At 38.3% G+C, this 251,669-nt stretch overlaps 1 protein-coding gene across 1 annotated transcript; it reads right to left on the bottom strand.

The window, feature by feature from the left end:
- Window positions 1–70,712: 70,712 nt before the first annotated feature.
- Window positions 70,713–251,182, bottom strand: ODAD2 (outer dynein arm docking complex subunit 2). Its single transcript, XM_086715141.1, has 23 exons — window positions 251,085–251,182; window positions 247,567–247,829; window positions 240,443–240,600; window positions 238,060–238,252; window positions 237,325–237,431; window positions 237,004–237,140; window positions 234,600–234,716; window positions 223,850–224,052; window positions 222,421–222,519; window positions 218,031–218,175; window positions 198,639–198,785; window positions 198,038–198,247; window positions 195,817–196,059; window positions 195,375–195,485; window positions 193,024–193,178; window positions 191,686–191,928; window positions 153,828–153,942; window positions 120,430–120,618; window positions 118,915–119,136; window positions 99,123–99,316; window positions 87,893–88,088; window positions 85,867–86,006; window positions 70,713–71,177 (listed from the first exon to the last, which is right to left on the bottom strand). Exons 2-23 carry the CDS (start codon window positions 247,788–247,790, stop codon window positions 71,057–71,059), a joined length of 3,669 nt encoding a protein of 1,222 aa, XP_086571267.1. The 5' UTR covers window positions 247,791–247,829; window positions 251,085–251,182; the 3' UTR covers window positions 70,713–71,056.
- Window positions 251,183–251,669: the final 487 nt, after the last annotated feature.

Raw genomic sequence — 251,669 nt, 5'->3', positions numbered from 1 at the left:
ATTGGCGCTGCACTTGACTTGTTGCAGTGTGAGTTCAATAGACACAGAGGTCTACGGACCTCGCTGTGGGAATTTAAAGTGAGGGAAACATCAGAACATTTCAGCCACAGACTTACAGCGAGTAAGTTTCACAACAACTGGTATTTGATAATTCACAAGAGGAAATAGCCCGGTTTTCCCCTATCCTCTCTATAACACTCTCTATGATGTGGTCACCAGACATTATCAGGAAATCAGCTGTAAAACGCCCCTCTGACATATATTTTGGTCAGCTGCTCTCGTAAAGCAATGGGCAGTATGCAGTCGCTTGCAATTTCATAGTACCATACTGACTCATGGACTCATGGAGCAGGATACTTTAGTATAAGATACTACTTTTGTTGCTTTAGTCTTAACTGCATTTACACAACTTAAAAATGCATTTAGAGGACTTTGACTTAAGATCAATTTACATGTGAGATGTGTTTTCTTAAAGTCTGATATAAAATATACAGCAAAAAATGTTGCAAAAAATTTTTAATTTGGTATAGGAATAATATACACCTTAGACTTAAGTCACTGAAAAAGTAATGCAGAATTACTTTAGAATATAGTAACTAGAATCCATTTTAAAATGAAAAAACAAAACCCACAATGGAGGGTAGGTTTTAAAATGAAATAGTATGGAGAATCCTTCTGTAATGTACAAATAAGCATGTATTTTGCGATGGACCAAAATTTTATTTTTTCAAGTTTCATTCTCTATGCAAGAGTGAAGTTTCTTCTTTATTTTAACCCACAGTTCAAATACAGTTATCATTATCTTTAATTCCACCTTTTCCAAAGGTGAATTTTACTTAGCTTCTAATGCTGTATTCTAAAGTCAGTACATGAAATGCTATATCATAATCCTCAGAACTAAACCTTGCAATTTTAGAAAGCACTATCAGAAGCTTTAGAGAGTATATAGTTTGTGGGAGATAGCCATATGCAGGGAAAAGAGAAAAACAGTTCAGGCCAGAAGTCAGAAAAGTTGAGTCCAAATTCTCAAAATCGAGTCTGAATTCTGGTTAATTTGATGTTGGCTTAGTCTGAATTTACTAAAGTATAAAATGAAGATGTCAATTTTTCCATAAATTTGCCATATACTATTATTAAGATATTTTTTAAATGTGAAAGTAACGTATTGCAATTGCTAAAGCTAGAAAAATGTCAAGTAGAACATTTGGCAGAAATCTTAATTCGTTCTGTTAGACCTAGAGTGTAGTTATAAATATAAATAATTTTCCTTTCTTACAAGAAAAAAAGAAGCTTTCATTTTAAGCATTTTGATATTTTACCAAGGGGCCTGATGTTTCACAACAAATATTGGTCAAAGTTTTTGAAAATAAGGATTGCTTTTAAACTCTCTTTTCTGGTTATTACTTATAGGCAATGAAATAAATTACAAAGCCAGGGAAATTCTGTCACTTTCCATCCAAATGTTATTAAATAGTAAATTTATGGACAAATAGCAGGTTCAACCTCACACTTGGCCAGCATGAGTCGTAGAGATACATGTTGAAGTGCGTAAGTGGAACAACATAACAAGCAGAGAAAGACACAGCTGCAGAAACATCGTGGGCAAACTAGTAGAATAGGAGCCCTCCAAATTCCACAAGGCATTTTCACTTTGTTTATAATTTGACTTTGATTGCATTAATAATGCAGGATAAGTTCTGTCAGAGAGGGGGGGTCTTCTCCATAAATTCATTCTCAAGCAAGGAACAGAGTCCAAGTGAAAGTCCCTCTTCTGCTAGCTCCACCCAGTCACGTTCCTGAGACTCAACCACCGAGAGGTGGCCACCACTGGTTTGATGTGTATCCTCTCGATGGTTTTCTCTGCGTTCACATCCATGAATACAAACAAAACATAATAGTTCTGTTTTATGACCTTCTGAAAGAAATGAGACCATACCTTACAGAAGGGTATACACATACAGAGACACACAGAACTAAACTAAAACTTGCTTTCTCATTCAATTTCATAGAGAATTTTCATGTGAGTACCTATAAATACAAATCCATGGTTTTAACTGTTACATAATGCTCCATAATCTATTTAGCCATTCCTCGTCATCATTTCTGCCTTTTCAATGTTCACTATTATAAGCATTACACACCCTTGTTTATGATTATTTCTGCACACGTGTAAACATTTTTCTAGGAATCGCTACACAGACATAGAATTACTGGGTTGAAGGAATCATGATTTTAAAATTTTGATAAATATTTCCAAATTTCCCTCCAACCTGTACCTCCACAAAGTCTCCATTTCCTGACATGCTAACACAGCATATGTTTCATATGTTTGGACTTCATAATGTTTGCCAGTATGATGGGTAAAATAATGTCTTCTTGTTTGAAAACCTTTGCATTTGTTTATAAGCCAGTTGGGTTTCTTCATTGAAGAAACTTGCTTATATCTTTATTAGATGCCTTGTCGCTTTTATAAAGTCTTTATAAATGATTTTTCCATGATATATATGCTTTATATATTGCAAGTGTCATCTGGCCTGACATCCACCTTTTGCCTTTTTGGTTTTGCCTCACAGAAGGTTTAAATGTGAATATAGGTCAATAGGTCTGCATTTTCCTTTTTGAATTCTGGGTTTTGTGTCTTCCTTACAAAGGCTTTTAAAATATTTTCTTCTAATACTTTAAAAAATTGTTTTCACTTGGCTCTTTAATCCTTCTGGAATTAATCTGTATATGTTGTGAGATAGAGCTCTAATTTGGCTTTTTTTTCTTCAGTTGAATAGTCAGTTATTCCTATGGTGTCTATTAAAGAGTTTCCCCTCATTGATTTGAAATTACTTTTCTCGTATATATGGCGTATTCCTTTCCACATGTAGGTTGGTCTAAGAAGGCTTTAAGAGATGTTGCAAAACCCAATAGACTATAATAAATTTAATCTTCAAAAATTTAAAAGCATCCTGCCCGCCAAAGACTTCCAATATTATTCTGTTTCTAATTTCAGAGCATGTCAAGTATCGAAATAGTAATATGCGTGGCCTGGTTATGGTTCTAATTTAGAAGGCTAATTCAATACTGTTCTAGGACGAACTTGCCGTTTATTTTGTCGCGGTCCTGCTCAGAAGGAAGAGAGCAGTTTCAGGCAGCCATATTCTCCAGGGTAGAGTACGGCTGCACAGAGCTTTTCAAATGCATCACAGAACCAAATGATAACCGACCATGAGCAATATAAGGTTATTTGTAAAAGTGATGAGTCCCTGCTATCCGTGATTTGTGAAAGTAAAATGCATCTTTTTTCTTGCTCAAATTTTTGTGAAATGTGATTCCCCCCCTTCCCCACCGCCCCCCATTCCCCCCCCCCCCCCCCCCCCCCGCAAAGCAACCTGTTAAGATGAGAACCTTCAATCTGATTGCATATGAGTCAAATTCACTCTGGACAAAAATGCAAATATCTTCTTGCCCTCATTTCTGCAAAACATTAGCTACATAAAAGTACAGAAATGCAAATGGTAAACAGTCAGTAGCATTGAGATCCAGGTGGATTGCTGTTTTTTGTTCTACTTCATACAGCTTGAGACAGGACCTGAAGTAACCCTGGGACACTAATACCTCATCTTTTCCCTTGATTCCAAAATATTTTCAGTAGCCACCGACAATCACAGAGTCTCTATTCTATTACACACATGAAAATACACTATAGACTGGGGTCATAAGGAGAATCTGGAGAACATTTTATCCTCGAAGTGTACATTGAAATACAAGAATTTCTCCCAGGAGATTATTGTATCTTGAAAATCAATTTGCTCGCACATCAAAAAGTGGCCATTTTAATAAATTTAGCAAAGACTTTTGATCACAAGTTAGTATGACTCTATATTTGGAACCTAATGGACTTCAGGTACTTAAGTTTTAAGATTTAGTTCAGTTTTAAGATTTAATTACTATATGTACCTCATGCTGTTTCAAGCTTTTGACTGACCCCATCCATTTTTCCTGCTTTCATTTTCATCCTCCTGTTTTCACCTATGTGTAGGATATTTGAATAAGTTCACCAAAGGAATACATGTGAGCAAAAGTGATGTGTTCAACTTTTGCTTAACATGCTTAAAAAGAAATTGCTTGCCCTCCTCTTTAACTCTTCCCAGTTACCAAGGGCTAGAACACGGATGTGGCCGTGGTCCACACCTACTAATCAGATAACAACTCAAAGAACAGCAGAGCCACAAGATGAAAGCAATCTGGGACCTTGCATGGACCACATGGGTGAGAGCTTCTGGGCCTGGACTCAGCTAACTTTTTCTGGAAAGGGCTGGACAGTAAATATTTTAGGTTTTGTGGGTCATAAATTCTGTGTTCAACTCTGCCAATTACAGTGTGAAAACCGCCATAGATAATGCTTAACTATGAATGAGTCAATGAATGAGCGTTGCTGTGTCTCAGTGAAGCTAATGCACACTGAAGATTCAATTTTATGGGATTTTCCTGTGCCACCCAATGTGCTTCCTTTGACATTTTTTCAGCCATATGTAAAAACCGTTCTTCCTTCAGAAACAGAAACAGTCAGCAGGCTAGATGTGACCTGAGGTTGTGTTTGCTGATCCCCTGGATGTGGCCTTCTCAGCTGGACTGATATGAGAGACAAATAAACTGCCCCTCCTGGAAGTCACTGTATTAGGGGGTTTCCTGGCCAAGAGGACTTAGTCCGTACCCTACATAATGCATGCCTGTACAAAGTTACTACCAGTGGGCTTAAGCAAAGTGCTTTTTAGATGACTAGAGGCTGCCACAAACAAAGAGAATGGGAAAGGGGGTGTAAAGAAAGCATGCTTTCTCCCCTCTCCTCCCAAGAACGTGTTACATGTGTGTAGAGAATCAACCTCATTGTTTTTACAATATTCTTGATGCTGTTATTATTATTTTTTTTTATTTTAACCACCTTTAGAAAAGGTATTGACATACCTTTAGACCCAGTATTGGTGTTTGAGTTTTGGTGCTTATGTTTTTAAGGAATGGAAAATGGTGATTAATTTGTAAGAATTACTGTTTTCTGGATCCCTTCCTCCTGTCTCTCCCCAAAACCCCGCAAAATTCAAACGATTTTTTTCATTGTTTTCTTTTTTAATAATCAGCAGTAAATATTTATGGGACACCTGCATGCAAAATCCTGTGCCAAGAACTGCATGATCTTGATTTAAAAGACATGATCCTTGCCTAGCTTACAAACTTGTTAAGAAAGCACCAGAAAACAAACATACCTCATCTAAAACGTTTTAAGGTGCCTGATATAAAGATTTCTTGAATCCAGTAAATCTGTAAATCATCTGTAGAAATGCATGAGGGAGCTTGAAGACGATAGAAGGGCCATTTTATGTGTCTGCTAAAAATTTTGTAACCGTATTACCAACATCCTTCCCGAAAACATGCAAAAAGATCATTACTTCAGAAATTTGAGCCTGATCGAAAAACAGCGTTTTCACCTCTTACATCAGACTTTTTTAAGTTTTATGCCAAAAACCTCTGGATTTCAAGAGAGAGTTTTAGGGCTTCCATTGAAAAAAAAATTACAGCGAGAGTAAACACACAGGTTAGCGGGTGATTTTTCTTTCCTCCTTTCCTTGTCCAGGCCTTCCTGCAACCTACCTCTGGCCCTCCACCTTCACACTCCTTTGGAAAACTGTTGAAGGGAGAGAGGGATTGAAGGAGAGGAGTTTTGTGAATAAACTTGTCATATGTGGCGGTGAGGTAATTCTCGAGGTTTGTAGGGAGAAGCCTCCACTGCTCCTCAGCAAGAAGAGACAAATTCTTGCCCAAGTATCTGGACTCCAGGCCCATCAGCAGGCAGCTGATTGGGGTTGGGGGGGTGGGGGCATCAGGTCTGCACCTAGAACTACACAGTGATCTTAAGTCATTAGCCATCCGTTTGTTTTGATATTCATTGAAGTTTCCTAGGTGTGCTTTGATGTCATAAATCCTGTTTAGAAAGGAGTGTGGGCTACAGGAAAGGGAAAAGGAAAAAAGGTGTTTTGCCAATGAATTGTGCAATTTAAATAGCCCAAAGTCTAGGATAAGAGAAGCCTTGTGATATCCAAATGTCACAATTTTTTTTTCTTAGAACTGTACTAGCAGTCAGCTCAAGACACAATATCCTAACGTTGCTCTTCTGGACTCTTATAAATGGGGACATAATAAAGGATTTTTTTTTTTAATTACATAATATGAACACAGCACTTACTATGTACTATTCTAGGCACTTAACTCATTCTCACAGCCACCCTTTGGGGTAAGCACCCATTAGTACCCATTTGGTAGAAGAAGACACAGAGGTATAGACTGGCCCTAAGTCACAGGTTGATTGCTGGTGGAGCCAGGATTTGAATGCAGTCTGGCAGGTGCCAGGGTTTGTTTGCTGAATCACCTAACTATAACCAACTGCCTCTTTGCGGTACACAGGAATGGTAGAAAGAAAGAACTCTAAACACTTGACTGCGTAATTGTAGGCGCAGCTAAATATGTTGCACACCTTTTGGTTCCTCACTTAAGAGCAGGAAATTCAGTGCCAATGTGTTTGCTTTCCTTTCCGTATGTGGCCTTTTTTCTCAGCGTCACCTAGAATGTGATGTCTTCCCACAGCTCCGACATCATGGTCAAAAGGTTGTACTTCATGCTAATCTTCATGTGTGTGGTCACATTCAAGAGCCAATAACTGCTGACTCTTCTGTGGGTTCTCTAAATCTGGAGAACATCCTTCCCACCAGGCAGTGAAGTGGTTCAGCGATGAAAAACAACATGCTTTGGAATAGCCCCAGCAATCTGGAAATGTTGCTTTGTTGTAGGAGTAGACACAGCATGATTATAAGTGGCATATCTCAAGGGAGGTGAAAATCAGTAGCTTTGACTCAGGAGCCTGAGGAAATGATAGTGGCTCCTACAACTTCATGAACTTCTTCTTGCTGTTATGTCTTTGTTCTGTTTTGTTTTGTCTTGTTTTTGTTTGTGATAGTTGTTAGGCCTGCTTCTAGCATTTGTTAGAGGACATTAGTCCAAGGCAAGAGTACAAATGAACGCCTACACCCCATATGCCTAAATATTTAAAAATTGCAAATCAAGCTAAAACATTGTTAAATAAACTATGTTGCATCCCTCTACCTTGACAAATATACTATCATGATGAAAAATCAAAAACTGTAAAGTTATGATTTTTGTTGGGAAAATAGCAAAGACAAGTTGGTTTCATTGTTATTGCACATGTCTGGACTCTTTGATGTTGGACTGGCAATGTTGAGGTGAGTAATAAAATTAAAGAGACATAATTCATCATTTATTATGTGTTTATTTAATTAGATTTATTTTTCTTGTCTTCATTTCAGCAAAAATTGCTATGTTATTGTAACCAGTATTCTCTCAGAATTTGTGTTCTGAAAGATTACAAATAAAATGCAAATCTACTAAAAATATCCAAAACATATTGAATATATGAAATACATGAATATATTTTCATCAAGAATGTACATTAAAGGGGCGCCTGGGTGGCTTGGTCGGTAAAGCGTCCGACTTCGGCTCAGGTCATGACCTCACTGTCCGTGAGTTCGAGCCCCGCGTCGGGCTCTGTGCTGACAGCTCGGAGCCTGGAGCCTGTTTCAGATTCTGTGTCTCCCTCTCTCTGACCCTCCCCCGTTCATACTCTGTCTCTCTCTGTCTCAAAAATAAATAAACGTTAAAAAAAAAATTAAAAAATAAATAAATAAATAAAAAAGAATGTACATTAAAATAAATAGAGAAAAATTCAAAGTTAAAATTATTTTATTATGAAGTGCTATTTTTATTCTAAAATGCTTACATTATATAATAAATAGATTCAAATAGAATTCAAATAGAAAATAGAAAGCAATAACTAATGAATATAGGATTTTAAGTAAAGCTGAAATTTTATTTAATATTTTGGAACATTAACTTAAAATATCTTATATAAATAAAATTATTTGTTAACGCTAGTGTTCAATGCACAGCTAGTTGTCAATATAAAGTATTGGTATCTGATTTCATGAATGAATTGTCTAGATCTACACACCAGTCTTTGAGTGATATGAATTGTTTAATATTGCAAAATGTTCTTTTGCTGCCAGGTGCAAACATTGCAAAGATTTGCTAAATACTGAATACCTACAGAGCCGTGGATTAGAGAAGCAAGAAAATGATGCCAGGCAGTCCTGGAAAACAAATACTGCATGAGGTAAGGCTATATTGCATTTATGGGATCTGCTGAGTTGATTAATTTGCCTTTTCTCCTTGCTCTTGGAAGCAGTACTCACCTCCAATGTTCTTAGCAGTACAGCCCAAGCCTTTACAATATTTGGATGTGATCACCTTTTACTTTGAGGACATACAGCAAATGATGTGTAGAAGCATTTTGCTTTGATGGGCCCTGAATGATGCTGGTCATGCACGTGCATGCATGCCTCTGTGTGTATGTGTGTGTGTGTGTGTGTCTGTATTTGTGTGTGTGTGTGTGTGTGTGTGTGTGTTTGTGTGTGTGTCTGTATTTGTGTGTGTGTGTGTGTGTGTGTTTGTGTGTGTGTCTGTATTTGTGTGTGTGTGTGTGTGTGTGTGTGTGTGTGTGTGTGTTTGTGTGTGTGTGAGAGAGATGTAGGTCCTTTCAAAGAAAGATTTAGGGTAGTGGCTCTTTGCTTGGGTCTATGGGTGGTACTGGTTGTTTTGAGTGTTTTTAAGTTTTTAAGTATTTATTTATTTATTTACATACTCACTTATTTACTTATTTTTTTGAATTTATTAAACTTAAGCCCTCTGATGAATCAAAATAAAATTACACTTACTGAAACCTTTCCATGAGTTTATCCTTTGATGATCCTGCAATGATTAACACGTGTTACAACCTCTGAAGTTACAGAAAGCAGGGTCAGTTTTAAAGCCCTGACAGGGTAACACACTTTTAACAGGGGCAATTATTGCAGAGCCATCCTGTAGGAAATAATGTCTTCACTGAGGGTCAGAGGATTATACGCCTGAGTGAAGTCAGCTTTGCAAGTTATTTCCCTTAAGATCAACGAGGAGACAGCTGATTGTGGGCACTGAATATGGTTACCACTTACGTGCCTTATTCACAGGCAACCATGAGCTCCACAAAACGCTTTTTATTTCCTTCACTGCCATGTTTTTAACATGTAGCCCATGAGCCGCCTTAAACAGGGGCGCTTGTTAAAAATGCACATTCCAGATCCCATCTATATATGCTGAAAATCAGGTTTTCTGGGCTTACACCCTATGGTGATGCTGATACGATGTTTCTCCAGCCCTGCTTTGTAAAAGAAATTGATATAGGGCAATGGCGCATAAGCTTTTTAAATTATACACCCTGATTAGTACAGATATTTTGGGCAGGCGTCTCTAGTATATAATCATTTCTTTGTAAATGGTATACACGTACTATTGTGCTATTATGTAAACTGTAAAACACACACACACACACACACACACACACACACACACACACACAAAACAGATTTTTAAAAGGCAAAGGTGAAATAAACAATATTGTATTTTATTTTATTAAGTTTATTTACTTATTTTGAGAGAGACAGCACTAATGGAAGAGGGGCAGAGAGAGAGGGAGAGAGAGAGAATCCCACATAGGCTCTGCACTGCCATCACAGAGCCCCATGTGGGGCTCGAACCCATGAAGCTGTGAGATAAATAAACAATATTTTAAATTAATTGCTTTATCTCTCAGTGATACAAAAATATTTTTTGCTTCCAGAAAAATACCATCGTTAATAAATACATATTTATTAATATTATCAACAGGCTATTTTTAATGAAAGCAATATAATTTGAATTGCTTCATGCTTTAAAAAACATCTTGGTTTAGGAGCACCTGGATGGCTCAGTCGGTTAATCATCCAACTTCTGCTCAGGGCCTGATCTCACAGTTCCTAGGTTCGAGCCCCTCGTTGGCCTCTGTGCTGACAGCTGGGAGCCTGGAACCTGCTTCAGATTCTGTGTCTCCCTCACTCTCTGCCCCTCCCCCACTCATGCTCTGTCTGTCTCTGTCTCTCAAAAATAAATAAACGTTAAAAAAAACTAAAAAAAAAAAGCCATTTTGGTTTAATAATAGTTTAAAGGTTGGGACTCAAGTTCAGGTTAATTAGAGACTTGTTTTTCATGTCATCTCTAAAAAAGATACTTTGGGACAAGACAGACTCACACAGAAGAGGTGTATTTCTGACTGTACTTACTATTTGTTTTCAGCCCATCCACAAGTTTTGTAAAGAGTTTGCTTAAAATTGTGCTTACAAGTCTTCCATGATTATCAGCCAGTTCTTGTAAATGAATCGCAAAGTGTTACATTTTTATTTTCAGCAAATGCCTTTAATAATTCCCTGAAACTCCTTGAGAGATTTTAAAATAGATGTGAGAATTCCGTTTTCAAGTTTTTAAAGTGTGACAGGAGTTTCCTTAGGTAATTGAAGTCATTTTCAGGAACAAAATCACACAGTGATGGGTACATTTCTAAATCGTGAGTGTCTTTTGGAAAGCAGTTACTTGGTCAATTGTTGTTAAATGTCATCTTTACCTGAAGGGGGCAGATGAAGAGTGTTTTATGTTTTTAAGTAACAAAAGGTAGATTCGCATTGAAAGTCCCATCCTCAAGAAGATGGACAAATTACTGTGGCTTAAATCTCAAGTGTAAGAGAAGGAAATGGTGAAAATCACAGCACTGCCAAGACATGGGCAAAGGCTAGAAAATGGGAGGCCTGTATTTTATGCCCACTCCTTTCATTTGTATCTTGTAAAAATGGAGCGGTCATAAATTCTAATTGTAGACATCGCCATTCACTGTGGGAGGGGCACGGAGGCCTCTCAGATGACGCTTAGCCCTAAGGAACCGGGCAGGTGGTGGAATCCTTCACTGTGAGAAAGAATAGTAACAGTAACAAGAGCTGATAATTATGGAACTCTTAGGTGCCGGGCCCTGCTAGGGTTTTCTGTGAATCACTTCATTTACTACTCACACAATGCCCTGGGCACAGTCTTCGGGCTTTTGTGGATGAGGAATTTGAGTTTGAGGTCATGTAGCTACTAAATAATGGAGCCAGGAGTCTGGCAAGTTTGGGGACTTCATTTGTGGACATGAGGAGTTAAAATGCAGGTATGACCCCAGACCTACTGATTATCACTCAACTCTGGCTTCCCAGTAAGATGGAGGAGATGTGGGAGGGTGCCTGGGGGCTGGATGCTACACCCTCAGGAAGCACCCTCCCTCCTGCTGAAGGAGCCCTCTGCATTCCCAAATCTGCAAACAGAGCAGAGGGTTGAGTATCTGAAATCATCAGTTGATCTTGTGGAGCATTGATTTCCTGAAGCCTACAGACTTCTTGGCAGAAGTTCTCTGTATGGTTGTTTTGGATATCATTTACTACGGAATGTGTTTCTTTAATTTCTGTGACATAGAGATGTAGTATTAGAGGCTGGGGCATTTTCTTGGACCATTGTAAATATTAGTTTGTGTTTTCTTGGACGGCTTCCTCTGAATGAGTCAATATATAAGCATCCATTCTATTCCAGGCAATGCCTGGATCCAGTGGTTTCAAAAATCTGTCCCTTTACTCTCAGGAAAATTACAGTCTAGCAAGAAGGAGGTAAGTGGGTAGGTAATTAATACAGCGTGTTGAAGTTGTTAATAGGGCTAAAACGTCTGTGCACAGACTCAAGAAGACAGAAGGCTTCCAAAAGGAATGAATGAAGTCAGGTAGGTAGAGTGGTAGGGGCTGTAGAGAAGGCTTCATTCACGTGTATCAGGGTACTTGAAATTTGACATCATGTGTTCTCTCTTTCATTCCTCACTTCTGTGCTTCCTCATTTCTGTCTTCACAAATTTCCTATCATTGCCCTTCTGTTTTTTTTTAATTTTCAATTTTTATTTATTTATTTAATGTTTATTTTTTGAGAGAGCATGTGGGGGAGGGGCAGAGAAAGAGGGAGAGAGAGAATCCCAAGCAGGCTCCACGCTGTCAGCACAGAGCCAGATGCAGGGCTCAATCTCTCGAACCATGAGATCATGACCTAAAGCCAAAATCAAGAGTCAGATGCTTAACGTACTGAGCCACTCAGGCACCCCCTGGTTTTTGTTTTTGTTTTTAATTCCTTCCTTCCTTTCAAACAGAATCACTTTCTTATTATCAGAAGTCATATTATTAACAATAAACAAAAGGAGGATAAGCAAATCTTCGCCAATAGCCCTCACCTAGGATTAAAAGTTCTCTGTTTAAAGTTGTCTTTAAAATTATTGCAGTAATCAGTGCCATGTATCAGAAAGACATAAATCCCCAAGGTCTTCGAATCATGGTACTCCTACCCTCAGCGCATAATTCTTATAGTTTGTTTAATAAAGAAATATGTCTTATTGTTTCAAACACTGCATACGTACCTTAAGAAAGCTAGATTTCCCTTTATGTGTCAAAATTTTAATCTTATCGAATTATCTATCACTAATTTTCTCAATTATCCTTAATTATCCTCATAATACACTTTAGAGCTAGTTAGTCCTACATATTGGATCTAGTTTTTATGGCTCTCAGTTTTCTATCCTAGCATCATCCTTAATTTTTTCCCCATTGTTCAGCAACTTGTCGAATAGACCAGACCAAGGATCTCAACAGAATGATTCATCTTTATTCTGTCTGGGTGCCTTCTGGTGTTGTCATTGCATTTCCCCCATCCCCACTATTTTCTTATGCTGAAAGTTAGGTCTAAACTTTTTTGGGTTCAGGTTAAACATTTTGGCTAGAATATACCATAGGGGATGGTTTGCAGTCTACTATGTGTCACGTCAGGAGATGTATTATTTGATAGCTCCACCATTCTTGGGGCTAAACTTGAGCACTGGATTTGGGTGATGAAAATCTGATCCCTCCATGAATGTACACTTACGTTTTCCTCCTGTGACTAGAAAGAAATCTTTGTGGTATTACTTTGGCACTCTGTGAATGTCAGATTCCCCATAAATCATGCACTTAATGCTTTTAACACTACCTGACAATCCTTGCCTCGGTCAGTAATTTCATTAGGGATCAACAATGATTAAAATCTAATTCAATCCTTCCTTTTCTCCTAATAGGTGACATTCTTGTATGAAGTAAATCTTTCTCTCATCAGGTGGGGTTAGGTTTGTTTTTGTTTGTTTGTTTTGGTTTGGTTACTCTGTAATATAGTCTAACTGGAGAGGCATAATTAATGTTTAATATTCCCCATTAGATACATGTGTTCAAAGGGAAAACCTCACTTAACTGCCTCAAGTGATAATATCTGACAGGGAATGGTGCTTTCCCATTTTTTAACGTTTATTTATTTTTGGGACAGAGAGAGACAGAGCATGAATGGGGGAGGGGCAGAGAGAGAGGGAGACACAGAATCGGAAACAGGCTCCAGGCTCTGAGCCATCAGCCCAGAGCCCGACGCGGGGCTCGAACTCCCGGACCGCGAGATCGTGACCTGGCTGAAGTCGGACGCTTAACCGACTGCGCCACCCAGGCGCCCCGGTGCTTTCCCATTTTTAAGTACCATTCTCTATTCATGGATTTTCATTGATTCATTCAGTGTCCTTACAACCGCGAAACACTTTTGGTCTCAAAAGTTATAAGTTGAGTAATTCAGCATCAGTTGTTTTACACTGCAGTGTTCTTTAAAAGAAACAGATACAGCCAATTCTACAATTTTACGAATGTTTTGAAAAAATGAGATTGACAAGATGGTGAAAATCCCTTTCACTACACATGATGAGCCACCTGGCTCAGAGTATGCCCTCCACCAGTTGTAGTGTGTGAAGTTCAGTCTGTCAGCCTCACAAGATTAAAATGAATTTACTCTTGGAAAAATGGAGTTACTGAGACTGAAAGGGAGGCACCATTTCAGTAACTGTTCACTTGCACCAGAATCAAGGTAAGATGTCTCTATTTGGGGACTTTTTCTTTTTTATGTAACAACACAGGTATTGGACTTTAGATTTTTTTTCTTTTCTTTTTTTAAAATGAGTTGATAAATGGCTAACTACTGGCTTAATGGCACAGTTAATTCTATAGCACATACATTAAAAGAGGCGTGTATTTCTTATTATACTGTCTTCTAAAGTGAAGTTAAACCCAGAAGAACATGAAAATGATAAATGTGTATGAGCAGGTACATGTGAGCATGTGCAGACACACACACACACACACACACACACACACACACAGATATATTATTTAAAAACAATTTTTTTTTAATTTTAGAGAGAGAGTGTGAGCAGAGGAGAGGGGCAGAGAGAGAGAGAGAGAGAGAGAGAGAATCTTATGTAGGGTCCACGCTCAGCACAGAGCCCAACGCAGGCCTTCATCCCATGACCCTGGGATCAAGATTGGAGCTAAAATTAAGAGTCAGACACTCAACTGACTTAGCCGCCCAAGTACCCCAGAAAGACGTGTTATTAAATTATAGAGTTCCCAACTGTCTTGACTTTAACATTGAAAGTCTCGTGTTTCAGTAAACACTCCAGTCCCAGGCAGAACGGGATGGTTGGTGACCTGAAAATTGCCAGGTAAAAATAGCATGGAATTCAGCAACAGATCTCTGTTCTTTAAAATTATTTTAAATGTTTATTTGTGTTTGAGAGAGAGAGACAGGGTGTGAGCAGGGGAGAGGCAGAGAGAGAGGGAAGCACAGAGCCCAACGCGGGGCTTAACCTCACGAACCATGACTATGACCTGAGCTGAAGTCAGACACTTTAACCAACTGAGCCACCCAGGCACCCCTGAATCTTCCTATTCTTGACTGAGACATTTAATTTTTTTTATTTTTTACATTTATTTATTTTTGATAGACAGAGACAGAGCACAAGTGGGGGAGGGGCAGAGAGAGAAGGAGACACAGAATCCGAAGCAGGCTCCAGGCTCCAAGCTGTCAGCACAGAGCCCAACGCGGGGCTCGAACTCACAAACCGCAAGATCATGACCTGAGCCGAAGTCGGACGCTTAACTAACTGAGCCACCCAGGTGCCCCTTGACTGAGACATTTAATAAGGCCTTTAATTCAGACATGAATTGATGTGTCCAACTGGCGGGAAGATAACTTATTAAGTACATAAGAATATGAATTCAAAGAAGTATCAGGAATGCACTAAAAGTCTTTAAAACTGCTAGTTATGAAAGGGATCAAGAATCTTACTACCTATGTTTTCTTCAGAAGAGGTAACATAATTGCCAGTATTTCTGAATAGTTCAGCTAAAGCTTAGAAAGGAGAATGGCGGAAGGTACAATGTGCTTGAGTTGATTTTCAGTGTGGAATTTTACAGAGACTATTCATTGAATGTTAAGGTGAAAAGGACCTTGAGGAATTATAGAATCTATCTTTCCACATCTAGTCAAGGCCACAACTAGATCATGATGGGATTATACCCAATATATTTTTAAATACTCTCAAAAAAGGATATTCCGTTGTTAATTTTATGCCTTATCCCAAACTCTCATCCTTTATAAAGATCGGATTTTTTGTTTCTGGTTGATGGTAAAAATTGTGAACAGCCAAAACCCATTCTTTGACAAAGGTTAGAAGATTATTTTTCAATTTTCTTTAAGTATTTTAATTCTAGAAGCTATCAACTTTTCTTCAAAGTTTGTACTTTTAAGCCTTTAGTTATATCTGTGTTCTCCTCCAAATCCCTAAAGCATACATTTGGGTATGGTAACCAGCATAAAAAAAAGACAAGTTTTTGTATTCTTTAAATTATAGCAGTCATGAAACTGTCATATTTGTAGTGAAGATAGTATTATATAATAATCTGTGTTTTAGAGTCTTAATAATTTGATGTTTCAAGAAATCAAATCATTAGCTTAATAGACTGCAGGATCTCCAAATGGTTTTACAGATATGATAATAATACCTTATTGTTAAGGATTTGGACTGAAATCTCATTCTTCATCCTCAGGAACAGAGAGATAAGCCTAATCCTAGGTGCTTTTGAGTTAAAAAAAAAAATTCCTTTGAGATCATAAAAGGGAAAGAATGTGATCCTATGAGGCATATATTTTATTTTAGTTCTTTTTCTGGTTTCCAGATATTTGACCTGAGTTATTGTGTTTGGTGGGTAGATTAAGAATACAGAAATATTTTATTTAGGTTGTTGAGTTTTTCAAGATTGAAAGAGCTAACAGAAGTTAAAGGATATTTGCTACTTGATATCAGTGCAGGAGAATTAAAAAGCAGTATCTTAAAGTTGAACGTGCATGCGAAGTCACCTGGAGGATCTTATTAAAATCAGCTTATGATTCAGTGTAGCACAAGATTCTGCATTCCTAACTAGCTCCTAGGTGGTGCTGATGACCTAAGGACCATACTTTTTTCTTTTTCTTTTTCTTTCTTTCTTTCTTTCTTTCTTTCTTTCTTTCTTTCTTTCTTTCTTTCTTTCTTTCTTTCTTTCTTTTGCTTAATTGAAGTATAGCTGACACACAATGTTATGTTAGTTTCAGGTGCAGAGCATAGTGATTTGGCAACTGTATATGTTATGCTGTGCTCACCACAAGTGTAACTACCGTCTGTCGCCATACAACGCTATTTCAGTATCATTGACTGTATTCCCTATGATGTGACTTTCATCCTTGTGATTTATTCATTCCCTACGTGGAAACCTGTACCTCCACTCCCCTTCACCCAATTGCCCTTCCCTCAACTGTCCTTCCCTCTGGCAACCATCAGTTTGTTTTCTGTATTTATGGGTCTGTTTTTGCCTTTTTTTTTTGTTTGCCTTTGTTTTGTCTTTTTAAGGACCACGCTTTGAATAGCAAGTTTGTAAAGAGCTTAGCTATAGCTTAGTTCAGACTTTCTCTTGTTAACCTGGAAAGACAAATAGTACCCACTGTGATACTCTCTTTATAGGAAGTGATGGGGACATGGATAGGGATGGAAAAACTACTTCAATGGTATTGTTGGTATGGAGAAGTATTTGTAAAAACTAATTAAGAAAGCTATTTCTGGGAGCACCTGAGTGACTCAGTCAGTTGGACGTCCGACTTTGGCTCAGGTCATGATCTCCCGGTTTGTGAGTTTGAGCCCCACATCGGGCTCTGTGCTGACAGCTGGGAGCCTGGAGCCTGCTTCAGATTCTGTCTCTCTCTCTCTCTCTGCCCCTCCCCTGCTCACTCTCTGTCTCTCTCTGTCTCTCAATAATAAATAAACCTTAAAAAAATTTTTTTTAAAGAAAGCTATTTCTGGGGCGCCTGGGTGGCTTGGTCGGTTGAGCGTCTGACTTCGGCTCAGGTCATGATCTCACACTCTGTGAGTTTGAGCCTCATGTCAGGCTCTGTGCTGACAGCTCAGAGCCTGGAGTCTGCTTCAGATTCTGTGTCTCCCCCTCTCTCTGCCCCTCCCCTGCTCATGCTCTGTCTCTCTCTGTCTCAAAAATAAATTTAAAAAAAATTTTAAAAAAAATTAAAAAAAAAGAAAGCTATTTCTGTAACACAGTGACTAGACTATGATGTAAATATGAATACTATATATAATAGCAGATTATCCTATAATTGCTGAGTGTTTTAGTTATGAATTTTTAATTTATACTTTATAAGTAGATTTAGATTTGTTTTACTCCCCTTTGATGAAATTAATTTTTCATATCATGCATATATCAAATTACCTTCTACAAAGAAAATTCATTTACAGAAATGAGGTATTGCAAATTTAAACCAAATACATTTTTTTACCTTGTAACTAGAGTTGACATTTAGATTATTTGAGCCAAACCCTGATAGACTTATTTCATGTAGTGGCTACTTCAATTCATGGTCATTTATTATTTCAGTAAAAATTATTTATTGAGCAGCTCCTTATTTATTTCCTGTGCTTTTTGAATCTTTGCCTGATCTGTTAGGATTATTTGATTGGGATTAACAGAAAAAGCCTAAATCAAAATGGTTCAACCTAGATAATAGTTTACCTACCTATTTCTTATGTATCCAGGGATCCAACCTGACATTCCAAGATATCAAAGATCTAGTCATCTCTTGTCTTGTTACTTCTCCAAGGCATGACTTTCTGTCCTGAGATTATTATCTGGTCCAAGATGGCTGCTGGAGTTTCAGTCATTGTGACTCCATTCTGGTAAGCAGAAACGGAGAACAGGAGAAAGAAATACATGCTTCTTCCACCCCCACATTACTTCTCTTTGTATCTCACAGATCACATTTAATCCCATGACTGCACTTAGCTGCAAGGAGAGCTGGGAAATGCAATCTTTATTCCAAGTGGCCATGGTGGCCATCTACAAAATTTAGGATACTATTACTTTGGAAGAGGGGTTGGCAAACTATGACCCGCAGGCCAAATCTGACCACTGCTTATTTTTGTAAATAAAATTTTATTAAGTCATAACCATGCCCATTCATTTACATAATGTCTATTGTTTCTTTCACACTATAATGGCAGAGCTGAGTAGTTGTGAAAGGAAACATACAGGCCACAAAATCTAAACTATTTTCTGTCTGGTCCTTTACCAAAAATGTTTACTGATCCCTGCTATGAAGGAAAAGGAAGACAAACCTGCAGCTTCTGTTACATATTTTAGGCTATTTTTCCTTCCTCTCTCAACTTTAGCTCATTTATAAAAACCAGTAGCTTCTACAAAATGCTAAAAAAATAGGGCTTAAGTGAGAATTGCACTTATCCTGGAGGTTGAGTAGACTATTTGAGTAAATTACTCAAATGTTCCCACATGGTATTTTTCTTTATTTTATCAATAAGATTTATAATTGTTCCACATTTTGGTCTTGTATCAGTCAGGATTTAATTGATGTAAACAGAATCTATTCTAGCTAGTTTAATCAGGAAGGAATTACAGGATATTAAACAACATAGGAAATCATTAAGAGCTTAAGACTGGGGACAAGAGAGGTGCTAAATAGGTAAATTCTAGGTAGATTTTTTGGAAACGACTCCCTAAGTGCACTACCAAGCGGGACCACCAAAAAAACTTCCATGTCTTGTCCCTGATCAGGGAGCTACTGGCTCCAGAACACCACCACCCTGTGTCATTGTCAAGAATTGCCATAATGAAGAAGCCATCACTTCTGCTGGTTCCAGAACTATGATTCACACAAGCAGCCTCAAGGTCCTGCACTGTGCCTCTGATACCCATTGACCTTGTGTGTGGACAACTGCAGCATCTGCTGAGGGTGGCATGAAAAACTTCAGATGTCTCTGTGAGGAGGCTTGCCAGAAGAAATGGCAAAACAGCTGAGGCAAGGCCTCTACCTTACTCCCAAATGCCAAATCTGCTGCAGAGTGCATCTGATTTGCCAAACCTAGATCACATTCAGAATCCAAGCTGCAAGGTAGTCTGGGAAATGTCCCTCTTAAGTTTCTAGTCTCCATAGCCTGAGGAGACTAGAAAAAGACTAGAAAAAGGGTGGAATGAATGGTAGGCACCAATACTTGCCCTGTTCTAGAACAGAAACAACATCTATATGGAATGATGTCCTTTTTTCTTGATTATGGAAAGTCAGTATATCGACAATCTTCCTGAACTTGGTCAGATCATGAAAGTGTTATATTCTCAGAAGTATACCAGAATGAGGCAATATTAAAGTTTGTGTATTTATTTTGAGAGAGAGAGCAGGGGAGGGGCAGAGACAGAGGGGGAGAGAGAATCCCAAGCAGGCTCTGCACAGGCAGCACAGAGCCTGACGTGGGGCTTGAACTCACAAACCATGACATCATGACCTGAGCCACAACCAAGAGTCAGACGCTTTCCTGACTGAGTCACCCAGGCGCCTCCAGAATGATCATTTGTATTTTTTGTATCGGTGCCTTGACATATATATTTTTTTAGCATTCTTCTGGTAAAATATCCCTTGGAAACATTATATGTAAGTAAATAAATAAATAGTTGCTCTCATCAAAGCAGCAATAGGGCCTGTTCCAGAAAGTGTGTGCTCCCTGTATATTCCAGGTGCTTGCTTATGTTTTCCAGACTCCCTTGAACTTAGGTTAACACCATGTGACTGCATTCCTGCCAATGAAACATGTCACACTTAGCTGGTCCTAAAATCCCTGTGGACCCCCTCCATTTCTCTCTTCCCCATTGCAGCAACAGTGGCGTCCATGTATTGATAAAGTAGCATCACACCATAACAGCTGGACCCTAGACTTACCAGATAGAAGAGAAGGCCTTTTGCCCTACACTAGTGTTTGTGGGGAGAGAAATAAACACTTGCATGATGCCGCTGAGATCATATGTCATCACGACATAGTGTGTCTCTCTTGACAATATGGGCCTGAAGTCTTGTAGTCCCCACCTCTCATCCCTCCACTGCCAGCCTCTCACTGCCTCTCCTTTTCTCTCTGCTTTCTACCCACCTCCTAAGACAGCTTCACGTAGCTATTTTGGGGGGCACAGTTTGTAAACCATTACTTTAGGCTTTTCAATACCCTTTCCTCTGGTTTTGGAATGTAAACAGTTGTATAAAAAATGAGTATTACTTTTCAGGTAAATGAGGATGGGGAAGGCAGGTGCTGATCTCTTACTGCACTTTATTGAGAACAGCTCTGAATTTATGTTTTACAGACAGAATTCCCACTGTTCAGAAAGAGTATGAAAACTATCATATTCAGGTTTTTAAGTTATTATATATGGAATCCAGCTTTTACTGGAAACAGCATTGTTTGTCAAAGTGATACAATTGGATATCATTTGAATCTGACTTTTCCATAAAAATGATGTTAACATAGGCACTAAGGGTCCTGACTGAAAGCCCAGTTTCTGAAATAAAAACTACTACAGACAGTATATTTAACCAGCTGGAAATAGTGTGTTTGATTAGCGATAGAAATAAAGCTGTATTATTCAAATAAATGGGAACTGTATTAACCAATCACAGAACATTTTATTTAATAAAGAACACTGTCATAGTACACTGTAACTAATCAGCAATCTCAACAGAGTACACAAAATTCAGAAGGACTTCTAAGAAAGAATGGCAGATTTGGGGGCTGGGGGGAACAGACCTATTGCATGACTCATCCAGGAATTTGAAGACTTTCTTTTCCTCGTCAAACATTTCCTTGTAATAACCTTAGGCATCAGAGGTCAAGCAGTTGACCTTACTGATACATTGGGCGTCAGACTTCTCTCTTGTGTTCCATGGTGTCGATGCATGTCTAGAAGGTCAGGAGAAAAAAACGTGAGTGGACTGAATATGGATCTCTCTGTTTTTGCAAAGTGAGCTTCTAATCCATTCAGGCCTCAGCTCAGATGTCACCTCTTCAGGGAGATCTTCCCTGACCACCTTATCTGAAACAGCTGTATCTTCCTCCCCTATCACTTTCCAGGCTTCACTCACTTTACCTTATTTTCTTCATACCACTACTCACTAATTGAAACTATGTTGTTTTTTTTTCCCATTTCTTCACTAGCATTTAAGCTCCATGAAGGGAGAGCTTTTAACACCACTGTAACTCCAACAAATACATTGCCTGGTACATTACGTAGTAAGTATTCAATATTTTTTCAGTTTCTCTGCCAGAAACAAGAGGGGGATTTTCTCTGATCTTTGCTATGAGAACGTGGTAAGGCTCTTGGAGGTAAAACTCATAAAAGTGCCACCCACCTTCCCAAGGCTGGATCCCACTCTGGAGTTTTTAATTCTCAAACTTGTCAGCACATTGCCTCCAGGATTTGTGAATTACAATTTAGGTTTCCTACCCTGGTGCTGGGTCTCTAGGTGGTTTTTCCTGGTGGGATTCACCTGTCTGTCCATAATTCTGGGGGCAGAGTTTTGTCCTGTGACCTCAGTTCTCTAATGGATCCCAGATGACTTGTTAATTTCAGTTTATTTAGCTTTTTTTTTTGTATGGATAGGAGAAATGACTTCTAAACTACTTACATGCTGGACTGTAAATTGGAAACCATTTGCTAATTTTTAATAAATAAGTGAATAAATGCTATTGAGAATGTATAGCTATCAGCTGGTTCACTACAATTGTTTGGTCTAGTTTTGCAAATCGGAACTTTGTTTTAATCAATTACAACACAATGATACAGGAGGAGATGAATCTTCATAGCAGTGAATGGCACTTCTCTGATGATTGAACTTTTTTTACTACATCGGATTGTTTGCATAGTACAGACAGTTGTATATAAAAGTTACATTATCCATTAATCAATAATTCCTTAAACTGGGGTGCTTGGGTGGCTCAGCTGGTTCAGCATCCAGACTCTTGATTTCAGTTCAGGTCGTGATCTCATGGTTCATGAGTTCAACCCTCCCTTAGGCTCTGCTCTGACAGCACACACACACCACACACACACACACACACACACATGCACTCTCTCTCTCTCTCTCTCTCTCTCTCTCAAAATAAATAAGTAAAACATTAAAAAAATAATTCCTTAAACAGAAAGCAACATATTCTAAATGTATGGATTATAGTACAGGCTAAGTTACAATAACAAATACTTCCATAAGTCACTGGTTCAGACATAAAAGTGTATTTCTCTCCCATGCAGTCTGAAAGGATGTGGTTTCCCAGGTTGGGTGGGCAAAAGATCAGGTAGAGACCCAGGCTGAATTTAAAGAGAATATATAATGTGGATGCTGGCTGTTTAGTTAGGAAGGACTACATATGATCCAAATATAAAGTGTGTACATGTATGTGTATATGGGGTTCAGATGAATCAATTTTAGCATAGCGTTCTGTTTGAAGAATATATAGTCCTGTAGCCCAAAATGAATTAAAAGACATTTTAATATTTTATATGCATTTCTCAAGGACTGTTAGGGAGATCTGTGCCATAATCCATAACAATACTTTAAAAGATATCATCTCTCTTCCACACTTCTTTCATACTCTGTATTTGTTCCAGAGTCTTCTTGAAATCCCCCAGTTCCCCTGACCCCCACCTTTTCTCGCTTTTCTGTCTTCTTTCCTCCTGCCTCCACCTCAAGCTCTTTCTTATTGAGATCAATTTAGAATTGAACTTCTTTTTTATGGTTTCATTTCTGCTTTGCTCATTATCTGGATTCTCCACAAGAAAGAACCCAGGGCTGACCCAGAAAGCAAATCTCTTTTCCCTTTTTCTTCAAGCATCTTTGGCCCAGTTGCTCTCCCTGTCTTCTAGTTTTGCGTTACAAAAACACCAAGAACTAGACTGGCAAAAAAAAAAAAAAAAAAAAAAAAAAAAAGAATTGCTTACGGTGGTGGGGGGAAGGGTAGAATCTGCACGGACAGGAATGGGGAGGCCATGAATACTTATGCGTTAAAACGTCTTGTTTCCATCACACATATATCATTAAGAGCTCAAGTGAGGATAATGTGCGCCGCTGTAACTCCAAAACAGATGGAAAATCTCTCAGTTTAAAAATATTCACAAAGCTGGATTTATACAGATGTTCCACCTGAAGGCAGAGCTGAACAAATTAATGCTCACAGTGGACTATGAAAGTCTAATCTATAAAGTGAAAAGGGAAGGGAAGGAAACTGAAAATTACTGAGCACTTACTCAAGTATTGTGTTAAGCTCTTTAAACAATGTCATGTCATTTAAAACCCCCCATAACCCTTCAGATCAGTGTTCTCGGCTTGGGGATATACTATTCTCAGTAGAACACGAGTGGTGAGATTTTAAAGTGCTTGTGTTTTCATACCAAAAATAACATGAAAATGCTTAACACGATACAGCGTGAGTGCCTTATGATATGCTTTTTTGATTGTCATGTAAGTGGCTGACATTAAGCTTTTGGTTGCTGAGCCATCCATTTCAAATATAACCATCTCAAATAAACACGCAGCCGGCGGTGTGACACGACCACTAGCTGAACAACTAGATGAGGAGTTAGGGTGCCCCCACTTGGGAAGTCCCCTTTCCAGAAAGCCCTGTATAACCTAGATAACTGACTGCTTGAGCGGTCCTGCTTTTTCCTCCCTGGACCCCAATTCCTGCCTTCTTATGTTCTAAATTCACCAAGAAAGAGTGAACCCAAGAAAACCCACACTTGGACCCAGTAATGTCAAAGCCCCAGGTCCACGGTCCCTCCCTCTCTCTCTATGACCTCGTTATGTGGCCCTTGGACATGTTGTGTATCCTCCAGGACTTGTAATATTCCTCCCCGCCCCCCGCCCCCGCCCCGCCTCCCACCAAGTTCCCTTGTGGTTGTTGCTGAGGTGTGTCTTGTGTCTTCCAGTTGTAAGAACACAAAGTCTGGTTCAGCCACATCCATTGACTCTGGTCAGGGGAAATGTCTATAGAAGGCTGCTGTAAGTAATATGGGACCAGGTCATTGGCCTCGGGCATTCCTGGCCCAACGTCTTAGTAACAATTAGGCTGACACTGACAGAAACACTGGGGCATGTTCTAGATCATCAGGAGGATTATCTTATAATCAAATAATTATAACCAAAGAGTCACATAGTATCTCATTGCTACCTTAATTGAGGTAGACTAATGAAAAAGGCACAAAGTCAGACTTAATATGTAAATGATACGTGTATGCCAAGTAGAGGTCAAAAGACCTCGTACTGTATGAAATGAATGATGACTTTGCAGGAGATCAAATTCAGAATTGGGCTAAGAGAATGAGACATCCCCTGGCATATGGTAGGACAGTCATATTCTAAAGAATATGCATCACAGCAGTACTAACATTTGAACACTGATGTGGTTGAGGAAGAAAACATCATCACGTCGTTAATGCTGTTTCCTTGAGTTTTGTTGTTTTTACGAGTATTTTAACAAATTTACAAATATGTGTTAATTTATATCAGTGTGGTAAATTGGATTATTCTTCCCAATTTTTCTGTTTCTCTATTATACGATTATATGGCGAAGCTTGTGTCCTGTGACTTTTTGCTAGAGAAGGCAGAGCACCTTTTGCTACAGACGGCAGAATGGTATAGGGGACTGAGGGAAAAAAAGCAACCTGTTTAGGCGGCAACAAAACATTGGCAAAACTGCCGCTTTCAGTAACACAAAGGCAAAAAAAAAAACCAAAAACTGTACCTAATGGACCCATGGCATTGGACAAGGGTGTTCTCAATGAGAATGTTGATAATGTGAACAGGCTGCACTTTGCTGCATTTGAAAAGGTGGAACAAGAAAGTGATGAGCTCAGAAAAATTGGCCAGTTGCAGGTAAAACCGAGAAGGAATGTAGAGAGCCTAGAAATTCCAGAAGCTGTAAGGTTGATAAATAAAATTCTCATTTCCAATCAGTGAAAGATAATATTGAAAAATACCTTGTATCTAACAGACCTACTAAAATAGCCTCATGGAAATAACAAAATCCAGGCACCACCTCATTAAGACAAGCCTTAAGGCAATGTCTGGCAGTCGATACTTTCACCTGGACAAAATGACTTTGAGAAAAGTGGTTATGAACCCAAAGTACTTGTAATTAAGTCTAGAGAGAGACAAGCCTCACAAAAATTACAGTGTGGATTTTGGCACAAGGATTGGCCATAATTAACTGCATCAAAAATCCAACAGGCTTGTGAGAGCCCTGTTTGCAGAAGCACCGCCATGCTGGATTAAGAGGCTGACTTTGAGACGGATAAAAGAGCTCTGGGCTCCCAACTTTCTGCAAGTAGCAAGTAGACAAGAGAGCTGCTCATATTCTGCAGTTCTGTTTTCAGATGTGGCCCTGAAGGGTGGAAAAGGTGGGTCAGGCCTGAGGCAGAGCAGGGCTATGGAGAAAATGGAACTGGTGTGTTATTCCCAGGGAGCAGTGCTAGGGCTTAGTAAAGGACTGTTCCCTACCCTAGTGGGGAAACTGGCTAATACTTTCCTGTTTCAGAGTTCCTACGGACCAGGTGACCCCTATATGCCTCCCATTCTTTCCCTTTTCAAATAGGAGTATTTACTATTTCTCGTCCCTGTTTCCTGACAGTATGTTGGCATATAGGGTGACAGATTCCTTGTTTTTGTTTTAGCTTATAAATATCTGGATCAAGGAGAGCCACACCAATGCTCTGGTTTCTCTTCAGATCGCATAAATCTTTCGCCTTTTACTAAAGAAGAGCCACACCTGGCCCCAGTGTAAAGCACAGATCCTGAACCTTGAGCCTGCTGCCATGATTGGATGAGACTTTTTACCTGTCTTGAGAGGCAGCAGGGAAGTACATCGCATCAGGAAGCAAAGTGAATAATTATTATTTGAAGGAGACTGTGGTGGATTGAACTATTTTTCTCAATTCTTCATATACTTCCTGTTAGAGATCTATTCATCCATGTACTTTGCCATGAGACTTTGCGGTGTCTCCACTAGAGTCAGCTAAGGATATTTCCTTGCCCCACTGAGGCTGGACCTGGCTGGAACGTTAGTAAACATGATGAGGCTTAAATACGTGTGCATGATTTGGCGTGGCCTCTTCAGTCCTGTGATACATCATTAAAAACAAACAAACAACCCCCCCCCAAAACCCAAGAGCCAAAAAACACCAAACAACAACAAAACAAAACCCCCCTAGCCCTGTAGCCTCTGATCTCAAAATGAAGACATGAGGAGAAGTGATTCTACTTGTAACCTTGTACTAGTCCCCACCTAGTCCAGCTGACACCAGCCAAACCAAACAGTAAATAAAAACCCTACATATTCCATGTGCAAGCGACTGAGACTTTGGGAGTTGTCAGTTATGCAGTTAGTATTAGTTGATTGATATAATTCACATAAGAGGTATAAGCACAAAGGACTCATACCTCATTTTATGTTTATACACAGCTCAGTAGCATTTTGAGTTAACAATAGGGTTCTTTTTTTTTTTTTTTTAAAGGTCTCCAAGGATTAATCAAGTTTTAGAAATTCTGCCTTAGGTAGTTCTGATTAAACCCATTCTATAGATGAGGACATGGAAGCAACTCAGAGAGGTCAGTGGCTTTAGGGCATAGGGTCTGATGAGGGCTTGCCTGATTTCAACATAAAGATTTTTCTACTATCTGCCTTGCTGCCTCTTTTTATTAGTTTCAAATATTTTCCCTTTTGTTGAGGTGACTATTACAAGTAAAATTTGCTATCAGGTCATACAGAGATTAAAAGACAGAAAAGAATGTTTTCTTTCTTTCTTTTAAAATATAATTTATTGTCGAATTGGTTTCCATACAACACCCAGTGCTCATCCCAACAAGTGCCCTCCTCCCTGCCCATCACCCACTTTCCTCTCTCCCTCACCCCTCATCTACTCTTGGTTTCTAAAAAGAAAGATAGAAAGTAAAAAGATAAACTGCCAAATGTAGATGATGAAACCTGGCAGAATAGCCATAAGCAGAACTCTGAGCGTCCAAATCCTGTCAGATACTTTTACCATCAAGGGATTGCCGTACAAGGCTCATGTGCAATAGCAGGCAAGAGCTGCTTTCAAAATATTTCCGGACTTGGGACCATCCACTAATAGGGCTGATGCTAACATCAAGAGTGCAGCCTGAAAAAAAGAGAATCCTGCAGAATTAGTCCAGGGATGAGAGGCCCTTTGGGAATAAAAATGAAGATTACAAAACAAGTAGAATCTTTTTTTCTCTCTCTCTCTCTTATGTCTCTCTCTCTCTTTCTTTTTCACTTGAGAGAGAGGGAGAGGGTCTGAGTCTCCACACACCTGAAGGAGAGGAGCAGAGGGAAGGAGAGAGAGAATCTTAAGGCTCCATGCTCAGTGCAGAACAGACCTGGGGCTCGATCTCATGCCCCTGGGGTCATGACCTGAGCCAAAATCAAGAGTGGGACGTTCAACTGACTGACCACTCAGGAGCTCCAAAACAAGTAGATCTTTTAATGTTCAAGAGAGATTTTCTTGTTGAAGTTTTCCTCCTAGACCATAATTTGAGTAGCTTTAGACATTAATCACATCATAGAGGGGTTAAAAACCTCTCCAGAGATTTATTATTTTTTTTTATGAGACTCATTGTTAACATGCCTTTTTTTAAAAAAAAGTTTATTTATTTTGAAAGAGAGAGGGAGAGAGGACAAGCAGGAGAGGGCCAGAGAGAGAGGGAGAGAGAACCCCAAGCATTCTCCACACTGCCAGCAGAGAACCTGATGTGGGGCTCAAACTCATGAACCATGAGATCATAACCTGAGCTGAAACCAAGAGTTGGAATTTTAACTGACTGAGCCATCCAGGTGCCCCACACGCCTTTTTAGAGATAGAAGAAATGTGTAAACTCCTTGGAGGTTTCCACAAACCATCCCTAAGATGAACCATCCAGAACCCCATTGTCAGTCATGCCATGATGAAACCTTGCTTCCTTAAGTCATTGCTTCCTTTGGGGGAGCAGAGACCCAAACAGCACAGACACTAGAGCAGCTCTAGTGCCAATCTGTCTTTCTAGAGAGAGCTATGGCATCTACACAGGTTGCTTTCACAGAGGCAAGCTGATAACATGAACGTGTTGTTTTTGAGTATTACTTCCTCAAGGAGTGTTGTGGGGATACTAAAGTGGTAAAAAGAAGAAAAGGGAATACTAATAAGGAAAGGAGGTTAAATCCTCTACCTCTAGCCACCTATAACCAATTTTCTCACTTTAGAAAACTTCATTCCTGAAGGCTCTCAAAACATGCCCACTTCTTAATTTTACTGACCATCTCTTTGGAAATAGTATTCCCCTCCCTCATATGACATGATAAGACACAGTTGCTCTGGCAGCAGTTGGGATCTGAGAAGGATGGTCATCCCATAAATGTGGGGTCTCTTTCAGGAAATCATGCAGAGTGGTTCAGGCTTGGGAGGTGAAACTCCTTAGAAAGGTGGTGCCTGTAGTCTCGCTGTCTGGTAAGGTAACCCTAGTTTGGAGGTTCTCAGCAAGTGCCTGTGCCCAGGCTTCTTTGTCGTTGATGGCCCTGGGGACAAAGAGAGCAACTGTTTAGCAACGTCAAGCTCTGCTCTGGAACACTGTGAGGAAAATCACGCTTTACACAAATCAAATTCACATTGATTCACATCATGGATTTTTTGGGTCAAAATTGAGACTTGCATGGTTATTTTTATTATTGGTTGATTGAGTGCTCTTTTCATGATCACAAGTGAAACCACTTCATTTCCATCTTTTCCTTTTCTACAACTCCCCTGAAAGCTAGTTCCTTTTCAGGGGGTGCTAATCCAATTCCTTGTGTTGTGAGGGTGGACACAGAAAAGGAGAATTGTTAAAATTTTGAAAGGAGTGAGGGGGTATGGATCTTACTCTCAGTGCATTTTTTGTAGTACAGTTTTTTTAAAAACCATATTGAGCTTCTAAGGTGTTCGAAACAAGTTGATAGGAGCAAAATGGATATAAACACCAATTTTGTCAATTTTTAAAAATATTCAAATTTATTACTTAAATGAAATATCAAAATAATCTCAAAAGCTTGAAGTGACATGTCTAGTTTTTTATTGAATTGGTTTTTGTTCTCTCTAATCCTAAAGTTAGATGTGAGTTGATTATAGTCCTGGGAAAATGTGACATATTTCTGATACATAGATCTGGAAGACCACTGTACATTTTCTTTTCTTTAATAATTAATTTTTGATATATATATTAGGTTCCTTTTAATTTAAAATTCTTTTAAAATCAGGAAAACTATTCTATTTTAACACATTTATTTTTATCAAAAATAAAGCTCTCTAAATAAAGAATAGGCAATAATTTATTTGATATTGGCCACAGAAACATTTTTCTACATATGTCTCCTCAGGCAAGGGAAATAAAAGCAAAAATAAACTATTTGGAGTCCATCAAAAAAACCTTATTTTTTTGGAAATATTTCAAATTATTCAGAGGTACATAAAAAATATTCAATCTCTCTGATAATAGTTTAACACCTTGGTGTATATTCTCCCAGACATTACACATACCTCCATACATATATGGACTTTTAACACGCTTTTTCCCCCCTAATTTTCATTGACATTTTCCCCATGACAGTATGTGTAATCTAATTCATTCTTCTAATTATATAGTATTTTATGTGCTAGAATTTATTTAACCATTCCTCTATCAATTGAGAATTTAGGTTATTTCTAATCAAATTGATATTTCAAATAATGTTGAAAAACAACTATGTAGAAATACATTTTTACTCACTTAGAAAATTCTTTGTAAGAAAGATTCCTGGAAATGATATACTTGATTAGACTTTCTGCATTTAAAATTTTCATAGATGCTAATTATTTTGCAGAAATCTTTACCAATTTACAATTGCATCAAAAATAGATAATTTGGGGGGGCACCTGGGTGGCTCAGTCGGTTGACCCTTTGACTTTGGCTCAGGTCATGATCTCACAGTTGATCAGTTTGAACCCTGCGTTGGGCTCTGTGTTGACAGCTCAGAGCCTGGAGCCTGCTTCAGATTCTGTGTCTCCCTCTCTCTCTGCCGCTCCCCTGCTCATGCTCTGTCTCCCTCTGTCTCAAAAATAAACATTAAAAACAAACTTTTTAAAAATAGATAATTTTTTCCCAAAATTCCTTTGGATTTTTGTACAATCATAGAATTCACACAGATATTTTATTTTTTTAATATTTTTAAAATACTTTTAGAAGTTTATTTATTTATTTAGAGAGAGAAAACCAGCGGGGAAGGGGCTGTTAGTAGAGAGCCGGATGTGGGGCTCGAACTGAGATGATCTGAGCCAAAGTCTGACACTTAACTGACTGAGTCACCCAGGTGCTCCAAAAAAGGACATTTTAAATACTTCCTTTCCAGTTCTTATACAATTTTTTTTCTCCTTCCATTTACTAGGACTTCCAATCAAATATTGAATGGAAGTGCTGATATCAATCATCTTTGTCTTGATCTTATCTTTAATGGGATTGTTTCCATAGATGACCAGTAAATATGGTACTTACTATGTGTTTTTGACAGATATCCTTTATCAGATTCAAAGAGTTATTATGGATTGCATGTCTGTGTCCATCCCCCCGCCCCCGCACCCTTCCCCTCCTGTCCAGTTCATTCAAGATAATGGTATTTGAAGGTAGGGCCTTTAGGTGGTGATTAGGTTTAGATGGGGTCGTGTCAGGTTCCCATTATGGAATTATCCTAATAAAAGGAAGAGCACGAACTAATGAACTCTCTCTGTCCCTCTTTTCCCCCCTCTCCTTCTCTCTCCCATGGGGGGGGCACTGTGACAAGACCAGGTATCTGCTAACTAGGAGGATTCTCATGACACTCTGAACGTGCTGACACTGATCTCAGACTTTTACCCTCAAGAACTATGAGAAACAGGTTCCCATTGTTGGTCACCCAGTCTATAGCATTTGGTTATGGCAGTGCCAGCTGACTAATACAGGGGTTTTCTTTCGAATCAGTTAGGGTGTTTTCAGCTGCAAGTAGTGAAAAGGCTAATTAGGTAGGGCTTGAACATTAAAGGCATCTGTTACTCCCTTAAGAACTTTAGAGTTTCAGGTAATTCTAGGGCTGGAAACCTCACAAATCCATCGGGGACATGGGTCCCTTCATCTTTTCACTCTGGTGTTCAGCACACTATCTGTGTTCTTACAGACGTAGGAATTCCTGGTTTTTCTCATGACCTTGAAATTGCTGCCACAGTTCCGGGTGTCACACTCAGGCAACATGTTCTGAGGCAGAAATGGTAATATGTGTGACTTTGTCAAAGTGAAGAGACCTTGCCAGCCATCTAAAGCACACTTAGGCTAATGTTCAAAACGGAGTCCTAAACAGTGAGATCACCATGATTAGCTTGCTTCAGTGGAGATTTACCCTCTGGCCTGGGGAGAAGTCTACCCTTCCTGCAAGATTTGTTGCTCTAGTTCCATCTTGCTGGGTAACAAATTAGCCCCTGAATTTAGCAGCTTAAAACAACAAACATTTATTATGTCACACAGTTTATGAGAGTTGGAATCTGGGAACGGCTGAGCAGGGTGGTGGTGGCAGCTGAAAGTCTTTAATGAGGTTCCGGTGACGTTGGCAGACCCAGTGGCAGTAATCTGAAGGCTTGATGCGGACCGAAGGCTCTGCTTCCAGAGTGGCTCAGCAGCATGGCTGTTGGGGGTGAGGGGAGCTCGGTTCCCAACTGGCTTCAGCTGAGGTGTTGGCTGAGGTCTTGAGTTCCATGCCACGTGAGCCTTTCTCGGGGCTGCTCTTGACTCAGCAGCTAACTTCCCTTGGGGCAAACACCACGAGAGAGAGTGGGAAGCTGCACTGCCTTTAGTGACCTGGTGCCTTAAGTCACACACGGTCACTTCCACTTCATTCGTTCATCAGAAGTGAGTCGCTAGCAGGCTCTACCTCTTGTAGAAATGAGTATCAAAAAATTTGTGGACATATTTCAAAACCATCACAATTGCCATCGGAGAAGAGTGAATAAGGGTAGAGGTTCGTTAAAGAGGGAAGAAATGAGGGTGGCAGCTGAGGAGACAAGTGATTATTCTTTCTACCTTATGCTCTTGGTTTGCTAGTTTTTGTTTTATTTTGTTTTGTTTTGTTTTTTAATTGTGTACACTTGAGGGGTGCCTGGGGGCTCAGTCTGTTACGTGTTTGACTCTTGGTTTCGGTTCAGGTCATCATGTCACTGTTTGTGAGATCGACCCTCCGGTCGGGCTCTGCGCTGACAGCATGGTGCCTGCTTGGGATTCTCTCTTTGCCCCTCCTGCTCGCTCTCTCTCTCTCTCTCTCTCTCAAAATAAATTAATAAACTTCAAAAAATGAATTCTGTACAGTTGAATTTTATCAAATCTCATTGCCATTATTGAGATAAATGTAACATTTTTCTCTTTAATCTTTTTTTAAGTGTATTCATTTATTTTGAGAGAGTGTGTGAGCAAAGGAGGGGCAGAGAGAAAGGGAGAGGGAATCTGAAGCAGGCTCCACACTGAGAGTGTAGAGACTGATGCAGTCATGAGCAGTGAGATCATGACCTGAGCCAAAATCAAGTCAGACACTTAACTGACTGAGCCACCCAGGTGCCCCTCTCTTTTAATCTTTTAATATATTGGATTGCATTCTTAGATTTTTCTAATGCTGAAACACCTTATTATTAGTAGGATAATTTTTTTTAAGATTATTTTATTTTTGGAGAGAGAGAGAGAGCATAAGTGGGGGAGAGGGACAGAGGGAGAGAGAATCTCAAGCAGGCTCCACCCTCAGCATGGAACCCAAGGTGGGTGTTGATCCCATGACCCTGGGAGCATGACCTAAGCCAAAATCAAGAGTTAGACACGCAACCGACTGAGCCACCCAGGCACCCCAGTACGATAAATCTTTACAGTCATTCTATATTATTATTTTTTGTACATTGGTCTTTTGATTTTGCATCTGTGTTCAAAGATGAGATGGATTTCTTCTTTTTTTCATTTTTTTAAAGTTTATTTATTTTTGGAGCGCCTGGGTGGCTCAGTCGGTTGACTGATGAGTTCCGCTCAGGTCATGATCTCGTGGTCTGTGAGTTCGAGCCCTGCGTCGGGCTCTGTGCTGACAGCTCAGAGCCTGGAGCCTGCTTTGAATTCTGTGTCTCCCTCTCTCTCTGACCCTCCGCTGCTCATGCTCTCTCTCTCTCTCTGTCAAAAATAAATAAACTTTTTTTTTAAATTTTTTTAATGTTTGTATTTTTGAGACAGAGAGAGACAGATCGCAAGTGGGGGAGGAGCAAAGAGAGAGGGAGACACAGAATCCAAAGCAGGCTCCAGGCTCTGAGCTGTCAGCACAGAGCCTGACGCAGGGCTCGAACTCACAGACTGTGAGATCATGACCTGACCTGAAGTTGGACGCTCAGCCGACTGAGCCACCCAGGTGCCCCCAAAATAAATAAACTTTTAAAAAAGTTTATTTTAATTTAATTTTTAATTTTTAATTAAATTTTAATTTTTTAAAAAGTTTATTTTTGACAGAGAGAGAGAGAGCATGAGCAGGGGAGGGGCAGAGAGAGAGGGAGAGAGAGTCCCAAGCGAGCTCCACACTGTCAGTGCAGAGGTCAATGTGGAGCTCAAACTCAGGAACTGGGAGATCATGACCTGAGCCCAAATCAAGAGTTGGATCCTCAACTAACTGAGCCACCCAGGCACCCTGAGATGGATTCCTTCTTTATTCTTCTATTATCTTGTCTAGTTCTGGTTATTAAAGATATGCTACCCTCATAAAATGATCTGGGCAGCCTTTCTTCGTTTTCTATTCTCTGAAAAGTATGCAATGTCTAGCTGTCTCTCTTTTTGCTATCTTTGCTCAGCTTTTTGTTTGTTTGTTTTTGGCCCAGGAGTATCTTTTAGTCTGAAAATTTGTCTTTCCTAACTGTGTGGTGTTTTCTACCACTGCTTTTTCTTTTTCTAATAATCATATTTAACCTCTGGTTCCACCAGGATCCCTCGGTATAATCCCTCTGCTGTCTTTGGAGAACGGTTTTTCGGGCTTTATTCTGGTGAAAATGCCACAGTTTCTGTGGAGCGCTAGTCTAGTACGTCTGTAAAGTTTTAAGTAGGCATCCCTCTACAAGTGCGTGACTCCCTTTGGCTCCGTGGGTTTATGGACTCTACCTGAGGTGGCTGAGAGTGTTCTAGATGGGAAGATGGTCACATGCTTCTCTGGCAGTCTCCTATATGTGCTTGGACTTACGTGCACTCAGCTCTGGTTTCTTCATAAATTTGAACTATTTTGCTTCATGTGCTCCAGAAACCCTTCACAAAGCTGCTTTCCTAATGATGCTAGTCCTTGGTTTCTAGCACTTTATGAGCTTATTCCTTTTACTCTTTATCTCCTTGGAAATTCCAGTGGGATTTTGGGAGAAGGATAACAAACCTTGTTATAGCAAGCCTGCTATTTAGACTTCAGGTCCATTGCTGCTGTTTACTGTGCACATAGAACTTGACCCCCACACAAGCATGTCCACAACTGTGGCATTTAGAAACCATTATCTTTTAAGATGTACATTATAAAAAAAAACATATGCATACTGTAGAAACTTGGAAAATGAGTATAATTACTTTATTTCTTGATCTGTCTCTCCCTCTCTCTCTTTTCCCCCTTTGTTCATTTATTTCTAATATCATATGGTATTTGTCTTTCTCTGACTGACTTATCTTACTTAGCATTATACTCTCTAGTTCCATATATGTCCTTGCTTGGAAAGGAAAATGGGGGTGCCTGGGTGGCTCAGTCGGTTAAGCGACCGACTCTTGATTTAGGCTCAGATCATGATCTCATGGTTTGTGGGTTCGAGCCCTGCAACGGGCTTGCTGCTGTAGTGCAGAGCCTGCTTCGGATCCTCTGTCTCCCTCTCTCTTTGCCCTTCCCCACTTGTGCTCTCTCTCTCTAAAATAAATAAACATTACATAAAAAAAGAAAACTTAGAAAATGTAAAAACATGAAAGGAAGGGAAAAAGATCCATTGCCCAAATATCTCAAAACAATTACCTTTATCAGACCTGGGTATTTTCTTGTAATCCTATTAAATATTTGTAATCATATATTATATATACTAGTAGATCTTTTTGATTTAGTATTATACCAGAGGTCTCTTTTAGTGTTATGGCTTGCTTTGTAATGGTAGTCTTATTAATTAATTAATTAATTAATTAATTTAAAAACATTTTTTAAATGTTTATTTTTGACAGAAAGACAGTGTGAGCGGGGGAGGGGCAGAGAGCGAGGGAGATATAGAATGGGAAGCAGGCTCCAGGCCTGTCAGCACAGAGCCTGACGCGGGGCTCAAACCCATGAACCATGTGACCACCATGTGAGCCAAAGTCGAGGTTTAACCGACTGAGCCACCCAGGTGCCCCAGTGGTCTTATTTTTTAAGTGATAATTTTCATGATTCTAAAATCTTATTAAGAATCTGATTATGGCCTTTCACGTTTTTTATAGCATATCATTTTTCTGTTTTCATGGGATTTTCTACCAGTCCTTGGATTGTGCTTTCTCCGAGTGAGGATTGCTCACTATTTATCTTTCTGTGATCTTTCCCATTATTATCTTTGCTCTAGTGTATTTATATATATTCAATAAGTCATTTTGTTACCGTTAGGCAGCTCTACTAAGGTGTTCTCTCTCATCTGAATTTAGTGAGTCATCTTAATTCCCTTCTCATTTCTGTGAAACCTCAGAATATCTAGGGCTGGTTGCTGATGTTCTGAATGCTTTTGGAAGCCTGGGATTCTGGATGAAGAGAGAAAACTCAGTGAGTACCTGGGTTTTGATCTTTAGTGAATGAGTCCTGATCTTTCTTCTGTAATGTGATATAAAGCCTTGTAATGGAATTAATTCTGTCTAGGCAGTGGCATTTCTTACTCCCTTAGGTAATTTCCTTAAGCTTCAAATCCTTTCCCCAACTCCGGCTGTAGCACTTCAGCTAAGAGTTGCTTCCTTCCCTTCCCCTGGCTCTCCAGAGAAGCTGCACACACACTTCTCTGGCTTCTTCTTCTTCTTTTAAAAAAAAAAAATTTTTTTTAATGTTTATTTTTTGAGACAGAGACAGAGCGTGAGCAGGGGAGGGGCAGAGAGAGAGGGAGACACAGAATCTGAAACAGGCTCCAGGCTCTGAGCTGTCAGCACAGAGCCCGACGCGGGGCTCGAACCCACAAACTGTGAGATCATGACCTGAAGCGAAGTCGGACGTTTAACTGATGGAGCCACCCAGGCACCCCATTTTTTTATAGTAGTTTTATTATGATAAAATTTACATACCATAGGGGCGCTTTGGTGGCCCAGTTAAGTGTCGGACTCTTGGTTTTGGCTCACGTCATGATCTCATGGTTCCTGAGTTCAAGCCCCACCTGTGGCTCTGTGCTGATAGTGCAGAGACTGCTTGGGATTCTCTCTCCTCTCTCTCTGGCCCTCCCCCACTTGCTCTCTCTCTCTCTCTCTCTCAAAATAAATAAACATTAAAAAATTCACATACCATAAAAATTTTCATTTTAAAGTGCACTCAGTGTTTTTATATATTTTCAGTGCTGTGCAACCATCATCCCTATTTTTGTTACCCTAAGAAGGGACCCTCTCCCCATTAGCAATCCATTGTCCTTTCCCCCCTCCACCTTCCTGGTTTCCGGAAATTGCCAGTCTACTTTCCATGGATTTGCCTGTTCAGGACATTGCATATCCACGAAATCGTATGGTATGTGACCTGTTGTCACTTAGCATGATGTTTTCAAGGTTCATCCATGTACTTTTAAAAAATTATAGTAAGAACACTCAATTATGAAAGCTACATTCTTAACAAAATTTTGAGTGTACAGTACGGTATTGTCTATAGGCACGATATTGAACAGCAGATCTCTAGAACTTACTCATCTTGCACAATTGAAAATTACACACATTGATTAGCAGCTCCCCGTTTCCCCTCTCCCAGTCCCTGACATCCACTATTCTATTCTTTGCTTCTATGAGTTCTGTTATATTAGATTCTTCATAGAAGTAGAATCATGCAGTATTTGTCCCATGACTGGGAACTTAGCATCATGTCCTCAAGTTTCATCCATGTTGTCACATATTATGGGATTTCCCTCTTTTTCGAGGTTGAGTAACATTCCACTGTATATACTGCATTTTCTTCATTCAAGTTGTTTGTTTATTCTGTTGTATGGATAGGCCACATTTTACATCATCAGTTAATAAACGTTTAGGTTGTTTCTACGTTTCTACTTTTTGGCTATTACGAATAATGCTGCTGTGTCTCATGGGTTTGCGGGGGGAGGGGCAGAATCCCAAGGGTTTTGATGCAGGCATTCTTAGGTGCGGGTGTGGGTGGGATGGAACAGTGGGAATCCCCTTAGAGCTCTCTGCCCCATGTTCTCTCTCTAACAGTGGACTTGCCTTCTTTCTCCTTTGCTTTCTGTTGTGGCAAATCCTTGTTTATCACTGAGCTATTTGTCTGCACCTCATGAGGGACTGCTCTGCAGTGTTCTCCATGTCTTCTAGTCAAGAAAAACAGGAATGGCAAGCCACACTTCCTTGTTACTGGTAACACACCAGCTTGGGCAAAAGGCTTCTCTCTTCTACAAGAGTTTGCTGATTTTCATGTTCTATACTGCTTCCTGCTGTCCCAAATAAGCCTCCCTCCAAACTGAGTAGGAGTCACAAGACCATTTAGGATTTCGTGTACTCACCTTCTTCCTCCCTCTCACTTCCCACTGTTCTAGAATGGAGAGTTAGGAGCTCATCCAAATGACATAATATATTGGTCTCTTTCTTGCCTTGAATGCCACTTTTCAAATAAACATTTATTATAAGAAGTTAGCCTTCTCTCTGAATGTTGTTTTTTTCTTCTGTTTTTAACCTATTTTTGCTCATTTTATTAGTTTTAAGGGGAGGGACATTTTGTGATTTGGCTTCTTTTTTTTTTCAGGAAAGTCTTCGGATGATTCTCTAAAAATTATTATAAATTATTTATTTGCTATTTAATAGCCCATGGAGTGAATGTAACATGACTTATTCCAGAATTCCCTTATTTTTGGACATTACATTTGTTTCCATTTTTGGCTATTATAAATAATGCTTGGAGGAGCAATTTTTGCATAAATCTTTTTGTTTTGAGATGATTTTCTTAGGTTAAACTGCCAGATACGTAATTATCTGACCAAAGAAATAAGCTGGTTTTTAAGTTCCTTGAAACATCTATGCCTAATTGTGTCCCCAAAAGGTTGTTCTAATTTGCATTTGCACCAGCAAGGGTTAACTGTGCCTCTCTGATTGAATTTTTGCTCTTATTTAAACAAAACAAATGAATAGAACACATAACTAACTTCTTGTTGTTAGAATTTACAGCAGTATGAGTTAGAAAGAGCATAAATATAATTTCAACTGCCTTAAAAGACATAAATGCTATCGTGACAATGCTGTTGTTATTTTGTTTTGTGTATCTGTGTACTTTTTGATTACTAGTGTTTATTTCAATGAAAAAAGTAGAAAGATGCATGTTGGACCAGTGTGATCTAACAGCTTGAGTATAATTAAGTAGATTTTTCAGAAATGAACTTCAGCTGGGTCACTATTTTTTATCGAGGTAGACATACATACTGAAACATATGGTATACTGCAGAGTTTAAACTGCACAATTTGATAAATTTGACATGTGTATACGCCCATGAAACCATCAAGCACAATCAAGATAAAGAATTTTTCCATCATGTCTAAGTTTCCTCTTGGCCCTTGTTTTCTCTCCAGATCCTTCCAACACTCCCACTCCCCATTCTGCTTTTTGTCACTGAAGATTAGTTTGAATTTTTGTGTGTTTCAAATAAATGAAATCATAAATTACATACTCTTTTTTTGTATGTGTCTGGCTTCTTTCAATCAGCGTAACTATTTTGAGAGTCATCTATATTGTTGTTTCCAGTTTGAGGCCATTAGCAAAGAGTTGCTGTGAACATTTGTGTACAAGGCTTTGCACGGACATAGGCTTTCTCTTCTTTAGGGTAAATACTGAGGAGTAAAAAGTCTGGGTCTTACGGTAGGTATATGCTTAATTTCTAAAGAAATTGCCAAACTGTTATCCAAAGTGGATGTCACATCCTACCAGCAGGGTGTGAGAGCTCCATTTCCTCCACATCATCACCAACACTTGATATGGTCAGTTTTTTTTTGGTGTTCAGACATTCTGATTCCAATAGGTGTGTGGTGCATCCCGCTGTGGTTTTAGCTTGTATTGCCAGCTGGGCTACCTTGATGCTATAAGGATACGCAGCGATATAGTGAAATCGTTGTGTACCTTTATATAGTTTTGTGATGTTGGATAAGTTATTTAATCTCTCCGTGCCTTGCTTTACTCATCTAAAAAAACAAAACAAAACAAAGATGATGAAAACTGTACTACATACTTTAAAAAAGCTGTTATTAAAATTAATGGACATTGTGAATGTAAAATCCTTTGTAAACTACATAAGTAATAGATATTATCATGATGATGGCTAAATTGCTGCATGATTTTGGGCAAATCACTTCAACTTATTTGAGGATTACTTTCCAGTTCTGTAAATTGAGGGGATAAATAAGGTGACCCCTAAGTTTCCTTCAAGTACAAAAATGTTCTTGTCTAAAAAATATACTGATGTTCCAATACCACATAAAAATACCACATTTATGGAAAAGTACTCCTTAAGGTAGAAAAAATGATAGCTAAACATTTAAAAAACATGCATACTTTATAATTTCTTGTTATCTTAGCTACGCGAAATTTTAAAATCTTACCAGATTTCTATTTTTCTGTGTCTTATGTGGAGGTGATTACTAATGAGTCCTTTTGTTTCTGTAATTCATCTGATCCAGAGAGAAAGCCATTTTAGCATTTATACACAAATTCATCTTCTGTATTCCAAATCTTGAAAATAATGTGATAATTTCATTAAATATCATGCAGTCAGTTTAAGGCATTTTTGTAAAGTTTAAAAAACTGTATCTGCCTTTTCAGATCAAGAGCCAGGCAATTTGGGAATGTTAAAAGGTCTAGGAACCACTTTTATTTTGATTTGTATATAAATGAAATCATTTAAAGGAACACCTAATTGGAATTGAGAAAACCAAGGGAACTGTGCTGTAGAGCTATTGGAAGTTTCCAGGCTCCCTATTTTAATAATGTTCTGCCAAACATCTGTTTCATTGCTTAACATCAAATAAACAAATAATATGAAATTTGATAGAATAGCATCTCAAAGTTGATTTTCAAATTATTAAGAGATTTAAGAATATAGCTTGTTGTACCTAATTAATATATTTCTTAGCAGTTGACGAAAACATATTTATTCCCTGATAATTTCGGTGACTTCATCGATATTTTATGATGCAGTTTAACTGCTTAGTTTGAAGTATACTCACAGTGACATGTTTTTTTCCTTCAAGTTTTCTTGAAGACATTATAATTTGTCCATAGATTTTAACAGTCATCTATTAGATTGGAGAAAAACAGTAGCAATTAGGAGCCAATTCCTTCCTTCATATTCTCTGGCATTTAGCAGATTGAAAGCCGACAGAGTTACACCATTAGTCTCCCATTTCTGCTTAAAAATTCCGTTTTTCCAATGTTTTATTTCATCATTTTAACATCTTTCTTTAGTTCTCAGTACGCCATTTCAGGGCTTGATATTATTGGATTTGTTTTTCCAATAGTTGTAGAATTACAGTGATGGCTCCAGTTCTTTCTCCCTTGCCTGTATTCACACCCTTGGCCATCTCATTGCAAGTGAATGGAGTGACGGCCTATCCCTCAACACTGGGCTTAGCCAGCTGACTTGCTTTGGCTAACGGGATGTTAGCTGACCTGACACACAAGTGAAGTCTTGGAAAACGGCATCTGTGGCTGACACCTTGGACATCACCATGAGAATATCTATGGGCTAGCCTACTGGAGGATGTGAGAAATGACCCTGGTCATGCCTAGTCACCTGGATCAGGTAATGGCCAGCTGCCCCCCAGCTGTGTGAACTGGTCCAGTGGAGATCGGCAGAACTGCTAAGCCAATCCTCAAGTCACCCCAGATGCATGAGTAATGAACACAAAATTCTCTGCCAGTGAGGGTCTGTGACTGTTTTGCATTGTTATTGTCACAATAGATAAGGACACATTCCCCAAGTCCTATTTCTAAGCAACTTCCCTTCACGTATATAACATTTTTTTTAATTAAGCAGACTGTAAATGTAGAACAGTTTAGAACAAAAAGATAACGACGCCATTTGTTCAAATTTTGCAACTATACCAGGAATCTCCTGCATTGTTGATAGTGAATGAGAAAAAGTCTTATACCCACCTTGTTTGACTGGATGGATTTTTTAATATCGTCAGAACTTTTATTAGGAGAGATAGAAGCCAGAAAGAGAGTTTGATGCTTTTCTGACTTAAATAAATTTAGGTAAGTGTCTTAAAGAAAAGTGGAGTTCCACTAATAGTTTGAAGTGGAGTTAGGTGATACAGTAACGAGGCAGTGGTTCTCAACCCTGGCTGCATGGTAGAGGCACTGGGGGAGAGTTCCAAAAATACCCATGCCCAGGCCTCATCCCAGACCAATGGCATTGCCATTTCCGGGAATGAGGCCCAAGTTTATACATTGTTTAGCAGCTCTCCCGGCTTTCTAATGTATGGCCCTGGCTGGCAGATGTTTCCCTAAGAGGAGTGATTACATTATATGGGAGATAATGCTAAACATTTCAGTCTGACCTAAAAAAATAGGCTTCTTACAAAGAAGGTAGCGTTTGGTCAATTCTATAATGATACAGACATTATATAATATAATGTCTGTATATATATATTATATATATTATATTTATATATTTATATATAATTTATATATATAATTTATATATTTATAATATATAAATATATATATTATATATATATAATTTATATATATATATTTATAATATATAAATTATATAATATATATAAAATATAAAATTATAAATATATATAATGATAAATATATATTATAAATATTATATATATTATATATAATTATATTATAAATATTATATATATTATATATAATTATATATAATATTTATATTTATATATTTATTTATATACTTAAATACTTATATAATGTTTATAATATATATAAATATAATATTTATAATATATAATTATATATTTATATATAAATTATAATATTTATAACATATAAATATATATTATATATATTATAAATGTAAATCATATATTTATATATAATATATAAATTATATAATATATATAAAAATATAAAATTATAAATATATATAAAATTATAAATATATATTATAAATATATAATATAAATATTTATATTTATATAAATATAAATTATAAATATATATATAAATTATAAAATATATAATTATATAATATAATTATATAATGATACAGAGGTACGGAACAGAATGGTTGTAAAACATGAAATATACAGACACTTACTGGAAGGCCTTTTCTTCCAGCATAGGTTAGGAGTTCACTATCTTATGAACACATTGTCAGTATGTGTTTTTTTTTAAGTTTTTATCTAAATTCCAGTTAGTTAACATACAGTGTAATTAATTTCAGGTGTACAATATAGTGATTCAGCACTTCCATACATCACTCGGTGCTCATGACCAGTACATTCCTTAATGCCCACTATCTATTTCACCCACCCCCCCCACCTCCCCCTGGTAACCATTAGTTTGTTCTCTATATAGTTAAGAGTCTGTTTCTTGGTTTGCCTCTCTCTCTCTCTCTTTTTTCCTTTTGTTCATTTGTTTCATTTCTTAATTTCCACGTATGAGTGAATTCCCTGTCTTTCTCTGACAGACTTATTTCGCTTAGCATAATACTCTCTAGCTCCATCCACATCATTGCAAATGGCAAGATTTCATTCTTTTTTTGGCTAAGTAATATTCCACTGTGTGTGTGTATCTGCCAATTTGTTAATTGGATTATTCCTATTTGGGGTGTTGAGTTCCAGAAGTTCTTTTTATATTTTGGAAACTAACCCCGTATCAAATATGTCATTTGAAAAGATCTTCTCCTATTCTGTAGGTTGCCTTTTAGTTTTGTTGACTGTTTCCTTCGCTGTGCAGAAGGTTTTATTTTGATAAAGTCACAATAGTTTATTTTTGCTTTTGTTTCCCTTGCTTAGGAGACATATCTAGAAAGAAGTTGCTATGGCCGCTATCAAAGATGTTACTGCCTGTGTTCTCCTCTAGGATTTTAATAGTTTTGTCTCATATTTAGGTCTTTAATCTATTTTGAATTTATGTTTGTGTATGGTGTAAGAAAGTGGTTCAGTTTCATTCTTTTGCATGTGGCTGTCAGTGTTCCTAGCAACATTTGTTGAAGAGACCCTTTTTCTCTCTCTTTTTTTAATGTTTATTTTTTTTGAGAGAGACACAGAATGTGAGTGGGAGAAGGGCAGAGAGAGGGAGACACAGAATTTGAAGCAGGCTCCAGGCTTCGAGCTGTTAGCACAGAGCCTGACTCAGGGCTCAAACTCAGTAACTGTGAGATCATGACCTGAGGCAAAGTTGGGCGCTTAACCAACTGAACCACCCAGGCTCCCAAGACACTCTTTTTCCCATCGTATATTGTTTCCTGCTTTGCCAAAGTTTAATTGACCATATAGTTATGGGTTCATTTCTGGGTTTTCTATTCTGTTCACACAAAATAGACCTATGTGTCTATTTTGTTTTGCATTGATTTATTTATTTTGACAGACAGAGAGAGAGAGAGAGGGAGGGAGGGAGAAAGAGAATCCCAAGCAGGCTCCATGCCATCAGTGCAGAGCCCAACACGGGGCCTGAACCCGTGAATTGTGAGATCATGACCTGAGCCAAAATCAAGAGTCAGACTCTTCACCAACTGAGCCGCTGAGGCGTCCCCTGTGTGTCTATTCTTGTGCCAGTACCATACTGTCTTGATGATTATAGCTTTGTAATGTAACTTGAAGTCTAGAATTGTGATGCCTCCAGCTTGGTTTCCTTTCCAAAGTTGCTTTGGCTATTCAGGGGTCTTTTGTGGTTCCATACAGATTTTAGGACTGTTTGTTTTAATTCTGTGAAAAATGTTGATATTTTGATAGGGATTGCATTAAATGTGTAGATTACTTTGGGTAGTATAGACATTTTAACAATATTTGTTCTTCCAACCCATAAACATGGAATGCCTTTCCATTTCTTTTTATCATCTTGAATTTCTTTCATCAGTGTTTTACAGTTTCGGAGTAAAGGTCTTTATTTCACTTCTTTGATTAAGTTTCTTCCTAGGTATCTTGTTTTTGGTGCAATTGTAACTGGGATTGATTCTTTAATTTCTTTCTGCTGTCAGCATGTGTTTGCATCTAACAATTTCTACCTTTCTTATTCAGTGTAGCACAAAGTTGAACAATCTCTTAATTTTCTAAAGCTTTTCGTTAACCATTGCTGCTTGAGCCCTTTAGTCTCTGCTTCCCCTAAGCATATACTTACAAGAACTGAAACACAGGAAAGTCTAGCACCTCTAGAAATCAAAAGCTGCAACGGAGATTATGGGTTTGGAAGACAGTAGTTATGACTTCTGCTTCCACAGCAGGTTGAGCTGCTGTTTGAATACTTTGAGTGGTAATGTTACTTGCTAGGATAAGAATCCTAGCTCTAAATTCTGATAGACTTGGATTCAAAATCTGGTTTTGTCACTTACTAATTTTAGGTTCATCATTTTAAAAATGGGGAGTGTAATGGTCACTTGCTCATGAGGTTGTTGGGTGTATTAAATAATATAATGCAGAAAAGCGTCCCTCACAGTGCTTGGCACATGGTAGTACTCAATAAAGGTTGTCTATAATAATGATAATAGTTGTTTTAATTACTATTATAATGTAATTGATTCTATTTTATACCGTTGAGCAGCTCTGTATGATATTTAGGTCATTATATATTTTCTCAGAACTTCTGACGTTTTGGGAGTTAGGATTTCAACATCTGAATTTGGGGCAAGGGCACAATTAAGCCCATAACACAAAGCTTCAGAATCTTCTCCCAGAGTTGGAATCCAGAGCACAGTGACCAAAGACAGAACATGGCAAAGCTGATTCACTATGGAAGGGTGTCTTGGAGGGTCTTCCATCAGTACCCAGGACTGCCCTGACTTGACTTCTGTCTTTCATGAGACCTGGTCCTTCGCTTTCTCTTCTTTTCTATGAGTAACCCCCATTTCACTATGATACATTCATTTCTTTCCCCTTTAAGCTAGCCAGAGTCAATTTCTATTGTTTGCAATAAGAAAAACCTTCTGACACATACCCCTAAGTCTGTTCCCAAATGTGGACTCTAGACAACTTGTGCTGAAAGCTGGCATCACCCGTTGGAAGTCCTTGCTACCAGAACCGACAAATTCCCAATGTGAGATGGACCTAAATAAAACTCCCTATTTGTGTATGTGTGCCCATAGATCTTTTGCTTTACAATTGTATTAAATTATTTGTATGCTTAATAGTAACCGGTTCAAACAATATGTGCTGTGAAATGATTAGGAGAAAGTGCTCATTTTTTTTTTTTAATTCTGTTGATCACTGAAACCCTTTAATTTTTTTGGTTTAGTTAATAATTGTGAAAGCTCGCATGATGAAGACCAGGAAAAAAGTTGGGTTATGGAAAAGTTAAGCTGATGGAGCACAAGCTTTGTATGCAGGAAAGGTGCTGCTTGGGGAAAAAAAAAAGTTTCGACTGAAAGTCAAACCCAGAATGCTTGATTCACCGAGTAGTAACTCTGACAGAGGCTACTATTTGTACTCGGTGTCCAACCCCCCCCTCGTCTTTTTATGGTATTAGACTATTTTAGCTGGGCACGTGGCTACCCAGCATAAAGGCGACAGTCCCTAGCCTCTCTTGAAGCTAGGTGTGGTCACATGACTATACTCTATTGAATGGGATACATGTACAGGCATATTGGTAGCTTTTAATTTGCACTCAGCCCTTCCCTTTAATCCCTTGCCATGGCTAATTACGGATCTAATAGGCTCTCTTAGATTATGTAGGTAAGGGCAACACTCCAGAACAACACTCTGCCAAGAGAGGAGAATGGCCATCTGCTGATTTTATGGGACAGACCCTTGGTACCAGCTTGGATATTTGTGTGGTAGAGAAAAATAAGCTTCTCTCTTGTTTCAGATTCTGTATTTGGGTTTAACCTGAAGCAGTATCTATGTCCTATCTGATATAGTGGCCATGAATATGCTTTCTATTCTTGATTAAAATATTGGGGTAATAGTGGAAAATGGGAATATAACTGAATTGGAACCATTGGTAATGAGTTGTATCCAGTGTGCTCACTGAACAATGAACATGTATGATATTCCGCTTTATCTCACGTGTTTAAAGTGAGAGGAAGGCCCTCAACTTCAATAAGAAACGTTATATTATGGGTGTCTTTGGGTGGCTCAGTCAGTTGGGCACCTGACTCTTGGTGTCAGCTCAGGTCTTGATCTCAGGGTTGTGAGTTCAGGCCCCACATTCAGTGAGGCTCCCCCCTTCACTAGGCGTGGGGCCTATTAAAAAAAAAGAAATGTCATAGTGTGTATTTCAATTTCTCTTAAAAATGTCCGTAAAGATCGTTTCCGTGATTTCAAGAGGTTTGCCAAAGTAGCATGTATGCAGTAGAGTGGGTTTTGTTAATGGCCTGATCCTATCACTTCAGAGCCAAAAATAATTTTTTAATGTTGAAGAGAAGAAAAGAGAATTTCTTACAAAAATCAAACTGTGGTGCAAACAGCTCTATCACTGTGTGTATAACTCCTTTCAAATACCACATACTCCATTTTCTTCCGTCTTTAGGGGAAAAAAAATAATGACATCATATTGGGTACATTAGAAAACCACATACATATGCTGTAACAGAAGTGGGAATGCTTTCCAGAGTCAAATGGAACCAAAGAATGGAAACCATTTGCCCCTAACTTCCAATTCAAAGCACACAACGGTCCAGCTTTTGAGTGTGGTATGTTCCTTGATTTAGTCTTTGACAGAATGCTGAAAGTAGTCCTCAATTGGAAGTTTCTCCATAGTTTCAATCCAAATATCCAGAACCATTTGTCAGAGCCAATAAAACATTTTCTGCCAGTTCTGATGACCTACAATTGTGGTTAGAATTTTCTTATCTAGTAGATTAAAAAATTAAAAATAAAACCGTTTGAACATGGGGCCTAATCTAACACTTTAGCTATCCATTTTTGTGATTGATGTAGATTTTTGGCAAAAAGATTGCAAATGTTAAAATCTTTCTAACAATTACACATTTTGTCTTTAATATTCTCATGAATCCTTTTTTTAAAATTACCTAATATGGATGGTCCCTATGTATATCCAGTGTCCAATCAGAGGATCTTGTGTTCCAAAGTTAAAGAAAAACTACTTTTCTTCAGAGTTCACACTTTCAAATTTCTTAGAGTTGAGACTCTTAACTGGGGTCTATGAGGGAACTTACGAGTCTGTGAGTTCACTCACTGAGATGACAGTCACAATTTTGATGACACAGATCTATAGCTTTCAACAGATACACACAAGCATTCATAACCCCAAATAGATTAAGAGCCTATCACATATTGGATAATAGATATGAAATCAGAGTTTAATATAACCTGGCTTTATACCATTAAAAGATTAAAACAGCTTAATCCTTGGGGCACCTGAGTGGCTCAGTCAGTTAAGCTTCTGACTCTTGGTTTCAGCTCAGGTCCCGATCTCACGGTTTTGTGGGTTCAAGCCCCACATCGGGCTGTGGGCTGAAGGTGCAGAGCCTGCTTGGGAATCTGTCTCCCGCTCTCTGCCCCTCCCCCATTCATGCTGTCTCTGTCTCTCTCAAAATAAATAAATAAACCTAAAAAAAAAAATAAAACAGCTTAATCCTTTTGGAATGACAAAAGCAGAACATCTATTGCAACAGCCCATGGTTTTCAAAACCTTGTTATTTTTCCTCAGTTGTAAAAAGTCTTTCTTGCTCTCTGTGATACTGCAGCCAGAGCCTTACAGTGACTGCTTAATGGAGAATATAACTCAAGTTTAGAATAAGAGGTTAGTGTTTACTGCATCACTTTCAAAGTCCAGCTGTAAATATACCATAGTTGAGAAGTGGGGCAGTATAATCTCTTCAAGCTTGAAAAAACAGTGAGGCATAGCCAAATACTTTGAACTGTTTGCTTGTTTAAGAAGAAATCTATTTCAAGATTTGATTACCACTAACTCAGACAACTTTTTCATCACTAAGTCCTTTCAATTCCATATCATGTGTTTCAAATTTTGTCTGCATAACTTATTTTTGTTCTACTTTTCTGTCAAAAACAATGTGGAAATCCCAGGTTATATAATTGAGGACTTGGAGAGGCAATATACATCTAGCCAACCAAAATAAAATGAAAGCTATTATCATGAAACATGCTTAGGGAAGTCTATCCTTTTTTCGGTTAAGAGTGCCAACATTTGTGATCTTAGAATGGAGTTAAAGGAAACTAGGTTTTCCTTAATGCAACCATGTGCAAAATCATTCTTTACCATAACAGATGATCCATAAAAATACTTGTGCATTTTTTAGATACCCATGAGAACAAATCAATTTTAAGTAAAAATAATAATGAATTATTTTTATAATATACCTGGAAGCGGAAATCATTCTGTTCATCTCCCTTATTTGGGTTCATTACCATACCCATTTGACATGTCAAGTGAAAACCTCTCTGCAAACCCTCTCGGTATGTAGAGCAGGTACTGAAGTGCTAATTTCTTTCTTCCTCCTCAGTTGTATCAGGTTGATCATGCAGTTCTTTTCGAGTTACTGTTAGAAGGGAAATGTTGCATGGCTTTGAACTAATGTCTCTTCTGTCTGTAGATTTTTAAATTCACATGCGGATGTTCTAGGCAGAGGAGGTTACCAACGTGCAGAGTTGTAAGAGTCCATGAGGACATAAGGCAATACTTGGGCAATTTAGATTTCTTCGTGGAGGGGCTCAGAGGGGAGTAGGAGACTCTTCGGATAGCCACCTGATAGAATAAGGAAAACATTCCTCTGTGAGGTGGCAGTGCAGAAAGGCTGACCATTACCGAACTGGCTATTGTATAAAATTGCCACAAAAATGCTTAATAAAGAGAAAATGAACAGCATATGGACTCTGGTCCATGAAAACACTTCATGAAAACACTCAGGGAAAGAAAGAACAAAGAGCAATCTTTCCAATGTATATGGAAGAAGTAAGATGTTTTCCTAAATTTTTCTATCACTGTCAGCATTTTGGATGGAAATATGCTGTAGGAAAAAGATTAGCTCCAGTTTGCTCAGAAAGAATTTTCCCTGCAAATAATCCTGTGTGTTTTTAATATGTCGGGTTTACATTGCCAATCAGTTCTATTTGGTAATTTTCAATATGATTTCTTTTTAACCCATGAATTATTTAGAAGTGGGTTTTAAAATTTCTGAATTTATCGATTTCTTGGCTCTCTTTAGCTACTGATTGCATTTGTAATTTTATTGCAGTGCTTTTTGTTGAGCTGTGCTTTGCGGTCAAGTATTGATCAGCTTTTGAAAACGTTCAATGTGTGCTTGAAATTAATATGTTTATAAAATATTTATTTGTAGGATCCTATACATATACAGCATACATATATAACACATATATATCAGTTATGTCAGGCTTAATAAGTCTGTGCTCAGATTGTCTCAATTTCTACTTTATTTTGATCTACTTAAACTGTATTTGAGAAAGGTATGTTAACATTTTTCCACTCTGATCTGCAATTGTAAATTGTTACCCACTCCACTGTCCTCTTGCCCCCCTGTTTTTCTGCTTATTTTTTGTTGCATGTATTTTGAGGATGTTTTTAGGTGGATACAGAATCAGAATAATTAGGTCTTCCTGGTGAATTTATCATTAAGTAGCTCTTGATCCTTAATAATGCTTTTTACCCCCCTTAGATCTGTTTAGTATATATTAGCTTTTCTTTGGTCATTATGTATCTGGTGTTGTGATCATCACTGGTTGTCCAGCCAGAATCCATTTATCCTTCTTCCAATAGAACCTCAGTTTGTTCAGATAGCCACCTCTGTCTCACACAGCTAAGTGTCTCAGGTGAAGGCTTGATTGGTCTAAGGGTGAGTACGTTCTGTTTTTCAGTTGATTGATTGTAGGGCATGAGATCCAGTGCTGGCCAAAATGAAGTGTGCGGGTAAATGGGGGGAGGCTTTGGGAAAATTTTCTTCTTCTGAGCAAGAGCCATGGTTTCTTTTACCCACCTGGATCTTGCTGTTTCTGGTATGGCACCCAGAACTGCTGCTACCATCTTGTTACAAGCCTAAAAACCAACACAGGGATGTAAGAGCAGAGAGATGGAAAGGACCTGGGTCCTTCATGCAACCATTTGGCTAATTCCTTTTTGCATACCCTTTTAATTTTTTTCCCATTTTCTGTATTTATCATTGAAAAATCAAGTACACACTAACTATAGATTTATTATTTAAATACATTCTATAAGAATATAATTATACCTATCATTCCTGCATTATTATTTATTATTCTTATTTAAATGTTTTGCTTGATAACTACCTTACTTAGGATTCAGTTTAGCTTACAATGCCCAAGAAAAGCTATTGTTTTAGTTTTTATTTGCAACAGAAGTTAAGCATTTCTGCAATTTCTGTGTAAGGTAGTGCACACACATTACCAGATTTGCAGATGGAAGATTTCCAACTGTTTTTCCTAGGTGGAAATGTAAGGAAATAAAAATTGATACTGCATTATTAACGTACTTTAATATATATGTACATATGACTTTAGGGTGTAATGTGGATGTCTCCCAAATGAATTGATGGCTTTATTATCTACTGCTTAAAGATGTAACAATACTACAGGGACTCCACAAACTGTGGCAGGTTTGTGGCAGGTTAATCTGAAATTATAGTAAAATCTCAAGATTTACTCTATGGGGTTTAACGTAAAATCAGAGAGATATGTGTGCAAAAATATTATATGTGAATTTGAAGCATTTAATTGAAGAAACAATTTTATGGAAACATAAATGAGAAAACCTATCTATCATTTTTCTATCACCCATCTATCATCTATTATTCAGTGAAAAAAAATAGAAAAACCCACAGACATTTCATGCTATTTGATGTGGGTCTTGAGGCTTCAAAAGAAGAACAGTATGAAAAAAAATGAGGACATGGCTCAGTTTCTCTCTCTGTCTTCTTACCATGTCAGCAATATTCTTCTTGTGTTATTTTAGTTGAACTGCTATTACTTCTATGCTAATAATTTCTATATTCTTAGCTCTGGCCTCAAGCTCTAATTTTAGAATTATAAATTATAATTTAAATTTCCACCTGAAAGTTTCGTTTACATCTTAAAATAAAAACATCTAAAATATGACTGATCATGTTATTCCACAGCTAAGATCATCTACCCACATTCTAAATCTCTTCATCTTAGCACTACTTTCTCGTTCCTGGAACTGAAAAATTAAGATTAGCTTTTGGTTCTCTCTCAATATGATCACTCTTATCCAGTTAAACACTGAGGTTTTTGAATGTGTCCTAGAAATATTTCTTGAAATGTTGCTGCCTTTCTTCAACTCCCTAGAATACCTCTTTATTCACTATAAACTTTATGCAGTTGCTTCAAATATGGTCAAATACACGGTCCATTTCTGTTGCAATGCAATTAACATATCACTATCAAATTTATCTTCTGGAATCTGTTTAATTTTACTTATGCCTTTTTAATGAGTCAGTAACTTATCCACAAAATAACTATTTGTGTAATTATGTTCCTTTTTTTCTGAAGTGGTGTCCTTTTAATTTTTATGCATCACTTTTCTTTTAGTGCCTCATATCACCTGAATAAAGTTGAATTGCTTCAGACCTGAACGCAGGTTTGTTTGTATTTTTTTTTAAACTTCTTAAGAGGTACATTCATCCATTTACATTCATTTAATAATATATTTGCTTGTCTGTCACCTTATTTTGCTGTTTTCAATTTCTTTATGATTTCTTTTGCTTTTTAGTCTTTTCTTATATGCACTTGGTTTTACTTTTTTCCTTATAGTTTTTGGAAATTATAATCTTTTTCTCATTCTGCAAGCAGGTGTCTTTAAAAATTAGAAAAATTTGTGATGTTCAATGCCAGTTTTGTAAAAGCAAAGATTGATGCAATTAAATGGTAGCAAGAATGAAATAAATCATTATACATACAAATACCGAGATGTTTACAAGCAATTGAAGTGGCAATATTGACATTCACCTGGAAAAAAATTTTTAAGACATAGTAATAAAAAGCATTTACAAAACTCTATGTACAGTTGACCTTCCGTGACTTCCTATAGTTTGTTCCTATTCCTGTTATATTTAGCAGAAATTCTATTACATTTCTGTTCTATTTAGCAGATATTCTATTACATTTCTGGCATATTCTATTACATTACATGTAAATGCCACTTTTCCTGGTTTCCACAGCTAGCTCGTTGGCCGGGGTGATGGTATAAGAATTAGGGTGTCTACATTTACTGTGACTCCTTTTTTTCCTTTAATGTTGTTTCATTCATTCATTCCTTCAATAAATATTAATGACTACCTACTAAATGCCAGGTATTTAAGTCTAACTATGGAGCTAAATAATTAAGCTTAACTGAAGATTACATAATCTATAAACCAAAAAAAAAAAAAAAAAAGGAAGAGGCTGGAAGATAGAGAGTTTAGTAATAAAAGCCCAATAGGGTAGCTTGACTATGAATGAATGGGAAAGTCTCTCATTCATGCATATGCTGTGTTCCAACTGAGTCAGAAGGGTAGTAATCCAAAGAGAGTGCAAGGAAAGTTAGAGATTAATAAATCTGAAGTTATTATTTTTATTAAAAATTTTTAAATGTTTATTTTAGAGAGAGAGAGAGAGAGAGAGAGAGACAGAGTTTGAATGGGGGAGGGGCAGAGCGAGAGGGAGACACAGAATCAGAAGCAGGCTCCAGCTCTGAGCTGTCAGCACAGAGCCTGATGTGGGCTCAAACTCAGGAACCAGAGATCAAGACCTGAGCTGAAGTTGGATGCTTAAGCGACTGAGCCACCCACGCACCCCTGAAGTTATTTTTAAGGTGTGAATCTTACTCTGTGACTTACCAGGAAAATCCTGCCACGTCAATACCTCAGAAAACCAATCGCCTTATTTATTATATGTGCCTCAGTTTCCTCTATAAAATGGGCTAAAAAATAATACCAACCCTTTGAGGTCTAGTCTAAGGACTGAGTAAACACAGGTAAAATGGGGTAATAATGGTATTACTATTATATATTATAATGATATTATATATTACTATATTAATAAATTATATTACATAATATATTAATATGCCAGGCACTGTTGTACTTACTTTTCATATGTTAACTCTTTTAATCCTCATGTTACCCTATGAAGTCAGTGTGATTATTCTTATTTTGTAGATGAGGTTTAGAGGCCTACTCTAAACATTTTCCCTAAGAAAAAAAATTTTTTTTCTAGAAATTTCAAGGACATCAAGACTAGTAATTATAGGAAAAGACTGAAATTATCCTTTTTTAAGAGCCAACATTACTGTTAACTTAAGAATAAATGTATCACACATATTTTTATTTTTTGTTTCCCATTTTTATTTAAATTCTAGTTAGTTAATATATAGTGTAGTAATGGTTTCAGGAGTATAATTTAGTGTTTCATCACTTACATATAATACCCAGTGCTCATCACAAGTTCCCTCCTTAATATCTATCACACATCACTTAATACCCAGCTCACTTCATAATAAAGCTGAAAACATTTTCAATACAAACAGTTGTCCTGTCTGTAATTATCGTCTAAATAAATTCTATTTTCATTTCAATGAAATGTAATGCATGTTCCCACGCACAAGAATGTTTGACTCTTTGGAAGACCCTTTGTGAGAGATGGGATTCATACCCCCACACGTTTAGTGGCACAATTACTGAAAAGTAGACGGCTTTATAGCACTCATTACACTTTCTAATACACAGAACCGTTGCTCGCCTTTAAGGCAGAAGTGGGAGAGATCCAAGCTAAGGTTTACCCCCTGAGAGTGTTCCCTAACCTGCCATGGTTTGTTACATGATGGCCTTCTTACTATTTGTCTATGTATTCACCCAAACCAGAGCAGACTAGTAAAGGACAGTTTATTCCTGCTACCGTCCTATTGTCTGCACTACCTGAGGCAGGCATTTCACTGGCTCCCTCCACTGCACACCTCTCCACTACCAGCTATGTGGGTTGGGTGAGACGGAGCCCCCGTGTTGTTGTCTCCATAGGACCCAAGGAAATCATCATAAATCCATCCCCTTAACTTGGTTCCTCAGGGAGGGATACACTTAGGCCTAAGGCAATCTATGTTGTCATTACCTGAGTCAGTTAAATCAGCAGGAAGCCCAGTTTGCTCAGTGGCTTAAGAAAGTGAAACTCCTCTGAACAGAGCAGTGTGAAGATGTGATGTTTGGAACTGCTGCAGCTGTTTTGCCACCACGAGGGAACCCAGCTGACAATAAAGCCAACATACAGTAGAGGGGACAGCCAACATAATTTCACACAGTAAAATTCAAACCTTAATGAAAGTTTACTCAAAGATCACTCTACCTTTGGACTTTTGGTTATATGGACCAATAAATTCCCTTTATTTTGAATGCCATTTTGAGTTAGGGTTTCTGCTATGCAACTAACTGCATCTTAATCGGTGCTTATTGTGGTGCCAGGCAACAGGCTTGCAGAGAAATGTATGAAATCCAGGGCTGGTTATTTAGCCAAATGGAAACAGTCAATAATACCTTGGTTTTTATGACTGCAGCTGATTAACTGCTTCCTGATGGATGTCCTTTGTGTCTACCCTACGTTGTATTATCTTTCTCACTTTTGATGTGGTCCCTACACATTTGTGCCCCTTCTTTTTGTTCATCCTTGGTGATCTGGCTGGACGTCTTTCCTTGGTTCTCCAAATTGCCTTTCAGAAGTTTGCACAGTTCTGCTTTGCCAATTTGGCAAGCTGTTCCCTATCCTGCACTTCCCATATAGTTTGTTCACCTGCCAAAATTGTTTGTTTAAAGAGCATCCAGCTCTTCTGGACTCCTTTCTTCCCATCAGGTCGTGCTTGCTTTTTTTCTTTCTTCTTTTCTTTTCTTTCTTTTTTTTTTTTTGCCAGTGCCTTACACTTGCTGAAATTTGCTTTCCCAGAACTGATTATTTTTCCCTCATCAGCTTCTTTCCTTTTCCTTAGGAAAGGAATTTTTTTTTTATTACTTTTACAGAAGTTTCAATTCTCTTTTAGGTCTTTATTGACTCTGCCCTTATTGAAAATTGAATTAAAAAAAGATTTTTGCCTTCTGATGCATTTTGTAACAAGTAATTATCTCCAGTGTATTTTTAAATCTATTTCACAGTTTGCAGTTGACCCATTTTCTATAGCAAATATCAGGGAAGTTAGAAACCTGTGTGATCACCGTATTGGAGTGTTAGGATTCTTGTCCTCATATAATACTGTAAGGAGTAAAGTAAAGCAGATGTAAATGTGTGTTTATATTGTTTGCTTATCTCAAAGTCACTCTAGTAACACATTTTGAACATTAAAAATTAAATTATTACCATAATCTCAGGAGCCAAAAGAATGACTTTTACTTTTTTACACATCTCCTGTGCCCCCCACTCCATACACACACTCGCACACTGACATTATTTCCATGTGTTCTTGAGAAGAAGGTTTAAGAGGTGGCTGCAGAGTTGTTCTGAGAGGAGAGAAATGCCTTTTTAGCAAAAACAATTTAAGGATAATTTTGATTGTGGAAAGATAGTCTTTAGGATTTTTCCTGGATGGATCCAGAGTGAGGCAAATAATTCAGAGAGAAGTAAGAAGTTGCAAATTATCTGCTGAAATAGCTATAATTATTCCTCACCCCACCCTTAGCCCGCCATTTGCATTCGTCTTTGCAGTGTGACTTTGTAGCTCAGTCTTTCAAGTGGGGACCGGTGACTTGCTTTGAATGTAGCAGAAGAGACAGTGTTCCAGTTGTTCCTAGGGTTCAAAAAGCCTTGTGTACATCTGCTTGTTCTCTTGGAACCCAGCCCAACCTCCATGTGAATAAACACTGGCTGGCTTACTGGAGGATGAGAGACTGCATGGGAGATTCAAGTCGGGACATTCATCCCAGCAGAGCTCCTGGACACGTGAGAGCCCGCCTACTAAAAGCAAAGCTAACCTGCCTCTGACAGCAGATGCGTGAGGGTGCCCAGCTGAGTCTAGTCCAAATTGCTGAACAGTTACACAATCACTACTAAATAAACGGTTGTTTGGAATGGTTTGTTAAACAACAGAAGCCAATTGATACAGAAACGTTTAAATCTCTGAGGACAGTGTCATGAGAGGAGTGCTGGGAATGGGGGCAGGCTATGGGAAGGGAAAATGGGTGGTGAGGAGAAAAGAGCCCAACAGGGCAGGTGATGTCAGAGAGAGGTTTGATTATGAGAGCGGCCGGGAGACAGAGCTGAGGTTGGTAGTACACAGTAAGCTTTCTTTAGTCCTGCTCTCACCCCGGAATCTTCCACAAACGACTCCTACTCATGTTTTCCTTGGACGACTGGTATTTTTCAGAATCAAAGAAAAGGGGTTGTGTTTCCTATCTGCGATCACAAGGGTATGAAGCGAGGAAGGAAAGGAGAGTAGCTGCCAGAAGTAAGACTTGAGTGAACTGGGGGCGCCTGGGTGGCGCAGTCGGTTAAGCGTCCGACTTCAGCCAGGTCACGATCTCGCGGTCCGTGAGTTCGAGCCCCGCGTCGGGCTCTGGGCTGGTGGCTCGGAGCCTGGAGCCTGCTTCCGATTCTGTGTCTCCCTCTCTCTCTGCCCCTCCCCCGTTCATGCTCTGTCTCTCTCTGTCCCAAAAATAAATAAACGTTGAAAAAAAAAATTAAAAAAAAAAAAAAAAAAAGACTTGAGTGAACTGAACATCTAGAGGAAGCAAGCAATGATGAGGGTCAGGTGGTAGCTTGGAAACATACGTCCCACTGAAGAATTCCTGGAAATACGGGAAGTGTTGGTTTTGTTTTGCTCTATGTAGGTTCAAGCCAATTTTTTCTCAGTCTTAGTGCATAGGGTCAACCCCCCAAAACCAGAGAACTTTCAGCCACGAGGAGCTGAAATCACCAGGTTATACATCGTTTCTATCTACCATACACAATGTGTCTTTTCATTGGTTTCGAAAGTGTAAGGTGGATGCTGAAAACATTGTATGGCACACCAGTTCAGCTCTGGCATCAGGAAGAAGTAATTTTCATTGCTTCACTGCTAATTTTTCTTTTAATACATCTGGAATCAAAAGAGAAATCAGCTCATCAACCCCTGTAAAAAGCCAGGCAACGGCAAAGCAAGTGTGAAGTGAAAACTGAATGCTTAGACGTATTTGAGGTAAAGGGAACATCGCAGGCAAGATGTAGAAGCAGGACAGTCCAGGATATTTGGGGAAGAGAAACAGTTTAGTTTGGCTGATGATAGTGGACAATTGTTTGAAATACCATATGATGTATTTTTCCTCCCTATTATTTCCAGAGTCGGTTTTTTAAATTTGTTTGTTTGGTTAGTTGGTTGTTTTGAAAACCCTGAAGCCTTCCCTCCGTTAAATGAAGAAGCTGAAGATAATTTTTTTTTTTTATGTGGAAAGGGAGACTTAACACTACCCAGAACAAAGCCCTTGCTTAGCTTTGAGTTTCAAACTAGATTTTGAAAATAAAGTCTGTAGAGAAATAAATAAGGTGGCCCCCAAAATTAGACTTTCAAATGCTCTGAAGTGCTAGAAAATCAAGAGTGGTAGCCTTTGTGGGAACAGTGACTGGGAAAGAGTATGAAAGGGACTTCTAGTGATGTCCATTCATTGATCTGTGTGGTCTTCATCTTCTATGGATGTGTTTGCTGTGAGAATATTCATTGAGCTATGCACTGATATTTGTATAAATAACTGAATGAATAATCAATAGAACAAACTAGACTTTGAAGTAGTAGAAGAATATTTTCTCAAACCTCTTAGAGCAGAGTTTTTATTTAAAGAACCAAAGTTTGGAGAGTTGGTCTCAGAGAAGGATGCAGGATACCATTAGAGAAAGGACCTGCTATACAGAGGACAGCAAACCCCTCTACTTTGGGAGGGATGTCTGGCAAATGCAAGAAAAGAGAAAGGAGTTGCTTGCGAGTGCTTGAACCACTTGGGAGTTTGAGGGAAATAAAAAATATTGAGAGCCTGGGTAGGGGCAAGGCTTGGAGAGGATCCAGTGTCAGCAAAGCACCCTGGAGGGAGATGTCCCAGCACATCTGGCTGGGATAGACATCTAAGCTGGTGAGCTCAGACATCCTCAAGAGTTCCCCCTTATAGCTGTATGGTGCTGGGAAAGTCACCAGCTCCTCCCCAGCCCTCTGGGAGGGCCCAGAAGCTGCAGAGATTGGGGGGGGGGGCCTCTTGACTAGGGTCCATGGAGGACTCCAGGCATCAGCACAGGTTCCAGGACAACACCTTAAACTCCAGCCACATGCCCGCAGCCACCACCACTGACACAAGATGCCCAGTGACCATGAGAATCCAAACTGTCATGGGTGACAGGGGAGGCAGGCTGGTGATGAGACAAACAGGGCAACATAACTTACCTGGAGGCTCCTCCCTGCATCCCAGGAATCCCCCCTGCCTGCAAGGTGCCAATGAAGGAAGGAGGTGAGAAAGTGGAGAACACTCAAGAAGGGGGCACATCCTGAAAAACGTAGGCATTAATCCAAAGGAGCTATTCTAAATCAAGGGAGGCTAGACACTTTTAATTAGAAAAGTCGTTTTTCAACCATTAGTGGAAAGACATGCAAAAATTAAAGGATGTTGCGACATTTTTACACATTTGAGTCAACATAGATGACTGTTTTTTGGACCAGAGTACATATAGAATATATTTGAAGGAGAACAGTGGGAGAGAAGACTGGGGAGGTAGGCTGAAATTAGAACACTGAAGTATTCTTTAAGGGAAGGGAAATCAAAGACATTGATGCCAATTTTCCTGATCTCTCAACAGAAGGGCCAGGACCACATCTGATAATCGAAGAGTAAATTGAAGGTTTTCTACTGGAGGACATTATGCTAAGTGAAATAAGTGAGTCACAGAAGAACAAATACTGAATGATTCCACTTCGATGAGGTTTTCTATTACTCTTCTAAAATAGTCAAATTCACAGAAGCAGAAAAACCAATAGTAGTTGCCAGGGGCTGGGGCTGGGAGGAAATGGGAAGATGGTCATTGGGTGTAAAGTTTCATGAGTAAGTTCTAGAAATCTGCTGTACAACATACTGCCCATAGTTAACAATATTGTAACGCACAACTCAAATTTGTTAAGACGGTAGGTTTCATGTTAAGTGCTCTTACTACACACACACACCACAAGGAAGCTTTGGAAGGTGTTGGATAGGTTTGTTATCTTGATTGTAGCACTGGTATCACACAGGTCCAAACTCATCAAATTGTACACATGGATTATTTGCAGTTATTTGTATTTTAATTAAAAGTCCATAAAGCTGTTTTTTTAAAAAAAGAATAAATTGAGAGTTTTCCAATGCTCATAAGTAATTCCTCATTACTTCTTTGGCACATCAGTCCTCTGCCTAAAGGGCATAAATAGAAATATTCTTTCTCCAGGAAATTATTAACAACATTATCCAAAAATGAAAATCTCACACAGCACCATCCAGGGAAAGTCTGTCTGAGCTCCACGGGGCTCACAAGCAGAATCTGTGGAACTGAGAAGATGGACCACAAGTCTTGGCTAGAGCACATCAGTCTCTCACATTTCTCTGATGCATTCACAACACTCATAGGCAGAGAAGGAAAAAAGACTGTCCTTTTACACCTTCAAGTTTGTTGTTTTAGTTCACAATTAGTTCAGATTAAGAGAATAACCCAAATAAATTGACCTCAGAGATTACAATGTGTTAGCTTGTCTTCTGTTTTATTTTTATATATATTTTTAATGCTTATTTATTTTGAAGAGAGAGAGAGTCAGAGCATGACTAGGGGAGGGGCAGAGAGGGAGACACAGACTCCAAAGCAGGCTCCAGGCTCTGAGCTGTCAGCACAGAGCCCGACGCGAGGCTCGAACCCATGAACTGTGAGATCATGACCTGAGCCAAAGTCGGTCACTCAACTGACTAAGGCACTCAGGCGCCCTACTTGTCTTTTGTTTTAAATCAACATCCGCAGCTGTTTGTTGCTTCAAACAAGGCAGTAGAAATAAGATGCAACCTTAATGTTATACACCTTGCAAGTGAAGGTTGGAAACAACCACCACAGCTTTAAGAAGTGATACATTTCCTTCAAGGCAAAACCTGGGTCTAACTGTGAGATCCTCCTCATGTGTGCACAGCACTCCAGCAAGACAAGGGTCGGGTGGTGGTACCGTCTCTCTGCAGTGGAGAGGTATAAAGCAGGAGGGAAAAGTGTGCAAAATCAGATAGCAGCATATGTAAGCAGTCAGGAAACCAGCCTTCTGTCTTTACAGGCCTCTTTGTATGTAAGTTTGGTTTGCGTCCACCATGCAAATTGCACAAATTCTCATGGCAGCTCCCACCCAAGAAAGAGTTCTGACGGTCCTGGCACAAACCTTTCCAGGGCCTTCGGCCTCCTTTTCTCTCTCAAAGTAAAGTATTGTACACAGTAGTTGCAGAAAAGTCACCCTTGCCCCTTAGCACAACCTAAACATCACACAGTGGAACTTAGGAGAGCTATGCTCATTTTTTTAGGCCATTTTGGTACTATTAGTGGCACAGTTGCAAGACCTTACTATTTTTCCAAAAGTAGGACCATACCTTCTTAAATGCTTAATTTGCACTCACTGAATCACACACGGGGAGAACTTGGCTCATTCTGAATTTAAAATATACTGGAGCCTACTGAAGCAGCCTGAGGGGATTCTTTGTCTATGAGTCAGTGACTGTGAAGCTGGTGGAATGCTTATGGAACAGAGTTCCTTCTAGAGAGACTGTGTGAGTGTATCTCAAGTCCACTGACTTTACTGGTAAGGATGCCCCAAACCACCTCTTCTATTATGGATTTGGTTAGGTTTTAAAAATAACTACCCAATTCAGCAATTCCACTCCTGTGTATGTACCCAAAAGAACTCAGAGCAAGGAACTGAATAGATATTTGTACAGCCATGTTCATAGCAGTGTTATTTACAATAGCCAAACAATGGAAACAACCCCGAGTGCCCATTAGTGGGTGAACAGATAAACAAAATGTGGTCTATAAATATAGTGGAAATTCTGATACGTGCTACAACATGGATAAACCTTGAACACAGAAGCCCAAATACTGTATGACTCCACTCACATGAGGTTCCTAGAGTGGTCAGATTCAGAGACACAAAGGAGAATGGTGATTCCCAGGGCTGGGGAAGGGAGGAGAATGGGGAATTACTGTTTAATGGATACAGAGTTTCAGTTTGGGATTCTGCAGAAGGATGGTGGTGATGCTACACAACAATGTGAACGAACTTAATGACACTAAACTGTACATAGAAAAATGGATAAACTGGTAAATTTTAGGTTATGTGTATTTTACCACAATAAAAAACATTTAAATATAATTATACCCAAGGGGCGCCTGGATGGCTCAGTCGGTTAAGCATCTGACTCTTGATTTCAGTTCAGGTCATGATCCCATGGTTTGTGGGTTTGAGCCCCATGCTGGGCTCCACACTATGGGGAGCCTTCTTGGGATTCTCTCTCTCCCACTCTCTGCCCCTCCCACCTCTCAAAATAAATAAACTTTATTTTAAAAAAGAAAAAAGTAATTGTACCCAAAATATAATGCTGACTACAGCCTTCTAGATGAATTGCACCAAAATTCATACAAATTTGAATTTAAAGAGTCATCATGCCAATAGAAAGAGCATGCCTCTGAGAGATCAGGAGGGAAAAAAAGCACTCAGACAAGATGGCTGATGGTCTGGCATAACTCAAAGAAATAATGAAAGTTCATGTAAATTAAAGCAACAATACTGATAAAAGAAACCCCTTAACCTAACCAAGTGGATAGACTAAAACTCATCCAACATGGCACCCCTTGGCTATATAATGACTAGTGAGCCCTTGAATTGTGGCTGGTCTGAACTGAATTGTGCTATAAGTGTAAAACACACATCAACTTCAAAGATTTAGTGAAAAATAAAATGTATCTCAATAATTTTTATATTGATTAAATGTTTAAATAATATTTTGGATGCTTTGGGTTAAACATATTAAAATTAATTTCATCTGTTTTCTTTTAACATTTTTTAATAGAGATACCAGAAATTTTATTTTACTTATGTTTATGTATTTGTTACTTTTTAAAAACTTTTAAAAAATAGGTATTTGTTAAAAAAATTTTTGTTTATTTATTATTTATTTATTTTGTTTATTTTTGAGAGAGAGAGAGAGAGAGAGAGACAGTGTGAGTGGGGGAGGGGCAGAGAGAGAAGGAGAGAGAATCCCAAGCAGGCTTCACAGTCAGTGCAGAGCCCAACGCAGGGCTCAAAATCACGAAACTGCAAGATTATGACCTGAGCTGAAACCAAGAGTCAGATGCTTAACCGACTGAGCCATCCAGGTGTCCCTGTATTTATTACCTTTTTAAATGTTTATAAGTAATAATCTCTACACCCAATACGGAGCTGGAACAAATGACCTGGAGATCAAGAGTTGCAGACTCTTCTGACTGAGCCAGCCAGGTGTCCCTGTATTTGTTACTTTTTTATTGAGATATAATTGACATACATTTATTAGTTTCAGGTCTGCACCATGATGATCCATATTCGTATATATTGTGCAATGATCACCTCAGTAAGTCTTCTTAACATCCATCACCATACATAGTTACAAAAATTCTTTTCTTATGATAATTTTAAGATCTTCTCTCGTAGCAACTTTCAAATATACAATACAGTAGTTTTAACTATAGTCCCTATGTTGTACAGTCCCTATGTTGTACTTATTTATTTTATAAATGGAAGTTTGTGCCTTTTGACTCCCTTTATCCATTTTATCCACCCCTTCCCTCTGTTTCTGGGAACCACCAATCTGGTCTCTGTATCTGTGAACTTGGGTTTTTGTTTTGTTGTTTAGAGCCCACATATAAGTGAGAACATACAGTATTTGTCTTTCTCCATCTGTCTTGCTTCACTTAGCATAATGGCCTCAAGGTCCATCCATGTTGTCACATATGGCAAGATTTCATTGTTGTTGTTGTTGTTGTTTATGACTGAGTAGTACACACACACACACACACACACACCATTTTCTTTATCCATTCATCCATCAGTGGACAACTTAAGTTGGTTCCATATCTTGGCTATTATAAATAATGCTGAAATGAACATGGGGGTGTGTATATCTTTTTGAATTGGTGTTCTTGTTTTCTTGAGATAAACACCAAGAGGTGTTAGTTCTAATTTTTAGAACCACCGAAGCATGTGCACCAATTTATATTTCCACCAAACAGCACATAAGGTTTCCCTTTACATTCTCACCAATATGTTGTCTTTCTGATATTAGCCATTCTGACAGGTGTAAGCTGATATCTCATTGTGGTTTTGATTTGCATTTGCCTGATAGTCATGTTGAGCAGAATAATAAAAAATACACAGTTGCTTGCCTTTTTTTCCGATGGGACAGCACTATTCTGGGGGCACTTCGTAGTATAACAGAATAGAGAGAGAGTTCATTTCATGATCGTGGATCATGTTACTTTTAAGACTTTGTCAGTTCTGCCAATTTTTTCTTAGCATTTTCTTCTGATACTTGTTCCTTTCTATTCCTATTCCCTAGTCTTGGCCCCCTGCAGCTTTAAACTAGATCCTATGTAACAAATGATTATTGGTTTCATTTCCTCTCCTATAATCTATTCACTGTACCCCTACCGATTAACTTTTAGGAAACCTTTGTGTAGATTTTTTTTCCTATGCTCAAAACCCAATGATTACAGTCTGGGGAGTTTGTAGATTCTGGGTTTCCCAGAGATTCCGAATCAGTAGGTGGGGTGGGGCCCAGACTTTGCATTTTAACAGGTACCCCAGACTGTCTTACACAGGAGGTCCGAGGAACAATGATATGTAGGACTAAGCTCAGATTCCTCAAAGTAATTTTCAAGGCTCTTTTTACCGTCATAATCTGGTTCGTCCAATCTGTCTGAGGGAGAATGGGAAGGAACCATTACCTAGAGAACGTCTGGAAGAAAACAGGCTTCTGTCCTGGGAAGCTTTGATACGTGCTTTACTGAGGCCAGTGATTTGGTCCTAAAGATGTTTCCAGCGCTGCTATTCCATGACCCTACACTTACCATTATGATTATCTACAACTCCAGAGTAATTTTTCCAAGCTTCTGTCTGAATTTGAGGAAGTCAGTCTCTTCAGTACTGCACTTTATAGTGCTGATATCATAACATGAATCTACATAGACCAAGATAGTTTTGACATGTGCCCTTTTACACAAATTGTTCTCTTTGGTTTTCTATTGAGTAGCTCCAGGCATCTTTAGGGATACAAATATCAGGATTTAATCAAATAAGCTCTCATTCCAATAGATAAAGATTATGGTGCTGCAGACTTGTGAACCATATCTAGTTCAGAGAATCATTTTGAGTTTTCTGCATGTTTGCTGTTGCTGACTGTGTCTCATAAAAATTCGTATGTTGAAGCCCTAATCTCCAGTCTCAAAATTTGGAGACAGCCTTTTAAGGAGGTAATTAAGGTCAAGTGAGGTCATAAGGGTGGGGTCTAATCCCACTGGACTAGCGTCCTTATAAGACGAGGAAGAAACATAGAGACTGGTCTCTCTTTGCATGCACACAGAGGAAAGGCCATATGAGGACACACAGAAAGAAGGCATCTGTCTGAAAGCCAGAAAGGCCTCATCAGAAACCAACCTGCTGGCAGCTTGATCTTGGACTTCTAGCCTCTAGAACTGTGAGAAAATAAATGTCTGATGTTTAAGCCACTCAGTCTGTGGTGTTCTGTTACGGCAGCCCTAGCAGACTGATACAATAGCCAATATTTAAAATTTGGGAGGTTGCCTGTAAAAATCTGAATTTCTTTGGAGAAGTTGTAAGATTGGCAACATCTGGCTAGAGATGAGGACTAATTTGTCTGCATTCTCTAGTTTTCCAGTCTCCAAGAATCCCTTTCTCTCCCAGACATGAAGACTAAAGGTCAGTGACCAATTGTGTTACTATTACTTTATTTTTTATCATTTTTTAAAAAATCCAGTATAATTAACATACAGAGTTTCATTAGTTTCAGGTGTACAATATAGTGATCCAACACTTCCATACATTACCTGGTGCTCATCATGACAAGTGCACTCCTTAATCCCATCACCTATTTCCCCCATTCACTCACCCACCTCATGCCAATATTATTTTAAAAACAACAACATATCTAGCTCATTCTGCTCATTTATGTTACTTGCCTAGCCCTTGTGAACACTTAGCTTTATAATCACTAATGTAACATATCTACTGACAAAGGTCAGTTTTCTTTCCAGTAATGCAAAAGGATTTCCATTTAACTACCCACACTCTCTCTGAACTTCATTTTTGATATATGGTCATTCTCTGTAAGCAACCCAACCAGCTATAGATTCTTCAAGCTTCTATGAACCATACTGATATCACTAATATACCTTTCAATCATTAAAATGAATTGGGACATAAATCTAAAATAATGACAAATCTTAACTCTGAACATCATGAGCCAATTATGTAATTTGCAAAGGATGACTTTTTATCAACTAATAAATCAGGGTGGCATGAACTGGCAGAAGAAAATCTCCCTTTGGTCTTGACAGATGCAAATGAAGAATAAATTACTTTTACTTGAAAACTTGAAAATAATGGGTTGGGAGTATAAGGATTCCATATGTTACATGATTTCAAGTCAGCCATGACAGTTGTGCATCGAAACCATTGAAATACTAACTTTACATCTTGCATTTATAGAAATTAAAGCATAAACCATTTTAAGAGGCAGAATATGTAATAACCATTTGTCAGAGAAAGCAGAAACAGAAACTGGAGACACAGAGATTTGAGTGGAGAGAGAAAAGGAAACCAATTACTGAAAGGCAAGAAAATTTAATCTAAAATTTGAGCATAAAAGAATAGCGCACAAAAGGGAAGACCAGAAGTCTATGATAGTCTACTGTATTTACTTATTGGTGGGCACAATTTTGTTGGGACTGTGTTTCTATTAGATTTATTCAGGCAAAATATATTAGTAAATCACAGTATTGTTCATCTTAGGTATCTATAATGAAGTAGACAACTGAATGGGTCAAAATCATTCTTTTCAAAACAACAACATTTTATGAAGCAATCTATCAATGACCTTTTGAGTTACTTCATTTGTTGGCTTCCTATGTGCTTGGGACTAGAATTCATTTGCTTAGTTTACAGAAACCAAATAACAAAATGTTCATAACTTACTACGGGCCACCCCAGCATGTATCAGTTATACTGTACTGTCGATTAGGTATAGTTGAAAGCTATTGCAAATGTTCATTTTGAAGATTATAAATATCTCAATAGTGGTTTAGATGTTGAAGCTACAATTCTTTTTTTGTCAAAACAACAACAACAATCCTGCTCATTTATTTTATCTATGGATTGTGTATACCATTTGTTAACTGAGGACCTCTCTTTTAAAGTTAGTATTAGGAAGAATGTCTGCCTTAGAAGTTTCCAAATAACAAAAAAGTAAAATTCATTGGGAGTGTCTTTAGGGAAAAAAAGTCATTCATGTTCATCATGAACAGATTAGAAAACACAAATGAGCAAAGAGAAAACAAAAATCATTCATATTGCACCATTCAGATATAATCATTTGTTTTATCACAGTTTGGTGTATTTAAGTTGTGTCTTCTTCCGTTGTGACTAGCTGCATGTATATAATTTTCTAAAAATGTGCTCACACTGTATATACTGCTTCAGAACCTGCTTTCCAATTTAACAATATTTTACAAAAGGCTTTCTATGTCATTAACTAGCATTCTATAACATGTTTTCACTGTATTGCTAGACCATCATTGAATTAACCAAAGTTTTTCCTAACATTTGTACCATTAAGAACAATGATGTGGTGAATACTCTTGTAGAATAACTGTTGGGCACAATCCCAAAGGCACACAAAGTTACGATGCTTTTGATGTGCATTGCCAAATTTCCCTGGCAGTATGATTGTGCCCATTTAGATAGACCCTAGTATGATACAAGATTATCTGAGATTATCAGTACAATTCTGTACTTATTGTATCATATCGTATTGTATTTTTTTAAGTAGGCTTCATACCCAGCACAGAGCCCAGTGTAGGGGCTTGAACTCACGACTCTGAGATTAAGACCTGAGCTGTATCACTTGGGGCGCCTGGGTGGCTCAGTTGGTTAAGCGTCCGACTTCAACTCAGGTCCCGATCTCGTGGTCTGTGAGTTCGAGCCCCGTGTCGGGCTCTGGGCCGACGGCTCAGAGCCTGGAGCCTGCTTCAGATTCTGTGTCTCCCTCTCTCTCTGCCCCTCCCCCGTTCATGCTCTGTCTCTCTCTGTCTCAAAAATAAATAAACATTAAAAAAAAAAAATTAAAAAAAAAAAAAAGACCTGAGCTGGGATTGAGTCAGACATTTAACCGACTGAGCCTCCCAGGTGCCCCTCTTCTGTATTTTAAATGAGATCACAAGTAGGAAGTACTTAATACAGTCCTCGACATATTAGTATTATGTACGATTTGGTTCTCTTTCTGCTCCAGTCTCACTGAGGGACAGAATTCTACTTTCTACATTTGAGTACATGAGAAAGTGGTTTTTTGGGGGGCATTTAGTGCATATGAGGCAGGGAGGTTCTTAAGTGGGTTTCCTTATTGTTTTCACTGAATTATAGGAATAAACATAGCCTATTTCATTCCCAAGTCTTCTGTGGGATGAGATTAAACATCTTGAGTTAACTTGGACTGTGAAATGATCTTTTAAACCTAATCCCATTAGGTAAAAGAAAAAGAAGAGATTTATTCAACCATCTCAGTTGTCTGCTTATCAACAACTTAGATTCTCATTTTCCTAAATGGAAATAAACTTTCTGAGTATTTTGGATCTAGTGTCTCAATTCCATGCAAATGCCTTAGAGAGTATCAAAGTAACAGGATTTACAGTGCCACCCCCTAAGAAAACCAACCTTCTGTTAACTGTCAGAACCTAGGAAAGTTTGAAAAAGAAACAAGTTATTTCTAACGCAAGTGATCCTGAGAGTAGCGAAAGAGCATTCACTAGGGACAGCAGACTGATCATGGCAGGGATTTCTAGAAGGAAGCCCTGCAAACCATAGACAGTGGGAGATCAAAGAGTATCTACTTAAAATTCCTTCCACCTTAAACTCCTTTCAAACAGAAACAGCTGGCTATCACCAAGAGTATATTGGATTCCCAGGATGTCCTGGGAAAGAATAAAACCTAAAAAAAAAAAAAAAAAAAAGAAAAAAAGAAAAAGAAAAAAAAAAGAACTGTTGCTGAAAACTTATAAGGAATTAATGTTGCCAGCTTTAAATAGCAGAAAATAAATACAACACAAAAAACACTTACCAAAAACTAATGAAAAAAAAAAAAAAAAAAACCACGAGTGCCATTGCAGCATGTAGTGGCAAAGAAATGGTGTGACTGTCCCCATGTTTGTTCTCTGATAGCTGTGAGCACTTTCACTCTCTTTGACATTTTCCTAGTAAGATCAGAGTTTTCTGTTATGACATTTCATACACACGCATACACACACACAGTCAAAAACTGACCCTTAAATTCTGCTTCTCATTTGTAGTACCCAAGGATACCAACTTTCGGGAGTTTAAGAATTTAAAAAAATTCTTAGGAACATACAAGATGATTTTCATGTTAATTTCCTTTAACTGTTTCCAAGTGCTTAGCTTCTTTAAAAATGCTTAGCTTCTTCATTTTTTAAAATGGCACTGTTGCTTTTCTTTTATGTATTTATTAACCATAAAACATGAAAACCTCCAGCTTTCTTCTATCAAGCATAGCATAAAGGAACAATCCTTCTTTACCATCACTCATCCAACATTTTTTGTGTTGCAATTGTTTACCTGGTACTTCCCTTCACTCCTAGGACCCACTAAATCCAAGAATAACTTGAAATTCTAAGGCAGTGGTGAAAGCTTCCTTTAGTAAAAATGGAATAATGTTATTTGTTTTCTATAGCTGTCATAATCCATGATTTCTAGAGGTATTTTGAATGTTTGTGAAGCACAGCCCAATGGCAACTTTAACATTAGAAGCGTGTTGCTAGTTGAAGAATTTACACTTTTATTTAAATTCAGTTCTTAGTTGGCATCATTAATAGCATTGCCTTGTTCCTATTATCTTCTTTTATAACCTCCTCTGAAAAGCAGGGAAGATGAGCTGGTGTTTTAAAAACCTCAAAATTCTCAGAAACTTCTTTTTACCAGAGAAATCTATCACTAGTATAATTTTTCATCCTGTACAGGCTTTTCATTTCATACAAATTATTTGCATTTAATTCAATTAGGTTTATGATCTTCTCCCAATTATGATGAACATAGATAGTACTTAATACTTTTTTAATAAAACAGCCTAGCCTGCTCTTCAAAGAATTAACTGACATTGCCGGTTTATGGAGCTGGTGCATACAAAGCTATTTTCCTAGCTAGTATGAGATGCTTGGGACAGTTAGTTCCCAAACATTTCAGCACACCAAGGTTACTTATGTGATTCTTTTAAGTGACCTCTCATGTTTCCACAACCTGATAAAATGCTATTAATCTTTTGTGGCCACCTTTTAAAAAAGTACTTCGTGTGCTACAAATGAGTTCAGAAATTTCAAGCTATTTATGTGAAGTAACAGTATCCTTACAGCAGTGTAAATTAATTCTTCAATAGAAGTGTTGGTCAGTCCTATGAGGGAAATAAAACGTATAATTGTTTATGCTTTGTAAGCCACAAAGTAAAAATCCTGCTCATTGCTTATGTTTCTGTGATTTGCATTATCTGGTATGGTGACAGTTACACATGATCTTCTCCGATGTTTGATCGTATTTAGGAGAAATCTGGAGTGACCTCAGGATGCTCTCTCAGGTCCTGCTGCTCAAATCTAAATTCTGTTTAATAACAGTTCGTGAAATCACCACGTCTCCCTAGAGCTCTCGCGTGGGTTGCAAGTGATCAAACAGACAACACCATAATGACGGGGCAGTGAGATAGGTTTAACAGAAAGGGAATTCTAAAGACATGCAGGAATGACTGTGAAAGTGCACACCAGGAAGGCCATACCTTTTATTAAAATCATCCCAAATACAAAAATCTCACTGAAATAGGTTTATGTACCGTATACGTATATTCTCCAATTCCTGGAAAATTATCACAAACTTATTGGCTTTACATTTCATTACATGGCATATCCCTAAAATGTTAAATAGAACAAAAATATCTATGCAGTTTTTGGATGCAGAGCACCCTTTGCTATTTTTAATTCCTGTCTTTTCATCCAGACATTTATCTGTTTGTAAAGGATTTGCTAATAAATGTTCTAGGCTTCCTGGCCATGGGACTGCTATGTTCTCTGTCATGTAAAATTTGGTAGCTTATAATGTTGTTCACATTTCAAATGTATCTTGCCTTTTCTGTAGCAAGAGCCAGTCTGCGGATGTTGGATATACAACCAGCTGCGGCTTCCTGGAGGTCCTGGTCAGTGGATCCAACCATATCCAGCAGAAGCTGTCACATGTAAAAGAGAAGGAGGGATCATCAGGGAAATACAAATCAAAACCACACTCAGATATCACCTCACACCAGTCAGAGTGGCCAAAATGAACAAATCAGGAGACTATAGATGCTGGAGAGGATGTGGAGAAACGGGAACCCTTTTGCACTGTTGGTGGGAATGCAAATTGGTGCAGCCATTCTGGAAAACAGTGTGGAGGTTCCTCAAAAGATTAAAAATAGACCTACCCTATGACCCAGCAATAGCACTGCTAGGAATTTATCCAAGGGATACAGGAGTACTGATGCATAGGGGCACTTGTACCCCAATGTTTATAGCAGCCCTTTCAACAATAGCCAAACTATGGAAAGAGCCTAAATGTCCATCAGCTGATGAATGGATAAAGAAATTGTGGTTTATATACACAATGGAGTACTACGTGGCAATGAGAAAGAATGAAATATGGCCTTTTGTAGCAACATGGATGGAACTGGAGAGTGTGATGCTAAGTGAAATAAGCCATACAGAGAAAGACAGATACCATATGGTTTCACTCTTATGTGGATCCTGAGAAACTTAACAGAAACCCATGGGGGAGGGGGAGGAAAAAAAAAAAAGAGGTTAGAGTGGAAGAGAGCCAAAGCATAAGAGACTCTTAAAAACTGAGAACAAACTGAGGGTTGATGGGGGGTGGGAGGGAGCGGAGGGTGGGTGATGGGTATTGAGGAGGGCACCTTTTGGGATGAGCACTGGGTGTTGTATGGAAACCAATTTGACAATAAACTTCATATATGGAAAAAAAAAGAGGAGGAGGGAAAGGGAAGCAAGTATAAAACCATTAATCTCAAGGCATAAAGTTAGGCTTTGGAAGCAACTTTAAATATTAAATGTTTTTTAAAGTCACAAAAAGAAAGAAAGAAAGAAAGAAAGAAAGAAAGAAAGAAAGAAAGAAAGAAAGAAAGAAAGAACAAAAAATTCCATTAGGCAAATGCAATTATAAGTGCTGCTTCACCAGAGGCAGGGATTTCTCATGAAATGCTCACCATAGCTATTTTCTGGAGCCAAACTGGACCGGTTACTGCCTCCTTAGTTTGGTCATTTAACCTCTATAAATTCTGCTTTAAAATTTCTGTTGCATTCGTTCTGGCTTTTCTGCCTCCAAGGAGCCATAGCACACCATGCCTAGACTATTAGTGCGTACCCTTAGGTTTAATTTCTCTGCATTCCAACCCATCGGATCATGTCACAACCTAATTATGTCAATCCCCTAACTGCACCAACTCCCAGTGCTAAATAACTAGGGCCCAATCTGTTAACTTGTCCTTCAAAGGACTTTTGTGCTCTGGCCTCAGTTTACCTTTCTAGCCATTCATCTTTCTCCTGCTCCATCTCCAAGGGCACACACTTCCTCATTTCTTTTGTCTTGCTTGATGCCATCCCTGTACCTAAAAGGCTGATTTTCTAAATTTTATCTATCTTTCATTACCCAGTTAACTTTTCCACAAAGCCTCCATGATTTCCATCAAATAAAATGGCATTTCTCCCCATCAGAACTCTCCTAGCAGTTTACTCAAATGCCTCCTACTAATATCTTCCCATTTATTCTTAAAGTTTTGTTTTTTATTTATTTAAGTAATTTCCACACCCAACGTGGGGCTCAAACTCACAACCCCGAGATCGAGAGTCATATACTCTTCCAACTGAGCCAGCCAGGCACCTGTACATCTTCTCTTTTAAACACATATTTGGATTAATGTTTTCTGTCCTTCTTTAGGTTGTAAACTCTGAAACTTATAATTCCATATCATGTCTAATACATAGTAGATACCAAATAAATGTCAAATAAATGAGTTAGAACTTTAAAAATATATCAGTTATGATTCCAGTGAGTAGTTCTGACAAAGGACTTGAAAATCTGAGCTGTATATTCTCTACACAGTAGTATGTGAGTACAAATAAACGTTGATAAGGACAGAAAATAGGGATGACTTGATAAACTAAGAAATACCATAAAGTATTATGAAACATCTTAAATATGGCAGGCTTCGGGGTTGGCTGTTATTCCCCAGGTAATAATAGAAGTTATATAAAAACTTTTATCAGGAGAGTGGCATGGCCACATTTGTGTTGTAGAGAGATAACTCTCCTGGTACTGTACAGAACATGGACTATAGAGAAAAGAAATGGAAGGGTTCTGCGATGCTTCAGGCCAGAGAGGATGAGGACTGAATACAGCAGGATGGAGGGGTAGGGTGGCCAGAATGAATTCAAGGGACGTTTGGGGGTTAAATCATTCAACAAATGGCCCAAGGATAACTAGTTATCCAAATAGAAGAAAATGAAAATGGTAATCTCATATCATACATAAACATCATGTCCAGGTAGATTACTGATTTATTTTAAAAAAAATGTTTTATTGGAGAGCCTGGGTGGCTCAGCCAGTTGAGCGTCCAACTTTGGCTCAGATCATTATCTCTTGTGAGTTCGAGCCCCGCCCCACTTTGGGTTCTGTGCTGACAGCTTAGAGCCTGGAGCTTGCTTTGGATCCTGTGTCTCCCTCTCACTTTCTGCCCCTCCCCCACTCATACTCTGTCTCTCTCTCTCTCTCTCAAAAATACATTTTTAAAAATGCTAGTTTGTTTTTGAGAGAGAGAGAGACAGACAGACAGAGTGCAAGCAGGGGAGGGGCAGAGAGAGAGCGAGACACAGAATCTGAAACAGGCTCCAGGCTCTGAGCTGTCAGCAAAGAGCCCGATGCAGGGCTTGAACTTGTGAACTGTGAGATCATGACCTGAGCTGAAGTCAGATGCTTAACTGACTGAGGCACCCAGGCGCCCCATTAAAAAATTTTTTTAAGTGTTTGTTTGTTTGTTTATTTATTTACAGAGTTAGAAAGCAAGTGGGAAAGGAGCAGAGAGGGAGACAGAGAATCCCAGGCAGGCCTCGCAGCTGTCAGCACAGAGCCCAATGCAGGGCTCAAACTCACAAACCATGAGATCATGACCTGAGCTGAAACCAACAGTCAGATGCTCAACTGACTGAGCCACCCAGGTGCCCCATGGATTAATGATTTAAATAAGAAAGAAAAAAAATGTAAAAGATTTAGAAGGTTGTAGATGAGAAAACTCTGAACAAATTGAGGTATTCAAAGATGTTTGGCTTCTCAGGTCCTTGACCTCCTTGTTGTCCATGATCTTCACCACATTTCAGCCCCTTGTGTCCAGGGTCACCCATCTTTAACCTCTCCCTTCTACTGATTCCTTCCGATCATCATTTAAACCATGTCCCCATATTTTAACCTCCCTACTACCCTGCCCCCACCACCACACTGACTCCTTTTTTTCTCTTCATTGCCAGATTTCTTTAAAGAGTTGTCTGGATTCATTGTCTCTAGTCTATTCAATCTACTCCAGGTTGGCCTCTGCCTCAGCTCCCCACTGAAACAGCCCTCTCAAGGTCATCAAAAACTTTCATCTTGCAAAGAATAGACATTTTTGACTCCTCTTATTCAGCTCCTTAATAGTGTTTGATATAACTAACCATCTTCTCCTCTTTAAAATGGTCTATGCTGGGGCGCCTGGGTGGCTCAGTCGGTTGAGCCTCCGACTTCGGCTCAGGTCACGATCTCGCGGCCCGTGAGTTCGAGCCCCGCGTCAGGCTCTGGGCTGATGGCTCAGAGCCGGAGCCTGCTTCCGATTCTGTGTCTCCCTCTCTCTCTGCCCCTCCCCCATTCATGCTCTGTCTCTCTCTGTCTCAAAAATAAATAAATGTTAAAAAAAAAAATTAAAAAAAAAATAAATAAAATGGTCTATGCTATTGGCTTCTTATATCATACTGTCCTTGTATCCATTTGTCCTCACCTTCTTGCTCTTCAGTGATGGCTCTTTCTCCCCTTCCCCTCCATAAGCTGTTAGAGTTCCTTAGAACAAATTCCTCTTTTATCTTCTGTTTTCTCTCCCTTGAAGGTTTCTCTTTCACTATCTGCCTTCAAATATCATTTATCTGGAGCCATCTTCTCAACTTATGCCTCCACCTCAGAATCTTCTTCTGGAGAGCACACTTCATATCATCTTCTTAGACATCTCCACTAGGCAGTCTCACAACTATCTCAAACTTAATATATAGATGAAGTTTCTAATTTTTTTTTCTGTGTAAACCCAGGTTCCCCCACCTCCCCAGTATTCTCCTGTGTCAGTGAAGATATCACCACCTAGTTTCTCAAACCAGAAATTTCCTCACCTTACACTCATTCCTACCTCATCGTCCCTGCACTCCATCCTACAATTATTGTATCTTTGTGATTCAACTGCCTACACTTATTCCAAAGTCATTCACTTCTGTTGCCATTGTTACCACCCCTGTAAAGCCTACAGCAGGTTCCCACTGTCCTTGCACACTCTCTTGCCTGGCCTGCAATCAATCAATGCAACACTGCATCCAGAGTAATGTCCTAAATTGTGAAGTTCACCAACAAGGGGCAAAATTCTAGAGAAACAAAGGGAATAAGACATGATCAAATCTTCTGAGATTTAAGTGAAAGAAATATTCTCTTCTGAGTAAGGGAAACAGGGCCATGTGGGGGAGTTCCTGCCTTGGGAGTTTTGCATTGTTCAAGTAATTAAATAAGGAGGCCATTAGATGAGGTGGCTCTAATGTTTTGGTGGCCTGCATAAGCAAACCAAAACCTAAACCAGAGTCAACACACTTGAGTCTAAGAAAATGAAACCTGAAGCCAATCAATCACAAATAGCCAACTAGGCTCTCCCAAACAAGGCAACTGCTTATGCTATAGCCAGTCAAATAATTTCCTTGCTTTACTTCTATATCTTTTAAAAAAAATTTTAATGTTTATTTATTCTTGAGAGAGAGACAGACAAAGACAGAGTGTGAGTGGGAGAGGGTCAGAGAGAGAGGGAGACAGGATCTGAAGCAGGCTCCAGGCTCTGAGCTGTCAGCACAGAGCCTGACGCGGGGGTCGAACTCACAAACTGTGAGATCATGACCTGAGCCGAAGTCAGATGCTTAACCGACTGAGCCACCCAGGCGCCCCTACTTCTGTATCTTCTTTATTGAAAACCTTCCCTTAGCTCCTGGCAGTGGAGTTCTCCTAACCACTTTTAGTTTTATGCTGCCTGGTTTGAATCATGCCTCAGTTTATGTTTTAACAGCATTACTGAGTGTTTTTCTCCAGCATTACTCAATAACTGAGGTGTAAGTTGGAGGAAATAGGTTGTGGGACTGCAATTCATTTGAATAGTTATATAATCCAAGCTGGGTTGGGAGGGAAGTACAAACAGAAGGCTACTGATGTCTGGAAGAATTAGGAAGGGAGACCTCTGTGAAGTAAGAAAACAGTGTTAGTGCTGTTTGAGCTCATTGAAGCTCAGGAAGAAGTTGAAAAATAGGACATTAGAGTATGAGAATGGATTATCTGGAGTTTAAGATTCTATAGATAAAGTTGACTTGATTATTAAAAAGGATCAATAATCCAGGTCCAGGATGTGACCATGGGAACACAGGTCAATATAGGATTATTAGGCAATTGTATATGTGCATACATGTGTGCATACACACACACACACACACACACACACACACACACACACACCTATGAACACATTTACTTAACTTATATTCTTATTCTCTTTCTCTCTCTGCATAAAGAGGAACTGGTGGAAAAATAATGAGAAGGAAGAACACAGTAGCCAGCTCTCCTCGGTTACTGGCTTAGATGTCTCAGTATTGTAACTTACACTTAAATCCCTTTCCTAGCTTGCAACTTTTAACTCTTGGTCTACAATGCCATATTTTTATCAATTTATCTATTTGCTTATGCCTCATCTTACTATCATATGAAAGCTGTTAAAGCAGATATACCTATATGAAGCTTAGACTATTTCCTCTAAATGTGTACTTAACACAATTTCATCCATCACTTTTTTTTCATACTCACACATTTTAGCTGTCTACTTTCATTGCTGGAACCCTCCACCACTCTTGAATATTGAGTAATAGCTATAAATGTGGAGATTTTGGTCCTGTGCATCATTACTAAATCAATAAACAAGAGTCGTCCCAGTCCTGACCCCAAGGAAGCCTGATATCGATACTTCTCTATTCTCAGATGGAACAATTTTTCTTTCAATTCTGCTTTCCAAACTTTAAATTGGTTCTTTAATCAAAACAAAACATTCCAATGATTTTTTTGGTAAATTATATAATCTCTTGAGGATTTTGAAAAGTTATTAATAATTTCCCTTTACATAACATATTTTCTCCCTCCTTCTCCCAAGTAGATGATTCAAAAGAATTCATGAGTCCCTTCATCGATTCCATTGTTTTATAAATATAGCATTAAATTCTCCCAATAGCCTAATCACTTTAATAAACAATTTTTATTACCAAATTAATTTTTTATTACAGCCATATTATTATAATGAAGAATGTCAGTTACGTGTAGGCTTTTCTGGGCCCTGGAAGAGGGAGGCCTGATGCTACATTAAAAGCTTAATTTCTGGGGCTCGGTCAGTTAAGCGTCTGACTCTTGATCTTGGTTGGCTCAAGTCATGATCTCGCAGTTTGTGGGATCAAGCACCGCTTTAGGCTCTGTGCTGACAGCGTGAAGCCCGCTTGGGATTCTCTCCCTCCCTTTGTCTCTGCCCCTCCTCCACTTGTGCATATGCTCTCTCTCAAAATATATAAAAATGCTTAAAAAGCTTGAGGTCCACAAGAAAACGGGATGTACAGATAATCTTGCGTCCAACTTCCCTATATAAGTTGTTCAAGAAGTTGGAGGAACACAGATTGCCAGCTCCAACAAGCCCACCTAATGCCTATCCCACAAGGCCAGCCAGCCTTGCTTTTGCTCTGGTCCTTGGTCCCTCATCCAGTAGATTCTGTTGTGGCTGTTTTTCAAATCTGGGAAGAGGTGAAATAGAGTTCTAGCTGTGAACCCAGACTATCTGAGCAGGGAACTAGACACTTTCTAGAAAAGGCAAACAGTAGTCAAGGGTTTTGAGGTCAGAGCTCCTTGGCTTTGTATCCTGACTCTTCCATTTCACTTAACTGGACAGGTTACCGAACCTCTAAACCCTATGTTCCCATAAGTTTAATGGGATCACCTGCCTCTGAGGCTTATTGTGAAGATAATAGAGACCTTTAAATTTTTTTTTTAACATTTATTTATTTTTGAGACAGAGAGAGACAGAGCATGAACAGGGGAGTGTCAGAGAGAGAGGGAGACACAGAATCTGAAACAGGCTCCAGGCTCCGAGCTGTCAGCACAGAGCCCGACGCGGGGCTTGAACTCACGGACCCTGAGATCATGACCTGAGCCGAAGTCGGACGCTCAACCGACTGAGCCACCCAGGCGCCCCATAGAGACCTTTAAACAATGTTTGAGCACCTCTATTCACAGCTTCTTCCTGTCTTTACATCCTTTGATCTTCTTCCATACTCCTCTTCCTGTTTTGTCTAACTGTTCTCCCTGAGCCGTGTACGGATCCAAGTGTGCAGTGCATGAGAGGAAAAGCTGGAAAACTCAGGCAGAGAGAATTCACACCAGAAAGGGCAGAGGATTCCTTGTGGGAGAGAAAGAAACAACATGTGGGGAAGGAAGGGAGGAAGGTGGAGAGAGGGAAAAGCTTATAGGGGGGTTATTTTAGGAGCAACTTTAGGGTGAAACAGATGTACTGAGAATAAAAAAAGATAAGAGGATTTTAAATAAGTTTAAAAGTGCATGATTGTGCTGTTTTCAAGAAAGAGTGAAACTAGGATTACAATTACTTTCAACTGCTACTTGGTTGCCAGGCTTTTGTGTTGACTGCATTTCCATGTCGGGACTGGACCATGAGGCCACTTGGCTTCATACAGGTTATGCATTTGAATCACACAAACCCATGCTCAGTACAAAGTAAGAGCTCCATAAGTGGTATTCATTATCATGGTGATTATTTCGCCAGTTCTGAAGTCTGGTTCTGGCTTCTGTTCCCTGGAGTCCAGCCCTGGGTAGTTGGGGAGGAATGAGGAAGCAGGAATTTTGGCCCTAAGGTCAGTCTAGCCCTGTCAGCACCTGCTGCAGTCCCCACCTCATCTCTGGTTGACCCCTCTGGGCACACCAATGGCCCAGGCTTCACTTGGCATCAGCTGTTGCCGCCGCACCTTGCAAGGCTCTCTTGGAAAGCAGCCCCTTGGGCTGATGCCTGCCAAAACCCAACTTGCCTTCTGCCCGTACTCCCTCATATCTTCTTGCTGATCTGTGGCTCCCCCCTCCTCTGGCGTTCCAAGTCAGCTGCATTTATTCCTAAACCCTGGATGCCAGTTATATAATTTCATATTATATAAACTAATGAACTGTGAGTGTGAAATGGACTAGTCATAACGTTTGGCAGGCTGCTGGCATCTCGGTGTTTCAGAGAGCCTGCAGTGTGTTGGCTGTGCCAGGAATCAGCTAGATAAAGGTTGCAGAGGGGAGGATCTGCTGTGCATTCGCTTGCTTTACGTTAGGATGTAACGTTCAGTCAACACAGGACCCTTTATAGGACTTGACTCTGTAAATGACTTTTTCTAGGACCTGTGTAACTTCTAGCCCCAAATGCATTAAGAGGGCTGCTGTTCTTTGGGGAATTAATTTAGCCCAAGTTTCTTGCATTAACCGTGAGGTTTCATTCCATATCACATATGGTACTTAGTACATGTTTAGTCTAAAAGCTCGACCAGTGGAACCCAGCAGTCCAGTATTTTGAAGGCCTAAAGTAGAGGCAAGGGTGCAATTTAAAAAAATAAAAGGAGAAAAGGATGGCTTAGCACAGTACATGTGGTAGGCAGTGAGCTTGCTTCCTTAAACGTACCTGGAGTGACTCACTGGCCTTGGGCCCGGAGGTTACCTAACATTCATACAACGTGAAATGATTTTATTAGCTACCAAGCTTACTGTGTGCCAGGCACTGTGATTTATTCTTCACTAGTTCATTTATCCTGCTCTGCCCATTTTCCTTAGCCAGGAACATTCTCAATCAAGGGTACAGTGTTGGAAGTGTAGAATTTTCTGTGTGCTCAGGGTATGAATGGCTTGACATTTGAGAGCACTCACTTCTAGGACTCTCTTGGTGATGCTGCTCTCTGAATTTATTGTTTTTCCTCTATTTTTACTTATTGTTGTCAATGAATGTTACTCATTGCTCTGCTAATACACCTGTAGGTTGTGTGGCTAATGCTGCTTTACAAACTGAGTAAGGATGTGTTACTTTCCCAGACCACCATCTGAAAAACATGTACTATATACGTGTCTTGGTTTTGAATTGGACTCGGGAATATATGCTTTTATTTTTCTGAAGAGCTGCATAAGCAAGCTAGGGCACTCAGAGGAATGCTTTAAATGAGCCCCGAGTGGGGCTCTGTGCTGACAGCTCAGAGCCTGGAGCCTGCTTCAGATTCTGGGTCTCCCTCTCTCTCTGCTCCTCCCCTGCTCACACTCTGTGTCTCCCTCTCTCTCAAAAATAAATAAACCTTAAAAAAGTTAAGTATAAATAGGGGCGCTTGGGTGGCTCAGTCAGTTAAGTGTCTGACTTCGGCTCAGGTCATGATGTCACGCTCTGTGAGTTCGAGCCCGACGGCTCTGTGCTGACAGCTCAGAGCCTGGAGCCTGCTTCAGATTCCGTGTCTCCCCCTTGTTCTCTGCCCCTCCCCTGCTTGTGTGCTCTCTCTTTCTCTCTCAAAAGTAAACATTAAACAAAATGAACATAAACATCTGCATAACAGAGACGTGGAGCAAACTTCTGTACTGGATGGGCAGCTAACACAAAGTAAAGAGCAACGGATATTTTCCAACCACTAAAACACGGGGCAAGGTGAGGCTGGTTTGGAATACTTTGTGATAATAACTAAAAGGGGTACTTTTTTTTTTTTTTTTTTAGGAAAGTGAGATGCAAATTGGGTACAAGTGACTATGGAAGCAGTGTACTTTTTTTGGTACATATTTTTTTGCTCTGTAGACATTTTCCAGCTATAAAAACATTTTTGATATTATAAGGGGGAAAAACACCTCAGGTTTACCTTTTTGAAGTGTTTGTTCCTTTCAAAAACTTTCCTCTTTTTAATCTTTCCCTCCCCCAAACACACCCAAGGACTTTAAATTTATTGGAAGTTTCATATGTACACTGAAGGAACACTAGCCCCCCTTGCTTTCACACTTAATTGCATAGAGCACTTTAAAGCATCATTCAAACACATTACTTTTTACAACGTTGGCGTGAACGCGGACAAGGGGAGGGCACAAAGCATGGTTTGTGGATTGGGCTAACACGAATAACTTCCTCCAGTGGCAAAGGCTTTGATCTCAAGGAGCGTGCCCTCAGCATGCAGCTGTGACCTATGATTCACATCCCCTGGAAGGTGAGACAAAGGTAGCATGGGAATCGGTGTCTGCATTCAATTTTTACTTGCATATCTAACAGCTCATGATTTTATATAATATTTCAGTCATATGAAAAAATATGTACCAATTTGAGTGATAACAGATTTTCTTGTGGTTTGACTCCACATTGTTTGGGTGAACACAGACTGGAAATAGGAGTTTTAATTAGAGCCGGATGAGCTCTGAAATACCTGCATGCACACCAAGCTAAGTGGGTTTTCCAGGAAGATCTGGAGTTCCCAGAGCTCATTTGAACCGTGAACCCATTTGCTGTTTTCCAGTTCACAAGGCACTGCGGTGTGGCTGTAGCACTAACGCCCAGCCCAGTAACAAGAAATGCATTTGCACCGTGTCTGCCCTGCACAGCAGCTTCCAGGCTGCCCAGGTTGGCTGACGCTCCTCCGCGGTTTCTCTCACATCCCAACTTTGAGCCTTGGTAATTTATTTCATATGACGGCTCACCAGAGCCGGGGGCCTCAAAACACATTCTGCATTTGCTGGTTGGGGCAAAACCTTTGATTCTGTTCAGTCAGTGAATTGAGCCAAGGGGCTTGCCTTACAGCGGTGTCTGTCTGCCTCCCGGTGACAAGAGCGTGTGCCTTATTTACGGGATCTGAGGTTCACGTCTGCAAAGCTTGAAAGTGGGGTCTACTTGTTTGATCTGATGCCTCTTCCATGCACATGTTCGTTTGCACTTGAGTAGATTTGCTCTCTGGTTCTTCTTCCACGTTGCTTTTCCATGAGCCTTCCAGTAGAGAGCTTTCATGCCCAGGCACGCACGCGCGCGCACACACGCACACACGCGCGCGTGCAACTGGAGTGCTGGGTCTAGAGTTCTGGGAAGTAGAAATGGGGTATATAATAGATCGCCAACAACCTTCTAAAGAATGCTAGAAATTGTAGAAATGGACAATTACTGGCTGCATCAGGAGACGGTGAGACCCTACACTCTTTGTCAGAGGAAAAGGAAGTGGCAAGTCTTCACCTGACCTGGGGGGAAGTTCATATCATTTGGAATGGCTTCAAGTTGCTCTCCAAATTTTATTCCTATCAAATATGAAGAATACCTGTGCATATGGGAGTTTCCTGGCAAGAATGCTAAAGAAATGATAGGCTAAAAATGGATTAAAAGATATAAGTGGACAGGGTTGTTTAGCATTGCATTCTGCTACTGGGTGGATCAAAGTGACAAAGATAATTCTCTGGAAGTTTATTATTATCTGTAATACCTCCATAAAGAAGGCAAAGTTACATCTTTAAGGATCTCAGAATAAGGCCTGGCTCACAGTAACTGCTCTCTAGTTGTTAGCCATTATTACTCCAATAGAAAACATACTTCAGGCATGTCCACTTGTCCTGATGCTAGTAACAAGTGACATGTGACAAAACGTATCCAGCACTGTGTTGGTTGGCATGACTAATCCTCCCAAGAAGAAGTCAGGCTGTTGCTACCCAGTGCAGGCTGAGAGTCATGTGGGTAGGCACCTCTGTAAGGAATGACAAGAGGCCCTCAGGGGGAAGGTCAGCAGGGCAGAGTCTCTGAGTTCCTATCAAGTTCTGCTTCTGTGATAGGTTCTAAGAGCCCCTTCTGGAGAATTGGGTGAGCCCTGAGAGATATGGCTCCCAGCAGGTGGGCCCCTGGCAGCTTGTAATATGCATTTGTTACTGCGGGTCCCAGAGAAACACAGTAGATGGAATAGACCACTCTGTATTTGCTGCCTTTGGTTTCACTATGGCTTTCGTCTGGTTTTTAGTAGTAGGTCAGAGAACACTTCTGTGGGGTAAAATGACCTAGGAAATAGATAAAGCAGTCAGGAACTTTATCAATATGTGGTTAAGACAAAATCAAATATGAGTTAGAAAATAAGTTGGGCTCATCAACATTCTTTTTGAAGATTTCATGATATTGGCATAGTCTCCTCCAGCAGCTTCTTGAATAATGTGCAGACGTAAACTTTTGTTTTAATTTTTAAATTTTTTTTAAAATTTATTTTTGAGAGAGAAAGAGACAGAGCATGAGCAGGGGAGGGGCAGAGAGAGAGGGAGACACAGAATCTGAAGCAGGCTCTAGGCTTTGAGCTGTCAGCATAGAGCCCAATGCGGGGTTGAAACTCATGAACTGCAAGATCATGATCTGAGCTGAAGTTGGCTACTTAACTGACTGAGCCACCCAGGCACCCCAGAGGAGGTAAACTTCTTAAGGCTCACATGTCTTCTCTCATACTTGATTAAGAGTTTGACTGAATAGAAAATTCTAGGTTAGAAGTAATTATTGAAGAGCTGAAAGAGTTTTGAAGGCATTGCTCCATTTTCTGCTTGCTTCCAGTATTACTGGTGAGAAACCCAAAATGTTCATTTTTTTTAAAGCATTAACATTTTATTTATTTATTTAATTTATTTATTTTTAAATGTTTATTTTTGAGAGAGAGAGAAAGACAGAGCATGAGTGGGGGAGGAGAAGAGGGAGAGGGAGACATAGAATCTGAAGCAGGCTCCAGGCTCTGAGCTGTCAGCACAGAGCCTGACTCAGGGCTCAAACCTATAGACCGTGAGATCATGACCTGAGCCAAAGTTGGCCACTTAACCACCTGAACCACCCAAACCCCCTAACGTTTATTTTTGAGAGAGAGAGAGAGAGACAGACAGACAGACAGACACTCGGGATGAGTGGGAGAGGGGCAGAGAGAGAGGGAGACACAGAATCTGAAGCAGGCTCCAGGGTCTGAACTGTCAGCACAGAGCCTGATGTGGGGCTCAAACCCATGAGTGGTGAGATCATGACCTGAGCCGAAGTCTTAACCGACTGAGCCACCCAGGTGCCCCTAAAGTGTTCTTGATGTTTGGTTTCTCTTACTTGTTCTTCTCTTCCTCTCCTCTTTTGAAGATTACAGAATCCTTTATTGTTATTACACTTAATGTGCTAGAATTTTACAATGCTATATCTTGTAATAGGTCTGCTTTTATCTATTGTATACAGGGCACTTGATGTGCCGTTTTAATCCGGCAATTTATGCACTTCAATTCTGGGAAATTCTCTTGAATTATTTCATTTCGCTTCCTCCTCTTCATTTTCTCAGTTATCCCTTTATGGAACTAATATTCTGAAGTTAGATTTTTTACACTGGCTCTCTAATTTTTATCTTTCCTTTTTCCTATTTTCATCTCTTTATCTTTTTGCTCCACTTTTTGAGAGATTTATCTTCCAATTCTTCTATCGAATTTGTGCTCCCTGAATGTTCTATTTTTACAGAGTCCTGTTCTAGTTTCATGGATGCAATACTTTTTAATTTAATTTAATTTAATTTAATTTAATTTAATTTTAGAGAGAGAGCATGCACACCAGCTGGGAAGAGGCAGAGGAAGGAAGAGAGAAGGAGCTTGATGCAGAGCTCGATCCCATGACTCTAGGATCATGACCTGAGTTGAAATCAACAGTCAGATGCTCAACCAACTGAGCCACCCAGGCACCCCAGATGCAATACTTCTATATCACTCTGAGGATGTTCACTTTTTTCCCTTCTCTCTTCTATACTCTGTTTCTTCCAAGGACTGATTTGTTTGTTTCTATTTTTGTTTCAGTCTGTCTTCTACGTTCAAGATATCCTTCAGATGTGAGTTGCTTGTTGGATGAATGGAAAGTTTGGGCTCATAGGTGGGGCTTGTTGACTTTGTTTTACTGCAGGGTAACCTGGGTGGTCTCAGGGTCACTCACAGTTGTGCTCTCCATGAAGACACCAGACTGAAGGGGCCTAAAATGCAGCTCTCACTTGCTCACCAATTCATGAACACTGGTCAGGGACTACATCTTCCTGAAGGGATGCCTTTTTCTTCCTACAAAGGTGTGATCTTTTTAAGTCTTTTTAACATGGTCAAAGCTATATCTGCCCAGAGGGATCATCTTTTTCTAATTCACACACAACAGCTTTGCACAGGCCAGTAGAGGCCCTGGAAAGGCTGGCTGGGGTTCTCCCCAAGTCAATATCTTGAAATCTTTTGTGTCGAGCTGGTCAAATTCTCCAAGGAAGAACTTTTCAAACTCCAACCCACAGAGGAAGGGACTGGTCTGTAGGGATTTGGGACTGAATAGGGCACACAGTCCATTTAGCTTTCAGTGTTCATTATGGTCACTTTATCTACATCTTTGGTAGAATATCTTTGCCTTATAGTGGCTGCTGTCCTCTAATCTGAGACCCTATTTTATCTTCTCTAGACAGCTCTTGAAGTGGGGAAGTGGCTCTAGGTTTTCCTCAGTCTTTCTTATTGTGGCCTCAACCTGGAACCCTACCAACCAGTTCCAGAGGCACTTAGTGCTACCAGTTCCTAATATTTTGAGGCTTCCACATTGTAAACTGGGTCTGTTATCAGTTTCTCCTACTGTTGACTTGGCATTCTGATTCCTGAGGTCTGTTAGCCAGTTGTCACTCTTCCTCTGAATTTCAATTTACAAAATTTTGTTATTTTCTCCTCTCCAATTCTCCCTGTTCTTGTTGGTCTTGTTTTTTTCTTTGTTTTTTTTTTTTTTTTTTTTAAGTCCCTTGAATGTAACATTGGATTTCAGAAGCAAATAAAATTAGATTCAGGAGTTTAATTTGCTACTTTACTTGGAACAAGCTATAGGTTTTCTCCAGACTCCAGGAAAAACGTCCTGGATATCTACTCTGGATACAATGCCTGAATTTAACTTGGGTTATCTCCCATTGGGAAGAAACTGGAAGTCTCTATGTGGTTGTCTATGTTCTATTGTTAGATCAGTTTTATGAAAAATGTTTAGAAATAATTTTTTGGAGGGAAGTTGTATATATATGCATATATATATATATATATATATATATATATATATATATATATGAAATGTATGTACGTATATATGAGTCTCCAGCTCAGGCCATTCAACTGCCTGCTTGACATATGCACTTGGATATAAGACATGCGTACTCAGTTTCATATGAGCAAAGCTCAACTCCTGCTCCTTCCTTCCAACACCTGCTTCCCCATGGCCTCCTCACCTCAGTTCATGTCAACTCCTCTCTCCCGTTGCCTGGGCCAAAAATCTTGGGAGTATCCCTGACTTCTCTCTTTCTCTCACTGCCTTTATCTTCAAAATGTACCCAGAATCTGACCTCTTCTCATTACCTCCACTGCCGTGATCTGAGCCACTCTCAACTGCTGCTTGAATTTAAGGACTAGGCCAAGTTTTTGATATGCAAGTAGACCTGGAGCTGGCTTTGAAAGGTATAAGCTAGAGAAAACTAAATCACTCAGATTGGCAATTTGGGAGAATCTTTCTTTCTTTTTAAGAAGAAAAGGCAGAGAAGAGAAGAGACAGTAAAGTGATCCACTGGGAGAATGAAAGCCTAGTTCAGAAATGGCCACGGGGATTTTTAGGAATTGCCAAATGTAATACTTGACTTGGAACTTATTGGCATTGCTGCAATGTATATTGCCTTCCATCACTACAAATCTTTGATTTTCTAATTTACTGTTTTGCTTTGCATACAATGGCCTTACAAGAATGTTCTTGTTTTGTTTGTTGTTTTCATGAAGATAGAAATTAGTGGGGAGGACAAGATAAAAGGGTAAAGTTTCAAGTGTATACCAGCTCTTTGTAATGTAGGAACAAAATGCTTACAGAAGTGAAACAATCCATAACCTGAATCAAATTATCAGATGCTGGGTGATATATAGAATTCCCTCTAAATTAGATGTTGTCTGGGGCACGGAAAGCAGAGGGAAGTTTGAGCCAGTATTTCCTACATGATCATGGGAATGGCAGCCTTAGCTAATATTTGAGCTACTGAATACGCTTTTGTTGTGTGTGTGTGTGTGTATGTGTGTGTGTGTGTGTGTGTGTGTGGTAACAAATAAAACTATGACTTAAAATGATATCTCAAAAAACAAAAACCAAAAAAAACAGTTTGACCCAAACAATAATGTTGCCTATAGCCTCCGAACTTGACTTTCTCAGCTCCATTTTATCTATCTATCTATCTATCTATCTATCTATCTATCTATCTATCACCTACCTAATCTTCCTCCCTCCCTCCCTTCCTTCCTTGAGAGAGACAAAGACCGTGCAAGTGGGGAAGGGGCAGAGAGAGAGGAAAAGAGAGAGAATATCAAGCAGGCTCCACACTGTTAGTGCAGAGGCCAATGTGGGGCTCGAAATCACAAAGCTGTGAGATCATGATATGAGCTGAAACCAAAAGTCGGATACTTAACTGACTGACCTACCCAGGCATCCTTCTCGGTTCCATTATCTTTCCCCTACCCCAAATCAACCAGTCAGCTATTCACCTGGTGCCACCTGGGCCTTACTAATACCAGCAACTGTTCCATCTCTGCCTCTAATTGCCCTCTACCAGAAGCTCTAGGTTCTGGAAGACATGGAATGGGATCAAGAACACCGGAGGCACTTGTGTCTTCACAGTCTCCTTGCTTTTGTCTACCTTCTGTGATCCACCGTGTCAGCTGCTTTTCTGTCACTAGTTTAGTTCTTTTCTCTACTATTCTCCTATTATACCAATATTAAAAATTGAAATCTAGATCTCAACGAGGCTTCTGGATGGTACACACACATTCATGATCTCTTATCTCAACTGGCTCTCAATTCTGGCAATCTGTGTAGGTATCTTTCTCATCAGCTTTCTTTCTCCGCAACAGCTATTTAAAACTTTCTCTGCTCTCCTCAAATTACCTAACCTACCACTTCAGTTCCCTTGCTCTCAGCATGTGCCTTTGCCTCCTACTTGATGGGGAAAATAGAAATCACAAAAAGGGAAATTGCCCAGCTCCCTGCCATCTCACGCACAGATTCCCACTGCAAGTGCCCCCATCCTTTTCCCCCTTGCCATCTGTCATAGACAAGAGGTGCCTCTCCTCCAGGCAAAACTCATCTCTGTGCCCTCAAGCTCTGTGTTCCCCCACCTCTCCACTCCTCTGGAAGCTTACTCCTCCATTATCCCCATCATCTGATAGCTTCACCGTCTCCCCTCCCTTCCTGCTCTTGCCAGTTAGCACATAAGCACACTCTTGTGTCTGCTGTCTCAGCACACAAAACGAACAAATGAAAGAAAAAAAACCACCAAAACTTCCTTTACATCCCGTTTCAGCTATCATTCTTCCTCTCTTTTCTTCTCAAACTTTTCAGAGTGGCTTCACTTGTTGCCTTCATTTCCTCATGTCTTTTCCAAGGTTACTAGGAATTGCTTTGCTGTGAATCCAGTAGACCCTTTTTGTTCTTGTCTTTTTGCACTTTTCAGTTGGTCCCACTGGTCATGTCCTTATGCTTAAAATAATCTCTCCTCTTGACTTCTTTAAAATAGCACTTTCCTGATTTGTTTGGATTTTTTTCTCTTTAACACTCTAATTGCTTTATTTCATAGAATCCTCTTTCTTTGCCCATCATGGCATGACTCAGGATATCTGATCAAACCTCTAATTTTTCCTTTTCTCTGTACACCCTCCAAGAGAATTGTCACCCACTCTCATTATTTCATGGACCATGGCTCTCAAATCTGTGTCATTAAGGCTTCATATACCTTTCAAGTGTGTGTGCGTGTGTGTGTGTGTGTGTGTGTGTGTGTACTTAAATATCATATATATAGATGACATCACATATATATCACATTTCTGTATCTTCCAAGATGTTCATAGCCAATATTTCCCCAATGAGCTCTCATTTTTCTCCACAAGCAGATTCCTTCTATCATCCTTGAATTCAGTTATTCTACTTAGACATTGGGGCATCTTCTCTCTACCTCTTTCCTCACATTCAAAAAGTCACCATGTCCTATTGTTTTTACTTCCCAAATATCTCTTGAATCCACCCATTTCTCTCTGTCTCCAGTGCTTACAACCTTGGTTGAAGCCACCATTATCTCTTTCTGAACTGCTATCTAATTCACCACCCATCCTTGTTCCATCCATTCTCAAACCAGAGTAACTTCTGAAAGGCAAATGGGACCACCTGACTCCCTGCTCAAAACATATCAATGACTCCCCAGTGCCCTAGCCCTATAATTCTAGTTCCTCCAAAACATTCAGAGGTCATCCTCATCAGGGTCTGCTAAATATTTTTCTCTTTTGTTCATCTTCAGCTTCTAATTTGTTTTCAGTGAACATACATTACTTAATATTATTTTAAAAGTCATAACAAGTGGATTAGCCAGAAAGAAGTGAGGCCTGCAAAAGAAATGAAGAGCTAACAAAGAGGAAGAGAGAAGGAGAACCAGTAGACCCTGGATCATGGGAACTAAGGAAGGATGGCACTTTAAGAAAATGGTAGGGTCAATATTATAATGAGCCTTGGGGAGATTAATTAATTTGAGGACTGAAAAGAATGCCTTGGGTTATTGATAGAGCAGTCTGTGAATTTTTGAAGGTAAAAGTCAATGGCAGTCGGCTGAAGACTCAGGGGCAGTTGAAGAAATGAGGATCTCCAGAGAATATTACTCCTATGATATGGTGGATTCCACAGTGAATATGATCAGTTGATGGGGAATGAGAAAATGAGTAAGTAGGCAGGGAGACTTTAATATTGAATGTGCAGTAACTGGAATAGCCAAAGTCAGAATTTCCAGCTACTGGAGATAAAAGATCATGAGTACAGTGGGTGGGAATTGCCAAGAGAAGAAATCCTCAAAAACCAGAGAGATGCATAGACTGAATGTAGCTACAGATAAGTCTGTAGGTGTAGGACAGGAAGTCAAGGTGTTTTCTGCCTGTTACATTAATTTTCATTTTAATTTTGAAGGCAAGTTCATGTGAGTAACAATACAGACCCAGGTTTATAATTGATAATTTCACATCAAAGTATTTTAAAACAATAAAAGATATACACTATTTATAAGAAGACAATTTATCCTAATTACATAAAGAAATCTTCATTGGAAAGATTTTGTTTTGGTTTACAAGTTTGCTCTAGGAAATGCTAAGAATTTATAAAATCTGATGTCAAACTGTAAAATTAAATCTTGTCAAGCTAAGAAAATATTTTAAATTGCTTAAAATAAAAATAAGGCCAAGAATTATCTCAATATGGATATATTAAAATGGATCATAAAATTTCCACAATCTTCTTCAATATTAGAACAAGTCTGACTTCTTAATGTTGTCTTGTTTGTATTCATATTTATCTCCAAAAATTGGCATATGATTAGAAGGAATTCAAAACCAAAGACATGCTAATATTTAAAACACCTTACCAGATATAGGATTTATCCCCCATGGGAGCAAAAATGCAAAGATATCCGGAAAAGATGAAGGCAAAGAATTGAAAAGGAAAAAAAACCCAAAAACAGAAACAAAAAAAAACAAACCCCAAACCCCCAAACAAACCCTTGAGTGAAATCACTTTCCCAATTTTATTTTGATTTCTTTTCAGCTTTCAAGAGCAGCTTAATATGGAAAAAATAAAGCACAGGGCTGGAGAGAAGAGCCACAATTTTTCTTCTTCAATGTCAAAGAAATAGCTTTCCCTGCTCCTACTAAATTGGAACCAAGCTCATAAGGATGAAAATAAATGACTAATTTCTTGGGAAATAACCTTAAATGAAAGATTCTTTTGGCTCAATGGTTGCTTTTCTTAAACTCCAGTTGACTTAACCTCATTCTCAAGGCCTCTTCTGCCCTTCCTTTCAAAGCACCCTACTGGTATCCAGTGTGCCTTAAAAGTCTATCTCATTACTTGCTATCCATTTAGGAAATGTTTTCCTTTTCTGATATAATTTGTGGGAAGGAGTAAGTCAAATGTGAATATGCTAAATTTGTTTTTAAAAAAAACTTATTTCTAATGTTTAAGATTTTAAAAAATGGAACCTAAAAAAATATTACCAGAAAATTTTACCAAGTAATGTTTCTACCAACTCTGACAAAACCCCTGATACTCTAAAATTTTTAAATATATACCTACATATTAATTGTAGTCTTCTCTTTTTGGCTAAAATTCTATAAAATGATACTTCTTAGTGTCACCTATGCAAGAACTTCAAATTTCAGTGAAAGGAACTGAATTAATGTTATAAAAGAATGATTCTTCTTCCTCTTCTGGCAAAGACCATGTTCATTTCAGAGCCCAATCTTGCATGATTTTTGCCAGGGTAGCTGTTTAGAACTGCAGAGCTGGCCCTAAGCACAGTAGCTAAGACAGCAATTATAAAAAAACAGAAACAAAAACAAAAATAAAACAAACATTTTTTTTTCCAGCAGTGGAAATCTTTTCTTCCCCCTTCTCCCAAACAAAACCTTAACTATCTCATGAAATTCACATATACATAAATATACATATGTAAGATAAAATAGAACATTTGAAGAGAAAAGTAGGGTGTGGGTTCCTAGAACTCTGCCTGTTCCTTCTTGTTCTATAAAGAGTTCTATAAGAGAGTTCTATAAACTCTCAAGGTGTCTTCTCTGGTTCTATGATACACACAAAAAACTTCATCTTCATAACAGGAGGAAGGCCAATCTTTGGTCTCCATGCCTCTCTATTTCTTAGAATTTCTCTCTCACTACAACACGCCTCCCCTTGCCGCTCACTCCTCAACTAGTGATGTAAGCCTGCTCATGGCTCGTTCACTCCACACAGATCTGCTCCTCCACACTTACTCTTCCAACAACTGCCCCAAACCACTCCTTGTACCACAACCCTAAAAACGAATCCCCTCCAATCCAATCCAATCCAATGGTCTCAGCTACACATTTGGGAGAACACAGTTTGCACACATTGCTAACGGAGTTTTACATGAGTGATAGCCTTGCTTATTACTCTTCCCAGATTTAAAAATTTATGTTACAAATTTTAGCGAAGAGAGTTTTTAAGCCAAATATTTAGTTTACAAAATTTCAAATTATATACCAAAGTGATACATTTTAGGCAGCACAAATAAAACAGTTCTATTTAGGAAGGTCTTATGGGCCCTCCTAAAATGGTACGTGTAGAACATGGTTATACCAGCCTGTCTCAGTATCCTCCTAAGAGAGATGGAATGGGGACCCCAAGCCAGTTCCAGGACCAACACAGAGATCCTGATAAAACATTTTCGTGAAGCCATTGCTTCAATCTGACTTTAAGATATGATATGATACGATATGATGTGATATGGATATGATATGGATAAGGTAAGCAGGTGGCAGGTCTTTGTTTTCTTTGTCAATCAGGAAAAGGTGTTGCTGATAACCTGTGAGGTGATATGAAAGGCACTATAAGGAAGACACAGTCCAGTCCTCAAGGAGTGTACTGGGTGAGGAGCAAGGTATGTGGCAGGTATGAGAACAGCCTTCTCTCTGTGTCATGGTGGAGGGCTCAGGAGACAGAGATGGGTGACTGCCCAGCTTTCTGGATGTTATGGGCCCAGTGATTCAGGGAATAGATGGTAGGGAAGATCTCTCCCTTTACAAAGCAAAGCTTAGGCTGGACATAAGCTAAAGCTCAGGCAGCCTTTTCTCAACTCATCCTCACCCAGGCTGCATGCGAAATGACTTTCCCCACCTATTCCACCATTACAGATCCAGGAGAGGCAGGGAGGATGGATATCTCGTGAGAAGGAAGGGGATAAAAATAACAATAGCTAACATTTCAGCAATTAGTGCTTACCATGTATCAGGTACTATGCAAAGTGCCTTATGTATGTCAATTCATTTAATGCTGTCAACAAACCCAAAGTTAAAGATTATCATTAATATTCTAGTTTCACTGATGAGAAAACTAAAGCATAGAGAGATTAGGTCACTTGCCCAAAGTTACAACGTTGGGGAAAGCTAGGATTTGAACACAAGCTCCGGATCCCATGCTCTTACCCATCATTCACACTGCATCCCTTGCTGTAAGTGCCCATGGAGAGGGGGCTGGTCTGGCCTGGTCCCTGGCCTCCTGGTGCGTCTAGTTCTCCCTGGTCCTTTGGCCATCATGCCCATATCCGATCCTGAAATCTGTAGTCACAATCAACTGCCTCCATCTGCAAGGGCTCCACTCAATGGGACCTCTTTGTTTCTGCAAATTCTCCCCGTGGGTCCCCTGGGAACATGTGGCTCCCTGTATGCTATATGCAATCTGTGGAGACCAGGACCTACCTGTGGCTGACCTTTTAGATGCCCATCTCTACCAATGGTGCACCAATGCTCCTGCATCATACTAGGTGTGCAGTCAAGCACACTCAGGCCTTCTCCTGAAGGCTGAACTTCTTACTTTCATCTGTGTATCCCCAGGAGCTAACTCAATCAACACCATTCTGAGCTTAAGATTGTCTGCATATTTCAGCTCCAGAACAAAACAAAGCTGAGATTTCAAAATTGCTCTTCTGATCCTTTTATTCATTTCAATTCATATTCCTTTTCAAAAGCACTTGATGGGGCGCCTGGGTGGCGCAGTCGGTTAAGCGTCCGACTTCAGCCAGGTCACGATCTCGCGGTCCGTGAGTTCGAGCCCCGCGTCGGGCTCTGGGCTGATGGCTCAGAGCCTGGAGCCTGTTTCCGATTCTGTGTCTCCCTCTCTCTCTGCCCCTCCCCCCGTTCATGCTCTGTCTCTCTCTGTCCCAAAAATAAATAAACGTTGAAAAAAAAATTAAAAAAAAAAAAAGCACTTGAGATTTTTTTTTTCTGGTACACAATAGAACTTAACAGTCACTCTTATGCCTGGGCGCAATGACACTGGCTTAATATTCCTCCTGGCTAACTTGTGTTCACACACTGGATTTCATTGTGTATATTGTTTTTTTAAATTCTTCAGTAAGGTTATTCCTAGTACTGACCTTTGATGAATGCTGTTCAGGAATAGCTGGGCCCCTCTATCTACTCTCTCTTGTTCTGGGGCCCTTGTCAGGTTCCCTAAGCAAAGCTTACTTCCTTTGAATTGCTTTGGTGCAGAACTTTGTCACAAACATCCTAGAAACTTACATGACGGCTGATTTCCTCCTTTGCAACAGTAGAGGAGCCCTAAGCACATTTCATAAATGACATGAAATACATGTAACCAGTAAATGGTTTTTTTTCTCCTTGAGCTTTATTTCTTAACACAAGGTTAAAGGACTTAATGTTGCACTTCAAGAGGGGACATTCACAATGTGAATCTTATTCTCTCTGTGGTCCTATGGCATGTTAAAGCTCTCCTGTGTTAAAACTAAACCTCTCTTTTTAGCCTCTCCATACACTTTGACGTAAGCCATTACTAAGAAAATTATCCTAATGATCATTAACATTTAATCATAAGTAACAGAAATAATCTTAAACTTTTTTCAGTAAAGTCAAGGGTATATGAGGAAAGTATCAGTGTAAAATGGCTTTCCCAACTTGGCAGTGGTTGGTAAAATCTGTGATGAAATTTTTACCTTAATGAAACAGACCTGCTTTCTCTCTTGCCCAGCCATACATTCTGAAGTTTTTCATGTACCACAAAATACATAATAAAGGATAGTTAAATTCACTCTGAACCCCAGCTACATGACCATGACATATTTGGAGGTGACTCTGAGGTGCATTCCCAAATATGGTGCAATGCTTTCTAAATTTACAGTCTGATTTCCTGCTGCCAGTTATGACTGCCAAATGCTTCTGACAGTGCGGCCAGTTTGTGGTGTCCCTAAAAATCATCAGCAATTTGAAAACATTAGCGCCTGGCCATAGTCATACTTTGCAGTGATTGCCTATATTTATCACCTTACTTTTCCAGGGTACAAACTGAAAACAATCACAGAGGAAAATTAAACTTCTCTAGCAGCAGGGAAAATACAGAGTTGAAAATCAAATGCTCCCAACCCCTTTCTGTATTGCTCAAAAATAAAAATAAACAATGTAAGCACTGGGGCTTATGTGGCTACAGAGAAGAAAAATATTGTAAATATATATTCCCTCCTCAAATATTTCTTATTTTGTCTTCACATTTGCAGAGTGTTTTCAAAGGAGGATATTATGGTTATGTGGCAATATTAAAAATGAGGAGAAGTTCATCGCTTCACTCAACAAATATTCACTATGTTCTGCTCCGTGGCATGAACTGGGCCTGGGACAGCAGAAGTGGAGGAGACTGGCCTGGCTTCAGCCTTCAGGAATCATATAGTCTGTGGAGACAAAGAGTGATGTCCGTACAACAGAAAGGAAGAGAAAGTTTAGGAGAGCACAGATGGAGGCAGAGGGGACATGCACATTTCCCAGAGGGACAAAAGTGAACCTGAAGGTCCAAAGGATGGATGCGAGCAATGCAAAGTGTGCTGTGGGGGTTTTGGAGAGCATTCCAGACACAGGAAGAACAGAAGGGCCACCCTCTAGGGACCAGTGGTCTGCACAGAGCACAGAGGTGCCAGCAGAGCAGGTGAGTAGCATCTGGCCCCTGCTCTGCCCTCCACGTGCACATCCTGGCACACAGCTGCCCCACACCCAACAGCATCCTCCTCTCCACACAGAAGTAGCAAATGCTTGCCAAGCCAACTCCTATGAGTATATTAATTTGAGTCCAGGATAAACTATTTTCACATAGAGACCCCCAAGCTTAGTGGTTTAAACAACCTGGAAGCTTGTTTTCCCTTATGTGACACTGCAAATGGTCCAGGGCTGGGAGCGCGGCTCTGCCCTCTTCTCTGAGCCCAAAGCTCTCCAGTGGTCTCTGTCCTTCAGCCTTCAGGCACAGGGACGGGGATACACATGCATCTCTTCATGTAGGACAAGGAACACAAGTAGCATGCATCACTTCTCACTTCTCATGTGTGAAAACTTGGTCCCATGGTCACCCCAAGATTCAGGGGGGCTGGGAAATGTATCCCGTGGCTGGACATCATGCGCCGTGCTAAAGCCGGCAGCAAACAGGGGAGGATGGATGTCAGCAGATATTTAGCAGTCCATGCCACAAGGGCAAGTGGGAAAGAAGGGCAAGATGATGGCAGAGAAGCCGGCAGGAGTCAAATCACATAAAGCCTTGTTCAGAGCAAAGGAAACCTAGCTGTAGCCCTTAAAAAAGGGCAGTGGCAGATTTATGAGGACAGTGTGTGCTCACAGAAAAGGCTTTGCAAAAAAGCCTTGACTGATCAGGGAAGACACAAGCTGAGGTTTCCCACTGATTCTCCCACCTAATTGTCACATGTCCTTGTTTCCCAACAACCCAAATACGCCTTCAGGGGACACATGTCTGACTCATATGGTCTCTGAACAAATGGCCTGGGGGCTTCACATTAACAGATAGTTTTATGCAGATATAGACAGAAATCTGAAATATCCTGTGTTATTTAGCTTTGTACTGTCAGTGACCCTAGGGTGTGCTCTGAGTTTACATACGGTCACACAGGTCCCAACAAAGCACACATCCTGAGGTGCAGCGGTGGCCCCACCAGCACACTCATATCTGTGAATACAAGCGTGGCTTCTGCATTGTGGTCAAGCCGCAGAGAGCCAAACCACATTCCTGCCTGCATCCTCTCTGAGGACTGTCAGATCCCACCGTGGATACAGGGCCATCCACATGGCATTCAGGCCAGCACCCCAAATTCTGTCTACACTGGAACATCGAGGCTGAGGACTTGATAGCTGCTGTCTGAATTGGTTCAGTACACGGAAACTGGACTTGAATCCAGGAAGGAGCACTTTAGAGAGCCACTTATCTCACACCCTCAGCCTCGACCTGGCAGAATGCTACTCCTGTAAAGACAACGGTAGTATGTGTGTGTATCTGTCTGTCTGTCTATCTATCTATCTATCTATCTATCTATCTATCTATCTATCTATCGATATAAGTGTGTGTATGTGTTCATTTTTGTTATCTCATCCTCTCTGTAACTATCTGAGGTACATATTATCATTCTTACAGAACTGATGAAGACATGGAGCCCAGGGAAGCTGGGTGACCTGGCACCTGCACCCACAGCCAGGATTCGAACCCAGTTCTGTCTGGCACCAAACTCATGCTCATTTCCCTGCACCCTGTGTTATTTAGTTAGTAGTTTTCTTCCTCAGATTTAATCTGTTTTAGAAATTGGATCAATGAACTAGTTTTGGGACATCTGTCTAAATTATATTTATATTATATTACATACATCCATCATCCAAAATGATTTTTTCCAAAACCTACCTAAATTTGCATGCAAATCACTGGCTATATCCTATAAAAAGCACATCAGAAAATTCTGATGTTCCTATTCTTTTTTTTAACTATTTTGAGAAAGAGAGAAAGTGTGAACAGGGGAGGGACAGAGAGAGAGAGAGGGAGAGAGAGAATCCCAAGCAGACTCTGCATTATCAGTGCAGTGCCCGATGCAGGGCTCGAACTCACAAACTGTGAGATCATGACCTGAGCTGAAATCGAGAGTCGGACACCTAACTGACTGAGCCACCCGGGCGCCCCCTGATGTTCTTATTCTTAAAAAAATAGCTTAAAAAATGGCTTGTGGCAGCGTTAGTGCCTATAAGCTGTCTGGATCCTTGTCTAAAGGCTTCAGTATCAAATTATTCTTTTTATGATAGGACATCATTTATTTTTGGGTTTCAGTCAACAAATACGAAAAATACAGATAAGTCAGGTGGTAGTTTTGGTTTAATTATTAATAAGCACTATCAATTGATTAATAATCAATTATTAATTTAATGGAACCGTCAGAGCTAAAGCTTGAAATGGCACTGAAGCATGGAGGTCTGATTTAATAAAAGTCAAACCTAATGAAGAGTTGAGTGAAACAGCCTCAAAACTATAAATGGGGCTTCTCTCACTGAGCATAGTGGTTTTGAGATTTGTCCCTGTTGTTGCATGTGTTGGTGGTTTGTTCCTTCTTGTAGCTGGGTAGCATTCCATTGTCTGGAGGGACCTGTCATTGTTCATCCATTCACCTGTTGAGGGGCATTTTGATTGTTTCTGTGTTTGTGATTATGAGTCATGCTGTATAACTGTTCACAGAGAGGTTGTTATGTGCACATGTCTTCATTCCTCTTGGGCAGATACCTGGGAGCAGAGGTTCTGGGTCGTACAGTAAGTGCATGTTTTGTAAGAAACTGGCAAGCTGTCTCCCAAGGTGGCTGTCTCATGCTGTGTTCTCAGCAGCGTAGGAGGGCTCCGGTTCCTCCATGTGCTTGTCAGCCCTCAGTATTGTCAGGCTTGTGAATTTCTGCTATTCCGGCAGACATGTGCTGATGTCTCAGGAGGTTTGGGCTTGCATTCCCCTGATGCTTAATGGTTTTAAACATCTTTTCATGTGCTTGTTTACCATCCATGTATCTTTGTTGAAGTGTCTATTCAGAAATTGCGTGAATTTTTAATTGAGTTGCTCATCTTCTTATTGAGTTGTAATAATTCTTTATGTAATTTGAATAATAAATGTCCATCGACAGCTGTGTAAAAGCATATATACACATACACGTGTATAAGAGTGGGGACTTGCCCTGGCTTTGACAAAAGAGCAGCACCCACTGGGTACATCCAGATCTTGCATGCCCTACTTTCAGACCCAGAGTCCCCCACCGTGAGGATTTCCGGGACTGGTACAAGCAAAACAGAGGGCACATTTTGGTGCAAGAAAGGTGTATAACATCCAGATATATATGCAGACTATGATAATTTGTTGTCAACACACAGCTTCACTGTGAAGAAGCGTCTTTGCTGCCTCTCCTAGTCACAGTGCAAACACTGCATTTCCATCGGTGCAGACCGTGTGGCATCACGCCCGCGGCACTCCCAGATCTGTCCCTGGCTGATCGTGCAACACATCTTAGGTGTGTTTCTACTTTCCTTTGGCAAAGATGACAATTTTCAAAGAGATTTTCCATTTTTCTTCTCTGCATGCAAAATGGCATAAAAATTATCAGGTCAACCTTCTTATAAATAGTTTCACTGGCAAGTGACCATCTGAGAAAAAATATCTTTAGAAATTTGTTTTCACGGAAATTTGATCAGATTTCCCCCAATCAGAAAAGCATGATCTAGGGAGAGCATCAACATTTGCAGCAGTCAGTGTGCATATTTTGTTACTTCTTACAAGAAGCAGAGGTAAAAATACTAAGCCCCGTGTCATAAAGAGACCCCTTCCAACTGCATGTCAGTTTTCATTGCTGAAAATGGAAACTTAGGGGTGCTTTTCTGATATTGTCCTCCTCAGGGATTCAAACTTTAAACGTGGGTTATAAGGAATAATAGCTTCAACTTTAGAAATATTTTTCTTACTTTTACTCATGGGTAACCAAAGACCTGGAGAATACAGTGCTTTTTCCCAAAAGCATATTGCAAACTAGAATTTTATAAACAAGTCCCGACTTGTTAACCATAAGGATAAGCCATTATGTTTGATCATTCCTGAACCACAGACATAGCTGCTCTGATTTCAATCTGCATAAGCTATAATTAATTTGATTTTAAAAGTGTAACTTTTGTTTAGCACCTGTACTTTTAAATTTCAGTCCAAAGACATTTCAAAGAGGCATCTTACACCATGGCAATGGGTTGGAAAATGCAGAGAACACAGCTCCTAAGAATCTAAGAGTTTTTTTTTTTGTAACAAAAACTGATTGATCCTGAAGGAAGTGAAAAAAAAAAAAGGAGCCTTAGAAGGGAATGTTAATGCATGCATATTTTTGGTACATTAAAGACTGCAACGTGCTAATTCAAGCACTGTTTGCTTTTTGTATATAACAGGATTGCTGTTTTCAAGGGAAAAACAGAAGATATTTTTTAAGTGCCAAAAACTACTTATGGAGTCTGAAATGCATTATTATTATTATTAATTCTTTTTTTTATTATTATTAATTCTTACGTCTAGCATCTGTGAATAGCTTCTTATACGAGAAAACCATTTTTGGGTCAGCTGAAGGCCAAAAATAATGAGCTGGCCTCCTGCCTCTGTGTATTGCATTAAGTAGCTGCCAATTAATAAAACTGATTTTTTTTTTGTTCCTGGGATAAATTTCAGAAAATGAAAACAAACAGTTGTTGGTGATTTCCATAAATTTCCAATAGAAAAGAATATATTTTTCACAAGATTAAAGACTGCACTATAAGTAACCAAACAATTACGAGAAGCTGCCCGGTGTATTTCTGTGGTTTAGCAGAAGGGCCAAGTCGGAAGGAAAAGACATTCCCGGCATTTTCTGAAGCTAGATAAATACAGAGAAGAAATATAGATGAAAGATGGAACTGCTCTACGCAGTCCCTGCCAGATTCCTCGACTTTTTGGCATAGTGATTGAATTTGGCAAATGTAACCAGTAACAATCTTTTCCATTAAAAAGAGCAGCATATACTTTATTTTACCATACTGTTTGTGCATTTTTGACCCTCCAAAATGGTCTCTCTTTTTTAGAAAGTGATTCTTTCTGCAGAGTTGGCTGCAATTTCATTTATTTGAAATGGATCACTTATCACCAAAAAAAGTTGCAGGGCACAGCTACTGCTGAACAGCTCCAGCAGACCTACAGCTCGGCAGGAAAAGAGACCGAAAGATGCTTTAACATGTGCCAATAGCACCTCATGCCAACCTAATGCCTTGATATCCAAACCTGTGTAAATTTGAGGAATCCTGGACCGTACAGTTTAGACAACATAAGCTACCCGTTCCTGTCATTTTCTTTTATTTGGGATCAGAAAAACTCTAATGTAGCCTGATGTTCCTAATTTTGGTAACATGATTACGTGAAGTAAAAGAGTAACTCGCCAGTCCCAAATCTAAATTTCAGGGACTCCAACACTTCAGAACCTTAAAATATTTTTCTTATCTGGCAGTGATACTCTAGTAAACTTATTAGGATAGGTAAGTAGCAATCCCTAAAAATAGGATGCTGAGGATCAAGTACCAAGGCCATGGTTTCCAGCTTCACCCAAGTCAGGAAAGGGAAGCTCACACCTGATATGCCTCTCGTGCAACTCAGATTGAAATGACTTTTTGTTTTACCTTTCATTGGTTTCATCTGAACTAAGCAAAAATAAAAGATTAGGGTGCTCACCTGTTGCTATGAAGTTTTTGAATGCAACATGATGGACATGTTTTGGTTTTTAAACAGCCAAAAGTTCAAGCAGCCTTTGTACAGTTGGCAGTGATTTGTGTATATTATTGCTCTAATGTTATCTGCCATATAGAGCACTCTTTCTTAACCATTAAGTAGCAGCTAATTTAAAGCAAGGGAAAAGCATTAGCTTGGTGTGAGTGCCAGATAAACCCTGTGGTTTCAATTTAAAGTCTGGAGCCAACAGTGACAGATATAAAAATGAGAATCTATAATTTGCCAAGTTTAAAGTCCCAAAACCAACATGTGAATGCTTCACTGGTTTATATGTGCATAAAATAAAGGCTGTTTTGCATAGATTCAAAATGCTAAAGGAGTGTTGTTTCTTAAATTTAAGATGACAGTATAATAATAGACCACATTTAATCACAAAGTATTTGACAAGAAAAAAGAGCCAAAAGTCACTATTTAAATTTAAGAATGCTAAATCCATACCAGCAGTTGGCAATAGCGAGGTCTGAAATATCTTCAATAAAAATTATAAATAATTACCTTTCACATTTTATAATTTACATCCATTTAACTCACAAAGCTTCCTTTATGAACAAGTTCTTTTAACTTTATTTATTTATTTTGAGAAAGAGAAAGACACAGAGGGGCCATGGGGAGAGAATCCCAAGCAGTCTCCACGCTGTCAGTGCAGAGCCTGAGACAGCTTCAATGTCACCAACCATGAGATCATGACCTGAGCTGAAATCAAGAGTTGGATGCTTAACGACTGAGCCACGCAGGCACCCCAAGAACAAGTTCTTTAATAAAGTAATAATAATAATAAATAGAGCTAGCCAGAGCTGTTAGCAAGAATTTATAATTTTAACCAACAAGGCACACTTTAGAAATACTGGGTAAAATGACTTCTGTACCTCTTTAAAAGATTTGCAACAATAACCTCATAAGTAAAGTATATATAACTCAAAAACACCCTCAATAACAAGCATGATGATAAAAGACAGTGCATGTCCACTGACCTAACAATTTCTCCTGTCAGTTGATCCAGAAATCTAAATCCTGGCTCATTACATTAGTGCACACCTTTTACAGTATCTTCCTGGCCCTCCAGGGATGCTCCTGACTGTCCCTGTACCTCACCCTCACTCAGGTGAGCCTTGGAAGCCATTCGGTAAAGGGAACACACTGTCCACACCGATTGGATGAGGGGTGGGCACTTCTCCCAAACCAGGCCAATCAGATTCCCTTCTGTGACATCTCTGAATTGAAAACTAGGAATAATTTTGGCCACACTAAGGTTAACTGGAGAGTGAAGCTTGGGGACACAGTGGAGGAAACAGTGGAGAAATAGGGAAAGCCAATGGACAGAGAAAGAATAAAATGAAATGGATACAGAAGTGAGGACAGATGACAGGTGAAAGAGAAAAAGATGTTAGGAAATCCGTGAGGCCCTTGTCCAGGCACCTTGTTAGGGCTCAGCTGTTTCCTTGCCCATGACATCTGTCAAACATGCATGTGTCCTCTTTGGTGCCTGAGCTTATTTGAGTTATTTATGTTGCTTGCAATTTATTGTATCATAATTGATTCTGAATTCCATCTATGGGTCTTGAAACATCACTTAGACTATTGAACTAAAGCTTCCCAATCTTTAAAATGGGGACAGGAATGCCTGCATCACAGGGTTATTGCAAAGATTAAATGAAATAAGAAATAAAGCACCTACCTCAGCAGTGACCACTAAGTGATGGGCTGCTATTTTAAAAAGAGATTATCCTGTAATTTACATTACATATACAGCCATTCATATTACATATTTGTTAGTCAAGGGAAAGCACTTCAATCTCTTATTAAGCTAATATTTTAGTATTTGCTAATCATTCATCCAATGGGCTATTCCAAATTATTTGGTGAAATTTAAAATTAAAAGGGGCTTGCTAACACCTATTATCACTGTGGTTATTTCTCACTTTGGAGTAAAAACCTTATTTAAAAATAGGTTTGTGAATAAGTCCTTAATTCTTCCTGTTCCCTTAATCTTGCATCTAATTTGTAACAAAGTCCTGTTTAGGCTGCTGTGTTCTCATGCACTGACAGCTCACCACCTTCCCAGAGGGCTCTTCACTTCCACTCTTTGTGACCTGCTCCCTACACACCTTGAAGAGTGATCTTCAAAAACATAAATGGGATCATAGCACTGTTCCAATTAAAATCTTTCAATGGCTTCTCCCTGCACTAGAATAAAATCCCAATTCTTTACCGTGGTCTGGCACTCCCCATGTAATCCAGCCCCCCTTGACCCCCTGCGACTCTCCGAACACATCTTGTTCACTCCCCCATTCCATCACTCAGCCTCAACTGCCCTGATCTTCCTGCAGGTCCTTGGAAACTCTAAGCACATTTGCACCTTATGGCCTCTGCACATACTTTCTGTCTGCAAACTCTTCTGTCTTCATCCTTCATAGCTTAGCTTAGATGAACCTGCTCCAAGATGCTTTCTCTGCCTTCCTTGTCCAAAGTATGTTAGCTCTCTGTTACTCTTCATCCAACCCCATTTGTTTCTTTCATAGCATTAAGTACACTTGGTAATTATTTTGTTCACTTATTTTTTTACCAGACCCCTTTTATAGTGCTTGAGAAAGTTGAGAGACCCTTGGTCCTACTCTCTCCTCCTGAATTCTGGGAGTGATGAATAGAAGGTCAAGTCCTGCCTGTGTGGAGAATCTGTATACTGCGTATTTATTCTGCCCCTTTGAAAAGGGATACCCTTGTGAAGGAGGAGTCATTTCCTGGATTGGCACTAACCATATGTGGCCATTCTTGACTACACTTTTCAAGAGGTCTTGCTCTCAGTTAGCAATGCATATTTTCCTCTGATTTCAGTAAATTAATAACCAGTACAGGGGAATAAAGTAGGGTGGAATCACCTCTTTTCACAAAGTCTTATCAATCTTCAACCATTTGAAGGATTAATTTGCTAAAAGGGATATGCAGAAGCATATAAAAGTATCTCCAAATAAATTCTATAAAGCCATAGACCATCTCCAGATAGATTAACTTCAAGTAGAAACTAAAAGATAATTCCCCATGGTAAAATCTTTAAATATATTTAAATGATAAGATGAAAGAAAAAGTCAAGTCAGTTAGGTAATTAAAATTCTAAACAAAAAATATTCAATTTTACATGTAACTCTCATCTAGCATGAAATCAGCACAGTAAAATAATCATTTAGCAATAATTAATAAAACCAATGATCAGTCAGTATGTAGGTGTACCAAAAATCTTGTCAAGAATGTTCATAGCAGCCCTATTTGTAATAGACCTAACTTATTCTCACTTTAACATGTAGAAGATTATTTAAAAAGTGTCATGTTCAAGTTATCCATTCATAAGTTTCTAAGAATGTTGAATAAGTACTACATAATTTGCAAACAATGTCTGCAATTATACATAAGGTGACATATTATATATCCTCTAGAACAAATGAGAAACTAGTATCTAAAATAAATTAGAAAACAGTATCTGAAATAAATTAGAAACTGGTGTCATGGTTTAAAAACTAAAAGGTTGAAGTCACCTATTATGAAATATTAAGTCTTAAAAATAAAACAGAAATAGCCTGTCTGCACACAAATCTGTGCACAAATATCCTGAGGGTTAGGAAAGATAGAGCTGAATCAATAATTTACAAATCATTCCAATAATCTATGTAAATATTCAAAATTTGAATATGATGGTGGTGGAGGCTACAGTGGCTGAAAAGCAATTGGCTGATGAAAGGTGCCTCTATACATCACAGTTACCTGAGAGATAATCATAAAATTTAGCATCTAAACTTAATAAATTCATTTAAAAAATAGGCTGAATATGGACTAACTCATCCAAATGCAGGATGTTAGAAGAGAGTCCCCTTGAAATATGAAGTCAGCCATGTAAGGGCAAATAAGTTTGCCTTATACTGAGAGTAGAAGACTTAACGGATTTTCTTGTCTAACTGGTGGTTTGGGATAATAATGTGAAATACTTAAATCAGGGTTGGAAAAGTTATAGTGACCACATGTTCTGATCCCAAATCAGGAATTTTAGCAATGTATATAAAAAGTTTTATGAGGGTCTAAAAATTAAATTACATTTATACCTTTAACATACATCTAGGCCAACTTTATAGAAAATATTAAAACTGTATCAAATTTGAATAGTTCATAAAGGCAGCCATGGAAAGAATATTTCAGTATCATTTAATTCTTTGTTCTGAGTTCCAGTGCTCAGTGCTCCTTACCCAGTGCTCCTCGAACTTCGCTGTGAATGCAAACCATCTGGGAATCGTGTGAAAAGGCAGATGTGGATCCAGTAGGTCTGCCGTGGGGTCTGAGATTCTGCATTTCTAACAAGCACCTAGGCGCTTCTGTTGCTCTCTGGCTGGGACCACACTTTGAATAGGAAGTCCTTGAAGAGCCAGGAAAGGCCCCAGACCAGTTGGCTTCCAAGCCACGAGCAACTTTGTCCCTTTATTCCAGTGTGCCAAGCAAATATTACATGTTTTTCTGCTGACAGGGAAAAACTTAGGAAGCAGTGTTGTAGAAGACAATGACATAATGCATTTCAATATACTTTCAAAGGCAACAACATTAATTGGATTGGCCAGGGATCTGGCGTACTGGGTTAGATCTTCCTTATTTTTAAAGCTAATAGCTTTGAGGGTCGTATTTTAAACTAGGTACCATGTAAATTTGTCTTCTCTCACTTATAGGAACTTGTATTTTTTATAGTATTAGCAGAAAGTTCTCCTTGTTTTCTTTTCTTTGATGGGGAGCAAATAAAGTGTCCTGGGGAGACTGTCTTCACATTTGCCAGGGGTCCTGTGAAGCAGAATTCTACAACTACATGCCTATCCTAATTCCACATGGGCAGAGCCACACTCATTCTGTTCAGCATGACATCATTCACTGGAGCATTCTACGTCGCACAGTCATATTTGTTGGGTGGATTAGCTTTCCATGCAATGGATTAATCATCCTCCGGGGTTCTTTAACCTTTTCCTTTGAGAAGGTGGATTTTTGTTTCCCTTGTGTTCGGCATCATGGGCCAACGAATGCAAATGATCATGTGGCTCTCTTGCCATTGGAACTCCTGTGGATCGGTGGCTCTCAAGCTTTCGTGTGCTTCTCAGTTACATTAGGAACTTGGTTGAAATACAGTTTCCTGGTCTTATTCGTGGAGAACATGAGTTAGTCAATTCAGGGTATGGTCCAGCAACCCTTATTTTATTTTTTTCAAGCTCCAAATTGCTTCTTGACAGGTGGACTCTAGACCACCCTTTGAGAAACGCTGCTTCAGTGGACCACAGTACATGAACGTGGCCCAGGAGTAACTGTTGGGAACGTTCCATAATACTCAGAGCATCCTGTAAGGAGACATGAAGGCTCTGAGTCGTAAGAAGTTGTGAGGCTAAGAATGGTCACTGTTAGTCATGATGCACTAAGAGACGTGAGCTTTTTGTCCCAGGTTTCCAGTTTGAACTTAGGTTTTCAATTTAATTTCTTTCATTAGGGGTTTTTCTTTTCTTCTTTTTTAAGTTTATTTATTTTGAGAAAGAGAGAGAGAGAGAGAGAGCAAGCAGGGGAGGGGCAGAGAGAGAGGGAGAGAGAGAATCCCAAGTAGGCTCTATGCTGTCAGCACAGAGCTGGATGCAGGGTTCAATCTCAGGAACTGTGAGATCATGACCTGAACTGAAATCAAGAGTCAGACACTTAACTGACTGAGCCACCCAGGTGCCTCAGGGGGTTTTCCTTTTACTGTATAATAATTAATGGTATTTATAGTACTCAGAAATCTGTCCTTTGATGGTGGGTCATGTTTTTAAAAGTAAAAAACATCACCTTTAATATATCTTATTTTTATTTATATATTTTTAACTTTTTTAAATGTTTATTTTTGAAGGAGAGAGAGACAGCATGTGAGCAGGGGAGGGGCAGAGGAGAGGGAGACACAGAATCCAAAGCAGGCTCCAGGCTCTGAGCTGTCAGCACAGAGCCTGATGGCAGGGCTTGAACCCACGAGCTGTGAGATCATGACCTGAGCTGAAGATAGACGCTTAACTGACTGAGCCACCCAGGCACCCCAGGGGGATTTCTTTTTACTGTATAGTAATTAATGGAATTTATAGTACCCAGAAATCTATCCCTTGGTGGTGGGTGATGTTTTTAAAAGTAAAAATAAGATATATGAAAGTCACCATTCATATATCTTATTTTTACAGAAAGATCTTAGACTTTTGGAATAGAGCTCATGTAAATGGTAGGTGTAGAAAATTGATATAAATTATTGAAAAAGGCTTAAATTAAATCCAAAGATCATGTACTCAAGTTTTTTAGTTTCAATTTTCTTAATTCTAAAAAATGCAAATATATACGTCTATGTGTCTATACATACCAACATATACAACACAAAATACCATTCTTATTAAATAAATTAATAGGTCATTACCTTGGGAAAATATAGCTACTCCTCTTAAAGTCTATGTACTAGATAGAAATAGAAGTAATATTTAAAAAAAAAAATCACAAAAGCATCTGGTTTTAACTCCGTATGCTATAACTCTTACCAGTAATGATGTTCAATTGGCATAAGTGAAGACAATGCAGAAACTGCAAGGAGAACAAGTGAGAAACAAGAAGGGGCACCATTCTACCAGAAAACAAGCATGCTCTCTGCCAAGTCCTCCAACACCCCCCGCCCCATGCCTTCCCAGACGGCCGCTCCGTCTCAGAAAGCAGCTTCTCCACCAGGCTTAATCTTTCAAACACAGCCTTAAACACCGGCGCCCACACCCACATATGAGCCATCAAGGCACTCCGGCTTTACCCTGCAGTGGGCGTTAGGAGAACAGACTCTGGGACCAGATTTCTTGTCCTTTCCTTATGACCTGGGTGATTCAGGGCAAGTCACTTAACGTCTATGTAACTCAGTTTCCTTACCTGCAAAACGGAGATAATAACAATTCTCACCTTATTGGAAAATGGAGAAGACTGAATCAAAGAATATGCGTGGATGAGCTTTTGGACTAGTGTCTGGCACACGGGAAGCCGCGTAAATGAAAAAGATATTACTTCCATCGTTATGTCTTTTGCTATACTTACATACAGCTCTCTTTTGCAGTGTCTCTCACCTTTAGCTTTTAAGAGGGGAGGGAGATTTACTTTGCTCGCGTGTGGTGGTGGTGACTTATCAGAAGCAAGATGGATTCGTTATAGCAGAGCTAGTATGAATGAAGAAGACAAACATCCTATTAGCCCACACCATCCTAGACACACTTGATTTTCCCAAGGGCTCCCCGGATGTTTTAGAAGACCTCATGGGAAAAAGTATTGCCTAGAGCTCTCCAAGGAAAACTTAACAAGAAAAAAAAAGTGGCTTTAGAGAATCATTCTTGAATCAGATTTTTAGATGCACTAAACTTGTAAGAATGCAAAGAATTAAGATTAAAATTCTGAATTCCTACTGAAGAGATTCTTATTTTGTAAATGTCCCTGTCAAAGCAAAGTGCTAAATAAATATGGAAAAGATGGCTCTGACTGGGTTTCATAAACAACTATTAAAGGGCAACATGGCCTCATGCAGTAATTTTCAATTCTTTTTAAGGCAACAAAAAGCTGTTTCGAAACAAGATCTTATGCATGATTACTAACATATAAAATGGGGGAAAAAACCCTCACTGCTCTATTTAAAGTAGGTGACCACCCCCCACACCAAGCATTGGCTTCCTCCTTGCCCTGAGTACTGCGCCCTGATCTCTCCCAGGGGAACCCTAACAGTCCACAAGACATGGTTTGAAATTCGCTCATCTAGTGGAAACAGCCCTAAACTAGACATCACAGTCATTTACGATGTTATGCCATGTGTTGACTGTGTGGTTTTCAGTACTTCACCGATCTGGGCCTTGCATTCCTTATCTGCAAGTTGTGTGTTTAAAATGGATAACTCACCTCCACCGGCTCTCTCACTTTCCATGATCCTACTGTATAAAGAAAGTACAAAAAGAAAATAAGGATTCCGCTTCATGCCAAGATAGGGTAACAAGAACTGGATTTATCTTCCTATCTAAAACAACTTAAAAATGGGTTAAAACACATAAAGCAATATGGCTTTTAAGATACTGGACATCAGGTGTCAGGCGTCAAACGACAGTGATCCCTGAGAGAAGGAAAACTCAAGAGGCGAACCCTACCGTCCCAGCCTGCTGCCTAGGACAGAGTTTACAAGGCCATTCGCAGCCCAGGGAGAGAGAACCTGAGCGAAGCGCGGCAGCTTCCCGAGCTGGGAGGCCAAGCTTGGCAGACTGGGGCTCTGTGATGACTAGAGTCTTCGGAGAAGATTACTGGAGAGGGGAGAACTCCCGGAGCACGGAACTGTGGAGACCTGCAGTCGGGGCGCCTGAAGCTTCAGCACAGAACCCATGGGCACCTGTGTGTGAGGAAACTGCATACCCGAGGACAGTAAAGGCCCACCTGATAGATCAGCTGCAACAGTCTCTGAGGCTCACGCAGGTCAAATAGTGCCTGATCCTACCACTCAGCAAAAGGCTTCATAATTTATGGGTGTCGGGTAGAGTAACCAGAAGGGTCTGACCTCAGAAGTGGAGAAGAATTAGCCTTACTGTATTTTTTGCTAACAAAGCATAGACCTGAAAGGATCAAACTGTTTCTAAGTAACATAAGTGCATCCCAGAACAAAACTCAACAATATTTATAGAAACGATCTATCACTCAACACATTAAAATTCAGTGTCTTCCAAGAAACAGACTCTTAACTACAGAGAACAAATGTTACCAGAGGGGAGATAGGAGGAGGGGACGGGAGAAATAGGAGATGGGGATTAAGGTGTGCACCTGAGATGAGCACCAGGTGATGCATGGAAGTGTTGAATCACTACATTGTACACCGGAAACTAATACAACACCATATGTTAACTCTACTGGAACTAAAATAAAAAATGTAATACAACACCCCCATCCCTGCCCCCAAAGTCAGTGTCTGACATGACCCATGATAAAGAGAAACATCAACCAATTGAAAGCAAACTGGAAATGATACTAGAACCATTACCAGAACTGGATTTCATATGAGCGAGAGGAAAGACTCAGTATGTTAAGGAGAGACACGAAAGGTACAGAAAGACCCAAATCTAATTTTGGGAGATGGAATTATACTACCTGAGATGTAAAACACACTGACAGAAATAAAGGTAAGTTAAACATTGCCTATATATATATATATATATATATATATATATATATATTTTTTTTTTTTTTTTCTGAACTTGAAGGCATAGGAATAGAAACATTCCAAATTAAAACACAGGGAGGAAAAAAGACTGAAAAAAATGACCAAAGCCATAAGAAGCTGTGCGAAAATGTCAAGCAGCCAGATGTAGGTGAAAATGGAGTTTCCAAAGGACAGTAGAAAGAGAAAGGGACAGAGAAAATTATTTGAAGAAATAATGGCTCCAAATTTTCCAAATTTGATGAAAACTAGAAGCCTATAGATCCAAGAAGCTCAATAAAACCCAAGCATAAGAAACATAAAGAAAACAACACCAAGACACATCATAATCAAATTGCTCAAAATCAGTGAAAATGATAAAATCTTAAAAGCAGTAGTGAAAAAATGACATCTAGGTAAACAAACATAGAAGGACAGCAGATTTCTTCTCAGAAACAACGCAAGTGTGAATAAAATGAAGTGACATGTTTACTGAAGGGAAAAATGTCATTGTAAAATTCTATGCCTAACAAAACTATTTTTCAAACACAAAGACAAAATAAAGTCTTTTTTACACATCTAAAAGACGAAAGAGGGGCACTTGGGTAGTTCAGTTGGTTAAGCATCTGACTCTTGGTTTTGGCTCAGGTCGTCATCTCAATGGTTCATGGGTTTGATCCCTGCATCAGGCTCTGTGCTGACAGCACAGAGCTTGCTTGGCATTCTGTCTCCCTCTCTCTCTGCCCCATCCCTGCTTGCTCTCTATCTATCTCTCTAATAAATAAATAGATAAATAATAAACACTTAAACATGAAAGAATTTATCAACAGAGCTGTACTACAAGAAATGTTAAAAGTCTTTTGGGCAGAAAGAAAATGATACCAGATGAAAATCTGCATTTATAGAAAGGAGTAAATAGCACTTTTTCTAATTTATTTAAATCTCTGTAATTTATAATCGGTCATTTACAGCCCAAAACAAGAACAATGTAGAGTTTACAACATGTATGAGTCAAATGCATGAGAAGCACAAAAGTCAGGAGGACAAAAGTGGAGGCACAGTGTTGTATGATTCTTCAACTATATGTTTCTGTGTATAATATAATGTGAAGATGATGTGCTGAATTATATATGTATACTATAAACTCTAAAGCAACCATTAATCTAACAACAAAGAATCATAACTAATAAAAACTAAACAAATAAATAACAAAAAAAGGAATAAAGTGGAATGTTCAATTAAGCCAAGAAGATGACAAAAAGAAAAGATGGGAAAGGAAAAAGAGAAGAACAAATGAAATGACATTTAAAGCCAACCATGTCAATAGCACATTAAATGTAAATAGTGCAGCACCCTGCCCCCAAAAGGCAGAAGTGATATGAATAAAAAAAAAAAAAAGCAAGTCCCAATTAAATGCTGCCCACAAATAGCCAATTTGGATTAGAATTAGAAAGCTTAGAAACAGGTATAGAATTTAGCATGCTAATTATAACCAAAAGAAAGCAGGAGTTTCTCTATTAATAGCAGAAAAGGCATATTTCAAAGCAAAGAATATGCCAAGGTATACAGGTAATTTCATACATATAAAGGGGTCATCAAGAGGACATACTATTCCTAAATACTTTTGCACTTTAATAAGAGTTTCAAAATGCATAACGAAAAAACTGATAGAATTGTGAGAAAAAAATTGGCAAATCCACAATAATGGGTATTTCTGTAATGTACTGGTTAACACATTTGCCTCACATAATAATTGATAGAACAAGTAGTTATAAAATCAACAAAGATGTAGAATATTTGAACAATATTTATCAACTGGACCTTATTAAACTTTATAGAACACTTTATCAACCACATCAGAATGCTCATTTTTTTCAAATACATGTGGAATATTAACAAGTTAAACCATATTCTGGGTCACAGAACAAATCTCACACTAAAACAAATAGTCAAGTAATATACGTTCTCTGACTACAATGGAATTAAATTATAAACCAGTAACAGACCAATTAAAATCCTCAAATATTTAAAAACTAAATATCACACTTCAAAATAATCCATGGGTCAAGGAAGAAATCAAAAGGGAAACTATAAAAGTATTCTTAACTGAATGAAGATAAAAACATGACATCAAAATTTCTGAGAGGCAGCCAAAATAGTATTAGAGGAAAATTTATACAACTAAGTATCATTATTAGAAAAGATTAAGGTATCAAATCAATAATCTTAGTTTTTGCTTTAATAAAGTAGACAAAGAAGAACAAATGAAACCCCAAAGTAATCAGATGAAAGGAAATAAGAAGATCACATTAGAAATCAATAAAATAAAAAACAGAAAAAGAGACAAAATCAAAGAAACAAAAGTTAGTTCTTCAAGAAGATAATAGCATTGATAAGCTTCTAGTTAGACTGATCAGGAGAAAAGACAAACATTACTAATACCAAGAGTGAAAAAAATGTCATAACTATAGATTATAAATCTATATTAAAGGATAAGAGAATATTATGACCAAGTTTATGCCAATACATTTGAGAATTTAGATGAAGTGAATTAATTCCTTGAAACACACAAATATTTCAAGAAATATTTCAGAAAGAAATAAATAACCTGAACAGCTCTATATTGATTAAAGAAATTGGATTTGAAGTTTCATACCTTTGAAAATTAAAACTAGGTTCAGGTGGCTTAACTTGTGAATTCTACCAAACATTTAAGGGATGAATAATACCAGTGCTATAAAATTCTCCCAGAAAACTGCAGAGGAAGGAACACTTTCCAATTCATTTACTGAAGCATTACTGTGATAGCAAAAAGGAGACATTACCAGAAAAGAATACTTGCAAACCAATATCCCTCATGAACATAGATGCAAAACTCTAAGCAACATTTTGGCAAATTAAATTCAACAATGTATAAAAAGGATAATATATTGTGACCAAGTGGATTCATCCCAAGAATGCTGGGTTGGTTTAACATTTGAAAACCAAATCAGTATGATTCTTTATGATAACAAACTCTAAAAGAAAAACCATAAGACAATCTCAATAGATATAGTAAAAAGCATCTGACAAAATCCAGTATCTATTCCTGATTAAAAAAAAATCCTCATTAAAGTAGTAATAGAAAGAAACTTAGCCTGATGAAAGTCACCTAACAAAAACCTATAGCTAACAGTAAACTTCATGGTGAAAGACTGATTGTATTCCCTCCAAAATAAGGAATAAGACTAGGATATCTGCTCTTACCACTTTTTCCCCCCATATTATACAGGAACTTCTGGCCCATGAAGTCAGGCAAGAATATGTAAAGGGCATCCAGGTTAGAAAAGAAGAAAAAGAAGTCTTTTTTTGTAGATGGCATGATTGTTTATGTGAGACACAGGGAACTGACAATCTGTTTTGTATGGCTTCAAAGAATGAAGAATGGCTTTTACATTTTTGTATAGTTGTAAATAATAACAACAATGAAAGAAGAATCTGCAACAGAGACTTTATGTGGCCCATAAAGCCTAAAATTTTACTATCTGGCCCTTTAGAGAAAATGTTTGCTAATCCCTGGTCTGTGTAGAAAATCTACATAGAAAATTTATGCAGAATCTCCACAAGCCTACTAGATCAAATAAGTGAATTTAGCAAGGTCGTGAGATATAAGATTAATACACAAAATCAATTAAACTTCTACATAATGACAATGAACAATTAAAAATTGAAATTTTAAAAATTCCACTTAGAGTAGCATCAAAAACATTTACATAGGGGTAAATCTGACAAAAGATGTAAAAACCCTATGTGATAAAAATAACATAATATTGCTGAGAAATAAATAACACAAAAATAACGGAGAGAAATTTCTTCTTTATGAGTCAGACGACAATAATGTTACGATGTCAATTTTCTCTTAATTCAATGCCATCTCAAAATCTCAGAAAGCATTTCCTGTAGAAATTAACAAACTGGTTTAAAAATTCTTATGGCAATGTACAAAACTAGAATAGCCAAAATAATTAAAAAAAGAAAAAGGTAGGAAAATGTATACTACCTAACTTTAAGGCTTACTATAACAATATAGTAATTAAGACAATGTGGTACTGGTGTAAACACAGACAAACAGAATAATGGAACAAAGCAGATATAGTCAACTAAATTTTTTCCCCAAATTACAAAAGAGATTCAGTGGGGAAAGGGTATATTTCAACAAATGATGCTCAGATGCCCCCTAGGATCATAAACAAAAATTGACGCAAAATCATTCACAGACTTAAATGCAGAACCAAAAAGTTATAAAACTTCCATACTAAAACATGGAAAATCCTTGTGATTGTGTATTAGGCAAATATTTCTTGGACATAAGCCCATTTAAAAAAGAAAAAGATAAATAGAACTTCATCAACATCAACTTTGGGGGGAAGTCATTATCTTGATCTAATAATGGCTTCTGGGTATTCATATATACATTAAAATTTTTCAAACTGACCTTCTAAACATGTGCATGTGTCATTTATAAAGCTATCACATGTTTTAAGTTAAATAGAAATGAAATAGGGAAAACATTTGAGATATATATATGTATATATGTATATACATATGTGTGTAGATATATATATGTATATATGTATATACATATGTGTGTAGATATATATATATACATATATATATATATATGTATATATATATAATATTAGAGTTAAAAATCTAACTTGCTGGAATCCTTAAGTAATTTTTACATTTCTTTCTCACTTTAAAGGATAAATGCAAATAACAGGAAAAAGCCAATCAGAAGCAAGTCTATATATAACTCCATATTTGGTATCATCACATAGTCACTCATACGTACTAGTGCTAACTAAGTAATTTAATAGCATATCACCAACAGACTATCCCCAGCACTCCAGGGAGTATCTGGAGTGTGAGAAAAGTACACAAGACCACAAAGTTGCATAAAGAGTTTTAATTAACAGAAAATATTACAGTTCAATCAAACATTAAGTATGTGGACTGCATTACTGTGAGAATTACTGGGTGATCTTAGCCTCTGAAGTCCCTTTACCTGACTCAAAAGTGTTAGTGATATTTTTCTTTTCCTGTGCCAGGCTTCAAGGTTCATCTTCCACACTCTCTGCAGTGCCACTTCATGTGCTGAGTCTAGGAGGCTGCCAAGACAACCTTTTCCTTCCACCCAACTTGAACTGCTCCTCCCTCTCTCTGTTGGACCCACTTCTGGTTGTATTTTTTGCAATCTCTTCAATTTCCTGCCTTCCAGAAAGTTACAGGTCATAATGTAGCTTTCACCTGCCTGGTATAGATATTTGCAAAACAAATCCAACATTATAATGGGGAAGGGAGCTTAATGCCTTTTATAGGTGCTCATCATCTTTCTATCTGATCACTTTTTCTGCTCATCTTGCTCAGTGAAGTTTTGCTCATCTTGCTCAGAAGTTTTTCCTGCAACTTCTTTCCCTCCTTGTATGACTTTCCTGTGTTATGGTTTTGTTATAATTAGCAAATAACCTTGGTACATCCCTTAGACTTCTCACACTTTCAGCAGAATTGCCAACAGATCTGCATCCACGTTCACAAGGCTTTGTAACGATGCAAGACCGTGGGCTGATGCTTTTGAGAAGGTTTGTGTAAAATCATAAAGAGGATAAGGATTATATTATTATTATATTATAATATATATTATATTATATTATATTATATTATATTATATTATATTATATTATATTATATTATATTATATTATTCCTCTCATGCTGCATTTACCAGAACAGGAGATTTCTCAGGGTGTATAGAAGAGTCTTACCTGGAAAGGCTGTAACTCCAGGATTATTTTTCAACATAATTGAGTCAGGAAGTCCTTGTTGACCGCTTAACAGTATTTAAACACAAACCGTTTGGAAACTCCCTCTTCCTCTGGCTTCTAGAACTCCTAGACAACCTGTTAACTTCTTGAAGTTATCTTAACAGCTCTTCTTCCTACCTATATGCTCTGTGAATGCAAATGTAGACATTTCCCCAGCTTCTCTAAACTCTCTGCCAAAAACAACTTATTCACCCTCACTTGCGACTTAATTACCTCTTACTGATAATCCCGATCTTCCCTTCTCTCCTGCCTCTACACTTGCACTGTCCAATAAGAAAGCCACTAGTCACTAGTGAGACCTTGAAATGTGGCCAGTCCCCCTTGAGATGTATCATAAGTATAAAACACAAATACAAGAAAAAAATAATATTGATTAAATGTTGAAGAATATTTTGGATATATTGGGTTAAATAAAATATATTACTAAAAGTAATTTCATTTGTTTCTTTTTATCTTTTCTGAAATTCTAGCTCCTAGAAAATTTAGTATTACATATGTGGCTTGCATTACATTTCCACTGAACAGCGCTGCTCTAGACCTGAAATTCAAACTGACCATTTAAATTGAACACAGTAGAAGCTGATACCAATCTATTCCAGACCCTCAAGTCTGTTAACTGTTATTATGGAATAAACATCAGTTGGCATGAGACACATAGCTTGTATAACATCAGCTGCTGCTGTTAAGGAAATTGTATGATGAAGGAACTAACTCTAGGATAAATAACTTATGAACTGGGTGACAGGATGACTCTGGTAATTGTCAAAGAGCCTGTCAGCATCACTCATGGACAGCTATGGCAGGAATGTATGTAGGACTGGGAAATAACACTATATGCTTTTGACTAGAAAGGTACAGCAGTTATGAATGAAAACAACCAGGGATTTGCCAAAATAGTGGATAAAGTGTATATGCATTTGGAGTCAGAAATGTGAGCAGTTACACATTGTGACATATTCACCTCAGGTACTGTAACCACCTAAATGTGCCAAATATTTTCTTACATGATCTTGGCTAATAGAATCTTCCTCTTCACTTGGCCTAAAACCTGGAGTCATTTTTGGCTCAACCCTTTCCTTTATTCCCCATAGCCAAGCACCAAACCCCATTTATTCTACCAACACCCACTTGCCACATCCACATTTTTTTCCTCCTTAAAGAAAACCAGAGAAGGGAGACACAGGTCCATATGCTGCCCCCACGGTCCCAAGAGGGAGAGCTCATGATTTGGCCTGCCGCTATATGGTGACAAGTAACTTACAAAAAAACAACGTCCCGTTCTTTTCTCCAATAGAAATAGCTGGTAGTTAGGAATGCAAATAGGTGAGATGGACAGGCCCTCAAGATACCTTAAGATGACACAGGAAAGGGTTTTAGAGCAGAACAAACCCTATTTTCTTTCTTTGCTTCTCTCTTTCCTGTCCCTTCCCCCTAATTATTTTTATTGCCTTCTTTTTCTAATACATGTAAGCTGTGTGGGTCGGTGAACACAGTTTCATTACTTTACATAGCAGAATACAATTCCTAAGTGATTTTGGATTATCTCTTGACTTGCGTTAAGAGGAAATAACTCAGAATTGCATGTGCGGCTGGCATTTATGTCAATTAAACTTAAACCTTATTGAATTTTAAGACTTTGAGTAGCCTAGAAATTCTCTTCTTAAACGAACTGGCAATTGTCTAAGCATATGTACCAGGGTACTTAATGTTTATAGTTTCATTGTTTTTAAAGACTCTACTGATGGCATGTTAGGTTGTGCAAGTCCTGTTCAATAACAGAATGCATGGATATATAAAGTCTATGTGCAGAAGCTCTCCTACCTGTGTATAGATTGATTATAGGCAAAGAAAATTTGATGCACAGATTTTTTTTCGAAAAAATCTGTCTTTGAAATGGTACTTTGCTGTCACAGTTAAGACCGTCAAACTATAGTCTAGTTGTTTCAGTCAGCTCCTTTGCTATTGAGTTCATGCCAGTATTTTATTTAAGTGCTAAGTAAATAATATATTAAGTGGAATTATGAGTGCCACTAATTATTAATGTGCTATACATTTCCTTAATCAAATTCAAATTATAGAGCAATTACTAAACTGAGATGTTTTATAATCTTTGATTTAGAAACATTCGATCTCTAACTTTCCTGCAGCATAAACCATACTAACACATGGTTCAGCTGCAGCCATGATCCAACACATGGGCAGTTTTGTGTGTCCAAATATCCCCCATCAGTTAAACCCTATTGTTACATAAGTTTCTTTCCAGCCTCTGTACACCTGCATTGGACTAAACCACAAAGTCAATCAACTGTACCTTTACTGCGCCATTCTCGTGGATGGTGACACAGTTGTCAGCATCTTCTGAGAGTTGGTACAAGGCTTGAGCTGTTGCTCGATGCACATTGGGGTCATCTGATTTCAGGTAATGCACTAATGGAGCCACTGCTTTGTACTCGCCAAAGGCCACTCTATTTCTGCCCCACATACAGCAATGTGAAATAGCTTCTGCTAGATGACGCCTCAGTTTATCATTATTCTGCACAAAGGAAATGAATTGTGGTACATGCATTGCAAAGAACCCGTGAGGTCATGTTTCTGTGCTACCTGTTTATTATCCAATAAAATGCCAGTGAGTCAAGGGAGAAGGGCTAAGTGGCTATTCAGGTGGTGTCTTGAAAGAAATAAGTATTTTGGTGGCCCCGATGGACCAACGTTCAATCCTGAATTTTCTTCTTATGACTTTAAAAAATGTTTAACTTTTTTTAATTGACTACTGAACATAGTTAATACACTCAAAAGCAATCAAGTGCCTGGCATTTGTTATTTGCTCAAGGTTTGATTTCCTTTTGAGCAAGTGCTTTAATAAAAAAAGAGAAGTAGTTAAAGAATACTGGACATTCTTAAGGGAGCATTTCATTTAACTGGCATAGGTAGATTCACCCTATACATTCACCCTAGGAATACTTCTACATCAGTAATATACCTTGGTTTCCTAGAGGGAAAAGACAGTGCAGCAAACAATGATATGTTTGAGTCTGCCATTTTCCTTTCTATATCCTTTATACACACTATATCCTTTGTTTTGTATGTAATTAACTGCAATAGGTATAATATAACCAAATAGGATACAGTTTTCTGCTTAATAATTGTACTATTCTCTTGATTGAGGCAACAACTTGGTGTCCTTAACTGAATCTGGCAGTTATTCTTAGGAACTCAGAATTAGACTAAAAAGTCTTCTAAACCAAGCATCCTTCCAGTGATTGAATTTCTGCTCTACGACTTTCCTGCCAAGAGGTAGCCCAAGCTATGCTCAAATACCTCTGATCGTGGTGAAGTCATTATCTCTCAAGGCTGCTTATTCTATCTGGCACAGCTCTGAATAAATAATACAGTGGTTGCCAAAGTCTTCTAGTTCAAGAATGCCATCAATCCAAGCTTGCTAAGCCTGGGGAAGAGCATTTAACTTGTAATGTTGGCATGAACAATCATCTTAAGGATAATGAATGATAATGATGGTGGTGATGGAAAATGATAGTTAACACTTCTATAATAACACTTATATTTGGCACTACTTTACTTGCCAGTGACAAATAAAAAACAGCCTATATTTTACAAGGATCTTGCATATTAAATTGTACAGTTAGAACACACTTTCACATTGATCAGTCTCGGAGACATTAAATTAGTTGACCAAAATCTCATACCTCATAGGTGATGGATATTAAGCTTGAATCCAGGTCTCCGGACTCTAAGTTTATGGTTTCTACCACTACTCCATGATATCTTAAGACCATATACATTTAAAATAAAAGGATGTGTTACTTACTGTATTTGCTAGTTTGGACAATAAAGGGACAACTCCACGATCTGTAATAACAGCCAAATTTTCTTGATCTTTTGCTATATTTGTAATAGCAGCACATACACTTGCCAAAACTTCTTTATTATCTGATTTCAGTAAATTGACGACAAGTTCCAAACCACCAACAAAGGAACGGACCATTTCTCCAGCATCCTAGAGAACAATTAAAAACAAAAGATGTTATCAAAAATAATCTTTTGATTAGCATTTTTTTAAAAAAAGCAGAAAGTAAGGATAAGGCTATTAAGTACACCTTTGGCATAAAAAATTCAATTTATTTATTATACATAATTTCTATGTATGTTTGCATATGTACATAACCACACGATTCAACTTCAACAAATATTTATTGAATAACTATTATGTGAGAGTTACCATGCTAACTACTGGGAACACAGAAGTTAGTAAAATACAGCTTATTCTTATTTGCAGTAGTTATGCTTTATGAAGTCATCACAAAAATTGAGTTAGTAAATACTGAACCATTGTTTCTAGGGGGAATGCAGTGTTAGGTTAACAGATCAATACATCACTGATCAATAGATAACCTTGTTTTATGGGTTTTTCCACTTAGGCTATCTTATTTCATATATTGTTAATTCATCAACTCATGGACACCTGAACTCATGGTGAGTCCATGGCTGAACTCATGGACACCACCACACTATAAGTCATGCCTGAAGGAAGCTTATCTAACACATGAATTTTCTCTGAAAGGCACAGCCTTCTTGGGTTTAGGAACACTAGAGAGCACTGGGTGCCACACACAGGGGCCATGTTAAATAGTGAAATCACCAACAAAACCCACAACGATGTGAAAAATATGGCACTAAGTAGACAATATAATTGATGCTTGTTAACAGTATGGGAGCTAACAACAAAAAGGCGGAGAGTCATCTTGTTCAACCTCAGCTGAGAACGTGCATTTTGGGCAACTCAAAATTTTCACCTCGCCGTGCACGTCCAAGAATGACCATGGAAGTGCTGTGAGTATTGATTTCAGGATTACAAAAATTTTAGCAAGAGGGTGAAAATTCCCAAACAGACTTTGTGAAGAATGTAGATTGACTGTGCATACTCTTTTGCCATCATGTTGCTTGCCATCCAGTGGGGAAGAGTGGCATTAGGAGATAAGTGTAATGAACAGCACTAAGAGGAAAGAGGTAAAAATACTACAAGACACACAACAAGGGAGGCATTCAAGGACGTACCCCGCCCCAAGAGAATGTTGGTAAACTAAAGTCTAAAAGATAAGGAGTTATCCAGGATGGAGGGGATTCAGGATGGAGGAATAATCATGAAACAGACCTGAGAATGAGAGAGGAGGCACTTTTTTTTTTTTTTCTTCTTCAGTGTAGTGTAGCTAGAGCATAAGTATGAAAGGGAGAATGGGAGAAAATGATACTTCCTGAGATCTTGAAGGCTCTTTACTGTTAGCCTTGGCAGAGAGTATAGAGATCATTTTAAGGGCATGAGAAAGCCACTGAAAAGGTTTAAGTGTGTGTCTTGGGGGGGAAGAGTGGGGAAGGGCATTTTATCAATTTTGTATCACAATAGCTCTCTCAGGATTGCAGAGTTGAGGTTGGGGCAAAGAATGTGCTGGGGACTCAGAGGCTATTTCATTAAGGTCACTTAAGAGGTGGTGGCAGTTTGGATGCAGGTTATGGTCTGGACCTGGAGAAAGGGGTGTGGGTTGGTGAGCACCAACTGGAGACGATGAGGACCAGTGATCTGATGGTGATGCCCATGTTTCTGGTTTGACCCCATGGTTCTCATGTTGGAAAGGCAGGGTGTTGTTTTCTGTTCTTACGGTGAGAAAGGATGGTATTTGATATTAGGAGGCCTAATTTGAATGAAATGCCTACAAGACATTTAAGCTGAGACATCCAGAAGTCAGTTGCATATATGCCTTTGGAGCTCAGGAAAGAAAACCAGGCTTGTGTCATAGACTTGGAAGTTGTCAGTATGGAGACCGTAACTGAAATAATGCATGTGAGAGATGGTGAGTGAGGGAGAAGTGGGTTCTCTGTGTCAGTGCTGCAAGTGTGGGTGGGAAAAGAATTTGTCAGAGGAACCTGAAAACGTATGGTTGCCCAGAAATCCTCACCTCCCTAATGTATGGTGGTGGCTGTGTGATGTCCAATTATTTGGCTCCGGGGCTTTCTCAAGAACTTAATACCTTTTTTTTTCTTGGTGCAGAAGGTGATTTTATTAAAGCATGGGGACAGGAACCATGGGCAGAAAGAGCTGTACTGGAGTTGTGTGTGTGTGTGGCTGGGGCGGCGGGGGGGGGGGGGGGGGGGGCGGGGTTCTATGGAGTTGGGGAGATAAAGTCAAGAAGGAGTTTCCAAAGAGAAATTAATACCTTCTAAGTGCCAATCATGCATCAGGCACTTTGCATACATTATCTGAGTTAAACCACACAATAACCACACAGAACAGATATTATTTCCATTTTAGATTTTAAAGACTGAGGTTTCAAAGATGTTGAACACCATAAACTAGACTGTGTCCCTCCAGGGGCTGTGTTCTAGTAATCTTAATGAACTTTATAATCATAAATCTGAACATCTCATTCCCCTATCTCCCCAATTCTTTGATTGCCCTTAGGCAATTCTTCTTGCCCTTAGGATAAAAAACAAACTCCACATGTGGTTTACAAGCTTTTCATGGTGTGTGTGCCCCTGGCTTTCCTGCCTCACCTCTCTGCCTTGATCCCCTCTTCCAACCCCCTACACATGAGCCCTAAGCCAGTCCCACCCCAACTCCCCACCCGTATCCCCTGGCCCAGGAGTTAATAATCAGAATTCTGACACTCACTCTCTGAGAATGTGGCTCATTAAGTCTGGGATGGGGCCTATGAATTTTTTTTTTTTAATCTCTCTTGTGAGTCTGAACTTCAGCCAATATTAGGAACATCAGTCTTTCAAGTTCATGTCCTCAAACGTGCCACTTGCATGTCTCTGTATCTTTGCCCATGGCTTTTTTGTCTATTTCCCCACTAGCTTGGGACTTTCCACATAGCCTTGGCTACCAACTAAGGTAATGTTCTCTTTAGGGAGGCTTTCCTGAACTGTGAGTCTGGATTAAGTTTCTCTTACTATAACACCTGGTTCTTCCATGTTATAGCATTTACTACTCTCTGCAGGAGTGACTTAAATTTATTTGCCTTTGTTTATTGTTGTATGCCGAGTTTTTGTGAAAGTTTCTGGCAAGTTTCTAGAAACCCCTTTGAATGAACTTGCAAACTCATAGCTACAAAAGGAAGCTTTTTCTGAGGACATAATGAACCAAACTAAACTTCTAGGGAATGGTGAAGGCAGGACCCCCTCAGGTTCTTCCCAAGTGTAAGTGGAAAGTATCTTTTCCACAACACGCTGCCTCTCCTGCCTGCTATGGGGACCGTGTAAACACTATTAGTGGCTTTGTTCTCAATACCACATGTAAATACAGGACACACTTTCACATTCTGATGCGTTAATAAAATTACTTACAAAATATTTGCCATTTTCCCTAAAATTCTACGGTAAAGCTTGTTATATAAAACAAATGATTATACTTTCAACTGAATTCTACACTGTCACCTCATTACACTTATGTGCACTAAGGCACAATCAAATCAAAAGACTGTAAAAGCTAATTTATTAACCTTTGGTCAAATATCCCACATAAATTAATCCAGGTTGCCATTTGAAGCACTTAGTAGTGGTAGTTGCTGTAGTGCTATTTCCATGTTGTAGGTGAGGAAAACCTTAGAGAAATAAATTAGTATGTGCAAAGTACAAGAAGGATACACGGCAGAGTGGGATCTGAATCCATGTCTGCCTGGCCCCGAAGCCACTCTACAATACTGCAGTCATTGGTCCAAATGAAATAAATTCATAATCTTAATCACGTACTTGGTCTGGATGCATGAGTAAACTCAAAAGCAAAAACAATGGCTCTTAGAATTGCAGGGAACTTCCAAAGTGCAGCCCCCAAACTCCACTTTTTTAAGTGATGTTATGTGTGTCAATTAAGCTAATATATTAGTCAATTATGAAACTACAGAACGATTTTTCTTTCTCAAGAAAGACTGAAGGAATTCTGGGAAGATGATGGTGGCATAGTTTTTGAGTTTCTCTCAGAAAACAGAGACACTAGTGGCAGCAAAACAAAAAGCACAGAAATGCTAGATGAAAAGATATCGTCACAGACCCCCAAATATAAGCAGATCGGGGCAAACTACTGAAATTACAAAGCCCACATGTTCTAAGAAACCAGAAATCTGCAGAAAGAGGGACTTGTAAAGGCCCTAGAACCAGGGAGCCCACACTGATTAATGAATAAGACCAAAATGCCCCCAGGTCTGATGGTGCTGGAGCATTCTGTGGTCTGAATCCTTTGAACTCGTTATACTACAAACTGAAGGTTCCTTCTAGGTTGAAGCCTGCACTGAGGAGAAACTGGTGGGAGCTGCATACAAATAGAGCACGGCAGGGACAGAGGGATGAAGGAATGATAGAGTCCAGGTAAAAAGAGAGGAGGGGAACAAAGCAGTCTGAGTCTGCTCTCCATCACTGGGAAAGTAACAGAAATGGGATCTTGAGGACCATGAAATTAGAAGTGCCACCCTGGTCCACATCTCCCTCTCAAAACACCACGAAAACTCACTGCACTTAAAAATGAGCCAAACAAAAAGACTATGGTCAATTTGCATACAGAATTACTAGAAGAAAAGGAATGAGCTGAAAGAACATTACAGAAGCAATGAAAGGAAAATGTTAATTAGAATTATCAAAGCTTATAAATTGGGTGATTAGTAAAAAAAACAATTGTTAAGGGCAGGTGAAACCCATCTACAAAGAATTGGACATGAAAGCAGAATTCATTTTGAAAATGAAGAGTAAACCAGAAGGAACATAAAAATGAATAAATATAATGGGTAATACTTTTAAATAAATAGAGTATGTGGAGAGTCCAAGGTGACAGAGGTTGGGGGAGGGGGGCACCTGGGTGGCTCAGTCGGTTAAGCATCCAACTCTTGGTTTCAGCTCAGGTCATGATCCCACAGGTTCATGAGTTTGAGCCCTGCTTTGGGCTCTGTGCTGCCAGTGTGAGACCTACTTGAGATTCTCTCCCTCTCCTTCTCTCTCTGCCCCTCCCCCACTCACACTGTCTCTGCCTCTCTCAAAATAAATGAATAAACTTAAAAAAATGATAGGGAAAAACCTAACAAAAAATTGAAAAGACTAGGCAGAGAAAATAACATATGCATAGTGAGTCCCTAAGAAGGGAACAAAGCAATACAATGGAGCAAATTTTGAAAACCAGGATTCAAGAAAACTCTCTCCTGAAATAAATAAAACCTGAGAGTCACCCTATGTACCTGGGAAAATTGGCCCAGAATGTGCTAACATAGAGAAATATTCTAGTACAACTGCTGGACTTTAATAAAAAAAATTATTTGGTCATCTAGGCAAAAGACCAAGTCACTTCTAAGGGAAAGAATAAGATATCCTTAGCCTTTTAATAGGAATGTTTTTATGCAGAGGGAAAGGAATAACATATGTAAACTACTCAAGAGAAAATGTGAATCAACGTCCTAATATCTGGCCAAAATGACCTTCAAGTATAAAACTGTTATTGGGGCACCTGGGTGGCTCAGTTGGTTAAGCGTCCGACTTCAGCTCAGGTCATGATCCTGTGGCTCATGGATTCGAGTCCCGCATCGGGCACTGTGCTGGCAGCTCAGAGCCTGGAGCCTGCCTCAGATTCTGTGTCTCCTTCTCTCTCTACCCCTCCCCCACTTGTGCTCTCTCTCTCAAAAATAAATAAACATTAAAAAAAATATAAAACTGTTATAAACGTGGAAGACTCCAGGGAATGTGTTAATACAAGCCCTTCTGAGGAATCCACTTGACATTGACTGTCAGATCTCCAAAAGACTAAAAAGACATAGACAAAAGGATGACATATTTCTTAAGATGCCCTATTGGCTTCATTTCCTTCAGGATGAGGTTTAAATCATTAGCATGACATTCAAGTATTTTCCCTATCTCTCTAAACCTCACCCGCTGGTCTTATTTCCCAGTATACCCTTTTGCATAAACTATATTGCAGCCTCTAGAAATACTGGTGCCATGTTCTTTTACATCTTTGACTATGTTATTTTCTTTACCTGGATGCCCTTCTAAACTAGAAACTCCTACTCAGCCCTCAAAACTGACTCCTTTTAATAGCAGCTTAAATAACATTTCCTCCATAAAATTCACTCCCTCCCCCAACTCCCCTTCTCAGTAAATTCGTTTCCTCCCCTCTACATTCCTATAGATGATTTTATCCAAAATCCATTCCCTCATTCTCCCGTATTTCCCAAGCCTTGATTTTATTTGGGTATCTAACTCTCACACAGAAGCACCTGGAGAAAATGCATCTATACCCCAGATGTAACTCTTGATTTGGCCTAAGCCTATCACGGAAGTCTCGTTGCCTCTGCCATTATTTGTTTAGGAGTAGGCTAGATATGGCCCAATTATGGCCAGTGCGTTCTGAGATGAGGTCTCCTAGGAATCTTCTGGAAGTTCTTCTATGTATAATAAGGAATAATCGCAGGTCACACTGAGAAAGGCAGAGCAGACAGAGGAAAATAGCCTGGGGTCCTTGATGACATTGTCAAACTGCTGAATCAACCAGGCCTAAATTCTGCTTTGGCTATTTAAAACCAAAGGTATCTATAGCCATTTTTTTCATTCTATTGCAGTTGTTTCTTATGGGTCCTTTCCCCATTAATTTGTGAGCTGCCTGGTCTTATTCTCTGACTCTCACTTGGGATATGGTCTGGTGTCTGTCACACAGTAGACTTCCAATAAATCTTTGTGGAATTGTGAAAAAATAAAAATAATAAGGGGACTATGACTTTAAGATACTTAGCTGCAGTCACCATCACTAAAAAGCAAAAAGCATTCATTATGCATTAATAATGTAACTACATAAAATGGAATATAAATGGATAAGACCACTTCGACCTCATCATCTAGTGACTTCTGGTTGTCTCACTGCTTTATCAGCCACAGCACTGGGGCCATACTGGCAGAAATAACAAAAGTGATCACATCTGCTTCTGTTCCAAGAACTTCCTAAGGTGCATGGTATGAGATAGAGGGAGCCAAAGTCTCAATGAGATCATGGGCATGGCTCACCAAGGTCTTATAATGTTTACAATCTGTGGGACAGTGAAATGTTAAGACTCAAGCCTACAGGTCCTGCCAAAGTTTGTTTGTTTGGAAGGTAAGGACCCACCCCCCCTCTTGATCTCTCTGTTTTCCTTTTTAGGTTTAAAGATTCTAAACATATGACATCTTGCCTCACATAGTTTCTATGGAAAGGGAGACAGTATATTTAAGGATGGAAAAAGTAATTATTCTGCCAATACTGTCTTTCACTAATGCTAAACGACTGGGCAAATTCAACACATTTTCCACCTTCTCACATATCTTAAAAACTAGTCTTTGCCAATTTTGCCACTGGTGTGATATTGGTTATGCACAATTCAAATTTTCATCTCTAATGCAAAAACCCTCAATTAGAATAATATTAGTCATAACAATAACAAAGTCTAACTTTTTGCAGTTTACAAAGGACTTCCTCATGCATGTCTCCTCTGATCCTCACAGCTCTGCCTGTGGGAGGCATGATGTCCTCATTTTACAGACAGGAAGGCTCAAGGTTCATGAATAGTCAGTGACAAAACGAAAAATCAACTGTATGTTTCCTGATTTCTCATTTCATGTCTTTTCACTATACACTGTGTTTTAGACCTGCACGTCCCAACAATTAATATTTACCAGGTTATACCTAGTTTATAAACAGTCAGAAGAATCTTCACAATTTAGAGGGTTAACAATTCCAAAGAGATGAAGCTACTTTGCCAATGACAGTTCCTAAGACAAATAAAAACAGTAACTGAAAGAGAATATGAAACACCTTCATACTGCTATTAAAGTTTGAATGGTTGAATAAGTAGGAAAAGGTGTCAAATTCAATGAACCCAAATCAAGTCAAATACACAAAATAGGATGAAAAATATAAAGTAACAAAATACTACTGGTTGAAATTCAACTAATAGGAAAATATTAAGACATTATTTACAGATTAATGAATAAAACAGAAAATTGGATGTTTTGGCAAAGAGCAATTAAATTAATGGGTATGAAATTCCTTCTCTTGCCTCCAGCAAAAAGAACTGGCAGTTTTCTGATGAGGTGAGATATACATAATGCAACTTTAAGGCACATACAAGGCAAGCGTAACATGACTTAAGAACAAAAATTTGTAACCAGGAGGGCTATAAAAACACTGTTTTGTGCCATACAGACACCATACAATGCATAATACAGTATTTGAAAAAGATTTAAAAATAGCACATTGCATATAAAAAATTCCAAAAATGCTACATTCACATTTGAACAGCATGTCAGAGAAACCAAAACTGAACAGGCAAATCTTGTCCTAAAAGTATATCCAATATATCAATGCTTTTAAAATTCTAAATACAACATACACACACACACACACACACACACACACACACACACACACACACACACACACATAAGGAGAACAGACTGTTTGTGTGGCTCTATCACAATAAGATCCTTGTTCTGTTTCTAGAAGTTAAGTCCTACGGCTTAAAAAAAAATTTACTGATTTACAACTGCTTTACACTTTCAAATGTAGTTCTTCAAAAATCAAAGTTAGGATATCAGTTAGTACTTTTTCATTCTGAACTGAAGGAAAAGTAAATTAATTTCAGGTAAAATAAATGATTCCGTCCTCACAGTGTAGATTCAGATAGCAGAAAATTCATTGTACTTTGTAGGTAGCTTTATCAAATTAAATCACAAGAAAAATAAAGAGAATAAATTCAATGGTTCTGATTTTTTCTACTTTCCTAGCCTAATTTAAGATAATTTTCTTAAATACCACAGAGAACTGTGATTCTGCCATTTTACTATGTCCTGTGTTGATTCTGCTTTAGATACAGTGTTCTATTAATGAGGAGGTCTAAACTGTGAGAAACCATTGTGTATCCAGAGGCTTATAGAGTTAATTAAATGACATTCTTAACCGATGATGTCTTTGAAAAATGCTTACAACTTGTACAAAGAACTAAACAAATGTAAGTCATATTATCATAAAATAGCTATTATATAAATCTATGTGTGCATACACATATATATTTAATTTTTAACATTAAATATATATAGAACTTTTCTCCACTTGTACTGAATGACACAGATTAAAATGAGTACAGCAATTTCTGGTTAAGATCCAGTCAGATGCTTCTGAACACTGAGTTGTATGCATAAGGCTAAGAACAACAACTTGAAACCATAATCTTAACAGAAAAAAAAATTAACTCTATGAAACACTATACTCTAAAAATGCCAAGAGTCTCCCCATTTATGGAGAGACTGTTTTCTGAAAGTTTACTTGTTGGGTCTACAACATCACATTTTGCTGTAAATATGTGGTTAATGTCTCAGTTTGACAGATAAGAGTCTATTTAACTCATAATGAACCTGACTTATAACACACTAACTGCAACTAATCCTCTTTTGCATGAATGTTCTAATAGTTGAAGCCAGATACTTGTCTCTCTCATCTTCTGTGATGTGTAACTTTGTCACGTCAAATTATTTTCATAGGTCTCCTCTCTCTTTTATCAGAGTTTCTCTTTAAAAAAATTTTGTTTAATGTTTATTTACTTTTGAGAGAGAGAGAGAGAGAGAGAGAGAGAGAGACAGGGGAGGGGCAGAGAGAGAGGGAAACAGAATCCGAAGCAGGTTCCAGGCTCTGAGCTGTCAGCAAAGAGCCAGACGCAGGGCTCAAACTCATGAACCGTGAGATCGTGACCTGAGCCGAAGTCAGATACTTAACCAACTGAGCCCCCAGGTGCCCCTCAAAGTTCCTCTTAAAACCCACCCAGAGTTTAACACAACTCCAGATGTGGTCTGACCAGAACAGAGTGCATCGGAATTCTTATCTTCCACGATCTAGACAAGGAACTTCTGCTAGAGTGGCCAAACGCATGCACTATTTCAGCAGTTACGTTGCCCTATTTGTTCACATTAAGCTTTGAAGTCAGCCAAAACCTCTATATCTTTTACAAGTGAATTATTATACAGCCAGTACTCTCACATCCTGCATTTACAGGATTTCCAGCTTCCTTTTATTGCATAAAAGGGATTGAACAGTTTTCATATAAAAGAGGTAAGTTTTAGATGTAAATTTCACTTTGTAAAAGTGCATTTCTATGTGAAGCTTTGAGAAACATCTGGATATTCTGAGGTAAGTAATTTATCTCACCATTATTATGTTAAAAAATTCCTCAGGGAGGCAGAAAATATAGTTCTTGAGGCAGTAGTTCCCAAACTGTGTTGCACATTAGAATTTCTGGGGGAATTTTTAACTTTCCCTAAGCCCAGGGTAGATCCCATACCAATTCAATCAAAAGATTTGGTGGTAGGACCCATCCATACATATCTCTAGGTGATCTCAATATATAGCAAAGTTTGACAACCACTGGTTTAAGAGTTTAAGTCAAATAGTGAGAAGGCCTTGGGGCACATCCCGTTTCATCACTATTAGATATATGGCTTTGAGCAAGCTACATAACTTTGCTAAGCTTCAATTTCATCACCTGTGAAATGCAGCGAATAATAGTATTTATCTCTTAAGAGTTGTTAGAAGGATACACATAAAGCATATAACAAGGTGCCTGGCATATGATAATAGCTGTTATTAGTGTTTTTATTTTCTAATATTTTGAGAATGTATTTGTTACCAATAATTTGCACAACAAAATATCAACTTAAGGAATAACCCCTTGAAATCTTTTTTTTTTTTTAATTTTTTTTTTTTCAACATTTATTTATTTTTGGGACAGAGAGAGACAGAGCATGAACGGGGGAGGGGCAGAGAGAGAGGGAGACACAGAATCGGAAACAGGCTCCAGGCTCTGAGCCATCAGCCCAGAGCCTGACGCGGGGCTCGAACTCACGGACCGCGAGATCGTGACCTGGCTGAAGTCGGACGCTTAACCTAACCGACTGCACCACCCAGGCGCCCCACCCCTTGAAATATGATTCCACCTATCAATCATCCTTATGAATATATTCAAAATATGTAACTCAGGTAGCAACATTTTACTATGTATTCAATCCTAATTAAAAAAAATTTTTTTTTAATGTTTTATTTTATTTTTGAGACAGAGAGAGACAAGACAGAGCATGAGTGGGGGAGGGTTGGAGACAGAGGGAGACACAGAATCCGAAGCAGGCTCCAGGCTCTGAGCTGTCAGCACAGAGCCCGACGTGGGGCTCGAACTCACAGACGGTGAGATCGTGACCTGGGCCAAAGTCGGAAGCTCAACCGACTGAGCCACCCAGGCGCCCCACAATCCTATTTTAAAACCCATCAAGGGGCGCCTGGGTGGCGCAGTCGGTTAAGCGTCCGACTTCAGCCAGGTCACGATCTCGCGGTCCGGGAGTTCGAGCCCCACGTCAGGCTCTGGGCTGATGGCTCAGAGCCTGGAGCCTGTTTCCGATTCTGTGTCTCCCTTTCTCTCTGCCCCTCCCCCGTTCATGCTCTGTCTCTCTCTGTCCCAAAAATAAATAAACGTTGAAAAAAAATTTAGAAAAAAATAAATAAATAAATAAATAAAACCCATCAAGATGAGTTGGCAAAAATACATCCTTGATTGTAATTAGGTAATACATCTATGTTTATTTATATCATTAAAACTACTTTCATTCATACATTCATTCACTTGGCAAATTAGAAGCCTCAGAAATGTTAAGATACTATTTTATGTTGTGGGATTCAAAATAAATAATTTGGTTTCATCTTATAATCACCTGGGGTGATTTTTTTAAGAAATAGGAATGCTGGGGCACCTGGGTGGCACAGTCGGTTGAGCATCCAACCCTTGGTTTCAGCTTAGGTCATGGTCTTGTGATTCATGAGTTCAAGCTCCACATCAGGCTCTGCGCTGACAGAGCAGAGCCTGCTTGCGATTCTCTCCCTCTTCCTCTCTCTCTGCCCCTCCCCCACTTGCATTCACTCACTCTCTCTCTCAAAATACATAAGTAAACTTAAAAAAATATGAATGACTAAACTTCAATCTCAATATAAATATTGGGGGTAGGGCTCTTGCATGAGAATGTTTTTTTTAAAGCTCTGAAGGTAATGTGTATCTAGAATAGAGAATGATTGATGTGAACAATTTAAGTCATGTTGCTGTTACTCACAGAAATCATAGCATTGGTGATGAACTCCAATGCCCATGTTTAGTTTAAGAATAGAGGAGGGGAGCCCTTCTGGAATCCTCTATTATAGGAATGAGAACACTAGCAAAAATTGCAAAATTGATTTTTTCAGAACTCTAGAATTTAATGAAAATTTAAACACAGCATGTTTATTCAAGAAAAAAAAAAACTGAATCTCAGTAAGAACAGTGAGTTTTGTGGCATTTTAGCTTTCCCCATTCTCAGCTCCCTCTTCTCAGCTCTGTAGTAGACTTGAAACCATAGTATCTGGGAAAACCCACAGCCTAGCAGCCTAGGGAGGGAAAGTGGGTGTGGAGCTCCCCTAAAAGCTCCACTCCAATGGAATGGTTGGGATTTGACTTGAATGGCAGCTTCTATGAAAAGGTCCAAAGGCTTGTCTTTACCTCAAGTATCACCCACTGAGGAAAATTCTATTCTCAGGGCATGTCATAAAAAACATTAGTGGCAACTGTTTTAACATAAAAGCTGTTTGAGATGGTAATATCACTTGGGACAAACCAGAGGCTGGCCAAAACATAATTAAAAGGAAAATCTCAAAAAGTGATGTCCATAGAGGACCTTGAAAAAAATCCAATATATTTGTTGGGATCTAAAATGCCACAGGTAAGTGCAGGGCTATGTGCATAGTCAGAAGAGACCCGAGATAGCCCTAAATGCTCACCTCTGGCTGATCTTGAGGCTCTACATGAGCAGAAAAGAAGGGTAAGATAGAGTTGTAAACTGCTGGAGTGTTCAATGTGTGCCCCATAAAACACATACAGAATACCTCACCAAAGGGTGAGAAGTCTACTAGTGCATGGAATTTAAGGAGATCTGTCAACTCATTAGCTGAAATGAGTCAACTGAGCAGAAATCTCAGTGGCCACGCGGACAAAGAATACAGACGTCATAGAATTAGTTCAAGAAAGTCACTAACAAATAATAGCAAAACAGCAACAGACAGCAAAAGTACAATCCCTGAGGAGAGGAAAATCTAATTTCCAGAATTTCTACATTATATTATTTAAAATACTAAGTTTCTTTCCAACAAAAAGTTATGAGACAAAGAAAGAGGAATGTATACCACAAAATGTAACCAAGAAATATGACCAAGGGAAAAAAGCAGTCAATAAAACTGGACTCTAAGGAAGCCTGTACCATGTTGGACTTAACAGATAAGGGCTTTAAATCAGCTGTTAAAACTGTGTTCCAGGAACTAAAGGAAACCATGCCTAAACAATTAAAGATTGGGAACAATATCTCAGAAAGTAGAGACTATTAATACAGAGATTGAAATTAAGTGTAAAAAAAGAATCATTAAAAATTCTGGAGCTGAAAAGTACAATAAATGAAGTAGAAAATTCACTTCATGGGACTAACAGCAGATTTGAGCAGGCAGAAGAGAGATTTAGTGAACTTGCTGATAGGCCAGTCAGATTACCCAGTCCGGGGAACTAAAAGAAAATGAATGAAGAAAAATGAACACATCCTCAGACACCTATAAAACACCATCAAGCATACCATCATACATATATGGGAGTTTTGGAAAAAGAGGAGGGAGAGGGCGAAAGAATATTGAAAGAAATAATGGCAAATGCTTCTTGAATTTTATGAAAAACTTTAACTTATGTATTCATGTATCTTGATAAATTCCAAGGAGGAAAAACTCAGATATAAACACCTAGACACATTATAGTCAAATGGTGAAAGACAAAGAGAGAAACTTGAAAGTTAAAAATTGTATGTGAAAGCTGTACATGACTCGTCACATAAAAGGAAACCTCATTTATAGTAACAGCTGACTTCTTCTCAGAAAGGTTGGAGATGCTACCAAGATGGTGGACTCAGAAGTTCCAGACACTTGCTCCCCCATGGAAACATTAAATAAACAACTACAGACTAACTAATATAACTTTATAGGAGCTCTGGAAACCAATTCAGAGATCTATAGCAAAGAAGCAAGAAAAAGTCAAAATAAAAACTTAAAGAAATTTCCTGGCATTTTTACTTTCTCTTGTTCCACCCAGTCCTGGCAATGGCACAATGTGGCCAGGAGGAAGCAGACCAATTCGCAGTTCCTTCCTGTGGCCAGAAGAAGCAGAATGGAAATTATTTGCAACACTCTGGCCTGTCCATGGGCTACCTAAAGAGACTGGTTTCTGTCTCACCTGACTCAGAGCTCAGACAGGAAATTGTGGCAGAGTCTGGATCTCAGTTGGTGAAAGCTGTGGAAGGCATTGTGATGTGTAAACACTACAGGGGTACTACAGACTCACAGATACTTGGGGGCAAGATTACAGGCAGAGGAATATAATAAAACATCTATGCCCCCAAAGAGAAGCTGGAGTGACTCTCTTTGGGAAATGAGGGCATTTAAAAGCAGCCATGAACACAGGGGAAGTTTTAAAAAAGCATACACACAGGCCCATGTAGGACACATGCTCAGAAAAGACCTGAGAAGACCTTATACCTTCACCTTGGGCTGATTCCAATAGGAATGACAAGATCTTGTTAACTACGAAGGTCTTCCAAACCAATCTGGAAAAACTAGGAGAGGTAGCTGTTTCTTCAAATGCTCACTTTTCAACAAAAGATCACAAAACATACCAAGAAACAAGGCAACACAGCTCATTCAAAGGAACAAAATAAATCCTCAGAAGCCATCCCTGAAGAAACAAATGTATCAGAATTTCCAGGTAAAGACTTTAAAACAATTGTCTTAAGTATGCTCAAATGCTAAAGGAAAACATAAAGAACAAAAGAAAATAAGGAAAAGGATACAGGAACAAAAAGATAATATCAACAAAGAGATAGAAATGGAGCTGAAAAAACAACAGCTGAATTAAAAATTTCACTAGGATAAAATAACAGACTCAAACAGGCAGAATAAAGAATCAGTGAACTTGAAGACATTTGAAATTATTGAGTCCAAACAGCAAAAAGAGAGAGCCCAAGAGATGTAAAGGATATCACTAACAGATCAATATAGCCATTATGGGAGTCCCAGAAGAAAAAATAAAGGGGCAGAGAGATTATTTCAAGAAATAATGGCTAAAAACATCCCAAATTTGAGTAAATACATGGATATACAGAAGTCTTCTCAAAATGTTCCACCCAACAACAGCAGAAGTGCACACGGAACATTGTCCAGGATAGACTATATTTTAGGCCACAAAACCAATCTCATTTTTTTTAAAGACTGAAATAATACAAAGTATCTTCTCCAAACACAATGACTGAATGCAAACAGAAAACAACAACAGAAGGAAAACTGGAAAATTCACAAATATGTGGAAATTAAGCCACACACTTGTAAATAACCAATGAGTTAAAGAAGAAACCACATATGTTTCCTACAGAGAAAAAAAAGATCAATAAAATTGACCAATATTTAGCTGGATTGACCAAGAAAAAGAGAGATAAGATTCAAGTAATGTAGATCAGAAATAAAGAAGGGACATAACAACCAATTCTATAGAAATAAAAAAGATTATAAGAGAATGTAATGCACAGTTGTATGCCAATAAATTGAATAACCTAGATGACATGGATATGTTTCTGAAACTTACCTAATAAGACTGGATCATGAAGAAATAGAAAATCTGAACAGACCTGTAACTAGTCAGGAAATTGAAACAGTAATAAAAAAGGTTCCAATAAATAAAAGTCCAGGAATAGATGGTGTTACTGGTGATTTCCACCATTTAAAGAGGAATTGATGGTAATCCCCCTCAAACTCTTCCAAAGAATTGAAGAGAAACATTCTCAAACTCAGTGAATGAGGGCAACATGATTCTAATACCAAAGCTAGACAGACACTACACAAAAAGAAAACTGTAGACCAATACTGCTTGTGAATATTGATGCAAAAATTCTCAACAAAATACTAGCAAACCAAATTCAACACGATTATACACCATGACAAGTGGGATTTATTCCTAGAATGTATGGATGGTTCAACATACGAAAATCAGTAAGTAGAATATACTACATTAAGAGAAGGAAGGTAAACACCCATAAGAGTATGTCAATTGATGCATGAAAACCGTTGAACAAAATTGAACACCCTTACATGATTAACACACACACACACACACACACACACACACACACACACACACACACACACTCCAACAAACCAGGAAGAGAAGGAAACTTTTTCAACATAACGAAAGTCACACAGGAAAAACCCATAGCTCACATCATAACCAATGATGAAAGACTGAAAATTTTCCCTCCAAGATCAGGAACAACACAACTATGCCTGCTTTCACCACTTCTATTCGATATAGTACTGGAAGTCCTAGCCAGTTGGAATTCTTAAGTCCAATTAGGCAAGGAAAAGACATTTTAAAATCCAAATTGGAAAGGAATAAAAAATATTATCTCTGTTCACAAATGATATATCTTATATGTAGAAAGCCTGAAATTCTACAGTAAACTGGTGGAACTAATACCTGAATTCAACAACATTGTAGGTTACAAAATCAGCATGCAAAAATCAGTTGAGTTTTAATACACTAATAATAAACAATATGAGATGGAAATTAAGAAAATAGTGCCAATTACAATAGCACCTAAAAGAATAAAATACTTACGAATTAATGGCCAAAGACTTGTACGCTGAAAACTAGCAAAACACTGCTAAATAAATTAGACACAAATGAATGGAAAAATATCCTGTTCATAGATTGGAAGATTTAATATTGTTAAGATGTCAATACTACCCATAGTGATCTATAGATTCAATGTAATCCCTATCAAAATCTCAACAATTTTTGCATAAATAAATAAATTCATCCTAAAATTCATATGGAATCTCAAGGGATCCTAAATCACCAAAATGGTCCAGAAAAAGAAAAACAAAGTTGGATTCCTCAGACTTCTTGATTTCAAATTTACTACAAAATTATGGTAATTAAAAGAGCGTGGTCCTGACATATAAACAGACATGTAGACCAATGGAATAGGATAGAGATCCAGATATAAACCCTTGGGTATTTTGTCAAATGATTTTTGACAAGGCTTCCAAGACCATTCAATGGGGAAAGGACAGTTTTTCAACAAATAGTATTGTGAAAACTGGATATACACATGCAGAAGAATGAAGTGGACCCTTACTTTCTAATACATTAAAAAAAATTAACTCAGAGGGGTGCCTGGGTAGCTCAGTCAGTTAAGCATCTGACTTCAGCTCAGGTCATGATCTTGTGGTTCATGGATTGGAGCCTTGCATTGGGCTCTATGCTGACAGCTCAGAGCCTGGAGCCAGCTTCAGATTCTGTGTCTCCCTCTCTCTCTCTGCCCCTCTTCCACTTGCACTCTCTCTTTCTCTCTCTCAAAAATAAATAAATATTAAAAATCTTTTAAATTAACTCAGAATGGATTAAGGACCTAAATGTAAGACCTGAACTATAAAAATCCTAGAAGAAAAGAATCCAAAGGACAATGAAGCTAAAGTTATGTGCATGCTGAATTAAGGTCTAGAGGCAGTATAATAAAAGTAATCCAGGCACAGGACCCAAATCTATTTCACTTCTTAAAAACACAAAGTCTTCCGATTCATGAAAGAATGCAGGAAAACGTTACTCCTAACTGTTCTCTATGGCTACTTCTTGTATGAAGCTTTGGGCCTTAGAGAGGGGTGTGACCTTGTGACTAGAAATATGGGTCCCAGTTAGATGTCTGCATCAGTGAATTTTGAGATGGCACAGTTTCTCTTTTTTTTAAGTTTATTTATTTATTTTGTTTTTTTTGAGAGAGATATAGAGAGCAAGCAGTTGAGGGGCAGAGAGAGAGGGAGACAGAATGCCAAGCATGTTCCACGCTACTGTCAGTGCAGAGCCTGATGCAGGGCTCGGACTCATGAACCATGAGATTATGACCTGAGCTGAAATGAAGAGTCAAGTTGGATGCTTAACTGACTGAGCCACTCAGGTATCCTAAGATGGTACCGTTTCTGATGGCAACAAAGTACAGTGTGTAATCCTGGGAGTTCTTGGCTGAGGTGGACATAATGATAAGATCAATTTAATGGATGAGGTTAATTTAATAAAGTAACTGGTAATTAATAACTCTACTTCCAAAATAAGATAGTTAAGTGGTTTCATAAATAGCTAATTGTTGGCATGATTTTGTACATATCGGTTTAGAATAGGCTACACCTTTGGTTGTAACTTTCCATTTTGTGTATTACACCTCTGTTAATTCTACCCTTTCCTAGACTAGCAACCTGCATTGCAGCAGTTTTCAGAGTAGGGTCTGAGAAGCAGGGCATATGGAACAGGAGAGCAATAGCAGAGCCAGAGAGGAATCCAGGTGAAAGCAACGGATTTGACCTTACATGGTGGTCCTTCTGGCTATAGTCTGAAGATAAGCTGTTTAATACTCTCACTACTGTTTTTGTGCTTCATGTCCCCACTTGAAAATCTGACGTGCAGAAAAAAATACTTGTAATATATTTCACTTTAGTCTTTTAGGATTTTAGGAACTGAGGGCCAGATGAGAATACTTTGAACTATTTGGTGACTTAAAAATGACAGCAGACCCCAAATAGGGAGGCAGAACACAAACACGGACTACATTTTAAAAGAGATTTTAGATTTTTTAAAAAACTGCATAGCCTCTTTGGCATATTGTTAGACAACTATACATTCTAGGGCCCAACATGACCAAATCAAAGCTCATAAACCATGTTTATGGCAGTATTCTTAGTATGTAACTATACCCCTACACATGCCTTCTCCAGGTTCTCTTTGGCTTCCTGATTGGGCATGGGTCATTGGACGGCTGAAGTTAAACAGAGAGTGATGTCAAATTCCTGTCCTGTTTGATCAGCTGTGTTCTGTCACACCTGGAGTCAAGAAATTGGCCTCGTCCACACTCAGTGCTCAACATTCCTGGCTAAAATTGCCAAAGCATGTATTCCAACCTCACAGAAAGGAACTTTTTCTCTTCTCTTTTGAGGAAACATTCTGACATGTCTCTGATTAGCTTCTCTGTTTAGAGGAGATCCTTAGGCCACTGTTTCAAAATCACTAGAGATTATTTTCTCCAAGATCAAAATTCAGAACCAGATGGTATTTTCTAAACAAGCGGCAAAATGAAGTTTAAAAAGTTACAAGGCCAAATGATCTCATGGATGTATTACTGATTTGGAAGACAAATTGAGTTTTCTTCCTAGTTCTATAATTGGCTTACTACACATTCAGAGTATTTATTCTAAAACGAGACTACCTGTTTCCTATCTAATTCCTAAGTGGTAGTTATAATATAAAATTTTAACATAAATTGCCTTATAAAAATACAAACATATTTAAGCTTTTATTTTTTCTTACTAAAACTTTCTAAAATCAATGAAAAGAAACAGAATTAAGAAAATCAAGTACTATCTTGCAACAATAAAAAAAAAAAGAACAACAGAAAAATGCAATGATATTTTAAGAAAGAAAATGATTCTTATGCTGGGAAAAGACATGAAAGAGATTAGAAGCGATGCAATGATATATTTTTTATTTGAGTTTCTGTAGTTTTCAATACCTTATTGTTCATGGAGCACAAATTTGAGTTGACTTTCTGCAACAGAGTTTTGCCTCTTAAGAACAAAGAATTTAATGTATGGACTCTTGCCAGACTCAGCTGTTGCGTTCTTTACATTACAAGTTCGTAATACTGAACACCTGTTCAACCACTGTTTTTCTCCAAAAATGTGTTTGATCATTCAGCTTGAAAGGAACAGCTTTTCACTTCCATTTACAAATCTCTCACACTTTTCACAAAGTACTTAATTGTCTGCAACCATACTTGCAGCTCATGAAATTTACCAAATAAACATCACTGTAGACAGAGGTCATTAGGATCTCTATTCTTTTTAGCAAACTTAACTGGAAAAAAAACAACAACAAACTTTCCTTAAGCCTAATACAAAAAACTCACCGTAAAGTGGTGCACTGTTAAATAAAGTTACTTAGAAAAATATGCAATGAGTTTTTTGTGATTAGTTCACTTTCAGTCAGCCTTCTGTTCTTCAGTTCTTGGTAGACTGAAGAACACTGGGTAGTTTTCTAACAGAAGATGCTTATTTTCTGTCTTATTCTTTCAACTTTTGTATAGGAGCATAAAGCAGATTCATATTTCACATTCTGATTTTCCAATCATAGAAAGAATGGACAAATAGTTATTAAGCTTGCAAAACATATCTTTTTCACTTGGCACATTTTCCTTATCACTCATAAGCTATCAAAAACTATTTTATGTTGACCTTCTCAAAACAAAGGAAAATTTTATGCCTTCTAATTGAGACACTGGTCTACCAGTGAAAGTGTCAACCCTCCTTATTACAAAGATCTCACATTCCATTTGTTCTGTGCGTCTAACGGCAACTATAATGCCACTACAATGCAAAATTACATGATAAATCTTTGTCTCAACGATCCCACAGTTCATTACCAAAGTCTCTGATTCTGGTACTTTGCTGCCTGGCTCACTCACTGATAGGTAGCTTTAAATATTCCTTTATAAGAAAAGATGCAATACATTCACTAGAACTAATTTTCACATCTCATTTTCTTAGCAGATAGATCTGAAAATGTGTTCTCATACACATGCTGTTAAAAATATAAAAAATGGATAACATCTGTTTTGAACAGTTGACATTTCACCACATCCATTCCACATGGACTCATACAGAGTGCACTTAGGTTTCATGATGCCTGACAGACAGCCGTGGCAGGGACCCTGAGGTTGCCATAACTTGTCTGGAGGCTTGGCTTATGCTTTCTTCCCATTTGTGTTGCTCTTAGCTATAATTGACAATGGCTTATTTCTGCAGCATTTCTGTCAGTGCTCTTAATCCAGACAAAGAAGTCCTTTATTTCAAAATGGTGCCAAATCCTATCATTCAGAAGTTAATAAGCCTAAATGACCTACAAAACATCTTATGCGAAAAAAATGTGGAAATCCTTTCTTACAAAATAAAAGGCAATTTTTCCTAGAAAGTGCAGTCATTAACTTACCTGAATGGGGGGAAGGAGGAGGGAAAAATGGACCAAAATATCTGGCAAGATATCTTCTAGTTCATTATTTTACTGCAAACTGGATACCCAGCATTTTCAAAAAATGTTTCCTGCCTCTACTTTCCTTCAGAACTTACAATCTTATTAGAAAACCTAAAAACAACAGAATATCCAAACTGCTACTTGAAAATGCTAAATTGAATATAATCAAGTGGGGTAAGTTTTCGAGGGTGATGTCAAATACAGGAGACCCTAAAAAAGTCCCAACTACACATAACCTCCTTGCATACAGACATTTACAAGTATCTTTATGCATAATATTTCAGCTAATCCAAAAAGGCAGTTGATTATAAAATGCACTATTATTTTTCATACCACCAAGGAAAACACTACCCTTTAACCTAAGATGCAATGTGAATTATAAAACACTTCCTTGGGGGACTGTGTTTGAATTTCTACCAATAAGTCAGAGGTAACTTTATTTTCTCTCCCTATGTGAAAGAACATTCTAGAAAGGCTCAATTGTTTTGTTTAACCTCATTCTCTATTTTAACACTGGAAACTTAATTGAGTAATGTTACACATTTTTGTTACGATGATATTAAAAAGGCATACAGAATGTAATGTGCACCTCCAAAGGATTTGGCCAACAGTGCTAAATAATGTTGAATTAATCAAGTTATAGTGAAGATATGCCTAGAGATTAAATTAAATCATTGCTAACTTTTACTATTATATTAATTATATTGATTTTAACCTTTAATTTTATTATATGCATGTATTGTCACAAAGCTCTTCAAGGCAAAATGAAAATTTAAATGTAAATGCTTAAGAAGTGTAAAGCCAGTCCAATTATTAATATTACAACATGCTCCTCTCAGGCATCATTTTATATGCAATGTCTGTCTTTCACACTTACTTCAAGGAAGCCAATGGAAGTAATAGAAGATGTTGTACCTGCTTGGGTATAATACATGGATGACACAGGGATAACAACTGATTCTGGGGTGCCTGGGTGGGTCAGTCAGTTAGGCAGCATTCCAAGTTACTTAACAAGTAAATTCCAGTTACTTAACATAAAATGTAATGCTAGTTTCAGGTCATGATTTTGCAGTTCCTGATAACATGAGCTCCACATCCACCTCTGTGCTGTCAGCATAGGGTCCACTTCAGGTCTTCTGTCCCCCTCTCTCTCTGCCCCTCCTCACCTCACACACACATGAGCACTTTCTCCGTCTCTCAAAAAGAAACATAAAAAAAAACCAAAACTGATTCAATCCTCAGGTTACTATGTCATAGATTAAAAATGGGATCAAAACCAAAACAAAACTTTTTCTGTTCTTGATTTGTGATTCATTTTTGATATAAGCATTGAAAAACCAAAGAGATCAACAACTAATGGATTTGAATTATTGGTTTAGCATGAAAAGGATTACTCAATAAAATATAAAACATTGTTGAAAACTTACTAAAATAGATACAGCAAGACCCAAATGTCTTAGTGCGGCTTATACTGTTTTTCAGAAGTATAAATGCTTCAAAATTTGAAAATTTGATGATATGCATTTCATTTTCAATTCTTTTGTGACTTTTGAAAAGCACTTTTTTTGTGAATTTTTAATTTTTTAAAATGTTTATTTATTTCCGAGAAAGAGGGAGACAGAGTGTGAGCGGGGTCTGAGCAGGGCAGGGGCAGAGAGAGAGAATGGGAGACACAGAATCCGAAGCAGGCTCCAGGCTCCGAGCTGTCAGTACAGAGCGCCATGCAGGGCTCCGACTCACCAATCATTGGAACATGGCCTGAGCCAGTCAGATGCCTAACCGACTGAGCCACCCAGGTGACCTATGAAAAGCACGTTTTTTTTAATTTTAACTTTTTAGTTTCTCTCACTGAAGATGGCAAATACTGATGGAAACAAAACACTAAAGGTAGAATTTTACTTCAAAGTTTCTAAAACTTAGAGAAAGTTAAATAATGAAAATTTCAAGAGATTTTTAAAGCTTCTTTCTTTAAACATACTCTGTTATTTAGAGCAGTTTTATGTTCATAGCAAAACTGAGCAAAAGGTACTGAGGTTTCCCATACCCTGTCCACGCACATGCACAGTGCCTCCCATTATCAACATAATCAATGGTACCCACCATAGATTTTTTTTAAATGTCTTTGGCACACCAAAGATATTTTTAAAATACCCCTCTAAAGCGGTACACTAAATGATATATTTTTTAAAGTTTGCAGTATCTACATTTTTGAAGTTCTCAAAGCTTAAAACAGCCCTAAGACTTTTGGGAAATCCCGTATTTTCTGGAGCAATTTTTCTGGGGCTTTTCTTCACAAAGGAACCGCCCAGAAAAATCTTCTTGGAAATGAAATGAAAACTGTATAGACTTGCTTGTTGATGTGGGTGGCAGCTGTATTGTGGTGGAACCACAGCACAGGATGTGGGGGCAGAACTGGGGTTCATATTGTACCTCTAGTTATGTGATCTTGAGCAAGTTATTAAATACTCTGATGACTTTCTCCTCAGAAGCAAAAATAATTGGTTGCACAGTTAATTGAGATGATGTATGTGAAAGGCTATAGTTTACACATATAAATAATGATGGTTATGGTGAAAACAGTAGAATGACAGTCTAGTGTGAAAAGAGCTAAGTACTATGCAACCTGCTTTACAACATAAATCTTGATGAAGAGTTGAGAGTCCCAGAGGGAAACATCTCTAGGGATGACCGTGTTAACTAAAGTAGAAACTCTCTGGACAAATTCATCTATGGGGCCATACTACTTCTTTTTCTGTTTTTTGTTATCATCTATTTGTTTATTTTTGAAATCATTTTAAGTTTTTATTTAAATTCCAGTTACTTAACATACAATGTAACGTTAGTTTCAGGTGCAAATTATAGTGATTCAACACTTCCAAAATACAGCGATTCAATGTTAAATTCCAGTTACTTAACATACAATGTAATGTTAGTTTCAGGTGCAAAATATAGTGATTCAACACCTGGTGCTCATACAGCAAGTGCTCTCCTCAATCCCCATATCATTTCATTTATTTATTTTTTATCCTGATAAGCGTACTCTTCAATCCCCATCCTCTATTTTCTCCATCCCCCCGCCCCATCTCCTTTTCAGTAATTATCAGTTTGTTCTGAAGTGTCTGTTTCTTGGTTTGTCTCTATTTTTACTTCGGTCATTTATTTTATTTTATTTATTTATTTATTTTTTTAACGTTTACTTATTTTTTTGGGACAGAGAGAGACAGAGCATGAACGGGGGAGGGGCAGAGAGAGAGGGAGACACAGAATCAGAAACAGGCTCCAGGCTCTGAGCCATCAGCCCAGAGCCCGACGCGGGGCCCGAACTCACGGACCGTGAGATCGTGACCTGGCTGAAGTCGGACGCCCAACCGACTGCGCCACCCAGGCGCCCCTTATTTCTTAAATTCCAGTTATGAATGAGATCATTGGCATCTGTCTTTCCCTGATTCACTTATTTCACTAAGCATTATACTCTCTAGCTCCATCCTTGTTGCAAATGGCAAGGTTTTATTCTTTTTATGGCTGAACAATATTACATTGTGTAAATCTACCACATTTTCTTTATCCATTCATCTATCGATGGACATTTGGTCTGTTTTCAATAGTTTGGCTATTGTAAATAGGGGTGCATGTATCCCTTTGAATTAATGTTTTTGTATTTTGAGGGTAAATACCTAGTAATCTCATTTCTGGATTTTAAGGTTGTTCTAGTTTTAATTTTTTGAGGAACATTCATAAAGTTTTCCACAATGGCTGTACCAGTTTGCATTCCCACCCACAGTGCAAAAGGGTTCCTTTTTCTCCACATCCTTACCAGCAACTGCTGTTTCCGGTTTTTGATTTTAGTCATTCTGACAGGTATGTGGTGGTATCTGTTTATAGTTTTGATTTTCATTTCCCTGATGATGAGTGATGTTGAGCATCTTTTCGTGGGTCTGTTGGCCATTTGTATGTCTTAGAGAAATGTCCATATCTTGTGCCCATTTTTTAAATGGATTGTTTGGTTTTTGGGTATTGAGTTATACCAATTCTTTATATATTTTAGATACTAAACCTTTATCAGAGATTCCATTTGCAAATATCTTCTCCCATTTCATAGGTTGCCTTTAAGTTTTATTGATTGTTTCCTTCCTGTGCAGAAACTTTTTATTCTGATGTAGTCCCAATAGTTTATTTTTGCTTTTATTTCCCTTGCCTCAGGAGATATATCTAGAAAAATGTTGCTACAGCCAATGTCAGAGAGATTACTGCCTGTGCTCTCTTCAAGAATTTTTATGATTTCCTGTCTCACATTTGGTTCTTTAATCCATTTTGAATTTATATTTGTGTACAGTGAAAGTAAGTGGTCCAGTTTTCATTCTTTTGCTTGTGGCTGTCCAGTTTTCCCAATGCGATTCATTGAAGAGACTGTCTTTTTCCCATTGGATATTCATTCCTCCCTTATCAAAGATTAATTGACCTTGTGTCCATGGGTTTATTTTTGGGTTTTCTGTTCTATTCCATTGATCTATGTGTCTATTTTAGTGCCAGTACCATAGTGTTTTAATTACTACCACTTTGTAATATAGCTTGAAATCTGGAATTGTGATACCTCTAGTTTTATTTTCTTTTTCAAGATTGCTTTGGCTGTTCAAGGTCTTTTGTGGTTCCATACAAATTTTAGGATTGTTTGTTCTAGCTCTGTGAAAAATGTGGTTGGTATTTTGATAGGGATTGCATTAAATGTGTAGACTGCTTTGGATACTATAGACATTTTAACAATATTTGTTCTTCCAACCCATAAGCATAGGATTGTCTTTCCATTTCTTTGCATCATCTTGAATTTCTTTCATTAGCGTATTATAGTTTTCAGAGTACAGGTCTTTCACCTCTTTGGTTAAGTTTATTCCTAAATATTTTATTATGTTGTAAATGGGATTGTTTTCTTCATTTCACTTTCTGCTGCTTCATCATTAGTGCATAGGAATGCAACAGATTTCTGTACACAGATTTTGTATTCTGCGACCTTACTGAATTCATTTATCGGTTACAGTAATTTTTTGGTGGAGTCTTTAGAGTTTTCTATACAGTAACATGTCATCTGCAAGTAGTGAGGGTTTTACTTCTCCCTTACATACTTGGATGCCTTTTATTCCTTTATGTTGTCTACTTGCCGTGGCTAGGACTTCCAGTACTATGTTGAATAAAAGTGGTGAGAGTGCACATCCTTGTCTTGTTCTGGACCTTAGTGGAAAAGTGCTCAGTGTTTCACCTTTGAGTATGATGTTGGCTGTGGGTTTTTCATATAAGGCCTTTATAATGTTGAGACCTGTTCCCTTTAGACCTACTTTGCAGAGGGTTTGTATCATGAATGGATATTGTACTTTGTTGAATGCAAAAAAAGCATCTATTGAAATGATAATATGGTTTTTTCTTTTCTCTTATTCATGTGACATATCATGGATCGTTTTGCAAATATTAAACCATGCTTGCATCTCAAGAAAAAAATCCTACTTGATTGTGGTGAATGGTTTTTAAAAATTCATTGTTGGATTCAGTTTGCTAATATTTTATTGTGGATTTTGACATCTATATTCATAAGAGATATTGGCCTGTTGTTCTCTTTTTTTGTGGTGTCTTTTTTTGTGGGGCTATACTTTTTAACTATTTAATGGAAACTATGGATTAAGCCCTGGGAAACTATGCTCAGGTTTCTACCAGTGGATCAGAGGTAACTTTATTTTCTCTCTCTATGTGAAAAGACCATTTTAGAAAAGCTCTAACATTTTTTTTGTTCACTAACCTCATTCTCCTTTAATATTGGAAATTTAATTGCATAAATAAATTTTGATATGGCCATACAACAAAATACTACACAGCCAAGAATTAGACAGGGGTATGAAAAGACATATATAGAGAACAAGAGAGATATTTGCAATCCATTCTTAAGGAAAAAACCCAACCTAACACTAAGTGATGGTTATCCCTGAGTACTGAAATTACAGGTAGTATTTTTCCTTTGCTTTTGTTTTTAATGAAAAAAACATTTTTTTTAAATTGTGGGAAAAAACTCATAAAGCTCCTTGTTTTTATTTACTTTCTATATTTTACATAGTAAGCATGTAACCATAGGTAATCATGTAAATCTTGAGGTTTATAGCTCTTTGCAGGGGTTGCCTTAAAAAAACAACCCTCCATTATTTGCAGATCTCAGACTTGGGCTATCCAAAACAACAGCCACTAGCTACATGTGGCTATTTCAATTTAAGTTCATTAAGGTTAATTTAAATGATTTAGCAAAGTTAAATCTTAATATAATTAAAAACTCAGTTTCTCAGTCATACTAGTCACATTTCAAGTGCTCAATTACTACAGGCGGCTAATGCTTACCATATTTGAAGAGTACATTTTGATCATCATAGAAAGTTCTATTAGACAGAGTGGTCTTAAACCATGGTTTGATTGGTATATGTATAAATTATGAGATGCTATTTTTTTCAGTATTATAAATGTGCTTTCTTCCTTTTGCCTTTCTGAGCACATGGCCTCTTTCATACTCTACCCCTGAGGTATCCTTCTACCTTGGGAAGATGAATTTTGTTTTGTAAAGATGCAAGGAAAGAGACCCATGTAATATTCATTCACTTTCTGATCCTAGAAAATAGGATTTTTCAAAAAGAAAAAAGGCTTGCAAATCAGGCTATTTTCTTGAGGAAAGATGTTCTAAATTTCCTTCTTTCTCATTTCAAGGGCCAAAACCAGTATATTACACCAACAGTCTTCAAAATTTTTGCTCACAAATCCAAATACATTTTTGAAAACATATGTATCCTCCTCATCTATTTCAAATTGATATCTAAAAATGTTCATCATAAATTTAATCATAGAAGATATGTTGTTTTACATATATGCCATCAAAATTTTGACTCTGAATATTTAGTTAATTTACTTTATGGATATATCTTCTGTATTACCTAATCAGAAAACCAGTCTTCATTGTTGAAATAATCAGCCAAATTTTACTTATTGTCAATTAGGAAAAGTCTGACTTCATTTTTTTAAAATTCACATAAGGGTATTAATTCAGATTCTTTTGATATTTTTCTCACTTCTGAATTCAGTGATGATGCTTTATAAGATTAAGGAATAGTGACAGCTTTCCTTCCTTCCTTGCTTCATGCCTCCCTCCCTTCCCTTCCCTTTCTTTCCTTCACTTCCCTCTTCCTTCCCTTCCCTTCTCCTTCCCTTCCCTTCTCCTTCCCTTCCCTCTCCTTCTTCCCTTCCATATCTGCTACACACACACCCTCTCCCTCCCTCTCATACCTTTCCTATACTAATCATTCCTTTAGGTGTCTTCTAAACTTCATACTGTCTCCTCTTAACAGCTAAACTTCTAGAAAGAACTATTAATTATCTTTACATCTACTTCTCCCCTTATTTCTTACCTCACTGCCATTTGACTTAAATTCTCTGTTCTCAATTAAAATGTCTATGAACAATGATCACTTATTTTTTCATATTTTTTCATACTTGTTTTGGTTTTCAAAGGTAAATAACCTCCTAGGGGCAAATGATATTATTGAACATGCTCCCCCCTTTCTTGAATTTGTTTCCTTTTTTGGCTTTCTTGTCACCCTCTCTCTTTTTTTTTTTTAATGTTTATTCATTTTTGAAAGACAGGGACAGAGCACAAGCAGGGGTAGGGCGGAGAGAAAGGGGGACACAGAATCGGAAGCAGGCTCCAGGCTCTGAGCTGTCAGCACAGAGCCCGACGAGGGGCTCGAACTCACGAACCGCGAGATCATGACCTGAGCCAAAGTCGGACACTCAACCGACTGAGCCACCCAGGCGCCCCAACCCTCTCTTGATTATTACCTATCACTCCTTAGTCTTCTTCTATGACTCCTCTTCATCATTACCCTTCTTCCCTTATTCCACACCCTCTGCCTGTCCTCTACCCTTCAGACTTCAGCTACCTCTGGTATGTTGATGATTCTCACATATCCATCCATCTCTGGTCCTGAGTTTTCTCCAGACACCCAGATTCATATACTCAAGTGACTGGCTATGTCTATCTAGATGAAAACAAATCTGCCATCTTTTCCTCAAATCATGTTCTCATGTTTTTAAAGTTACTAGTTCTTAGTTGACAAAGTTAAAATATAAAAACAAACAAAAAACCCCTCAAACTCTCTCTTGATCTCCTTCTCCCAGCCAACATCCAATCATACACCAATTTCTGATTTCTACTTCACAATTATTTCTTATATTGACTCTTCCTGTTTGCCCACATTGGCACTGTGTTAGGTCAGATTCTAACTGCTTTCACCTGAACCACTGCAATAGCCTAATTAGTCACCCACTCATATTTTCTAATTAACCAATATGCTCACATCACTTCCTTGTTTAAAATTCTTCAAATGTTCATGTTACCTAAATGATAATGCGTACAGAAGAGTGTAGTTATTGGTAAGAGTAGTGAACCAATCGGGGCGCCTGGGTGGCTCAGTTGGTTAAGTGTCTGACTTTGGCTCAGGTCATGATCTCACAGGTTGTGAATTTGAGCTCCACGTCGGGCTCTGTGCTGAAGGCTCAGAGCCTGGAGCCTGCTTTGGATTCTGTGTCTCCCTCTCTCTCTCTGCCTCTCCCCCACTTGTACTCTGTCTGTCTTTCTCTCTCAAAAATAAACATTAAAAAAAAAAAAGAGTAGTGAACAAGCAGAGATCGTGAGTCTGTTTTCTATCAGGAGTGATAAGATGGGGGCCAAGGTGTCCTCTTCTTAAGAAAAATTCAAAGACACTAAGGTAGTAGCAGTAGAGAATGTGCAGAGGGCAGGTAAGATTCAACAGAGGTGAACAAGTAGGAACTCTTTACGGAGGCTTGGATCCAGTCTAGGCCCTGGGGCCAAGGGCTGAAAGACAAACATGTTGGGTTGTGTCTGACTATGGTTCAGTTTAGGTTGCTAGCACAGGAGACCAGTCAGATATTCAGGACAGATATCCTGGACAGGGGGTGCCTGGGTGGCTCAGTTGGTTGAGCATCTAACTCTTGGCTTCAAGCCTTGCATTGGGCTCCACACTGACAGTGCAGAGCCGGTTTGGGATACTCTCCCTTTCTCACTGCCTCTCCCCTGCTCTCACTTTTTCTTAAAAAAAAAAATCCTAGGCAGGAATAATAAAAATTAAAATATTAAAATGTCTCTTACACAATGTCTTTGTCTTTTTACAGCTAGCAATAGATAAATAGGCAGATTTGGAGTTAAAAATCCACAAGAATAAAGGACACAATTTACACATAATAATAGCACTATGTTCATTTTGTATCTATATAGACACAATGGCATCTCATCGATGAAACAAAATTAAACTGTATATTTAAATAAGATTTTATTTTTGATGATGATTGAGAATGAACCAGTATCTATAACATCCTTCTCCAGGAAAAGTAAAGACCTTTATTATGTGTTTACCTATTACTTTACACTATGTAACATGTTTTTGGAATCATCTGGTAGTTTAAATTCAGATTGTTACTGTGATTATACTGTCTGCTTTTATTTTACTTTATGTCATTTCTTTATTTTAAAGAAATTCTTTTTTAAAAACTTTATAAAATTTGAAAGCCATATTATCAACACAAATTTATATTTAACTCAATTCCAGTGAGTTATTTGCTTATTATTGTTTCTATAACTAATGTTATTCTCCTTCTTAGAGTCTTTTGTTTTGCTGGAAGATAGTCTACAGTTTTTTATTTTTATTTTTTCACAGAAGGTTTATGGAGAATAAGCTTCCTGAGTCTTGACATTTCTAAAAGAAAAAGGTCTTTATTCTGTTCTTACTCCATACTCACCTGAATGCTAGTTTTTATAGGATATAGAATTCCAGGATAAAAATACCTTCCTCTAAAGACAGTAGAGGATTTGTTCCATTTTCTTTTACAATTTATTGTGAACAATTTTGAGTCTAATACTGGTGTGATCCTTATTCTTATATAATTTTTTCCTTTCCTCTAATTTCTGGAAACACCGTATTTGAATTTGTGTCTAGGTATAGATAGTTCTCTTTGTATTTTCTGCTTGGCACTAAGTGCATCTTCTCAAACTGAAGACTAGACTCTTTCTTCGACTCCTCGATTTACAGATGCTTCCCTTTTTTTTATGATGATTTTTTCTAGCCTTCCACTGCTCTCTTTCCTTTCATGTATTTTCTTGTGCTGTTTTCTTCTGACTTTTACTTTACATTATTATTTAGTAGACTTAAACTTGCAGATAACTACTCAGTCATACCTAATATTTGTCTCTTCTATTAAATTTATTGTTTTCTCAAATGTTTTTAATTTCCAAAAGCCTTTGTTAATCTATAAATGTATCTTTTTTTTTTTTAATAACAGCCATTTTAGGTATAGTATTTATTCCCCTTGGGTCATTCTGAGGATCTAAATTTTTTGCTCATTCTGAGGATATAAATTTTTAAAATTTCATGTTATAGTCTGTTCCTTACATTATCTCTGTTTCCTCTGAAGTTAACTCTGCTTTTTAGTACTGGCTTGTCTTAAGTACCATTAGTCTTCCTTAAATATTTGGTGATCCTTAGTTGTTCATATTTATAAGTGAAGGACTGGGCTGATTAGCTCAGGTAACTGATAAGGATATCCTTCAAAGATAGGTAGTGGTATTTCCTCAGTAGGTTCTTCCTTGCTCCTTAAACAGTATTTAAATTCTGCATTTAAAATTTTTCTTTGGACCTTACAGAATAGGAATTACATTGTGTATCTACTTCTGAAAGTTGGGGTTTTTTTGTGCAATATGTTTATGAGGTGTGCTGATATTGATGAATCCATTACTGAAATACATTCCTTTTCTACTGCTGCTCTGTATGATACAGTATGACCATAGTATCATCCTGTTGTCCATTTTCCTGTAGGTTGACACTTGAGGTGTTCTTATTTTTATGTCCTTGCTATAAAAAAAATAGTTCTATTCACCAGTTTGTAACAGGTCTCCTTCTATTATTAGTACACACCACAATTCACTTTTTACAAAAGATTATTGCTAGTCACAAATATTTAGGATGATATTCAGAGTCACGTTAGATTTACTACAGGAATAAAATCCTTTAGATAAAAATGTTCAACAGAGAAAAATATCTCTAGCAACCAGGAACTGAAAAGGCAATCTCCAAATCTATAGAAAAAAATTTAAGATAATAGAAATAGGCTGAAAAGGGATCTTTAAAGAAAATAATAAAATTTACAAATGAAGAGCTAAAAGACTTCAGAAACTTTCAGTCTTTTTTTTTTTTTTTTGTCTTGTAAAAATTTTATTTTTGGGCTTTATATCCAGTATTTACTGACAGCTAAGAAAAGTGGAATTCATGAAATTATTTGACTTTTTCAAGGTAACAAAGAACTTAGTGATCTTTCACTGTCATATTTCAGGCTATATAAATAAGATAGAAGCAATTTTATGCTTCTTAAAGTAGCAGGTAAACACAGGCAATTTTCTTATCACCCAAGAGATAAGAACAGTCAACTTTTCTTCCCCTTGATTTTACCTGGGGTACCTTTTTCTTTTTCTTTGTTAACGTTTATTTATTTTTGAGAGAGAGACAGAGTGGGGGAGGAGCAGAGAGAGAGGGAGACACAGAATTTGAAGCAGCTCCAAGCTCTGAGTGGTCAGCACAGTGCCCGATGCGGGGCTCGAACCCACAAGCTGTGAGATCATGACCTGAGCTGAAGTCGGACACTTACCTGAGCCACCCAGTGCCCCTGGGGTACCTGTTTCAATTGCACCAGCCAGGCAGAAGTTGGTAAGCACTGCCACCTAAGCCTAGTTTGATTTGGCATTTAAAAACTAACCAGGAAAAGGCATTGCTCATATGCCACAAACATTCAGCACTTTTCTACCAGATGAGTTGGACCAAAATTAAGTTGAAAGTAACTAGTGACCTGTGATGACATTATTCAATACAGTATTAGATATTTTAGAATGGGCTGATTTGCAGTCTGTTCTTACCTTAGTGTTTTGGATGCAGGGACAGAGGGCCCATGCTGCACTGGCCTTCACTTCTGGGTGAGGATTCTTCAGGAGGGACCACAACAAACGAACTCCATCTAAGCGATCAATTATCCTATTTGTGAAGCCAAAAACAGAAGCATAAATTTTAATTAATATCTGAAAATGAAAACTTAAATGGCCTTTCTATCCACACAACTCTACTTTTCTCCTTTTAACATTTTGCTTAGATTTTTTTCCCCAAAAGTTTAACAATAGCAGGAATATAACATGCTGCTGAACTGTCAGTGTGGATTTCGGTTTTAAATTCATGACACAGAAAGCAAGCTCTGTGATAATTATGATTCACATAAACTCAAAATCAAGCCATGTAATTTTTTAATTAGCAGTACACAGACTGTTACCTAAATGTCAAAATACTGGTTTCTTTCATATAGTAACATCTATATACTTTCCAAAACAAATATTTATGCCTCAAAACTGTGAAGTTACCTTTTTTATTTGGTCTATGTTTAATTGACTTACCTTACCATATGACATATTTTAAACTCCTCCAGTCCTAATCTAGCATTAGGAATTAAAATCATTACACCACAGTGCACCCTTTGTTAGGCACGGATAACACGTAACTTGTTTTCCATGTGGTTCCTTCCCAGCAAGACTAACATTGCAGACTGTGTTATAATTACTTAAACACACTGTAATCAAAATATCTTCATGACTAGCTGAAAAATGAATTATCATCAGAGTCATCTCTACACCATCTGTCTTCTGTTTATATATCAATCAGTCCAGGGAGCATAACCTTGCATTAAGGTCCATTGAGTACTTGCAGTTGAGAAGGTGGCCAAACAAAACTTAATATCCTCGACAAACATGGCTTTGTTCGGAAAGATACGTTAAACTCAACGCAGATGAAAAAAGATAAAAAAACATCAAAACTCCTTTGATTTTTAATCTCAAGTTGAGTTAAACACATGTAGTATTTAGCCCCAGACAGAATAAATACTACCAGCTTAGAATGCCATTCAAATTCTTTTTTGAAAGTTGACATAAAGACGACTACATTTCTTGATTATCTGAGATGAGTTTGCCAGGGGGAAAAATGTATCACTCCAAAGGGTCCAAGTATGAGATCAGTTTTGCATAACCTTATAAAATAATTGTTAATGCAAGTAGCTTATAGTAAGACATAAATTGTCTCCTTAGAGAATGACTTGTAGTAAGAAAAATGCACATTGAGAAAGTATTTTAACACAAAGTTTAACTTCAGCTTTCTAAACCTAAAGCTTTCTGTCAATAGCTGTCAGTTTTCTGCTGACGGAAAAAGTTTGATTTCTCAACTGATGGAAAATGTAAAGAGACTGAGCACTTCACAGTGAAAGATTTACTTTACAAAGTTAAACAATCTTACTGCTTTACATATACCACTGAAAGCATAATTGTTGCTGATCCTTGGGTCTCTGTATTTATTCACATGCAATTTCTCAATGAACGATAGGTCTGTCCTGCCCTCTTGTAAATGTAGCAGTAAAACTTGCATTAGTAATATTTAACTGTACAGTGCTGGACATAACTTGACATACAGCACAAGTCATTTGCATGACACACCTTTCCAGGTTTTTTTTTAATGTTTATTTATTTTTGAGAGAGAGCTCATGGAGCAGGGGACGGGCAGAGATGGAGGGAGACAGAGGGTCCGAAGCAGGCTCTGTACTGACAGTGACAGCAGAGAGCCTGATGTGCGGCTTGAACTCACTGCGAGATCATGACCTGAGTCAAAGTCGGATGCCCAACTGACTGAGCACCCCATGCATCCCCAGGTTTTCTTAAAGGAGGGATTCAGTGTGGGCCCCCCAGGCAAAATTTCACAATTAACTATTAAAATTCACTATTAATTGTAAAGCTAGATCTATTGTCCCCAACCATTACCTGAAGCCTTAGGCAACTCAGTGGCTGCGTAGTTGTAAGGGCTGAGGATTGTGACCCCATTAACTGATGCCTTAAAAGACTCAGCACAGCACAGAATAATAACCTTAGATGAGGAAAACATGATTGAATCACATTTGTAAATATAGGAGCTAACAAAGTCAGGGGGTAGCAAACTTCAGGGTTTAACTTTGTCCTTTCCATTTTCCTTATTCTCTGTTTCAAGTTATTTACTGATGACTTTTACTTCAGGATAACCCAAGTATCTGCCCCTTACGTCCCTGCTCCTCCTGCCAACACCCTAATTCTGGTCTTTACCACCTCACATCAGGATGGCTATTGTAGTTGCACCCTTGATTTGGGGGCTTCAATTTCTCTCAGGTCCATCCAGCCTATAAATTCCTCTGACATTAATCTTCCTAAGGGAGCTTCTGGAGCTTCTGTAATAGCTCCTGGAGAGCAGGGCCCCAGGGATACTCATTCTGTCCATCACACCACCTAGCATATTCAATAAATGTGTGTACTCCCAGGAGAAACTTTGCAATGGTTTCCTATTGCCCATATGGTAGTAAAATCTTGATTCCTCACCAAAACCAATAAGATACCTAGGAATAAACCTAACTAAAGAGGTGAAAGGCCTATACTCTGAAAACTATAGAACACTTATGAAAGAAACTGAAGAGGACACAAAAAAATGAACAAGCATTCCATGTTCATGGACTGGAAGAACATAGTCAAAATGTGCATACTACCCAAAGCAATCTACACATTTAATGCAATCCCTATCAAAATACCACCAGCATCTTTCACAGAGCTAGAACAAACAATCCTAAAATTTGTATAGAACCACAAAAGACCCTGAATTGCCAAAGCAGCCCTGAAAAAGAAAAACAAAACTGGAGGCATCAGGATTCCAGACTTCAAGCTATATTACAAAGCTATACTCATCAGACAGTATGGTACTGGAACAAAAACAGACACATAGATCAATAGAACAGAATAGAGAACCCAGAAATGGACCCACAACTATGTGGTCAACTAATCTTTTTTTTTTTTAATTTTTTTTTAACGTTTATTTATTTTTGAGACAGAGAGAGACAGAGCATGAATGGGGGAGGGTCAGAGAAAGAGGGAGACACAGAATCTGAAACAGGCTCCAGGCTCTGAGCGGTCAGCACAGAGCCCGACACGGGGCTCAAACCCACGGACCACGAGATCATGACCTGAGCTGAAGTCGGACGTTTAACCGACTGAGCCACCCAGGCGCCCCTGTGGTCAACTAATCTTGACAAAGCAGGAAAGAATATCCAATGCAAAAAAGACAGTCTCTTCAACAAATGGTGCTAGGAAAACTAGATGGAGACATGCAAAAGACTGAAACTGGACCACTCTTATATCATATACAAAAAAAATTCAAAATGGATGAAAGACCTAAATGTGATACAGGAAACCATCAAAATCCTAGAGGAGACTGCAGGCAGCAACATCTCTGACCTTGGCCACAGTAATTCTTACTAGACATGTGACCAAAGGCAAGGGAAACAAAAGCAAACATGAACTATTGGGACCTCAAGATAAAAAGCTTCTGCACAGCAAAGTAAACAATCAACAAAAGTAAAAGATAGCCTACCAAGGGAAAATATATTTGCAAGGTGACATATGTGATGAAGGGTTGGTATCCAAACTCTCTAAAGAACTGATCAAACTCAACACCCAAAAAGCAAATAGCCCAGTTAAGAAATAGGCTGAAGACATGAACAGACACTTTTGCAGATAAGATATCCAGATGGCCAAAAGACACATGAAAAGATGCTCAACATCACTCATTATCAGGAAAAAAACCAAATCAAAACCATGATGGGATACCACCTGTTAGGATGGCTAAAATTAACAACACAAGAAACAACATTTCTTGGCAAGGATGTGGAGAGAGGGGAATCCTCTTGCACTGCTGGTGGGAATGCAAACTGGTACAGCCACTCTGGAGAAGAGTATGGAGGTTCCTCAAGAAACTAAAAATAGAACTGCCCTATGATCCAGAAATTGCACTACTAGGTATTTAACCAAAGAATACAGAAATATAGATTTGAAGGGGTACATGCACCCCAATGTTTATAGCAGCATTATCTACAATAGCCAAACTATGTAGAGAGCCCAAATGTTCATCAACTGATGAAAGGATAAAGAAGATGTACCCCCCCACACACACTGGAATATTATTCAGCCATCAAAAAGAATATCTTACTATTTGTAATGACGTGGATGGAGCTAAAATGTATTATGCTAAGCGAAGTAAGTAAATCAGAGAAAGACAAATACCCTATGATCTCACTAATATTTGGAATTTAAGAAATAAAACAGATGAACATGGGGGGGAAGGGGAGAGGAGAGAGGGAAACAAACCACAAGAAACTCTTAATGATAGAGAAAAAACAGGGTTGGTGAGGGGAGGTGGGTACTAAGGAGGGCACTTGTTGTGATGAGCACTGAGTGTTTATATAAGTAATGAATCACTGAATTCTATACCTGAAACCAGTATTGCACTGTATGTTAACTAAATAAAATTTAAATTAAAAAAACGCCTGACTCCTGAACTCAGTCTTTAACATTTCCAATGAGCTGATTTATTCCTCCCAATTCCCTATATTCAGGCATTTGCTCATAAACTCTTGGGCCATCTACTAAACATTAAGTGCTCAGCATACAGAAATAACAGATACAGTTAATTCTCATTACATGGGGTATTTATGTTCTATAAAGTCACTAAAAATGGGAGATTAGTAAATACTGAACCACTGGTCTTGGGGGAAATACAAAATTTTCTTCCTGACAGCGTTTGGTCAGAACATATTTATCAACAGATCAATCTATAACCATGTTTTATGTGTGTGTCTATGTAAAGCACCTTATTTAATATATACTGTTGATTCATTAACACTGGACCCACCTATGGCCAGCAGCACTGCAGTTCATCCTGAGCAATTCCTACCTAACACATATTTTGTCTGTAAGGCACATCACAACCTTCTTGCACTTGGGAACATCAGACTGGATAGCTCTTCAGCACTCTGCTTAGGGGCCATTTGAAACAGCAAAATAACTGACTCAAAACACAGAAGTGTGAAAATGTGGCACTATACAGGCTGTAAAAAAGGACACTTGTTTATAGTATGAAAGCTGAAACAAGAAGGCAGAGCCTGGCTTTGTTCAGCATCAGCTGGACAGCTGCATGAGGTGACTCAGATTTTTCCCTGCTCTGCACATGCGAAAGGGCTGTTAAGTATTGCTTTGGGCGTTACAAATAAATTTCAGCAGGGATATGAACTCACAAATACAGCATCTGCAAATTTTGAGGATTGTAACTGTCCTTCAGGAAAGTACGGTCTAATGAGAGAGATAAAGAAACCATTATAATCAATTATAATAAATGCTACAATACATGTGTGCATGGGGTTCCATATGAACACAAAGGGGAGACAATAGTTTACTCACAGGCTACAGAAATGTTCTCAGCTATAAGCCTTTCCCTTTGCCATCCCCATCTTTTGCTGTAATAACCCATCTTCTAAGGTCTATAACAAAACCTCTCCCACAAATGCTCTGGCTTCTCCCTCCTTAAGCCTCTTTTGAGTTTTGCTCTCCCCCTTTCTGGTATTCATGACACAGTGCTTTGTCTTGTAGTGATGTGTCTATACTTCCCTCCCCATTATTATAATTATTGTGTAATTTCCTTGACAGCAGGAATCATGCACTATGCTTCAGGCATACTTACCACAGCCAGTGAAATATTGGTCAAATGGACCTGAAACAAGACAGTCTATGTGCAACGAATCAAAAATCTCTCCCAACACAAATACATTCATTTTTAACCTCATTCTTGCAAAGTACCTGTCCAAGTTCTAAATCTAACCTCCAGAGTAAGTTTTCATTTGAAATTGACTTCAGTTGAAAGTACATTTTCATAGAATTTCTTTATAACTTTATTGTTTTTTTGCATATACAATGGTGGTCTTATAGGTAGCATTAATTTACACCACTGTCCATTGCGATGGGTCTATATCCTTTTGTATAGTTTTTAAATCTCATTAGCATCTTGCTCTGATTCATTTCTAGTAGTATGTAAACTCTTCCCATTTTTGTTACCAATTGAATTTTACATTAATTCTTTGACATTATAAACACAAAACTGACTTGTGTTTTCAAAATCTTCAACTTCACGGGGTGCCTGGCTGGCTCAGTTGGGAGAGCACCCAGCTCTTGATCTCAGGGTCTTGAGTTCAAGCCTCATGTTGGGTATAGAGCTCACTTAAGTAAATAAATAACTATCTGTAAAAAAAAAAAAAATGATTTAAAAAAAAGACCAAAATCTTCAACTTCATCATAGAAGTCAAACTGTGTGGCTGGCAGAAAAACAGTTCTAGAAAGATGAAAGATGAATACATATTCATATTCTGGCTATTAAATCCAAACAAGCCAAAAATGATGTAGCTGCTTGTTACGTTTCTTAATTTTGCTGTTGTTGTTGTTGTTATCATAACATTTGCTAAGACTGTTAAGAAGTCTGGCTGGCTTGCCCGCCCATTGAGGACACATATATGAACAAAAGTGAAGAGTCTGTGCCCACATGGTAGGCAATGCCAAGGTTGTAGAGTTTCTTTCTGACAATGCCAATGAAACTAGTTTGAAACCATAATTTTTCATGATTTCTAAAAATTTCACAATTTTCACTGAAAATTACACTGATAAATACTAATACATGACAACGACTTCTGCTAAATGTGGTTAGCCTAAGGAGAACACGATATTCTTATACCACATGACAGGATGCAACTGAAATCCATAGGTTTTGAAACCAACTTGGCAATAATAAAAATGGAAACATGAAAAGGATGACAGAATTAAATAACCCTGTGAAAAGCTGTAATTAGAAAAGAACTGTACTCTTCTCTACAGATTCTCAGCGTTTTTATATCTCTATTATTTGAAAAATTCTATGTGAGATCAAATTTGAAGAAAAGTAGTGAATGTGACAGCCCCAGGAAAGGGTATGTCCCAGAATTTCTTGGCCCTGGTAATACAGGATGATAGTCTACCCTTTTATAGTTGTGTAAACAATATGATCAGAAAAGTTTTAGAAACATCTTCTTAGAAAAAAAAATAATTCTTACAGTAAATATCAAGAGAGTGCCTGCAGGTGCCTGGCAATTTTTGAGGCATGGGGGAATTTTCCACCTTGAAAGCCAACAAATCCCTGCTCTATGGAGCTAATATTCTTTTGGGAAAACACATACAATAGAAAAGAAATAATCTGCATATTGTGTGAAATGTTGAAAAGTGACTGGAGAAAAATGAAACAGACAGGTGTGGTGGGATGGAAGTGGAGGGTGCAAGGAGAGTGTCCATGTGATAGGGACATGTGGCAGCAACCCTGCGGTGGTGAGGGAAGCTGGGATGGGGCTATGGGAAGGGTATTCTGGTACCTGGTGCAGTCCCTGGCTTGGAGAACTAGTCATTTTCAGTAAACATTAAATGAATGTTACTCAGTCATCATTACATTAATCAGATATTAGTGTTGGATCCTAGAGAACATCTACTTCAACACTTGTACTACACAATGAAAAAACAGAAGTAGAGTGCCTAACCAACTCAGTAAATGTTGGTTGTATAAACAAATAAGACATAATTTATCTTTTCTTTCTTCTCTGTAAAAAAATGCACATGATCTAGATGACTTCATTAAAAACAGCTGAGGAGGGGCGCCGGGGTGGCTCAGTAGGTTAAGCGTCCGACTTCGGCTCAGGTCATGATCTCATGGTCTGTGAGTTCGAGCCCTGCGTCGGGCTCTGTGCTGACTGCTCAGAGCCTGGAGCCTGTTTCGGATTCTGTGTCTCCCTCTCTCTGACCCTCCCCCGTTCATGTTCTGTCTCTCTCTGTCTCAAAAATAAATAAACGTTAAAAAAAATTTAAAAACAGCTGAGGTATGGTTTGCTCAAAACAGCAAAATGGACCAACGCAAATGTTAGTATTTATGGTCACCACAATGACAAGACACCTATTCCCCTCACTACCCCTTCTGTTTTATAATCCACCTTTTAAACTCAGTATATGTAATGGAACCTCTAAGTCAATGAATATGGATTTATATTAATCATTTTTAATGACTAGATAGTATTGATGCACCGTAATATATTTAACTGTCCTTTACTAATTGAAGTAAGGTTCTTTCTGGTTTTGCATAATAATGGAATAGAAGTAACATTGCAAAGGCCATCCCTGCATCCTTTTGCAATGCACTGCTTATCAGCTAAGAAGAAAAATACTGAGAAATGGAACTGCTCAGTAAAGATTCTATATATTTTAATTTTTTAAAAATTTTTTTAACGTTTATTCATTTTTGAGACAGAGAGAGAGACACAGCTTGAATCGGGGAAGGTCAGAGAGAGAGAGGGAGACACAGAATTGGAAACAGGCTCCAGGCTCTGAGCTGTCAGCACACAGCCCGACGCGGGGCTCGAACTCACGGACCGCAAGATCATGACCTGAGCCGAAGTCGGACGCCCAACTGACTGAGCCACCCAGGCGCCCCTATATATTTTAATTTTTAATACATAAAAGACTGTTCTCCATAAAAGTTATGTCAATTTGATTCCACATCTACAGATCATAAGAATACCAGTCACCAGCATTAGCTACTATCTTGATTTTGCCATTAACTGCAAAATATCAAACATACTTAGAGTTTTAATGGTAAAATAAATACCAATAACACAACTTTCAAAACCTAACATGTTTGTGTCATCTATCAATATAAATGTGTGTTCATTTTTATAAACCATTTGCAAATAAGAGATATCACATCGACTCACAACTAAAATTTTCAAATTTTCATCTTTTAAAACAAAGTGCAATCTTTTACACTATCATTGTACCACTGTTGCATTTGAGAAAGTTAAAATTAGCTCCCTAATATAACCAAATACCCAGTTCAGATTCAAATATTTCTAAATGCTCTGAAAACCTCCTTTAGAGCCCTATAAACAAAACCTAGTTTCAAACAAGGATCATGCACTGTATTTCTGATATGTCTAAAAGTCTCTTTTATTCTAGAACACCTTTATGGCACTGACTCTTTAAAGAGATCAAGTCTCACAATGTGTTTGTCTTCCTCAAGGTGTCATTAAATTTCTCCTCTCTTCTCTGTGTTTTCTACGAACAGGAAACTAGAACTAAAATCTGAGTTTGATTCAAATTACATATTTTTGGCAGAATACATCATGGGTGATACCATGTACCTCACACTGCACAACACACTGAGAGGCTCACAATGCCAGGTGTTCCACTCTTGGTGATGCCAAGTTTGGTCGTTTAACTACACTTATAACCACCATATATCTTCATTATAAAGACGTATGTTTCCATTTTCATTAAGTAACAATCTGTGTGGTGACACTTTGTCACTCTGAGAAAGTCCTGTCCCAAGAACATTTTCACTACCTTAAAGTTTCAGCATCCATTAATTATCCTTGCCAAAAAGAATTATTTTATTGGGAGTTACAGTGATTTTTTTAAAATTCTGTCTACTCTATTTATTAACTGACATTCTTTTACAAAGAAGAGCTTCCTCTCATCAACTGGGGACTTAGTTACCCTATAGAAAGGCAGAACAAATGTTTAATCCTTTCCCTTTAACTACTAATTTGTTGAATAAGGAGTTACTGTAATGGTAATTTCCAGTGGAAGCAAAGGAGATTTTTCTTCTCTCTCTCTCTCTCTTTGCACTCTTCCTCAGGATTTAAAATCCTATGTAATTAAATCTATCAAATATTTCTTTTATGATTTTGACCTTTAACTTATGCTTAGAATAGCCATCCACACTACAAGATAATAAAACTGAATGTTTCTTCTGTTCTCTTATAACTTACTTTGTTTATATTTAAATCTGTTAATCATCTGAATTTTCTATAAGAAGGAAGTAGGGATCCAGTGTTTTTTTTATGGTCACTCTATGATAATAACCTAAATTAATTAAAAATGAAAAATAATTAGAAAGATTTTAAGTATAGTGGTTCAGTCTCCAAAGCAAGGGAAACAAAAGCAAAAATGAACTATTGGGACTACATTAAACCAAAAAACTTTCATACAGCAAAGGAAACCATCAACAACACAAAAAGACAACCTACTAAATGAGAGAAAGTACATCTGATAAAGGGTTAATATCCAAAATATTCAAAGAAATACAACTCAATACCCAAAAAAGCCCCACAAATAATCTGATTAAAAATAGGTACAGTACCTGAATAGGCATTTTTCTAAAGAAGACATTCAGATGGCCAAGAGACACAAGATACTCAACATCATTAATCATCAGGGGAAAATGCCAGTCAAAACCACAATGATCCATCACCTCATATCAGTCATAATACCTTAAATTTTGATATGTAGTTATATGGCTATATAGTGATATAGATATAAATATATATTTAGTGTATCTATTGTATTCCGTTAATCTCTCCATACCTGCACAATTACTTGTTTGTTTTTAATAGTATGGGTGTGAGCGCTAGTGACTGAACAATAACCTACCAAATGCACATCCTTTAATTGCATAAAATAATTTGTCATTTCCTAATTAAGGGTCATTTATATAATTTGACTAAGATTATGTACTTTTCAAAAATGTTTATAATTGGGTTCAGAAGAAAGAAAATTCTGCAGCCAGAGACACAAAACTATTAAAAAATAAAACAAAAAAACAAACAGAAATGCTAGACTTGAAAACTGCAGCATAAGAATGAAGTATGTATTAGTTGGGCTTAATAGCAAACTGGAAATAGCAGAGAAATGAATCTGTGAACTTAAATAAAATAAAAGGAGAAATGAGAAAATATGAAAATGAAGGAGAAAATATGAAAAAAAAACAGAGTCTGTGGAGTATTATTACATGAAATATGTGTGCAATTGGAGTTTCAGGAAAAGGAGAGAGAGGAGAGAATAAGACCAAGAATACTTGTGAAGACAATGACTGAGGTCTTTCTAAAATCTATGGAAGACATTAATCCACAGCTCTGAGAAGCTCAGTGAAACCTAAACAGAATAAATACAAAGAAATACAAGAATAAATACAAATAAATACAAAGAAAACCACCCTGAAGCATATTGTAATCAAACAGCTGAAATCCAAAGATAAGGAGACGATTTTAAAACCAGCTACAGAAAAAAGATACATCAGGTATAGGGAAATATAATAAAAACAAAAGCTGACCTTTCACAGGAAACAATAAAAGCAAAAAGACAAGAGAATGGCATTTATAATGTAATAGAAGAAAACAGCTATTTTTCCAAACCAAGTAAAACTATCCTTCAAAAGGAATGGCAAAGCCCCTTCCCTCTGCCTCCTGAATAACTCAGCCCCAAAATCATTATGTGGGGCAGAACCATGTAGGCACCCTCGGTAGAAGGTAAAAGTGCTTTAGTGGCCCCGCATGGGGTGTTAGAGCCCAAGAAGATGAAGAGGGAATCTCTAAGTGTAGTGTAAATCAGGCATGGGGCATCCAATCCTAACATGATCAGAAGATTCTCTAGGGGTACAACTCAATGTGGGAAGACAGACTCTAGCAGAAGGATAGCCCCCCCGAGAATCAGTCTGTTGTGTAATGATAAATAACCCTGAACAGGGTGAGGAGGGTAACAACACAGTAGAGCAGCCTGCCATGGGAAATCAGAGACTGACAGAGGGTGAGCAGTGAAGACATACAAGAGGAAGGTGGCCCAGCATGGGGGACCGGAGCCTGAATAGCATAAAGAGAGCACACAGGAGCCTGGGCAGTTCAGCATGTTGAATCAGAACTAAAGCAGGGTGAGCACGGCATCTGCAAAGGGGACGTGATAGGGGTGAACATGGTTATATACAGGGAGCTGGGTCTAATAAGTACAGATGTGAATCAGTTTCTTACTACTAATGGAGGAAACTACAAAGATATAGAGAAAACTAGAAATAAACAAATCTACAACCGTGGTGGACTGTTTTAACACCCCTTTCTCAGGAGCTGATAGTATAGGAAAAAATGTATAAAGATATAGAAGACTGAAAAACACACTTAACCAATCTGACCTCATCATCTTAAAAACACGACACACAACAACTACAGAATACACATTTTTCCCCTGCGCAAATAAAATATTTACAAAAACGGACCACATGTCCAGGTTATAAAGCTGAATATGAAAAAGTTAAAATCTCAGAGAATATAGTCTCTGACAGTTTTAAACTAGAAATCAATACCAAATTAATAGAAATTAAGCAACACTTGTAAATAACCCCTGGGCCAAAGAGAGAAATCACAAAGAAATTAATGAAATATTGTGAGCTGAATAAAAAGAAAACAGAATATTTATGAGATGAGCTGAAATAGTAGTTAGAGGAAAATATATAGCTTTAAATACTCGTATTGGCAAAAGAATCGACCTATAATATCACAACGTTTACTTCAAGGGAACAGAAAAAGCAGCAAAAACTTAAACCTGAGATAAGAAAATAAATAAAAAAAAATAAAAAGAAGATGAATAATACTGATAAACCACTAGAGCAAGGGTTGATAACTTTTTATATAAAGAGACAGTGAATATTTTAGGCTTTGTAGGCAACATATGATCTCTGTTTCATATTCTTTGTTTTGTTTTTGTTTTATAAATATTTAAAAATGTAAAAACCACTTTTAGTTCACATGTTGTTAAAAGATGGACCATGAGCTGCTTCAGACTGATCAAAAAAGAGACACGTGGAGAGAGAGAACACAAATTACTATCATTACAGAAACTACAAGTGATAAAATGATAAAAATAATACAAGGACATTTATAAATAACTTTGTGCCAATTAACTAAACTTAAATGAAAACAAATATATTCATTGAGAAACACAAATTACCAAAACTGACCCAAGAAGACATGGAAAACCTAAATAGTACCATATTTATTAAAGACATATAATTTATCTTTAATACTCAAAACAAATAAATCACCATCAACAAAAATCCTTTCCCCAAAGAACTCCAAGTCCAGATGGTTTTGCTGGTGACCTCTACCAAACATTTAAGATAGAAATAATCCTACACAAACTCTATTAGAAAATAGAGATGAAAGATGATCTTCCAACTTGTTTTATAAGGCTACCATAACCCATAAACTAAAACTTGACAAAAATATTATAAGAAGATTATAAATCAATATACCTCATCAGCATAAACATAGAATACAAAACACGAGCCAATAAAATCCAAGAATACACGAAAAGGGCAATACAACATGATCAGAGTGATTTTATCCAAAAAATGGAAGGTTGACTCAACCTTCCAAAAGCAATTAATGCAACTGTCACTTCACTGTAACAGAGGTCCTGGCCTGTGCAACAAAGAAAAAGAAATAAAAGGCATAAAGACTGGCGGGAAAGAGTAAACTGTCATTATTTGCAGATAACATAATTCTATATGTAAAAAAAAAAACTACAAAATCTATAAAAAATTATTAGAAAGAATAAATGGAGTTAGCAAGGTTGTAAGAATGCCCAAAGATATATTTGAATATATACAAGTATATTAAATAACCACATATATTCACTGCTTATAACAAATAGCTGGAAAATAAATTAAAAACTATTACCAATCACAATAGCATAGATACCTAGAAAAACTATAATGAAAATTATCTAAGACTTCTATGTTGAGAGCTACAAAATATTGCTGAGAGAAATTCAAGAAGACCTACATAAATGGAGACATATACCATATTAGTGGACTGGCAATCTCAATATTGTTAACATTTTCATTGTCTATAAATTGATCTATATAGATTCCTAACATTTATTAAGTGATAAAATAACTTATAATTTTTGTACAAAAAATGTCAGACAAAACAAACACATATTATATGCTTCCATTTGTTTCCAAATAGAGACAGCACTAAACTATACTCTATAGGGAGGCATCTTCAACAATAAAATTATGAAAACAAACGACATGAATTACCATAAAAGGCAAGAGAAGGGGGAGCATCTGGGTGGCTCAGTTGGTTAAGCGTCCAACTCTTGGTTTTGTCTTAGGTCATGATCTCATGGTTTGTGCAACAGAACCCCAAGTAGGGTTCCAAACTGACATCCTGGAGCCTGCTTGGGATTTCTCTCTCTCTTCTCTCTGCCCCCCACCTCAAAATAAATAAACTTAAAAAAAAAAGGCAAGAGAAGGGCACTCTCCAGAGTGAAGACAGGTTGCAGGGGGTACCATATGGTAAGGAGGAACAGTCAGGGACTTTTTAGGGTCATGACAATAATGTACTTCTTGGCTTGTGTTGCAGTTATAGGAGTTTTCCCTATTCAATAATTTACTAATATGTACCTTTGCCTCATGTACTTTCCTTTACACACATTATATCTCATGAAATAAATGTTTAAAAATGCATTTTAATTTCCATACACATACATATTCTCTCTCTCCCACAGGAAATGGTACTGAACAACTCATTTAATTCAGCTATTAAGCTAAGCACACATCACAACTGGCTGGATGAAATACATAACGTGGATAACTAAGATCTGCATCATCTTCAAATTAAAAGTCCCCAGAGTTTGTTTTAAAATGAGAAAATGAAGATTAAGAGATTAACTGATTCACATTGTTACTTTGCATTTGTCATTTTGGTATCTCAAGTAAATCCATATGCTTTTAAAAGTAGGCAGGTGAGAAACAACAGAAAAAATGTGAAAGGAAGGACAAATATTCTTACTGATACAAATATATAAAACATCGTCTATTTCATGTCTTGCAGAAACCCTAAAAGGTCACAAACACTGGTCCTGTGGTAAAAGAAATATTTGGGCAGCCACAAAGAGATTAAATCTCTTCTGCATACAAACAAGCATAGCTTTACTTTTCTTCCCCCTCTTTTAAAAAGGACAAATAAACCCAATGTGAAAATAAAGAAAAAACTATGTAAATGCAACATAATTATGTTTAAACCACAGAAGACAGGAAATTTAGAGTTACAGATTCCATGGTAAGTTTTAATTCTATCCTTGTGTACATGTTTTATAAAAGAGTCTTTCATTACATGATCACATAACACTGTACCATGTAACAATCAGTTCAACAAATGTTTATTTTACAATGTGTGGAAGGAAAATATTTTATAGGACAAATTGTAGGAAATTAGTACACTATTTAGGTAGATTGTTATGTAAAATTTCTGAAAATCCTGGGCATTTATAGAATATTAACAGAAACACTTTTTTTCTTGATTATCTTCTAAAGAACATGAAATTTAACTCTTTCATAGGCAGGCATTTATATCTGAAAGCTGATCTTTAGATTTTAAGGTTATTTTGAAGTAATGAAAAACTTAGGACATTAGGATTTTAACATGATTTGGCTCATGTACGCCAGGAATTTTTTTTTAATGTTTATTTATTTTTGAGAGAGAGAGAGACAGAGCCTGAGTGGGGGAGAGGCAGAGACAGAGGGAGACACAGAATCCAAAGCAGGCTCCAGGCTCTGAGCTGTCAGCACAGAGCCCAATGCAAGGCTCAAATTCACAAACTGTGAGATCATGACCTGAGCTAAAGTTTGATGCTTAACTGACTGAGCCACCCAAGTGCCCCACACCAGGCATTGTATATAAAAGAACAGTAGAGACTGAAGTAAATCATGAAGACCCAGGAGTTCATAATAAATCCCCAAAATAGCCCTTACTGTTACTACTGGAGTTTGCTAGGGTTCCTAACAATTCATATATCTGAAATTTGACTTTTTTCAAAAGGAAAGAAAATCATCTATCCTATTTTTCCTGTTATAACTATATTTCAGTTTAACCAAACAGTTAGCAATCAACTCTGATATAAACCTAATAAAAGATGTTAGATTATAAAGACCAAAAACAAAAACAAAAACAAAAAACAAAAAAACAAAAAAAAAAACCCTTAAGATGTTCAGAAAAAAAGATCATGTAACTTACAAAGACAAAAGAATTAGACTAGCATAAGACTTCAAAAAATCAAAGGTATGAAGTAAAAAAATGGGGCATTTATTATTACTTCCATGAAAAGAGTGAGAGCAAATATTTTATAGCTAGCAAGTCTGTTCTCTGAGTATTTATAGGAAAATAACTTCACTGGATATCTACATGTGCTTCTACACAGCAAAGGAAACAATTAAATGAAGAGACAATGTATGGAATAGGAGAAAATATTTGCAAACCCTAAATCTGATAAGGAGTTAAAATTCAAAATATATAAGGAGTTCACATAACTCAGTAGCCCCCCCCCCCCCAAATAACAACCAACAACAAACAACTTGATTGAAAATAGGCAAAGTATGGGTGCCTGGGTAGCTCAGTTGGTTAAGTGTCTGACTTTGGCTCAGGTCATGATCTCACTGCTCTTGGATTCGAGCCCAATATCGGGCTCTGTGCTGACAGCTCAGAGCCTGGATCCTGCTATAGATATTTTCTCTCTCTCTCTCTCTCTCTCTCTCTCTCTTTCTCTTAAAAATAAACAAACATTAAAAATAATTTTTAAAGAAGGGCAAAGGAGGGGCGCCTGGGTGCCTCAGTCGGTTAAGCGTCCGACTTCGGCTCAGGTCATGATCTTGCAGTCCGTGAGTTCGAGCCCTGTGTCGCGCTCTGTGCTGACCGCTCAGAGCCTGGAGCCTGTTTCAGATTCTGTGTCTCCCTCCCTCTCTGACCCTCCCCCGTTCATGCTCTGTCTCTGTCTCAAAAATAAATAAATGTTAAAAAAATTTTTTTTTAAAAAAGGGCAAAGTAACCGAAAGGACATTTCTTCAGAGAAGACCTACAAATGGACAACAGGTATATGAAAACATGCTCAACATTACTATCAGGGAAATGCAAATCAAAGCCACAATAAACTATTGCCTCACTCCTTATAGAATGGTTAGTCCCCAAAAGACAATAGATAAAAAATGCTGGCGAGGATGTGGAGAAAAGGGAACACTTGCACAATGTTGTTAGGAATGTAAATTGGTACAGTAATTATGGAAAACACGATAAATATTCCTTAAAAAATGAAAAATAGAACCAGCATATGATCCAGCAATCCCACTTCTGGGTATATATGCAAAGGAAATGAATTCAGTATCTCAAAGAGATACCTGCACTCTGCTGTGCATTGCAGTATTCACAATAGCCAAGATATGGAAACAACCTTAGTGTCCATTGACAGATGAATGGAAGGAAATTGTGTGTGTGTGTGTGTGTGTGTGTGTGTGTGTGTATATATATTTGCGCGCGCACACACACACACACACACACACACACACACACTGGAATATTATTTGGCCTTAAACAGAAAGAAATGCTGGTATTTGTGATGATGTGGATGAATTTGGAAGACATTATGCTAAGTGAAATAAGCCTGACATAGACAGATATTGCATGATATCACTTATATGTGGAATCTAAAAAAGATGAACTTAGATGTCCATCAATAGATGATTGGATAAAGAAGATGTGGCATATATGTACAATGGAATATTATACAGCCATAAAAAGAATGAAATCTTGCCATCTGCAACAACATGAATGGAACTAGAGAGTATAATGCTAAGTGAAATAAGTCAGATGGAGAAAGACAAATACCATATGATTTCATTCATATGTAGAATTTAGAAAAAAAGTGAACAAAGGAAAAAAAAGAGACAGAAAAACCAAGACATGGACTATTAACTATAGAGGATAAACACGATTATCAGAAGGGAGGTGGATGGGGGGTATGAAACAGGTGATGGGGATTAAGGAGTTCACTTGTTGAGATGAGCACTCAGTAATGCATAGAATTGTTGAATCACTATACTGTATACCTGAAACTAATATCTGTAACTACATTGGAATTAAAATAAAAAACTTTTTAAAAAGTTGAGGGGTACCCGGGTGACTCAGTGGGTTAAGCGTCCAACTCTTGGTTTTGGTTCTGGTCATGATCTCACTGTTGTTGTGAATTCAAGCGCCACATGGGGCTTTGTGCTGACAGTGCAGAACATACTTGGGATTCACTCTCTCCCTCTCTCTCTGCCCCTCCCCACTTATGCTCTCTCAAAATAAATATTTTTTTTTTTAAAAAGTTGAACTTAGAGAAACATAGTAGAATGGTAGTTGCCAGGGGCTGCATGGAGAAAATAGGGTGATATTGATAAAATGTACAATATTTCAATTATAAAGTGAATAGTCCTGGAGATCTACTGTACAGCATGGTAACTATATTAATAATAATCTATACTTGAAATTTGCTAAGAGAGTGTATCTTGTGTTCTCACCACACAACCAAAAAACTAGTAATTGTGTGTGGTAATACACTAGCTTGATAGTGGTAATTATTACACAAGGTATATTATATGCAAACACCATGTTGTTCCCCTTAAATATACACAATTTTAAAAACTGTCAATTATACTTATAAAGCAGGATAAAAGTAAAGACACTTTAAACATTTAAGAAATTAGGGAATTCTGTACCCATAAGTCCTTTTTGAAGATTCTATTAGAGTATGAGTTCCAAAAAATTAAAATATGACTAAACTAGATACAGTCTTTATTTTAAAGTCTAGATTGTCTGATATAAGTATGGCTACTCTGGCTTTCTTTTGTTGATCATTAGCATAATAGATGGTTCTCCATCCCATGTGTCAAGAGATGAAGAAGGGCATTATATCATAATTAAGGGGTCTATCCATCAAGAAGACCTAACAATTATAAACATTTATGCGCCAAATGTGGTAGAACCCAAATATATAAATCAATTAATCACAAACATAAAGATACTCATCGATAGTAATAGACAGATCATCTAATCAAAAAATCAACACGTAAACAATGGCTTTGAATGACACACTTGAACAGATGGACTTAACAGATATATTCAGAACATTTCACCCTAAAGGAGCAGAATATACATTCTTCTCCAGTGCACATGGAACGTTCTCCAGAATAGACCACATACTGGGACACAAATCAGCCCTCAGCAAGTACAAAAAGATCGAGATCATACCATGCATATTTTCAGACCACAATGCTATGAAACTCGAAATCAACCACAAGAAAAAATTTGGAAAGGTAACAAATACTTGGAGACTTAAGAACATCCTACTAAAGAATGAATGGGCTAACCAAGAAGTTAAAGAGGAAATTAAAAGGTATACGGAAGCCAATGAAAATGATAACACCACAACCCAAAACCTCTGGGACACAGCAAAGGCGGTCATAAGAGGAAAGTATATAGCAATCCAGGCCTTCCTAAAGAAGGAAGAAAGACCTCAGATACACAACCTAACCTTAAGCCTTAACGAGCTGGAAAAAGAACAGTAAATAAAACCCAAAACCAGCAGAAGACAGGAAATAATAAAGATTAGAGCAGAAATTAATGCTATCGAAACCAAAAAAACAGTAGAACAGATCAATGAAACCAGAAGCTGGTGCTTTGAAAGAATTAACAAAATTGATAAACCACTAGCCAGCTTGATCAAAAAGAAAAAGGAAAGGACCCAAATAAATAAAATCAAGAATGAAAGAGGAGAGATCACAACCAACACAGCAGAAATAAAAACAATAATAAGAGAATATTATGAGCAATTATATGCCAATAAAATGGGCAATCTGGAAGAAATGGACAAAAATTCCTAGAAACATATACACTACCAACACTAAACAGGAAGAAATAGAAAATTTGAACAGACCCATAACCAGTAAAGAAATTGAATTAGTAATCAAAAATTTCCCCCAAAACAAGAGTCCAGGGCCAGATGGCTTTCCAGGGGAATTCTGCCAAACATTTAAGGAAGAGTTAACACCTATTCTCTTGAAGCTGTTCCAAAACAGATAAATGGAAAGAAAACTTCCAAACACTTTCCCTGAAGCCAGACTTACCTTGATTCTAAAACCAGACAGAGACCCCACTAAAATGGGGAACTATAGACCAATTTCCCTGAGGAATATGGATGCAAAAATCCTCAACAAGATATTAGCCAACCAGATCCAACAATACATTAAAAAATTATTCACCACAACCAAGTGGGATTTATACCTGGGATGCAGGGCTGGTTTGATATCCACAAAAGAAGTAACTGATTCATCACATCAATAAAAGAAAGGACAAGAACCATATGATCCTCTCAATAGATGCAGAGAAAGCATTTGACAAAATACAGCATCCTTTCTTGATAAACACCCTCAAGAAGGGAGAGAAGAAGCATACCTTGAGATCATAAAAGCCATATATGAATGACCCAATGCTCATATCATCCTCAATGGGGAAAAACGGAGAGCTTTCCCCCTAAGGTCAGGAACAAGACAGGGATGTCCACTCTCACCACTGTTATTCAACATAGTATTGGAAGTCTTAGCCTCTGCAATCAGACAACACAAAGAAATAAAAAGCATCCAAATCGGCCAGGAAGAGGCCAAACTTTCACTCTTTGCAGATGACATGATACATGGAAAACCCAAAAGATTCAACGAAAAAACTGCTAGAACTGATTCATGAATTCAGCAAAGTTGCATGATGTAAAATCAATGCACAGAAATCTGTTGCATTCCTATTCACCAACAATGAAGCAACAGAAAGAGAAATCAAGGAATTGATCCCATTTACAATTGCACCAAAACCCATAAAATACCTAGGAATAAATCTAACCAAAGAGGTGAAAAATCTATACACTGAAAACTATAGGAAGCTTATGAAAGATATTGAAAAAAATGGAAAAAGATTCCGTGCTCCTGGATAGGAAGAACAAATATTGTTAAAATGTCGATACTACCCAAAGCAATCTACATATTCAATGCAATCCCTATCAAAATAACACCAGCATTCTTCACAGAGCTAGAACAAACAATCCTAAAATCTATATGGAATCTGAAAAGACTCCGAATAGCCAAAGCAGTCTTGAAAAAGAAAGCCAAAGCAGGAGGCATCACAATCCTGGACTTCAAGCTATACTTCAAAGCTGTAATCATCAAGACAGTATGGTACTGGCACAAGAACAGACACTCAGATCATTGGAGCAGAATAGAGAACCCAGAAATGGACCCACAAACGTATGGGCAACTCATCTTTGACAAAGCAGGAAAGAATATCCAATGGAATAAAGACAGTCTCTTCAGCAAGTGGTGCTGAGAAAACTGGACAGCGATATGCAGAAGAATGAACGTGACCACTTTCTTACACCATACACAAAAATAAACTCAAAATGGATGAAAGACCTCAATGTAAGACAGGAAGCCATCAAAATCCTCGAGGAGAAAGCAGGCAAAAACCTCTTTTATCTTGGCCGCAGCAACTTCTTACTCAACACATTTCCAGAGGCAAGGGAAACAAAAGCAAAAATGAACTACTGGGACATCATCAAAATAAAAAGCTTCTGCACAGCAAAGGAAACGATCAGGAAAACTAAAAGGCCACCGACAGAATGGGAGAAGGTATTTGCAAATGTCACATAAAGGGTTAGTATCCAAAATCTATAAAGAACTTATCAAACTTATCAGCCAAAAAACAAATAATCCAGTGAAGGAATGGGCAAAAGACATGAATAGACACGTGTCCAAAGAAGACATCCAGATGGCCAACCAACACATGAAAAAATGCTCAACATCATCATCATCAGGGAAATACAAATCAAAACCACAATGAGATACCACCTGACACCTGTCAGAATGGCTAACATTAACAAATCAGGCAACGACAGATGTTGGCGAGGATGCGGAGAAAGAGGATCTCTTTTGCATTGTTGCAAATTGGAATGCAAGCTGGTGCAGCCACTCTGGAAAATAGCATGGAGGTTCTTCAAAAAATTAAAAATAGAACTACCCTATGACCTAGCAATTGCACTACTAGGTATTTATCCAAGGAATACAGGTGTGCTGTTTCGAAGGGAAATATGCACTTCAATGTTTATAGCAGCACTATCAATAATAGCCAAAGTATGGAAAGAGCACCCATCATGTCCATCGATGGGTGAATGGATAAAGAAGATATGGTGTGTGTGTGTATATATATATACGTATATATATATATATATATATATTATATAATGGAGTATTACTTGGCAATCAAAAAGAATGAAATCTTGCCATTTGCAACTATGTGGATGGAACTGGAGGGTATTATGCTAAGTGAAATTAGTCAGAGAAAGATAAATATCATATAACTTCACTCATATGAGGACTTTAAGAGACAAAACAGATGAACATAAGGGAAGGGAAACAAAAAAAATACAAAAACAGGGAGGGAGGACAAAACATAAGAGACTCTTAAATATGGAGAACAAACAGAGGGTTACTGGAGGGGTTATGGGAGGGGGGATGGGCTAAATGGGTAAGGGGCATTAAGGAATCTACTCCTGAAATCATTGTTGTGCTATATGCTAATGAATTTGGATGTAAATTAAAAAATAATAAAATTTAAATAATAGAAAAAACTAAAATAAAATGACTAAACTAGAACAAAAAACCAATGGGTGTGCGTGTGTATATACATATATGTGTGCATGTGCATACGTGTGTGTGTGGAGATACACGTATGATTAAACAAGGGGGACAGGGTCAAGGGTGGAATAATAATGTTCAAATCTTATATGTTATGACAAAGGCACTTAAAATGCACTTAAAATGGGAGGAAAGAAGGAAAGAGAAAAATAGAATATGCCCATTGACTAATATATAGACAATAGGCAAGAGTTAAAAGATAACCAGTAAAGGGGCGCTTGGGTGGCTCAGTTGGGTTATGCCTCTGACTCATGATCTCAGCTCAGGTCTTGATCTCAGGGTCATGAGTTCAAACCCTGCAATGGACTCCACATTGGGCATGAAGCTTACTTTAAAAAAAAGATTACCAGTAAAAACTGAGAAACTAAACAGCAAATATCTACATAAAAGAAAAAAAAGAATTAAAAAATTTTACAGGTACAAAGACAAACAACTAGAATAAAACAAAAATGCAAAGCTTTCTAAATAATAATAAAAATTAAAGAGCAAAGACCATAAATCTTATAGAAAAGTAGCAAATATAACAAAATATGAATGATTATAAAATATTATATCATTGTTGAGACCAAAAATATTAAGCATTATCAATAAGTGACTGCACTAACTCATTAAAAGAAAAAGTATTCTTAATTTGGTTTACACAGCAAGACCCATCTATATATACTATTTAAACAGGAATACCTAAAAAAATGATTCAAGAAAGACTAAAAATAAAGGGTAGACCAAGATATTCCAGGAAAACTCAAACAATAAGAAAGCAAGAAAGTTCTTGATACCAGACAAAGTAGAAATCAAGCCCAAACTCAATAAACATAACAAAGAATAGTTCTTAGAATATTAAAAGCCCAAATTCACAACTATTAAAAACATTCATGTACCAAATAATATAGCACCTGCCTTTAAGAAGTAAAAACTTATGAGATGTACAAAGAGATAGAAGCCCACTAATGGAAAGATTTTTATATACGATTTTCAGTACAAGACAGATCAAGTGCATAAAAAATAAGTAGAGATAGAAGAGCTAAGGGACATAATAAAGCAGATCAAACTCTACACTCATCATTGATAGGGAATATATTTTCATTCCAAGTAGCTCTAAATGCTTTGTAAAAATCTACCTTGTATTAGCTCATGAGGAAAAAATCAGTAACTTCCATAAAAAGTAGAAATTAAAAAATCAACACACTCTGACCAAAACACAGTATAAGTTTATCTAAAATTAGAGTGCTCCCATGAAACTTTTCATTAGCCAACAGGGCATAAAGCAAAGAATTACCATTGATTTATATGAAAAAGTCTTTGAGCATTCCCAGACTCCAAAAATAACCTCTCTTAGGCTTTTCTGATACCTTATGACACATCTTACTAACAGATGCACAAAATTAATTGAGATAAGGCACAGATGCTTGCAGATACAGTTAAAAAAACTATGGTGGTTTGATGCCGAGATGCAGACTGTAGTTCCTGGGGAAGAAGCTTGAAGCTGCCACTCTCATTGTGTGGTGTGCACACTGCCTCTGTAATGGCTCACTGTGAAACAAATGTTGCATGCTATTTTTGCTTTTTGCCTTTTCTCATAAAAGCAGAAAACTCTTTGGATTTCTTTCAGTTAGTGAAAACAGGTACTAATGTAGGTCTTTCATAAAAGTGAAGTGGCATAATGTTAACTTCCAAAAAGTGGGGGATATCTTTATAATGAGAAATAGCTAACAAGAAAAAATCAGAAGGTTCTTCCTTGTGGAATTACAAAAAATATTTATTAAACAATTCCTAGGGCTAAAAGGAAAACACAAACTGAAATAAAAGAATTTCTAAAAAATGAGGACAATGAAATCACTACATATCAACTATACAAGGGATATTTAAAGCATGTAAAAGGAAAATTTACACACAAACTACTTTTATTATTTAAACAAAGAAAAAAAACAAATGACATAACTTCTCAGCTCAAAACATTATGAAAAATGTTACAAAATAAACCACAAGAAAGCAACAAGGAATTACTAAAGATAGAAGAAATCTGAGGTAGAGAATAGAACACTACATCTAATTAATAAACTATTCTTTCAGAAAAAAATAAAAATAGAAAAGCTATACTGGATACCTTACTGAGGAAAGTACTAGACTAATGCTCACATATACAAAACCAAAAATGACAAGTGAAAAATAACCATTAAAAAAAGACAAAATTTAAAAATCATAATATATTACTTTGCACACCACTAATTCAAATAAATTTGATAATGTAAATGGAATCTATCCTTTTTATAAGGAATTGCAGATGCCATAATTGACCATTAGATTAGGAAATGTAAATAGAACAGATTCCATAGAAGAACTAGAGAAAGCTAATAAGGAACTAATAACACACACACACACAGCAAGGCCATATGATTGCACAGAAGACTTCTACTGAACCTTTAAAGCCTAGGTGGTCCCATTGGTCAATAAATTATTCCAGAGTACTGAAATGAAAGAAAACTTCCTAAGGCATTTTTGTGAAGCAGGTATAGCACTGATACCTAGACTTCATAGAGAATGGAAAAAAAAAAAAAAAAAAAAAAGAAGAGAGAAAAAAAGAAAAGAAAAATAAACTAGCCAAAGACCAATATCACTGGTGTCAATTACAAAAATACTAAATAAAATATTAATGAGTAAAATCATATACTACACTAAAAAATAGTACATTATAGTAAATAAAATTTATTTCTGGAATGCAAGGTTGGTTCAGTGTTTGGAAACCCATTATTATTATTATTATTATTGTTATTATTATTATTTTTGAGGGAGAGTAGAGGAGAGGCAGAGGGAGAGGGAGAGGAAGAATCCCATGCTGGGTGTGGAGCCTGACACGGAACTTGATCTCACAATCATGAGATCATGACCTGAGCTGAAATCAAGAGTTGGACACTGAATCAACTAAGTCACTAAGTCACCCAGGCACCCTTGGAAACCCACTTAATATTACTCACCATATTAATAGATATAAGGGAAATATCACAATGAAACATATGGAGCATAATCTCCTAAAGTGTGTAAATAGCCTTTGACAAAATTCAATACTTATTTCTGATTTAAAAAAAACACTTTAAAATAGAAATTGAGTTTTAATTTAATTAATTTAAATTTTAAGATGATAATATATATATACTTTAGTCTTCAAGACATTATTGTACTTAATAGAAAAATACTAGAGGCATTTCCACTAAAATCAGGAATAAATAAGGCAAAGGAGATCACTGCCTACACTATTATTTAACATTATGTTAGGAAACTAGTGAAATTAGACAAGAGAAATCAATTTAAAGAATTTATGAAGAAGTACAATTTTCTCTGGAATACCCTGGAGCAGAGGTCAGCAAATTTTTCTGTAAAGGGCTAGGTAGTATTTTAGTTTTTGTGGGTCATTCAATCTCTGTCACAACTACTCAACCCTGCCATTGTAGCATAAAAATAGCCAAAGATGGTAATAAATGAATGAGTGAGACTATGTTCCAATAAAACTTTATTAATAAAGATAGGATTTGGCCCATGGCTGTAGTGTGTCAACCACTGTGCTAGAGAATTAACAATAAAATGAACTTAAACAATAAGAGAATTCTGCAAGGTGGTAGCATATAGAATTAATATATAAAATTTAATAGTGTTCATAGAGACAATAAATGGAGGGACATAATGGCAGGAAAAAACACATGCACCCCATCAACAAGGGAGAGGAAATACTTAGGGAATGAACTGAACAAAAATGTACAAAATCCAATGAAGGAAACTTGACTCTTCTAAGTCAAAAAACTAGAATTCAACAAATAAAAATTCCTATAATTTCACTATGATTATGGAGAGTGTTAAGGGAAGCTGGATGCAGGGTATATGGGAACTCTCTGTAGTCTCGCCTCTCCAATTGTGCAACTTTTCTATAAGTCTAATGCTATTGCAAAATAAAAGCTAAAAAGAATTTTTTAAAAAAGTAAAAATCTTGACATGTAGAAAATAAATCATAGATATTTCTTAAAATTTTTAGCTTCAATATTTTTTAGTTGTTTGGAATTTTATAGTATTTTAATAGAAAGCTACACTCCCCAAAACACAAATGATTTTTGCAATGTTGGTGGGATTTCATATATCTGGTAAGGCCAGCTTACCTCCAGATGAATTCTATATATTTTAAATAGATATTCGAAGTCAATAAAAGAATAAAATTCAGCACAAGTAAATCTACTTTTTCATGAACTTGGTATGTGAGAATACCTGTTTCCATTTTAGATCCTAGGGGAGGGCATAATTAATATGAAATAATTTATACTGAGTTTTTTTTTTTTTTTAATTTTTTTTTTTTCAACGTTTATTTATTTTTGGGACAGAGAGAGACAGAGCATGAACGGGGGAGGGGCAGAGAGAGAGGGAGACACAGAATTGGAAACAGGCTCCAGGCTCTGAGCCATCAGCCCAGAGCCTGACGCGGGGCTCGAACTCCCGGACCGCGAGATCGTGACCTGGCTGAAGTCGGATGCTTAACCGGCTGCGCCACCCAGGCGCCCCTATACTGAGTTTCTAAAAGCAGTAATCTGAAGTGTGGAAAAAAGTCAATAGAGCTTTGTGAAATCATTGGTTTCTTAAAAATTACTTTTGATTCAGTAGTCAAACTGTTACTATTACAGTGTTTCTTATTCTTATTAAAAATATATAGAAAGGAAGAGAATTGTTTAGGCATTCTATTGCACAAAGTTAATAAAACTGTGCTATGAGTATATATGTTTATCCTGATATGTGACCTAAGTCTTAGCCCCAGCCACAGACAAATCGCTGAAACATAAAACCGCTAGTCATTAAAATAAGTTCCTAACCTATGAATTATATAAGACTTACACAGGGGAGAGGTATTTATTTGTTTGTCATTTCCTTGCCATTTAACTGAAAGCTCAAAGATGCAATAAATCCTGCAAATCTACCAATAACAGCCATGTCTGAAATATGATGCCAAGAGTAATGCTGTTTGGATTCCTACCAAACTCAAAACACTGTTTTCTGAAACTGCTTTAGTGCGTTTATAAAAACATTTGTGGGAAAACCGTATTTACAAGTACAAAAGGATTCATCAACCTCCTTGTTGCCCAAGAAAGGACAGTTTTATCTTATGAGGCCTTCTCATGGAATTTGACAATTTTGAACACTTTCTTTTAAACGCTCTCTTCCCTCTCTTTTTCAATAACTTGTTTAATTTTCCTCCCAACTCTCTGGCTGATCCTTCTCAGCTTCCTTATAGCTACTTCTTGGGTACGTGCATTCTCCCTAAAAGACTGGGTTCAGTAGGATTCTGTTCACTTTGCTTTCCCTTCCTCACAATCTCTCACATATAGCCATGACTTCAGTTACCAAATACTCACACTATTTCTGACCTGTATCTCTATGCTGAGCTTTAGACACAAATATCCAATAGACTGGTTGCCATCACACTTGGATGTGTATCATGGGAACCTCGGTGCCCACCCAACCATAGCTGAATTCACCATCCATTCATTATACAGTAAATGTTTGTTGGCTGCCTACCCTAAGCTTAGGACTGTGTTAGGCACTAAAATGATGAACAAATTGACCTTGTATCTCCCCAAGTGAAGTTCAGTCTTCCTTCACTTAGTCCTGCACCTATATTCCCTATATCAGTAAGTGGTACCATTATTGATCTAGTTGCCAAAGTCGGAAACCTAAATATGCATATATCAAAATAACATGCTGTACATATATCATACTCTTACACAATGTGCACCTCATTGTGTTAATTTATTCAATTAAACAAAAGAAAAGAAACCTAAATATCATCCATCACTCCTCCTTCTTCTTTAGAACTCATGTTCAATCATTCACCTGGTTTATCCATTCTTTCCTTTTATATCTCTCTTTAATCTGTTCATTTCTTTATTCTTTATTATATTATATTCCACTGGCTTAGTTTAAGCCACCTTCACCTCTGGCCTACAATGATCCCTTAACATGTTCCTCTATCTCAAGTTATACTTAAAACCCTTCAGTAATCTTCAGTCAACTTTAAAACAAAAAACAAGCTTATTAACATGATGCAAAGACCTGAATTATAATTGCCTCTTTACATGTCAATGCCACACCCTCCAAGCTCCTTAGTTGCAGCTGAGAGTTTAAACTGGGTTAGTCACCATGTAGGGGTCACTTGTTCAAAATTTTATAACAAGTTAAATAACACGATTAATTTGATACAAGAGAAACACAGAAAACAAGGAACTCATCTACAGATGAGTGCAAACACCAGTCTGACTTTAATTTTCTATTTATGTATTATCATTTTAAAATTGTTATTAATTGAAGCTACTGCTACATGAACAATACAAGCTGGCATTTACCCAGCACTTATTATGTATCAAGCACTTTTCACATATTAGTTCACATAATAGTCACAACAACCCAATGAGACAGGTACACTTAATATTCCCATTTTATATATGTGGTAACCAAGGCACCAAGTAGTCAATAATTTGTCAAAGGAAACATAGCTGGCAAATGGTGAGACTGGTATTCCAGGCAATGGTTCCAGAATCTATGCTCTTAGTCATTATTCTATACAGAATAAAAGAGGATTATGCAAGGCATTCAACAAGAACTTTGGTTTTGTAAAGATGATACATATTCATCATATACATGTATAGAAAAATACAAAGAACAAAATAAATGATCCCAAATCCTACCATTCAGAAATAACAATCATTGATAACTAATATAAGTGATTCTGAACATTTCTTTATGACTTAAGTTGGATAACAGGATGGATGGATATGTAAGAGAGATAGATAAATGGATGGATAGATGATAAACAAATAGGTAAAAGAATATTGTACATAGTATCTACTGATTCATTTATGTGAGAGATGATCAAATTTGCACACTAACTCACCCCCCTTGCACTTAGTTTTTATTTTTTGTCAGTTGTATTATTACATTATCATCAGTATTTATAAAATGTGGATAATTCCCCTAATGATAACTCCTCCATTATTTTCTTTGGTTTCCACTAATACCTTTTAGCCATATTTTTGTTTCCAAATACTTTGAGTAATTTCTTGATTGACTTTTTATAATTGACAGTTTTTTCAAGAAGAGCTAGTACTGTAGTCACCAATTCCTTGTGTGATTGAGAATGTGCTTCTATCTTCATACTTGAAGAACAACTTGGCTGGATGCAAAATTCTTAGGCAATATTTTTTCTCCTTCAGAATGTTAATCTGAGAGAGATTTGATCTTTCAATCAATGTCTTTTGACCTTAACCAAAGCTATGGAGAAGTGTGAAGACATTCTGTCCTCATGGTTTGTTCTTTTGCCTACATATTTCTTCCTTTACTTTTGAAATGCAAGTAGATTTATCAGAATTCATTACTGTTGGCCACTCTGTATCAATATTACCAGGGTTTTTTTGGGTTGTTTGACCTACAGATTCACACAAAAATTTTTCTTCTATTGTATCTTTTTTTTAAATGTTTATTTTTTGAGAGAGAAACAGAGCACAAGTGGGGGGCGGTGGAGGTGCGCAGAGAGAGGGAGACACAGAATCCAAAGCAGGCTCCAGGCTCTGAGCTGTCAGCACAGAGCTGATGTGGGGCTCAAACCTACAAACTATGAGATCGTGACCTGAGCCGAAGTCAGTCGCTTAACCAACTGAGCCACCCAGGCATCCCTGTTGTATCTTTAATTAAGATCGATCACATTCCACTGGTTCCAACCTCTTCTTACAGAATACCCATTATGTTTATGTTGTATCACCTTGGGTTCCATATTTATCAATTTCCCTACTGTAATTTTAGTATATTCTTCTTCATTTCATTTTGTATGTCCTATACATCGCATGCCTGTGTTTTCAGTTGTTTATTATACTTCTTTTGCATTCATTCAGGCTTTAAGTTCAATAATTTTTCTATTTCTCTTCTGAGCTCTGACTACTTGCTTGTCACAATTATTTAAGTTGTCTGATACAGTCTTTTAGTAAAATTTTATGTGATTTCTTTTGGCTCTTTTACTAACAGGGAGTATATAATAGCCTTGTGATTGTGGGGAAATTATTTGTCAGAATCTGTCCGTTTCCTTTAATGATAGAATTACCTCAAACACAATCCTACAAAAATCTGCAGTTCTCTTTGCCTTGTGAACACAACTCTTCCATTCAGTTCTGAGCGTTCAGTCAATCTAGCTTACTCCAAATCTCTAAAAATTTATAGCTTCATTGTGTTGCAATCCTGAAATCATCATCTCTAGTATCCTTTTTACCCTAAAGGGTCTCTAGCAATCTCCTTAGGCTAGAAGACTATCATAGACAATATAAAACGACATGTCCTTATGACTTTTCCTTAGGCTCCACTTCTGCTGTTTTACAATGCAAAACTAGGTCTCTGATGGGAAATTCCTCACTTCTTCCAAGGCCGATTCATTCCCCTAATCTCTGCTATGGGGGAAAAAGAAAAAGATTGGCCATGCATTTCATGACCATGACACTTATTTGAGGGGAAATCTAAAGATATGAAGCAGCATGTGTTAGCTGTCAGCATATTACACACAGGTTAATAATTTACCTACATTTTACAGGTGTGTTTCACATTTAAGATCTGGAATTGTGGACATATCCTTGTTTGGGAGAATATGCTTTCTTTCCTACTTTTGTTCTTTTTTTTGTGGTTTTCAGATTATTAACCAGAAGTTAAGCCTTTCATAAAATTATTCAAATTAGTCTGTGTATTTACAAATAAATTTTTACTTACTGCCATTTCATCATCTACTCTGACATTTTAAAATTGCTTGTCTGTCTCCCCAACTCAGTCAAAAGGTCTTTAAGGCCTGTTGTTTGTCACTGAGTTGTTCTTCTCTCATTACATTTTGTTGTTTCAAAACCTACATTAAAATTCAGAACAAGGAAAGTGGTTTCTCTGGCTTTTTCCTGAATGGGTTCAACTGAAAAATCAGTAAATATAACAATTTATCTAACAGAGTTATATTAAAATGGGTTTGAAGGCGCACTGTGAAAATAATGATGATATTTAGAAGTAATTTTTAGGTGTCAACTAAATAACCTGATGATGACTTATGTGGAAGTCATTAAATCTGGGACAGAAGAAGGGGCTTTGCAAGAATGAATTCTAGTCTATATAGATCAAATTCAATATATTTGTATGCATCATTGGAACAGAATAGAAAACCCAGAAACAAACCCACAGTTATATGTTCAATTAACCATTGACAAAGGAGGAAAGAATATGCAATGGGAAAAAGACAGCCTCTTCAACAAATAGTGTTGGGTTAATTGGACAGCAATATGCAAAAGAATTAAACTGGACCACTTGCTTACACCATACACAAAAATAAACTCAAAATGGATTAAAGACCTAAGTGTGAGACCCGAAACCATAAAAAGAGAGCACAGGCAGTGATTTCTGACATTGGCCATAGCAACATCTTCCTAAATAGGTATCCTGAGGCAAGGGATATAAAAGCAAAAATAAACTATTGAGACTTCATCAAAATAAAAATCTTCTGCACAGAGAAGGAAACAATCAACAAGACTAAAAGGCAACCTACTGGATGGGAGAAGATATTTGCAAATGATATATCCAATAAAGGGTAATTAGTAAAAATATATAAAGAACTTATAGAACTCAATAGTCCCCCCCACCAATAACCCAATTTAAAAATAGGCAGACGACATGAACAGACATTTGTCCAAAGAATCCATACAGATGGCCAACAGACACATGAAAAGATACTCAACATCACTCATCATCAGGGAAATGCAAATCAAAACCACAATGAGATATCACCTCACACCTGTCAGAATGGCTAAAATCAAAAACAGAAGAAACACTAGGTGTTGGCAAGGATGTGGAGAAAGAGGAACCCTATCGCATTGTTAATAGGAATGCAAACTGGTGCAGCACTGTGGAAAACAGGATGGAGTTTCCTCAAAAAGTCAAAAATAGAACTACCTTATGACCCAGGAATTACACTACTGGGTATTTACACAAAAAATACAAAAACACTAATTCAAAGTGATATACACATCCCTATGTTTACTGTAGCATCATTTACAATAGCCAAATTATGGAAGCAGCCCAAGTGTCCATCTACTGATGAGTGGATAAAGGAGTAGTATATATACACAATGGAATATTATTCAGCCATAAAAAGAATAATATCTTGCTATTTGCAACAACATGAGAGTATAATGCTAAGTGAAATAAGTCAGAGAAAAATACCATATGATCTCACTCATATATGGAATTTAAGAAACAAAACAAATGAACAAAAGAAAAAAAGAAAGAGACAAACCAAGAAACAGACTTTTTAAAAAAATTTTTTTTTTTAACGTTTATTTATTTTTTTGGGACAGAGAGAGACAGAGCATGAACCGGGGAGGGGCAGAGAGAGAGGGAGACACAGAATCAGAAACAGGCTCCAGGCTCTGAGCCATCAGCCCAGAGCCCGACGCGGGGCTCGAACTCACGGACCGCGAGATCGTGACCTGGCTGAAGTCGGACGCTTAACCGACTGCGCCACCCAGGCGCCCCGAAACAGACTTTTTTAAAAAAATTTTTAACGTTTATTTATTATTAAGAGACAGACACAGAGTGTGAGCAGGGGAGGGGTAGAGAGAGGGGAGACACAGAATCTGAAGTAGGCTCCAGGCCCTGAACTGTCAGCACAGGGCCTGACGCGGGGTTCGAGCTCAGGAACTGTGAGATCATGACCTGAGCGGAAGTCGGTCGCCTAACCAACTGAGCCATCCAGGCACTTAAGTATAGAGAACAAACTGATGTTCTTAAGTATAGAGAACAAACTGATGGTTACCAAAGGGGAGGTGGGTGGGGGTGTGAGTGAAATAGGTGATGGAGATTAAGGAGTGAACTTGTTGTGATGAGCACTGAGTAATGTATAGAAGTGCTGAATCACTATATTGTACTCCTGAAACTAATATAACACTGCATGTTAACTATACTGAAAATAAAGAACTCAATTAAAAATCAATTAGTAATCATCAAGAGACAAAAAGATGATTTATGACACAGTCACACAGTGATATGGGAAAACACATACTACTAACAAGACACACAGTGATAAAATATATATGAAAAGTATATATAGAAAAAAAAAAACCCAACAACCTCAAGGTAGCTTCTCAAGCTGAGCTCAACCCCATCCCAGGGCTTTTGTGTTTGCTGCTCCTTGTCTGGTGTTCTTCCCTCGGGCTGTCCTCTTATCTCTCAGATCCTTGTTAAAATATTATCCTCTCGGAGACTACGGTCCTGTCTTCCACTTTCTCTTTCCTCTTTCCACTGCTGCTAATGTAACCACCTTCACTCACTCTCTTTCAATTGTGCAGTTTTCTTTTTTTAAGTTTATTTATTTTGAGAGAGACAGAGACAGCGCCAATGGGGGAGGGACAGGAGGCAGACAGAGAAAAACACGCAGTCTCTGCACTACCAGCAAAGAGCCTAATGCAGGGCTCGATCCCATGAAACCACGAGATCATGACCTGAGCCGAAACCAAGAGTTTGACGCTCAACTGACTGAGCCACCCAGGTGCCCCTATAGTGCTAATTTCTTTATAGCATTTGGCACCATCTGAAATTGTTTAAGATTTAGAGTCTGTGTCCCACATACACAACAGAATGTAAGTTCCAAGAGAGCAGGAACTTTGCTTTGGGTATGCTATCCTTTCAGTGCCTACCACAAAAGATACTTGATTAATATTTGTGTAATGAATAAGGAATAAACAAATAACAGTATAACTCTAACTAACATCTGCAGGGAAAAGATGAAGCTTAGGAGGTAGAAGGGGCCAGGAGGCAAATGCTTTAAATACCAGGTGAAGGAATTTAGGTTTGGTTTTTAAAGGCTGAGAAGTCCCTGACGGTTCCTTAGGCCAAGGAAACAACTCTATCAGATCTACAGTTTAGGAAACCAAATTTCAGTGCCATGCAGGAAGATATGGAAGGGGACAGATGTGAGATGAGACCAAACAGGACCTGCTTCAATGGTCCAGGTAAAAGAAGACAGAACCTCAACTGAGGGCAGAGAGCAGGAGGACACATTCAAAAAACATTCAGAGGCAGTGGGTGTAGTTGGCAGATATGAGCAGACAAAAAGTAAACAAGAGCCAAAGGTCAAAAGAAATACACAAAACCATTTCTGACAAACATTTATCAGGTGCTAATGAACACCTCGTGCTTTTCAGAAAGATAAATACATCAGAAAAGTGTCTTCTAAGTCTGGCTGATGTTCTTCTCTCGAAGGTATCGTGGGTAACAACTAGTGTTCCTTGGTGTCTGAAACACCTGAGCCTAAGGCTCCAATAACCAAATCCAAAAAGAGTTATAGTGGCTTTAGTGCTTGTATATCAGACATGTGGTTAGACCAGAATCACATTAACAGGGCTCCAAGGCTATCGAGTTTCAGGCTTCCTGTGAAGGAAGAGGACCTGACTGAACACAAATGAATCACAAATGCCAGGAAAGTGAGCAGAAGGAAGAAGGTACTACCAGAGACTACTGGCGTACGTTATGAGCTTCCTCTAATAATCAAATGGTGAAATAGCAAACTACACTTCAGCACAGTTGATGTATGGCCCCACAATATGTGGTACTCTGTATATGTCTATGTGAATGGTGTTCCCTAGGGTTGTGCAGGGTATATCCATACACAGGAGCCCTGAGTGCCTGGTCACACATATTGAAGAGTTGAATGAATGAATCAAAATCAAATTATATAGGAGATATATAGGAGAATCATAGTATAACAAGATTACAGGTGTGACTCATGGATCCAATCAACCATCTCAAGAAACTGCCAACTTAGACTGAAGGGGACAGAGATAGGATGAAATGAAGGAAGGTTTTCAGACCTCTGGGAGTCTATAGGATAGGCCAAAAGAGCTATCAAGCTGCAAATAATGAGGTGTTATTGTTTCCATAGCCAGGATTCATGGGCACTGAATTCAAAGTTAAAATTGCCACCCGACCACTTTGGCCTCCCCGTGCCTCTAAATCAACAAGCAACGAAGGGAGTTACTGTGTTGGCTGGGGTGATCCCAATTACCAAGGGTAAATTGAACTGCTATTCCACAATGGAAGTAAAGAAGACTATATCTGGAAAACAGGAGATCCCTTAGGGCAGGTCTTAAGTATTACCATGCCCTGTGATTAAGGTCGATGGAAAACTACAACAGCCCAATCCAGGCAGGACTACTAATGGCCCAGACCCTCAGGAATGAAGATTTGGGTTACCCCACCAGGTAAAGAACCACATCCAGCTAAAGTGCTTGCTGAGGGCAAAGGGAATATGGAATGAGGAATGAAAGAAGGTAGTTATAAATACCAGCTATGACCACATGACCAGTTACAGAATGAATATTGTAATTGTCATGAATATTCTTTATTTTGTTATAAATATGTGTGTATCTTTGTTTTCTTCCCTCTCTTATCCTCTTGTCATGTAACATGAGACATGATGACTTTATATCATGGCTTTTGAGAATGGTTAGCTTTATATCAGAGTATTTAAGTAACAGGATATCAAGAAGAAGAGTAAATATCATCCAAGAACTCTGCTTCCTCTTCTGGGAAAAGGGTTAGTGTATTTTCAGTGGTACACTAGATAGTTGTATAGTATTAGGCAGGAATATGGCCTTGTTATTATCTTTCTACAGATCTTAAGCATGGTTTAAGGAGATGCATGAATGGGTACCAAGTTGACAAAGAGGGGACATGTTATAGCTAATGTTTATAAGTCGACTGGATTAAGGGATACCCAGATATTTAGTCAAATGTTATTTTGCATATTTCTGTGAACGTGTTTTTTGGATGAGGATGATATTTAAATTGGCAGACTTTGAGTACAGCAGATTATTCTCCATAATGTTAGTGGGCTTCATCAAATCAGTTGAAGGCCTTAATAGAAAAAGGCTGACTTCCTCTGTGGAATTCTGCCAGCAGACTGCCTTGACCTCAAACTGCAGCTCTTTCCTGAGTCTCCAGCTTTCCAGGCTCCCCCATCAGAATGTGGACTTGCCAAGACACCACAATCACATGAGCCAATTCCTTAAATATATCTCCATATGTCTCCTCCCTCTACCTTTCTCATCCTGTTGCTTCTGGTTCTCTGGAGAACCCTTATACAATAGCTTTGGCCTATATGGGTTCTTCCCATTCTGGACTTTATACACACACACACACACACACACACACACACACACACACACTTAAATATATTTATGTCTCATATAAATATATTTATATATGTTTAATTTATTTATTTATTTTTTTTTTATATTTTTAAATTTTTTTTTTCAACGTCTATTTATTTTTGGGACAGAGAGAGACAGAGCATGAACAGGGGAGGGGCAGAGAGAGAGAGGGAGACACAGAATCGGAAACAGGCTCCAGGCTCTGAGCCATAACGCCAGAGCCCGACACGGGGCTCGAACTCACGGACCGCGAGATCGTGACCTGGCTGAAGTCGGACGCTTAACCGACTGCGCCACCCAGGCGCCCCTATATATGTTTAATTTATATACAAGTTATTATTTCTATGTTTAAGTATATATTTGTATATATAATCTCTATATAATCTTGCCATTGTTCTTTTTATTTTTTAGACAAACAACCCAATTTTTTTAAGTTTATTTATTTATTTTGAGAGACAGAGAGTGCACAGGAGGGGCAGAGAGAGAGAGAGAGAGAGAGAGAGAGAGAGAGAATACCAAGCAGACTCTGTACTGTGACAGTGCAGGGTCCAATGTGGGGCTCGATCTCACAATCCTGAGACCATGACCAGGGCCAAAATCAAATCAGATGCTTAACTGACTGAGCCACCCAGGCACCGCTTGCTATTGTTCTTAAGTTGTACTACATTTAAATCTTTTCTTCCTAATTAGACAATTTGTTTCAGGACCAAGATCACAGCTGAAAACCCTTTGTCTTCTCCCCTCATCAATTCACAGCACTTCTTAGGTGCTCAAAATAAGTTTGCTGAATCGAACTGAGAAACAAGAAGGATACTATACTAGAACTACCTAGGCTCTTAGAGAGAGAGAGAATTCTTCCCTAGGAAGCAGAGAAAAACTTTGTTGATTGTACGAAGGTTTCTGCATGGGAAATTAATTACTGGGAATTTTAAGTCCTCCCAATATGCCTAGCCTTAGCCCTCCAGCTCCTCCTAGGGAACAATTTGGCTCGGTAACTCATTACTGGTAACCTCGTGGCTATTTATATATAAATCCGTTTTACTTTTGCATCATTTGTGCACCCCAATTCTAAGGGAGGACACTGTTTCTGACTACCCAAGCATTGCCCCATCACTCTCAAATAAAATCTTTCCGTTGCCAGGCCACTTACATCATACTTTCAGGTTCTACTGCACAAGCACCAATTGCTTTTGTGACATTGACAAGAAGAGCTTGGTTTACTCCAACGAGGAGGTTCACGAGTGGTGGAATGCCACCACATTTCCGGACAAGGACGCGATTTTCATAGTCCTGACAACATTCTCCCAATGCACCAACCACATTCACAAGTACCTCTTCGGGCTGGTCAGTTAAAAGTCCCACCAAAGTTTCAATGGCTTTGTATTCCCGAAACCTAAATTCATCAAGAGAAGAAGAGGGGGGGGGGGGAGGGGAGGAGAAACAGTATTACTTTTGGTATAATTAGCTAATAACATTAAGAGCCCAAAATTACTAAATGCCAACTACATGCTCATACGGTCTATACAAAAACTCTATGATGCAGATACTACCATAATCCCCATTTTCAGAAAGCTAATTCGAAGCCTGGTAAATAGTGAAGCTGGTTTCCACTTCCAGCCATCCGTGCCATTAATCACTATACTGTATGGTCTCTAAGACAACTACCAACTTCTTCCAAATCAGAGTGTCAGCAATTCTACTATGCTATGGGTGTCTGCCCCATGTCACAGAGACTATTTTACATGAACAAAGCAAAATAAACCTATCTTGTGTTAAATAAGACATGTGAATTTCTTGTTAAAATCATCACAATGAGACAAGGAAGGTTGCCTCAGAATATCCACCACAGAGTGTGAGAACCCTAAAAATATATGAAGAGACAAATCTGAAGATTAAATCAGTTATAAAGTTTACAAATACTTTAAAATTCAATGAAATTATCTGACAGTGGCTACACAGCCCTTGAGCTGGCATTTAGCTGACTCATCTTGTTTAACTTTAGAAAAGCAAAAAGAATGGAACCACTTCCATCTCTAAAGATTCAGTGGGAATTCATCCCCTCACCTTGATAGGTCTCTGCAGGAGATCAGAGGTACTTGTCATTTAAATGGCTGCCCACAAGCAAAAGAGCCCATTCACACAGATAAGATTATGTCAGCACATCCCTTAGCTTTACTAAGTGAGGCACAGAAAACCACAGCCAGGTGGTGGGATAGGAAGTAGAAGTCTTTCATTTCTAAAAATCCTTAATACTGCCAAATTAGTCTAGAACATAAATATATGGAAACTATACGAGTAGCATTATAATTGATTCTTTATTAAAATAACATTACGGGAATGTGTTTCAATGGGCATATTTTTTATGCATCTATACTTTTATTTAGAAACATTTATATCTTAATGAAAGATGTTTTAGTTGAAAGTTAAGAATACAGCTATTCCTCGATGGCCATATTTTTATTACAGAATATTGAATGTCTTCTCTTACTTGGTCACATTCTCTTTGCTGATGGAACATTTCCATATTGCCCCAGTGACAGCAGCCAACCGTTCTTTATTGTCCGTGTTATCGAGCAGACTGGCCAGGCGTTTAAGACCTCCGTGCAGTCTAACGAGATCACGGGTTTCCTTATCCTCAGCACACTACACACAAAAATCAAATCAGAGGCTCTCAGCGATCAAAGCATATCAAGCTTTCTGTAATTGCTAAAGAGGCTGCCATTTTAGTGGCGGTGAAACTTCTTTTCAAAGAGTATCATTTTCTGAAGGGGCCTCCAAGTAAAATCTAATTCTTCTCTGTACTGGCAGCTATCTGACACTGTCTCTTTTCCCTTACATAATTTTGGCCGCGTCTAGCAGTTTCTACATACTTAGAAATGCTGCCAAGCCAATTCTGAGGTAACCTGGGCTTCCACCAAGACAGAAACAGAGATTGGTTGGTTAGAAACCTAGAACACCACATGCGTGGACAGAGGATTTCTGCAGTGATGCAACACACAGTCTTGGGAAAATGTAGCAGAGAAAACACGAGTGATACGGATTTAGTCAGAGCTTCAATGACCCCCAAAACCTAGGAGATGAGCATTTCCTCAATAGAGTTTCTATGCCCAGAGCAGTAAGTTATAGCAATAGCAACTGACATTATATTCACATATGTTTATCCACATATTTGTGTCATCCTTTGAAATAAATACGTACTACATAGACGTTCCCAGCTGATCGTCCTTCCCAGGTTAAAGAGCAAAAAGATGATAAATTTAGTATAGATATGCTATCATCCTAAGTATACAGTTGGTCTCTGAGGCCATATGATACAGATGCATGTCATGGATCATCCATGAGGGCCACTAGAAGAAATCCTCATTGTAATGCACCACAAGGCACCTGTCAGGCTTTTCTTCTATTTATGACTTTTGCTTCTGGTTCAGTTCCAGCTTTAGAAAAAATAATCACTATTTCTAACCAATCATTCATAGTTACTCAGATAAGGCTTATATACGCAAGTCAAGGCTATATATCCTTGTTTTGAACTGAGTTGTGTTCCCTCAAAGCTCACATATGTCAAAGTCCTAACCCCCGTACCTCAGAATGTAAGTTAAGGTCTTTAAAGAGGTAATGAAGGATAAATAAGGCCACTGAGGTGGGCTCTAATCCAATGTGACTGATGTCATAAAATATAAGGACACAGAGGAAGGAACATGTGGAGACACAGGAAGAATGGTATGTGAACATGAAGACAGCCACCTATAAGCCAAGGAGAGAGTCCTCAGAAAGCACCAATGCTGCGGACACCTTGATCGCAAACTTCTAGCCTCCAGAACTATAAGGTAATAAATATCTGTTATTTAACAGGCCACCATATGGTATTTTGTTTTGGTATTTTGTTTTGTTCTAGCAAACTAATACCATCCTCTACTGACATGAACCCCTTTTTCTGACTCTGACTTTTTGGCATACTCTTACTGTGCACATTTTATTATCAATCTACCTACCTACCTACCTATCTTTACATGTTTATTTTTGAGAGAGAAAGTACAAGTGCAGAAGGGCAGAGAGAGACAGGGAGATGCAGAGTCCAAAACAGGCTCCTGGCTCTGAGCTATCAGTGCAGAGCCCAATGTGGGGCTCAAACCCACAAAGTTGGTGTTGGACACTTAACCGACTGAGCCACCCAGGTCCCCCAATATGCACATTTTAAATGCATTCCTCTAGGAAATGGACTCTGATTTCTCGGATAGGTAGAAGCTGGCATGGCCAGCAACCAGCCATCTACTAATTTTTCGAAGCCATCTTTACTTCTAATCTGTTTTCTGGTATACTATAAAATGTATAGCTCACAAAAAGTTAACAAAGGTTAAAGTAAATTAATAAAAAGATAAAACAGGAATACACACACACACACACACACACACACACACACACACACACATGCAAGCTCACACTCATTCATCCATCCATTTTGTCTTGGTAGAAGATAAATTTCTCAACTACTATGTTTGAATAGGGTGCCTGTAAAGCAATGTAAAGGCACCATGTATATATTTTCCTATTTTACACTAAGTAATTTGTTTTAGGAGAGAAAGACATGTAAGTGCCTTCTAGAAATGTAAATAATCAAGACATGTTGGTGCAGGTTTCTCTCTCACATATACAGGCCATCTGTCATTAGCACAGGACAGTGGTTCTCAGACCTATGTGTACAGGAAAATCCCTAAAGTGTTCTTGTTAAAAATGCTGATTCCTGAGTCCTGCCACCAGAGAATGAGAACCCATGTTTAGAAACACCACCTTAACTACATGGAGAAGAAGACCACAGCTGCCCACAGAGTCCCCCCGCACCTGGTAGATGGCCATGGCACAGTGTTCCTGCAATTGTTCGTTCTCACTATTTAGGTTCTTCACCAGATTTTCAATGATCCTTTCTGCTTTGATCGCAGCTCGGTAGTTTTCCTAGGAACACAAATTTAAATATTTATGTGTGTAAGACACGAATATTAAGTACCTATCTATACTTACTAATAATTATGCCAAACAAACTTTCTTAATAAACACTAAAGTCCAAGGTTAACACAACTATATAAGAAGAGAATTTAGTCAACATTTTCAAAAATACATCACACGGGTACCAATTTAATTAATGTTCTGTTAGTTTCATCTTCTTTAATAGACTGCTGACTTCTCAAAAAAAATCCTTAGCAGTCATGATAACCTTGAAAATTATTTTTCAACTAAAGAAAGTCAAAGTAAATGAAAGCAAGGGAAGCAGAGCTGGCTTGAGTACCTCTGATGCACATTCTTGCAATGTCCCTACCACTGGAATTAGCATGTTTTCATGAGACGTCTTCAGTAAGCGAGCCAACAAAGGAATGCCCCCAGCTTTACGAATGGCTTCTTTATTTGTGTAACTCTTACTGCAGCTCCACAATGCCAGAGCCCCACAGCGAGCCACTTCCACGTCTCTGGCATCATACAGACTCGATTGAGCCAGTTCTGCTGAACTCTTTCCACAGTCGAGTAGAGCGACCTACAAGAATAGGTGAATATGATGTACATGGGAATCTTTAAAATAAAACAACATATCCCTCAATAGCTACAGGGTTGCTACCAAGATAATCTCCATCAAAAATAAGAATCCTTTACTGGGCACTTGGGTAGTTCAGTTAAGTTTCAGACTCTTGATTTCAGCTCATGTCATGATCTCACAGTTCATGAGTTCGAGCCCCACATTGGGCTCTGTGCTGACAGTTCAGAGCTGCTTGAGATTCTCTCTTTGCCCCTCCCCCTCTCATGTGTGTATGCTCTCTCTCAAAATAAAATAAACTTAAAAAACAATAAGAATACTTATACAAATTAACTTTCATACTACACATGAAAAACAAAGAAACAAAACCCTTCAAAACATCTTCCTCCAAGTTTGGGAGTGTTTACATTTCCTTTCTATAAGAAATTTAATCTCACCAAGATTGTATTTTCTTAACATAGCTATAATATATGCATTAGGAAGATTTGTAAACTACATCCTCAGTCCTGGTATCTCAGAAAACTAGAGTCTCTAAAGCCATTAGAACTTTCTGTGAGAACTGAATGGCTTGTATATTCTTAAAACCATGTGACCTCTTTGGAGGACATGGCTCCCCACCTGAGCTACCAAAACCAACCAATCCACATGGCACAGCTGCCAGGATCATTTCTTTCCTTTCTTTTCTTCTTTTTATTCCTTCCTTCCTTCCTTCCTTCCTTCCTTCCTTCCTTCCTTCCTTCCTTCCTTCCTTCCTCCCTCCCTCCCTCCCTCCCTCCCTTCCTTTTGCAATAACTAAAGTCACTGAAGACTTTAAGAGAAAGGCAATTTATATAGATAAGCAGTAGCTTATCTATATAAGTAAGGGTGCTCCAGAGGAAGTGAAGCCAGGGCACCCAGGGTTATCTCTACCCTGTGTGTGTCTAGTTCATTCTTCTCTCTGCAGGCCAGATTCCATGGATATGTCCACATAATCATGACCACCATCTTGAGTTTAGTAAAGAGTAGTCCAGACTAAGTAGAGTCTCTGATTCCTAATTCCAAATTCCTGGGAGAGACATCTGTGGGGCTGGCTTGAGTCAAGTGGACACTCATGGCCTAACTAGTTACAGCCCAAGGAAGGACATTTAGATGGCTTTTCATTCTAAATTTTTTTTTTTAACGTTTATTTATTTTTGAGACAGAGAGAGACAGAGCATGAATGGGGGAGGGTCAGAGAGAGGGAGACACAGAATCTGAAACAGGCTCCAGGCTCTGAGCTGTCAGCACAGAGCCCAACGCAGGGCTCAAACTCACAAACTGTGAGATCGTGACCTGAGCCGAAGTCGGACGCTTAACCGACTGAACCACCCAGGCGCCCCAGATGGCTTTTCATTCTAAAACAATGGGATGAACAGAGAGCAGACAGCTTGAAAACATGTGTCCCCAACAGTTATTCCCTTAGTATCTATAAATAATCTAAACTCTTCAGCTCTTGGATAAGGCCCTGTGTGACCACCATGGTCCCTCACTTTCACCTCCTACTACCCAGCCCATCTCATCTTAGGTCTAGCCACATTAGCCACTTGCAGTTTCCAAATACTCTGTTGTTTTCCAGTTCTGGGCTTTTATCAACACAGCTTCATCTTCCTGAACTGCCTTTCCCTGGTGTGTCTGCATGACAAATACCTACTCGCTTTTCAAGACTGAGCAAAGGTTGGGTACCTGGATGGCTCAGTCAGTTAAGCATCTGACTCGATTTCAGCTCAGGTCTTGATCTCACAGTTCATGAGATCAAACCCTGTGTCAGGCTGTGCATTGACAGTGTAGAGCCTGCCTGAGATTCTCTCTCTCCCTCTCTCTCTCTCAAAATAAAAAAAAACATTTTAAAAATTAAAAAAAAAAAAAAAAGACTCAGCAAAGGCAACATCCTTTAGGAAGGACAGCAGAGAGTTGACATCTTAGTGGCAGAGGGTGAGCTGATGACGATGTCAGCAGTACTCACCAGTTTGGTGATGCCCCCGTAGCGTCTCACTGCCTGTCGGGCTCTTCTAAACTTGGCAACATTTGCGATTGTCTCAGCTGCCAAACATTTCAGACTCTTATGTGGAGAATCAAGTGTATTAACCATAACTGGTAAGCCCCCAAGGTCAACAATATTACGTCTGATTTGAGGATTATGACTGATTTCCTTCAGGATTTTTAATGAACCAATCTAAATGAGAAAAAGTAGTTAGAGGTGAAAATAAGTGTTTAACCAGCACAAGTTTTTTAAAAATTCCAAGTCTACTTAAAATCCTTCCCCAGTGAAGTTTTTTAAAGAAATACTTTCTATTCCCGGGTGTTACACTCATGTTCCTTATTGTCCCTCAATTATGTAAACAAACATTCATCATTTAAGAAGCACATACTGATGGAAAGGAACCAGAAGATAAAGAAGAAAGGCAGAGATGCGAAGAGCAGCTAACAGTACAAGGAGCAAGTTATTAGTGATAATAGCAGACAAAGACAAGAAGTAGGCAGAAGTAGCAGGCACCTATTGGTAAAAAGAGAAGCACGAGAAGTTGTTTAGAAGGTTTGTCACCCATGTCAGGTAAGCCACTCACTTTACATTTGACTTCATCTGTATCAAGCAAATTTATTAAAACTTCAAGGCCTCCAACATCCCTGATTGCCAACTGGCAGGTCTCTTGCGCTAAGTTGAAATCCTTCATTGAACACAGTGCGATCACTGTAGCGGTCTGATTTCCTCCCTATGAAGACACAATGCCATAGAAAGGTTAAATAAGGTCATGCTTCCATGGAAATTTACTTAATGGTTATGAATCCATGAACTGGGAAATGTGTCTCCCCCTACACGGCACATTAAATTTTTTTAAGTTCTCTGAGTGGGTTATAATTTGTTAAATGAATCATGTAGAGCTGAAGCATGAAAAAGCTTTACAGAGTATCATAAAACATTATTCCAATTAAGAGTCAACATTTAAAGGTGGTCTGTCTGCTTTAAACAGCTATGACATTAGGCGGTATTAGTACATTAAATAGAGTCAAGGGGCAAGCCTTGAGAGATCGACTGAGGAATGTAAGTTTTATGTAGAGGTAATAGGCAGTCCCTATAAGTTCTTGAATAGAGTAGTGTGCAATCCAAACTGTGCCTGAAAATTATTCTTACAGATGTATGTGGAACAGTCTGGAACAGTCTTTCTGGAGAAAGGGAAACCCTGTGGGAAGCAGTATAACAGTCATGCTGGGACCGCGGTAGGTCGGGGAAGGGCTGTGGGGTGGGGAGTGAGGAGGCAATTCCATTAAGAACTGGAGATGACTCAGTGGGTTGATGAAGGAGAAAAAAAGAAGCCTTCAGTATCATGGGCAAAATACTGGCCCAACGTAGAGAATCATGCAATCAACGTCTGCTTAGCTGATCACCAAATGTAAAGGGTAGTGGGGAACTGTTCCTTTAAGGTAAAACAATCTGGGATATTAAACAACAAAGTAATGATTGATCAGTGAAACAAACCTGCCAGGAAATTATCATCAGAATTCACTGCAGGAATTCTTAGGCAATGTCCACTGATCGTTAATGCTTTGAAAATCATCTGAAGGACACAGCATAGTACCTATTACTTCTCCCACTATTAAGACTAGGAGGTAAATAAGAGTTCCAGTATAAGTGCTGAAATAGTTTGTAGGAGCAATATTTGTAACAGAGCAAATAACAAAAGCAATATTTCTAACAGAGGTTAGAATAGACATTTTTGTAAAGTGTGCTCATGAAAGATGGCTTTGGATCTCTACTTCAAAACATAGTACCAATGGCCTCAAATAAACCTTTCTTTCCTTTTTGAGGAAAGACACCTACAAATTATGTTTATTCTCGTTTGCTAATTATTACTTTATATTGCTACATCTATTATATATAAATGTACAGAGATATAGTCTATACACTTAGCACAAAAATGGAAATTATATTCAAGCAGTCCAAACCCCTCCTTCTATCACATATGTAAAACCTCTTGTGAATTCAGTAAAATGTATTGCTTTTAAAATAAGAAGCTGAAATAGAACTATAAGAACTTAAGCATCCAAAAGATGGAAAGGTTGAGACTTCAGCCTTTCCTCTTACCCTTCCAGAAAACTCCCTCTACATCTCTAAAAATGTTATGAACCACTATCCTGTGTTGACATCACTGTCATTGTCTGCTTTTCATACTAATTTTCTTTCTGGGTAATCCAGGCTGTCCACTATATTCAAGATCAAGTTTACAATGACAAAAGCCTTCATTTTATTATTTACATTTAAAATAGTAAGTTTTGTTCTTACAGCTCCTAATGTCTTTTTCTTGATATCAAGAGAAATTTTAACACCGCCAATTTTCCTAACGTTGGTTTGAAATATAAAGCAGTAAATCCTTCATTTATTACTTTCAGTTTTATAATCTCCCTTGTTTGGGGGCACAGGACACCCCCCCACACACACACACAAGCACTTAAAAACAGAAGCCAGGTATTTCATAAACCATAAAGAATAATCTAAATGCTAACCATAATTAAAGAAAATACTACAGAAAAAAAGCACTAAAAAAAAGAGACAGTGGGGCGCCTGGGTGGCGCAGTCGGTTAAGCGTCCGACTTCAGCCAGGTCACGATCTCGCGGTCCGTGAGTTCGAGCCCCGCGTCGGGCTCTGGGCTGATGGCTCAGAGCCTGGAGCCTGTTTCCGATTCTGTGTCTCCCTCTCTCTCTGCCCCTCCCCCGTTTATGCTCTGTCTCTCTCTGTCCCAAAAATAAATAAATGTTAAAAAAAAAAAAAAAAAAAAAAAAAAAGAGACAGAAAGAGAGAGAGGGAGAAAATTAATTTTAAAAGGCTCTTTTGTTGAATTTAAATGGTTAAAAAAAGAAAGCTCCCCTGGGATGGATACCTGAAGGAACAGAGCTGGGCTCCCACATTAAAAGTTTGCAAATGCAAACCAAGAGCTTCAGATAGAGTTCTTTAGGCAGTGGCTTCAGACCCCAAAATGGCTTGAAAGCAAGAAGACGTCAAACAGCATGTCATACCTCAGTCAAGCCAAGGGAGTCCACCCACACCCGTCAGACTCTGAAGGAGAAAGTGCCGTCCCAGCATTCTCAGTTGTGCGTGATCAAGGACCTTCTTGACTGCTGTTCTTGCACTGTGTTTTCTTTGGTAGTATTTTCCTACTTATACATTCAGCACAATCATTGTTTCCTATGTCACTTCAAGGTTTCTTACTTTTTCTCTTCTAGATTATTCCTACCTTTTGTGCTTTATTTCATTATATACATTGTAACCAGTGACATAAAATTTTTAAAGGGCCGTGTCATTTCAGCAGATGCCCAGAAAGGTAAGATGTTATATTTTTCTGATTTATCTCTAAGCCACTTGTGAAGCCAAAGGATGGAAAATTTACATTTATCATGAGGAAGTTAGATCCTTCTAGAAAAAAAAATTCTGTAAATCATCAGCTTTTTCTGAAAATCTGGAAACATATTCATAGGCTTGAGAGATTTTTTTAGAACAGTTTTATATTGGGGAAAGTTAGTTTTTCCACATTTCAGGATTCAGTTCTACTCTTGTAGACCACACTCCCCAAAGGATTATAAATCTTTCAGAATGAATACCAGAGGAAAGGAGCCAAAATATTCAACATACAGAGCCGCAAATGTTAGCCAATTGCTATTCTTTAAATACCAGCTATGTCAAAGGATTTTCAAATGTTTGTTCTACTTTGACCAGATGCCATAAACATCTTACTAAGGAGAAGCAGTGCAAATATGCTTGTTTTTCAATTAAATCTCCCCGGAGAATGTAATTAGTTGCCAATACTTATTTTCACATTTTATCATGTATTTGCATTTGTAAAGTTTTAAGAGCTGGAGAAAACATAGTAAAATATTATTTTACTAGCTTCTGAAGGGTTTTGAAGAATGCTTCCAATAAGCTTTTCCACTTCTTAAATTAATGCAAGTCTTTTGCTGGTTGTCTTCCTGCCCCTGCTTCTCCTCAGACATCTCCAGGCTCAGTGTGCCTTCCGATACTTTGTGGCTCGCGTTCCTTTCTATGACCAGGAAGCATTTGTTCCTTGTTACAATCACGTTTCAGACAGGCAAAAGTTGAATGAATGTTGCTTTCCCTCATTTTTCTCAAAATTTCTTTTGGAAGGACAAGATCAATAGAGGACATGTTTCTAAATAATGTTTCTCATGGTTTTAAATAGAACTTTTGAAATAAAGTAGTATTACCTTATCTGGTCTATAGGGTAATATCTACCTCCAACCCCCTTACTGCTGATAACAGAGAAATAAACATTTACTGAGTTGAGATGAAGAATGTATTCGAGACTAGATTAGGGGGCAAGCTATCTCTGGTCATTTTTTTATTCTTGCATTCAAAAAATTTGCACACTTACTTTTCACCAAGTTCGAGGCCAGGCATTAGAGACATCCTAGTAAACAAAAACAGACATGGTCTTTGCCTCGTGGAGCTCATCAAATGTAGTAGAGAAGATTTTAATTTCTGAAGCCCATTCAAATAAATGAAAACTTGAAGAAGTGCTATGCAAACTTGCAGTCAAGGACTCTGACTGGGCGGGGACAACAGGGGAGGTTTCCCTGAGGAATGTATGTCTGGATTGAAGTGTGGACAGAGTGGGAGACCTTCCCTGGTAAAGGAGGAGGGAAGTGATGAAAGGCATGCCAGTCAGAGGAATCAGTATTTGCAAAGGTCGATGGAGAAGCGGAACATGGCCTAACGAAGGCCAGTGTGGCTGAGACCCAGAGAGTGGGTGGTAGATGGTCCAAGATGAGCTGAAAAACTAGGTGGGCAAAGGCACCTGCCGGACCCATAGGCCAGGCTGAATATTTTAATCATTACTCTAAGACTGATAGGAAATATTCAAGGGTTATTGTTTTAGGGAAGGCAGAGAGGACCAACATGAGCTGAGTACATTTTTAGATCATTCTGGCTGAAGAGGCCCCTGGCTAGACAGGGCAAGTGGGACACGTGGAGAGCAGCTCTCCAGAGAAGAGCTAACCGGGATGGAGAGCTCAAGGTGACTCATCATGTGTCATAAAGACTTCAAATAAATTGGCTCAGAAAAGGAGACTATAAAACTAGTAGACGAAACTCTGATGGGCTCCATGCTCACAGGGCCACCATCTGGAGCTTACTGTCCGAGTCCCACATGATGACCGGAAGAGAAGGCAGGCAGAGGCGCAATCAGGAGTGGAGGCTCCTCTTCTGTTCCCCACTGTCTGCAATCAAGGGGCAGTGGATGAGACCCAGTGAGGTGACACAGCCATCACACGGCTATCCAGCTGGCTTTCAATGTTCTCGGCATTTTTGCCTCCGAACATGCTGCTCAGAGAGCAAGAAAAGTGAAGCTCTGCCAGTGACTGTTTATTAATGATGACAGAGGGCCTGGCATCCAGCACAGAGGTTGGCCTACACATACTCTCATCTCCCAGGCTCAGGAATGGGAAAAACTCAATGCTCAAAGAGAGTGGCATATGACTATGTTAAGTCAAGGTAGTAAAGTATATTGCTTTGCTTTCTGTTTATTTGCAAACCTATTTTATCCTGATGATTCAGCACTCATAAACCTGAGACTCAAGAGAGGAGACTCAAGAGATCTCCAAGAAAGAAAGTAAGAAAATACTGTTCCAGAAGAAAAAAGAAATTAGACTCAGATTTTTGTATTACAAGCTTGCTGAGAATTTTTATTAGGAATGGGTAAGGAACAATACAAGCATTCCCTACGCATTCCTTTTAAATACCCATGGAACATTTACAGACATAGACAATCTGCTGGAATGCCCTAGTCACTGCAGTGAGGAAAAATCTGTAGCAAATATAACTGCATTCCTAAAAAGATTCAGAAGAATACACTGAATAATTATGATAATTAATAAAAATAGCTCAGTAGAGTGACCAGATATAAGGGCAGCATTCAAAAATTAGTAACTCCTCATACACTAAGAATAACAAATCAAAATGTGTAATTTGAAAAATGTTCCCATGAAGGGTGGCCTGGGTGGCTTAGTCTGTGAAGCCTCTGACTTTGGCTCAGGTCATGATCTCTCAGTTCATGGGTTCAAGCCCCATGTCGGGCTCTGTGCTGACAGCTCGGAGCCTGGAGCCTACTTTGGATTCTATGTCCTCCTCTCTCTCTGCCCCTCCCCCGCTTGTGCTCTCTCTCACTCTCAAAAATAAATAAACATTACAAATTTTTTAAATTGTATCCATTTGTCAGTTGATGCACATTTAGGCTCTTTCCATAATTTGGCTATTGTTGAAAGTGCTGCTCTAAACATTGGGCTACATGTGCCCCTAGCATCAGCATTCCTATATCCCTTGGTATTATGCTAAGTGAAATAAGTCAGGCAGAGAAAAACAGATACCATACGTTTTCACTCATATGTGGATCCTGAGAAACTTAACAGAAGACCATGGAGGAGGGGAAGGGGAAAAAAAAAGTTGCAGAGAGGGAGGGAGGGAAACCATAAGAAACTCTTAAATACTGAGAACAAACTGAGGGTTGATGGAGGTGAGGGAGAGGGGAAAGTGGGTGATGGGCATTGAGGAGGGCAACTGTTGGGATGAGCACTGGGTTATTGTATGGAAACCAATTTGACAATAAATTATATTAAAAAATAAAAAGTAAATAAAAAAATAAAAAATAAAAATAAAAAATAAAAAAAAATTTTAAATGTTCCCATGCTAGTATTAGCAAAATAATAATAACAAAAATATCTAGGAGTAAATTTCACAAGAAATATGTTGAAAATATATGGAAAAGAAGCTATTAAGTTTTAATACAATTCACAAAAATTTAAAAATAAATGAATGGCCATACTATGTTCCTGAATAGGATAACTCAATTTTACTAAAAACTGCAAACCCGCAACTATATGGTTAATTAATCTTTGACAAAGCAGGAAAGAATATCCAATGGAAAAAACACAGTCTCTTCAACAAATGGTATTGGGAAAACTGGAGACCTAAATGTAAAAAAATGAAACTGGACCACTTTTTTACACCAGACACAAAAATAAATTCAAAATAGATGACAGACCTAGATGTGAGACAGAAAACCATTAAAATCCTAGAGGATAACATAGGTAGTAACCTCTTTGACATTGGCTGTAACAGTTACTTACTAGAGAGATCTCCTGAGGCAAAGGAAATAAAAGCAAAAATAAAACAGGGACTTAATTAAAAAAAAAAGTTTCTGCACAGTGAAGAAAACAATCAACCAAACTAAAAGGTAACCTACTGAATGGAAGAAGATTTTTACAAATGACATATCTGATAAAGGGTTAGTATCTGTCCAAAATATATAAAGAATGTATAAACTCAACACCCAGAAAACAAACAACCTAATTTAAAAATGGACAGAAAATACGAACAGATATTTCTCCAAAGAAGACATATAGATGGCCAAAGGACACATGAAAAGATGCTCAAAATCACTCAGCATCGGGGAAATACAAATCAAAATTACAATGAGACATTACCTCACACCTGTCAGAATGGCTAAAATTAACAACACAGGAAACAAGAGGTGTTGGCAAGGATGTGGAGAATGGGGAACATTCTTGCACTCTTGGAGGCAATGCAAACTGGTGCAGCCACTGTGCAAAAACAGTATGGAGGCTCCTCAAAAAGTTAAAATTGCTTACGAGCCAGCAATTGCACTACTAGGTATTTACCCAAAGGATATAAAAACACTAATTCAAAGGGATATATGCACCCTGAAGTTTATAGCAGCATTATCAACAATACCCAAATTATGGAAAGAGCCCAAATGTCCATCGACTGATGAATGGATAAAGAAGATGTGGTGTGTGTGTGTGTGTGTGTGTGTGTGTATACAAACACACTATGGAATGTTACTCAGCCATCAAAAAGAATGAAATCTTGCCATTTGCAATGATGTGGATAAAGCTAGAGAGTATTTTGCTAAGTGAAATAAATCAGAGAAAAACAAATACCATATGATTTCACTCATATGTGGGATTTAAGAAACAAAACAAATGAACATAGAGGGTAAAAAAGAGAGGAAAACCAAGAAACAGACTCTTAACTATAGAGATCAAACTAATGGCTACCAGAGGGGGTGGAGGGGTTAGATGGATTAACTAGGTGATGAGAATTAAGGAGGGCACTTTTGATGAGCACCACGTGTTGTATATGTGTTGAATCACTAAGTTCTACACCTGAAACTAATATTACACTGTCATTAACTGAAATTTAAATAAAAACTTGAAAAAACTGCAATTTATCCAAAAGTAATTTGTACATTCATGTAGACCAACCAAAATCCCCAACAGCATTTTTAAGTTTTTTAAACTTGATTTTCAGTTTTTCTAAAAATGATCTGGAATGGAAAATATGCAAGAAGTAGTTTTAAAATTTTTAAGAAAACTCTCTGGCCAATCAAATATTAAAATATATGAAAGTTACAGTAATTAAAATAGCATGGAACTGGCATGGGCGCATCCAAATAACTCAATGTAATAGTGAAAGATCCAGAAACAAATTCTCACATATGAGATGACTATTCAATAAAGACAGCATGTCAGATCATTAGAAGAAAGAGTAGATGAACCAATAATCTGTGTTGATACAACTGACAATCCATCAAAGAAAAAAAAATTAGATCCCTACCTCACACTATACATAAAGTGAAATCCAGTTGGGATCAAGATCTGAACATTTTTTTAAGCTATAAAACTATCAGAAGGAAATAGAAAAAAATTCTGTTCTCTTGGAATGGCTTCAGAAAAACCTTCCCAGCTCCTAAGACACAAAACTCTTAAGTCAGGAAAGAAACAGTCAAAATATTTATTAATGTACAATTTTAAAGTTTCCAAACAAAAGAGCAGATAAAAAGACATGACAGAGAGAAAATATTTACAAATAATATAACAAAGGACTAATTTTCATTAATAATCAAAAGACAACCACAGGAAAATAGGCAAGGTATCTAATCCAATGGCGTTTAGACTCATGAAAATATTTACCAACCTCATTAGTGATCAGGAATATGCAAATTCACACAACATACATTCTCCCATCCCGATTAGAATTGGCCAAAATAAAACATAAAAAGAGACTGTAGATTAGTGAGAATTTGTACCAATGAATATTATTTTTAGGTAAACTATTTTAATACCCTGTAAAGATTTTAAAGACGATCGATGCCTAGACCCCACTTCAGAGCAATCTGTTTAAAACCTCCATGAATGGTACCTGGGCATCAGGGCCCTTGTTTTGTTTTGTTTTTTTAGGAGCCTGGCTGATTTCATTCTGTTTGGCATATTACTAATTGAGTGTAAATTGACATTTGCTTTGTGTCAGGAACTATCAAAAACTTTTTCACATAATCCAAGCTTGGTTGATTTATTACTTCTCTTGAAATTTAAAAAATTTCAATGTAGTACCTCTCAAACTTTCCTTGGCATATATTCTTTCTTGTTTAAAATAGCTTTATTGAGGAGGAAATCATATGCAAAAACACTGTACATGTTTAACGTACACAATTTCATGAGTTTGGGCATATGCATACACCTGTGAAGCCATCACCACAATCAAGGTAACAGACACATCCATCACCTCCAAAAGTTTTCTCATGCCTCCTCCCTTTTTGTGGCATTAACACTTACCATAGGATCAAATACTCTCTTACATTTTTTTAAATGCACAATACAGTATTGTTAACTATCAGCACTATGTCGTAGGGCTCTCTAGAGCTTTTTCATTTTGTGAAACTAGAATTTTATACCCATTGAACAACACCTCCACCTTAGAACTATTGAAATTTTAAATGTACCTAGTCTTTGACCCAAGCAATTCCACATCAAAAAGACTCTATCCTACAGAAACAGTATACGTATCCAAAGAATACATAAAAATATTTGTTTCAGCAACACTGTAATAATAAAAATTGACATCGGGGACAAGGGAAAAAGTTATCAGTAAGGGAGCTGGTATGTAAATTATTGATACATACATATAATAAGATGCTATGTGGTAATTAAAAGGACTGTGGCAGATATGGAAGATCACCAAGAAAACACGAAATATAAAAAGCAAAATATAGAGCAATATAGTATGACTTCATTTTGTGTATAAAAATTATATATGTGTGTGTATATATATATATATATATATACACATGTGTATGTGTGTGTGTGTATATATATATATATATATGAAACATCTGGAAAAGGTCTTTCCCTTTTATTCTTTGGCATGGCTTAAATATTCACCAAGGGTATGTGTTAATGGGTTATTTTTATAAGATTTTAATATTATTTTTTAATGTTTATTTATTTTGAGAAAGAGAGAGCACTAGCAGGGGAGGGGCAGAGAGAGAGGGAGAAAGAGAATCCCAAGTGGGCTCTATGTCATCAGCACAGAGCCTGACTCAGGGCTCAATCCCATGACCGTGAGATCATGTCCTGAGCCAAAACCAAGAGTGAGATGTTCAACTGACTGGGCCACCCAGGAGCCCCCATAAGATTTTAGCACTTTAAGTACCGAAGGGAGATAAGGAAGGACTAGAAGAGAAACACAGGCTTCAGCCATATGTGTCACAGAAATATCAGGAGGCCACACCTACCAGACAGCAGGGGTGGGTAAAGGGGTGCAGCCCTTGCCAGTGGGAAGAGCAAAGGCTAGTGGACCAAAATGGACCTGGGCTTTAATGTTTCTCCTACAAATATGCAATTTCTAAAAATGAGTACAACAGAAGTGTATACATGCAAAATGAAAGATCACTTATACCAAATCTGATACCTTTTACTCCTTAACCCTCACATTTATAAATTCTTCAGTGTGCAAACTTCTATAATAGGACATGACTATGTGTTTTTAGAATAAAAATCAAAGCAGTCTAGGGGCACCTGGGTGGCTCAGTCAGTTAAGCATCCGACTTTGGTTCAGGTCATGATCTCGCGGTTTGTGGGATAGAGCCCCGCATTGGGCTCTGTGCTGACAGCTCAGAGCCTGGAGCCTGCTTCAGATTCTGTGTCTCCCTCTCTCTCTGCCCCTACCCTGCTCATGCTCTATCTCTGTCTCTGTCTCTCAAAAATAAGTAAATGTTTAAAAAAAAAAAGGTAAAGCAGTCTAGAGCATTATATAAACTGGGAACTAGGCAACACTACTTTCCTCCAATTTATTTAGCCTCTCAAATCAATTTGGGGGAAAGTGTACTTTGAGGAACAAAAAATAGTGTTGCTGCAAATACATCAGGCAACACATTCCCCCCAAAGATCTATTACATTTCCAGATTACATAAAACTAAACAGAACGTCACATAAAACTTAGATGGCAAAATTCTTTCCAATCAAAAATCTTACGAATAGCTAGATGGGCAATGTGTAATATATAATTATGGTCTAGCTGGGTGAGCTTACAGTGTCCATTTATGAATGAATGAATGAATGAATGAATGAGATAGGGCTTAAAAGACCTCCCTGGAGATTTTTAATATTGTTGTTTTTCAGCAGTTAAGTTGATGTGGTTATATAATGAATGCTAGCTAATGGTGGTATAAACTATTATGATTTAGTAGCATTATATTATTGTACTTACCCAATTATCTTTGCCCTTCTCCACTCTTGTTTATGATAGTCAAGAGGCAAAAATAATTTATAGCTCAAAAACTATAACTAAGGTTATTAGTTTATTTGTGGAGTACAGATTCCTCTGTGGAGATGAGAGCCTCTCCATTATTTTCATTGCCTTCTTTATAATAAAAATAAAAAGGGATAAATTTTTTGTGGGCAATATATAAACATACAAGTTAACACACATCTCAACCCAAATACTTAAATTGTGTTGTCTTACGCTGAATTATTTAAGAAAACATAAATGCAAACTCTGCTAAGTAGGGATTTTTTTAGATGATGCAATTTAAAATATTTGTAATTTCTGGTGCCTGGGTGGCTCAGTTGGTTAAGCATCCGACTCTGACTCAGGTCATGATCCCACGGTTCACGGGTTCAAGCCCCACATTGGGCTCTGTGCTGACAGCTCAGAGCCTGGAGCCTGCTTCAGATTCTGTGTCTCCTTCTCTCTCTGCCTCTCCCCCACCCATGCTTTGCCCCCCCCCCCTTCTCTCTCATATAAACATTTAAAAAATTTATATAAAATATTCATAATTTCTAACAGATAGTGGGGGGTTGTTTGTTTGTTTTTTAAAGCACAAAACTCCTACGCTTAATGTCATGGAGACTTTTTTTTAAAGTTAACCCACATCAATATAATACCATATGTATTAACTTAAAGACCATTTCTCAGGAAGGTGGTAGTAATTTTCCTTTCTTACTGGCTTTTATTTGCATACATAAACAGTGAACATTACTTCTATTTTTGAAAGATTCTGTTGAGCATGAATAACACCATACTATCATAGTCTTCTCCATCTCTTTAAGTAAAACCTAGCAAAAGAGCACACTCTCATACCGCCTTCCAAAAATGAACATTGAATTCCTTTGTTAAGAAATGCTCTGTTTAATTAGTCTCTTACTTAAATGAAGAAAACCAAGGGAGAGAAAATATGAACATACAACAGCAAGGTCTGCAGGCCCTCTGGGTCCTGAATTTCTTGACAGAAGGACAGAATAACCAGGCAACGGGCAATAAAGATAGAGGCCTGGGCGCCAGCCTGGCCCACAGCCGCCTTGCCTTCTGTGTGGGCCAGAGTGAACTATTTCTCAGCTTTTCCACCAATGAAACAAGGATCACACTACCTACCCCTCCATACCCAAAACCCGAGTAATGGGAAAGGAATTTAATTAACTATAATTGATTGCAAAGTACATCAAATTCCTGCAATGAAAAATCATATAAGTCCCAATTACCACTTAGAAGAACTTGTTAACCAATTAAGGTAGTTGTGTGTGTGTGTGTGTGTGTGTGTGTGTGTTTAATCAGTTCATGAAAGATGATTAAGGAATTGAACGCCACAAAAGTATTCTTTAACAAAGGTTTTGAAAATTTCAAAATGTCTCTGGAGCAAATTCCCTTCCAGAGTGGAAATCTAAAACATGCCAAGGACGGAGCCTGGAGTGTCTCTTGGGAAGGCTTGTGGAATTTCTGAGGTGATTCTTTGAGAAGTTACTGTGAAGTAGGGTCCTGGTCACTGCTAAGCTGGGGGAGCCACCAAGTACCTTCACCTTTCATGGTCTGAGAAATATGAATTTGTGAATACATAACAGAACAGAAGAATAACAAGCAAGACCCCCAGCTCACAGGAAAGGTGAAATCAACACCAGTGTTTTATGAATTTGATCACATACGATAAATAAATTAGGAACTACCCCTCACCTACACATGGTGGGGGGGGGAGGTAGGGAGAGGATAAATATGCCCAGCTGTGATCATAAGCTGCCACTCAGCAGCCGATGAGAGCCATTCTCCATGGAGTGACACATGTTCAGATAACGTCACCATCCCCTGGGACTCAGGAACAATGATCGCATGGTCTCAGATGCAAGAATGATACCACATTTATGAATTTAGATTAAAAAGCCCATCATTCCCTGATTTCATAGCTAGCGCCTTATGGTTTGCGTGTGTAGGAGTTTTCAATTTGGAAGGAAACTTATTTTAAAAATAAACCTTTTTCTCTTTTTACTTCAAACTTTCCTATTCATCTTTCTTTAGTTTTTTTTCCCTACTAGCTGATGGTGTAAAATTACCAAATAAAATGTTACTTTCCTTAAGTATTTTTTTAAAAAGGCCGATGAAGCAATCTGTTTGTAAGATGGCAAACTAACATTTATGGAAAGACTGTCAGTGTAGCATTGGAATTTTGATCTAAAAATATTGCTTTGGTTGTACTAACTTGAGTGGGAGGCAGCTGCTTTCTGATTAGCTATTAAGAGGTCCTATTTGATCATGAATAAAAAAACCAAACCCAGCCCACATGCCCCACACATTCATTCATTGCCTGGGCTCCTGAAGCAGTAGTTCAATTTCTTTTTTAAAAATTTTTTTTTAACATTTATTTATTTTTGAGACAGAGAGAGACAGAGCATGAATGGGGGGAGGGCCAGAGAGAGAGGGAGACACAGAATCTGAAGCAGGCTCCAGGCTCTGAGCTGTCAGCACAGAGCCTGATGCGGGGCTCGAACTCACGGACCGTGAGATCGTGACCTGAGCGAAGTCGGACGCTCAACCGACTGAGCCACCCAGGCGCCCCAATTTCTAATGAATATTGTGAGCTACAGTCCTTTATTTCCAACTATGGTATAGGAGTTTCTGTTGGGTATTTCACTCTCTTCAAACTTCATCTGCCCCAACCAAAGCCTCCTCATAAACTGGCCTGCTTTCTTTCCCATCCATTTCTTTGCTGCCTCCAAGGACATTATCCTATTCGAAGCCCCCTTGTCACTGGCCTTCTGCCTCTTCCCACTCCGATTCATTCTACATACCACCTGCTGCTGGACAATGCTTTCTAAAGCATTGCTTTCATCATCCTGGTCCCCTGGCTGGACTCTGATCAAAATCCCAGGTGTAGAAAGAGGCATCCTGCAGGGAGGAGTCACAACTGGGGAAATGGCCCTGGGGATTAACCCTAGATTCTTCCATTATTGCCTGCCGCAAGGACTCAGGAATAAGACCAGCTGAATGAAGCACATCAGAGGAGGGGCAGATGTCTACAAACCTGCTTGCTAATAATCCCCCATCTGAGCCTGGAGCTGATGCCAGGACAACACTGACATCTTATCCTCAAGTGACAAGGAAATGCCTATGGGGGAGATAAAGCATGATTCTAGACCCAGCCTCTGAAATCCTTTCCAACTACCTAAAATCTGACCAACCACATTCTTGGCATCACTCTATAGTCTCCTCAGTTTTCTCTTGGATTTACTTATCGTGTAGTATTGAGTTCCAGACCCAGACCTCCTTCAATCCACATAGAAAATGGATTTCGTAGGCTTGCAACCCTGTGTCCAGAAATTCAGTCTTTAGTTTAATGATACTTACACTAAGGTGTATGAAATGCAGATCTACTTATGGTGACAACCTTTCAATATTTTATCTCACTTTACTGAAGAGAACCTGTTTGTATTAATTTATAACATTTAATACTTGTGACTAATAAATCCACATTTCCAAACAAAATAAAATTCAGCAACTCTCCTCCTATTGCACAAAGAGGTTCTCCATATAACTGACTTAGTAATGGGTAAAGCTTCTGTATCTTTGCAGAATTATTTTCACACTACCTTTACAGATTACTGTGGGACATACACTTGAACCATCTTCCCAGTCACTGGAATAGATCCAAAGCGAAACATTTTATTGCAAGATTTTAAAGCAGCCCTGGCCAGGGGAGAAAATAATATCCATATAAAGCTAGCAAATACAGCAATAAAATAGCATATCTACAAGGAGAAAGGGAGCAGGAAAAGGAGGAGAGAGGAAAGTAAGGGAAGGTGGGAAAGACGTGAACAGCAGGAGGAACAGCTCTGGCTCAGAAGAAGGAAAAACTGCTCTCAAGGAGCTGAGCGTGAAGAACAGCACAGCACAGCCCAGCCCCTTGGGAACCTCATTCTCTCCCCATCACACTTTCTAAGCGGAGGGCTGGAGAGGCAAGCCTGTGCTCACTGGCTAGGCACCCTGCAAGACACAGCAATGAGTTTAATTCGGTCTTTCCATTCAAGTAACTGACGCGACAGACAAGCTGAACAATAAAGATAACAAGGCAGAATGTAAGTGTTTCTCACTAAGGAAGCTGAAGAGGTGGTTTATTGCTTCATTTAGAATTAGGGCATAGAGTCATCAGTTCCGTGTGTGGGGGGAGGGGAGAAGTTGGAAGGTTGGTGAGTAAAAATGCAAAGTCTTCATTAGTTTAAAAATTAAATTGTGTTCTGGGGCGCCTGGGTGGCGCAGTCGGTTAAGCGTCCGACTTCAGCCAGGTCGCGATCTCGCGGTCCGCGAGTTCGAGCCCCGCGTCGGGCTCTGGGCTGATGGCTCAGAGCCTGGAGCCTGTTTCTGATTCTGTGTCTCCCTCTCTCTCTGCCCCTCCCCCATTCATGCTCTGTCTCTCTCTGTCCCAAAAATAAATAAATGTTGAAAAAAAAAATTAAAAAAAAAAATTAAATTGTGTTCTAAAAATCCAGATTAAAAGAATATATACATACATAAAACTTGTAAGTTGAAATGAATGTATGTCAAAGCCAAATAATTAAATACAAACTCCCTTTACTTACATGCCAAGATCTGAGCTCATAGCTCTGGATAAATAACAAGCTACAGTTCATTGACCTGTTTGGGTATTAATGAGCTCTTCGAATTTTTTTCAGCAATCACTTGGAAAATGGTAAGTAGAAAGTCGGTTCAACATTAACATTTCTTGCTAGTGTAAGTCTACATTTAAGGCATAATTTTGCAAATTAAAATGTCAGGTGTATTTATTTTGAGATTATCTAGAGACATTCAATTTTGAATTTCTTGGACATTTAATATCCTTTTGTGTCCCCATATAAAACATTTATCTGTGTCAAAAAGCCCAAAGCCACTTGTAGATATACTTTTTCTTTTGCTGGCTATGTTAAGAATATCTACCTGTGGGAACTATAATAATTCCCAGCAATTTACTGTCTGGCCAAAAGTATCACATTTGCACATGATTTATTGATGAATAACTTGTGCAAGCTTAAGTAGCACTTCATCAATACATGTTTTCCTTAGCTGTTCTGGGACAGAAACAGTGCATCCCTTTCTGGCCTAATATTATATAGACTTATCCTAAATAGTTGAAAAACTCAAGATAGTTATTCAATAGTCAGGCTATTATGAGAAACTCTCATTGCCATGTTCACTGGGAGCTTATTATTAAGGATGTCGTTCACTACCACACTCACTGTCTGCTCCATTAAGCCCTCAGAGAGAAAATTCTTTCTGCTCTTAGTACCAGGATCAGTTACACACATTGGCAACTGGGCCATTTTTACCTTATGATGGTAAGAGTATTTCCCTCACTGTATTAACTCACTGCATTTCCTCCCTTTTATTGGTTGCTAGAAAATGTGAAGCAAAAATTGAAGGGCCAGCTGTGCAAGTCAAGAAGATTCCATACCATATGTTGTCTACAGTAATAATATGTAATAGAAATCATTATTAATGCTAACAAGTATTGAGTACTTTCTGTTAAGCACTTTACATATGTTAGATTTCACTTAATATTCATAATAATACTAAAACATGAGAACATTTCTTTTGCCATCTTGACCGATGAGAAAACTGAAGTTTAGAGAGGTTAGCCAACTCCCTCAAGGCTACTGAGTTAGTAGAACACCGACTCCATTAAAGTCTTTCCAACATGGAAGACTGCTCTGTTAGTCTGCCTCCTGGTCCATCCATGCATCTTCCCTGTTGAGTCTTTATTTCCTTTGACTAAGGAAATATTTTTTTTTCGTTTTTTATTTATTTTTAGGACAGAGAGAGACACAGCATGAACGGGGGAGGGGCAGAGAGAGAGGGAGACACAGAATCGGAAACAGGCTCCAGGCTCTGAGCCATCAGCCCAGAGCCCGACGCGGGGCTCGAACTCACGGACCGCGAGATCGTGACCTGGCTGAAGTCGGACGCTTAACCGACTGCACCACCCAGGCGCCCCTAGGAAATAAAGTTAATAGAAAAGAATTCTTTGGAAAAACACCAGGGCTCTTCCAATCTCCTTCCAAAAAGGTATGTCCAAGCCACAATGTCCATCTGGCTCAAGCTACTTAAGTGTGGGGTGGCAAAGTTCTCTGATGCCATTTTTCCCCCAGAGTGACATGTGCTTTATGAAGACAGGAGAGATCATGGGAAGATCCATGGTTCAGTAAAGGATCAGGAAGGTCTCCTGAGTCTGGACGTTGGTGCTATGTGTGCTCAGTGGGGCCACTGTGTTGACTGCATGGTTTGTGTACAAAGACGCCTGCCAAGGGGTTGTGCACGACCATGGAGTTTGAACTCCAGCCTGTGCTCCAGATAGGGTTTCTAAATTTCCGACAGAGACATGAATATTCAAGATCAGAGAATAAGAAATCAGAATTCCCTCCCAATTCTGTGGAATTCTTAAAATAGTAAGCTATTCCATGTTTTTTCCCCAAATTTTACTTAAATGTTTTTAGGTATTAATGACGACCATAATGGTGAAGAATTTCCATAATAATAAACAGTAAGTCACTTTTTGTGATAGAGATACTAAAAATTTCAGAGGTTTTTCTGTTAAAAAAAATACCCAAACCAGGGGTGCCTGGGTGGCTCAGTCAATTAAGCGTCGACTCTTGGTTTCAGTTCAGGTTCGATCTCACGGTTTGTGAGATTGAGCCCCACATTGGGCTCTGTGCTTGGGATTCTCTCTCTCCCTCTTTTGCTGCCCCTCCCCCCTCTCAAAAATTAACTAAATAAACATTAAAAAAACAAAGTACATCTATTGCAGTAACATGTAAAAATGATCTCCACCTGATAGCTGATAACACTAAAAGAGGGAGACATTACCACAAATAAATGCCAAATGGAAGTCATTTTAAATATTGAAAGATGATATAAAAATATTTACTATTTATAAGATATTATTCTTAAATTAAGTTTTAAATCAAAGCATTAACTGTCTATTCCAATAGTCTTGATTTTTGTTTCATGACAAATACACCAGACACACACAAAAAATTCTTCATTTTGCAACGCATTTTGCATTGACATTGGTCAAATGCATCTTGCATTTTGCATTGACATTGGTCAAATTGTTAGGAGGTCTTCAAAAGCATAGCCAAGGTGGGCATTAAGGTTTGCTTCACAGAAGCTCATATCCTTTTTTAATGATGAAAATTTCATCTGCTTGCCCAGATTCCAGTTTGGCCATTGAAATCTATGTTGCAATGGAGAATTAGAATACTTTTTCCCAATTTCCCAATTTCTTGACTAAGTTTTCTTGGGATTCAGGATTCAGGAAAACATAGAAATTTTTTTTCTGAGAAATGCAGGGAATTGCAGCTGGGGCCATGCTAAGAAAAGGAGCATATTTTTCTTGCAAAAAGAACTTTTTCAGGTACAATCTTGTGTCCATGCAGAAGACTTTTGTCGAATTCACAAAAATGTTCACATAAACTATCTTACCTGTCAGCTTGGAAGGACCTCAAAGGCACCAGGAAAGTATCCTTAAGTACTTTGGGAGTCACATACACACCTTTACATATGCAAAGCCACTGGCAAATGCCCTTGGTTCATCTGATCAAAGACCTAGGAAGCTAGAGGAAACTAAGACCTAAGTAAAAATGTTATTTTCACAAGTGCTTCTGAACTACAGCTTTAGACATGGCCTACCTAGACATTATCAATATCAACGATCTATTAACATTCATCTGGGTTTTGGCAAATCATTTGTCTTGCCCTGCCCCCATCCAAGTCTTAAATACATTATATAGACCATTATTATGTAACATGTTTTCACATATGTTGAGAGTAATGGAAATGGACCAATACATATTTTAAGCAACTACAATGTACCAAACACTATGCTGCATCTTTCAAATATGTATTTCCAATGCTAAAGTTATCTTACAGGACAGGTATTAATTTTATTCCATGGGTTAAGAAAAATAAGGCTCAAAACTATAACCAAAAGCCACACTGCTAAGTGACACGGCCTAAAATTTATTTGTAGTACAACTTCAAAACTCCATGCTCTTGCCACCACACCATACCACAAATTGTAAAAGGATGGCAAGTCAATACCTGCTGGTTACTGTGGCCCAGGGGAGAGGGCTGGTACCAGGCAGCCTGGCTGCTCCGTGAGAAGTAACCTTACTATCCTCAGGGTAGTAAGACCTTCCCCTGTGCACACTTAAATAATAACAGGGATTTTTACTACCCTTATTTGAAAGAAACATACAATAAATGTGGAAGCAGAATATACCTTTTTGGGAAAGGAATTAAAATAATCATTGTAAACACAATACAAAAGGTCTGTCTTACCTTTAAATATTTCACCAGCTTCTGAATTTGCCAATATTCTGATGGCAAATCTGCATTTGCTTCCTGACGATCAAGTGGTTCTTCATCTTCCTCACTCTCTGAGGAGCTCTCACTAACGATTTCCTCAATCTTCTCAGTACTCTTACTAAGAACAATAACAACCACCACATAACATAAATATGTTTATGCTACAACATGGAATTGGTTATAATCGTTACTATTTCAGCAATACGAACTTAAGCAACGAGTTCTAGAAGACCTAACACCTTCTTAGTTCTTGATCTTTGTTAAGATCTAAGTGAGGAGATGAATAATTGCGTGCTATTTTAAGAAAATAGAAATGAACAGGAAATTAGTATATGTCCTATGGCTGTGCTGTACAAAAAGATAGCCACCAGTCATAGTATTTAAATAACTTGTGTTATTTATATGTTTATATTTATTTAAATGTCTTTATTGAATTGAAATAGAATACAATTAAAAATTTAGTTCTTCAGGGGCGCCTGGGTGACTCAGTTGGTTAAGCGTCCTTCAGCTCAGGTCCATTATCTCATGGTTTGTGAGTTCCAGCCCCACATCAGGCTCAGTGCTGACAGCTCAGAGCCTGGAGCCTGCTTTGGATTCTGTGTCTCCCTCTCTCTCTGCCCCTCCCCGGCTCATGCTCTGTCTCTCTCTCTCTCTCTCAAAAAATAAACGTTAAAAAAAGTTTAAAAAAAATTAGTTCTTCAGTTGTAGAAGCCACATTTCAAGCACTCAACAATCACATGTGGCTGGTGACTACTATACCAGGTAGCTCAGCTATAAACCATTTCTATTATCATGGGAAGTTTAATCGGGCAGTGCTGCAAACGCCTCACAGGGAGAGTGTCTCCCTTATGGAAGAAAGTACACTTTTTCCTCACTGCTCTAGAAGCTTCCAACTTAACATCAAGGTCATGGTCACCAGCTAGTTCACTCAAGCTTTCATGACCATATCTAATTCTCATTTTCTGTTTATCTCCATCCTCTCTTCCCTCCAACCCTCATGTGCTCTCTTCTATGAATGTCTTTTCTCACCTGTTTTGAAGCACAGTAGAAAGCACACTACTAGTAATTTCATAGTAGTAGTAACTTTCAAGTTTTATTAATTTTTAAGATTCTATAATTCTTTTAATTTCTCAAAGGTGTTGTGGTGCAGAGAGTTGTTCTCTGGGCCACAGTGGAATGAAATCCTGAACTGAAGCTTCTGTTCCAATTCAACAAGTCGCATGAGCTGAGTTTTAGTTTAATGTATTCTCTCGTCTAACAAATGTCCAGAAACCTAGGTTGGTTACAGAGCAAAATATGGTAGACAAGGCTGACTTAAGAACCAAGGTAAATTTAACTCAAAGGTCCCAGACATAAACATATACTAAATAAACCTATATTCTCTCAGGAATCTCTAAATGTTTTAGCTTAACAAACTCCTGGAGTTAAGAGCAGGTGATTTACCCAATCACTCTCAAATCATATCAAAAAAAAAAAATCAATACCCCAAAGGAAAGTTGTTCTTTTTTTCCAGTGATGAATCCTTTGACATATAACTTTATATGGCTTTCCCCATTTTATGAGATTCCCTTCCTGTTCTGTCCTGTCCCACAGCAGCTGTACATTCAGGAGGTAAAAAGAAGCAAACCTCAATGTTTCATTGAGCTATGAACTTGACCATAAGAAATACTTCTCTACCACATCATTGTACCCACTTAAGCAAGAAGAGATAGAGAAGTTCTCATTTTTATCGCTGACTAATGGTTGTTGCTTGGATACACTACCCCTTTACCCTTATCTATTACTCTGGAGTTCTCGGACTCACTAAAATTTGATTTAAAATTGAAATGCTTTAGGGCAAACATCAATTTCAGGAAAGATGAAGTAGATATACCTTTCCTTATTCCTCCCACTAAGTACATAAAAATCCTGGATATCATATGTAAAACAAACCTGAGAGAACTCTGTTTGCAGAATGGAGAAGAATGGAGAAGAATGGAGAAGAATGGAGAATGGAGAAGAAAGACTATCTAGGGACCTGGAGACCTGAGAAGCAACACAGTGAGGAGTTCCTTGGATTTCTTTTTGTCTCACATATCCCAGACAGGGTACTAGAGAAGACAGTGGTGTGGAAATACCAGTGGGCACAGAGGAGAAAAGCACCTAAGGAGGGGGCGCCTGGGTGGCTCAGTTGGTTACGCATCCGACTTCAGCTCAGGTCATGACTTCACAACACGTGGGTTCAAGCCCCGTGTCAGGCTCTGCTGTGACAGCTCAGAGCCTGGAGCCTGCTTCGGATTCTGTGTCTCCCTCTATCTCTGTCCATCCCCTGCTCATTCTCTCTCTGTCTCTCTCTCTCTCTCTCTCAGAAATAAATTTAAAAACAAGCACCTAAGGAAAGCCTGCTCTTTCTCATCAGAGGAACAGAAAAGGAATAGCTTAACAGAAAACTTTTAGGCAACAAATGATTTATTCTTGTCAACACCACAGAAAACACTGTGCCCTATCCCCACTTCTGCTAGCAATGGCCAAACAGAGAACTTTATCAGGCTACAGCAAAGCTTCCTAATCCCCAGGCTGGGTGGTGTTAGAGAAGGCCTAAAAGGGAGTCAGGACTTCCACTGATCCCAAACCCCAATGTCAATGTAATAAAAGGCCCGTGCCTTTCACAGACAAGCTGGTATCCATAGAGGCCTAGGCAGAGCTTGAACTTCCACTACCACTCATAAATAATGAGGATCCCCTCACCTGCACCAACACCCCCCCCCCCCCCCGCCAGGTGTCAAGTGAGGGCCCGCCCACTTGAACCTTGCAATTCCTTTTCTAATCTGAGGAGGCACCACACACCTTATCCCGCCAATGTGGTATCAGAGGCCTGCTAAAACATAAGATTTAAATAAGACCCGGAAGAATTCAGAAGAATTAATCCAACAATTAAGACTCAGAAAATCTCAAAAATTATTACAGTTTAAAAATTACCCATTCTCTTACCATGCTTCAAAATGGAATAAATTAAAAAAGACTTTTATGGAACGGGGTGGGGGGGGGGGAGTTAGAGAGACTAAAGGGAGAGAAAGAAAACCAAGAAAATAAAAATCAAAAAGAACAAACAGAAAAAAATATACATAATGACAAACTTAAGCCCTAACATAAAAATGACATTAAAGGTAAATGATCTAAATATCCCTTAAAAGACAGAGTTTAACTTAATGGACAAAAAAGAAAAAAAAAGGGAACCAACCAAATGCCATCTACAAGGAACTAATTTCAAATATAATGATATGTTATAGTTAGTTTGAAAGAAAAGGAAGAAAAATACACCATGCAAACAATCAAAAGAAAGCAGAAATGGCTATATAATATCAGATTAAGTAGACATCAAAAAAGAAAAACAAAACAAAACAAAACAGAGCAAAACCGACCAGGGACACAGAGGAAATTACATAAAGATGGAGTCACAGTAATCCTAAATATGTATTTCCAAGCAACAGAACTGCAAAATACATAAAGCAAAAACAGAACTAAAAGGAGAAACAGAAAAATTGCAATTATAGTTGGAGACTTCAATACTTCCTCTCATCAATTTATGGAACTAGACTGAAAATAAGCTAGGATATAGAAGAAATCAACAACACCAAATAAACATTATTTATTCCACATTTATGGAACACTCCACCCAACAGCAGCAGGTTACACATTCTTTTAAGCATCCAAAGAACTTATACCAAGATAACTTGACCACACAGAACCTCAACAAATTTAAAAGCATTGAAATTATACAGAGTATGATCACTAACCACAGTGGAATCAAACTAAAACATCAGTAACAGAAACAGAACAGGAGAATCTCCCAAGTGCCTGGAAACAAAATAATGCTCTTGGCTCAAAGAAGAGTCTCAAAGGAAATTACAACAAAACAAAACAAACAAACAAACAAAACACAAAAAAACACATTGAACTGAATGAAAATGAAAATACAACATATCAAAAACTTTTGTGCACAGCTCAGAGCTAAAGCAGTGCAGAAAGCACTGCTTTATAGCGTTATAGCCCTATAAACTATATAGCACTAAATCCTTACATTGGTAAAGAGAAGTCTCAGTCAACAATATAAACTTGCATCTAAAGAAACTGGAGAAGGACCTGAGTGGTTCAGGTGGTTAAGTGTCCGACTCTTGGTTTGGCTCAGGCCATCATCTCATGGTTCATGAGTTCAAGTCCCATGTCAGGTTCTGCACTGACAGTGCGGAGCCTGCTCGGGATCTTCTCTCTCCCTCTCTCTCTCTGCTCCTCCCTCGTCAAGCCCCATCTTTCTTTCTCTCTCAAATAAATCAAACAAACAAAGAGGGTGGTGGGAGAATAGCTCATGTTAATAGACACATACCGAACTAACTGCGCTCTTCCGGGTTTAACAGGTGGCCCTGACCTTTCAGGTCTTCTTCTGTGTTTCTCCTCTTGGGGGTCTCTTAGTAGGCTTCTGTACCTAAAAACACATAAACTTTTCAAATTAATTTATGTGGATTAATTGGAAATTCAAAATAGAAATACATACAAATACTCCATCACTTTTATGCACCCAAGTTATGTTCTCCTAATACAGAAAACGGCTATGAGTTCCAGCCTCATCTGACACCTGAGACGTCCCTTCTGTCTCTCAGGCACAGCCATGTACTTTATGTAGTGGAGGAGCATGTGGTCCAATATGTCTTTCGTGAGGAACAGGTGCTAGGAACAGGCTGCCATCACTGTGGTGGCCCTGCCCTCTGTGCCTTCTACTAGCAGTGCCTACTGCCCTGGCTGAAAGCTGCCTCTTTTCTGATCTTCCACACCCAGCACTACAGCAGGGCCCGTATCGGTTTTCCAGGTATTCCCAGGTTGAGCACAGTCCTTGGCACATAGTGAGTTTTCACTAAATTGTTGTTAGGTAATTTCCTGATTGAAAAACGTAAGCACGTGGGCAACGCAGTTTTTTAAAAATTCACCTTCCAGGTAACAGAGCAGCCCATGTATTTGTCATTTTCAGACTCAAATAGTCACAAAGACCAAACACCTCAAAATTGAGAATTAGAGGAGCAAGAGTGTCTCCTCTTTCCACAGGACTCCTTCCCTCTGCTCTCTGGGTTTGTAGGCAAAATGCAATCACCCAGTGGTCCTCAGAATCCCTGCCCAATCAGGCGACATGAAACTTGTAAGCCTATTTGCTAATTTAAAAAGTGCTCTAGGCACTTCTGACTGCTCTGATAGTTACATAAGGCTGGTCCTTAATCCGGCACCTATTTATAGATGGCCCAAAATGGAACTAGTTTTGTATATTTCAGACATTCAACAAACCAGTGTCTACTTTACTTAGGCTTGTTAATATTTACTAGCCTTTCTATAGTATTTACTTAAAGTTCTGTTAATGACAAGACGTTATCTCTATCAAGATTTCCCTGATTAACTCCACATAATTTTAGTCATCCTAAATGCTCCTAGCACTTACTTAATCAGGTCCCTACAACTATGTTTACATTGCTCCTGAGATGTCTCCATGTGTTTTCTCATCTTTTTCATGCGCTATTTTCCCTGACTTACTGAGTGAATTGTGTTCTTCCCTTCCCTTCCCTTCCGGTGCCCACATGTAAACCCTATTCACATCAAATCCTTCTACTTGGTATATGAAGAGGAGTAGGGAGGGATCCACTTGCATTACGGAGGGAATGTAAATATCTACTCTAGTACTTTCCTGCTATGACATAAACTTATGTGAAAAACTAGGCAAATGTGGTTACTGAGGATGTATCAGAAAACCCATCACGCAAATTTCCACATACTCTTTGAAACGAACGGTAGCCTTCCAGCTTAAACTTGGCTCTAATCTCTTGGTCATTTGACTCTTCCCAAAATTAATTTGGTTCTTCTCCAGTGTTCTCTTGCCTGAACCAGTAATAGCTTTCTGAACGGGGGCTGCTTCTTCCTTCTCAGGTGGATCATTAGTTGGTTCTTTCTTTTCCTTTTTGTTGCTGAATCTCTTCTCCTTTATTTAAAAAAATAATAATTTTTATAATGATATCATTTCTGAATTATCTAGTGCTATCTGAAAATTAACACTGGTGGTAACTTCACTAAAGGAAGTCTCTGATGCATCTAACTTGTGTTGCTTAGTGGCACACATTGGATGAGGGCCACTTCAGGACTGAGGTCTCTAACAGAGCTAGGCTGATAGTAATGGATGTTCCTAAACTCACCCCCTGCTGTAGCACACACAGATCCAAAAGCTGCATTTGACCTACTCACTCCTCGCCACTGTCAGAAAAATGTAAACTCAAATGCTATAGTGACTGGGACACATCATGTACAAATTGCTGAAACTACAGATAAAGAGAATATCTTGCAGGGAGCCAGAGACAAAAGTCACATGACAGACAGAGGGAGAAACACAACAATTAAAAGAGACCTATCAGAAACAGTGCAAGCAAGAAGAAAAGAGAATGATACCTTTAAAGTCCAAAAAAAAAAAAAAAAAAAAAAAATCCAAGGAACTGCCAAATCAAAATTCTAAACAGAGAATTTAGGAGGGGGATTATGACTAATCCATGAAGTTGAAGATAGAACAACAGAAATTACCCAATCTGAATAACAAAGAGAAAATTGATTGGAAACAAAAATGAATAGAGCTTCAAGATCTGTGAGACCAAAACAAAAATTCCAAAATTCATGTCCTCAGAATAACAGAAAAAGAGGAGGAAGAGGGTCAGACTAAAAATGTATTCTAACATGATTTGAATTTTCCCTAAGTTAGAAAAAGACATAAATCTAAGATTCAAAAAGTTGAAAAAACGCTAAACAAACTCAAGAAAAACTCAAAGAAATCCATGCCAAGACACATAATAATCAAACTTCACAAACTAAAGACAAGGAAATTCTTAACAGCAGTTGAGAGAGAAACAATATTTTACTTATAAGAGAAAACAATTAAAATAATAACAGATTTCTCAAAAGCAACCAGGGAAGACAGAAGGAATTCAAACAACATTTTTTTAAGCACCGAAAGTAAAGAATTGTCAGCCTGATACTATATCCAGTGTAAATATTCTTTAGAAATGAAGGGGATGTCAAGAAGTTCTTGGGTGAAAGAAACACGACAAAATTTGTGGATGAAGGAAAAACAAAGAGAATCTGTCATCAACAAATTTACCTTAAAAGGGTAATAAGTTTTTAAACAGAAAGACTGTGATAAAAGAAGAAAACATTGCAATATCAGAAAAGAACAATGGAAAAGAATAAAAGTGTGGGTAAATACAAAAGACGTTCATTCAGCTCTTGATTTTTCTAAATGAAGTTTGATGGTTGAAACAAAAATATAACATTGTCTCATATAGTTATCAATGTATGCAGAAGAAATAAAGACAATTATAAATTAGAGAGGGTAAAGGGACTTAAAAGAAAATATGGTTTATTTTTTTTACTAAAGTTGTATTTATTTTTTCAGTCACATCAGTGTAATAGTATTACAGCTTTTATAAGAAGTTTATGTTGAAAGAGAAATGACATATTCTCATACAGTAAATTTGTAAAGGAAGAATATGTCGACAGCTTTTCTTTTTGTGACATACCAGGAGTTGCAAAGGATTGAGGCATATACAATTATTGTTTGAAGGAGACATGGTTTCTATGTTTCACTCAAACTGCTATGATGTCAAACAATAGATAATTATTAATTATGTATGTATAATATTGTACAATACCCAGAGTAACTCCACACACACACAAAATCTATGCAAAGAGATACACTAAAAACACTGCGGATAAATCAAAATAGAATTCTAAAAAATGTTCAAGTAATCCATAGAAACTGGAAAAAGAAAACAAATGAAAAATAGAAGAACAGAAAACAAAAGTAAACTGGCAAGTGTAAGCCATAACATATCAATATTAAATGTAAATGATCTAAACACATCAGTAGATACACCAATAGAAAGTTTCACAAATTTCTTTTTTTTTTTTTAAACATTTTTTTTTTCAACGTTTATTTATTTTTCGGACAGAGAGAGACAGAGCATGAACGGGGGAGGGGCAGAAAGAGAGGGAGACACAGAATCGGAAACAGGCTCCAGGCTCTGAGCCATCAGCCCAGAGCCTGACGCGGGGCTCGAACTCCCGGACCGCGAGATCGTGACCTGGCTGAAGTTGGACGCTTAACCGACTGCACCACCCAGGCACCCCACAAATTTCTTTTTAAAATGACTCAATTATGGGGCGCCTGGGTGGCTCAGTCGGTTAAGCATCCGACTTCGGCTCAGGTCATGATCTCGCGGTCCGTGAGTTTGAGCCCCGCGTCGGGCTCTGTGCTGACGGCTCAGAGCCTGGAGCCTGTTTCAGATTCTGTGTCTCCCTCTCTCTTTGCTCTTCCCCTGTTCATGCTCTGTCTCTCTCTGTCTCAAAAATAAATAAACGTTAAAAAAAATTTTTTTAAAAATGACTCAATTATATGCTATTTAAAAGAAACATCAGGTGGTTCAGTTGGTTAAGTGTCTGACTCTTGGTTTTGGCTCGGGTCATCATCTCCTGGTTTGTGAGTTTGAGCTCCACATGGGACTCTATGTTGACCGTGTGGGGCCTGCTTGGGATTCTCTCTCTCTCCCTCTCTCTGTCCCTCCTGTGCTCTCTTTCTCTCTCAAAATAAATAAATAAAAACTTAAAAAAAAACTCACTTCAAATATAATAATATAAATATAAGTAGCTTGAAAGTAAAAGGAGGGGAAAGATAGAACATGCAAATATTAGTCAAAAGAAAGCAGGAGTGGTATAAAATTATCAGATTAAGTAGACTTCAGAAAAAGAAAAACAACCAAGGAGAGAGAGGGAGAAAACAGCAATCTTAAATGCACATACAGAGTTGCAAATAAAAAAAACAGAACTAAAAGAAAAATTAGACAAATCCCCAGTTATAGTTGAAACACTTCAAAACCTCTCTCTTGACAACTGATAGAATATCAACAAGAATATGGAAGAACTTACCACCAAAACCACATGATATAATCCACAAAGTAAAAAGAAAAGAAGAAATAATAAATACCAAAGTAGAAAAAAAATAGAGAAAAATCAATGAAACTAAAAGCTAAGTCTCTGAGGAAACTGAAAATCAATACACCTCTATCCAGACAGATCAAGAAAAAATAAAACACCAATGACCAGTATCAGGAATGAGAGAGATAACAATAGCTACGTATTCTACAGACATTAAAAGATTAATAAAAGAATAACTTAAAAAAAATTTTTAATGCTTATTTATTTTTGAGACAGAGAGAGACAGAGTGCAAGTGGGGAAGGGGCAGAGAGAGAGGGGGAGACACAGAATCTGAAACAGGCTCCAGGCTCCAAGCTGTCAGCACAGAGCCTGACATGGGGCTCGAACCCACGAACCGTGAGATCATGACCTGAGCCGAAGTCAGACACTTAACCGACTGAGCCACCCAGGTGCCCCAATAAAAGAATAACTTTGAACAAGTTTATGCCAATAAATTTGACAACTTAGATAAAATGGAAAAATTCCTATAAAGACAATCTACCGAGGCATGTGGCTGGCTGTTGGTAGAGCATGTGGCTCTTGATCTTGGGGCTGTGAGTTCAAGCCCTGCACTAGGGGTAGAGATTACTCAAAATAAAAATAAAATGGATAAAATAGCAAAGGTTATGTATGCTTTACACCAGTGGAAAATTTTTTTAAATAAAATAAAGACAACCTACCAAAGCTCCCTCAAAAAGAAATAGATAACCTGCATGGCCCTATGACTATTAAAGATGTTGAATCTCTTTTTAAAAAACTTACTTTACATAGAACACTCCAGACCCTGAGGTCCAACATCTATTTCTAATAAAAGTTCTTAAGGGAACTTCTTCAATCTTATAAATTTAATATGTGAAAAAGCTGCAGCTAACATTATATGTAGTAGCAACTGAAAGCTTTCCCTTTACCACTAGAAACAAAAGACCTTTTCTATATAATTCTATATTGGAGGCTCCAGCTAGGGCATTAAGGAAAGAAAAAAAGGCACTGATATTGGAAAGGAAGAGGCAGAATGATCTTTATATACAGATCATATGATCCTCTATAGAAACTCCCCGGGATCTACAAACCAGACACTAGAACTAATAAGTGTTTCAAAATATAAAATCAATATATAAAAACCAAGTGTATTTTGAGTGGCAACATATAACCACAAATTGAAAATCTGAAACTACCATTAACCATATAGCCCTTGTGAAATAAAAACTCAATGAGTAAGTGTGAAGATCTAACTGGCTTTATTAACGGATTCATGAATGCAGCAACATCCCATGTGGTAATTAGAGAGATGCTCCACTGAAGTAAACAAAAGAAAAGTTTTTAAAGGCTGAAAGAACATTTTAAAAAAGGGACTTGACTATCAAGGAATATATTGTTTAGGCAAGGTTGCCCTCTTAAGAGGAGAAGAAGGGGTAAATCAGTAAATTTCCTGGTATTGACCAGGAAATTCCAGTTGACTAGTTGCAGGGTACATTCCTGGTTGGTTGAAATTGTAGTTATTTAGGTATAAATACTATAATAATAATAATAACACATATTTTAGGATATATAATAATATATCTGTTAGGTGGTTGACTTGGCCTAAGTGATGCCACTTCGGGCTTGTGGTTTTCTTTTGTAACACCCCCAAAATATGAAATGCTTACAGGTAGGTTTCACAAGAGATGTGTAAGGACTATGCACTGAAAGTTACAAAATATTGCTGAGAAAAATTAAAGAAGATCTAACTAAATGGAGAGACATACTATATTCATGGACTGGAAACTTCAATATTGCTAAGACATCAGCTCTTTCGAAAGTGATCTACAGATTTATCACAATCTCAACCATAATTCTTTCAGTGTTTTTATGAAGAATTCAACAAGCTGATCCTAACATTCCAATGGACTTGCAAAAGATGTAAAATAGCCACGCAAGTTTGAAAAAGAGCAACATTGGAAGATTTACACTACCTGACTTCAAGACTTACTATAAAGCTACAGTGATCAACACAGTTTAGTACTTGTATAAAAACAGACAAACAGATCAGTGGAACAAAAATACGCTCACACAAATGGACAACTGAATTTTGATAAAGATATAAAGGTAATTCAATGGAGAAAGGATGTTTTTTTTTTTTTTCAACAAATGGTGCTGAAACAACTAGATATTTACACTCAAAAGAAAAAAAAGGACTTTAATCCACACCTCATATCATGTACAAGAAGTAAATTACAAAGGCCTGAATGTAAAACCTAACATTTGAATACTTCTAGAAAGGAAACATTGGAAAAAATTTTTGTGACACTGGGTTTGGCAAAGCTTTATGAGATACAACACTATGAAGAAAAAATTAACAAGTTAAACTTCATAAAAATTGAGGACATTTGCTCTTTATTTTTTTTTTTTTTATTTATTTTTTTTTTTTAAAAATTTTTTTTTTTTCAACGTTTATTTATTTTTTGGGGGACAGAGAGAGACAGAGCATGAACGGGGGAGGGGCAGAGAGAGAGGGAGACACAGAATCGGAAACAGGCTCCAGGCTCCGAGCCATCAGCCCAGAGCCTGACGCGGGGCTCGAACTCACGGACCGCGAGATCGTGACCTGGCTGAAGTCGGACGCTTAACCGACTGAGCCACCCAGGCGCCCCAAGGACATTTGCTCTTTAGAAGCAATGGTTGGAGAATGAAATAAGCCATGGACCCGGAGGAAATATTTACAAGTCATATATCTGATAGAATATGCAAGCCAAGAATATATATAAAGATCTCTCACAACTGAGTAAGAAATCAAACAACCCAATAAAAAACTGGGCAAAAAAATATGAATAGACACTTCATCACATATGATAGATAGATGAATGGCAAATAAGCATATGAAAGAATGCATTCAAGAAACGGAAATGAAAACTCAGGGAGATACCAGTACACGCACCTATTAGAATGTCTAAAATTAGAGGTTTGACCATACCTATTTTTTTTTTTTTTTTTTTGAGAAAAAGAGAGAGAGAGAGAGACAGAGGACACATGTGAGCCAGGGTGGGGCAGAAGGAGAGAGAGAATCTCTCTTTTTTTAGAGAGCCTGACACAGGGCTCCCTCTCATGACCTTGAGAGCAACCTGAGCTGAAATCAAGACTTGGACATTTAACCAAGTGAGCCATCCAGGTGCCCGTGACCAATTATTGACGAATAAGCAGAAGAGCTGGAACTCTCCATACACTATTGGTGTGTATGTAAAATATTACAACCACTTTGGAACGCAGTTTACAAATTGTTTAAAAAGTTAAACACACAACTACCGTTTGATCTTGCTGTTTTATTCCCACATTTTCCAAGAGAAATGAAAGCATATGATCAGTACAGATAAGCGCCTGAAAACGAAATGTTAAATATGAGAGTTTAAATTGTAAAGACATGCACAACGTCTTGAAGATAAAGCAAAAGTATATTTACAGAAAGTGGGTGACTGAAAATAAAATCAGAGGATCTCAGAGTCCCAACAAACAACTGGTAAGTTTCAAAAAGAGAGCAAAGAGAAAGAGAGGAAGGAATGATTAAAGATGTGATATGAAAAAAGTATTTTTCTAGTTCTGAAGGACATATGTCACCATTAATGAAAAACAAACATCAGCACCAACCATATCATCATGAAAATTATAGAACATCAGGAATAAGAAAAGATCCTAAAGGCTTTGATAGATGGGAAAGGCCAAAACAGGCCACATAGGAAAAATTGCCTTAAAAATTCTAAGTAAAAATTATTTTTGAACTATCATTACAGAAACAATAACGGACAGAAAAATAAAGATATTTTCACACACTAACCCTCAATTTTTTCCCTCTAATGTGCCTGTTTTGCTTAGGAAGCTCCACCAAAATGATGGGGTACACCAACAAAAGGAAAACTAAATGGAAGGGAACTTCTTCAACACAATAAAGGCCATCTATGAAAAGCTCACAGCTAACATCACATTCAATGGCAAAGCCTAAAAGCCTAAAAGCCTTTCCCCTAATACCGGGAATAAGGCAAGGAGGTACCTTTCACTGCTTCTATTCAACACAGTCCTAAAAGGTCTAGCTATAGTAATGAGGCAAGAAAAAGAAATTACATCCAAATTGAAAAGGAAGAAGTAAAACTCTCTCTGCAGATGACATGATCATATATGTACAAAGACCAAAAGATTTTTTTTTTAAACTGAATTAATGGGGGCGCCTGGGTGGCTCAGTTGGTTGAGCGACCGATTTCAGCTCAGGTCATGATCTTGCAGTTTGTGAGTTCGAGCCCCGCATAGGGCCCTGTGCTGACAGCTCGGAGCCTGGAGTCTCCCCCTCTCTCTGCCCCTCCCCTGTTTATGCTCTCTCTCTCTCTCAATAATAAATAAACGTTAAAAAAATTTTTTTAAAAACAGAATTAATAAATGAATTCAGTAAAGTTGTAGGATTTGATTTTGAAATTCATATTCAAAAGTCAGAACTGATTTCAACCCTTAAAAATCAGTTCTAGTGGGGTATCTGGATGGCTCAGTCGGTTAAGCATCCAACTCTCGATTTTGGCTCAGGTTATGATCTCACAGTTGTGAGATCAACCCTGCATCATGCTCCACGCTGGGCATGCAGCCTGCCTAAGATTTTCTCTCTCCCTCTGCCCCTCTCCACCCTGTGCACACGCCTGCACATTCTATGAAAAAAATCAGTTCTATTTCTCTATAGTAGCAGGGAACAATCAAAAAGGAAATTAAGGAAACAATATCATTTATAATAGTATCAGGAAAGAATAAAATGCTCACAAATAAATTTAACAAAGAAGACAAAGACTTGACCCTGAAAAACATAAAACACCACTGAAAAAAAATTAAAGGAGATAAAAACAAATGGAAAAACACCCCGTGTCCATTGATTGGAAGAATTAATATTAAGATGACAATGCTATACAAAGCAATCTATAAATTCAATACAATCCCTTCAAAATCCCAATGCTATTTTTTTTTTTTTTTTGCAGAAATGGTAAAACCAAACCTAAAATTCAGATAAAAAGTCAAGGGAGCCCAAACAGCTAAAATAGTCTTGAAAAGCAAGAACAAAGTTTGAGGACTCATTACTTCTCAATTTCAAAACTACTACAAAGATATAGTAATCAAAAGAGTGTAGGACTTGTATAAGGATAAACAAGATAGAATAGAATTGAGAATCCAAAAATAAACGCCTACATCTATGGTAAATTGATCTTCAAAAGGATACCAAGCCCATTCAATGGGGGAAAGAACAATCTCTTCCTCAGATAATGCTAGGATTCCCAACGCAAAAGAATAAAATTACATCCTTATCTTACTTACACCATATATAAAACTTTACTCAAAATGAATGAAAGACCTAAATTTAAAAGCTAAAACCATGGGGCGCCTGGGTGGCTCAGTTGGTTAAGCGTCCGACTTCGGCTCAGGTCATGATCTCCCAGTACGTGGGTTCGAGCCCCACGTTGGGCTCTGTGCTGACAGCTCAGAGCCTGGAGCCTGTTTCAGACTCCGTGTCTCCCTCTCTCTCTCTGACCCTTCCCCCCCCCCCCCCCATCCAAGCTCTGTCTCTCGCTGTCTCAAAAATAAATAAACGTTAAAAAAAATTTTTTTTAAATAATAAATAAATAAATAAATAAATAAAAGCTAAAACCATGAAATTCCTAGAAGGAAAGAGGGGCATATCTATCTTCATGACCTTGAATGTAGCAATGGTTTCCTAAGTACAATACCAAAAATACAGGCAACAAAAATGTATTCGTTGGACTTGATCAAAATTAAAAATGTTTGTGTATCAAAGGATACTGTCAAGATGAATGAAAAGACAGTCCACAGAATGGGGGAAAATATTTGCAAATATTAGATCTGATAAGGGGTTAATATCCACAATATATAATGAATTCCTACAACTCACCAACAAAACATTTTTCTAATGGACAAAGGAACTGAATAGACATTTCTTAAAAAAAAAAATACACAAATGGCCAATAATTACATGAAAATATGCTCAACATCACTCATCACTAGGGAAATGCAAATCAAAACCACAATGAAATACCACACTTCATAATTAGGTTGTCTACAATAAATGCACATACAAACCCACACACAGAAAATAGTAAGTATTGGTGAGAATGTGGAGAAACCAGAATCCTTGTACAATGCAGGTAAAAACATAAAATGGTTCAGTCTAGGTGGAAACAGTTTGGCAGTTCCTCTAAAAGTTAAGACATAGAATTACCATATGACCCAGAAATCTCACTCCTAGGTATATACTCTCCAAAACTGAAATAGGGACTCAGATACTTGCACACCAGTATTTACAGCATTGTTCACAATAGTCAAAAAAGTGGAAACAATCCAAGTGTCCATCAACAGATGAATGAATGAATAAATTGTGGAATATACAAATGGAGTATTATTCGGTCATAGAAAGGAATGAAGTTCTGGCAAAGGCTACAGCATGGATGGACCTTGAAAACATTATGCTGAATGAAATAAGCCAAATACCAAAAGACAAATATTGTGTGATTCCATTTATCTGAAATATCTAGAAAAGGCAAATGTCTAGGGACAGAAAGTAGAGAGGTTACTAGGAGCTGGGGGAGGCAAAAGGGGAAGTTACTACATAAAGGGAACAGAGTTTTAGTCTGAGATGATGAAAAAGATTTGGAAGTAGACAGTGGTAATGGTTGCACATTAGGAATGTAATTAACACCACTCAGTGATACCACTCAAGTGGTGAAAATGGCAAATTTTATGCTTTGTATAGTTATTTTACGACAATAACAACAAAGGAAAAACTGGAGTCCAGGAAAACAGGTGCTCAAACACCAGGCAATAAAAAGCCTTCGCAGGATGATGACAAAGAGAAGTTTCGGGACAAGAGTAGCAGCAGTGCAGTAAGAAAACAGTCCTCCGGAAGTGGCAGGGTCAGAAGGGAAACAATGGGCCCGATAAGTTATCTCTTGTGGGATTTGTGGAATTGACCTCTTGGGAATCAGCCTGGAGTTTAAGTGTGTTTCATTAGTATTTCTTGCATATTGTTTCTTGCCTACATCAGCTTCAATCAAGATTTTACTTCATGAAATAACTCTATTAACTGATTTCTTTGTGCAACACTATTTCAAAAACCACGAAAGACACAAAGGAAGCACAGGTCTTATGCATATGCAGGTGACACTTATTAAGGCAATGCAATTCGGTAGTAATCATGGGATGTTGAGAAAGGATAAAAATAATCAAATCATCTAGGCTTCGTTAACAGGGCTGACTCCTTTGTTCTTAGTGTTATTAATTCAAAAGGGAAGATGAAGAGTGCTATTTAGAAAGCAATCTGAAATATTTTACACCTATTACCTGAATCAGAAACTTTCTCAAAGTACTACACTTATTTCGTATTTTATGTTATACTGTGAAAAACACTGAAAATAGAAGCAAAGTCCAAATATAGGCAGAATCACTCTCATTAGAAAGTTGAGTCAAGTAACACTATGCTATGAAATTTTAAGTCTAAAACTTACCTGTTTAGACATATTTTCTGAAAATTTTTCTGATTTTTCTTTTAAAAATGTGACAAGGTCTTTATAAATTTCACCTTTTCTCTCATAATTAATTTCCCCCTCATTGTCTGTTTTGCCCTTTGGGAGAAAAAGTTTGATGCTGTTATTAACGTAATAGCAACTGAGCCTGATCAATACATCACAACCCAAGCCCACATATCGTTTTCCTCTCTAAAGGACCCATGTGGTAGTCTTTATACATAAGAAATATAGGCAAAATCTTTCTCTTAAAGTTATCCATCCATTCAGTCATTCATTCATTCATTCAGCATGCTTTTACTGACTACCTCCTATATGCATGTAGGGCACTCTGCTGGTCAGCAAAGAATCAAAGTTTCTTTCCCTCTGTACCTCTCAAATGTAAAAAAGCAGTATGACTTCAAGAGCGTCTGGCGAAGTCATAAAAGGCCCCAAGATTAGAATGTCAGCACAGAAAAGCTTGTTTCTATTTGTCACACCCTTGCTCTTGTTCTGTGTGACACGGTTGCTATAGGCTTATATTTTTCTAGAATTCTAATCTCTATGTATCAGTCCATCCCTCCACTCTTTGTCTCTGTACCTCTTTCTTTTTGTCTTTCCTTTGATCATTTCCCTTTTTTGCCTACCCTAATAGAAAAGATTTGGTTCTCCCTTAACCAAATGTATACATAAAAAACTGTAGTGTGTTATACATCCATAAACATCATGCATATACATATAACTCTAGTGTGTTATGCATTTTTCTGTAATTACTGAATAGTTGCATGTTCCTTATCTTTCATTTTTTTAATAGACAGGAATACTTAGATTTCCATATCAAATAAAGTTGTATGTAGGTCAACAGCCTTTGCTAGAAACCAAGTCTCCTTGCCCCACTCTAGAAAGTCAAAGAAAATCATTCCTTTTGTTACCTCTTATTGTCTAATTGGAAATTTCACTTAAAGTATCAAGACGAACCAAAAGTACAATCATGTTTAGGCTGTCTCCCTCCTCTGTGCAGACATAAGCTAAGCATCATGCTGAGAAAAAAAGCACGAACAAGGCACATCAGGACAGATGCCTGCCGGTAATCAAGAAAGCGGCACCGAAACGTTGACACCAATCCAAACCAAGAAGTAGCAAATCTCCAAACAGTCTCCTCTGACGGCTGGGTCCCCGTTACAGATTTGGGTTCTCCCTGCAGACTTTGCCTGTGAGGCCCCAAATTACACCGCAAAGGAGAAAGTTGACCTCAGTGAACAGGTAGAAGACTAAACGTTTTTTAATCTAGAGGCTTTGGAAGGCCATCTCTCTGCTTAGTGATGCTCAGGGCTTTGGGATCTGCAACACTGTGTTTTTCCTTTGCCAGCTTAGGTCAGCATCAGTCAGCAGGAAGTGAAAGGAACACTGACAAGCTGGAGGGAGGAAGGGACATACTCCCTCTTCCTCGTCTGTTGTCCCTGTTAGAGTTACCCCAGCAACGGCCCTTCACCCCTGGCAGCAGCAGTCGCTCCCAGTAGGAACAATTAGTTCTAGTTCCCAGGGTTTTCCCCTGTACTCTCGGAACCAGGCTCATTACGACCCCTCAGAAATACCATTATAAACCGACCAGGGTTCCATCTCCAAAGGTCTGGGTCTCAGCTCTGCCAGTTCTGCAAACATCCTCTGCTGAGTTCCCAAGGTACTAACACTAACTGGGCAATGCACTCCTCAGAGGTCTGGATGCCAGTTTCAGGGAGACCACCTGAGCTCAGAGGGGGCCAGCTTCTCCTGGAACTGACCAGTCCTCAGAGTTGCGGGTTCCAGTTCTGTGCGGTCCCCCTTCTGAACTCCTAACACACCATTGCCAATGTAAGCGGGGTCCACTCTTCACAGGTCTAAATCTCAGCTCTGGAAGGTCCATCTTCTGAGATCGTAAGCCACCAGCCCAGCCCAGCAGTTGGCCCCTCACCAGACATGTAGGTCCCAGCTTCATGGAGTACTTCCTCCAAGCTCCCACATTTTAGCGCCTCCCTTCCCTTTGTCCTCTCAACTCTTAGGGTAAAAGCTGTAGTTATTGCTTCTGTGTTACTTCCTTGCTCCTCTTGTGCCTCTTCTTTTCCCTAATACTTGTATAATTAATCAGGGAACTGATTAAGGAGGTTTTTGTTGTATAAAGTGGCACGGGCCCCTTTGGAGATCATTTCGTAGGAGATTGACTTAATGATCTGCAATGGGGAACACTGGGGCTAATTCTGAGGCAGTTCTGGATTTGCCTGGCAAACTCACAGCAGGGGGATCTGCTTCAATCCCACAGAGCAGTATCGCATTTTCTGTGGTCATCAGGATTCAATCCTGGACACATGCCTGCGTTTACAGAGACTGAGCTAAGCACCAAAACCAACAGAGTTCTTAAAAAATTACTTACACCATTTAAAAATACTCCTTCTGCACTACAAGTAATGCACAGAGTTTCAACATCGTGTGGTTTCACCAGCACATAACAAATTTCTCCATGAATTTGTCTCCAAGGTGGGGCTCTACATCCATTTGAAAATTCATAATCTGAAACCAATTAATAAATTTCAGTCAATTAAAAGGAGCTCCTAAAAATATGTTGGCTTTAAAAAAATAAATATGATTAAAGTTTTAAGTTTTCATCTTTTCAAATATTCAATCCTAAGGTCACGATTGAAGCATTTGGAAATAATTATATTTAACACAAAATGAAACTGAGAATAATATAAACCTGAGGTATAGCTGATAGATTCCAAGACAGTTTGTTCTCCTTTTCCTGAGAAATTTTTCAGCATTTCTATATCGTTCTTAACACTTGTGGGATTTAAACTTATTTCTCTGAAATAAATGGTAAGAAATTCATTTTGACACTTTAAAAGAGAACCTGCAGAAAGCACATGAAAACATTCCATTTTAGCGGGGGGGGGGGGAATATTGTTTTTTATAGTTAAATTGTGGTTAAATTACACAACAACAAAAATACTGCAGTTAATTTAGCCATGTTGTAATCTGACAACACTGTCAAAACATCAGAGAATCAGTGACTCACGTTTAATGCAGCATTAAATGTACTCATTTAAATATTCACTTCGTTTCTTAGTGATAACACTATACCAGGAAAAAAACTAGAAAAATGAACAAGTTTTTAATCTTACAAACTCTACATGATATTTGCATTATCATTCAATAATTTACCTAACAGCCTGAAGAGACTGAAAATAATAAGGTCGCTTCATGTCCTCAGAATTAGGCGAAACCCCACAGAAGACTTTAGCAATGCTGACTGCAAACTTTTAATTTTTAGTTTTAGAAATATTCATGCGATAAACTACAATCTTAATCCAATAAAATTTCACACAAAATCAATGGCAATAACGTCTATATTTTTTGTGTGTTTATGAAAAACCTCCGAAAGCACTTTTTGTAACTAATTTTTAGAGGTTTCTTTTTTTTTTAAAAGACTCACAGTGAAATATGTTTTAGAGAATGGTTCAGGAGGTGCAGATCCAGTTGGCTGAGCAGCCTGGCGATCTTCATCTTAATCTCATTTTCAGAATCTTCACCTTTGGTAACTTTATCAAGAATGTTTACCGTGGATGTGTCTTCTTTCATTGTATTATAATCTAAACCCAGGATTTTTGCTACAGGATCTCTGTTAGCTGACCAAAAAATAAACAAAAATGATCCTCTTGTCTTGTTACAAGAAACATAGACTAACAAATCCTTTGAAGCCCACCCAAATGTGTTTCTTTCATTAAGCTTTCTCTGATGGACTCCATTTGAATTGATCTCTACTTCTCAGATTCTACTATAGTAGGAACTCTCTTGCACTCGTTGGGATGTCCTGCCTTGTATTGTAACATCATTAGTTACGTCACCTCTCTAATAAGACAAAGACCAAGACCTTCTTTTCTTTTTTTTGTTGACTGTGGGGCATTGTCCAGCATGGGCATTCAATTAATATACTCAGAATTGATTTGAAGACAGGGAAATACTGGTCTCCTTAGAAGAATCATCACTAGAACTGTGTGTCTATGTGTGTGTGTGTGTGTGTGTGTGTGTGTGTGTGTGTGTGCACATGCACCAGTGCATTCACAAATGCTTTCCTTCCAAGAGAGTGTGTTTCTCTCAGTCTACCGATCCACTGCCCGTCTTCTCCACCTGTTCAAACTGCTCATATTTTCAATGCCTTTTGATGTTAGAGTTGGAAAAACACTGGCCAGTACTTATGCACATACCAAAGTTACAGTGAAAACCTGAAACACCAATGCACGATCAAGGCTGACACAGGTGTGAAAGTCGAACTTAGAGATGCTGAAAACAGGATTTGGGAAAAGCCAAAGAACCATGTAGTTGCAAACAAGGAAGAAAGTGGCAAAGCCTTATCTGGAAAGGAGGAATTCAAGTAAGATGAAATATGGATGCATTTGGACAGGAAGGGAGAAAGGCCCACGGAACTAGTTCAGAAAGCTCGACCTGATTGAAATGAAGAGAGCACAGGGATCACATGAACTCTGCAATAGGAAGGGGACTAGGGCACCAGAAAATAGAAGAAAAGGCTTAGGTCCTCTTAGAAAAGACATCAGGGGAGGGGCAGGAGAAGGAGATCTAGGAATCATCCACCGATTGAGCATCTCAACTTATCACCAGTATGGTGGTCATTTCATAAAGACTCATGAAAAAAAGGTACTACATGAATTCTGCGGAAAGACACAAACCTGATCCCCAAATTGCTGTGCACCATGGAATTTGGACCCAAAACTAAGGGTTGTATCTAGAACTCCCACGGAAAGGACAAAATGCAGCAAAAGATTCATATGTAGCCAAACTAGATATATAGCAGCCAGTCTATGTATTATATTCATATATTAAGTTGAATTTAATGCTATTAATGACCTTCCTGAATTCAGCTTTACTCTCAAGATTTTATTCCTCTTCAGCAGAGTAGTTTGATGTATAGATAGCCTAATGGAGAGTAGGCAAGAGATAAAAAGGAGGCTGCTGCCCTGAGGTTCGTATCTTAAAGAAATTTTTTTTTTTAAAAAAAAAGATCATCTTCCTACCTCACAGCAGTAGACACAGCAAAGAACGACAAGAGGCAGAACCCAGGCACCTTATGCTTAGGACCTTCTAGTCACACGATTCCAAAGAAGCAAACCATGTATACAGCATCTTTATCTACTGTTAGATATTTGTCTACTCATGAGAAAAATCTGGAGTACAATTATGGCAGGCAATTGATCGCATTCTTTTAGCATGTTAGATGATTAGACAAGGATGAAAATCTTCATCCGTAATGGAGAGGAAAAATATTTCCCATCGAATGAATGTAACTATTCACACAAGGCCGTGCAGCTCACAATGGAGTAGGGCTGAGACCAATGGACAGTGAGATTATTATGAGCCAATTCTGCTAAAAGAAGAGTCTACATTCATTTTAAGGGAAACAAATCATCATCCATCACAGCAGTACTGAGAGTAGAGTGTGGATTCCGGTGCTGGCCCTTCAAATCCGTCTTCTCTCCTGTGTGGACCTCAAAGGCTAGAGTCCTCTGGTCTTTACAGAAGCTAGGAAGCCTGTCTTTAAACCACACATGAAAATTAGAAGAAGGTTTCTAGTGGTAAATAAAGTATTAAGGCCTTTCATTTTAAAGTAGAAATTTGATATGAGCATTAACATTCAGCCAAGAAAAAATAATGACTTTTTTATGAAGTTGAACACAGGAATTTTTTTTACCTTTTAGGTTACAGAACTTTGTCCAGGAGACTGTAACAAATGATCCCCTCCCCACCACCACCGAGGTTATGTTTCTAAAAGTTCAAATCATAGACTGGAGTATAAATATCACCTTCAACACACGCCTGTGCTTCCTTCAGCTTTGTATCTTTGGCAATAAGTAAAAAACGTGACAGCTGCCCAAAGTTCCTGATTTTAATGTGAGGTACAGAGAGAAACAGCAAAGGCTGTCCATTTTCATCCACTTCTTCTGATTTGACTGTTGTTTCACTATAACACGAAAACAAAAAAGAAAACTTAAGGTTACCTGGATGCTAGTGAAGTTAAGTGGAAGACATTTTGATGAACTATCCCTATGTCTCATTATAAAACACAGAATATAAATGCTGCGTGTTAGAAGCTCATCTCCTTTCCTACTTTGTACACACTCAGACCCTTAAATTCTCAGCCTTATTAGCAACCATAGTGAGCAACACAATAGATCCAGGAAGAAAATGGTAAGCAATTTCTTGAATACCTTCATGAACTCATGGTTTTTGTTTTTGTTTTTCTAATAATGTGTCAGACATATTTAAAAAAAAATCACTGGTTCTACAGGACCATTCATGTTTTGGGGATTTCTAATGTTATACTATTTATAAAATTTACACCACAGTAATTAGTGGTTAGACATTTTCTTGGCTACTCTGTGTTTCTGAACAAAAAACTATGAAAAAAAGACAAACTAGATCCCATCTGTGGATTGCTTTCCCACTCCAAACCCCCTAATTTGGTTTACTTTTGGATAATAAGCAGTTTTTCTAAATGGACTTTTCCTGATCAGAAATTACTGGGTCTCCTAGATTTGTGCTCCTGTCCATTTTAATTATTTTTTAGGTTGGCATTTAAAAAATATTAAGATATTTTTGTGGCAGTGATATTTCTGTAGATTTCTACCACTTACAACATTAACGAAACTGCTTAGGTTTTTATTATATACTGATATGCCTGGTAAAGCTGCTTTCATCTTAGGACCTGATCTAACATATTTTAAATTGGAATGCAGATAAACAGATGTGAAATGTTGCCAGTTCATTAGAAAAAGTAAACCTGAAAGACTCAGATTACCTGCCACTATAGCACTATTTCATTAGGAAATAAACAAGAGGACAGAAACTATGGGGAGCAGAACAGTGGCACCCCACAGATGTCTACATCCTAATCCTGAAACCCATAAATGTGTTATCTTACATGGCAAAGGAGAACTTTGCAGATGGGTAAAGTTAGGATCTTGAGATGGGAAGACTATTCTGGAATATGCAGGAGGGTCAAGTCAGAGAAGCTGACATGACATGGAAATAGAGGTCAGAGCAACATAGAGCCAGGAGCCAAGAGGCAATGTGGGTGGATTCCAGAAGCTGGAAGAGGCAAGAATGGATCTTCCTTCAGCCCCCAGAAGGAATACAGGCCTGCCGACACCTTGATTTTAACCCTACAGACTCATTTTAGACTTTTCACCTCCAGAACTGTAAGAAATTAAATCTGTGTTGTGTTAGGCCATTAAGTGTGTGATAATTTGTTATAGCAGCAACAGGAGGCTAATACAGGAACTTTCATCAGTCTTGCCCACAGCTCTATGTGCAGGAACTTACATAGTAACTGCACACAGAAGGTGCTTGATAAATAGAGGAGGAATAAATGAATGAAAGATTTCTAGACAGATCGGTGATAGGTGTTGTTTACAAAATGTGCGTTTTCTCTAACATAAAGCTTTTGGAATAGTGTCTTTAGGACTGGATTGATATTTCTTAAAGTTTTGTACGGGGCTGGACACTCGTGCTAAGTGGATGATGACAAGACTAAGTTATAAGCCAACTGAATGCTAACAGTATCAAGCCACTGAACTCAAGAAGGTGAAACTGCTGGTGAGAAACTGGAAGTCAAGGGCACAGGACACATTTTTCCTTGCTCCCACCAGTTGAAACCTGTAACTCAACAGAGCGGTAGGAAGTAAAATGTCAGCTATAGGGAGGATGTAGAAGAGCAGGTTTGTCTCTGGGTTCACAGTTTCTAACACCTGAAGAAAGAGCTCTTAGAAAGAAAAATAATGCACCCACCTCATGGCATCAAGAAGAATGTGCTGTAGGGATGCTTGGGTGGCTCAGTTGGTTAAGTATCTGACTTCTGATTTCTGCTCAAGTCATGATCTCGGGGTTCGTGTGATTGAGACCCATGTTGGGTTCTGTGCTGGCAGTGCAGAGCCTGCTTGGGATTCTCTCTCTCTCTCTCTCTCTCTCTCTCTCTCTCTCTCTCTCCTTTTCTCTCTGTCCCTCCCTCCTCTCATCTCTCAATATAAATAAACTTAAAAAAAAAAAAAGAAGAATGTGCTGTAGGGGCACGTCGGTGGCTCAGCTGGTTAACCATCCGACTTTGGCTCAGGTCATGATCTTGTGGTTCATGAGTTTAAGCCCTGCATTGGACTCTCGGCTGTCAGCACAGAGCCCACTTCAGATCCTCTGTCCTTCTCTGGCTCTGCCCCTCCTCCACTTGCACTCTCCCTCTCTCTCAAAAATAAATTTAAAAACCATTAAAAAAAAAAAAGACGAATGTGATATAAATGAAATCCACTGACCTGATCAAAAGACTTTTAAACTGGAATTGTAAAAGGGACGTAGAAATACAATAGCTTATACTATAAAGCGAGAGAGCAGGAAAATATCTCATTTACTTCATCCCTAGTGCCTAGTTTAGTGTCTAGGACACAGTAATTACTCAATAAATGAGTCTAAATAGTAGCAAGGGAAATAAGACCATACTTGAGAAACTAGTTAGCAATTCTCAGATAAGAGAAACAAAGAGCTCAATATTAAATGTTATGGCCATTGATCTTATTACCATGACCTAGAAATTTTACCAAAACATAATAATTATTGTCTCATAAAACAATATTTTGACAGATCATGTAATTGAGCCTTCATGACACTGATAAGATGACTAGAACAAAAAAGCAAAAGGATTAAACAATGCCCATTCCCAAGGAGTACTGGTAAATAAGCAATAAAAAAAGATGCTTGTGGAGATTCATAAAAGAGAAAAGTAAAGTAGGAACAAGGAAGGTACCAATTGTGAGGGAAGCGTACAGGACAGGGGGAAAAGGGCCAGTACTAGGAACCCGACTTCTCACCCACACACAACTCTTACCGGAAGAGAACTGTATCCCAAATCAGACACATCCTTGAGACAGCAGAGAGACATTCACAACTGAAATACCACAATATTAAAGCTGACATCATTCAAAGATCAGAGTTGTACCAAAGAAGGAGAGAAAAGAACAGGTAATAACATTGTCACTAAGTGGTTTTGAATGCTTATCGAATCTGGAAGTTTCCCAAGCTATATTCTAATGAGTCAAAGCACCTCAGCTCTGTGAACCACCAACAGATGGTGTTGATCATCGGAGGGTGTCATTTGTCCTTAGCTTCCAGTGGACTTGGGCTTCATGCTGAGGTATCTTAGAGAGATTATTAATCTCATCCTGCCTGATAAGAACAAAGCAATTGAGAATGGTAATACAAGGAGACTTCTGATTTCCATTAAAATGAAAGTGGAGCTCTTTTCTCCAAAACACTGAACATGGAAGGATGATGACAAATGTTATTACAGGATGAAGAGCCGTACGTTGGAAATGATTCTAAAGGAAAAGAATGAGTCATCTAACATGTGGAAAGTGCTGTGCCCATCTACTCAGTAATGATCTGCACAAAAGAAGGTGGTTGATGAAATGTGAAACCTGTGCAGTGTGTGACTAGCAGATCAGTTTCAGCGTCAGATGCCTGTCAGCCTAATTTAGAAGAAGGCTCAGCAAACTTTTTATTGACGGCTACATAGAGTGAATTTGGAGATGGACAACATCAAATAAGAAATGAAGCCACAAGTATAAGTATATTCCCCAAATATCTGCAGAGATCAATGAAAGAGGATAGCTTACTTACTCCAACAGACTTTCCATGCAGATAAAAGTGATGTTTTGGAACAAGAGGCTGAGAAGATGTATATTCCCAAGAAGAGGAGTCTGTCTAAATAGTCTAAAATACTCAAGAATACTCCTGTTTGGCAGAAACCCATCCAGAGACTCCAAGCTCCAAGTCTTTATGATGACTTAGGTATTTATATCTACATGGACTTACAGACCTGAATCCCACCTGGAAGGAAAGCAGCTTCCCCCCCTTTAAATAAGTGAATAAAAGGTGTCCTAAGGGCCAGCAGTTAAGCAAGAAGAGTGCATGTGAACCAAAGGGCAAAGAATGAGGCAGCTGGGGCTGTTTTAACAATGCATTCTTCTAGCCATTGAAGGCATCTCTGGTTTACAGGACTTGTCTTTGTTGCTAGATATGGCATCACAAGTGGCTATGGGCTGCTGACAGTTCTTTGGTTTGAGGGATGGAGCAAGGGCTCACATCAAGACTTGGATGTGAACGCATTTGGTATTTTCCGTTACTACCAAAATCTCAGCTGTGTTCTCCACCTTCTTCAGGATAATCAGTACCCACCTGGTTCTCATCAAGCCACGAAGGCATGGTTTCCCTCAGATACAACAAGGGCTACTATCAGACCCTTCTTCTTCCTTCCAACATCAAAGATATTATTAATATGGGTCAGAAACAAGACCAATGAGTAAAAAAACTGGCCCAAGGAAAAGCTGCCTCGTAAGTCTGACAGGAGAAAGACAGGACACACGTGGTATCAAGATGTCAAAACATCCTGCTTAAAAGGGAACACTGTACATAAAGACTGTATGGAGAGGTGTAACAATGGAAATAGCACAAGAGAAACTGGACGAGGATAAAGACAAAGAAATAGTGATATGATTGAGATGTGTGTGCTTAGGTGCCCACCTAAGGAGGTCACAGACGTGGCCATGCATGTACTTGGAATACAGAGTAAGTACAGAGGCAAGATACAAGGATACTCTTGATACTCTTCTGACATCTGCTTTAAGTATCTTTGTATGGCAGCACCTGGCTGGCTCAGTTGGTTAAGTGTCTAACTTCGGCTCAGGTCACGATCTCATGGCTTGTGGATTCGAGCCCCACATCAGGCTCTGTGCCGACAGATCAGAGGGAATCTCCCTCTCTCTCTTCCCCTCCCCTGCTCACACTCTGTCTCTCTCAAAACTAAATAATAAATAAGTAAAAAATAAGTAAATAAATAAATCCATGTTTGTACTAAGTAGCCCACATGTTTTTCAACTGTATGGTTTTGCACATGAGTTCATCTTCAAAGGTTAGAAAAAAGTGTGTGACACTATATTAAACTTAAGTGGGAGCAATAAATAATGACAAACGCTTTGAGAGGAAGTGACCTCTCACAGTTAGAAATCAAATACATTTGGGGCACCTGGGTGGCTCATTTGGTTAAGCAGCTGACTTCAGCTCAGGTCATGATCTCATGGTTTGTGAGTTCAAGGCCGACATTGGGCTCTGTGCTGACAGCTAAGAGCCTGAAGCCTGTTTCCGATTCTGTGTCCCCCTCTCTCTACCCCTCCCCTACACACGCTCCGTCTCAGTCTCTCAAAAACGAATAAATGCTAGAAAAGAATTTTAGAAATCAAACATAATTAAAAAAAAAAAAGACTTGGGGCGCCTGGGTGGCGCAGTCGGTTAAGCGTCCGACTTCAGCCAGGTCACGATCTCGCGGTCCGTGAGTTCGAGCCCCGCGTCGGGCTCTGGGCTGATGGCTCAGAGCCTGGAGCCTGTTTCCGATTCTGTGTCTCCCTCTCTCTCTGCCCCTCCCCCGTTCATGCTCTGTCTCTCTCTGTCCCAAAAATAAATAAACGTTGAAAAAAAAAATTAAAAAAAAAAAGACTTCAGGAAATTCAGGAGAAGGTAAAGCATAACAGCAGAACCAAAACACTCCAGAGACACAGTTCAAGAATGGTTTTCAGTTCCAAAAATGAAATTCTTAGTTTATGCTCACAAATAATCCTAAAGGGGAAAAATGAAAAAGGCATCTACAGGAAGCTTCGGCTGGTTAGTGACCTGTTTTTGATAAGGTCAGACTTTAAAGAGATATCTTTTTTTTTTTTTTTTTAATTTTTTTTTTCAACGTTTATTTATTTTTGGGACAGAGAGAGACAGAGCATGAACGGGGGGAGGGGCAGAGAGAGAAAGGGAGACACAGAATCGGAAACAGGCTCCAGGCTCTGAGCCATCAGCCCAGAGCCCGACGCGGGGCTCGAACTCACGGACCGCGAGATCGTGACCTGGCTGAAGTCGGACGCTTAACCGACTGCGCCACCCAGGCGCCCCATGGTCAGACTTTAAAAGTTCATGTGCAAACAGGAAGGAGGATCAGAATGCCTGAAGTAGAAAATACACTGAAGCTGACCAAAACGACAAAAACTATTTACATATGTATATGTAAATTCATGTGTAATTACAATATAATCACACTTATATAAATACATATACATTTTACTCATGTTCACAAGAGCTAAGTTGACAGCCCCCTGTTTGAGGTGGACGTAGAATTTTTTTGTTAGTCTCAGATTTGGAAGGTTCTCATTTGAAGACAATGCCACTTGTCAAAAAAAAAAACCTCTCCCGTATACTGAACAAAATTTACCACTCTCACTCTGCTACCCCAGGGATTAATATATTTAAACACCAGTAGGGATCTTATTCATATCAGAGGTCACAAAACCAATGCCTGTCGGCACCTGTACAGTCATATGAATGAGCTGGAAAGCCCAGACATAAAGCAACAGCAAATGTTGGAGTGTGGTGACCTGGAGAATGCATCCTCTATCAAAATAAATTCAACTTCAAACTTAAAAAATTAGATGGGATGACTGGGTGGCTCAGCCAGTTGAGCATCCCACTCTTGATTTTGGCTCAGGTCATGATCTCACAGTTCATGAGATCAAGCCCCATGTTGGGCTCTACACTGACAGTGTGGCGCCTGCTTGGGATTCTCTCTCTCTGTCCCTCCTCCACTTGTGCACAAGTGCACACACACGCTCTCTCTCAAAATAAATAACTAAACATTAAAAAAATTAAAAAATAAAAATTAGATGACTGGTGTGTTGGCCAAACAAAATAGTCTCAGATTTCACCCGAGCGCCTTCTGCTTGCAATCCCTGGGTCAGCATATTTCTGAGATTCAGAGATGTTAAATTATTTGCCCCAAGCCTACAACCAATCGATAGAAATATGTACAATGAAGATATTAAATTCCAGAAGCAATTCACTGGCTTACCCGACAATATAACCTGATTCAAATGCTGAGGGGTCCAAGTCTGTTTTCCATTCGAGTGGTTCCACAAAAACATATCTTGCCTCCTGGGGATATTTGTAGATAAAGCTCTCCACAAACATCATAATTTCTTTCAATATTGCTTCATTGAGAGGAGTAATTTCCAAGGTTCTGGTCCCGTATCCGGCAGCGGTCCACTGCGCCGACCTGGTCAGCGCCACGCCCATAGTATCAGTCAATGCTCAAACCTGAGCTTAGCACACGCACTGCCGAGTAAAAAGAGTTAGACACAGAGGACTGCGGCCACCTTGTCCCTGGAACATTTTCACTTTCAAGCAATCCAACTCACATTCTGCTTCTTAATCTTCAAGGCTGATTTTTAAATCATCAAATTATACTTTTAATGCAATAAAAACAGTTCATTTTCACTGAACCAACTCTATGTAAAACTGACTAGTGCTTGGATTTTCCCATACCTGTCTGCCCTGAGGTGAATAACTTTCTCATTTCCCTGGGCCTAAGATAGAAAGTTCAAGTAACTGGAAACAAGAAAACAGAAAAAGAAAAAACTCCAAGAGTAGAAGGAACACCTAGCGGAGGTTGGCCTCAAGGCCTTTGGTTCTCAGGTCTGCCGGAGCTGGAGGCTAAGTGAGCAATGCTCTTCCGGGCTGGACTGCTCATCATTTGGAACCATGCCATTAAACTGAACTGTTATTCTTTTTTTTTTTAATGTTTTATTTTATTTTTTTGAGAGACAGAGTGCGAGCAGGAGAGGGGCAGAGAGAGAGGGAGACACAGAATCCAAAGCAGGCTCCAGGTTCTGAGTTGTCCGCACAGGGTCTAACACAGGGCTCAAATCCATGAACTGTGAGATCATGACCTGAGTTGAAGTCGGATGCTCAACCAACTAAGCCACCCAGGCACCCCGTGACTTTCTTTTTAAAAGGTAACATTATGTGTAACATTAAATAAGAGCCAAGTTAGAAAGCAAGTTCTGACCCTAATTGTGAAGATTCAAGGCTTTTTTCCCGGATAATCCATACTTGTTTGCTTTCTCCTAAAAGTGATCATGAAAGCCTTCCTTCCAGAATACTAAAATGGTTATAAAGTTAAATATAAAATATAATTAGCTTTCCCCCCCATAATTACTACTAAACCTCAGAAGTGGTTTTAGTAAAAACCAAGAGTCTACAGAAATGACTTGGAGATTTGGGGTTTGTACTGTATTAAATCTTGAAATCCAGTAACAGGACATCCAGATCAGTGGCTCTCAGCGAGGCAGTGCTCATAATACAGAAGAATTATAAAAGACACTTCATTATTGAAATGAAAGGGACATCACTGGCATTTAGTGATGAGGACTGAGAATGTTCCATGTCCTGCAATATGCATGACAGTCCTCAGAAGGAAGAATTACGCTACAATCTCCAGGCATCTAGTAAGTGGAAAACTTCAGGTAAGTAATACCTGCGCTCAGAACCTACTTCCACTTTGCAAATAATCACACTATTTTTTTTTCACAGTTTTAATATACACTAAATCCGTCAGGATTGCAACTATCATATAAACCAAAGGAAGGCTGAACATACTTTGTTTTATATGGAATTTACTAATTTTATATGGAAGTGTACCAAAATGCTGGTACACCGTATACAGGCAACACCCTATACAGCACCTTGCCGGAAGACACTTTAACACGAGCTAAGAAATGCCAAAAGGGCTTCTTTTCATCATGATAAATTTTTATAGAAAAGTAGGGGCGCCTGGGTGGCGCAGTCGGTTAAGCGTCCGACTTCAGCCAGGTCACGATCTCGCGCTCCGTGAGTTCGAGCCCCGCGTCGGGCTCTGGGCTGATGGCTCAGAGCCTGGAGCCTGTTTCCGATTCTGTGTCTCCCTCTCTCTCTGCCCCTCGCCCGTTCATGCTCTGTCTCTCTCTGTCCCAAAAATAAATAAACGTTGAAAAAAAAAAATTTAAAAAAAAAAAAAAAAAAAAAAAAAAAGAAAAGTAAGTGTAACATATTTGAAATTTTCAAATTGTTTTTCTCAATCTGGTAAACCAGGAGCTGTGACAGTGAACAGGTTTCATTTGAGAAGGCTGGTTGGCAGAAGGTCTAAGAAAATCTCCAGGAAGGGGGACTAGGACAATCCAGGAGGCAAATAAAATATTATCAGAGGGGAAAAAGTGGAAGGAAATTCCGAACAAGACAAGACAGGTATAAAAAGGCAAAAAAAAAAAAAAAAAAAAAGAGGTACTTTGCAGACTTGGCTGAATACATTTTAAAAAGAAAACAGGGTAATGTTTTTCATCAGAAATGTAAGAAATTTCTGATGGCTTAATTTACCAAAAGAACCAAAGCTACAGCATTTATTCCACTAACCCAGAGGTGTTAAAAAATGGTCAGTGTAACTCAGGTAAAAATATAAAATGAACACTTTTTTTCCCTAAAACAAGCTACTCCCCAGTTTCTACCCATTGCCATCCAGGAGTTCTTTTGGCCTAAGAACCACGGTTACAACGAATACATGTCAGTACATAGTACATGCCTTTGCATTAAGTTTTTTTTTTTTTTTTTTACGTTTAACGGTTAAAAGGAAAAAAAATTTTGTGCATGTGTTTGCATAGATTGAGAATCACATATTCATCTTCTCTAATTTTACTCATTTTCTCTACTAATCAAATCGATATAATACAATTTGTTTTTCTTTTTTAAGGGTTAGTTGCAAGCTTCTTGTATCATTAATAAAATGAAACACGTCCGTGAATAATGTCTGTAATACTTGAGCAAAAGCAAACTGAATTCTCAATGAAGCTAAGGGAATTATAAACGTCCGCTCTAGGATCTAGAAATGTGGCTGGTAAGGTCGATTGGGAGTCTGTAAACACACTGGCATTTCTAGAATGATGAAGCTTCAGAAAAATGAAAATTTCAGAGAACTGGTATGAACAGGGCCCTGAATCAAAAACTACGTTCAAACCCTGTGTGAAAACACGCGATGATGGCACCAATCAGACCTGTGACAAACGTTAGGGTTGAAGGCTAAGAAGTTTCTAGGGATGACGGGGTAGTGGAGACAGGAAGGAAGGGGCAGGCAGCGAAGGCTGGATAGCGAGGAGGGAGCAGAGCTGAACGCGCGGAGGGGAAAGGCGAAGAGGGAAAGAGGCAGGGAGGCGGCGGGAGAAACAGAACGGATTACAGAGGAGATGTGGTCCCTGCAGGGAGGAGTGGGGGGCTCGGGGGCGAAGGAGCAGAAGGTGGCTGGGCAGGAGCAGGGTGTCCGCAGGGGGGGCAGGGGCTAAACGGGGGTGGGAGAGAGAAGGGGAGAGATGGATCTCAGTCCCGAGGGGAGGAAGGGCAGAGGCGAGAGAGACAGAAGCGGAGCCCGGAAAAGACCCCCATTTCTCGAACCACGCGGAAGGCGGCAAGGACCCCAGCGCGGAGCGAGCGCGAACTTCGGGATCCCGGCCGCAGGGGCGGCGGCGAGTCTCCGGCGGCCGCCCCGCGCCCACCAGCCGCACTCACCTGCAGCGCCCAGCTCCGCGCCCGCACTGCACCCGGCGCCGCTCGCCGCGCACCCGCCCGTTGCTAGGACGCCAGTGAAACGCCCGGCGCCCGCGCAGAGCGTCGCCGCCCCGCGGAGGAAAGCTCTGAGCCCGCCCTCCGCGCCGCAGCTGCCTGCCGTGCGTTCGCGCCCGGAGCCCGCCCAGACCACAGCCGCGTGCTCCCGGCGGCCCCGCGCGCTCGCCGCCCCGCCGCCGACCCTGGTGGCGCCCGGCTTCGCGGGGTTTCGCTAACGCCTGCAGCCGCCGCGTCCCCTCCCTGGGAATAGTGTTATTCGACCTCCTTCTGCCAGGAGGACTCTCCCTGAATCACTCCACCAGGTGGGAAACGTTTACCTTAAAGAAGGCCACAGCAGTTAGGGGTTTGAGCAGCAAATCAATATGACCGGCAGCAAAGAGAAAATGTTCGTTAGAAACCCCGTTTTCGGGGTCTCCATAGGCTTCTGGACAGATGTTCTGTAATATTCCATAAGGTATTTATTCTATGCACCTTAAATCTCCGTGGAGTTCGCAAAATAGCGCAGAGCCTCTCAGGATATTTGAGGCC

This window comes from Puma concolor, chromosome B4 (assembly GCF_028749965.1).
Source record: "Puma concolor isolate L17-30 chromosome B4, mPumCon1.1.hap2, whole genome shotgun sequence".
Classification (NCBI taxonomy): Eukaryota; Metazoa; Chordata; class Mammalia; order Carnivora; family Felidae; genus Puma; species Puma concolor.
This window is presented reverse-complemented; position numbering and strand designations above follow the sequence as displayed.

Coding starts and splice junctions, on each gene's coding strand:
- ODAD2 (XM_086715141.1), bottom strand. CDS start 247,790: ATGGGCGTGGCGCTGACCAGGTCGGCGCAGTGGACCGCTGCCGGATAC. Junction 237,141..237,324: donor ATCTATCAGCTATACCTCAG/GTTTATATTATT, acceptor AATTGGTTTCAG/ATTATGAATTTTCAAATGGA. Junction 86,007..87,892: donor TGGAACAGTTGCTGGTATTA/GTAAGGCCCAGG, acceptor ATTGAAATTCAG/AGGAAGAGTGACAACTGGCT.